The following is a 212528-nucleotide window of genomic DNA, read 5'->3' on the forward strand; positions in this document are numbered from 1 at the left end:
ACGCGGCTACGGCTGATTGCTACGATTGCCTACGGAATGCTAGCTGGTATTGGCATTGCCTGTGTAGTTTTGCGTACATTTTTACTTGATGAAAAGTCTGATTAGTGGATGTTTATAGGAATGTACATATATCTACTGTATGGTGTAAACAATGAAACTGTAGGCTTATTGGGATATTGATGACGCTGAACATTTCAGTGATGAGTTTCTTTTCCGATATTGTATCGTTATTTCATTTAGGAAAGTTCGTTTTTCTTCGAACTTTAGGATCCTTTATCACACGTTTTGTCTTCTAAAGAAAACCAATAACTATGGGTACATACATAATACGATAGACTATATAAATGTTATCTAAGTAAAACAAACGTACACCGGTGTTAAGCAAGGCGTATAAAGTTGTAAGTGGTGGAGGTACGCGCGCTCGACATTTTGGAGGCAGTAAAGCAATAATCCGGTATTGTTCGATCGCTGATAACTGTTATAAGGTGCGTGCTCTATTAAATGCTGAGCTACGTGAAACTATGAGGTACTATACTGGACATGTTTATCGCAATTTTGTTTAAGTATTGATATGTGAGTTAGGAATGGATTTAAGCTAGCATGAAAGACAAATAAAATATATCAATGGCCTTTTAGCAGGATTAAAACTGCATCCGTGTCAGGTTTTTGAAAGACTATCCATTTTAAGGATTCAGTAAGGAGTACCTATATTGATAGAGGTTTCTATAGTTTTTTTAGTCTGTAATCGAAACAGTAATCAGGGAGACAAATCTAGCTATTTCAGCTGGTACGATGCCAAAATTGCTAACAAAGGCAAAAAGACTTATAATTTAACATCTAGCATTACCTCCTACAGTACCACATACATATTAATGTTCTATACCTATGTCGTACGTAAAGCCACAAGCGAGGCGACGCACAGTGGATCCAAATTGAAAAATAGTGGACATAGGCAACAAAGTTCCAATATCCATTCCATATTTTTTTATGTGATTCTTCATGATATTCCAAACAACTTTTACTCTTGTGAAATTTCTTCTAAAGTTGATCGTTTGTCTGAAAAAAAATAAATTAGATTTTTTTGTATGGAGCAAATCACGTTTATTTTTTTTTCTTCAATTGTACGAATATGTTAGGTCTGTGGCGTGAGTATATGATACCTAGGGTCATTCTCTATCCAAGAAAAAATAAATCAGCGGCGGCCATCTGCAGCCGCGCGAGTAATCATTCGGTAAAAAAATAATATTTTCTATGTCATTTTTTGCCTTTTAAGATCAATTCAAAGTATATTTTCTGTCTCACTTGGCTGTTTTCACCTTATTTTTGGTTAAATATATAGTTTTAATGGCACATAGGTACTCACAACTAGTAATTCTAGCAGAGGTTTTGTTATTATTGCATGTTATCGGTGGCACCTGCATTGTGATTGATGACTCATTTGTTTGTGCGCTCGTCTAAGCGCATAACTAATTAGACATCGAAAAATGCTCGTCTCTGATTGGCTGTATTTTTTTTTACTACCTGCTATTCATGTTAATATGTTCACTACTTGAGTAATTAATAGTGGCTATAAATACAAAGACATTTATTATGTCCCTCTAGTTTCGCCCTTGTCGCTTATTTGTGAACACGGTGAAATACTTTTATTTGAATATTTACGTTAGAACTATGGCTGGATTTTGTACCAACCTAGATCTTTTTGTGAAATTAAGAAGTGGTGGTGATCTGAAAAATTATATGTTTCTATATTAAAGTATAATTTCTGTTCTGAATACCACAGTTTCTGAAGAAGACAAAACCTAATCAAGGAGTTTTGTCGGCTTTTTTGTGTAAGTCTAAATAAAAAGTGGATAAAGTCAAGTAGAAGTCAAAAAACTTTTATGAATCGTATAAATAATCGCAATTGGTTGGAAAAAAATATCAACTGGCCTGTTTGTGACAGTGTTGACCTGAAAAGTGAGTTGAGCTTTTCGGACGCAGACTTATCTGAGCCAGTGGATGTGAATTCCCATGTTCCTAACCTTGCGGTATATGTACTACGGAAGCGGGAACATCTACAGAAAAGGAGCACAGAAAACCGTTCGAAGACTTAAGTAATAAGCAAAAAAAAGACGTTCTATTTCCATAGTAGAAGAAAATTCAGAGGAAGAGTTGCAGCACTGGTACTTAACAAAATTGAAAGACAACGGCAAAACTAATCTGGCAAAAGTAGTCGAATACCTTTCCAGTAATCCAGAAACGCTATCCCAAGTACACGACTATTCAAAAAGCAGAGCCTAAGTACCGTCTCTGAAGATAAGTGCTTAGCTCTTTATACCTCACTTGCGCTCTCGAGATCGAAGTACTTACTTAAGACTTCAGAAACGTCAGAGAGAGACAAACTCGGAAAACGGACAGAACAGCAACAAACGAAGACATCCTCCCATGGACTTCTAATAAGCTCTGATCCCCACATATCCTACATAAGGCCTAAAATAACGAAACAGGTTCATGCTGAGTGGTTGCCTGAAGCAATTCAGTTGTTACAGACTACCGAGCCTCCCTGTGATAGCGAGATTATGGAGGAAGAAGAATGCCTCATAGCAGAGTCCGAAAATTTGCCGGACATACTTCTGGAATAAGAAATAAAGTGATCCGGCTGGACTGTTCCCACAAAAGCCCATCAGGGCTGGTATGACTAACAGCCCCTTTCAGAGCTACAATAATTTCACAATGTTCTTTCGATCATACGTACGATAACTTATACTATACTTTACATACGCTTGATTATGTAGATAATGATTATCAACGTCTTGCCCATAAAAATCAAACTATTTCACCTATATTTGACAAATAATATTTATTTAACAGGTAGCAGGTAGTAAAAAAAAAATACAGCCAATCAGAGACGAGCATTTTTCGATGACTAATTATTTATGCGCTTAGACGAGCGCACAAACAAATGAGTCATCAATCACAATGCAGGTGCCACAGATAACGTGCAATAATAACAAAACCTCTGCTAGAATTACTAGTTGTGAGTACCTATGTGCCATTAAAACTATATACTGTTACAGCCTTTTTATCGTCCCACTGCTGGGCACAGGCCTCCTCTCACATGGAGAAGGATTGAGCATTAATCACCACGCTTGCTCAATGCGGGTTGGTGATTTCAGACTTTATAGTCCAGGTTTCCTCAAGATGTTTTCCTTCACCTTTTTATCAGCCATTGGTGTCTAAGTATACTTAGAAAGTACATACAAACTTAGAAAAGTTGCATTGGTACTTGCCTGACCCTGGAATCGAACCCACACCCTCATACTCGAAAGGTTGGTTCTTTACCCACTAGGCCACCACGACTTTTTTAAAACTATATATTTAACCAAAAATAAGGTGAAAACAGCCAAGTGAGACAGAAAATATACTTTGAATTGATCTTAAAAGGCAAAAAATGACATAGAAAATATAATTTTTTTACCGAATGATTACTCGCGCGGCTGCAGATGGCCGCCGCTGATTTATTTTTTCTTGGATAGAGAATGACCCTAGGTATCATATACTCACGCCACAGACCTAACATATTCGTACAATTGAAGAAAAAAAAATAAACGTGATTTGCTCCATACAAAAAAATCTAATTTATTTTTTTTCAGACAAACGATCAACTTTAGAAGAAATTTCACAAGAGTAAAAGTTGTTTGGAATGTCATGAAGAATCACATAAAAAAATATGGAATCGATATTGGAACTTTGTTGCCTATGTCCACTATTTTTCAATTTGGATCCACTGTGCGACGCGAGCGCTCCCGCGGGACGCGCATGTCATGTTACCGGATTATGTAAACCTGCCGCCTGTAACTATGGGAGACTCAACGCCAAGCTTTGATTGAGGAAATATTGTTCCATGGTGGTGTGGATGGAACTCTGTTCTTTTTGGGTTTAAGAAAAACTTGTAGTGCACGTACCAAGTTTTTGAATATTAGAATCTGTTTTCAGCGTTGATTTTTTTCTACAATATCATATCAGACGAAATATTGTTGTTTCAATGGTATATGACTTTGCTGTCATGGATCAAATCGACATTTGATAGGCGTTACAGTGTTGCACCAAGAAGACGAGCGCAAAATGCTGTCTAATTATAGTTCTAGGTAAACATCTTAAAACGATTCTAAATTGTTGACGGTAAAGAGATTAAAATTATAGTCACTCAAAACGTTTGCTTTTAAGGGGAAAATGTACTACGACGTTAACAAGGGTAGTCATCTATATGCTAAATTAATTATTATAGCTATAGCGTTTACTGTAGTCTGAGCATAACTCACAGTGTTGGGGTATAACCCTTTTATTGTTTTATAGGTCTAGGCGAGCGTTTAGCTGTGATTTACAATCACTCCGATTTAGCGCTGGGTGACGTTGCACAAAGGAACCGGGGCTGTAAAACATCAAGCGCTTTTACGCTTACATTACTAATATTAATTGCTTTTGTTCTTAGTGATTATTCATTCTTGGGGTTTTATGTGTGAGGTATCATTGAAATATACTTTTCAACCAATTGTATCGGTCCAGATCAGTTTGTAGGAGGGTGTAGCTACGAACTCCTTTTGTAATTTCTAATAATACTCACATAATTCATATTTCGCGCAATGAAATCATGTTTAACGGGCTATATAAGTGCTTATCCTTAAAACTCGTAAAATTATGACGTCATACTATTGAAATTACAAATAATTTACTCAGAAAATAACCAAAGTAAAAGGTACCTATTTTCACATCCCTATCAAAACCTCCAAATATAAACATATACGTAGCAATATAAAACCTAAAGCAAGTGCATGATACCCACAATGTTGGCGAGGAGGTGCGAACGAGCACAGTCGGACACCTCGCCACCTGTGCAGGGAATCCCGCGGGCATCGATCCGCTCTCCCCTTCTAGTGTTGTCTAGTGCTCCGGGATGCGGGATCCCGGAGGTTTAGTGTTAGACGAATTTTTACGTCAGGTTGTTGTGAAAAATAGTTTTTTCATCCCACCATCTCGGAAAGAGTAGTTTTACCCTTTGATATCTGAGCGCAAAAGCCGTTTTTATCCTCTAGAGCGGCAAAGTGATTTGAATTTAGAACGTCGTGTGCAATACTCCATTTGTGACTAATTGTGACAATCTTGATAAGATTCTTCAAACAAATACATATTAAACAAATAAAATACTGCTTAAAATAATTATTCAATTCATTCAGTAATTTTTATTATTGTTTTTACATAGATTTTTAACCTCGTTTCATTTTTAAACTGAGTTTTCAAATAAATGAACTTTAATAGGTACTTCTTTTTAATTTGATACTCATATGTGCGCGCCATTTTGTTTTTTTCCATTTAGTAATTTCCTCGATGAGGTGGGATGAAAAGTTACGTGTTGCACTCGAGTGCAAAGATTTTTCACCTTGTGCTCTTTTGATTCCCTCGCTATCGCTCAGGATTCTAATTATTGAAACACTCGCTACGCTCGTGTTTCAATTTTAGAATCCTTCGCTTGCTCGGTCATCAAAATTGAGCCCGCGGTTAAAAAGCAACTTTGCACTCTTGTATAACAAATAACTATTATTACAGGTTGGAAGATTTAATGTTAACGAGTTTGGTTTTTTAATGTTATTTCTTTTTTGCATTTTTTTATGCCATATTTATTGTCTAAAACTACTAAAACTAATATAAGTACCCACGACAAAGTCCCGTATCTACCTGTATTCTTAAATCGTCGGTATCGCACACAGTCGCGTCACTTGGCCGGCTGCCAGCTCATTTTCCACTTCAATTTCACATTTTGTCAACACTAGTTACAAAATAAGTTGAATCGCTCTGCCCATTGCGATTGTTCTTTGCGTCTTTTTGTCGCAGTCGCAAGCGTGCGCTCCCCCTTAGTTTCGTTTCGTGGATTTTAGTCTGAGAATGATAAATGAAATTAAAGCCTATTGTTTTATAGTTTCGTCCTTCATTTGATATTGTTTATATAGTTGTTTCAAATGAAAGATATAACTGTAAGACAAATACATACAAAGCCATTAATGTGGTGGCAATAATTTCTCTGTCAAAGTAAGAGAGTGCCGGCTCGATTCCTGGTCCAGGTTTGATTTAATGAGAGCCATTCATTATCATGCTGAATTTAATTTTGCTTTTCTCGTCCTTCTAGTAACATTTAGGTAATGTCCTGTTTTTTGCATCAGCATTTTGTACATCTGAATCCTAAGTTGGAACCTTACATTCTAATCTGTATTTTGTACCCAATTATTTCGGAAGTCATTATGAGTATGAGTAAGGTCAGCAGGGGCAGATAACGATTGTAGTAATTTATTGCAAGCTCACGCGCGCTGCTATCTCGCGCGACACAAATATTACTAATTGCATTTTTGCTGCACATTCGGTACGCTCTACACTGACTGACAAGCGAGTAATACGAGGTATGATATACTTATAATGAAAACCTTTTATTTAGACATAAAACGTGTACCAAGAATTTATGGACTACCACTCCTATTAAGTTACTAAATTACGTTTTTTTACAAGTAAAAAATTATCACCCCTCTTCCAAATAACCCATATTACAGTTTACAATTCCTTCGCCGTAGCAATTAACATAAATTTTAGTTTACTTTATCGCTGTATTATATCTGAGGCATCGCTGTATGTGTGGCGGCAGGGGTGTCACCCCATTCGTTAGGGACCTAAAATCGCGGGGCACGTGCGTAGCGTGCACAACGCTGACGGACACCCCTGTCAGACTCGAGCCACCGAAGGTTGACCTCCCCTGTACGCCAGTTTAATTTGGTTACTATAAGGCGCTTGGTTTTTGTGGATAGTGCGAAAAGATTGTGTACCTTCTTTAACTTAGCTTACTTTATGGGTCTTTTAAAATTAAGTGGTTGTTTTAGTCTTTAATGACGAGGTAAATAATTTTTCGTTTTTGTAACTTATTTATTCACGTCATGTATAAAAGTAACAAAAAAGCTGTATGCTAGTTAATAAAGCTCCCTTTATTGACCTTTTAGACCTCTGAGTCCTATACATTTGAAGATTTATTTCATGCCTTAGTTTTGAGAAACTACCGTACCCTAACTATGTGAGGTATTTGCAAAATCTTTTTTTTACATTACTTCCTAATCCTTTAAAGAAAGCTAAGGATTCAGTAGTGACGCATGTATGTACAAACTACGAGGGGTCTCAGTACCCTGGTCCCTTGTTGACACAAAGTGACGGCGGTGCGTCCGGAAATTATTAAAATTATAACTGACTTGCAATTTTTGAGCCCAGTCAAATGTTTTAACACGTCACGTTTCTTTGCACGCGTGTGTTACAGAGGGCGTGAACTTATTGATGACTTTGAGAAATTGTCGTTTGATTGTAATGGAATTTAGTTCGTAGATTTGTTATTTTAGTAAATTGGTATAAAAAATTGCATATTTCATATTTTTAATGGGTTTCAGTAGCGTTAGTTAAAATTCCCGCGGGGTAGATTCGTGTTTTCATATTGGAAAATAGTTAGTGTGCTGTGACAAATTAGGTTATCTGCAAAAAAATGTATCCGCACAAAATTGGAAAGTTTTGCATGTTTCCAATTTTACAAGGTATTTTTTTTTTCAAACAAATTCAGGCATCAGTTTTGACTAATGAAACTATAATAAAGTTCATCATCACTGCCGTTTAATGATTTGAACTCAAATATTGGTTTCCTCCAATTCATTAGTCACCACTACTTTTTAACCCACCTGTAACATGATTAGTTTTCGACATCAATCCATCTAAACTTTAATTAAGGCCTTCAATTTGTGACCTTATCAGTGATCGCTCATGCGATGTGACAGCCTCGTTGATTTCCACCGAGGATTGGCTCCGGATGCTCACGGCTGCAGCTTCATCCCTCGACAGACGAGGTACATTTAGAAGGGGAACAATATTGCGTGAAACGTGTTCGGAAAATTTTTAGTGCGTTTCGGTCGACTCGACCCACCGTCAGCGGTTGAGGGGTTATTTAATTGAAATGGGTTTCGAAATTTCAAATTGTATTTCTAATGTTTTTAGACAGTCACGAATGAACAGAAATCTGGATTTTATATTTTTTTGATGCAATAAAATGCTGCAGCAGTATAAATATTGCAAGTAAACAGCAGTCGCAGCTTAGAAGGACCCCATTCTTTTATTTAAATGGTAACAAAATTAGAATAATTTTGCAAATGAAGTTTTATTGCGGGTACGTGACGTTTACCCCAAAAGTGCATTATAGAAGCACAGCACAAGTGTCGCTCAAGTAATGACGACAAATTGACGCGTCCGCGTGAAATATCGCCGGTCGCAGGGTCGCCGGGTCGCCGCGACCAGCCTCGGTCGCCGGTAAATTCTCATTCCCCCACTAATATATAAAAATGTTTAGGATTACGTACAATGAAGGATTTGGAGGGATTCTGAAGGTTATTTCAGCGAGCGAAAGCTTTATTGAGTGAATTAATTCAGAATTTTGTGTGATCCTTCATTTTGGGGAATGAAATGTTCCTTTATTCTTTTATTCGTTTCTATTTTTGTATGAACAGTGATCGTTGCTACTTTGTGTTGTAAATATTCTAGAAAATATATATTTTTGTACTCAAACCGCTTGTCAAAAAGTCGATACCGTCATGTCACACGTATGTATTTCCCTGAGTGCTTGCGAACACGTTGTTGACACCAAGGACAATGTCACCGGTCGATTTCTAATATTTTTCTTTAGATAGGAAGCTACATTATCCTGCACCACATAAATAAAACACAGGTGATAGTGTAAGTTAAAATATACATAGAATTCTAAGCTAATAATTCGCTTTTATTGTTTAAGCTACCGTAGCGATTACCAAATCGTGCCATCTCGATCAACGATTACAGGTAGTAACTTTTAATTACTGTTAGCAGTTAGTAAAACTATATTAGCAGTAGTGAAGTGGGATCAAGCGGCGGCGTATTGTTTGGCCATTTGTTTAATGAATTCCGTCGCCATTGTGTCGCTATGAACTTGCGATTAGCTGCGAGTATCTATTTCAGTAAGCGCTTTAGTGCCTCAGATGAGCGGATAGTGTGCAGCCTTATCTGTTGATGTGGTTTGGGCTTCATAGTTTTTACATGCAAATGTGTAGTACTTAGTCTTATATTTCTTGTAATAGGTCTCAAAATATAATGTATAAAAGGGTGTTAGGCATGTTACCTTAAAATCTTTTTAAGATAGAATGAGTACAAAGAGACAAATGACCCACAGCTAGAGACCCTAGTAATACTAACACATACAAAAGAAGCATCATAATCAAGCCTTACTAGAATCACAGATTAATCTATTTATGAACCTCAAGCTGGTCCGTGCAACGTAAACAAACCCCGAGTGACAGCAGCCGTTCCTCCCTCAGTTATGTAATTAGAGTGTCGTTGTTTGAGGAATCTTTTTATTTCGCCTTTGAGCCGTCGATCAGTTTAATTGGTCTTCTAGCCAGTTCAGTTCGGCAAGTAATTAAAAATAAAATTGAGTTCCGCCGACAACGAGGCGCTTTGATGAGTCGGGATAACGTAGCCTTAACTATAGATTTTTTTAATAGGGTTCATTACAATTTATTTTATGAAATTAGTTTGTATCATTTCAACTACCTATTGTTGAAAAAAATAAATGAAGACCTAAAAAATCCTACGCAGATAGACAAACCCCAACAATTTAAGAATCCCTTCAGCAAATAAGATAAAATAACAGCAGACCGCCAACGAACTGAAGAGCTCATTTCTACAGAAAAAGGGACAATAACTCCAAAATGTTGTGTACTCAAGTGGCGAATATATCCAGTTAAAATTACAAAACAAAAAGTGCTCGCAATACGGTGGAGAGCGTCGTGGACGTTCTTATGAATTCTTGTAGATAATACACGCAGGGTCGGATTGGGACCGATAGGGGTGCGAGCGGACCGGGCCCCAGGCTGTTCAGATAGAGATGATTGGGCGAATGTGGGCAAGAATATTAACAATCCCTAAGGTATAGGTCCGTTTCCGAGTGCGTATTGCGAATATTTTGTTGGATGACTTGTAAAATATATATAGCATTTTATGTATGTTATGATGAACTATCATTTAACACGAACAGTTAGTTAAGCTCAGAGAACAGCTGCAGAGTGTTACCCTAAATTAGTAAAAAAAGAATTGCCTAATATTAAATTATGCATTCTGGTTAAGTAAGTTTTTAATCAACATCCATTAATTAAAAAATATTAATTAATCAGCTGCATTTCAAGTAAACTTCCCAAGTACATCCCTGTGTTCACAACTTTCAACAAGCGCGAGCGATTTGCATAATTTGAGCATTTTTATGCTTTATTCCTTGAGGTTTCACTGACGACTTATATTTCTTTGTAACTGAAATGTCTCTGAAGGACGCTGAAAAGACTGCTGGGAGCCAAGTCGAGTGCTGAAAAGCACTTCAAGCACTTTAGCTAAAATTTTCTTGATATTTAAACTTAGATAATATTTCGTTTTTGGTGAAAGAAGCTGCGGTTTGAGGCGAGTGCTTGAGACTGCGATTTGTAAGCAGTTTTGATATAACCGGGCCACTCAATTCAATGGGTTTACGAGGATACAAATTAGCACCTTTAGATTTTTTACGTTTTGTAATATTTTCTTATGTATGCTATGTGCTGTCTATGAACGAACAAACTTAATTTCTGACCCTTTAAACATAAGTGTCATAAAGCATTAAAAACTTTATTTACATTTAATAAATGCATATGATTGTAGCTAATAAAAGTAAATGAATATATTTAAGTACAAAATGATGTGGAAGCTCGTTCTCGCATAAAAATGTTAAATAGCTGTAACCAGTGCCGCGGAAGTGCGATATAATTCTGTTATGATAATGGCGTCGTGTAATGTGAACTATATTTCAGGCTTGAAGGTTGCAGATCGTGGGTTGTTGAACCCTAGCTTGTAATAGCTCGATACATAAATGTGGAATCTTGTAATTAGCAATTAGTACTGCTTACGTATATTATTTAATGGTGTTATTGGTCTGTAAGCTTTCCATAAAATAAATTAATACATATTTCACATAACAATAGTAGATAAGATAATTTTAGCTGAAGAAAGGATTTTTGGGTTTAATGGTATTTTTTTTATTAACTGAAACTGAAAAAGAAAACGAAAGCTTCAAGTTATAGTGACAGATGTATGTTGACATATATTCATGTATTCTCTCAAATGGAATCTGAAAACACGGATAGCATATTATAAGAGTACAAAATAGCTATATAAAATCTTTTTATTATACCCCTTATCCTAAGCAAACAGAAAGTTGTGAATGTAGTTCAGAATATAGTGAGCCCATTACATCATCACGCATTGTTATCACTTACAGCGAGGGAACCCGGGAGATATATGTAGTAGGTCTATTCATAATACACTCTCAGAATTGCCGTGATCTATGTGTATGTTTGTCACGCGTGTTTCTATGTCGTAAGTTGAGCAGACTAGCGACCTTAGAACATCCAAGGTTGTAAAGGTAGGCACAGCTTTTATATTTATCTTTAAAATACCAATAAATATAAAAATATTACATTCAATTCGATTATCGATTCAACAACATTCACACTTTCTTAGAAATAAAGTTTAGCTTTTAAAAAATGTTCACACAAATCTTTATTGTCAGTCTGAAAGGGGTAACATTCTTTGGACATACAGATTACCGTTTCCATACTCCTAAAATAATTCACCAAATCTCGTCATCATAACCCCAAACAAAGTGGTACATTAAACCATTTTATTAGGTGACATTACTTAAAGCCTGGCGGGGTAAGCAGAGCTCCAAGTGATCGCTAAGTGCGAGCACACAATCCATCTGGGAGTAGTCGGGGGCCCGAGTACAGGGAGTACAATGGGCGGCAGCGGGCCCCGCGTGTCATGCGCCCCGACACCTCGACTTAAAGTAAGAGCTCGCCTACATTTTGTACAGGTGACGACGTAAGTGCGCTCTTTTGTGGTAGATTTTTTTTTTAAGAAGAATTTATTTTTTTGTTGGTTAGATTTTAGAAGGATGTGAAGGCTTCATCTCATTGAGTTTTACTCAAAATTGTGTATTTATATTGTTGGTGTTATGAACTAAAAAAATCAACACCAGTGAAAAAATTGTCAGTCGAGATTTTTTTTTTGTGAGAATTATTGACAAAATATACTTATGCTATAAACTACATACCTGTTGTATGTAGTTTATAGCAGCTTAAAAAGGTTTACCTAATCTATGAGAAAATACGTGTATTCTCCTATAACTAGTGAATTTTGGCCAATATTTCCTATTTATCTTTACATAAACAGTTTGTACGCGAGTGTACGCGTAACAAGTATTCCATCAGCGATATTGACGCGTTCCTGCGTCACACCTGCACACAACACATCCAAGACACCTACACTGTTGTTCTCTTGCAAATATGTACGTGTTTCTACAAAAATATACAGTAAGATAGCCGTTAAAACAAAAAAAAAGTAGGTAACAGAAAGGGGTTTGAGAAAAATACTGTGGTTGTAGCATAAGTTCACATTTATCATCATCATCAGCGTTTTTTCTCGTCCCACTGCTGAGAACAGCTGATCTCCTCTCACACAAGGAAGGATTGAGGATTGAGCATTTTGTCAGTCATTAAAATTTACCTAAATCCTTAAGTCAGCACAATTTGCAAGGTTGTAGAATTAAATTATAACTTGATATCGAGCTACTATTGATACACCACCTCTACTACATACATATTATGGCAAGTGCAATACTCGTAGCAATACTACGGCGTAGCGGCTACGGCGCTTTGGGACTACACTGCTCGCTACACACTGAAATTCACCTGCATTTGAAGGTTCAAACTTACAATTTTTGGTTGTAAGAATTTAAAACCCGTCTTGTAATAAGACTAACTTCTGCCTACGGTTTCGTCCACGTCACGGAAGAACTACTTCTAGAATATGAATAAAGCATTACAAGTTAATATCAAGTTTCATTAAATTCGTCCAGAAGAATAGCGTAACAAGACATTCAAATCGCGTTTATAATATTACTTAAGTAGGATATCGAATTTTACAAGCTGTTGTTTTAATTATTGAATAAAAATTCAGTTTTTTGCTTAAAAATACACAAACATCGATATTCAATGTATTCTAAAAGCATCTGTTATTTTCCATAAATATCTTTCGCCAACATTAAAGTACCGCTTAGTATACTTCTGGAATATCCCCGCATCACGCATGCGCAGTCCCACAAGTATGTTAATCACTCTAACTCGGGACGTGATCCAATTAGTACGATATGAATTTTAATGTTGATATACATAAATATGTGTATGAATGTCAGCTTGTATGTCTGTTCGGTAACTACGTTATTGTTTTGTAAGTTTAAGGGAACCCTTAAGGTAGTAATCAGACCGTTTAGTTGATAAAATTGACCAGTATTGTAAATTGCACCAATACTACAATAGCGTTGTATGTACCCAACATACCAGCAACAGACTTACTTTCCTCAATGTCCTGAGATATATTATAGAATTTAGAATTTCACAATGTGAAATTCTAAATTTTTTGTCTGTCTGGCTTTTACGCCAAAAATTCTGAATCGCTTTAAATTAACTTTAGTACAAAGACAGTCTACATATATATGTCGTAGCCATATCGTAGAATTGACCACTTCATGAAAAGTTTAAGCATTTCATGAAATGGTTGCGTTTCATGAAATGTTCATGTTAATTTGACCAGATCGTTAAATCGTCAACATTTCTCGATTTTGTCATCCACGTCTGGCCGTATGGTAAAATAGGGTATCCATAACATATTTAATATAAATCCACAATATTTTGGGTCGACCCATTGGAGATTAATTTCATAAAATCTGGTAGTTGTGAAATTTTTCACAGCTCAAAATTGTCAGGAGGCAAAAAAACTTAGGTTTTTTTCATAACTTTAATTGCAAATATTAAGAGTAAGAACTTGTTCATTGTCTTTTAAGTCCGACATACATAATAATTTAAATAAAATAGGAACTTTAGTAACATTTTAGGAATCTTAAAATAGAACACACGTAATCTAAAATGACTTAACATGTAGGTTCACTGCCTCGTTGGTCTAGCTGTCGCAAGCGCAGCTGTCGCGCACGAGGTCTCGGGTTTGATTCCCGGGTCGAGCCGAAATCGCTTTGTAGGTTTTAGAGACTTTCACGAAGCAGCCCGCAGCCTGGAAGTTGGTATTTGTGCATCGGAGAGCACGTAAATGTCGGTCCTGCGCCTGATCTCTCTCCGGTCGTGTTAGATTGCCGTCCCATCGGGCTATGGAAGTGAAGGAATAGTGATTGCACCTGTGTCTGTATGTCACCTCGCAAATTCTTGTGCACTATAATATGTCCTGCGCAGTTGGCTAATCTCCTTACATGAGAACAGCCGCCGTAGCCGATAATTGGCTAAGAGGACATTATTGTTGCATACTATGTTGCAGACTATAGGGGTAGATGAGTTTCCCCACTTTACCTAGGTCTGCGCTCAGCTGGCTCGTTTGGGATGCGTTTTGAGAGCGGTGGGTTCTTGTATCTGGTGGATATGTTACACTCGCTACTACTCGCAAGAGGTTATAAGGGTTACATCGCTGGTAAATAATTCCATGGGCTTTGGAGTAAGCAAATTAATTAAACAGCAAAGTATGTTCCTGTCATATTATTATTAATAACACAATAATAGTCAATAAATAACTCAATGGGTTTCTTTGGGATATAAACCTATTTTTAATGTATTGAATCATTTTTAGTCGTCAACCTTGTCCATCAGTTTAAGAACTTCCTTTAATATTTCAAAATACTTCTCCATCGGAATTATACGGATAGTAGGATCGTCGACGCATTTTTTCTTAAATATAAGATATACCTCATCTGCAGTTTCCATAACGTCATATTTTGACAGCCAGTAATAGTCCATGGACTTCTTTGGCGTGGTCACCCTACTGTTCTTGATTTGTTTTATAACCTTATAATTAAAAAACGTTGTTATAATTCACCAACGTAGAATTATTTTACATTATTATTATTTTCGTCGTACAGTCTTTTGTGACTTTCTTCCTCAAACGAATTATTCAATTTTTCGCTGAGAGAATTTTCAATGCAGTCAACGGCCGCCATCTTCAAACGTAAATAAAGCGCTAGCAGCGCCCCTAGGGGCAATTTACATAACTATTTTACGATGTGATCAATAAATTTTGATCATTTCATGAAGAAGCCGAGCTTTCAGTTGCACATATCGAGAAACGATTTCTCATCATTGATTTGCCCAAGTCATATCATGATGTGGCCAATAAACAGTGAAACATTTCATGAAACGGGACCATTTCATGAAATGGTCAAGTCATTTCATGAAGTGGTCAAGTCTACGATAAGGCCACCACATATATATTACTAGCCGTTTTCCCGCGGTTTCGCCTACGTCCCGTGGGAGCTACTGCCCGCACCGGGATAAAATATAGCCTATGTTACTCGCAAGTAATATAGCTTTCTAATGGTGAAAGAATATTTAAAATCGGTCCATTAGTTTTCGAGTTTATCCATTAGAACCAAACAAACAAACAAACAAAGTTTTCCTCTTTATAATATTAGTATAGATATGGACTCTTAGAAAACACATGGGCTACTTTTTATCCAAGTGCCGAAAGTAGTATCTTTGGGACGTGAGTAGAAAAGCTTTTGGATAAATAAGCGATATAGAGGTAGTATGTGCAACGGTGTCAGGCACAGGGCGATCGTGACTTATCTAGACATCTAGTCTCCGCGGCGGTCTTTGTGATCCCGCAGAGAGGTATATACTCGTACTTACTTCGTGCAAATCATTCATTGATGTCTTTGTGGAGAAAGCGATTAGCATCTTAGTGAAGAGTGGTGACTTTGAAGTTATGGGTCGTCGATTCGAATCTGATCAAGTGTTGTTGTATTAACTTAAATTAGTTGCATGGGAAAAGGTGGATAAAATATTCAGCAGTGGCATTAGCATTAAATATCTTACGGCCAGTTTCTTCATCAAAAGTTAAAGTTAAAGTAATGTCTAAAGTAAAAGTAACGGTCAAATTCGTTTTTTCAAGGCTAACGTGACAGCAAAATTCATAGAAAAATTTAATTTAACCGTTACTTTTACTTTAGACATTACTTTGACTTTTACTTTGGCTTTAACTTTTGATGAAGAAACTGGCTGTTAGTCTTTAACACTTATCATTTCAGTACTTACCTAATTTCTACGGCCTATTTAACCTCTCAGTAAATCTGGAATCTACGTTACCATTTAAGTAACATTACGCTGAGCTATTTTCAAGAAAACTTGATCGTAATTTCTGCGAAATTATCGAAACTAAGTGCCCAACAAATAATCAAGTTCTCCCATTAATTATATCTACACAAATAATTAACACAATACATCCATTAGCACCAAGACATCGGCCTACGCTCGTAGCGCGTAGCCCGTAGCGCGTAGCCACGGCGTCTACGAGTTTATTCCATTCGCTACGCACTAAGTACTCTTTTGAATAGCTGCTATAATTTATTCGACGTGTTTTGTACGGAAAATGGTCGGCGAAGTTAGGGTCACAATTACAGGCCAACAGATACAAAACGTTGGACATTATTTATACAACTTGGTTATTTATTGGCGAAATTTTTCCCCATTATTGTACTCGACCTTCTGCGTATCTAAGAAATATGACTTATTTTGGTGGATTAGCCAAACATCGTTATTAATAGAGGTTGGCTGCGGCTTATTTTAATGTTGAACTTTATAGGTCATGTGATATAATGGGAACAATGGAAGTTATCTGAGACGGTGTTCACAATTTGTAGATCTTCTCAATAAAGTCACCCTGTGTAGTGCGTGGGTGTTACAAAGGAGCACTCGATCAACTGAATTTACTTTTAAGTTTGCCATTTAAAATAAATATTGCAAAATAAATTGTATTATATGGCCTTTTGTGTGCTTCTACGGAGCTTTGTCAAATAAAAGCGTCAAATAAAATAGCTACTAGAACAATTACCTCTATTTATTTTAAGTATTTTAAAAACACACATTTTAAAGTTAACATAATTTTTGTTAAATAATACTAAACGGTCTCATTATGAAGGAGGTAATCTTCATCAATATTTACGTAACCCTGAGAAGGCGACAAACTTCAGACGGTTCAGTTATCTGCCGTCAGAACGTCAGAACGCTATTAAATCAACAACAAGTACGAATTACTCCCCCCGAGGCACAACTACTGCATATTTTACCGTCCACCAGGCACGTCATGCAGTCGCATTCATATTTAAATCAACGCCATAAAGCTCATTTTAATATAATTTGGGTGTACTGATAAAGTGGCTTGGTAAACTAGTTGCATATTTCAAAATGCGTACCACGTTTCCTTTTCGGTCAAGTGTACCCCTATTGTCATTGATATAAGGTTCATTATGACTTGACAGAGATGCAGGTCGTAGTGGTGTAGAGTATAAAGCGACAGGCTTTGTCCCGCGGTCAGCAATAAGAGGAAACGGCGCCATCTGCCGGCCGCTTTCGTATCCGGACGCCGACTTCCGGTCGGAGTTGGCTGAAATTTTGATCAGGATATAATGCGGCTTATTATGCGGACGAAGGCTTTATTTGCAGAGCTCAGGTGGGAAGGAATTTTAATTCGGCGGTCGGCTTGATTCGTTTTAAATTGTTTAAATGCGCCGTGATTTTATTGTAATGAAGTTAATATTGTTTTAATTGTATCGCACGTACTTGTGGACAATTATTGTGTCATTAAAATACACATTGGAACTCGGTACTGCTTCGTTAACTGAATAAAGAAGTACCAGGGCTGCATAAAATATGACTGGTCGTACGTTACCGTTCTCTCAGCGGACAGTAACAAATTAGCCGAAGCACTTCACTAGCGGCTAATTTAATATCGTGTACATGTATCGGGGCACTTGCTACAAAAACCTCTTCTTTTCACAACAAAGGATAAATAAAATCCCCATTAATAAGGTTCCGTTGAGCGCAAAAAAGCGTAGTGTGAGAGTGAGCGGTGTGAGCGGCGGGAGCGGAGAGAGCGGAGTGAGCGACTAATCGAATCAGTGTACCTGATCGCGCGGTAACGCTATTGCGCGCTCTGAGAGTTTCTTTATAATTACCGCGCTGGACTGCGACACACTTTGTACCGGCTTCTTTGTAGTGAAAACTTGTCAAGTAGTTTTACAGTAGCATGAGTACACTAGCTTTAAAAACTCTTTCATTAAAATAATGTCCTGAATGTTAGTTTGTTTATTTACATAAGCAGAGTATGTAAACAATAACTGTCTAAGAATGCTATAGCGTCGCGTAGGCTTATTGCAAAATATATTTCATTATATATTTAAAATGACCTCAGCATACTTTAAAAAAAATGTGCGACATAAAATTTGGCTCTCACTGAACCTCGACATTTCCTTATTCTCTCGATCTCTTTGATGTTCGTCCTTATCGGCTACACTCGAGAACTAAAGAGGTGGATACACGCGAGTCCATCGCGCCTTATTTACCGAGCAAACGATAGTATGTACTGTTTGTCGATACCGCCTTACAGTCAGCTCTCAGGGAAATCACGTGCTTGTGCTCAAGTAGACATTGTATCCGAGCTGGAGTTACACGAGGATTTTATGTGTATCGTACTCGGGTTCAGGCAATTGCGTGTAAGATAGACTAAGCTGTGGAAGGAAAGGTATTTCCTTGCTAGGTTACTCCTGTGCACTTGTTGTTCACCTACGTACATCTATTGAATATATACGGAATATGCTTACGAATACATTATTTTCTGAAATGTGCTTAATGTATACCTATGCGTACATTGATGTGATGTTTCATGGAGGCTTAAATACTGAAGGCTTCTGAAGGTTTTTTAGATATAGGTATATTTTTTTTAATTTTCTTCCGATTTATTTTCAACATTCCACTACAGTTGAATTCCGCCCAATTCTGACACAAAGCAAACAATAAAATAAACACTGTCGTCCTATCTACAGGTTTCACAATGTAACCGCGTACAATTTTACAATACCATCACAAAATATGCGAATTTCAAAACGTGTCTGTATTTACCGTGGTGTCGGACGGCCATAGGAAATAGCATTCCCGGCTGCACAAGTTTTTCCATACCGATACACTTTGCAGACTTGATTCCTTCGACTTGAGAGTTCGGGCGGGGAGCAGAACTTGTAATGCGCTGTATTGCTCCTCAAATGTTTATTCAGTGATTTTATATTTTGGTCCGTCGAAATATGTCCGCTGGAGAATCGCAGAAAATGTTAATACAATTTTTATTACTAGCGTGTCCTAGAGAAATACAGAATATGTATACACATAATAATAGTCTTTATTACGGGAAATAGAAACCGTAAAACACTATTGTTACAGTTTTAAAATCTTGAAAAATTCTATTTGTGTAACTTTTATGTTATCAAAACTTCAGTATCTGCAACATAAAAAGCTCATGTAACGGAGTCGGACCATAGCGTCTATTCAGAGATGGCGTCAACGCCATGAAACGCGTTTATTTCTTTCAGTCTTCTCATGTACTGTAAGGTTTGTAAAGCGCGGTCATTTGTACTTCCAGTGTACCTGTCCAGGGACAACACTTCTAAAGAAATTATTTCGCTATATTATCACTGACTATACTTTGTTGAATACAGGATTTTGTGCATTTAATGAAACTGCGTTTTTAAAAGGTTCATTTACCAAAATAGATGTCGGCGTGAATGTGATACACTTATAAACGCAAATAATATCTTCGTCACAGAATTCGTCTATAAAAGCAGAGGTTAAATTATTCGCGATCTCGCCAGGTAAACGCTTCTTGTTGTGAAGGTTATCTGATCAAACTATTTCACTTTTTAAATAATTACTTATATAGAAAAGTAAAGGTTTGTACCTATATTTATGAAAATCATTCAATTTTTTACAATGTATCCTAGAATGGTGTCATGTTTTTAAAAGATGAGTAAATCTTAAGCTTGCTGTAAGCATTCAGTAGATTACAGCCAATTTGTAGCAGACTTACCACGACACTTATAACTGCTAACAATAGAACATTCCATAGCACACTGACGCCTTTGAACAAAAGCCGAGCCTTTAAAACGCACATTCCAATCAGCCGACTCACTCCGTCTTATCCTGAAACAAATAAATTAAAAGAAATTTACATAACGACTCTCCCAGACTCCATCTGCGATACCTTTGTCGGAGTGTCCCTCTACACTTTAGAGCAATTTTCAGTCAATAAAACGGTTCAAATTGAATCACTAGTACGTTCCGGGTGCATAAGCGAGTTAGTCTCCCCCCCTCCCCCGTCTTGTACCCCGACACCCCGCTCTCGCCCGGGGGGACATGCACTTAATGCAACGATGTTAATTGTAAGTGAATTCGCAATAACTGACTTTGACAAAAATTGGATAGTTCGGTTGGTTGAGTAGTGTGGTTACACTGTGTGTTTTGGTAATTAGTCAAATTTTTTGCTACGATCTTACTAGTCTGTCTACAATAGTAAAACTAAAAAGCGACGTAAGTATATTCTGTAAGTTCTATAGACTTCATAAAGAAATGTAATACATAAATATGTAGATATCTAGCATTATTGTCCCCTTTCCTTCATACGGTCAAAATAGAAATAAACAACAACATTCGATCTCTTATCCCCCATAAATCAATAGAAAACGTCCAGCCAGCACTTCTGAAAATCTCCTGGCGCTACCTATTAGGTACACCAATATTTCAATTCCCAAAAAAGCTGGGTATTATTCGCCATTTCGTCCCAACTTATGGGAATTTCTATATTTCTCTCGTTGTATAAGAATGGAAGTGACTTAATTATAAACGCGCTGACCCGGGCGCGTAATGTTAAATTAACAAAGTGCTTGAACCCTTTTTGGAACCTTCATATCAGGGTTTAATCCGACTGGTAATTTGTACTTCAAAATTTAAAGCACCCTGATTGTTTCCCGTGCTGATGTATGCGAGAGGATAATTGAAAAAAATAATTTCCTTTAATATTTCAAATTCATATTTTTGCGAATCATTTAGCACCAAATAAGTGCTTCGTTTATAAACAAGCTTTGGAAGTTTTCTTGTAAAGATTAGGTACTTTATCTGAAACACGCGATCCGTCAGTTATCTATCCAAGAAACATAAATAATGTGTTTTTTTTCTTCTTAGATCTTACTTATCCTATTTTTCGTGGACCTGATTCACTATTTTTATACTATGCTCCTCCGTCAAACAATAATTCAATTTTGAGGTGCCTAGAACAGATTCTTACTCACGTACTTTTGCTCAAACTTTCACCCACGAAAATAAGTCACAATATGAATATTTTGATCAAAAACACCCGAAGAAAGGTTGCCACGGGCTAAGACCCGGCTGCACCACATCAAATTCTCTAGAAACGTGTATTAGCAGTGTGCAGCTCAAATATTGACGCGCCACGGACCCTCACTCGCGATATTGCGCCCTCCGCCATTTTATATATTTGATAGTGACTGCCTGCAGTTGTTTGTGTCAAAAGAGGGTACGTGAACAAATAAGTTTCGCACCTATAGCCGTGGAACCCCTCAAGTGGTTTTTAACTGACTTTAAAGAAGGAGGTTCTCAATTTCGCGAAGTTTATATTTTTTGTTGCTCATATTTATCACTAAAGGTCGTTTGCAAAGAGAACGAGAATGATTGTGTTTTTTTCAATTTTATCTTTTTTCTGTAATACATTGTTTAATATTCAATGGCTGTTTGCAACGATCCTCCAACAATCTCAAAAATTACGATGTTAACACATACAGAATTTCATCAGAGCTCTGTTGAACAAGTTCAAAATACATATTTAGGAAGGTATACCTAATCAAAAACTGCTAATGAAGATTCCCCGAAAAAAAAAACCTTTATCGTAATAGCACGATATGATGTGTAGGTACTTACTACTGTAGGTATACAGGTTGGGATCGATATGCGGTTATCTGAGGGTTGACCGTAATTGGAATTTTTAGTTGGGGAGGGACACCTAATCGAAAGGACACCTAGGACACCTAATCGCTTTCCCAACTAACTTCATATCGCTGATGGCTTTTTGAAAATATGCTGCGGTACTAGCGAGCACAAAAGTTTGGTTCTTTGTTCGTGAACATAGATTTAAAGTACAGTTACGGTCAATAGACGAGATTTGCACTGATTTTGTCCATCCTCCGAGCCTTTTCCCAATCATGTTGGGGTCGGCTTCCAGTCTCACCGGTTTTAGCCGAGTACCAGTGCTTTACAAGAAGCGACTGCCTATCTGACCTCCTCAACCCAGTTATCCGGGCAACCCGATACCCCTTGGTTAGACTGGTGTCAGACTTACTGGCTTCTGACTACCCGTAACGACTGCCAAGGATGCTCAATGACAGGCGGGACCTACAGTTTAATGTGCCATCCGAAACACAGTCATTGGTGTCTAAAATAAACGTAGAAAGTACATACAAACTTAGAAAAGTTGCATTGGTACTTGCCTGACCTGGAATCGAACCCGCGCCCTCATACTTGAGAGGTTGGTCCTTTACCCACTAGGCCACCATGACTTTTCACTGATTTTGTATACAATTTATTTGCTCATTCGTATTATCAAGATGAGTTTTATACTGAGTACATGGCATGAAGAAATACATTACTACTACTTAATAAAGATCTGTGTAAAAAAAGATTTTCCATAGGTCACAACACATTTTCTTTTGTGAGGGATATCCTATAAATCACCGAATGTCTACGACATAGCGACAAGGGTACCTCCACATTATCTTGAGGAAGACACAACAGACTAACAGACAAGCGAACGCAAGTTAATGAGTGTCGTGTCGATCGACAGATGGAGCTAATCGCGACCCGCTCTAATGACTGCGACTGGACGATTGTCGCGCCGTGTGGGGCCCCCTTATGTGACGCGTGGCAAGATCACTTGCGAATGCTTGTTTTATTACAATAATTGTATTTTTTGGAAATAGGTTGTAAAGGAAAGTGTGTTTCCAAAAATAAAGGGCAACTGAGTTTTGGTCTCAATATAATTTAAATAAGCTTAGCTTCTACTTGAAACCAACTATGTTAACTAAAATAAAATATCACTTGACACGGTTGAAATGATAACCTACTTTTTAGCTATTCGCATTTACAGTCTCTTACCTGCAGAATGAAGAGCTTGCCTGCTCTTCATTCTGCAGGTAACTTATCCAGCTTTTAATTCCTTTAATATAACTTTAAATTACATTTTAAATAAAACCCCGCAATAAAACTAAGAGAACGAAAAACTTGCGCAAAATTAATTAACAAAATTCTCGGAGCAAATGAAATGTAAAAACTGCAGGTAGCATAGTGGCGCACTGTGGTAGCAAGCGAGCCAACTTGTGTTCATTATCTGTGCCCAGTGGGCCGAAAAGTGTGAATCGTCTGAACGAATAAAACTCCTCATAAAAGCGAATATCGTCGCGAATCGCCGATGGCAGCGATACCCGCGCGTCCGCTCCGATGCGCGCCGATTTGATCCGATAAGGATTTTACACTATTTTGCCACTGAAATACACTCTTTTGCAAAAAAAACGGGCACCTATGCGAAATCTAGGTTTTAAGGACTTCACGTGTATTTCAAAGGGTTTTAATAACTGTAGTATGTTACTAGCATCAAAAGGGTTAGCCAAGCATGCGTGAGGGTGTATTCTAAATTTGAATTTTGTAGATTTGCTAAGAAACTGGTTACACGTTGTTTTGGACTAATTCTTGGTAGAAAGTTCGTGGTCGTTTTGAAAAGTTTTTGACGTGATTTTCAGAAAACTGATAATGCACTTTTTATTAATGATTAATGTACCTTCCTGTTACATCAAAACATTTTTGAAAAACTACGCGTATTTGATAAAATGTTCACCTGCTCTAAACGGTCTATGCTGATGATTGACGGCAAAGTTACGAGTTTCGGTATTTTTGTGTAAAGCGTTCTATTGTTCAGATATTGTACCCACGCGGTTTAAAATATCCCTTTTTCATAATTAAACACTATTTAGAGGAGTATCAGTACTTTGGGCTGCGACAAAGCCAATTTAAAGTTAGCAATGCCGTTAACAACTCGTCTCCTATCAGACTTTGACATCTAAAAAATACCAAATTTTGTTATAAATGTTAAATTAACCATATGAAAAATGACGAAGAGGGTCAAAGCTATCCAAAAAGTTACATTATTGCCGCGTTGAAGCTCTCGATAACTCCATAGGTGTCGGTTTACTAAACGATGATTTAGCTGAAAGGGAGTCATGAATTCCTTATTATTGGCCAAACGTATGTTTCTTAAAAAAACTATCGGTTTGCGAATTATTGTTATGATTTAAGCAGGAAAGTACTGCAGATACCAGAAAACCTCGGAGCAAACATGTTTATTTAATAAAATGTCCCTGGGATGAAAACCCGCTCTTTGAACGCTCAGACTCATAGATCTTCAGAGGTCTACGGGGTTTCCCAAGAGGCAAGGTTATTTAAAAATCAGTGATTACGAGGCCTTAAGACCTCGTGCTCATAGTCTATGCGCTATTTTCTGTATTTTGTAGAATTCCAAGACTTTTAAAAATGTCAAAGTCTGATAGAAGACGAGTTGTGATCGGCACTGCTTACTTTAAATTGGTTTTGTCGCAGCCCAAAGTACTGATGCTCCTCTAAATAATGTTTAATTACGAAAATGCGATATTTTAAAACACGTGGGTACAATATCTAAACAATAGAACGCTTTACACTAAAATACCGAAACTCTTAACATTGTCATCAATCATCAGTATAGCCCATTTAGAGCAGGTGAAATTTTTATCAAATACGCATAGTTTTTCAAAAATGTTTTGATCTAACAAAAAGGTACATTAATCATTAATTAAAACTGCATTATAATTTTTCTGAAAATCACTTCAAAAACTTTTCAAAACACCGACGAACTTTCTGCCAGCAATTAGTCCAAAACTAGGTTTAACCAATTTCTTAGCAATTGTACAAAATTCAAATTTAGAATACACTCTCACGCATGCTTGGCTAACCCTTTTGATGCTAGAAATATACTACAATCATTAAAACCATTTGAAATACACATAAAGTCCTTAAAACTAAGATTTCGCATAGGTGCCCGCTTTTTTTGCAAAAGAGTTTATTTTCGCGACTGTGAGCTTGCCGATATCTCGCTTGGCCGGCACTCGCCACCCTATTTGTGTCGATACACAGATTTTCAGGAGATGAAAGCGCCGTTTGTTCGGCAAACAGTATCCTCATATTGAAATACATCTTAAATATAACTTACTATTCACATACATATGTATGTATGTATGTACGTACAAGTATTGTCAATAAAAATTATAATCTATTTTAAAAATACCTTTTTTGTATTTCAGGTCTGAAAAACGAAAAAACCGCACAAGTATCAAGTTCTTCTACAAGGTAAAGTAACAAATCCTTCACACATCAGTAGACACACTTAGAACTTCCAATACAGTATATCGTATTAATTTTTCCCAAGTGGAAATCACGTCGGTGGAAGCCGGCGGTAATCAAATTTTATCAAGAACTTAGTCGGAGCGTTACGCCGGCGAACTTTCTAGAAATTCCCGATTGTGTTCCAACAACTCTTGGCTATGTTCGCAGATCTCTTTTCAATCCTTATTGGTAGGGCGCCTTCATACTGAGGGTAGGAAGTTTGATAAAATACCTCTTTTGAACGAACCTAAACGGTTAGATTAAGTTAGATTATGCATACCAGTACACTGAGTTACGAATTATATAAACGAACACTTTTGATATTGATTTAATTGATTTAGAAATAAGCTGATTAGGTTAGTAAATATAGTTGGCAGTGGTATTGTAATTCTTTATCAATTATGACTTGCATTTTTTCTCGTACCTGAAACACACATTTAAATAAACTTACTATAGTTTGAATGGTCCCTACATTGGATTTAAAACATAACTTTATCTCATAATTACTAATTTAAAGAAATAATTACCTACTCATTTTAATAACTACATATTTAAAGAAATAACGAATTATAAAAAAAAAAAACTATATTCCTTTATGTACGTGTGACTTCACCCTTGCTAATAGCCACGCTATAGTTCCCCAGTCCGCAAGTCGGCAGCTATACCAGTATTACCAGTAGTTCACAATTCTTAGCTGCAGTCACAAGTAGCGCCCAGGCGGAACGGTATGCACTTTCACCGTATGATTTCAATACTGCTGCTCCACCAAGAAATCCATTTATAACTAAGTTTAAGCGCTGGTGGACTAAGTTTCTGAATGCTTTTGAAGGTTTTAATGTTTGGTGAAATAGGAATTTACTAAGAGTGAAGAATGGGTGGATGTTTGTTAATAATACTCAGAAATTAAACTATTTTTCAAATGTTGCCAATCAGTAAAATATGGCAGATCATTTAGATAGCCTTATGTAACAACTTTATTGTACCCATATTTGCAAAAATAAATGTCTTTGTCTTTGCCAAAAAATCAAAGCTCACATCACCATTTTCTTACATCTATTTAATGTCAGTATCGTTACTAGACTAATGATACCTAATACAAATTTCAAAATAGTACCATCAACGTCTCCCGCCAATCAGCGTCATGTTGTATGCGGTGGCGCATCCATCATCACGATAATTGTCAGGCTGTCAGCTGCTGCTGTGACGTCATCAATAACTGCACCACGCGCTGCTGACAGCCTTCCGATGATTATCCACGAAGTACATGTACAGTGAAATTATGATATAAGTAGTTCACATATAGTACATGTATGTTGTTTAATCTCAAAGAAAATGTATATCAAAGAGATATCAAAAAGTCTTCTGTAAGTAGAAACTGAATTAACCATAACCAGCTTTCATAAAGCCGCTTTAAAAAGCAGGTACTCCAAAAAACCTAGTAAAAAACAGATCTTAATGTTACTTACCACAAATCAACAGCCACAGATCCCCAAAACATACCAAAACCGCTTTAAACCGCACTTCATAACAATCGCACCAGCAAGAAAGGCAAACACACCTCCAATAGCCCGCGTTAAATGCAATCGCCATCGCCGTCCGTTCCAATAGACGCAGACCGAATTACTGGCAGGAGTCGGTCCCGGGGGACGCACGGCGGGATGACGGCAAACACCGGACCCGAGGTGTTGGGGAAATTCATTATGTAACCCCTTGTAGTGTCTGGTAGTATACCTGATGGATATTCTGTGAAGACAATGTTAATGGATTCTTTATTGATGATTTTGCAGTTTTGATGATTTGGAACGAACACTTGCAATGGTTGTGGTATCTACTATCGGATAATAAAACTTTGATGAAACTGAACGCAACAAAACACGTAAAAACAGAAGGATCTATGTTCGACATTACATTTTTCGGCAAACCTTTTTGTCTCCTTTAAGATCTTCTCAATTAATATATTTGTGTATTCTTAAGTCGAGATGTTCTTTGTGCCTATTATAACAAACGTTAGAATCCAATTCCTGTTTCTTCCTCGGATATTTCTCTATAATGTTTGCTTTGGTCGTTATATTTACCATGAGCTGGGAGTTATCAGATAGAAAAGTCCCGCTGCTTTACTTGTCAAGTTATACTCGATATATGTAATGGCGGCGAGCGGAATCTGCCGTCGCGTCCTGGAATTACAGCGGCGGTCGCACGTCGCCCGGCACTAGGGCTGACGCTCCACACTAAACTTCATATTAGAAGTTGGAGGGAGAGATGAGAAGAATTTTGTTGCAATAAAAATATCTTTGTCTATGACGCCTTTAGCAAACCTAAGCAATAATGTTTCTTGGTTGTTATTTCTTAGGATTGATTTGCTCACATCATTTAAGGCCGCTAGAGTGCCCTGGATGAAAGTTTCATGTAACACCATTATATTACCACTTTATTTAATCCGTCATATTGAATAGTATTTAAGTTAAAAACTCCTTTACTCTGAAAAATAGACTTAACCAAGAACATTTTGTGTTTGTACAGCTTGACAACCCTACTGCCGCCGCCGTTCGCTGCGATTGGTTTACTATTTACACAGTACACGGTGTGATTGCAGTTAGAATTGAAGTGTCCGATGTAGAAGTGGTTTTTCAATCGCTATGTACATTTCCTCCCGTGTGTGCCGACGCTGTTGAACCGATACCTATCTCTGGGTAACCGCGACCAGGCAATGTTAACTTCCATTCCATACACAAAGGGAATGCTGATCAAATTGTCAATAATGGAAAATAACTTTTTTCACGGCGTGTTTAGAAAGGCTTTTTTTATTACTTACACCGAATTTAGTATCTGCTTAACAGCCACATGTACGAATAAGTCTTTAAATATTCTGTAGCGTAATAAACCTTAATTTTTTCCATGAAAAACCTACCTTTTGAAATACTACTCGTATTTTGTATACCTAGGCACAGAGAAACAGTAAGAATAATGCCAAACTTTGTGACAAACCAACGCACATAGGTACTTGTAACAAATGAACACACAAACTTGTGCAAGTGTTGGGAACAGACCAGCGGCTGGTGTCGGAGTGCAGGCGACGCCGGCAGGCCAACTTGTTTCACTTTGTTTGCAAGCCTTTGCGATGCCTCCGCTTGTCACTTCACTGCTAAAATTTTCTAGTCGATGTCTTTGTAAAACATAATGTTACTGAAACAAGTTAGTCAAGTTAATTTCAAGACCGTGACATAGTTTTGGAGTTATTGTAAGTAAACATGAGTTAACATTACATAGAACTCGAATACCTACTAATGATTGTTAGACTGCTATTCTAAATACGTTGACGGCTAAGTGTCTGGCAAACCATACCACCTTTTTGACCTTTTTCTATTGTGTCCAGATATATTGTGTCCAGATATATTGGTTCCAGAGCCGATGACAGTTAAATAGTTATTGGTTATCTTGCTGTAGAGATTTATATATCGTCTGTTATACACGCGATCCTTCTTTAAACTGACGCCTAACTTGCGTCTTCCAGTATATCCTTCCTCTGTCTAGCCGCAGAGTCCCAGTAGGCAGGACGTGGCGCGTCCAGACCTCACTAGACAATAGACGCGTCGGTATCTAGCGTGTGGCTAGATATCAGCTCACTATTTGGTGTAGGCTGGTTTCATATTGAGGATAAACAGGTTCTTAAATACGAGTAGGTGTATGTTTAAATTAAGTAATCAAAAAAATTAGGGAAACCTTCGTTCAGCAGTGGACAGCAATTGGCTGATACGATGATGATGATTTCTTCAAAGGTGTGTGCTGGAAGCAAGCAAAAATGGTTATGGAGATCCTTTAAATATATTTTACTGACTGTATATTCGATTCATATAAGAAAGTGATCAATTTTATACCACAAATTTTCACTTAACCTGTGGTATTTTTAGTCGGATTCATTGACTTGCGTTCATATTATTATTTATGTTTATAGTAAACCCATTGAACAGTTCTGATCACTGCAATAACCCGTACAAGTACCGTACAGCAATATCTTCCCCCCAACAATAAGACGTCCACAAAGTGCCCCCCCCCCTGCACCCCGCACCCCTCGCCCCGCACGTCGCGCCGCTCCCCGTGACATATTTTTAATTAAACGCCACTTAGGTCGCGGCGGCAAATCCCGCGCGATCCATTGTAGCTTAGCCGTTATGATAATGTGGCTGCACCTTTATGTGACGTCTGGTTGTACCTTTATGTGATGTGTGGCGCAAGTGTGTTGTGTCCTTTACACAATTTGTGTTGCGATGCCGGAGAGGATTACGTTGCTATTGTTCAAACGTCAGGCGCTCGTTGTTTGTGTTGGCTATTTATTTTAATTAATTCAAAATAGATTAACGGTAATAAAGGCGTGATGTTAATGTTCGTTATACATTAAGGTAAATGAAGGTTGTTTATAAAGTTACTGTGTAAATAAAAAAAAGTTTTTGAATCTGTTGTTTTTTTATAGTTATCGCATATAAATGGCAACATATCGTTAATAAATGGCAACGGGAGCTAAATTAATACGGAAAACAGTCAAAAAGATATTGCATCGACCGGGAATCGAACCCGGGCCGCCCGCGTGGCAGGCGAGCATTCTACCACTGAACCATCGATGCTCATGCCTTCTATTTCAAATTAGAGAATCACATCACATATACCTTTCTACATTTTAATAACAACACCTGATAAGCTTATCTTTAGTTCCTTTTGATAACGTACTTAGTACAAATAGTTACTCTATTACATTCAACTACATATTCTCCTCATATTCCGTGTCTCGCATGACTTGCCGTGTTCCACCGTCTGTGCGGCTCGGATCCGGTGATCCGGCAGATAAGCGGCGCCGGATGCCGGACGGAAACAACAGGCTCGGCGCGTACGCCTGATAACGCTTGCCACAGCTATTTAGATATATAGGTATTTATGTACATAACAGCCACTGTTAGTAAAATGATTGACTTGTTTATCTTCACGCATGAAGAGGCGTGGCTAAGAGAATGTTACTAACTGGAGTCGACGTTGTCATGCTTTCACTTCTGCCAAACACACATGTCTGCGTCCAGTCTGACAAGCTGCGCAACGATGCAATTGAAAATGCATATGTACTTAAACTTATGAACTATTTATTACTATTGGCGCGGTAATAATATGAATTGGTTGCATTGCTTCACCCATAGCGCGTTTCTACTAAACGCACTTTTTGATGAGTTTTGAGAGACGTATTGAGATTTGTACGCATGGCGAGTCCTGTTGGTTAAATGCTCTAAGAGGTAGAATGAGTTGGAGTGGAAGGTTGATACTGGACGTGTGGTCAGTGAATCCATTCGAAGGGGTTGAAGTCCTGTGGAATTCAGTGCTAGACGGTAAGTATTTACATACGTAGTCGAATATTTGTATTCATATACAAGTGCTTTGTTAGGCGTAAATGAATATAGACACATTTAAATGTTACCATAGTCCTGCACATAGATAGCTTTTCACATGTAAATAACGGATTAAACCGACTTTGAAAACTTTTCATTCCAAAATGATCGATACCCTTGAGAGAGTTCACTAAAGCGATACGCGCCGCTCAAATCCCTAGATAACTAAGATATTTAGAAGACATAACTCAATTAGTTTACACAAAAGATAAACAGCGATTCAAGCACTAAAGGGATTATCGTTAACCCTACAATCTTGCATGACCTTTAAAAACCGTCGCGCTGCCACTCAGGACTTAATCACAGTTCGTGCTCCGGCTGCTCGCTCCCACCGCTCCCGGCATCTCGCTCCCAACGCTCAATATGCAGTGTAAACACTCCCGGGATCCCGCGCAGATGCGATCCCGCGGGATTAGCGCCGGGACGCGTGCGCCGTAATCCCGGGCCGGGGGATTAAGGCGATGTGAAATTAATTGCTCATAGAGTTGGGTCATGATTGTGATTAATTTGTAACGGTGGAGGTTTTTGAGGTATTTTTTTGGTTATTTTTCCTGGAAATTGATATGAGGATAATGATTAATTGATGACTGGAGGATAATCTGCTTTTTCAGGGTTGTGTCGTATGTGTATCTGAAAAGTATAGTAGGAATTCTAATACTCATGCTTATCGCGTCCGGCCGACGACCGACAGCTATATGCGTCAATAGCCACAAGATGAAATGGTCATCTTTTTAACTGAAACACTAAACCCAAAACAAGTTATTCGAAGGAACAGACCAACAAAACGTTTTGAACTATCTTCTTCCAATTAATAGTTGACCACAACAATTAAGACAACAAAAACAGCACCCATCTTTGGCAGTCGAGTAAAAACCCAAAAGTCATTAGCACTTTTCATTTTCCATTTCCCATTGGTGCGTTCTGAACAATAACCCCATATCGCCATAACTTCCCGCCAGTGGGACAATGCCATGGTTTATGGGGTGTGTGGCACCATCATAAATTAACACTCGTATTTATTGACCATGTTGTACATGTGTGGGTCGTATTTATTGAGCATGTGTGCGTGAGCTTTATAGCGCCCTAATTGGTGGGTCAGTTCAACTTCTACTAGCCTTTAATAATGTTATTAGTTTGTTATGTTTTTTTCCCTTACTTGTGTGGAACCCTCGTGTTTTGTTCTGTTTATAATTTAATGTTTCTGACACGTTTCAAATCTATTAAAGGTTGGCGAGGTTTTTAATGTTATTTTAGGGTCGAAACAAAATATTTACCTAAAGGTTTTTAATTTTATAATGTAGTATAATAATTAGACAACAAATAATATAGGTATACTTATAGAAAAACTAAAATGAGTTAATACGTTTGTTTGCACCCAGCTTTTGCGGTACCTACTTAATAGTAGATAAGTAGAGTATGTATGTTACTTCACTAAACCTACAAAAAACAATATTTACGCACCATTTCTTCAAATAAATTACCTTCAAGTAGCCAAAGATTCTCAAGAAACTCAATCTGTACACGTAAACACAGCTAAACCTGGCGAGTGCGTATCTCCTATAAGGGTAGGCCTCTCAATCCTGCCAGACGAAGGGATTAGTCACTGGCTAGCCCCCACCCCCACGGGTCAAGTCCCGAATATCCCGCAGACATTTCAAAAAAGATTACCCGTTGCCAACGCCCAAATTATACATTATCTACCGCAGAACGAATGCTTTGGAAATTATTATTTGCTAAAAAGGATTTTTGGATTACGGCAGAATTTAAATTATGTTATATTTTTGTAATGTTAACTCGTTTATTTTAAGGCTTTAATCTGCTACTTGGTATCAAAGATGGTTATGGATTTCGAGAATGTTGGCCATTGAGTCATTGTCCATAACAGTAATTGGCACGATAACTGCTTAATCCACATTACACAATATGTCAGCAGCCTCTCCGTGCCAAGTCCGGACACTTAGTATTCAGTCCAATAACAAACAGCCAGAGATATTATCCAAATATATTTACTTCAGCAGCATAATAAACGCGAGTCTTCTCAAACAATTGACGTCCATTCAATCGCGAATGAAAGAATTTGAATATAAAACACGTTCAAATACAAAACGAGAAATTATTTCTTTATAAAAAGCAGCCGAAACATTTCGCGGCCGCCATAATGCGGGAAAAAATAACGAATCACTCTCCCCCCGCACATACCTTCTGGTAAAGAGAGAAAAACTTTGCAGAATGGAGAGCTCGTATTGTGCGCGCCGTCAACGCCGACTTTTTATTCTAACTCCACTTAAAAATTTAACAGTGTCGTTTGAAAAGGTCGCCGTCAAGTGGCGCAACAGTGGCGACACTGAAAGCCTCCGGACTGTAGTGTAAAGCAAAATAAAAAATTACATATTGAATTCAATTTGTGTTGGCGGGAGAGGCTTCGGTGCAGTCGAGTGCGAACATTCTCTATTATTGTGAAAAGAAAAATATGCGCATGTTTTCACTGCAAATGCTCAATGACAAAAACTTTACTAATTTAATAAAAATGTTATGAAAAGTAGACTAAATGGTATTTTGTTAAAACATGTATTTTAATGGACAGTAGGTATATTCCGTCCATACAATCCATATACAAATTACCATATTATAATAATCTTGGCAAGAAAAAGAATACAACAGCTGTTTCTTTCTGTATGAGAGGTACTTTTTTGAATGGAGACAATTTGCCAACAATTATACGATTTCATTTTTTCAGCGTTAGATAGTCCATTTTCATAAGGAAGGCTACTTTTCGTTACACGGCCCACGGAGAAGTCACTAGCTGAAGAGTATTTGTTTTCATAGTGTAAATGATATGCCATCTGTTCCTTTAGTAATATAACGTGATTATCGATATATGTACTCGGGTGCAAGGGGCACAAAGGACGGTTCACGCGATTGATTGCGTTGTGGGCGATATCGACGGCTAAACGCATATTGACAATATCATAAAAAAAGCTACTAAAGCCCTTGGCTTTATTTTGAGACTTTCAGCTGATTTTAGAAATATAAAAACATTTAAAATACTTTATTGTACGTTTGTCCGCAGCCACTTGGAGTACGCTTCACAAATATGGAACCCAAACTATAGCATATACATTGATAGGATTGAGCGTGTACAGAAACGTTTCCTTCGATTTTTACAATTTAAGACACGTAAATACTCTTCCAATTATATTGTCAGGTGTAAAAGGTTTCATATGTTACCTTTACACGAGCGTAGGCGTATAGCTGATATAACTACTCTCTTTAAAATAGCTAATGGTGAGATGGATTGTCCGGAGCTTCTCAGTAAATTAGGACTGGTAACACACACTGCACTGTTAAGGAACCCCCGCCTCCTTCATGTCCCACGGGTTAATACAACATACAGGCAAAATTCATTTATGTTAAGAGCAAGCAAATCTCTCAATGTAATCTCGCGTGATGTTGTTGACTTAGATTTGTTCAATACCAGTGTTGCTCGTCTTAAGCGTTGTCTAGTTAGTAATTTTTTTATTTAACTTTTTTTTAATCACAGGCAATACGAGTTTTTACTATTTTTCCAGAAACCAATCGAAATTTTCTTTTTTATTAGTATGTAAATCTAATTGTGAAAACTTGTAAATGGCCTTCAAGTGTCATATTATTTCTCTCATATTGTTTCCTCTAGCTGTAAGTTTTCCGAAAATGTTAAAATAAAATAAAATAAAATAAAGAATAAGTATACGGAGTTGCCAACTGTATGCACGGATTTAAGTTTACAGTAAAAATGTTGTGTGTAGGTAAATTCTGGAGATAAGAGACAATTTCCTTTATGGCTTTTTAAAACCTAGCACCTGTTTTACTATTACTGCATAAGAGCAATCAGTCAATGATCCTAGATGGAGGAGGTGTAATCTATTTGGATAAAAATAAATCCTTTAACGAGGGCGATCAAATGTTTACTTTAAAAATCTTAGCCCTTACTTTGAGGAAAAACCAAACCCATGTATATGCAATCCTAGCTTTTCTATGTACACAATCAAATCGTATTTATACGTATGTTATTGATCGTAACCACTGAATGTATGGCACATCCACGGCTCTCGCCACTGGGCACGGAATTCCCGCAGCTATGCGCGGAATGTTACAGGTATGCGCGCTGTAATTTGATTTTGTTTCGCACGGTATTGTTGTGCACGACTGTACCTGAAATTAGTATCACGAAGGTTTCTTGAAAACGGATTTATTATATCGTTTGATTAAGAATAGCGGTGGTAGTTAAATCATATAAAGTTAGTGCTGTATTTTGAAAGGGTTTTAGTTGCTATTATTTATGATATCTGAGTTGTCTTTTCGTTTGGTATAAATAATTCTGCAGAGTGCTGTCAACTGCTCTGTCATGTTCCTAACAAATCCCCATATCCAACAGTTACATATTTATTTGTATATTTTACTCATGCGTAACCTAGGTAAAATTCTTGCCAATTTTGTTGTATCAAACATGACTGACGATATCTTAATTTGGTATGTCAGATGAGACACCTCATAAACTGCATTTTTCAGACAAACGACGTAAAATGTATCTAACAGAAATTGCAAGTATGCCTACGCGATTTAAAATTGCCAAAATCAGTTTTTAACAATAAATGTTATCACTTTTCCGCGGTTATTATCAGCTATTAACAAGTCTTAAATCAATCCCCGTTTAGTTTTATTGCCGACAATCATGTCGACTAACTGTCGCCCCCTGCTTCGCTTAACTTTATGACGAATAAAAATTTTACGAGCTTATTCAATGGATGGCTATTTCTATTAAATACTAGTTGTAAGGGTGGTTTGCAGGGGGAGGATTTCAAGCTTTACTGTAGTTTTATAGAGGTTAATTAGTTGTATGGAGGTCAGGGTTACCGTTTATTGGGTAGTAAAAATAATTGAATGATAGTGGTCAATTAGAACATCAAGTTGTCTGATAATATAAATAACTGTTGATAATGTTTATGTTTGATGTTTCTTAAAGTTTCATGAAGGAAGAACAAATCGTAATAAAAACTTTTCTTTTTGACAACACAAATCTTCATATTTTAATAAATAATACAGTGCTCGATGTTCGTACAACAGTTTTATCGTTGCCAACGATGTGAATAGATTAATTTAGATAAGTAAAAAATTCAAATTAAACCCAAATTAAAAATATAAACTTAACAACCTTCCACAGTATAACATAAAATTGACTATAACAAGTACAAGTACACAAGTTGTGGAGGATTTAAAGCGCGCAACAGAAGCTCGGCGCTCACTCGCCGCCCAGCGACCCCGGCGCCCGCCCGTGCCGCCCGCCCTATAATACCACGGGGAAACACGCGAACATACAATAATATACAATTTAGTGTTTCATTCATTAGTGATATCATAGACTTAGAAGTAGTTTATAGTATTATTTTAACAAACAATGACTCAAAAATAGCACACAATAATAATCATAAAAATAGTATTTTAAAACTAACTGTTGAACGATAAAAATAACTATAAAGTTAAACAATAGTTAGTCGGTAGTTCTTAACTGCTGTGTTTGGACAACACAAATAAACTGTGCGTTGATGGACTTATGGCTAAACACCGTACATCGTAAAACGAACTCTAGCTACGTAGACATAGGGTGTATAATCGTGTGTGTGTATCGCCTAGACAAGGTGTTGGGCAGTCAATGTTTACGAGTGAGTAGTGCTCGGCTGCCGGTATTGGACGTGATCAGGTAAGTTTATTGTTTCGCAATAAACTATATTGTGTTCGCTACCGGACGGGTATGGGCTTATTGCCGTTTTAAGTGTTGGCTAAAGAACATGTGCCCTTTGGGTGTAAGAGCTGGGATTTAATTGTAGTTTTTAAATGTCCAATCTTCTTAACTCTTTGGTATAATCAAATTGTTATAAGATCATTCGGGAAGTGGCTGTGAATCAATGAACTTTGAAGAATGTAGAACATGCGGTATCTTAGAGCGGACTATTTAAGATTTAAAGTAACTAAAAGTTAAATAATCTTATGCTTAAGAAAGCACATAAGTATAATCATTCTCCCATACATTTGTATTAAACACGAGTTGTATGTGTTATCATACTTTAGCAGCATGCAATGAAATGAAATACATGCATACATGCTACATGCGTCAAACCGACTCTAAATACGCGATTTGTCTTTGTTTTGATTACACATTGTTTGAAATAATTGAACACATATTAAAAGAAAAATTAAACATAAAAACTAATCAAAATTAAAGTTTCAGTAAAACGAATAATGAAAGGCTTACAAAAAGGCAACACAGTCGTGCAGGCTGTATGTACAACTCATTAGTGGTAATTGGCTAAGAACAACACAAACGCATCCTCGCTGCATGTGCATTCGCTGCACTTTCAGCTGAACACTGAGATGAGCCGACGAAACGAACGCCCAAATGTTGCCGTCATTGTTGCACTTAATTAATGTTAACGTGCTTTTTTTGCGTTCGTTTGTTTGTTCCATATTTTTTTATGTGTAGTCAAATTGTTGCAAACATGAGATTTGTTGAAAGTCATATTTGTCTGATCTCTTGGTTTCTCATGTTATGACAAATAAAATGATCTATCTATCTATCTTAATCCTAATATTTTAGCTCGACATAAGCTACTTTCTACTGAAAGACTTCTGGAAAAAGCGGAAACTATAAAATAGCACTAACTTCGTGGAAAAATAATTCAACAAAAAGTGCAATTTAAAATACCACATTATTTTTATATTTTTGATACCAACGCAAAGTTGTTATTTATTGGATTACATACTACAGCCTAGCCATTCACCCGATCATTCGAGAGCTAAATTCCAAATTCAACGTTTGGTATCTAGATGATGGGACCCTGGGAGGCGATGTAGAGACCGTATTTCAGGATTTCATTCATTTAAAACATAAATTTCATTCCATTGGGTTAGAACTAAATTGTACAAAATGTGAATTATTTATTACTGACACGACTGACAGACAAATGACAATATCCAAATTTCAATCATTAGCACCACAGATTAAAATTATAGATAAACAGTCTCTCCGCCTCCTTGGGGCTCCCATCCTAGACCAATCTTTTTCTACATTTATTTCGGAAAAAATTGATAATTTCAACGATATTTCGGAACGCCTACAAAAAATTACAATGCATTCGGCCATCACAATTATTCGACACTGCTGTTTTGGTCCTAAATTTACATATTACCTCCGTTCTTCTCATCTCTTTAAACATAGCCACCTTTTAGACCCAATTGATAAAATTATCCGCCATACCCTCAGCTCCATTCTCAATGTGGCCCTGGACGACCGAGCCTGGCAACAAGCCACATTGCCCATCCGGATGGGAGGCCTCGGCGTCCGCAAAATTACCAGTATTAGTTTACCGGCATTCATATCCTCGGTTCACGGCACTGAGAAATTAACCAGGAATATTCTTACTCCAACACTGGCTGATTTCGAGGTGCCGTATTTAGCCGAGGCTATGGATGCATGGAAAATTACTTGCCCGAACGAAAATTTACCCAGCAACCCGTCTTCCCAAAGACAGTGGGATGAGCCGCTCTGCAGAGTAACCCGGAATAGTTTGATAGAAACGGCAATTACTCCTGCTGAGCGAGCGCGCCTACTGGCTGTGGGTAGATGGGAGTCGGGCTTTGGCTTCAGGCACTACCGTCGTCAAATATTGGCACCATGTTTGACGATACAACTTTCCGCCTCGCTACTTGCTTACGTATAGGAGCACCGTGCTGCTCCCTCATCGCTGCCACTGTGGTGAGGCTGTCACCAGCCTCGGACACCACGGCCTGTCGTGCAGCCGCAGTGCGGGCCGTATTGCCCGGCATGCAAACATCAATGACATTATACGTCGAGCTCTTGTTGCCGTCGGGGTACCAGCTGTATTAGAACCAAACGGCTTGGCACGCGACGACGGTAAGAGACCAGACGGCATGTCGTTATTCCCTTGGAAGATGGGTAGGCCTTTAGTATGGGACGCAACCTGTGTCGATACTCTTGCGCCATCACACCTTCCAAGTTCTGCGTGCTGTGCTGCTGCTGCCGCTGCGGCTGCGGAGAACCTCAAGCGGCGGAAATATAGTGGCCTTGTCGGAAACTATATTTTCGAACCGTTTGGGGTTGAAACCCTCGGGTCGTGGGGTCCGAATGCCCACATTCTATTTAAAGATCTCTCAAGGCGGCTGGTTGACGCTTCTCGTGACCAGAAAGCTGGCTATTACCTCGGACAAAGAATCAGCATGGCGATCCAACGAGGTAATGCTGCCAGCCTCTTGGGCACGCTCCCAGTTGACAGCGATGGGGACGAATTTTTTGACGCTTTTTAGTTGTTTGTTTTACTAGGATAGTTTTTGATTTTTATTGTAAATATGTATTGTAAATATCTATGTAAATAAATGCTATTATTTATGGTGTAGTATGTAATCCAATAAATACCACATGTAATTAATTTGTTTTTATTGTTATCTATGAGCCATGTAAAAGGTAATTTAAAAACATTACACTTATGCATAGCTTTTGTCAGTGCTTCCAACAGTTTCGCACATGGCCTTCCTCGATAAATGGGCTATCTATCACTGAAAGGATTGCAATTTCAGAGCTTTTTAGTAGTTCCTTAGATTCGAACAAACTTTCATTAACATTACATAACAAATATAAGTATAGATAATTCAGTCCTGAATATAGTTGATAATAAAATTAATCTCACTAACTACTCTCCTCACGTTGTCAAGGTTGAGTCGTGTCCTCTGCCGGGTCCCGTACACTCCTCGTTGAGATGCGGAGCGCCTCTCGTAACAACGCGTAAACTGCAAGCGATTTTATTGCAATTGTTTTTACTGCTGGTCTCAAGCTGGTCTCTACTTTTATTGGAGATTTGTTGTTATTACTACCAGTTTACGTTATTATCAAATCCATGTCCTCATGAAAAATGTTGGTAGGTACTGAACGAAGTAGGTTGGTAGGTCTTTTGACAACATATATTTCAACACATAGAGTTACAGAGTAACATACGCGTGATTCCTTTGTAAAAGCTAGGTTTTCATACAAGAACTACTCATGTGGTGGAAAATATACTTGCAACCACCAACAAAAAGTTCCCAACCTCTTCACAACACACTAAACCAACACAAAATCCCAATCAAATCAATAACTTGCCAACAAACGGCCACTGATTCAACCTTCATATTAAATCAAAGCTCTAAAGACATTCACAAAACTACTGGTCTACTCAGAGACCGTCAGCATTTAGGATTCCGCAGGCGGCGCCCAATCACGCGCCATTGTGCCCGCGGCCGGCACAATTAAATTACGCGGGTTCCGTACGTACACGGAATGCGTAACGTGATGCATGTGGATGTTCCGATGAATTGTAACTGTAATGTTAGAGGGTTTTGTTGGTGGTTATATTGATCCCTAATTAGGAGCTATCAATTGATATGTGAAAAAGTTAACACGACAAATATGTTCTACTGTGTTTTGTTTTCTATGAAAAACTAATAATGAATGTTTTTCTGATAATTAACTAATATTTCCCCAAGGTTTAGCCTGTTTGCTTATGGTCACACCTAAATAGTATAGAAATGTATTTCTACGTTCGTGAAAATGAAAGAAACTTGCTCTAACATTCACTCATTTATAACATTAACTAAGTACAAATATTATTATGTAAATACTTGAGACTTCCCTGGTCCCCAATCGAGTCCACAAACAAACAACTGCAATAAAGCTAAACTTGAAATACTTATTTCAATTTTTGTTCTAAAAACATTGGCCATTTGCACGTTCTTCTTTAGTGAAAAGGCTTTCAAAATAACACGCTTAGTAAACAGAAATATTTTAACTGTATTTCCATTGCTACGGACCTTTTGAATCCCCAAAGCAAATAGGATTATGTGCATACATACATATTTCACCATCCCGCGCGGTAGGGCTGACCCTGTAGTGTCGAGGGAAACTTAATTTAGTTCAAATCTGTCGATATTAAAGAAAAGAGCAATGGTGCAGCAACACACCATATGCGCTGTACAAACCAATGCTATTGTCCTGCATTTAATATTTACACTAATATAATAACATTTCGCACACAATCGATATCGTCAACACATCTGCGAGTTAATTCTGCAAAAACTTACCTTCGCGAAATGTGATAAGAAATATAGCTCTTATTTTGATTAGTATAAAGTTGTTGTCAACAGCAAACTGACATGTCAATCGAGATATGATGTATTAATAGTACATAACAAGGTAAATCCAGCCTTATTGCTCGCACATAAAATACAAATTGCCATGGCAATAGCGAGAGGTACAATCGAATGCAAAATGATGAATTAGCCGGTAGTGGTCGCAGATGTTCGCGCGCTCGGCGTCGATCGAGCGGTATCGGCAGATGATTGATGATGGCAATGACGGCTCATCGCGACTGTACGCCACGATACACAAAGCCGATACTCTGTGGGAAAGGAAATGAACAGAATCAGCTGCTTATCTTGGGGTGAAAGGGGAACTTGGATTAAGGAAAAGGGGTCAAATAGACGAAGATAGAAAGCTCCGCATAAATCAACTCAAGAGAACACTTACAACAGGAAAAGAGTGCTCTTATCTGCCTTCCAATACATTAACTAGATTGTCGACCTTGCTATCTTCCAACAGCAAAATCACCAAGATTATTCTACTTTAAACATTGATTAGTCAACGTTATGTTCAACATTTTGAACATGAAATAGCTCAACTTCAAAAGAAAACTGTTCACTAAAAATATTGCAATATTTTTGCAACGTTGACGTTTCCACCGCTGTCACTGAACCAAGATTAATTCACCGAAAACCAATTGCATTCCGAAAAATAAGCTCGTGCATTTCCATCGCTCCCTCCTGCAAATATACAGCGGGAGGGGACACCTTTATTAAACCGAATAGACCAAGGAAACCGCTTCAAAACAGATCTCAACTTATTATAATATAAATGGAAAATTCGCCGTGACGTGACTGACAGCCACATTCACGCTGGCAATTAAAAGGGGTGGGCAGGGAACCATCCATCACACTGGATTATCTGACGACACTATTATTATTAGCAGTCGCCGATAACCGGTTTAATCCGCTTTTTGTTCGGCAATTTTCGGCAGACGTCGGGTTTTTGATCGGCATTGGGGGCTGCTTTTGTGGTGTCAATAGCTTTGTCGTATTCTGCAGATTTAATATTAGATACAATACACTGCCAAAATAAGACTCTATTGGGAATATAATTTCGATAACAAGACAGAGAAACACTTACTTACCTTTGTATTAAGAAAAATAATTATTGCCAAAATACAGAGCGTAATTTCGACGAATATAACAAAAGCATCATAAGCACAAGCGTCAAAAGAAACAATTGACTTAATCAACAGTTTGACATTCACAAAAACAAAGGACAAGCGTCCTATATTGGAAAATTTTAAATGAGAATAGAACTGAACAAAGAACTGGCAATAAATATTTATAAGCAGTATGCCCAAAGACAATTATCTTGAAGACTGTACAAAAAGGTGACAGAACGCGATGGTACGTTTTATTTCATTATCTCCCAATTCTCGCTGCGAGAAATTATAATCATTGTTCACGATTGTCGAGTGCTGGAAAAATGTCAAATCAATCTGTGAATTATTTCGAGTATTTTCGTTATTTCTTCTGGGTGGAGTGTTTCAATTTCCGTGTTTATAGCGGCAACTCAATTTATAATTCGGTTGAATGAATCTATTGCAAACATGCTTAATGAAAGTATGTGGCTATATCTAAAGCATTTCGTAAATATGAATTTCGATGATATTTGGGTAATTTACTAAATGAATTCAATACAGATATAGTCGGTAAACATCCGGCCATTTTGCGAGTCATCAATAACTCATGACAGCTGTCAAGTGCATCGTTTACCGAATCAATTAATTGCATATAATGCCAGGTACTCAATTGTTATCATTATAAATGCGTTTACTCGTTTTATTGTTAATTTGCGTAATTATACTCTAGTTAGTTCTTGCTAATTAAAAATTTCAACTCTTGACTTATTGCAGAGTTAGGTTAGGTTAGGTTAGGTTAGTCTCGTATTAAACGTAAAAAAATCATGAGCGTTGCTTATTCTTAGCCATAATCACCGAAAAGTGATGCAGTGTGAGCGTCTTAAGGGCGCTATGGTTTTTATAATCTTTTACTCACTCATTACTTTTGCTCCAGGTGGATGTCCCTGACAGTAAGTCAGTGTTTTACAAGATACTATAACCGATTCTGGACCCGCAGATTAGTGCCTTTCCCACGCATGTCTAGATTTTTATGTATTTGACCACTTTTCTTCATAAAGTTGTTTGCAGTAATTTGTTCCATATTAGGCAGCGTTTACTGCAGTCCCGTTAGGAGTTAACTGTGAGTTATCTCTCTCACAGTTAACTGGTATTCATGGCGGCAACTTCGCCGTGCTGTTGTTGTTATTTATTATGCCTACTTTATCCTTCTGTTGCAGTTTGTTTGTTTTGTAGGCTTTCAATTCTTTTATATTCTTTCACATGGGCAGAAGATGATAACAATGTGATGTAGCGAATGTTAAACTTTTCGCTGAACTCTATTCGATTCAGTTTATTGTTTAGCCAAAAAAACAAAGATAGTCTTCCCGTAACATTTATATATTTTTCTATATATCAGTCTATACTTTGTCATATCAACACAGCGATTACGTCATATAGCAAAGAATCGCCAAAAACCTTTATGTAATATTTCAATATATTTTACCAACCAACCTACATCTAACATCAGCCACGAAAATATGTAAAACACACAAATAAATCGGGTCAATTTATCTCTCGTACCTCAGTAGGTACGTTCACCAGTAGAAGCTAAGCGATATTGATGATCAGCCTGGCTGCTGGCTTATTTACGTCCCAAGATAGCATGCTCTCCATCATGACCCATTGGCGCTCATTTGAATTCGTGTTTTCCTCCCCAAGGCTTATTTATTGACCTGACTCGAGGCTGATTTGCCTCGTAGATTTTTATGATACGGGATGAAATATTACGCAAGTTAGCTAGTTTTATTCGACGTTTCTGACGTAAATATAAGTTCGGCGCTCCTTCGAGATTTACAAGCAAGATATTCAACATAAATTGATAGAAATGGATTGAGGTTTGTGAAGGAATAACTTGCTATGTATTACTACAACTATAATACTGTAACTTTACTTTCATGTTCGAAGTTAACTCAAAACGCTTTTTCTTTATTTTTTCATCAAGTGCTTGCAGCAAGATCCCGTGACTCATATAATTTTAAAGAACTTGTTCTACCAACAATTCAGCGAAAAAGTCGAATGTAGACATCTTCTTATAAAACTTTTGCAGAACACAGCTCTGAATTATCCTTATATCGTAGTATTTTCATTAAACAATTACATGAAGCCTGTGGATTACTCTAATAAGCCGACGTCGATGGAGCGTGGACGCGAGGATTGCATCATTTGTGAACCTTCCTCCCCCTCCGCCCCGCACCTCGAGACATCCAGTAATTTCCGGACTACCCTCTGTTCGGTTATTCCTACTTTTTCCTCCTTCAAATCTGCTCAGAAGGTATTAGGAGATTAGACGGACCGCCAGAGGCTTCGCGAACTCCAAATTATATTGATATTGTATGTGTCTCACGTTTTTTGGGAGGAGAAGCGTATCAGCATATCTTTTGGCCTCGATTGGAGTACTACGTGTATGGAGTTAGCGGGATTATATTTGAATGAGAGAATTTGGTTGTATTTAAAATTGACATTATTAAGCCAGCCATTAGTAGAAGCAGGAGACACAGTTGCTCCTTTTGATCATGCTAACAATGTGAAAGCCACAAAAACTCAATTAATATAGGTAAGTGCGCCATGTTGGTGTGACGTCACAGCTCGTGTCGAACAATTCGGTTTGGTTTGATCGCGTTTTGTTCCTCAGTGTTGCATGTTTTTGTTTGCGTTTTGTTAACATGCTTTGTTTCAACGTTTTTCTATTGTTTGTTCAATTGCTTTTCGGTGGATTGTTGCACTTTTTATTGACGTTGAAAAGGCATCAGTCATGTCAGTGAACGCTCATATTTTGGCTTTACTGTGTGATAAATGATTTTTATTGGATTGAATGTTTGAATAAGAATTGTATTTTATGCAAAGGGGTAGATTGGTTTTTGATTGTTTATTCAGATTTGTATTGCCACTTACAACAACCAATAACATTTAACAGTCACTAAACACAAATCTAAGAAACATTATAAATCTGCGGATATTTTCAAAGGTAGCCTACCTTTTAGCCTTTTGTAGCCTACCTCCGGCACAACATGATTCTAAAATAACTCAAGAAACCCATTCAGCGGCGATAAAGGAAAATAAATATCATTCAGGGCAAAATAGCTGAAGGTAGTGCTTAGGAAAACGCGAGGAAATCCGTGGGAAATCGAGCATTTGTGGTGGAATAGCGAGTCATGATGATAGTGCTGATCAGTCGCCGAGATCCCAGTCATGCAAGGTGGGCTGTGCCGCGTTTGGATGGGCTACATTAAAATAAATTGAAGAAGGCTCACAGGCAGGCTCACGTTCACCTTTTTTACTCCTTTTTGATATTGTTGTTCATGCTTAAATTATTTAGGTATTCTAATTTTACAAGTTAATATAATAATTTATATCATACTTTTTTAACTGTCTTCCCAAAAGGGAAAAGATCTATTCTTGGATGTTTTTATGTTTTTTGATTAGAAAACTTAAGAATGGGAGCCAAATGAAAATCAAATTCTATCTTACATTTTGGCAGCCGCAAAGCAGAGTTGAACTTCTAAAGATTTTTCTGTTGTATCGTTTTTCACTTAGCGTGGCATCATTAATAACGTAACGGTTAAAGCGGTCGGTTTCCACGTTCATCGTGTATTTGGATGATGTGCTTCTAATGGACGCTCAGATGTAAATACAGGTGATTTGGACGTTTAGCTCGGTGGGAGGCTTTGCAATGAAGAGGGATGATGAACTGGAGGATGAGGGAGGGATGAGGAAACAGTTTTCGTTGATAAGTATTTATATTTTTCAGAACGTATCGTATGCTGTAAAGCTTCTACAACTGCTAATCATTAACTAATAGAATCTGAGTTAAAATTGAGCATGCTTTGGAACCAGGAAGAATCCCAAATGACCCATTTCAAAACTTTAGCCTTGGGCATTTAGCTTAAGAAACAAAGACACGAGTGGAAATAAACCAGCAACAATTGGCAATATACGAAGACCTTGAGCTTTAAAAGGCTGGAGGAACATTAGGCTGAAGAAAATATGTATTGTATAAACAATAATGATTACAGGCTTTGCAGTAAATCCTATCTCGGAGCTACGGTTTACGAGCTTCAGACTAAATGAGCAGCTATAAACTAAACGTGCAGCGAATACTGCTAGAAACTTAGCAACCTAACCTAGTTAGCTACTGAGAAAGATCTGAGAAGAAATGAGAAGTTTTAAATAGTTTCCTAAAAACCTTTTAGAGAAAAAAATATGTAAAAACCACAATAGAAAACAAACTGCAGATCAATTTTGCAAAATCAAAGAAATGTCCCTAGTTCTCCATTCTTTTGCAAAAGACAAATATTTCATACAAATATTTCATTCCCAAGCAAACCTCACCGGCTCAGACAGTACTTAAATCACCCGCGACGAGCCAACTTAATATCAGTGTACATTATAATAACAAAAAGGGCTACTTAAGGAAACCCCAAAAAAATTTCAACTGCAATAACGTTCCCACAAAAATTATGAAAACCTTCCTTATAATCCTTACTAAAAAATAATCCTGGTAGCGTGTCGGGTTAGGTCAAGTCGTTTGTCATCCGGCCGGCCGCAAGGGGGGGGGATCAGGGGGGGTTGAAATATGCCACGTTTTCACTTTTTTTTATCCACTTCCCCGTTGAGTAAGGCGTGTGAATAATTTAAGTAGGCTTTTGGCTGCGGTGCGTTTAAAAAATGAACCCGCGTCACTTTCTGTTTCAGTGGTCGCGATAAAAGGGTGCAGGCGAGTCGGCTGGGTGTTTAGTGATAAGTGAGGATGTCCATCTTCTTGTATAGTTCATGTGGAACTCGATAACAAGTTGGGAGCTATGAGCTTGCTACAAACTTCAGTGGGTTATAGTTTTGTAAAAAAAAAGTTTCAGTTCGAATTCAGGAAAAACTTATGGCTTAAGAAAGCAAGTTGAGGATATAGTCTAGGTATCATGGAAATTTATTCCAATACGTAAATTTGAACTTGAGGTTTTACGTATCAAGTAGTGTGGGGAATATCAAACAAGACAAAATAAACGATTTGATTTGAAAATAATCTACGAATACAAAAACTGTCAACAAGCAATTTTGATTGGTATACCTACTTTAGAATTTTCGTAGGATGTTGATTTTGTTACGTGATTGTAAGGAATGCAAATTAATGAGACAAACATAGAAGTTTCTTCTACAATCTGAGAAACAGAAGGCCCACAATATTTCTAACACAACATATTGCTCGGAATAAAGAAGCCGTGTATAAGTGAAACAATGCATTAATTACAACCGGTACACTGCCCCCCGCGCCCCGCACCTCCGCGCGGCCCCGCGGAGGGTGTCTCCTTGATTTACGGCGCTCCTTCCCTGGAAAATTATTCTCCATTCGTGATTTACTAGCAACGCGTTTTTACCTGCATTATTTAACGATACAACATATGTTACACTCTATATCGTACGCAGTAAAGTTGGTTTTGCAGTGGAGGTGTGAATGCGAGGTTTAGTATATTCAGTAATTGCATAGGTATCGTTAATTGTTGTGATTGCGGTGGAGCCGTTTGAGACACGCGCAACCCACACATAGACAGGCGCCCTCACGCACACAGACGCGGTGAAGACGTGACGACTTGAGGAAATAGTGTCGGATGTATTTGGGCGCAGTTTTGTGTGATTTTTATGACATTGATCGTGATCGTGATGTGAAATCTCCTGTTTATAGTCTGTCACGAGATAGCTTGACCTTCTAAAACTTTACGACCATCCTTCAGGCTCATTTTTGCTTCAAATCCTTTGGAATACCTAGCTACATAATTCATTCGTCAACTACTGATCATTTACATATGTATGTGCATCATAAAATATGTAAATATTGTTGCTTCATTATTACACTCTCGACTTCTGAGACCAGACATACCTAAACCTATCTCGTTAGACGTATTAGCAAGATGTCGTACTGAGTATTGTTCTCAACGCTCTTTAAATACATGTTTCTCTCAGTAATTTTCTAAACACATCTTTAATCTAAATATACACCCACCAATGCCTTCATATCAATGATCTTCACCTACTACATCTAAACAAGTCAGCTAGTATCGTCCGCCGTCTATCCCCGTCAGCTCAGTGAGTGCGCGCCTCCGGGTCGTACGATCGATTCCCGCGCGGTGCACCTCTTTGTGCCGACGCGACAGGTGGAAGAATCGTCTTTACCTTTTATAAGGGACGGAGTTTTCATTCTTTTTCTAAAGGTAAATGGAATTGCTTTTTTGGGTGTGAAAGTGAATGTGATTTGTGGGAAACTTGAAGTGCTTTTTTGGTAATGAATTGGTTATCCATTTGGTTTATTAAATTGTGTGTTATGTAAATTAATGAAAGCTTCAAAGCTCGCATCTGAAAATAATTGGAGTGGAGGTGCTTAACCACACTTGATACAAATAATCGTTTGACTTGTAGTTTATCACCGCATCGAGAAGAGCAATAAATAAATAAATAAACCACGTCTATTCCACCACGAGTGAAAAAGTACAAAACTGAAATTCTAAAATCCAAGTCCGCACCGCAACTGGACAATACGCGCAAACAGAAATATTTTCGACCGATTTACCGCCGTAGCAATATATCGTAGCGCTCTACGCCGTAGCACAATGGACTCGTAGCGTGCCGTAGTGCGGCGTAGCCACGGCACGTCAAACCTAGGGTAACATATGTTTAGAACGTCCTGGGACACTTTCAATTTATGTATCGCATTTACTGGGTTTTGTATGGAATTATAGTTACAAGTTTTATATCGCTGCGCGCAATAAAATGGAATTGGATTGTATGTTTTAAAAATATAAAATTTTCATTAGATTTTAGAAAAAACAACAATTATGCATATGCTGTTGTGTGTGTGTAAACACAGAATACATTTGCTACAACATTAGGAGTGTAGGAACACACCGCATTACAAGCTACTGTTAATTTACGTGTCGTCACAGGTGGTTCTACCGATGTTCATAACTCGCAACATTCATTAGAAGCCTCCGCGTATTTACGATGTTCCCTCCACATATTTAAGCCTGTTCATTAAGTATTGACTTATTTCACACAATTTATCACGGAGCTACATTTTGTATTTTATTGTTCGCTTACAATAGGTTTAAAGGTCCGAATTAAGTCTAGAAATAACAGTACAGTTTATTCTAAGTCGTGAATCATGGTTGCCCTAAGTGAAAGCCTGGTGCAACCTGACGGAGGCTCCATTGGACCGTCGCCAGTGAAACTCGAGCATGACCGCTCTTGCAGATCGATGGACAAAACAAAAAAATTAGAACACTCATTGAAATGAGGCAAACACAAGAACAATTCTATTTTTTCAAGTATTTTTTTCTCTCGGCGCCTTTTTGTAAAGAGTCGTCCAATTTTCTGTAATTGCTACATTAACATTTTTGTTAGGTAAATAGAATAAGGTTTGTATATCTTTCGATCGTCATTTTAATAGACATGTAGACAGATTTGAGCAGACTGATTACGTAAAAAATAAATTTAAGTGTTCAGATTCCCAGCGCGTTTATTTCGGATTTAAATTACTATAAAATGTAAGCTTACATCTTTCGTGTTTGAGTGCTTACATAAAAGTAAATGAAAATCTTTACAAAATGAAAGAAAATGTCGTGTTCATTTTAATAATACTTATTTACGCCCATTATGTTATTTCATTATATCATTTCAGGCTTTTACAAAATGAACAAAATGCTCCCAGACGCTTAATTAAAAGCAATATCAATAACTGTCTCCGTGCTGTATCCACAAAATTAAGCTCCATCAATACAATGTGAACATAATTGTTCAGAACAATTTAATTCCATAACAAATAACAGGGATAGCTTCCCATGATTACAGAGTATCAAAGCTATGGCCCGTACGTAGGCGTTCGACAAGGTCCATCACAATCTAAAATGTATCTTATTACTTTAGACATAGAGTAGGTATTAATATATTGGAGGAAGTTATATGGCGCGTCTTTCGCTCCTTGGGGAAAGCGTCAAAGCCTTCATTAGACAAGTGTACAGCGATATGAACGCGCACAGAAGCAGGCGTGCCGCAGGGCGCGCGCCTCGGCACTACTATATGTATCGATACGGCGAGAGTATCCGCACTTTCATAAAGTAACACGTAATGCAATTAACGAACTTTTATCGTTTGTTTCTTATTTATATTGAGAATAAACATTTCGTGGAATCCTGCTAGAAAAATAATTGAAAATATAATAAATTAAAACTAAAGAATATTTTACTGATTATTAGATTAAGGTGAACTATGTCACGTCCAGAAAATGTTAAAAGGAAGATTCTTAATTAAGTTACAATAGCGAAATCGAGTTTGATCAAGTGCCGGCGTAGTTCAAGTGGCGCTAGTGTAGACTTGGTCGTTTTTCCGTCTGGCCGGGTATTAACTCATTGTGCATTGTTATTGGAAATTGTAAATTCGCGTTGCACCTCAATATTTCAATGCTTAAGTAGTTCGTTTGCTTTGTTTGGCACAAACGAAGGCAGTCGTGAGACTTGCTCTCGATTGCTCTGCTCCGAGCATTTGCTGCTCTCCTTCGCTTTTTGTACTGTTTGTTTTTACTTGGAGTAATAAGTTGCTAGGAGTTCTGTATAAATTAATGTTATAAGTATCTGACTGTGGCCAACTATTTCGAAGTTTTCAAAAATAAACAGAGTTCCCAACAGTTCTTTGTTTTGATATAAAAGCGTTCGTTGATAAGATTTCTTCACGAAACTTTTTAGTGTTCATTTTGTTTGCCGCTTTCTATTGAGACTGCAATCCAATTTAAGAAGAAGTATTATTTTTTAATATAAAATATTGTTCGTTCGCGCTGCAGCATTTGTAAGAGTTGCGGAGCGAAACTAATATCCTCCTTATCCGAGAGTTTCCTTTGTCTTTTACACTGGAGAGATACTACGGATTCAACTATTTATTGAATATCTTTTCATAATAAAATCAATGATATTTGTTTAACAACAGAAAGACAATCTCATTGCTACAAATACAGACACAGTTGCGAGTTTTTCCAAAAGTTCAATGAACTATATCAACTGAAATCCTTATTCATGGGACTCATACCCACGTAAACTATATGAAAAATATACGTATATATGCTAACCAAAGCAATCAATCAGGGTGCACTCGCACCGCTTTGCGGGGACACCGCACGAATATCTAATTTTGTTTGTTACCCCGCTACCCTCGGGCACGGCCGTCCCCCCCGCGCCCCGTGGGTAGCGCGCAGGCGTCGAACACCCCAAATCCTGGCGGACGTTGATGGATCACCCTTAATGACAAGCACCGAAGGGGCGATAGGGTTGTGCCTCTTATCGATACTTGTTATCGATAAAGTCGCTTGTGGAAATTGGTTGGATAAGATCTAAATTGTTTGTCAGGGTGGTATCGTGGTGAAAGTGATTGCTGTTATTAGAAACATAAGTTCACGATAGTGTCTCAGCGATTTTCTTTATTTTTGTGCATAACTACTGACCCAAATAGCTTTTTGTGTTTTAATTATTATTTTTTTTATGTAAAAAATTCATTCAAGTGGAATTAAATAGTACAGTACATATAAGTGAAGTTAAAAAGAAACTGATAAGTTGATATCTTACTGGCAAATTGACATCCAATTCAAAATCAATTAGCATTTTGCATCCTCGCAAATACCTCGGACTTTTCCACATGTAATAGTGCAGTACATAAGATACTAACAACCATCCTCTATCGTACAACTCATTCCACTAACTTATCGATATCGATGTCACCCGCTGGTGCTGCCATCACTAGAACATATGCGCCCTTCGTGTGCTCTCGACACAATCGCATTAGAAATTAGCGATTCATGCTTTTATTTAACTGTACTTCTTGTTGCTTCTGTTAACTTTGTACATATTCGCGCTTACCACGTGATCGACATATTGAGTGGTTGGAAACTGGTTGGCAATGATAACAGTGATGGTTTTATTTGAAAGCGATCGAATATCGAGTCTGATTCATGTTTCTAGATAAAGTTGGGTATATTTGTTTGATTTTGTAGAAAAGGTAAAAATAGGAAAAGTTATTTACTGAGAAATAATCACAACCCAAATATATAGTTTCTAATCCTGATACCCAAAGGGTAAACTAAAACCTTACTATTTTTAAGCATTCGTCTGTGGAATCGATTCCTGTCTCGGCTTGCTCAGTAACGCTTCACACTAATACTCCAACCATGTTACATATGGAGTTCAAAAATATATTCGAAGAAAATAAAGCTGCATGTATTTTTGACACTTCTAAAACCAGTAAAGTAGTAAACTTCCGATAAATAATAAAACATTCAAAGGTATTTTTTGCTCAATCACGAAGGGAGTAGCACGCTGCGTCCCCCAAACTCCCTAAGTACAGTGATAATGGAAAAAATGCCCCCGTAATGGGGAACCTGTGTCCAACAATACAACTTTCAGCTCCATTTCAAATAATAAATGATTTCACGTAAATAAATAATTATGAAATACGAACAATATCGTAACATTAGGGTGGCCATCTTTATTAATAAATAATAGACTTGTATGAACACGGATGGACTAATATCAGTCCATTGCTCGTCGGGTTCCGTACAGTTAATGATTTCAGTCACGGAATGCCGATGGAAGCAATTTTACATGATTCCCCATCGATTGAAGGGGACATTTTGGGGCTCGAGCAAATTGTTTTACAGTTTTATTGTGGTTTTATTTGGTTGTTTTCTTTTACTAACAATTTGAGTACAGAATATAACAGCTTGTGGAGTATGAGATCTCTGTTAAATATTAGAGTTATGTTAACATTTTTATCTCTTATTTATTCAACGTCTCCAAACTACAGTAGCTATAAAAAGTATATACCTACAGTAATGGAAACCACCTTCAGAATACTATCTAAGTTGAAAGCTCAGAAGCATGCTAAGTGACGCGATATAAACAAGGAAATGTGACGTTGATACACAAGGAACAGTCGCGTACAAATCCATTTGTATTTGTTGTCCAACAAACAGATTTCCACGCGTACTTCAATAGCTCTTGTAAAACATTATTCGCTCTCGACGCCGAGATTTTCGTGTATTTGTTCGTGAATTCTGCTCAGCTAGAGTAAACGGACTTCAAAGGGCACGTTTTGTTTTCGCTACATTTGAATATTAGCCTGTTTCCCTTTATTTTTGCGTTTGGGAAACTGCTTTACATCTTTATGTGAGAACAATAGATGCCGCGAGAGGAAAAAGGAAAAACATAAAGGAGTGTCGACCTTACAAACGTTAGCAAAGTAATTGTCGTCCAATGTTACAAACTTGCAAATCTCTAAAAGGGTTAGCTGTCGCAACGTTTATTTTTAAGCTATTTTTTATGTCAAAGCTATGAAAAGAAATCCAGTGGAAAGCCAGTTTTGATAACTGGATTTTCGACCGGTGTCTATTTGGGAATTATTTATCAATTTCCAAACTGCCACTGGCGTATAGAGGTTACCAGAAAAAGTGCCATCAGCACTAAATAAAAATGGCGCACACAAAATAGTAGCGGCACTTCGCACCACCCTGTATAACGAGCGTTTTATTGAAGCGAAACCTACCCGCTCTCAACTAACTATTTTCCGTTTAACTTTTTATTTGAAACACTCGGACATCGACAAAAAGGTTTTAAAAGTAAAAACTTTTTGGGTATATTTGGTCATAGAGGATATATTTACGCAGAAAATTATGCGTTGGTTGGTTTATGTGAGCATTCATCTTATCACCGGCGTCCAGTCGAGCGTTTGACCCTGTGACCCTGGGGCTTGACCTCTACTTGGACGCCATAAAGCCGAATGGGGTCCATTTTCTATGCGCGTATTCTGCTTTCATATGTATTTTGGGGGAAAAGGTTAAATGCTGATGCTGACAGAATATTTACCCATAAATCAAAAATGAGCGACATTTACCTACGTATTTTTGCAAAATCACAAGGAAATGTCTGACATATAAGAACGTAGGTAGGTATACATACAGTGAAAATGGTAAAATCGACAATGTAACCCTACACTCATCGGCGAAGCTCCAACAAACAAGATCACACAACTTATTACCGTCAAAAGGAGAATATTCCTCGTAACTTATTTAGAGGGAAGACACTCGGTATCTTCAGTTCGTAACATTAGCATAATCGACTTAACCCTTCCGTGCAGAGGTCGCGGGAGGGGGGGAGCTAGGGTCGAGGGGTGGGGGGGTAATTACGTGAACAGTTAGACGATAGTGGACGGTAGTGAGCTGCTTGTAATTACAACTGCGCTAATTATTGGCTTTAGACATCATGTGAGGTAAAGGTACTTTTAAATGGTACAAAATGGTTGTGTGATCGCGTTGCATAGTTAATTCCATGAATACTACATATAGTCGAATCATGCTACTCAAAAACTTATTGGACTTTTGTAAAGATCACTCACAGATTTAGAAATACGCCACCTATTTTGATCACCCTCAACATTAACATACTAAAGTCCAGAAACGACCAGAACCAGCCCCACATGCAAATACACCATAATATCACAAAGTGACGCAAAATCTATACCAACTACATCTACATAGTAATATTCCCATATATACTCGTGTATATTTACATATGCATATGAGCTGTGACCCAGTGCGGAGTTCCGTCAGCAGACGTATTTACCCCGACTTTGCCCGAAGTTAGTTTGACAGGCAAACTTACGCCTCACTTATGTGGATAAAGACCTGCTGCGGGTGAAGGGTTCATATATTATACGAAAACTTTTGCTAGGTATACGTGACACGTTATTAATATCTTAAGTTGTTATAACTTGTTTAGAAGACTATAATTATCTGTTTTAACTTGAAGAGGTGCCTAGGGGTTTTTAGCTATCCGTGTGATGCACAAAATTTATAATTCCACTGTCAGCATTGTTAGAATCGATTTTCAGGTACTGAAATGTGATTTTTAAATACAAAATAACTCAAGAGCAAAGTCCTTAAAACCACTCAAACGAACTCCTCGCAAATGCATCAATAACTCAAACGAAAAAATACGCAGGAAAATCCAAGACATTACTGAACCAAACATAAACCATATATAGCAACAACAACTTGCTAGTCCAAATTACCAGGCCAATTAAGCAGAAGTTTCCCAACTGATGGTAATCTTACAGTTACATGTAAGCTGTGTTTGACCTCACGATACTTGTTCCTATAGTAGTGTATGTAGGAACGATAGTACCACGTGAAGTGTTATCGATAAGGCTCGTAATGGAGGTGGTTCGTCGGAGTTTTCATGAATTCATGAAGGCACAACAAAATTTTAATGTAAAATATAGTCCAGTAATAGTATAGTAGCAGTTTAAATACTTTAAAAGGATCCTTTTCTCGTCTTACACACAATCTTTCTTTTAAGAAATTTGGGAGATCATGAACGCCTAAATTAGGTCTCTTGGCCAAGCGAGTCCGACAGTCTCGCCAGTCAGATACAAATATATTTAGCTCATTTAGAGGGAATACTAGTACCCTATGTGCAACAAATACTGTTAGTAAGCTTTTCAAAACACTGGCAAAGGGTTTTCCCTGTCTAACCATTTGAAGCACACATGCGTGATGTTATATTACACCAATAACAAAAGAATCTCCTTTATTTATAACTCTCCGTATTGTTCTATGATTCGCTACATTATATCCTTTTGTTCGCAGATATATTCGCGGCGTTCCCGGAATTACCCGTGAGTAACCTTCTAGCAAGTAATGTTTTATAAGCACAATTTATTTATTTAATGTACATATGTATGGTCGACGTCATTTTACGTGTCCTACATTAAATGATGCGGTACTTACATTAATATTAATTGTTTGTTTACCTGACCTTACAAAGGTGCATATATGGACATTATTCATCATAGGAATTAATTGAGGAGCACAAAAACAGAGCTCTTCTCATAAATCGGCTTTCTAAAGTCAGCTCTAGCAAGAGGACATTATAAAATCACTATTATATTTTAATTTCACCTATAAGTAGTTTAAAAAAAACACATATTATCTTTTTTATAACTCCACTACGAATAATATCACAAGCCAAAACAACTTCCAATACACTAACTACCACAGTATATGTACTGTCTATGGTATGCCACAGACAAGCAAACGCGACGGAAACGGAAGCTGCGCGCGCGCTTCTCGCTGTAAATCGCTCGGCGCGCGCATTTCGCTGTCATCGCGCCTACATGCGTGTAGGATGCGCGTGATTCATTCGTAAGGGGGAATGTAGACTCGGACACGGGGTTTTTTTGTGTTAATTTGTCTTGTTTAAGGAAGATATTATGAGTTGTTGGGATTGATCGAAGTAGGAATAGGTTTTGAACTTTGATTAATCAAAAGTTAGAGACATAAATAGGTATTTTTAGTTACGAAATCGCATGCTCTTATTTATTTATTCGTCAAGATGAAGACCTACATACATACATATGTACTATGCTTCACTCTACTGCACATACCCAATCGCGTCGCACTTCAACTTGCGCGTGCGCACTTAACAAACTCACTGAACGCCATATTGTATCTTATATGCACTTACTAAGACCATGTTACAACATCGCGTAGAAGGTTTGTTACCAGCATAAATAAAATAAACTGTAATCTACTTACCTTGAAACTTAATCCAAAAATAATTAAATAACATTTAGGTTTGAAACATTAAAAACAAAATATATGTCTGTAGGTAACCTGTTCTGTTAGCATAGCATTATAACCTGATATTCAAAGACAAACAAAATAAAATCCACATTCCACAAGTTCATCAAAATATATAAAGCCCTTTCTAAATTCCCTGTTATTATCCAAATAAATGGTAATAACTAGAGTTAAGGTTTTACGATATCTTTCATGCATCGTAGTTTCAGCCGGAAGACGTCCACTGTTGGACAAAGGCTGAAGGTTCGCGACTTTACTTAATCTTCAGCAACCATGCCTGCATTAGATAAAGTGAAACTTCTGTGTAAATGTTTAGATGTGCGCGTCTGTTCGCTCTGGGTGGCCACTTTGCACTCCTCGTCGATAATTTTTGCAACATTGTCTTGACACCCTCTAACACCACCTCCAAAACTGAAATTGAACCTTGCACTAAAGGTTTAAAGGTGCTTTTTACAGTGGAGAGGTTGCAAATTTTAATTGCAGTACTTTATAAACAAATATTGAATGTTTCAATTTATATCCTCATATAATATGGATAATTTTAACCAATTTTCCACCTTATGACGAAGACTTTAAGGTGTATTGTACAATGTTTATGTTGAAAGTTCTTAATTGTAATACTTTGTAGAGAAATATTGGAATTTAACTTTGTTAATTAAGCGCTTAAATATTTAACTTAAAACTGATTTGTGTTACTGTTCCGAGTAAAACTATTCGTGGAACTGTTTTCACTTTCATTTTGCGTTTGAAGCTTTGGAGTCGAGTTTTTAAATTAGCCAAATATTTACTCGCAATAAAACTAATATTTTGTTTGCTAATTGAAAAGTGCTAAAGTACTTTCATCATTATAGCAAAAAGAGATATGTTTTTTAGATATTCTATTGTAGATGGAAAATATTTTTTTAAAATTTTTAAACATTATTTGGCCCCGTATTATGTAGGTACTTGTGAGCTCAAATATGGCTTCTACACGCTTGGATATAATCAGCAGTGCATTGACTAGTGTAACAGAGTTAAATCATCGTAATACCTCCATCCTTGCGCCCGCGCCGAGCGGTGAGCGAAACCACGTGTAAGAGCCGTATTCATAGTCTAGAACACTAATTTATTGAAAGCTTTTTTTTTAATTAATTACGTTTTTGCTGTAATCAAGACATTTGATACGTAGATCCATTTGATTCCAATTCAATACTGTTATTCTGAGTGAAATATTAATTTTAATACGAATCGTACAAGTTTTGCTTGTCATATTAAGCTTCAATGCAAATCCGCAAAGCTACTTGTTACGTCCGGAGGCACAAACAGTAACATAGCAAATTGATAGCAGTAGACAGTCGTAACCACTACATGTCAGGGAAGGTTTTCGAAAAAAAGCCTGACGGTAAGGCTTGCTACTTACGACTATTTGTATGTTGCTCTGCACAATGCTCTACTTTTCTGCACCACGACCTTTTCTTCCTCACAAAAGTAATTTTCATTTATTTTATTCGCACAGTTCATTCATAAAACTGATCATCATCATCATCAGCCTATCGCAGTCCACTGCTGGACATAGGCCTCTCCAAGTGCACGCCACTGAGATCTATTTTCGGCTTCTCGCATCCAGCTCCTGCCAGCCGTCTTGCGCAAGTCATCACTCCACCGTGCCTGAGGACGTCCTACACTACGTTTGCCGAGGCGTGGTCTCCACTCTAGAACTCGTTTACCCCAACGGTTATCGGTTCTTCGGCTAATATGGCCAGCCCACTGCCACTTCAGCTTGCTGATTCGGTAGGCTATGTCGATGACCTTGGTTCTCTGACGGATTACCTCATTTCTGATGCGATCCCTCAGAGAAACGCCGAGCATAGCTCTTTCCATAGCCCGCTGAGCGACTTTAAACTTGTGGACCAGCCGTACCGTCAGTGTCCACGTTTCGGCTCCGTAGGTCATGACAGGTAGGACGCACTGATTGAAGACTTTTGTCTTTAGGCACTGTGGGATCGACGATGTTAGGACTCGACGTAGCTTCCCAAATGCAGCCCAACCCAACTGAATTCTCCTATTCACCTCGTCCTCAAAGTTGTTTCTACCTAACTGCAATGTCTGCCCGAGGTATACATATTTCCGAACAACTTCGAGAACGGCGCCGTGTATCGCAATCGGTTCCGGTAGAACATGTTCATTGAACATGACCTTGGTTTTGTCCAAGTTCATCCGTAGGCCGATGCGTAGAGAAGATTCAGCCAAGTCGTTCAGCATCTGTTGTAGGTCCTGCAGCGTTTCCGCCATGATGACGATATCGTCAGCAAATCTCAAGTGAGAGATGTGTTCGCCATTGATGTTGATGCCGCGTCCTTTCCAGTTCAGCGTCTTGAACATATCCTCCATTGCATTAGTGAACAGTTTCGGGAAATAACATCCCCTTGTCTCACTCCTCGATGCAACGGTATGGGCCTTGTTTGCTGATTCTGTACTTGGACGGACATTGTAGCGGCTTCGTAGAGACATCTCATCACTTGGATGTATCGCCAATCTACTTGACAACGCTGCACGGACTCCAGAACAGACCAGATTTCAACCGAGTCAAAGGCCTTCTCATAGTCCACAAATGCTAGACACAGGGGCTGATTATACTCTTCGGTCTTCTGTATAATCTGCCGCACTGTGTGGATGTGGTCTATGGTGCCGTATCCGCTCGAAACCCAGCCTGCTCCGGTGGTTGGAATTCGTCGAGTCTTCGCGCAAGTCGGTTCGTGATCACTCTTGAGAACAGCTTATATACGTGGCTTAGGAGGAAATGGGTCGATAGTTCTTCAACTGGGTTTTGTCTCCCTTTTGAAGAACAGGACGACAACACTCCTACTCCACGCCTCTGGAGTTCTCCTTCAAAGAGGACGGCATTAAAAGCTTCTGGAGCTCCCCAGTACGGGCTTGCCTCCTGCTTTTAAAAGCTCTGTTGTAATGCCATCCTCGCCAGGGGCTTTTCCATTTTTGAGCTGTCTCAGAGCGATCTCGATTTCGCCACTGCTGACTTCTGCCAGGTCTTCGGTGAAATGGCGTGTTAATGTGGCTCTAGAATCCTCATTTCCGGGATCAGGTCGAGATGCATGCGATGCGTATAACCGGCCATAGAAATTTTCCACTTCCGAAAGGACTGCCGGCACCGAAGAAACGACTTCTCCACTTGTTGTGGTCAGCTTCGTCAAGTGGCTTCTTCCAAGAGATTGTACGAACACCTTTGACCCCGATTCAGCTCAATTGCTCTTTCAATGTCCAGAGTATTGGAGCACCGGAGGTCGCGTCGTACGTGCTTGTTGATCTCTTGGTTTAGAGCCCGCTGAGCTGACGAAGTGACAGGCGGGTTTTCACGTCGTTTCTTCATAAGCCCTAATGTCTCTTCCGAAAGCTTTGATTTCTTGCCCTTACGCTGCATGTTACAGAATCTCGAACCTTCCTCCCTGAGGATCCGAACCACATATTCGTGGTTCTGGTTAACGTCTGTTGTGGTTTCCACGGCGGCAAATCGGTTCTCCAAATTTGACTGGAACGTTTCAGATCCTGTCATGGTTTGGAGCAGTGTTGGTCGGAGCCTGGCCTTCATCAGACAGAAACGTTCAGCCTTGAAGTTGATATTCAGAGAGCCTCGGACAAGTCGGTGATCACTCCCGGTATTAAACCTATTGATCACGGAGACGTCTCTGAATATGTGCTTCTTGTTCGTCATGATGAAGTCAATCTCATTTTTAGTCATAGTATCGGGGCTTTGCCACGTCCACTTCCTTTGGGGCTGCTTTTTGAAAAAGGAGTTCATCAAAAAGAGCCCCTCGCGTTCTAGGAAGTTGACGAGCATTTGCCCCCTATGATTCCTGCTTCCAAATCCATGGGATCCTACTGCCGATTCGCCGCAAATCTGTACTCCCACTTTAGCGTTAAAGTCCCCCATGACAACGGTGTAATGGGTCTTTGTAGTGAAGTGGAGGGCCCTTGATATATCATCAAACATATCCTCCACTTCATCGTCTGAATGTGTCGAGGTCGGTGCGTACACTTGCACTACCTTGAGGCTATAGCTGTCGGTGAGCTTTATGATAAGGTACGCTACCCTGTTCGACACACTAGACACCTCCACCACGTTATCAGCTAGGGACTTATTAACCAGAAACCCAACGCCACCTTGGGATTGTTGGTCTCCCTCTCGGAAGTACATTAGGTGACCTGATTCGAGGGTTATGGTGTCCTCCCCCTCTCTTCGAACTTCACATAACCCTAATATGTGCCACCTAATCTTCCCAAGTTCCACCTCGAGTTGCGCCAGATGCGAGTCAAGCCGTAGCGTGCGGCCGTTGTACGTCGCCAGAGTCAGTTTAGTTTGGTGGCCTCCCGTAACCCGGAGATTCTTCGCACCCCCTGTCCCGCCGTAACCACGGTCGCCACCGTGACCGGGAATAACGGGACTGCCGGGAACTAGGGGCCGTGGCTTTATGGTTTTGCACATAGAGGAATTTAGCCTACTGCTATCACGCTGGCCAGACGGGTTGATAGAGGGTTTTTTTTTCGAGTTTTCCTTCTCTCGCACGGTGTTCGGTGCATTTTTTACTCCATTAGTCGACTTCTACGACACCCACTGGAAGAAGGGGTAGCGACATGTGTATTCTTAAGCCGTCGCTACACGGCTATAAAACTGCTTTTGTATGAAAAACTGCTTTTGTATGAAAACAAACGGCCGCCATTTTTATTTTATTAGTTACAGAGTACAATATACGGAGGAATTTAATTGGCAGAGAGTTTTTATTACTTGCTGGGCTATTTTATGTCGTAGCGTAATAAAGAGAGCTCCGTCATAATGGCTATCCTGTCTTTTATTCGCTTGTAATGACATTCTTAAAGGTACATCACGTTTTGTGAGTTTGAATCATTTTTATAGGCCCGCGGTATTACAATTCATTTTTCTCTTCCCTCTTTTATGAAGTTCTGGTTAACGTCTACTTTTCTTTCTCAAAGAATTGGCTACGTCTACTGATACTACTATTTTGTTTCTGTATTTCTTATACATGAATAGTAATTCGATATTTAAAAAAAAACTGAATTTAACTTAAAAAAAATCCAACAGATTCAAGTAACAAAGTTAAAAAAATACTTGAACAAAAAAAAATACTCGCCTTATAATAGTATAACCACACTATGAATACGGGCCCAGCATCGCACGCGCATGTAACCCGATCAGCGCACACTGCGCTCTTTGAAACTATAACCCGCAGTAGCAGGACCGATACACTAACAACACATTGTGTGATAATACCGGATTACTACTCAGAAACAGACCTAGCACTGTAAGGGAGATCTACTTACCTATCTCATGTTTAGATCCGAAGGCATTTCCGTTTAGCGACGGCTTTAAGAGTAGTAATTAATCATGTAGGATGAGAAACGTAATTACTTAATAACCCTTGATACGAGGGTCAAACTGAAAGTTCTTAGAAAATCAGAAACTGATTACATTAGCTAGTTGTTAGTTTTATTATATGTTTTATTGTAGTGTTAGTACGTCGAACACAGCATTTGAGTCACCTCCGTTAAATCTTTCAATTATTTTACGGCACCAATCCACACTATGGAGTTATTGAGCCTCAGTCAAATTATGAGGTATCCACCAGGCGCAAAGCTTCCTGACCGCTTAATGTTCGTGGAGGATTTTGTGCACTTGACTCATAACGATGCCTAAGCTTGTCCGAATCTGCTGATAGGTCACTCTTTTGTCAGTCTCTATCATACGCCGCACAACACAGATGTTATCTTCAGTCGTCGCCGTAGAAGGCCGTCCCTCACGTAAATCATCAGTGAGATTAGTGCGACCACGTTTAAACTCATTAAACTAGTTGTAAACAGTCGCACGAGATGGGGCTTCATCGTGAAAGGCCAATCGTAGTCTATCAAAACTTTCTTGTTGACTTAAATGACATCGAAAGTCATAAAAAATCATTGCACGAAAATTTTCTCGTGTTAAATTCATGTTGACGTGACACAGACAATTTTCAATTTGCCGCCAAATCGTAAAACAAATGACAAATGAATTAAATATATACTCAGTAATAATGGAAAAGAGTTCTATTTTCAAATTTTAGAATTATTTTTTTATTATATTGTTTATAAGTGGCCAGTTCTAAGAACTTTCGGTTTGACCCTCGTATGACAGTAAAAAAATATCCTCAGGAATTATCATGACTTTCTCATTGATATAAGAGATGTAGGTACTCCATGACTGAATTGACGAACTTCTCAACAGTTGCGTACTAATGAAGTATCAAATTCTAGAATCGGTTTCCAGTCAAATATACTTTACTCCTCTACTCAATTCTTCGGAAACAACTCGACCATAGAAATCTTTCTTTTAATATCCAAGGACTCGAAACTCAATTTTTTTCTTATACAAAAACCTCGACATCTTGATAACCTCCGAGCGAAAGTTCCAAAAGTCTCAACAAAGTGAATATCGCTAAAACGTTAGCTCAATCAGTGTTATCGTGTACAGTTTTTGTGGTCTCAGTCTGCGCCTGAGTGGCCGAGTAATGCTTCAAGCAGATAAACATCTCAAGTGTTTGATATATGAGGCGTAAAACTGTCGCCCTAGTGATGGGTAGACAAGATGTCGATAGAATGGTTCCAATTGAAAAGGAGCCTTTGGTTTCAAAGATGTAGTTTAAAAAAAATGTTTTTTGGTAAGGCACCCAAGTCAAGTGTAGTAATGTATTCTTCTGAACAAAGGATTGATATAACAGATGTCTTCATTTTGCATCTAACCAAAAGCAGTAAAATCGACAAAATGATTACATATCACTGTAACGAAGACATCCATAGAAGATATAGACGTCTTTATGAATGTTATGTTTTACTTACTATATCCAAATATCAGACTCACATACCTTTTTTGTATTAATTACAAAATTAAATCCAAACTCATCGATAATTACTTCCCAATCAAATATCGCAACACTAGTGTCTCCACTAAGAGTGTCTGCTACCTGCGCACACGCACTTGACGTCGCCAACATGGCGCGCAAATGTCGCCAACCAACCTTTTTTGTTTTAACCTTTTTTTACAGAATTTGTACCAATTGATTCGTGAGCCGTTGACTGATAAACAAGTTAATTTCGTACTTGTTTGCATTTACAGTGTCACATAAGTTTTGTTCACACGAAATAAAAGATTTTAATGCCACACAATCTTGTTCTTTAGATGTAAAGATTAAAGTTATTGGTCATAAATAAGTAGCCTTTATTTTATGGACCAATAAATTAAAGCAAAATTACTTAAAAAGATCATGATACTCGTAGAATAAATATTTGTTTGTGTGAAACCAGATTTGTTTCATGTATTACTAAAAAGTCGCACGGCTAATATGTACTTACCTCTACGTAATTGAAATGTAGACTACTATTTCGCTCGGTTTCACCTGCGTTCCGGACCAATTTGTTCGGTAGACAGATAAAATATAGCCCGTGTTACCCGGGGATAGTTTAGCTTTCCAAGAGTGAAGTCATTTTGTTCATATAGGTCTAGTAGCTTCGGAGTTTTATGTGCACAACAAAAAATATGATTCCAATTAATGCTTAACATTAGTTCAGATGAAACATCAAACTAAACAACAACTCCTTTCAAAGAACAGATATCAATAAAACATCTTATAACCCATAATGCTCACGTTACTTCCTCGCAATACTCCTCAGATTCCGTGCATCATGCAGCAAGCATGCAGACTACCTGATACATCCGCACTTCTTAGAAGCAGTTATCTCAGGAGAGTTTAAGAGCTTGTGCGAAATGTAACCCAGGCGTGGGGTGACAGGATGCAGCTACTATTGATGCGTCTGTTTTTGTAAAAGATAAGAGAAATGGCCAAGACAGACCTGAAATAAAAGATTGTACTTATAACTGAAAGAAGGACGAATGTTAGGACCGGGTTCTTTAATTAAGTAACGCATAAAATGCTCATATGAAACGAGCAATAAGTCTCGGATGTTACTACTCGTGTTAGGTATGCAGTGGAACTCGCCATGACATCTATTCTTCCAAGAAACTCTTATCTGAAAGGAACTAGCGAAAGGTATCCCAGCCGATATTGTATGATACATAGGAAGTCTATTATTGAGATATTGGAGATATTGTTATTCTTTCTAGAACTACGTGTGGTACTGATGATATTCAGACTGTTAAATGTCCTGTTGTTGTCACCACTATCTATGTCAATGCATGAATGACATTTTGAGCTCATGTGTTCATATTATAAACGCTTATTGCAGTTCAGTAGCTACAAAGATAGCTTTACTCTTCTTTTGCTGATTGAAATAAACCAGATTCCTTTAACCATACGAAAAAATATCCCATATCCTCGCCAAATATGCAACTACCTGCGACATCCGTTATTCAAAGAAGTTGTTATCGACGTGAATATATCCAGACGCGACACTTGTCTTATCGGCCGCTGTCGAATATTTGTCACGTCGCGTGGGGTACGGCCGTATGGGCGCCAAGCTTGCAAATTGTGACGGCAGATAACTCGCCATGTCCTAATGCGTTTTGGACATTTATTTGTTCGTGTGAACTTTTTTTGAAGTAATTTTGAGGCTGAGAAATGCGAGTTTTATTTCTTGTTGCGTTTTTGTGTTCATTCACTAATTTTGTTAAAAATTTTCATGTTTTCTTTGTGCTTCGGTTTTGCCAAATGCCATGTCAAGTCCCGTACTCTTTAACAAATTGAATTCTTGGGCAGTTAAAAACTTTCCGAATGATCCCGCAGCACCTAGATACTTTTATAGAAATAACAACTTTAAAACTTGGTTTAGGAACCTACTTATTTCAAAGTCCACGTTTGTTGCACATTTAAGAATTTCTAAGCGAATGTGAGAGCTTTTGTCTTGGCGTCCCCGGTCTCCCATTCGGAAAATAAGACGACAATAAAACAACAGAAATATGTTCAAAGTTTAGCGATAAAAAGCGATACAACTTCACAGAACCTTTTATTGCTGTTACAGTTTTTTTTGTGAATTTATGAGTGCATGTTTATTTATAGTACATTTTTATTTATAAATAGAACAGTGGGAAGCCCTTTGATGCTCCAGAATGTTAGAAAATCACAGAATGTCGCTAATTTACTGACGGTTAAAATGATTTATAAAACCTTTTTGATTTTCAATACCTTATCTATATTTGCTGCTATTCTATGGAACCGAATTTCACCTAACCACAAAAACACATGCAATCAGGAAAACAGCGTTTTCTCTTTCAAAAAATCTTATTTACTATTGTCACAGCAATTTTAATTTTGCCGTATTTCGTTCAGGATAAATGAAACAATCAGTCAAACGCCTTGAGTGGGGCCGTGATTTGGGTGCGCGTCCATTGTACCGCGGCTCGCTATTGTACACGCTGATTTGTCATGTGCCATTGTTGTGTACCGCAAATGGAATAAACGGAAATCTCAAAAGACGCCCTAAATTTTGCTCCACACAATTTCCCCTTAATGTTATGTATTTGGCTTGGAAATGTATTTCGATAAGTCAAATTAAGGTGTGCCATTAAATAAATGAAGTTGTAATAACTTGTGATATTTTATGTACTTAGGTGCATTTGTGCAATTATATTATATTCACTCACACGTCGGTACATTTATGAAGTACTAGCAATTGTGAATTACTTTATTAATCACCCTGTCTATTGTGAAATACAATCCCACAAGTTAACGAGCAGTCAACACACATAACACGCAATAAATAAACATCTCAAATTATAATACAAAATTATCCGCCTAAAGTAATTAATTGAAACACCACACTAACTCCTGCTAAAGATATCCAATCAGCTTCACACCGATATATCCGAAAACACTTCCTTTCCCACTCAAATTACTCTCAGCATTAATTAAGTCATCCGTCATCCGACATCCGTCAATGTAGTTTGTCGTATCGTGTGTCAGTGGAGGCGCGCCGGCACTTAGGCGTCAAGTTGCATCGCCTGCCCCATCCAATCCGCCGAAACGTCAGATACTCCACATTTATTTAATTTGTACTCCATTGCGCGGCGACAAGTACCTCCATATATTTTAATTGGAATAAAACGAAGCTTGGATGACGACATTTTTGGGGGAAATATTGCCAGTGCCACTGCGAATTTGAGTAAAAGCTTTAAGTAAAATAAGAGGAGATTTTTAGTGGTGAAATTATAATGGACTTCCTCAATGTTCTTGTGAAAGGCACTCAACAAAAGACCATGATTTTTAAGAGCTCCCCCAAAAGTTATAATATAACATATCCCTATGTACCTACAGCATTTTTATTCCATTAAAATATTAGGTATATTTCAACCGGTTAGCTTTAGTACAAAGGAACTTTCCTTGTCATATCTGAGGGCACGGCAGTGCCCCAGCCAAGACTCGAGCAAAGCGGGCACGGCCGTACCATCTTTTCTCGAAGCGTTTCGCGGCTATTTCAGCCCCCTGTATCTTCCATGTGAACAAAGCTAGGAGTTTAGGTTTTCGAAGACCAAGAGTAGGTATTAGAACAAGCTCAGTCCCAAAATTACAAGAAATTTGAATAAATAGTTTACGAGTTATGAGCGATCAAAGTTACACCATTTTGTCACTGACTCACTCACTGACCGATCATCAAAAGTCTAAGGTACTTCTAGCAAACTTAGAACCTTCAAATTTGGCACCAAGATAGGTTATTGGCTACATATAAAGGGAAAATTATAAAAACCTTAAAACTTAATAAAAAAATAGGAAACAAATTTATATTTGCGGTTTTTCAAGAACATTGTGTATGAATTTTGACTGCATTGATAACTTTGTTATTTATTTATGTACAAAATGTTACTATTTGTTTTATTGTTACGTAGTGTGGTATATTGTTATTATGTATTAAATATACATACATATGAATAAAAAAGCTAGGTTAAAATAAAATGAATAATGATAAAATCTTTCATATTAATGCAGTGCGATAAATACTGCATGCTCGCTCGATAGATGGATTTGTCCTGGTCTAAATCGCGCTACGGTTTTTAGTTAAAAAAAAAACAAATAATTTCATGTGATAGCGCCATCTACCTCTGTTTAATTTATTTAAAAAAAATGTTGTTTACGTGCTAGTTTAGGTCTACATATTTAGTTTGTTATATATTTAGTTAGTTGCATGTAAGTTAATTTAATTTGTTATATACTTAGAGAAGGAGGAGACCTACAAAAAATAAATTAGATCCCACCAAAAACATTAAATGTAAAAAAAGCCAATCCTCTACGCAATTCCTCCACCGTAAAAAGTTTTGAGATCGCATAGAAGCCAAGTCCTGTTCAACTTTATTTGTAATAATAAATCAATATTTTGTGACTATATCAATAGTTTTGTTCACATTACAATTATATTGTCTTGGCCATGAGCACAAGTTAATAGTCGCTCCCTGAAATAATGTGTAAATACCATTGAATTGATACATTCTATATGGACATGATTTTACGATTGGACTGATTGGAGTTTGAGATCACCATGGACCAAACATGCGCCATAGTAAATGTGCAGTTCATGATTTTGGATGATACTGACTGTCGGTCATTTAGTAACAATTGAAAAAACTAAAAGTATTTAATTCTGTGATATTAAACTTCATGATTGACTTTCACCTCTCCAAGATAATGCTGTATTACATTTGTAGTTTATTGTGCTCATGGCCAAGTCAATATTATTGTATAGTGAACGAAACTATTGATATGGTCACAAAATATTGATTTATTATTACAAATAAAGTTGAACAGGACTTGGCTTCTATGCGATCTCAAAACTTTTTACGGTGGAGGAATTGCGTAGAGGATTGGCTTTTTTTACATTTAATGTTTTTGGTGGGATTAGAACCTTTTCTGGAAACTGCTACTCAACAGTCAACTAATTTCAGTAACAATTTAACATAATACAAGTCTCGATTTTGACCTGGAATGTTTCCCAGGGTTGGCTCAAGTACTTTCAGTGTAGCTTCCGTAAAGTGATATCCATAGTACATACATATAGTGTTGTACATAATGTTGCGTTGTACGGTATCCTACCGCCGAGATCGTTTCCACACGCGTGCTTCTAGTTACAGCCCTATAAAATGGAGCACGACGCGAGGAGGATGGTACAATCTTGTTTTAAGTCTTGCAAGTTATATGGGATTAAACAGAGGTCTGTATAAGTTCAGAAAATAATATGGGTTAAACTTTCATTGTAATTGAGTTTTCATAATAACGCTCATTTTATGTAGGTATTGCGAAAGACTTTTCGTTTACTTTTATTGAATTGCCAACTAGGTTCCGAAATATTCTAAGCAGATGCTTATTCCCAGGAGATGCTCTCTCTTTTATGTAGGTTATGACAAAGATTTTGATCATCATTGATCTTCTTGTTAGGTGTCACCACATTTTCATCTACATTGTCCGTCTATAAATCTGTTCTATTCTAAAAATCACTCAAAACGGCTAGGTATCTAATACATAATGTAACATTTATCCTATGTCTTGCGGCTTATTAGAGCTCAATTGGTCGGAATGGCGCGCTACCGAGATATAACGCTACCTTTATTCGCTGCAGACTTGTCAACCAGTTACATTGTGTGCTGGTCTGTTTCCATGGGAATCTGTGTTTTAAAGAGTATGGTTTGAGGTATCATGAATGATTGGCAAATATTTGTGTCATTAAAGAGTGTCTCCACAGTGAATATGCTGATTATGTAGGTATTTTATTTACCTCTATATACGTCAACTAAAACTTTCAATAGACGAATTTATTGCGCAGCCAACATACGTATATCATCAACGCCTGTTTTACTGTATACTCCACAACTAGAACATGAACTAAAACGTGAAAAACCCCACGAATTAAAATAAAAAATAAAAGCCAACCTGTAAGAAATAGCTAACAACTTCTCGAAGGCGTCGGACAATGTTTTCCCATCCTTTACTTGCATATAAATAAGGCGGGATTATTTTGTTCAGCCCTTGCAACTCGTGGCGCGTTGTATAGCAAATAAACCTTCAAGTGTACAGTGCGCAGTACACATAGGCAATAACACGCCTGATAAAGTTCTCTAATATCGAGCCGATGTCGCGCCGATTATTTTTATTAATTTTGTGACCGAGGCTCGCGATTTGCAACAACAATCGTGGGGATAAGTTATAAGAGAAGAGCGATAATCTGTAGGCTTAGACATTGAAAAGTTTTACTTACATAGTTTACAGCAGACTTAGTGATCGCCAGTAGATATCCTTGCCATCAGTATTCAAGTTTTTGAAACTTCTGAAGCGATATTTTAAATCCACAGAGGTTTTGTTTTAGTATACCAGTGATCAATATCAGTGATATCAAAGTGGTCTAGTCATCAAGTGTCTAACATGTTAAATGATCTTCGTATTACTTATAGGAGAATCTACTGTTCGGAATTTTCTATTGACAACACCATAATGTGAGTGAACTTTTTCCCAATAAATTACTGTACGAGTTACTTATTCACTTATGTTAATATTGCCTGTACTTTGCACCACACACAAAACAGCCTTATTCCTTCTTTTTGTGTAACACTATATCCCATCGTAAACTTCAAGATAAAATACTGCGCGATACGCAAACACCACGATACTTTTGCATCTCATCAACCCTTATCTCAAGGACTTAAGGTTTATTATCAGTTGTTTCAGGTTGTGCTAAAGTTGGTATTACCCAGTGTGAAATTGACTGCAGGCTATTGAATTTTAGTGTTTATTCGGCTTTGCATATAGTAATTTGTTATTGGTAACGTAATATTTAGCTGGTTGGAACCGAGCAGTATGTATGGGTATGCCACTTTATGACAATGTTACCGTGGGTGTGGGGATGCCAGATATAGAGATAGCGAGACTTTTATTTATTTATTAACTCGTTGCGGTTTTAAAATAGAACTGTTGAAGATACTATGTTCATTGACGTGGGATGAATTAATTACATAGCGTCTGGGTTTATTTTCAGAAAGATGTGCGGTTGTTTATTTACATATTTAATTCATAAATACGAGTTTAAAATATCTTATAAAACTTTTCTCGAAAAAAACATAATTGAAAATCTAAAAGGCGAAATTCACCAAAAACACAATTCTCTTAAACAGAAAAGCTTTGTCTAAGAAAAAGCTTGCATCTCCATCATTTGCGCTCACCGAGCTGTTACAGCAACAGGAAATGAGGTGTACTTCCGGCCGACCACTTCCGGCACACTAGCGCCGCCCAGCGAAACTAATGCCTTATTTGTACAACCTCCATGCAAAGTAAAGCGCGTTCAAGTGCTATTGTTGTAAATGAAAAAAGAAAAAAATGTGTGTATTTTTGAAGCAGGTACGTTTTTATAACAAATTCCACAATTTGGAGGAACAAACTATGATAAATTAATATATTTTTCTCAGGCTTTATTGAATTTTTAAGCAGCTTTACCACAATGCAGTGACCCTTCCATTAAGTAATACCATCACCAACGTACATTATTTGTCCATAACCTGGTTGAACAACCACTTCTAATCATAATTCACAAAGTAGGAATTCAAAAATAGAATCACCCGCTCAAACGTCAAAAACACTTCCAAATTCAAACACGCAAGACATGAGATCGTCCGTCAAGCGAGTGACCGTTATTTTTCACGCGAACTTATGTGCCTACCCCCCAACGACCGATGTGTTATATAGCACCGATTGCTTACAAATTGCGAAGTGATTCGGGGCCGGATTGGTAATTTTTTTAGAGGGTTGAATGGGTTCATTGTACTTTTGCTGCTATTTTTGTTTTCTTAAGTTCTAATTCTTTAGAGTTAGAATATAATTTCAAATGTAGATTTCTTTGGCCATTAATTTTAAGTTTTAAACTGTTTTGTCAGAATTTATTTTTAAGGTTCAGAATAGTCACAAATCTGTCATCTTATTTACCTCGAGAGATACATGTAAGATCATCCTTTTAGAATACGAATACCGTCTAAACTGAAGTTTTGGATATGTGCAAAGTTTTCGTAATAAACTTGTAGAGAAGTCGATAAGTTAGGAGTTTGCAAGTCATGTATTATTGAAGGTCTGACTCTGTACTGGTCCTACGAGACTTTTTAGACCAAACTTTCCGGCTAGAAAACTACCAAACTACCATTTCAGCCAGTACTAACAGAAATCCCTAGAGTGACTAAAAAGTTTGTCTAAACAAACAATTTTCTTGTCATGTAAAGTAAAAGTTGTCAACTGCTCTATATGATGTTTTGAAAATAGAAACAAGTACATTATTATTTCCACTGCCAAAGAACCAAAGAAATACCACAATCAAGATACAAGGATGCCAAAAATAAAGAGTTTCTCTCTCTTCTTAAGGAAAACAAAAGAAATGTCAGAGAAATATGAAAGTATGCCTATGTAGTGCTGGACACGTTATATCTACATTTAAGTACTACAAATACTTACACATATCAAGTACAAATACTTACCAAAAAAAATACGTGTGGCACTCGGGGACTGCCGCGGTAAAGCTATTGCATAGGATTCTGTATCAACTTATGCAATTATAATTATTAATTATGAATCATAATATCATTGATCAAATTCAAAATAAAAAATACTTATACACCTATATACTTTCTCACAAACAGCTGATTATGTGTTCGTGCAGCTTCGTGGTGCTTTATTACCACACTCTAATACTGTACTCAGTTCACTTGCTACTTCTAGTACTTGTAATAAATACACATGTTTACCTTATAAACAAGTGTTACATCTAACGCTTACTTACTCTGCAACAGTCTCGTATAAATCAAGATCGGCGGGTCACGTCCGAGGTCGGCTGCAGCTTAGCTCGTATTCAGCATGCAGCTCCGTGGTGCTTTACTACCACACTCTAATCCTGTACTCAGTTCAGGAGTTGAACTATTTCTAGTGCTGGAAGTATTTGGTTTAGATTTAGGACTATAGTTATGCAAAAGTAACTTGAGTACTAGAAATGGCTCTTAGAAACTCTTTTTTTATTATGCATCATGATGTGCACTGAATAAATTAAGAGCACCGTACCTGTCTATGTGATATTTAGTAACATCTAGAACGTTCCAGATTATAACTACAAATTCGAATATGTCTTTGTATATAACTGAATAAAATTTCTTCATACCTATTAAACAATCGTAAACTCCTGCCCATCCTAGCTAGGAAGCACGGCGAGCATATTCGACAGTTTTATGATAACTGCACGGAGCTAAGTGCGGCTGTATACTCGCGACATAACAATATCCGCCGGGTTCGCTTCCGACCGCGCGCGGTTTCACGGTGAAGTTCTACACTTATACCAGTAGCACACTATAACATGAGAGTACACTTAGATTTGGTAAGGTGAAGACGTTTTGTGGCGATCTTCCAAATTGACTTGGGCATGAAAAAGTTCATAGACGGTTAAGAACAAGAAAGAGCCTTTAGGAATATCTGGAAGACATCTTTTAGACTGCAAAGCCTACCAATGACAAATACCAAGGAATTTTATACAAGTTATTAATTAACCCTGCCTTGATTTACTACCTTAAGGACATGTACTAAAGATGACCATTTCCAATCTTGGTATCAAGCTCAAGACTTCCTACTAAGCATAACATCTTATTTTCCCAAATCTTTTTAAAACCGTACTATCATTGTATGCACTTGGATGGTGTTTGCTCCAATCTTTTCCCATACCTTAAAATCACTTGGCACATTTCTTGGCAGAGTCTGGCACATTTACTGGCAGTCTGGCACAATAGATGGCAGGCTGGCACAATGGATGGCAACCTCTGGCACGTTATCAGGTCGGGTTAACGGTGCACCCTCCGTGGTTCTTTGGTCACGCAAAACCATCGCGTGTTTGTGCTCGTATTACTACCTATGTTTGTTGTAATTTTCCTGATGTTTTTCCACTATTTTCCGAGGGTTGTATGAGTTTTATATGAAAATGAATTTGTAGTTTTATAAATCTACAAAAATATCAAGAACTATATAAGCAGTAACATCCAGACAAAGTACCTTTTGCTCTTCAGACTAACGTTTTCTAATTAATTTTAAATTGGAGATTTAACATAGCTACTCCATTTTTTTCATAAGTAATGTAAATAACTGAAACTTATAATGTCTTTCAAACATTTCTTCTAAATATATTACCGCAGTTATCCCATTGCCACACCTTGTCCTCAGCCCCCATGCTCCATGGTATCTCATGGCGTCTGCATGACACGGGTCGTCGTGATCAGAGCAGACACGCTACAGCCGGACACAGAACCGGGCTCAACGCGATTACTTGCCGCGCTGTCACGCTATTGATCCATGGGGGATTGAGTTAGAACACTTTGGGATACGTAGTGTGGTGGTGAAGTGCATAAGTTGGCTATTTGAAGATTCTTGAAGATTGAAGGATTACGAAATATTGTACTTACAACCGACGTTTTAGCTGAATATAAGGAATTAAAACCTCTTTGGCGCTTAGGAGACTGCGGGTAGCAGAAAAGATTTTGTTTAGAATCAAGGTATGAAAATTATAAAGATCAATTTGGTGGTTTCTTTCAAATAAACAGTCCTGTATAAATAACGACGTGAAGCCTTTGTTCAAATGCCACTTTATACATCCCGTAGCAATGGCTATCTTAAGATCTCTATAGCTATAAAACATTTCTATATATGCTCACCATATCCTTAAAGGACATCCTCATAACACTCTTGAGTGTAGCTATATTGACAGTCCTCTCGGTGGGACGTGGACTGCACCGGTAAGCAGCAGTAAGTAGGGTCTGACAGGGGTCGCGTGACGAGCCCCGGAGGCGTCCGGTGACAACCAGCCTCCGAGGATTACACGCTAATGCCGATTACCTTGGAATATCGCACAGATACACTCAACTACCGCTACGTAAGCTACGTTATATCCTTGTTCTGAAAACAAGATTAGGACATATACCTTCATGGTTATTACATTTATGCAAAATAAAGTAAGCCGTATAACAAACATAGCCCTAATAGAAAGTAATGGAATCATCATAATGTAACGCAAACATTATGTTAGCAGACATAATACCGCTATCAGTCAGGTAATATTTCATCGCGGGAAAATCTTTTATTTTCCGTACACGGCGCCGTAACGCCACAGCGCTGTGCTTGATAATACAACAACATAAAACGCCCCAAGACTGTTCCAACAAAATAAAATTTCATCTACAGTCGAACACAAAAGTGTAACAAATATAAAAGTATATTAAAATATCTTTTGCGAGCGTTCGTCCCGGGCATGGTAATGCGGTATTATCCGGTTGGCGCCGGAATTTACCGGCCACCTGTAACCGGCCTCTCGGTCGCCGGTGAAATTTTCATAGCCCTCGAGGCAGCGAGGACTTGCGTCGAGGGTTTGTGCATTTTTAGTGGTTTGCAACGTACTTCCAACGTTTTTGTTTTTGTTCAAATTGTTAGTACTTTTTTTAACGGAGCAAAACTTTTGTTGGTTATCAAGATTTCTGATATTTCCTCCGGGAATGTAAATGATCTGGTTCCATTTACATATTTCCATTTGCAATTTTCTTTCGGGACGTCAAATATTAAGTGTTCTCAAAGAAATGCTGAAAGTTTTAAAAGTTTTTTGCTTGGGGAATCTCGGTGCGAGATAAATGGCTGGCTGACAACTCCATGCGACTGGTTCGTCTTTGACAGTTAAGTTGACGCAACTATTTTGCAAACTTCTCCACTTTCTGAGGGTGTACACGTTCTATTCCATAACTTCAGGCGAAGCTTCTGCGAGCAAAAGTTCTCTTGCCAGCTGCATTCGCACTGCCATTACTCTAAAGATTTTTAGTTCCAAAGTTTTAAGTTATAATCGTTTAACTTTAGAGAACCTTCAAACTAGTCTTTATTTACATATCTATCTACATCTTTCACCACCGTCATCTGAACAAATCATCATCCCTATGCCCCCAAAAATGACTACAAAAAATCCAATGAACAGTACATTAGGGCCCACAGGTGGCCCCTAAACATACGTCCGGGTAATACGAGTCGTTCCGGATAATAAAACCATTCGCACGCGCCCAACCGCCTTGATCCGGATCTCAGGTGAAATGGCCGCGTTATGCACGCCTGATGGACCCGGGTGGGGTAACGAAGCGCTTATAAATTGGACTTAGAAGTAATAATAATTACTGGAATTAAGGAAATACAAGGAACCGGACTTTGTAGAAAATCTTGGAAATCGTGGATAAAATCCTACGTCTAAATTATGCTTACTATGTACTTCTAATGTAACAGACTCCTACCGTCTTATCTCTAGAATTGGGTGTTTCTCATACTGAATTGATCCACGCAAATGCTTGACAGATATAATTACCTTCACATTTCTATCATTCCCTCTTCAAACCCCTGCTATTTCGCATTCTAAACTCCCGGTAAAACTTAACAAGCTTACATCAGACAAACACAAGGCCATCGGATTTCCATCCAATAAATTGATAACCACAGCCAATCGTCTCATATATCAGTCACCACAAACACTAGACGAGTACAAATGAGGCGTATAAGGAACATTATAAATTCGCGCGGTATCCAACATGGCGCCAACACTTCCATTCATTAATTCTATATGTTCCTTATTGAATAATGCGTTATTTGTTGTAAGTACTAGATGCGGCTACAGTGGTCTCGTTGATGTTTAATCTGAGCTGGATGAGCTACGCGATCTGCGACACGTATGCACCTTCTGGCTAGACGGATGATCTGCGTTCAATTAATTATACGTACCTAGAGGTACACGTGTTTCGTTATTGTTTTGTTTGTTTCCAGAAAATATGTCGGAAAATAATTATAGGTACTATAACATATATTGACGGAAGTTTTTTGATACATCCTGCTTTAAGAACAATATTTTTTTTCTCATGCGTTAAATATGTAGTTTTCCTAATTGCATGCATAATATAACATAAATCACTCTCACTATTATTGTACAGTGTACAATAATAGTGAGAGTGATTTATTGTACAGTGTACAATAATAGTGAGATTGTACACACATGTAGTGTGAATGTGTGTACATTGTACACACATTTTAATATACTTAATGTGAATTGCTAATTACCCATTGTTTTGGTATCTTTTAAGACACTGTTGCCTCCCACTACTTGCACCCTGTTGCACTTTTGTCTACAACTGTACGGTGCCGTGTCATCAGACAGGTACAGTCGCGGCTGATGTTTTATTGAATGCTACCGCTACCGGTGTGCAAGATAACTTATTTATTTTCCAAATATTGTACGTGAATACATGTTCATGAATTTGTCTGTATTTTTAATATCCTACCTACAATATAAGACCTATTTTAATTCTGCATCGATTTATTGTTGACTCACTTAGGTTTATAAGCTTGTAATAATGCATGTTCCGATCATCCGGTCACGATAAAACTGCAGTAATTATGCGCAAGCGCTAATTACTTTGTTAAGACTACGTGACTCAACACTGGGTAATGTGTTTTACTGTTAACAAACTTGGAAAAAAGTTGGCAAAAAGTAATTTCTTTCACAATCTATTTTCTACTTACATATAAAAAAATCATTCTCACAAAACATTCGTCTAATACAAATTGACATACTATATCTTCGTGTATCCAGTAAGTAACTGACTCACTCACACTTACCGTCTCTAGAAGCTCATCTTCTTCCTATAAACCTATCCTGTTTCCATCGAACACCAAAAACGGCGTCATTACCTCCCTCCCAAGCCTCCCTGCCGCACGTGGGCCCAATGGCCTTTATGACTTTATCATGAGCCGGGATATTGAGCCGACCTGCCGGGATTTACCCCGGGACTCCGGTAATCTGCCCAGAATTATTATAAGGAATATCACGTTTTTTATTAATTTTCTGCTTAAAAGTTTTTACTTTGGACTTGTATTGGCGGTTTGCGGCGATTTATGGTAGTATAAAGTTGGGAAATATTACCAAGTAAAACTCTTAACGGAGGGTCAAGGTAATGATGAAAAATTTGCTGTTAACAAAAAGTAAAAAGTTGAACAAATTAATTAATAAACATACCAAATAAATAACGAGAAAAAGCATCCGATCTGATCACTAATTAGTCCACAGAATTTATATCCCAAAACTTTATCAAAGCGCTACCGTATTCCTTATAAATGGAGTGTCCAATCTGTGGACACGAAAAGAAAACAAAAAAATCTCTTGTCTCCTTAAAAGTGATTAGATGTTAATGAAACGTGGACAAATGAATGTTTATGTTGCAATGGTATCTGTGTTATCTGTCGGCTGTTAATTACTGAGCAATGGTGAACACTGCTCGGGTTACTCGCAGGGTGACACTAATGGCGGTGACATGGGGATTTATTTTGTGGCTATATTTTGTAAATGTCAAGTCTGTGTGTAGTTCACGAAAATTGTGAGGCAAATATTATGTTTAGTTGGTAGTTTTAACTGCAAAAATTATAATTTCATCGAGTTGCATCCAATTGATTTTATGAAAACATTTATTATTTATTGTGATAAAGTCTAGCTGGTATCTATACCTGACTATTTCATCTGATATGGAATTCAAAACAAAGGAGACTAAGTTCTTTTGACTAAGATCTTAATTCAAAAATATGGCCCAATAAAAAAAAAACATAAACCACAGAGTTGAGTAAAGGTCCACAGAGTGAAGGACATAATGTATGTGCTCAATCATACAAGACATGTAGCCCGTCGAGCGACGCCGAGGGACACTCTTATGTCGTTATCTCGTCCAGACTTATTAATTAATGCGATACTAACTAATATCTGCCTGTTAATGTGGATTCATTATTTATTTTGGTACACTAACATGACATAACATAAGTTGTATTAAGTGTATAAAATGGTCTGCTTGCATATTTCATTTAGTGTTGATCTTTAATGTTTTAGAGAAAGAATCTCAACAATATCGTAACATTTTTGCTGTACTTTTGAGGTGTATCTTTGAGTATTTTAGTATGGAGAAGGCATTCAAAAATTCAAAAACTTCTTTTTCTCTGGTCGGTGCAGCTCTTGCCATTTCTGCCAATTCTTGAACCTTCACCATGTTATTGATTTTAGAAAACTTGTTAGAAAACTTTAAACTGTAGTTAAATGAAAAGCCTTATTAACATAACTTATACATCTTAAAATAACTAATCCCGTTACAAATTATTCTGTGGTGTAAGGTTACGGCTATGTATTTTCTGAAAGTAAATGTGTGGCATCAGTAACGTGAAGGCGTAAATGACGGTATCCAGTTACAGCAAGTTGGGGTCCCACTCACGGAGATATTCAATACGCATAGTTAGTTAAGAATATTGTTATAGCGGTAATGTAAACTTATTACCGGCCTGTAATTTACGTTATTGGAATAAATTGTAATAATTTAATACGTATTGGTTCCCATACGAATTCCGAAACTCTGTGCCTACGAATTAAAAAAAAACTCAGGCAGTAATAAATGATTCAAAGTGCCTTTGCAGAATATTCTAATTTTTCCTTACCATATAAGTGCAAGTAATATCTACTATTTAATTAATAACAATTTCATCTCAACATACTTACATTTCACCAAATAAATCAAAACTCGTCTTCAACAAAATTTGTTAATTAATTAGGCGAAGATTAAAAACGAAACAACAATAAAAGGCATCGTGTCGGATATCAGGAACTCTCCACTAATTACACATCTGTCTGTCTGTCCGTCCGTCCGTCCGTCTGTCCTCCACTTTATTATTAGCTAGCGTTTGTTTTAGCTAAACATATTGGACAGATTTAGGAGCCGTCGCGTCGCGTCTTCTATTAGTATAATTGATTAGAAAGGTGTCTTGTAGATTCTTCATTAATTTTCAACTGTTTGAATAGGTCTTTTTAAAATTAAGGCGTGTTAATATCGTTTAAGCTTGAGATCTTTTAAATAAAGCACGAAGAAAAATTGAAAACACAAGTTTCCCAGTGAAGAATGCCAAATGCCGATAATATTAAGAACAGTATTACACAACTCTGAAATCCTATTTATAATAATGAAGACGGTATATTATTGTTTAGATGACGATTGCTGTAAAGTCAGCCATGCATTCAGCTTTAAAATCCATAACATCTATTGAAAATAGCCCCTTAAATCATTCAAAGAACATTGTAAGTAATTCCCGTGTACGATGGTCTACACATTGTCTATTGCGCCACTCCTGCGCAGACACTAACGCCATTTAGATCATTGTTTATGTGATCAACACTTGACCCCACATTATACCATGATTTTGCTTGTTATACCTCCCCATCCTTATGTCAATGGCATAGAGTTCAGTTTGGCATGGCATTAGATGGAATATTCAGGTCAGATGTGAAGGCCACTTGTACAAATGGAACAAGACTTTAATTTTCAATTATCGTGACATGATTCTTTTATTTAAATGGCGCTGCTTTAGATTTTTTATTAGATGTGGTATTTGAAATACAAATAGGTTTAGTTCTATTGTTTTACTGGTTTACTTTTGTGGACTTTACTGAAATCATGAAAGAGTTGCATGTTTGCATATATGCACCACTGAAATTACTTAAGGGCTTCTAGCCTTTAGGGAGTGTTCAAACTGCAAATATCAAGTGGATCAAAATGACGTCACTTTGTCATCATTTTGGAAATAGATCTGGTGATATTAGGGACAGCCGGTGTTGCCGACAACGACAACCCTCCAATATTGGGAAAATTTCATATTTACTCGAGTTTTTTGACTTGCATTCTAGCGTGTATTGACCTCTCTGCATTTTTTAGAACATGCTCGTTTTACTACAGTATGTACTTCCTATCTTTTCATGCCATTCTCCGTCTTAAAAATGAAAAGGTACTCTACAAAAGTCAAGATATTCAAACATTTAAGTTAATTTCAAAGTTTAACAATTTAAATCAATCACAACCACATGAGCCTGAGACATCACAAATCAACAAACTCATCCTCTTTTCCCGAAACCCAAAACCTAGAACATCCTAATCAGATCTTGACCGTCGCTATTAAATTAGCAATCAATTAGGCATGTGCAATCAGGCGCGGCTAATTATCGGCACGACATGTGCGGCGCGGCATCAGCGCGGCATCGGCGCGGCACTAACGAGGCAAGCCGCCAAAGCAATCAGCAATCAACGCGAACTTGCAGGGTTGTACCATGTAGCTGGGGCACGATTTATTTGGGAACACTTCACGGCTAATTGTGAGACTGTTTTCTTGGTGCAGTGTATTTTGTAGGATTGAGGTGGTTTACATTTCCTGTGCTGCAATGTAATGAGTCTTTTAAAGATTATGGAATATCAAAGGCAGCTTAAAAGACAGCCTAAGCCCTGAGGTATAAGATAATTTGAATAAATAAGCATACCTGCAGATTGTACGACTTAGAAAAATATAGTTTCAGGACCTTTAAAATGTTGTCAAAGCACATTGATGATTATTTACCTTTCAACAAAATGTAAAGTTGGAACATATTTTGATGTTATAGATTCTATCTATAACATCAAAATTCCCCTATATCCCCTATCGGACCGCGAATAATTCCCAAAGGTCCAATATTCCCGTGCCACGGTCCGTGTGAGCCCTACCATCTCAGTACATGTTGTCTCGGCACTCGTATGCAAATGTTTGCTCCAGGCTCTGACCCTCCTTTACTTTGCCTCACTGATTGCTTCGTATATTGGCGCCTACTGGACACTACATTAATTGCCTAGAAGCGTATGTACTCCACTTTTGATTGGTAGTTTGTTTTTGATGTTCTGAAAATCCAATTTTAAATTGTTGTAATTCTTTTCGATGCAATATTCAGTTAATAGGAGAATCGAAAGTCATTTTTGTGTTCTCTTTCTTGACGTACCTATTAAAATTTTTGAATTTCTACTTTGATACTAGACGAAATTTGCTTTTCTTTGGTATCCCATCCTCATTTAACTGTATCTTGACTTTGTTTAGCAGTTTATTAGTAGAAGACATTCGCATTTCTACTACTCCTATACATTTTTGTCCTAGTATTTTTACAAAACACAAGCTTATTCATTAAACCTTTACTCCACCAATCAACATCAACCTTAAAACAATTTACTTCTAACCAAACATTACGCCAACTTTACACAAATCTACCCACATTGTCGTGGGAGGCTCCCAATCACCCCCGCAATGACTAGCAACACTAACGCTACGAATCCATAATATTTGACTTCATCTTGAAACAGTCGCCTCGACACCAGTTTCCGTCCTCAAGTGGTCACTGGAGTACCAAGATCTGCTTACGTCATCACTGGTCGTGTAATAAGTACCAAGATGTGCTTACGTCACTGTTGTAGCCTTAGCTGTGGAATCAATGTAAAGAAATAGTTTCTTCATGAAACAAAAAAGGTGCCTTTCTCATTTATATTATTAAGGCTTCAAGATATCGTTCTACAGTAGGATACAACGGTTTTTTTAGACATTCATGATATCCAAGACAAGTGTTATCACATCTAGTCGAGGTGTGCAAGATCTACATGCGCTAGCTGGTCCCCATGCTATGTATATTTACGTCACGCATGGAGTGCTGGCTACTCAGGTGGACAAATAACGTTGTGTGCGTTGTGCACCTAACAGTGTCAGGATGCTAGGCACACAGGGGGTTGCTTGTTTACCGAGATGTGGATTTTGAAAAATAAGTTATTGAGCACTTCTAATTTATTATCAAAGAGAATGACACGTGCTTAAAGTTAGGTGGATAGAAATTATCTACAAAAGATTTTGGAGTCCTATTGCCTTTTGACATAGCGATCATTTGCCATCAAGAATCCCCGACTGTTATTGAGAAACTTCCAAATCAACCGCAGATGAGTAGGTTACAGGATTCTGATCAGACTGTTTCAAATTCTCCAGTAAGTCAATCCCTAAACACATATTTGCCGTCACCGTGATCAATTAGTCCTACCGGTCACCAACTTCCTCGTGTATCGTCATTGGTCACACAAATGACAAAGCTGTACGCCGTAGTTCTCGTCAATAATTGTGGTCAAATGTTTGTGCCGCGCTCGTCACTTGTTTGTGGTGCTCTGCTACTGTTTGTCTTTGTTTTTATAACGCTGTCGAGGAATTAGGGGCTATGCTTATTTGTATAGTGTGGTTGTATGCTTTTGGGTGGCCTGGTGACTTGTCATGTGTTTCTTTTAAAAAGAGTTTATTGTGGATATGTGGAAAATCTTTGTAGATTGTTACAAAGTTTTCAATCCAAGCTCATCATCATCGTCTTCCTGCCTATTTCCTACTGTTTATTTGAGACGGTACTTGACTCTTCCACACTTCTCTATCGAGCATCATTTAACAAGTATCTAACATTATTTCCAAGCAGTCTCCATATCTCATTAGAGCTACTAACACCATAAACTTCTTCAAAGCAATCCTTAGAGGTATAACTATCAACTTAATCCCATACGTACCTAGCTAGTTAATTAGTTGATGAGGTTCGTGGTGAACATCCGCGGCGCGTGAGTCGATCGCTGCTCATCCATCACTGGCGGCGGTGACAGCCACTATTGGGTAATTGTGGGAGACGCCCGCGCCGGTGCAAAGTACACTCATTGTTTGTTCAGTGGAGAGTACTGTGTCATTGTCTAGTTACGGCGACGTGGTTTATTTAGCAGACCCTTTGAGATGGTTCTGATTAAATTGAAAAGAGATCCTAGTTCTCCTGTACTTCGTTACTTTGTTAGTACTTATAACTACTTATTAGGTACTTGTTTGACTTATAACTACAAATAGGTATTAATATGGCATGTGATCTATTTTTGGAGCAATCAACATGCTAACTTAAAAGCACCATGTTAAACTATCAGTTTAAATCCAATACGCTATACTACACGCCGATAGTTCAGATAGTTTACCAAACATAGATGTCACTAAACAGATTTCCCTTCCTTTTGAATTCCTGTCCCGAACTCTCCACAACATCTACAACAATCCCGTAATACCACAGAAGTCATCTAATGTAGTAACAATGCAGTAAAATAGTTTACGAGCACAGAGCACACATCACTCACGTATTAGAATCACAACATACCATTGCGTTGCAGTTCATTTTCCTACAAGTTCAGGAGTCGATAAACCTGTCAAATATAACTGGCCAGTTGCTTGATTAAACAACGGAAACCCACACGAGGGAAATACAACCATACCACTTACACTATACGGTTGTATATTGCTTGGACTCTGTGTGGTGCATATGTCGTTGTGACCACGGTATGTGGGAGTCGAAGGTGTGGAAATAACAAGCGAGCCAATGTTGTATATAAACTGTGGACTCAATCAAAACGTTGGCTTCTGGATCGGGGTGGTGGCCACAGACTTATGTGATATATACAGAGGACACATCATTTTTAACATAATCTTTAATGGATAGATTTTCTAACTTTGTGAGTTATAGTACTATAAGATAATCCATTGAACTAACTACAAGCTGTTGATAACAAGTGGTTTACACTTCTATATAATTTCGAGGCTCATTTCAATCCTCTGACTAGCTCCTTGCTAAAAATTACAGCTCAGTCAAATCAATTAGTTCCTATTTCATTCCATTATTTATGCAACAGTAACATAATATTACCTACTTATTACCTACATACCAGTTCTATACGTTCTTAGGTCTTCAGTAAAATAGATGTCCGATATAGGAGCGATCTATTTGTGGCGAGCGGACGCGAACGCGCGCCATACATATGTTTACACGTGGCTTCGATCGCAGCATGCCCGTTATAGCAGTGTATAGCGAGTAGCTCCTGGAATCTCACTAATGGCATTTGTCGTGATGTCCTGTCTATACCGTAGGATGCCATAGATAATCCAGTCTAGACTGCGGTCTGATATATTGACTATTATTTTCCCCCAAAATGTCTGGAAACCTTGGACTAAAGTATGACAATGACAGGAAGGGAGCATAAAGGTGTAAGGTCTTTTTAAAATTCTTTGTATATCATTATTATGTACCAAAATATTGGGCAAAAAGTATTTCTAAGTATCCACGTTACAGTGCCTATCATAAACATGCAGTACAGACCGTCCGCCATGATAATAAACTAATTCGTCTATAATCGTAAAACTATCATCCAATTTAATAAAAATGCAAAGCATTGATTTCCTTTTACTGAACACAGAGATAGTAATCATGATCTGCCTGAGATAACATCTAGTCTGACTTGGCGTCTGTTCGTGTGTATCCGTCATGTAGGAGTTAGTATCAACTGATGTTCTACAAGTCAACATATTTACTGCAAACTGAGCTAAGCATCTGATCTCCACAGATACAGAGTAAGTCGTTAAACGAGCCTAACTACAAAATGTAAATACAATTTGATATTTTCGCAAGAATTTACGCGCAATAACATACAAACATAAACATATTTAGCAATAACATTAAACGCGAATACTTGCGATACACGCACACATCCGTTGGACGCCACTAGTCTAAATATATTCCTACCCTCGCCGCGGCTTCCGTTCCTCAACAACAACAAACAAACATGCTAAATAAAACTCTATCACCTTCTACATTGGGCACAAAGTTAATTGCTGGTACTGCCTAAATTGATTCCAGAGTCAGAACATTAAGATTAAGAAAAGAATACAGGAATATTTTAATATCATTTAGAAAATAGTGTTACTGTTACCTCTTGACAGCGACAATTGATTTTCAATCTTATCTACGCATCTTACAGTTGAGATTTGAATGAGAAGTTGTTCTGTTGTTTGTTTTGAACCGAGGTAACGGGTGTCGATGAATTCCTGTGTTTGTATGCAAAGCCATGCGCGGGCGCATCGCGCTGTCAGACTGATGGCTAACGTAAATATGATGAATAGGAACTTTGGGAATAATGTGTGTTTTCACTTTATGTTTGACTTCATAAAATTATGATGAATTGTACTCTCCTTGTGTGTTAGGCACGGTAGCACGGTAGTTATCTCTGAAACGAACCCAAAAGGATTACAATTCTGGATAACTGTCTATTTTGATGAAATTTATTAACTCTAAAAGCATTGTTAAATATATCCTGCTCCTGCTATTCCACATGAATAGCCCTATCTAATGGTGGACCCAGTTCTAAAACCCTGCAGCAGCTTTTAATATACTTAATTGCGAAAAGAGAGCGAATTTTTCTAATTGGATGGTATACATAAAATTTTGACAGAGGAAATGTAATGAAGTGGCTGTTTCCTCTAGCCGATGCATACCGACCGATCACATCAACTCATCTTCCAGCATAATAAGGACACGGCTGGTCGTCGGTGTCACAATTACGACAATACCAGTGACAGTAAGCAAGAGTTAAATGATGGATCGTGCGCCGACGCCGTAATCACTGCCCTAACCAGACGTGATGGATGGCAATTGAAATAACCTACAGACAAGGGTTTCTGATTGTTTTTAATATTGTTCTTTTGTGGGAAGTTATTTTCAACAAGTAGTGTAATCGGTGAACTTATTCGGGAATCCTTATGATTATTGTAAAGAATCCCAAAAACTGTGACACCTACATCATGGAAAACAGAATGGTACATTCTTTATAAGAAACACTAAGAATTGTGAAAAGAATGGCTGAAAATGGCGCCCATTGACCTAGAAATAACAAGCATTGTTGTACTGGAGCTGAAGTCGTATAAACGCGACGAAGCTTTCAATTATATTACGTGCCTTTCTTATTTACAAACATTTTCCATATTTTTTATCCTGTTTGAGATGGGGATAGCTCCTACAACTTACCAAAAGTACTTCATTAGTGTGATGGAAATTAAACCCTCGAACATAACAAATTCCAAACAAAAGACTATCGGGTTAATTATGACGACATATGAAAGTTAGGTTCATTAAACTCTTAATTTTAAAAAAATCACTAAGCTTCTATTCGAGCGTAGCTATACAGCTTCTTATCGACGATATGAATACCTATAGGTAACAAAGTACATTATGATCTCCCCACGGTGGTTAATAACCTGCCGCATTAGGTATCTAAAGCCTATGTATATCACAAATTATTTAAACAAAGAATGTTCCATCAACGGAAACGTTACTCGTTGATCACAGAATAATTATGATGTTTATCCTCTACAGCAGCGTTTCCCATTTGGTGGGTCGCGACCCGGTACCGGGTCGCGAAAAATAAATACCGGGTCGCAGCATTGCCTCCATATTTTAATAGTATCTAGCATCACACCCACTCTTAATAACGACAACAATTAAGTATAAAAAGTACCTTTTAAGTTGCCGAAATTAGTAAAATCTGCGCAGCTGTGTACGTTTTTTATTGCATTATTGTCCTAGCTAGCCCGTAATAAACTCGACCGTTGGCATCAAACATACGAACTTTCTAAGGAATTCGTTCTTTTGTTTACAAATTGGGATTACTTGCACGTGTAGACTTATTGACCATGACTGAAATTTCTTTTTATTGTAAAAAATATCCATTAACAAAATGCACGGTCCCTTCAGTGTACGTTGTAGCTAGCGTTTGTTTCATTCGCATTCTAGAGCTAGTCACAGTCACTCCGCTTAATGAACTAGTAATTGGTGTGTGATTTAAATTACTTATTAAAAAACGACTATTGTAAACAATAACAATGGACAAGTGGTTAATAAAACAAACTACCAGTTCCGAGAGCAGCTCAGATCAACAGTTGAGTGATGTACAGCCAAGTACAAGTTCTAATAGTGAATCCAAAAAACGGTCGCACCATGCACATATAAGCGTTGCAAAAAAGAAGAAGGAGTCTTGGAACCGACAATATCTTGAAGATTATATTCAATTCGGCTTTATAGAAGGCAGAGATAATAAACCACTGTGTGTAATTTGTAATACAGAACTTGCAAACGAATCTATGAAACCTTCAAAGTTGATGCGGCATTTGGAAATGAAACATCCTGAGTACAAAGAAAAGCCAAAAGAGTTCTTTGTGAATAAGAAAATATTGTTAAATTCTAGCAAGAAAAATATGGAAACAATTTTTTCACAAGGTACTCAAACTCCTAATCTTGTGCTGGCCTCTTATGAAATTTCACAATTAATAGCCCAGTCTGGCTATCCACACGTAATTGGTGAGAAGATAATACTTCCGTCAATAAAAATTGTAGCATCTCGATTATTTGAAAAAAAACAGGTAAACCTAGTAAATCAGTTAGCTTTATCAAATAACACGGTGAAGCGTAGAATCGTGGATATAGCAGATGATATTGAAAAAACGGTGGTAAGTCATCTTAAATCATGTCATTATTTTTCCTTGCAAGTCGATGAAAGTACAGACATATCAGATAATGCCAATCTGATATGTTTCGTAAGATATGATGTTGAAAATATTATTCACGAAGAGTTTTTGTTTTGTAAACCTTTGCCAACAAGAACGACAGCAGAAGAAATATTTAACTTGATTAATGATTATATGAACAAAAATAACATTAAATGGAATAAGTGTGTAGGATTAAGTAGCGATGGAGCACGCGCAATGTCAGGCATTCGTACTGGGCTTTATCCAAGGGTAAAAGTCGTAGCACCAGAATGTGTATGGACGCACTGTAGCATTCACAGAGAGGCATTGGCAGTCAAAAAAATGCCTTTGCCTCTAACCACAACGATGCAAGAGTGTGTCAAGTTCATAAACTATATAAAATCTCGTCCACTGAACTCAAGAATATTCTCTGCTCTGTGCCAAGAAATGGGAAGTGATCACGAACATCTTCTTTTACACTGTGAGGTGCGATGGCTATCAAGAGGGAATGTTTTAAAAAGGCTTATTGAATTGAAAACGGAAGTTACAGTGTTCTTGGAAGAAAATCCCCCAACAGCCAGAGACGTAGTATTCGAATTGAAGGACAGATTTCGCGATGTTAATTGGTTGATAAAGGTTGCCTACATTTGTGATATTTTTGATTTTTTAAATAATCTACACATGACATTACAAGGTAACAATATAACTGTTTTTAAAGTACAAGACAAGGTTGAAGCTGCAAGAAAAAAACTTAATCTGTGGTCACATCGTGCCGAAACAGGGAACTACATAGCGTTTACTCAGTTAACTGAATTACAAAAAGAGTATAACATGAGTTCCTTGCCACGTGATACTTCAGCTACAATCAAAGAACATTTATTAGGGCTGGAGACTAATCTTAAAGAATATTTTCCTCCAATCGACAGCAACAAAGCATGGATAAGAAACCCATTCACATTCGACTCGACTCTCGACTCCGAAACTAATTTGACAGATTCAAATGTCGAATCGTTAATTGAACTATCATGTGACACAGCACTCAAGGACATATTCGAGCGAAAACCATTGCTAGATTTTTGGTTATCTTGTCGTCAGGAATACCCAATTGTAGCTAATCAAGCAATACAATTTTTAATGCCTTTTGTCACAACCTATAAATGTGAAGCAGGGTTTTCAATACTAGTATACCTAAAAAATAAATATAGAAACCGACTTGAAGTCGAATCAGACCTCAGGATAAAACTATCATCGTATCCGGCGAACTTGGATGCCTTGGTCAAAAATAAACAGCTTCATACTTCTCACTAATGATTGTAATACATACATAAGTACTTCATATATGTGTTTTATTTTGCCTAATACCTATTTCAGTGGGTCCAAAATCTTAAGTGGGTCATGAAGGAGGAGTATGAAATTTACCGGGTCACAGTAGAATAAAGTTTGGGAAACGCTGCTCTACAGTGTCTGTGGTCAAATTATTCATGTGCACGACTGTGTGCGCAAGGTTTAGGCGGCCGTGCCGAGACGCTGTCGCAAGTTTGCTTGTTACAACTATCTGTGGCTGGCGGGAACGGATAACGCTGGTAAAGATATTAGAGTAAAGTTTAAGTTGGTAAATGAATACTCTTAATATGCCTAGGTATAATTTTTCATCGATTGCGATCAGCCCAAACGAAAGCTTAGTGTTTAATGTACCTAGTTCTTATCATTTAAAGTAACTCCGGGGAACTTTTCCGCAAATCTGAATAAAAAAATAGCCTATCCGATAAATAGAGCTACCAATTTAAATGTATTATCTAACACACAAATAATTTTTCGAATAGGACTGCTACCAAAGAAACAAACTCTTCAGCTGTATAAAGTTACGGGAGAAATAGGGCAGATCATAATATTACTGAACATTGACACAGTGACACTATATTACTAAATAGCTAACTATACAAGGCCAGTCTATATCGCAGGTCAGTCGACACGCGTTTACCCGCGACATCGCGCGACATATTCCGCCGCGATATCTGCGTGTAAATATATCGCGCGGATTAAGTTATTAAGCTGTCTTGACGCGCCGCTGTTTACTGCATGCTCAGTGTCAGCGCCGGAGTTACATGGTACGCTTATTCTGACTAATTCCACTGAATAAACATTTTTTACTGTTCATTATTATGGACATATGGATATCTAAATTATGCAGTATTTTTTAATCTAAAAATCTTAATGAAAAGTCCGAGAATACTATGGGCGATGATAATCGGTACCCAACTAAATAATAATCGATAAAGCAACGTCTTACGTATGTAAACATGAGCCTATGTACCTTCATATCGTTTACCGCGGTATCAATAAAATGCACGTTGTTAACAAGATTATCTCCACGGCTTGAAGTCTACGTCGTCTTGCAAATACGTATTCTTGTGATTCCTAAAAGGAGCAATTTAAAAACGAAACTCCAGAATAAGTCTTCATAACATGAATCACACATACCAACAAAACGATTAGGTGTTAATTCGGAGCTGCACCCTGCCTACCCGCCCAGCGGCCGGCGTGAATATACCGGCTTATATTAATCACGGTTATTTCAGGCAACCCGCGCCAATTACTAATGTGCTGATGATCTCGGAATGAGGACGCCGCATATCCACAATTATTCAGTGTTACACACATCTGGAAGATATTAAGATGCCAAAAGATGCTGATATTAACTTATGGGATGTTAATATTGGAATGTATTAATGTCGATAGAAAATAAAGTAAATGAAGTATCGTCATCTTTTTAATTAAAATCTGTTGTTCAATTACAATTACAATATATGTAGAGGTACAACAAACAGTTGATAGGAATTCATTTCGATCCGGTGACGAAACGTTTATTCTGACCACCACAATGATTCAATGTGTCGTGAAATCATTACCACAAACAAACTGAAAACCTATTACCAAATCTGGTCATTAATTAAACCTGACACATTTAGGTATGTTAAGTAAAAAAAGGTAGGCGTGTAAACGAATTCAAGATATAGATAAAGGGTCTACACTTTCTATCAAGTTACTAACCAACTTCTTCCACGCCCCTCATTTAACCTTAAAAAACTTTGTGTAACCCACATCTGCTGTATCAAAAATACTTACATACATGTAAAATCCAAGTGTCATTTTACGTACAATTTGACGGAACATCTGTCCTCCAATCCGATCTCCCATCGCTTACAGAATAAAGCTCGCCACTCCCGGCACTTCATCCATTGTGTCGCCTGCGCAGATTACACGTAACGTCTCAGATCCTTAGCGGATTTGTTCGGACGGAATGACAAGTCATAAGAGCTTTATTGTGGTGTGAATGCGACTTAATGCCACGCAAAAAATGTCGTTTGGCTGTGCGTTTCCATTGTTAAGTTATTGTTACGGAGTGTACGAAGGTCTTTGGGTTTAAGCGCTGATTTTATCGGTATTTTCTCAGCCGTCATTTCGATATATGCTTAGTAAAGTATCTTGCAATAACTGCTGCCATATCACTGATAAATAAGTGATAAATAAGTTTACAAGTCCTACAAATATGCAAAAGTCTGGTCAGCAAATCCTTCTTTTTGATATTAAAATTAAAGAGGTAAATGCCTACATATTTTTATCCTTACTAAATCCTCGTTATTTAAATCGTATCGTCGTCAACAATGGTGACGGAAGGAAACGAACAAAGGCTCGCGACACAGTAGCGTAAGACGCACGTGTATGGCGCGCCCTAATGCGCCAATTGTTTGCCGATACACCGTCATAATGTTGTGACGGCCCGTGATCCGCACTATTGTAACCTTAAACTAGGGCTGCCACTTAAAAATAAAATATCATAAGAAAATTACGATCTGCTTAGCCCAAAAACAATGTGAGAACTGCAATTTTTTTCTGCAATTGACAATATGAACTGGACCTCAAGAGAAATCTAGACTTTTAACATAACAAAGTAAACTAAAGCGCGACATCGAACTCCAGCCCTTATTCTGAGTCAAAATTAAAATAGTCAGTATGTTTATTTTAAACTGTTTCATGAAAGGTTACTGGGTCAACTTGTTTATGAAATAAATTACTTATTCGGAAAACTTCAAATAAATGCAAATTAAATTACTTACTAATAGGATAGGACCGTAATCATCAGCTAATGAATATTTGAATGCTTAATTGTAACTAGCTGATAAAGCGACCCTTTTGGGTCACACCAAAAACCCATGCAAATCATGTGGGTATGGGAAAGTTAGGAAATCAAACGACATATATACTTTTCATGAGATATATATTTTCCAACTTCGAAAAATATACTAACTAGTTCTCGCAATAAAGGTGCTAAATTGCCTAACGAAAATAAATGATACGACTTAACTTTGAGCCATCTAATTTAGTGTCTGACCTATTTGTCCTTTACAAAAAGTCTAACGAATTCAAGTCAGACAAACAGACCAGTGATCGATACAAGGAGAGCCGGGAGATAAGTTGAGAGCAATCATTTCGTCTGAAAACTGTTTGTCCATTTAATAGAATCGTTTGAAAGTTTTTATCGCTCAATGAGATTATCGCTGCTTATAAAGTACTGGGATAATGAAGGAAAAATAACGGTTTTACGTTGTAGAATTGAGTATTTTGCTATATCATCTTATAACTTAACGTATGTTTAAAATGATAGCACTTTGACAGATAACTAAATAGTTACTGCACTAGTTATCATTCAATATACTTAAAAATATGTGATGCGGATGCTTCAAGTTTAAATAAGCCACATTTACATCAAAATTTAAAACAAGCACACGATTTACAACATGACAAAAAACTTTATTCTAAAAGCTTCTAATATGCTTACAGTGAGTGACAACCCTGCGTGCAGAACAGTGAACATAATAGAATCGGCGTACATTATAGAATTTGTGCATTTAATTGAGTGTGAACGAATGAATGGGACAATTTGAGTTGAATGACGCCCTTCCGCGTCAAATGACGGCCTAAAAGCTTAGCACTCGGCATTGTGAACAAATTCACTAAATTCATGATCCCACGTATTGGGACAAGGCAGTTTATTTTCCCTCGTGTATGAATAATAATTATTATGAAACGAATTATAATTCGTTTCAAATGAAAAAAATACTTCTTTTATTGTCATCCAAAATATTGTATTTAATTCTTTAAACAGCTATCACTATTAACAATTTATATCTCTAATATATCTAATCTAGCTCTAATCAAGCCTTAAAAAAACCAGTTGTTTTTATTCGTAATAGGTCCACAATAACATTTAAATAGAAAATTCCAATTTGAAGCAAGCAATAACAGTTATACAAATGTTGGCAATAAAATAAAAACAAATGCAGTTCAGTCGTTATTCTCAAATTAAAAAAAGTTAATTTTCACCCTTTCACTTTCGTAGCGTTCGCAAAAACGAGTTCCATTTCATTTCAGTAGGTTCAATTATTTTCTGATATTAAAGATTAACTTTTGACCCGTTCGTTATGAACACAGTTATTAAGTTAAAATTTACTTGCCTGGAGGAGGACCATGATTTTTCACAATTTTTCAGGCACATTTTATCTCAATCAAATTTTTATATCATCAGTAAGACAGTAAGACTTGTGACAATATACCAATTGAACAACAATACTCATTTTCTGTTTGCTGTACAAAATATTGAAATCAATATTTTCTCTATAAAGTCAACTGCAGAACGTTGGCCTCAGTTTTCTGAGAAATAGGCTTTCGCCCTAGTTTCTTACGACTCTCGCGAAGCCAATTGCTTTTAACAGCCCCTTATTATTTTACTGCAAATATAGGTCAAGTAACAAATGGTGTCAAAGTTCATTTAAAAAATCTATTGCAATGGTTAGCAGAGCATTATGGTCTTTGCGATAATTAATTGGATAACTCATACGAAATAGCTACTTTACTATTTATTTGTGCAATATAATCAAACGTTACTTAATTTTCTACATAGGAATTCACGTCAATATAACAAAGAATTAATTTTATTTAGTTGCTTTTGAGTAATTGGCCTTTAGTTTCATCGGTCATTGACACCTACTTTTCCTAGATTTAACAGCCTCAATTTAAACCAGAACTTTTCTATCAACCTGCCATCCTACCTAACCATAGTTACGTTTAACGACTAGCCATAGCTTGTAGAACACGCAGTTAAATTTAATGGCTCGATTACTGAAGCTGTACGGCCGGGGTTACACGGGTTACCGAGGGCTTCGGGGTTACCGGGGTTACTGGGTATTTAACTTGCATTAGCGAACGCCAACTACTTATGCTAATGGCAGTTATATGAGAATATCATTGTGGGATATGCGCTTAGTTTCGTCTATAAGACAGATTTAGTCGTGAAACTTTAAATGTAGCGAAATAGCTGTTAACAAGTAAGTTCTGTAACTAAGTTAACACCTTCAGTTCTTAGAAATCTTTGAGGTCAAACATGCTGGAACGATACTCTGCTACCTTGCTTAAAAGATTAGGTTCTTCAAGATAACATACACGGAAGAAAACACCATACTACAAGAGTTTAAAGCAAAGACCCTTAACAGTAGTCAACCATTACCTTAAAACTACACCTAAGCAGCATACTGGGACCTCTATTAGTAGAACCACTATTTTAAACAAAGAACACTACACACTGCCAATGAGTTTGGCGCGTAACTGCGGCTCGTAAATCTACGGAATAATGGCGTCTACACCCGGAACACGCATGTTAAGTGCGCGGCGCGGGCGCATGACAACGCAGGATGCGGTTACCGACAGTAACTAGCTGGGACATACGACCCTTGTGGTTTGACAAGAATGTTGCTTGTTTGGTTAATAGTAATTTACGGGTAAACATTGTGGTTAAAAAATGTAAATCTGAAGAAACGGTTTTCTCAATTAACCTCTGATCTACTCACCTTCGCTTTATTTCACTGAATGTGTAATTCATAACTTAAATACAAGAACATTTTGTTCCCTCTTAATTAACGGTATTCTATGCAAAGCCTTAAGCAAAATCTGATTACATGAGCTGGTAATTTCTCTATTTAAAATGATGTCTGCTTGTTCATCCATTGCCTCTCACGGAGTCAGTAAATTCGGATCGGATCCCATACAAGTTACTCGCGCTTGCTCGCTTATCTCTCGATCCGTGAGTCCCCACAATATCTTGGTGTACGGGTGTAGTACAGCACTAATGCGTCTAATTATTGTGTTTAGTGAGCTCGTATAAACACGGAGTTACACCACGAGGCAGGACGTCGTAATACTGCAGTTATACTGCTGTGGTGGACCACCGTGCTGTGTGCTGCTAATTAACTCATCATTCACTGATGGATGCGAGAGGTCTTTATAAGCTTGTTACAAAATAAAAATAGCATAACTTCAATGAATGTTCTTCATGTTTTGCTAATAAAAACATAGTTTCTAGGCTTTCTAGGCTAGGACCTCCTAGTGATTTCACAAGGTGTATGAGTATACCAAAATTATATCAATTGCCTGGATGTTAAAATATATGTACTTGAGAAATACATCAACTTTGGATTTCAATAACCTATCTATCTATATGTTAATTTGCTTACTAGAGATATGATTCTAAAAGTTGTGGTGGCTACTTAGTAAGCAAATCCACACATAAATTATTAAAAATGACAAATGACCAATAAAATACTTTTAAGCAGGCACATTTTGGTATCGGAAATCATTGCGAACTTTGAATTCCGTACCGATGTCCTGGGAACATCGGTGGGTGGTCTGATTGTGACGCAGGCAGAGTATCTGCGTGCAAAAACCTGATTCCATTAAAGTTTCACGGTGGCCACAAAGTTGTTCCGCTTTGGGACAAAAACTTGTCACTTGTACTGATAATGAAGCCACTACCTTCATTTGGGATAAAATACAAATGGTTTTGTGTAAGATCTTCCTCGTTGAGGCTTTTAGACCTAACTTTATTTCTGTACCTATTGAATTTGTTTGAGGAGCGAGACTAAAGGAAGTATTCCAATAACCAAAACGATACCATTATGTTCTAAGTTAAAGAGGAAATTAATTAACGATTAATATACTAAATTGAGGAAGCAAAAACAAGTCTTTTATCTTCAAAAAGAGCAATAAATACATTGAGTATTGATAAAAGCTCAGCATCGTTTCATTGATTCAAAGCAGCGCATTTTATCATTCATTCATAAAGATAAATCGTTCACCTTCAATCTCTTCACTCTTATCTGTACTAATAAAAGATTATCTATCGTTCCAGATACTGTGACGTCATCGCGATCGCTCCAACTGGGTGAGTTTTATACACACATCAATATTCATTGATAATAATGTTATCTATGTTGTAATTAATGAGCCAAGCAATAATGGTCTTTATTCTAAAGAAGATAGAGATGTAATTGATAAAACAAAAGCTAGGGAATGCAGGCCACACGCAAAGTTCGCGTGGATAGTAGAGGTGACATGCGGTGGGCGTATTACATATTGGGCACATAGATTATGCATTTACCCAGATTCGAATATGTGATGTAGAACCTTTTCTTACTCTTTACATACCCTTAACTATTATGTGCCGCTATAGTTACTTCTTCTTATAAGAAGTCAACGGCTTCTATTGCAACCAATTCAGCATTCGTTTGAAACCCACCTACCTAGTTAATACTGATACTAAGTCTTGCTCATCATCAGCCTAGCCCTTTTCTGAATATGTTTGTGTCGGTTTCCAGTCTATCCATATGACTTGTAGTTTCTAATTCTATCTTCATATTATCCTAAAATACTTATGTCGTATCTACAATAAGACTAATCTACAGGCAGATGTGACAATAGCAAAGTTGGCAAATGCGCGGGCGCCGCCGTGGGAGGCGCTTGCATGTAACTAACGAACGACTGATTTAACTGCGTGTACCAGATAAATGAGCATTACTTTATATTCTACTGAATAATGTTACTTAAGCACATGAAAACATCTGTTGTAGATCAAGGATAGCGGCAGTGTTTGATCATATACTTATTGTATTGTCTAGTCATATATGTAATTGTTGTGATGACATATAAAACGTTCATAATTATATCACTAATGAGTTTCACGTTCCGCATTCTTGCCTTGAAGCTTTATAGAGGTCTCATTTTGAATTTTGTTAAAAATATTAATCATTTCACTACACAAGTACTATAAATATTCGTACAGATCAACTTTTTCCCAAATATGTTGGGGTCGGCTTCCAGTCTTACCCGATGCAGCTAAATACCAGTGTTTTACAAGAAGCGACTGCCTATCTGACCTCCTCAACCCAGTTGCCCGGGCAACCCAATACCCCTTGGAGTCAGACTTACTGGCTATTATAAATATTCCTACAGATAACCACTGATTTTAGTCTTTCTTATTTATAACACAATAGTGTAAGTTAACGAGCTGGCCGTAGGTTGGCGACAATAGCCGAGTTAGCGAAGTACCGTCCGTCGCTTGCGCAGCGCGGGCGCCGGGCGTGGGACGCGCAATGTAAGCTCTCTTGTCGCAGATAAATATCAAATCATGTGTGCATTATTAAAGGTCAGGGTGGTACTTAACGCAGAGTTATTCAAGTGAGATTAACATGAAATGAGAAAGATTATTACGTAGGCACAGATTTCAATTTTTGAAAATGTTGAACAAGTTACCTGTCTATTTCAGAAAGAACATTATCATCTTTCACTCTTTCTGACATCAACTTTATAGTTTTCAGTTTTTTTTAAACGGTTTTATTTAGCTTACCCTGTTTGTTTTATTATTTATTCTTGGGTCAAAGGACAATGGGCACAAATATATGGGACCTGGTATACCCCACCAATAGGAATGTCATATATACCATTGGATAGGTCTTTTTATGTAGAACAATATTTACTATGACAGCTTTGCTGAAATGTTTGTCCGTTCTGAGATATAGATCAAAAACTGTGCTAAAGTTAGAACAAAGTAATCTATTCATAACTCAAGTTTTTAAAAGAAAATCTAAGTACTACCAAGTGTAAGTCTTGTAAGAACTACCTGCTGTGCCCGTTAGGGTCCATAATTGTTACGCCAACATAGATGGGAAAAAGCTCGGGAATTGGATCATCTAAGTATACAAATCATTTATTGTATTATTTTAATGTACATCCGAAATAACGTCATTTAGAAATGTTAATATTATTTTCATATTTATATCCTCTATTTCAATTATAAAGTGGAACTGCTAAATATAATAACAAATGTAGACTGGCGGGCACAGCAAGTAGGTACTTATTACTTCGAAGACGATACACGTGGTGGCACTTAGATTTTTCTTTAAACACTTTATCTGTATTCGTTTTAAGATTGTTTTTGATCTATATCTCAGAACGGACAAACAATAGAACAAAGCTGTCATAGTAAATATTGTTCCAATTAAAAAGACCTATCCAACGATAATATGACTTTGCTATTGGTGCGGTTTCTCATTACGCCCAAAATCCAGTTGATACAATAAAAGGTTGAAATACTACATAATAGTAACAATTATGGACCCTAACGGGCACAGCAGGTAGCACTTGCAAGACTTACAATTGGTAGTACTTACATTTTCCTTTAAAAACTTGAGTTATCAATAGATTACTTAGTTCTAACTTTTGCACAGTTTTTGATCTATATCTCAGAACGGACAAACATTTCAGCAAAGCTGTCATAGTAAATATTGTTCTACATAAAAAGACCTATTCAATGATATATGTATATGACATTGCTATTGGTGGGGTATACCAATCTGCCCATTGTCCTTTAGTAATTCAAATTTAAGTACCTTGCTGTTGTCAGATTGATCTGAAATTTGGTACACACCTTTAATTCCGATGACAATACAATATACTAATATCAATAACATTATAAATCCAAGATGGCCGCCGGTACAAAATGGCGGATTACATATTTTTCAACCCCCTCAATATGGGTATCAAATGAAAGGGCTACTCAAGTAGAATACTGTCAGCAACCCCAGCGGGGCCCAACAGGGCCAAGGCCTGCCTGGGCTGCGGGATTGTCCTAGTACATAAAAGGCCTACGACGAAACACAACGGTTTTTAGTCAGTAAGAGTCTGGCACTCCCTCACTGCTGCTGACCCATATATAGAATGAGGAATATTCGGTAGGCATTTTCATTAAATACTAAAAACTAGAAAATAAAAAATCGGTAAAAAAACTTTTAAGTTAAACGGTTTTATCTTACGTGCACTGAAAACTAGAAAATAAAAAAAAACTGTTACTTACCTATAAACCTACATAGGTGGTCCCGGTCATATTAGACTAAAATAAAAACGTGGGGGCCCTCTGAAATCCTACCTATGGCAAAGCATATCTTTATACTTTGGTAGATCGTGAGCTCGGCGTTCGCTGGTGAAGCCGCTACGGCTGATAATTGATTGTCAAAATCTCCAGTTACGATTATAGTAAGTAGAAACCACCCAAAACAAAAATGTGAAAGACTGCCAAGTTCGATAATATGGAAATGCTTCGCCTATAAAAGAAGTGAGATCTGAATAAGTACCAAGTTCCATACACATACCTCAGTTAAAAATAGTTACTTTTTAATGATGTTACTTGGCAAGTTTTCATACACCTTGTTATAAACCTACTAAACGCAATGAATCAAGTATTTAATTTTCTATTAAAACTTGCCAAGTAGTCATCATTAAAAAGTAACTATTTTTAACTGAGGTATGTGTATGGAACTTGGTACTTATTCAGATCTCACTTCTTTTATAGGCGAAGCATTTCCATATTATCGAACTTGGCAGTCTTTCACATTTTTGTTTTGGGTGGGATTTCATTTATTTTTGTAAGGTTGTTTATTTTATTTTTTCTTATGATGAAGTTAGTTAAAGAAATGTCTCATTTATACTATCTTTTAGATTTTTAATATGCACTATGTTTCTTAAAAGAAATGAACTAGATTAACTATGACTAGATTTACCAACTGACTGACATGACATGTTATCATATATTATGTTCGTGGATCAAAGTTACACATTCGTTATTTTCGAAAGTGATTCACACTTGGCCGTTTTCAGATTCTTACTTTACTTTGACTAAATACAAACCTTTGTACCATTCGAAGATATATTATATAAATATAGATAAATTTAGTTCGTTTTAGTTCCTTAGGGGCATAAATTTACACCGGGTATAAAACACCTTCATTATTTTGAAACCGACTCACACTTGGCCATTTTCAGATTTTTCCCTTTACCTTGACATAAAGACCTACCTCCATGCCAAATTTCAAGTCAATACGACCATTGGAAGTGGTCTAGGTTTTTGATGAGTGAGTCAGTGAATCAGTGAATCAGTGAATAAGTGAATAAGTGAATCAGTGTATAGTAAAAATAGCGATTTTCTGACGTCAATATCTCAAGACCTACAATAGGTATATTAATGAAATTTTGTATTTTAGATAAGTGAGGGGGTCTCAACAGATACTAGAAATTTGATATGCGTAAATAAAATAGATTTTGAGTTACAGGGGGGTCGAATTTGGCCCGAAATGGTTCGTGTAATATAACCCACGGCCGGTGTGTCGCCTTTTTTGCTCGAACTTGGCGGACACACTGCCGTGTGTCTAGATATAGTAAGTAGAACCTCTAGAAGAAAGTATTACAGCAATAGTTAGGTAATGGGCCCCACGTTTTTATTTTAGTCTAATATGACCGGGACCACCTATGTAGGTTTATAGGTAAGTAACAGTTTTTATTAACACTATATCGATAAGAAGACTATATCATTTCATTTATTTCTCTCATAACTTCTTAGTTGCTTAGGTAACAACCTACCACCTGAGTGGGTAGTTTCTAAATGACAAACATGAAAGCCTAGCCCAAATACCATTAATTATTCCTTACTACATGCGCTCATTCAATTACAACAGCATTGACTAATTGTAGTACTAAATAGCTAAAACAATTGCCGTGCAGTTGTCAATGTGACAATAACTATTACTGAGAGCGGCGCGGGCGCACACGTGGGCGGTATTCAATACTGCATGAGGTTTTGTCATACATATGACTTGTAGGCGAAGAGACAATAGTTCATGTACTTACCAACGTGCTTATGTCAATAGTAAGGTAATTAAAAGCTTCCTACTTGAATGAACAAACTAACAAACGATTAATACCTATATCGAAAAACAATAAGGTTTAGTTATCTGCCGATCAGATGACTAATACTATTAGTAGTAACTTAGGAAAAGCTTCTAACTTCACTTTCAACAATATCACGCAAAATGCTAGAAAGATGATGACACAAAATTCCAAAGAATTTAATCGCATCAAAATCAATCAATTCTAACGAGAATCAATTCAAGGAATTTATAGTTTTTTTTATTAGGTTAATAAATATATCCATCATAGTCAACACATAGAATGTAACTTACCTTAACTTCGTGAGACTTGTCTGATTGCAAATGAAGTGTCTGCTTCGTCGTGTCAAGTGTATATGAGTTCTGTCACTCATTCTGAGATGTACAAGAAAAACGTGCTATATGTGAATACATCAGACAGTTCTCAGAATTTATACATCGGAACTGTTGCCATAAACCTGTGATGTTTTCCTTATAAACAGAGAGCAAAAACTGTATACATGACTTACCTATCTACAGCAATATTAGCAAGCTGAAGAGTTTGCTTGTTTGTTTGCTCGAACCCGGCAATGTCAGAGACTACTGGACTTGAAATATTCTTTGAGTGTTAGATAGCCCATTTATGGAGATATGCCATAAGGCGATTAGACTTCCCGCGGGATCCGAGTGAAACCGCGTGTAGGAACTAGTGTATATTATGCATAGACAATCTGTCTGATTATACCAATCATGACATGGACTTAAAGATTTATCAAGTGTCTTTAAATGTCAAGTTGTTATATTGTTTTAGTTCCGAGAAATAATCGTGCCTTAAATATACTACTTAATAATGACCGTTTGACTTTTCGTGCTAATAACACAAGGATTTCGATGATGTGATTCACAAGAACCTACTTTACATCGTGATAAAGTCAGGACGTGCCTTAAATTCTATTTGATTCTTTTACTACTTTTGGACAAATCTTAGTAACCAAACAAAAATAAAATATCGATGTGTGGAATAGTTTTAGTTTCTCAATGTATCGTAGTTTTTTAATGCTACCTTAAGAAACGTGAATTTGATTCAGTGGTCAATGGTTTAAGATGTGAGAATTACTAAGGTTGTGTGTATGTACCTAAAGATTTTTTGGAAAAGGATTTTTCAATTGTTTATATCGTGTATCTTGCCATCTGAACAAAATTTTTTTAGGATATCCAGATATCAATCAACATCATTCGACACACCACGTTCAACGCACTTGGCGCCTTCACTGGCACACATACATTTTATTTGTCGATTCAGCAGCCGTGCAGTCATAAACATACATTTTTATCAGGCAGTGTATCGAACACTTAGTTTATCAGTGTGCTCGTCGCTCAGAATGAAATTGATGGTCGTATCGGATGGCACGCCACTCGCATCACCGATCAGAAATATGCGAACGATTAGCATGCGAACAGTGATGCATTCCTGGAGATGGTTTTAGCCATATTTGTGCTTTAATCCTTGGAATTCTTGGGGCTGGGAAAACTTCCTGCCTTCAAAGTAAATTGATTAAGATTAACTCTCTGTGAAAACGTTTCATAGCGACACCAGTTTGTCATGGAAAAACTATCCCATGCCATCATTACCTAGCTAATATTAATCATGGTTTGAAAGACAAATTTTGGTCTGTTACCCTTTTTCCCCAATTACTAACTTAGATTAGATTTGGTACAATGGAGAAGGGCATCGAATACCTCAGTAATACATCGAAAGTTTTTCCCTAAATGTGTGAACTAACCTCCATATGGACGCAGGTGGAACAGAAAACATATAGTAAACACAAAAACATATGTCAATTTATATCCTTACCTAATACTTGTTGACCTTGAAAATAATTAAAACATGAAGATAAATCGATTGTTAAAACAATGAGCGTGTACAGACAGATCGATTGGCTGTCAGTTCGCGAGATTTGTACAACATGCGAATACTGATCTTGGGCAAAAAACTGAAGGTGACCTTTACGACAATACTGTCTAGCATATTACATCACAAAGTGCTTATAGGTATTCTGTGATATACAATATTCATTCATTGAGATTTGACGAGCTTTAGAAATCTTTTTTAATCCTTGAAGAGATTATTTTCCACCTCATTTAAGCTTATAACGCGCACGGTGTGTTAAATTGTGCATGCATAGTTAAACTTTATATCTAGAAGAATCATGATCAATATTGATAATTCTATTTCTAATATTCACTATTAGCAATTTTATTTCATACTAAGAAACGGTATTTAATTTGTCGCACACATATAAGAATAAATACTTACAGTTGGTATTGTCATCTCCGTACGTTACAGTATTACATCTGAGCGTAAACCCCACTTCAAAGCACCTTTCAAGGAGCTTAAATAAATGATACTTGACAACTATTTCCAACCGTATATTGCCAAGAGCGAACACATTATATGGCTCTATTTTTATATTAGTTTATTTTGTTTGTGTTATCTTGGAAAGTGCTGTTTTATATCCAGAAATACTTTAGCTAATAGACAGCTTCAAACCTAAGTGGAGGTGGCTATAAATTGTATTAAACAATTAGACAAAATTTTCCTATTTTGGGGCATGCTTGGGAAGAAAATATATGACACAACATTATCTATTAATGATTTTACTACTTAACTCCTTCATCTCGCTACAAGCCCGTGTTGGTTTCAGTCTATAATCAAACAATCTACATTATCTTCATGTCACTATTACCCAGCTATTGCACCCTACCAGCTAGAAGGAAGCCATATTCTCATTTTTTTTATTTTTTTGTAGTTGTTGTTCCTTCATGGCAATGTCCCCTCTCCCCCGCAGTCGGTAGCATGACACGGACTTTACCATGGTGAGCATGAGCGTGGTGTCGACAAGTGCAGCTGAGCAAGCCTCCAGCAGCATTAGCCGTGTTTGCGACCTGCGGGGAGCTCCGGTTACAAGTAGGGCTGCCAATGCTCTGCGAGATACGTTAGTTCACAACATCAACTACTTTAGCTTTGCTGGATTTTCTCTGTATTAGAGACATAAATAAGGCAATAATTTTAAAATCTATAAAAGCAGAAAATATTACTATTTAGCAAAAAGCATTCTCTTGAGGACCCAATATACTAACAACATAAACTTCAGTTTTCTGAAAACAACTGTTTACTAAGAATTTTCACATTCAAACTTCAAAATAAGTAAACAGTTTTTAAAGAAAATTTGACAATTATTGCCAGTGAAAATACGCGTCAATCTTTAAGCCCACTGATTTCATATCCTCTCAATAGAAACCCCTAATTTCCCAAAACACCTTAGAGCACAACCCTAGTATTGGCACCGGTAACACGATAACTGACAATTGGCAGCACTTACCGACGCTAGCGCCGACAATATTTACTTCAGCTAGTTCATCACAGCACAGTGCGGGGATTTACCATACGATGTGTTTGTACGAGGAGTAGATCATTAAGTTGCATTAGTAGGGGTAGATAGTTAATTTGAAGATGACATACTGAAAGAGACGGCCAAAACGATAAACTGAGATTTTGATAGACAAGAAACCACGTGCCTATGATCTCAACAACTGGTGAAAAAAATCTAGGTTGTAGCTGCATTGATCTAACTACAAAAAACCGGTCCATTAATTATCAGGGGTATTTGTATAAATCCCGTTCATTGATCAGGGTAGGTACTGGCTTATTTTATATTTTTTAAGTTCCGTTAAAAAAGTAAGTGTCTGTTTTTCTATTCATGATTGAAGAGAAACTTGCGTTCAATGTATCGTACTATGTAATCGCACAATAAAACACGGTATTAAAGCCACTGCAACCAAATGAACTTACCGTTTCGAAGTGAAAAACTTTACACCTCAACAGTCAGCTATACCGTTTCCACAACATGGTTGCAACTGTATACGACTCACACGCATGTTTGCCTTCTCTGTTTACCCGCCATATTGTACGCAGAAACAGACAGCACGGCGGTAATTATAATACTTAGTTGTATCTGTTTTGTGTGAAGTATACAGTATCTAGTATTGTGGAAAGCTCTTGTTTGTGCTTAGAAAGCTGTAGTAAGTTAACGCTTATCGTGACAGACATAGCTTTCAATAAAGCTTTACGTGATAAAGATAAGAGAAAATAGTGTCTAGAAATTCAAGGTTCAATACAATGCTCCGTTGAAAGTAGTTAGGTTTAGTAAATTAATGGCAAATTGCAAGATTGATTGATAAACACGAAAAAGGATAAAGAAAATAATAGTCATCATTAACTTGAAATGAAAACAGATTAGTTAAAATTTCTAGAAACTTACGAAAAATTGTGTCTCATTTAACATTTTCTCGATTTGAAGATAAGGTACGAGGTAAAAATTTAAACTAAGAAAACTTTTCAAAAATAAAATGGCAGACAATTTATTCGTTTCACGAACAAAAGAGGTCGCAGTTTAAAAATATCAGCTTTATGACGCAATAAAATTGACAAAACAAGTGAATTGGTGTCGTTGTCAAGTGAACAGACAAATGTTCATTGCTGGTAATATGTAAGTGTCATGGCGGCAAATGAGAGCATTATTCGCAGTGGATACGCTGCGAGGGCAAAGTTCCGAGTTCCTGGCTGCAGTGACTAATGTGGACAAATTGTTAGTGGAGCTTCATATTGTGTTGATGCTGGTGCCAGGAGATTCTAAGAGTTAGGAGTCGTTAGGGAGCTGAAATTCCACCACCAAATAATAGCCGCCGTTGCTTACGTCATTAAGTACACTAGATGTCCATTATTTTGATTAGAATGTTTATCAGCCTGTGTTCTAATTTTAATACTTTTGTTTGTCAAAAGTATAATAGTCACCGCTATAATAACTAGACGAATTCTGATTCTGTAACGAAATAACAATATATTTTTACACCAAACAAGAAATATCCAGTCCTATTGTCATAGGCCACAGCTGCAAAACAAGCTCTAACCAGCCTAACCCAGATTGTACCTACATAAAATTCTAGCCATGCCTACAGTTACACAAGTGTCAAGTAAATACGATATCTCGGCGACAACCCTGACAAATGACAATCGGCCGTGTTAACATCTGTGCCTAGTTCCATTTGACAGTAGAAAATAATAGTAAGTTCTATTGCTAAGTTTATCTCGCCCCCAGCAAAGCAATCGAGACTAACCCAGTTAGATAATCTGCCAGTCGTGAGTGTCCCGGGATTGTTGCTCGCCAGTGTAAACGGGGACAGCCCTAACTAATCTTATGACAATAGGGACATTGAATGCGATTAATAATAGAAAATAACTTTGTTGTATCTCAAATAACCACTGACTTTCTAGACCTCTTTTGTACCATGTGGAGTTAAGCAGGGTCCAAGCGGGTACATTAAACTGAAACCTTGGTAAATAAAATTCTTAATTTTAATTTACACTGCCGCAGTATTTAAAGGTCCTAAGATAAGATCAATAAGACATTAATAAAACCACAATCATTATCATAATACACAAATGCATTCTTACATAAACTTAAAGAATAAATTAAATACAAACACAGCAATAAAACTTTCAAATATTTAGAGTATTTTATTAATATTTATTGGCTACAAATCTGAGAATATGCAAAGTTCCGACCAATAGCAACCAGAGCTCATGAATATTTAATATAATGGCATTTAAGCCTGAACAGGACAAATAAATACTTACTAATGGCTCTATCAGCACAACGCATTTCCTACCATGTTATTATCGCCATAAATTGTAATGTAGACGGAGAATTAAGTATTTTTCTAAGTTACCATTTAATTACCTATTATGGAGATATGAATGTGGAATCTAAGATATAAATAGTTTAAATTTCACAAGACATACCTAAATAGTTTTCTCATCTCTTCTTCTGAAAACAACTTTCAACGTTAGATAGTATATTCATACTTATTTTCGACTAGCTTTCCGCCCGCGGCTTCGCCCGCGTGGAATTCGGTTATATTGCCCACAGCCGAATGAATGAAATGAGTCGAAAAGTGCACCGAATAAGTGTATGAGAACTATTATATAATCTGTGGTATGAGTGATAGACACTGATTCCAGAGCGAGTACAAAAAAAAATATTTATTTCAAAACACCTTTTTTTTTAGCGATGTAAAATCATCAAATGACCCCTCCCGCTGTGGGTTAGCAGCGGTGAGGGAGTGTCAGGCGTTGTCCTAATTGGCAGCGATCGCGCGATGGCGATCGCGCGATGGCGTTTTTCATCTCACTTGCGAGGTTCCGAGGTTCAAATAGGACACTCTGATGAAATCTGTATGTTTGAACTCATCGCATGACGAGAACGCATCGTGTTGAAGTGCATGAAAAACGCCTCGCAAGTGAGATGAAAAACGCCATCGCGCGATCGCCATCGCGCGATCGCTGCCAATTAGGACAACGCCTCAGACTCTTACTGACTAAAATCGTCGTGTTCCGTCCTAGGCTTTTTATATACCAGGGCCGCGGTATCTCTTTCGAACAACCCGCAGCCCCGGCTGGCCCTGGCCCTACTGGGCCCCACTGATTTCAAAACACCTTAAGACTAATTCGCGGCGAACCTTAACACTGCGATACAGAAAAGCACAACGCCATCTATCGAGCTATCGGGAAGCTCGCGATTGAACAATGAGCTACAGGTTAAAGCGCGAGATATCATTGCACTTCTTACGTATGTATCTTAAAAAAAACAACGTCACCACGTTTTAAAAAGCTATCATTCCACTTCATACGTATTTTAAAAAATTCGTTGAATTATAGTTATTTCAGGATAAGTAGATAAGTAGATGTAAAAAAAACAGTTAAGACGATAAAACAAATTGTACGTCATCCCTCGGGAATTCCTCATTTTCGGGGATTCATTATCGTACCATTTAGCTTCTAAATTTACATGTTTATATTCGTTTGCAATATATTACCTTGTTTTAAACGACACACAGCGCCATCTACAATCCATCCATCAAGCAAACAATATTTTTGTTTTCCCTCGGGAATATCTATTTTTTTTTCGGGATAAAAAGTACCTTATTATTTAATCCGGACTTCTAACTTTACGTCTGCAAAATTTCAAAGCAATCGGTTCAGTAGTTACGGCGTGAAAGCGGAACAAACAAACAAACAAACAAACTCACTTTCCGATTTATAATATTAGTAAGGATTACGTTTAATAGTTCGCAGAATACGGAAATTAGTAAACTATAAAGTTGATAAATGATGAGAAATTTGACAACCCTGGTCAATGGCCCATGGTTTCAACTTCTACTATGACGTAAGCTATTTATAATTCCTAAATACATAATTCGTAACACAAAAATAACAAGCTTTAAAATATGTGTGCCATTATCGTCCGCGTTTAATTAACTGTAGCGTAATTTGCATGTGTTAATTAACTGTGGAATAATTATTTACAAATTGTGCCTAATAATGACTGTCGCACATGCTGACTGTATTCCCAGTGTGCGCTCTGCCTAACACGTGATCCGTAGGGCTGCCACCTGATTTACGAGCTCACGGACAAACATATTATCACAGCCTTATATCTACACTAAAATACCCCTCTGCCAAGCAAGTGTGAACTTTAACCCATAGCGATAAAGTTAGTTTTGATTTTTATAAAGGTTTGTATGAAGATCATGAATCAGCTTCGCCATATTGAATTTTAACAGCAATTGCGAATAAAACCGTCAGCCTGTCAAAATATTTAAAGTTATTTGCGTATGCTAGTGTTAGGAAACGGGTAGAGGCGGCTACAGAAACAACAATAAAAAAATCAAAAAAACAATTTTAGTTAAGAAAATATCTACAACATTTAGATAATACAATTATTGTGAGTAGTAAACCTAATTACAAAGACATGACAAATGATAACACTAAATATAAATAATAGATTGTTTACAACTAGCACTGAATAACAAATTAACACGAGTATAGTTTCATGAGTCATGAACTCACGAGTGAATATTTGTTTATTTAAGGATGTATGTTGCTATTTACACACGATATTATAGATAGACAATACTACGTACCTAGTAGTAGTACGAGATGGGACAAAAGAAGTCATCGTCTACATCTGTCTATTCAACAAATGTCAAAACAGATTTGACATTGGCGGCCATTTGCAAAATGAGAGCATCTTCCAATAGGGTGCTTTCCTTTGGCCCACCTTACAGAAGAATTGACATATTGGATAGCACCCTACATATCTATACTTACTTCTCTTGCAACATAGGGTAAAAAGCACTAAAATTATAGATACGACAATTATCTATAGAATATTCTCGTTTCTCCATTCGACCCATATTTCGTCACACAACTGGTTTGAATAATTCAGCTCCAGCCACAAATAACGGCTAATTAGATATTATTTATCGTCTATAAATTATACATCGATGCTAAGATATATAATTTACGACGTGGCTTAGATCATAACTCTGTACTTAATGATTTAGACAAGCTCGTTTGTACTGAGAATGGCAGGTTGTGCTTAATTAATGATGCTTTTATTAATTTCTACAGTTTCTACTAGAATATCGACTGTTTGGGTAAATGTTGCAATTGTGTGTGCACTAGTATTTAATTGGTTCTTACATTGTAATATGTTAATAAGTTGTGACATTTCCAATGCGTTGGTGTGTAAAGGTGTGCAAGCTTATTGGTCGTAAAATAAATAGTAGCTTATAGGTGCAAAACAAAATTAACACTACCTATTTTACCTGATAATTAATACTCTTTAACATCAAAAATAAAGCAAACAACTTAAAAGAAACTATAAAAATGAATATGTCAGTTCTATAAATTCTCAGTCTACAATATTTAAAAGGTATAAAAGGCAACAATTCTAAGAAGTACAATCAAGTCGTACATATGTAAGTGAGCTGCGCCCGCGCTCACATCTCGTTAAGTATGACGCCATAAGGGTCACAGCACACGAGATACTTTTTGCAGCTCGATGCTTTGCAAAACCTATTAGATTAACGAAGATACTCACTGATACTGTGATTAAAGTTTATGACCACAGTCTTAATTTCGAAGAAAACATGTTTAAGTTGTTATTTTTTAAGTAGATTTCTTTCAAAATCATGGAAAACTGTTAGAAGAAAAGTGTCAACATATACAGTAACATAAAATTTCCATCTTAACGGTTATGTTGATACCACAATTTATTAAATCAACACACGTATAACTAAACATGTTCTGGTACATCCACAAAAAACTATTATTTACATTTATTAAAAATCGCAGTCGCACAATCGCAATTTATAAAATAAAGTATTCCGTGTGCTTCGTACCTTAACCCCGAGATATCAATAAAATTAATGTGCCAACATCACACATGATATCGTAATGATTTATTTGTTATTTTTTCTGTTTTTAGCATTGAGGTCTCAGCAGAGGTCACCATAATTAGAAATAAATTAAAATGTTTGTGTTTCGAGTCATATTGTGACTATGAAGGTCACAGTTCAGATGATTAGAGCTAGAAAAACGTTTCTAAAGTAAGTTGCCGACTAAAAACTATCTTGGGTAAGATATAACCCAAAACAAAAATGTGAAAGACTGCCAAGTTCGATAATATGGGAATGCTTCGCCTATAAAAGAAGTGAGATCTGAATAAGTACCAAGTTCCATACACATACCTCAGTTAAAAATAGTTACTTTTTAATGATGTTACTTGGCAAGTTTTCATACACCTTGTTATAAACCTACTAAACGCAATGAATCAAGTATTTAATTTTCTATTAAAACTTGCCAAGTAATCATCATTAAAAAGTAACTATTTTTAACTGAGGTATGTGTATGGAACTTGGTACTTATTCAGATCTCACTTCTTTTATAGGCGAAGCATTCCCATATTATCGAACTTGGCAGTCTTTCACATTTTTGTTTTGGGTGGGATTTCATTTATTTTTGTAAGGTTGTTTATTTTATTTTTTTCTTATGATGAAGTTAGTTTAAGAAATGTCTCATTTATACTATCTTTTAGATTTTTTAATATGCACTATGTTTCTTACAAAGAAATGAACTAGATTAACTATGACTAGATTTACCAACTGACTGACATGACATGTTATCATATATTATGTTCGTGGATCAAAGTTACACATTCGTTATTTTCGAAAGTGATTCACACTTGGCCGTTTTCAGATTTTTACTTTACTTTGACTAAATACAAATCTTTGTACCATTCGAAGATATATTATATAAATATAGATAAATTTAGTTCGTTTTAGTTCCTTAGGGGCATAAATTTACACCGGGTATAAAACACCTTCATTATTTTGAAACCGACTCACACTTGGCCATTTTCAGATTTTTCCCTTTACCTTGACATAAAGACCTACCTCCATGCCAAATTTCAAGTCAATACGACCATTGGAAGTGGTCTAGGTTTTTGATGAGTGAGCCAGTGAATCAGTGAATCAGTGAATCAGTGAATAAGTGAATAAGTGAATAAGTGTATAGTAAAAATAGCGATTTTCTGACGTCAATATCTCAAGACCTACAATAGGTATATTAATGAAATTTTGTATTTTAGATAAGTGAGGGGGTCTCAACAGATACTAGAAATTTGATATGCGTAAATAAAATAGATTTTGAGTTACAGGGGGGTCGAATTTGGCCCGAAATGGTTCGTGTAATATAACCCACGGCCGGTGTGTCGCCTTTTTTGCTCGAACTTGGCGGACACACTGCCGTGTGTCTAGACCTACTAATAATCACTGTTCAAAAAAGTAGTCACTTTTTCAATCAGCTTCAATTTTTTGTCTTGAAAAAACCTTGTGGGAACACCTAACCCTATAAACCTAAAACAGTAAATCTGAAAATCACTCCCAAGCGTTATCAATAGCCAGCGACACCCGCGTCGATTCCACCCTGACAATTTATACCCTTCTACTTGTCTTCACAAACACACATCATTGAAACCCTTTACAAAAACCTTCAACTGACAGAAATATTACGCAAAAAACAAATCAGGTTCAACTCTAGTCATATCTTCAGACGTGTTCGAAGAAAATAATCCACATGTGAGCACCATACGTGGAAACAATGTCCCACGATAAATCCGTCGTCGCGGTACGCAATAACGCATGCGCTACAAATTGTAATGCGCGCGCGCAGCTAAACGTGTCAGCGCTGCGCCTGCGACGGCTCCCAGTAATGTAGTCTCGACAGCATGATGACTACTGCGGATATGGGCCTGATTTTAATACAGTGTATTAGTTTTAAATGGAATTTCAGTTGAAATGGTTGGCCAATGAGCTGTGAACTACACATTCCTGTAAGCATATTTCTGTAACTTATTATCTGTTTGGATCCTGTTTCTTACAAAACATTGATTGATTGCCAAGCAAGCCATTGATTCTCAACATAAAACCACCCAGTTTTAATATCAAATGAAAATCAATAACTCCGAAAAATTATGCATAAAAGAGAAACGCTGCCTCTATTCTCCCGCTATGCATTTTTCTTCAAACACACAGCTATCATCTAGATTCAAAATTTTAGAGTAAGATCTATCCTAAAAAGATATTTGAATACAGATCACGTACAAATAAAAGACACTAATTTATTAGTTTAATCCATGACCGCAATACTCGCATGAGTGATCAGAAAAAGAAGGTTGGAACGCAACAAGCCACGCAGAGATGCGCGCGCGACGCTAAACATGTCAGCACCGCGCCTGCGCCTGTCGCCTAATGTATCCACGACAACCGATGACTACCACCGATACTTGGGTGAAATAAACAAACATATCAACTAAAAGGAAATAATAGCAAAAAAATGGGCGGATACTATAATTCTAACTTCTTCACGCAAAAGATCTGCTGTATTCTTCCAATATATCAAACTATTGTTTACAGTACAGTAACTATTTAACAGTCTATCTATTACCCAGATTTCTTGTAAAACAGTTCAGTTGTGTTACTTTAAAAGCACAGCAAATAGTGATTTTTTATATACTTTTATTTACAACAAAAAAGTATACAATACTTATCCAAAACAATAAGTAAATACAAAAAATAATTCAGCATTATCTCTAGGTCTACGAGAAGCAATGGGCGATAAAAGGTACTTAGTTAACAACTTATTAAGTCGCCAGTCTAAGAATAAATTACTAAGGTCCACAACTTTAAGACAATGTTATTAAAATGTTAAATCTTAAAGAAACTTCTAATGAATTCAGCCCACTTAAAATTCTATGAAATCCTTTAGATTATCAAAGATGTTTCTGATGAAAATTTTAACTATTATTAGAGTCTTTTCGACCAATTTAAGGATTACAGCTTCCTCCGAAAATTTATATTTTTAGAACAGAATGCAAATAATGCTTATAAAGTATTTGCTGGTGTTCTCGTTAATAGCTTAACGCGAAATCAAGTTTTTTTCTTAATTAAAATTTTACAGTCAAAAGTCTTAACCGATTAGTATGAATGAAAGATATGAATGTTGTCGACAGCCGGATCTATTTATCTGTATATTTGAATCAACAACAAAATTGCAAAGTTCAGTTATTATTTCTGATACTAATTTCACAATAATCACCTTCACATCATTCAAGGTTATCTCCACATTAAGTAGATACTCTCATTGAATCTTATAGTTCTCCATACAAGCACACACTTGTTCGGTACAGTTACTGAGTTGCTATAATGGTCGGCGGGTTATCGCGAGTCACCCCTGCGCCCGCGCACCCACTGATTTCTGCGAACTCTTATCACTGCTTCATAGTAAATACTTTAAGACGGATATATCGGGACTTTACTTCTGAGTATGTGGGTTTTTGTAGGTTAATTTCTAAGGATGTAAATATAGAAATGATTTGTCCTTATAAGTATAAAATCCTGCATTAATTGGACAACTCAGATAGATGATTTACCGTTCAAGAAATAAATTCAATAAGCGAAGTTGTTCCTATCCATATATACTTCGTATTATATTCCATGCCTGTCTGAAATAATCAGAATTCTTTTACAGAAGAAAATGACAAGAGATCCGCCATTTTTGCGATATAAATAAAATATCAGCTGTCCTTATAACAGTGGTGAGGAGTACACATTTACATAAGTTTCTACACAAACATCACCACCTACTGTATAAGGTTACAGTCAGCAAAAACACTACTATTATGATAATGAAATATACCTATATTGCGATCGTACGGACAGGCACTAAAATTGAATAAAACAAGTCAAAACTTTTTAAAGAAGCTACTTACAATTTCAAATTAATACTTGTACATCTTTTTACAATAATTATTATTTAACAAAACAAGTGTCCATTAATAAAACATGCGTTAACTGCAATAAATCATCACTTACTTTCGATGCGGACTGTACATTGTTATTTTTTACGCCCTCATCATTACACACTCGCTAAATAATTCATTTGAATTAAAAATAAACTGGATGTATTGAATTAATGGAGATATTTTAGCTATGTGATCTGTACTGACTTGGCTCGAAGAGTTGAACTATTAAGTTGAGAAAAAACTGATATCAAGAGCTAGTTCCACTTTTATGGGGTTCATCATTATAAAGAGCTCAGACTCTTATAAATTAAATTCGGTATAATGGCCTTTTTTTTCATGCCTGATTTTACCTTAGTCCATACATGCTAGGCCACTGTAAAGCCAACTAACCAATGAAATCCTAATCGAGATAGAGATAGAAAATAGTTGTTGTGAACGTGTATTCGGGTAAAGAGAAGAATGGGAGAAGTCAAAAGCTTATCGATAAAATAAAAGCTTTCACCAACATGATCGATAAATTATTCATTCGGCACACATCACTATGTACTCACGATTACTTCTATTCAGAAACGAGGATGCTACTCGTGCATAAACTATCATTGCTAATCAATTCCAATTAGCCTATAATAAACTGGCTGACTAATGTTCGTTAATTAACTTTCCTTGCCAGCGCTGTAATGTTGACGCCTGCGCAGGATCTGCGTACCGGGCGAGGCGACACCACGCATGCGCCTTAGAATCTTAATTACCGACCTGGGAATTACAACAACTAGAAGGTGCACACAAGACTGTTTGTGCGTGCACTACCACATGCGCAAGCTTAACATCACCGAAGATGTGGAAACTGCCGTATAAAGTAGGTACTGCTTAAGTACGCCTATGTCCCTTCTAGTTATCATTAAGTCTTCGTTCCCGCATATCGTTCGCGCCATCTCGCTAACAGGTATATCGCAATTACATACTTCATCGCGACACCTGTATATTAGCCAACAGTATTGGTAATGGGAAAAACTACTTAATTAAATCTAAGCTAAGAGGCTGGCTTTCCTTCTTTAGGTTTGCTAGCATTTCCGATTAAAAGTTTAGATAAGGGAGTTGTGTAATATGTGTAGTGGTATGTTTATAACTCACACATTTATCCTTACTTAAAATCCTTGGTAAAATTTCAGTGACACAATTCTTAGTTATTTAATTAAGCTCTTTACTTCATATGAAAATTCTATTTCTGCTCTTATTCCTGAAGTACAGACGTAAAACTTCTGACATCCGTATATGAACAATAAACCATCCACAATTTCCTTGTGAAACACCTCGTCAAGAGTTTCACGAGCGCCATCTTAAATCCTCAATCGTCGCCGTATTTCTTAAATTGTGACGTCACACCTCACGAAACTTACATCTACCAGAAAAGATAATATAGAAGTCCCACTTGGAACAAGAATTAGCAACCTTTGTTAAAATGAGTTTCTCAGCTTGTAAGGAATTAATTGCTTTATGTTATTTTCCCACTGCTGTACGCATGAGCCTTCATATTATGGTATGAGCATTGATTACTCGGCTTGCTAAAAAGCGTAAGCAATTTGAAATGTTCAAATTACCTTTCAATGCTATTCAGTCTATACGTATGACTTTCCAAATTTCACATCGGTCCTCACACATGATATATTGAGTTGGGACGTAAATGCCTCAACCGTTTTATTATATACCTTCTCATTTATTTGTTGAGTGGAAACCACAGGTCCATAGAGTAAAGTGGAACAATGGTCGTGATATATATCCTCATTGTGCGGGACTGGGTTTCTATGAAGCCTGTTATGGCACATTTACATAGGAATCACTGCGACATACATACTTACGCGCCGGGATTCGCTCGTGTTCGGCGATGGCGGGTTGCCTTTCCCCTTTGCTTGGTTATTTATTGTTCATGTATTTTCCTTGTAGATGATGACAATATTTCTTTGTAATATGCTGTTATTATTTTGAAAGACAACGTGGGATTTAGTATAAAAAATCTTCAGACTTCGATACAATATAGAATTAACAGCACACAGAGTACTGTATGTACATCTTTTATTAGCGCAATATTCAGTATGTTTGCATTACTTGGTGGATCCTTTTACACCCCTCAAGCTTTTTTTTCTCTAATTTTATGGCAAAGTAGTTAATTATTTTGCCGGTCGTGCACTAAACACAGACAATAAATCAATTTAGTAGTGACCAATCACAGTTGTCGATATGCAGCGGCGCGGGCGCAGCGTCCCGTGCGATTTACAGCCGTCACGCTGCCTCGCTCAGCCACCTTGTCAAAATGTTATTTATATCAATTGCTTGTTAGTTTGCATGTCTGTCATAAGCGATCGCGACATAAGCAAGCAAAATAATACATTAAACCACACATTTCACGCAATTTTGAAGATTCATGCAAACGGATAGAGCTATCCTATATGATTCCCGGGTTTAATTATCATCATCATCATATCAACCAATTGACATGCACTGCTAAACTTGGGAGACGCCTAGGTTCAATTATCATAATCAATTTTATAATTGATCATTATTGATTCTGCAATTTTACCTTGAACGCTTTTCATGTTGCATCTATAGTGTCCTTCCACGACGAGGCGGCTGAAAGTTTGCTGAAGATACAATACCATCTCTATCTCCAGCTTGAAACATAGATTTTTTTTAGCTGAAAGGTAGAAGTTTCTTTCAAAAATCACCTGTAACTAAATATAAGCTAGTCATATGCATATTACAAACTAGTCGCTGCAGCTCGTAACTTGGTCCTGACCAATATGTCGTTCAATAAATAAGTAATTAATAACAATAAGACTAGACAGGCGTTACTCAATCACTGCGGGTCACCTCGCGTTAACTCAATATACATTAACTCTATATTAAGAAATCAAGCCGAATTAGGATTTATGGATGTTTGCAAAATTTAATTTTACAGAATAAACACATCACTCATTGATTGCAGAACAGTAATTATTGTAAATGCCAAAGTAACTGTATGCCTGTTAGTCCCAGGTTTTATGCCAAATTTCGATAGCACAGGGCTTTATTTTATCCAGGTAGGGGGAGAAGTCCGCACAGGGCTCGGGTGAAAGCGCTGACGATAGCTAGTAGCTCTATAATGAGTAAAATAATAATTGTTTCAAAGTAACAAAGCGTAATTCCTAAAAAACGTCTATTTGAAGGAGCAAATCAGTATTTCCTTTCATCCTACAAGAACAGTGCTCTGTCATGTGACACCGCCATTTCTCAAACTCGTACATGATCTGTGAAATGTTCAGGTTAAGTAAAACTGAGCCGATTTACGTAAACGACACGCGGTTGTACGAGCGTTCCGTTTTACGCTGTAATTACTGAACATTCTCATTGTTAGGGGGATACAACACGTTTTTCAGCTTAATTTGACGCGGTTTATCTTCCTTTCAGCTGAAATTCGAGATCAACATACAATAGGAATACTTAATATGGTTTGTAGAAATAGTCCTGGGTATTAAAATTTTAGTAACGGCCAGTTTCTTCATCAAAAGTTAAAGTTAAAGTAATGTCTAAAGTAAAAGTAACGGTCAAATACGTTTTTTCAAGGCTAAAGTAATAGCAAAACTAATAGAAAAATTGATTTTGACCTTTTACTTTAAACATTACTTTGACTTTTACTCTGGCTTTAACTTTTGATGAAGAAACTGGCTGTGAGAGAGGCTTAATAAATATAAAACATGATTGCAAAATTGACAGTACTCATGAAGATTTTTACTAATCCCTCCAGTAACTTCTGAGATAAGCGCGTTCCAACAAACATACTCTTTGTAATATCAATACAGATTTAAAACCTAGATATCAAATTACCTTCCAACAACGTTGATGACAAAAAATGACGTGGCCTAACCTCTTTTAGCGAGAGTCTACTCATCCGAATGAATACCATGACTAATACATAGTTGTAGTAACCCAAATATATTTCGAAACATCTACTTACGTAGCACAAAGAAAATTGCGGAACATTAATAAAACCCTTTTACGTACAAGTGTTGACTTTATGGCCTAAAAACTTTCTCAACTATCGATTTATTTCGGCAATGTTTGATATTTCCTCTATACAACACAAATATAAAGTTGATTGTTTCTTTTGTGAAAGCTTATTGTCTTTTCTCAGAATTTGCCACTCAATTTATCGAGATAGGATATCTTTTAGAATAATTTGATCGAATTTTCTGCTCTTAGGTATCCGATATTGTTATTTGAAGCAATAATATTTTATAGGCTGAAATGGCAGTCAGGTATAGGCAATTCAAAGTTACTTGTTATTATTTGATTCAAGGAAAAACAATTTTGTGATAATAAATATTTATTGTAATGAATAATAACTTAGCTCATATCAGAATCACAAACTACGACAATAAGATATCGAAACGCCATCCATAACTTTACTTCTGTTGTACCTAGCTGGATAAAAAGTCGTGGTGGCCTAGTGGGTAAAGGACCAACCTCTCAAGTATGAGGGCGCGGGTTCGATCCCAGGTCAGGCAAGTACCAATGCAACTTTTCTAAGTTTGTATGTACTTTCTAAGTATATCTTAGACACCATTGATTATGTTTCGGATGGCACGTTAAACTGTAGGTCCCGGCTGTCATTGAACATCCTTGGCAGTCGTTACGGGTATTCAGAAGCCAGTAAGTCTGACACCAGTCTAACCAAGGGGTATCGGGTTGCCCGGGTAACTGGATTGAGGAGGTCAGATAGGCAGTCGCTTCTTGTAAAGCACTGGTACTCAGCTGAATCCGGTTAGACTGGAAGCCGACCCCAAAATGATTGGGAAAAGGCTCGGAGGATGTACCTAGCTGGATAAAAAATACCTCTTTCAACTTATGCCATACTTCGCATTGTTAAACTATAGATATCAAACTAATACTCATGATGTAATTTATCCTCCCAATGGTACAAAAATATATCTGTAGACTCGTAACAGCATCCAAACTCGCATGTAACAAATGCTCGAGAAAGTTAGTGAAGCTAGCGATCCAATAACATGGTGATAAGTGGAGCTATTCGAGTGCACTCCGGCAGTTTATCTGCAGTCCAAAACTTGCAGTAAGTGATGCAACTCGTTACGAGTTCACTAAGGGCCATATTGAATTTAATGCTATCGAAACATATTTATGTATGTAGCATAAGATTTGGTATAGATTCCGAGCTATTTTAAAAATTCAGTATTACATGGCCAGTTGGACCGAAAAACCCAATGACTGTAAATCAAAATTGATAAATTCCACCAAACTTAACGTTGCAAATACCTACCTCAAGAGATCTCCCAATTTCATCTGCGTCTTTGTCTGCAGAAGTCATTTTGTGCAGTGGAAAGATCTATTGTGAGCGTTAAAAAGTTCATCCAGTGTATTTTCTATAAATAAGTAAAGTTACCACATGTACTGACAACTGAAGTTCTGGTAATGCGTAGTAACTTGATACTCGCCCACGTGTACCGCGGGAATGCTGTCCTAAATATACTGGGCGCACTGTATGCTGGTGTAATGCGCTTAGATTTATTTTCAGTTGTGATTTAAGCCAGCTATTTGCAGTAAAAACTATAAATATTCGAGGTATTCAAAACGATTTTAAATGTTCAACTAACGGTTCCCATTTTATAAATCGTAAATTAAAACATAATCTCCAAAATGGCCGCTGACATATTTTTGAGCGCGAAATACGAGAAAATGGCGTCGCATTGTCGGCTAAAATGCTCCCTGGCTGCTTTCCAACAGGACTTGAATGCTGGTCAGAAATAAGGCCAGCCCTGCCTCCTCCGAAACAGCCTGGATTTGCTTTATTGCTCCGCTTTATAAGGAAGAAAATATCCCCTATGATTCATCAAGACGCGAGAGCTTTAAGTTTGAAATCGCAAAGATTTTTACTGTGAAAAGTCTTCATTGTTCTCCAGAATTCTTTTTAAAGCCAACTGAGTCTTGAAATAATACTTTTCTTAATTCAATGTCTAAATGCTCGGAGGACGAAAAGCAATGAAAATTGTTTAAGCGCTAAAAAACTGTCGTCGTAGGTACTTAATGAGATTCTCAATTCTCAATTCTTAATTCTTTATTGCATACCATAATGTATTACAGGTTGTTGGTAGGTTATAGATATTAGTCACAATTATGGACCCTGTCGGGCACAAGCAATCAATAGTAGGAGAGAGGAGGAAGAGCACTGTGTGTTTAAATTCTAGTATTTAAGTATGTAGTTAGTAGTTTGAAGTTTTTTTTTTTTTTTTTAATATATATATATAATTATTAGGTTTTCTAATGGGACGGTTTACATTTTTTTTTATTTTTATTTGTTTATATAAGTATGTATGTAGATGTGTAATAGTGTATAGTTTTTATTTCTCATTTAGATATTCGTTTATACTATAGTAGCATTTGCGTATAAGGAAATCTTTTAGTTTATTGGTAAAAATGGTATTTTTATTTAAATTTCTTATTTTTTCCGGTAGTTTATTATATATTTTAATGGACATGACAAAAGTACTATCAGAGTGCATTTTTAGACGCGACGTTGGTAAATTTAGCCTATTTTTATGCCTTAAAGAAATTTTTGTTTGTATGTCCTCTCTTTTTGTGAAGAATTCCGGGTACATACGCACGAACTTACAAATTTCAAATATATAGAGGCAGGGTAGGGATAAGATTTTGAGTTCCTGAAAGTAAGGTTTGCAACTGTCGGTGTCTTCAATATTTACTAATATTCTAATTAGTTTTTTTTGTAGGGTGAATAGCGTGGGCGCGTCTGTACTGTTTCCCCATAGGATAACACCATATTTGAGCCAAGCGTAAGCATATGCGTAATATGTTGTTAGTGCGGTTTTGAGGTCTGTGGTTTTTTTGATTTCGCGGAGGGCGTAAGAAAATTTGGATAATTTTGCTCTTATTTTCTGGACGTGTGACTTCCAATTTATGTGTGTGTCAATGTTTAGGCCTAGTAGAGTGAATGTATCGACTATTTCTAATTTATTACTTCTAAATGTAAAATTAATATTTATGGGAAGTTTTTGCCGAGGGTAGAATGGAATTATTTTGGTTTTGCTGAAGTTAATTTCTAAGTTATGATCTGTCATCCAATTTATTGTTGTATCTAATATAGAATTTAATTTGTCATTTATGTTTGCGTTATTTTCGCACGACGTAAGTATAGATATGTCGTCTGCGAACAGAACACATGGCTCGTTTATGTTATTAGGAAGGTCATTTATATAAACTAAAAATAATTAGATTAAGCTGGGAACCTTGGGCACGACACTCAAGATGAAGATAATTGCTTTTTATTGAATAGAACATTTACTTTCAGCTGAGAACTTAGCAACTGTTATTTTGATAGAATTGAATTATCCAGAAATAATCTTTTGATCTTCATTTCAATTCTGGGATGAACTATCTTTCTATTTATGTGGACGTCGAAGCAACACGCCTTGTTAGACTAAAATCTTGCGTAGATTTCTATAATTTGTCTTTCCGAGTTTTTTCAAAAATAACTAACACAAAGTACTTAATTTATATTTTCTTGAGTAACAAACTTGCAAGTATAAAATTTCCACAACTTAGTTATTTATTCATGTTAAGAATAATTCTACAAACAACGATTGATGTTAACATCGCGTGTGTAACATGTCGGTAAAGTTTCGTCAACTTAACAATCAATACACTCATTGATTGTTACTTAAAGCTCAAGTCACGACAATAGCGAATACCAAATCACATCTCGCTGACAATATCCACAAATCCGATTACGAATCGAGATTAGAATCGAGTCACTCGTATCGTTATTAAATCGATAACGAGGTGAATACATGTGGCAGCCGGGCTATTCTTTAGACTGGCTTGTAGGGTTGCTGCAATCTTCATTTAATAAATAAAGATTAGTATTTGAAAAAAGTATTTTATGTATTGACATCAATAGCCATAGCAAGGGAATGTGTCAGATAAACACGCTAACAAGGATGGTAAGGAGAAGGGAATGGCTCCATAGGTTCCTGGGCCCAGGTGTTAACTGAATCAAAGTAGCCTTATTTGTAAGAGGATATAATAACAAGGCTTCACTAAAAATTTGGTGAATTTTGGCTACCCAGAAACCAAGTTATCTGAATTATAGTAAAAGTTAGGTTATATTATAACATTGTATTTTTTATGTAATTTGCGAAATACTTCTGAATCACTTCGGTTGTGTAATGGTTTTATGCATGAAGCATGTGAAAGCCTAACCTGTTAGATCTTCGAGACATCACCCTACGCAGCGGCAACCGGCGCGTGCCCTGGACTTTGGCCGCGTTTCCACTGACGCGGAGCTGGGCGGAGAGGAGCGGAGAAGAGCGGTGAAAAGTGGTCAGTGTTTCCACTGAAGCGGAGCTGGGCGGAGAGGAGCGCAGCTGAGCGGAGAGGAGCGATGAAGAGCGGTGAGTGGTCAGTGAGCGGAGCAGAGCGGAGTGGAGCATGCTTTTGGAATCGCGCATTTTTACAGACACACTGCACGCGAGTCACGCACCGCCCCGCTCCGCACCGCTCCGTACCGCCCCGCTGTCCTCCGCTCTGCACCCCAATGCTCGCTGTCCTCCGCTCTGCACCGCCTCGATGTATGAATATTCGCTCAGCTCTGCTCCACCCCGCTCGTACTGTTTCCATTGAAGCGGAGCGGAGATTTCAAGCATAATCATTGGTCAATTTGTGCACCGCTAAGCTCCTCTCCGCCCAGCTCCGCGTCAGTGGAAACGCGGCCTTTCGCTATAGTCGAAGACAAGTTTCTACTTGCAATTTCCTGTAACCTATAAGCAGCAGGAACCAACCTTTTAAAAACTAAAAAAGGGAGAAGGAAGTAAAATAAAACACCAATATACTTAATAATTAAACATGTATTATCATTCATCTTCAATTATTATTAGAATGTCATCTAAAAATTGTGCAGGGGGTACGATATTTTCTTGGAATCTTGCCCAACTGAGATACCATATAATGCACATTACATGGGCACAGCAGCCTACAGTTCTTCTACCTACAATACAATTACAATAATATGATAATATTGAATCTCGTCCTCTTCGACAGCTATCAACTAAAATATAAACAAAATATGTTTTGCGACTTATATGGCGGGATTGTATTCGGCCTCGCAATAACCAAGAAGTATTTGAAGCTGACAGCTGTCGAAGAAGGCTGCTGCTTACCTCCCTGCACACTTCTATTATAAACCCATCATTTCCCCGCAAATGTTCACCAAAATAGGACCGTGCCTGCTTTAATTGATATGTACCTAAGCATACAAGAATTAATTCATCATATGACAACTGGGAAAATCATTTAAATTATCATTATGAATAGTTATTGTTTCAAAATCAGCCCTACGTCTATTATATTGGTTGTTAACAATAAAATCACCTAATATGTTATGTCTATTCATATTTAAATTAATCTGATTAATGATAGCCCCACAGTCTATTCTATCGGTTATGGGAGGGTGAAACCTATTTATGAGAGCAGCAGCCACCTTAAAATCTCTTATTAAACTTCTTGAGGCTGTATTAAAATAACATTGCCTGAATAATTTGAAATCTCTTTTAAACCTACCGTTCACAATCTCAACGACCCAACGGCAAATGGTGACTGCCCTCGATTTGTTTGCGTCAAGTGTTGACAGCTGTGTTTCACCCTGCGCCAAAGTAGCAGGCACGTATGTCCTATATCCACATTGGTTTAACAAAGGTAATGAATCTCGGAAACCCTATCCAGTATAAATACATCACCATTTTGGAAAAATCCTGGAGTGGGTTTCCACTTAAAATTCATGTCTCATTATATCTGAGTCTGACGTGGTAGCTGGATAGGGGCCCAAAACATCAATGATGTAACCATCTGTGCACACCATTAAAAAGGTTTGGTTAAGTTCCTATATTTATGCAAACTGTATGTTTTTTGATATAAATAATTAGAGCTTTTTCAATATAACAGTAAGTTCCATCAAATATAGCGATGGGCCTAGAATCTCCTTCAAATAAAGCACTAGGAATGGCTAAGTTCCTTTCTTTTATTTGTTCTCTAGTGATGTGTTCTAAACCTAAGTGCCGAGGCACAAAATGTTCAGTTAATATGTCACGGGCTTGACACAGCCACTTGGCTAAAGTTTTCTTAGATGTTTTAAATAATGTTGCTAATCTTTCATTTGAGTCCCCACTTCTTAATTTGATAAGATAGGCTGCTAAAACTGAAGAACTATTACGAATTTCTATCAATTGTGGAACCTCATCAAATAATTGACGGAACTGAACTTTAGTAAACCCGATCCAGGTATGCACAACATGGTCGTCCATATTATCAATATTTTCAAAATTCAAAACCTTTCTTTTGGGGTTTCTTTTAGTGTAAACATATCTTGGATATGTCTTGCAGTAAATGTTTGTAAATAATTACTCCTTAAACTATCAAGGAAGTCCCATGCCTCAATTACTAAATGTATATCACAAAGTCGATTATTTTGTGGTACATAATATTTATGCTCATTAAGCAACATTTTTCTCGTTGCTAGAGGAACTCTATATCGTTCAGTTCTCTGGCAACCTTCTATGAAGCACCGTCGCTCTGTTTCAACTGCCCGCATATAATCTGGCAATACAATTGTTGGTTCAGGGTGCTGTTGTACTGGTTCCACAATTGGGGCACTTGGTGAATGTAGTTCCACTGAGGGTTCATGCACATCATCATTACCTTGGTTTTGTTCTGGTTGAATGGAAACATTCTCAGGTTCGTGTAGAATGTTGTCATGATTTTCATCCAATTGTCCAACAGAAACACCAACTGATGATTGGGCTGGCGGTGGGTTACTTTGTGAGGAAGTCGAAGGACCTGTACTCATATGAACAGCAGCTCTGTCTGCTAATATCCAACAGGAATGGCATATACGACTTGCCTCGTCCACCTTCAAAAAAATAAAAATTCACTATTATACTATAATACAGTAGTCCAGATAGTAATAAAAAATAACCCTAACCTAACCTGTGTCGGGTGCCCTTGTCTTTCAGTTAAGTGTTTTATTTTTATGATTTAGTGCTAGTTTTAAATCATGTTAGCTTTACAAATAAATGTTTTATTATTTTAACTAGCTGAACCTCACGGTTTCACTAGCATCTTTGTTTACTGCTCCGCTGCTATTGGATGTAGCGTAATGTTATGTAACCATTCTCAATAAATAGGCTATCTAACAGACAAGATTTTTAAAGTCGGACTAGTAGATTCTGAGATTAGTGCGTTGAACGCACCAAACAAACTCTTTCACTTTATAATATTAGTATAGATATAGTTTAAATAATTTAAAATATAATACTAAACTATCTTACCGTTTGTGGTAGAATCCACTCTCTAATCACATTATATATCGCAGATTCACGAGCAGAATCATTACGAAGAAGGTGGTTGAACCGCCGGGCTAAGAGTGAACGACCACAGCGGAGACATACGCTTGAATGGCCAACTTGGGTTGGTGCATCAATCGCACGTCTTCCAAGAACCACATCTTGGGCCAAGTCCCAACATGCTTGGCATACAACGTTCTCACTGGTTACCTGAAATAACATAACCATTTAAATCTTGTTCAACCCCTAGTGCATGTTCAATAATGTCGATGTCACAACCGAGACCGAAATTGATTTATCGGGACTCGAGGGTGACCTTCACTTTTTTTATAAGAGAAATGATCAAACTCCACATTCCACAGATTAAAATATATGTCTATTTAAAGGCACACAGCGGGCGCGGCGCGGCGGGACGGACGACGCGACGCTGAGCAGTTGTAATGTACTAGATACTATGGACGACTTCACACAGAGCGATAGTTACCGTCGCGACGAGCGGGACGGCTCTGTGTGAAGTCGTAGTCATCTAGATACTATGGACGACTTCACACAGAGCCGCCCGCTCGACGCGACGGTAACTGTCGCTCTAGTACATTACAACTGCTCAGCGTCGCGTCGCCGTCCCGCCACGCCCGCTGTGTGAATAGACCATTACAACTGCTCAGCGTCGCGTCGCCGTCCCGTCCCGCCGCGCCGCGCCCGCTGTGTGCAGAGACCTTAAGCTAACTAATTGACTATTGATCTAATATAATACTGTCCAATAAACCGATAGATATGAAGTTAAAATGGCTTGCTAAAAGCACGATTTGAATATGTAAAAAATGGGTAAAAACTTACAGGCTGAGATGCACGCCACTGACGAATAACTGTTAAAATCGCCTCATCCTCCAAGACTTTTCTTCCAATAGAATTACTGCGACCAAGCGCAATCGTACAATTCATACAGCGATCCATGTCGTCGATATCCAATCGATAGGCGTAACAGTTGTCCAAAATCGAGAGCCAGGTAATTCAGAGTAGCAAGATCCGTCGAAAAGCCAAGGTCGTGGGTTTAAATAGTAAAACCAGGAAAATATGTGCGCACTCAGAATGAAAGAAAACAAACGAGTGCATCTGTCAGTCAGTGACAGACGCATGCCACCAACAAGTGTTGCCGGAATAAAAATACAGTAGATTACTAGTAATTCAGGCATTTCAGGCATTATTTAATCGATTATTTAGTCTTATTATCTTAATTTAAGTTTTCTCTCTTCCTGGGTAGAATCCTGGTACCATATTTTGTGATTTTATTTAAAAAAATGTAACGGTTTTTTTAATACATATTTCAGGTAGTTAACTGCTGGGCCCAGAAGTCCCCTTCTCCTTTGATGATATCTTTTTATTTTGCAGTGTTTATACATAATATATGACAAAAAATAAATGATAACCTTTCAAGTTGTAACAAAACGTAATGCGAAGGTTTTATTCATAATACGATTCGATATTCTTTTGAGTATCAAGTTACGACATTGCCATTCACAATTCTGTGACGTTTTTGTAAAAACAGACATCGGTATCAATAAGTGACAGTCAAAAGGTTCGAAGAAAAGCTCTCATGTAAAAATATTCGAGCGACGGTGACAAGTCAAAGCGACAATTATGTGGAAATTTCAAAGAAATGTAATCGGATTATATTGAGATCGACAGCGACACATGCTGACTTGATGTTTTAAGAGTGATATGAGGACCACCGATATAAGCTGCGTGTAGTATATTTAGTAGCAGAATTTGTGTTTACAACTTTTCCATGTTCCTATTGAAATACACCAAATTATAATACATCGTATTACACATCTTTTGGCATTATATCTTTCAGAGCAAGTTGCACCCATAAATATTTTTGTAAAACTTAAATACCTTAACTACAAACTTTCATCATCACTAGGATTGCTTACCTATTCACTGAAATCTAAAGATATGTTGTGATAAATACAACGTTCATTGTTTTATTTTATTTCTGAGTATTTATGTTTCTCTCTGGAAATTACCGTACACTACGAGTTATCTGTTTCTGTATCCATAGGTACGTGCAGAGGATTTATAAATATTATTTTCTTTTAAAGCGACTTTAAAGTTGTTATTCCCAGTACTTTATTCCTTAATAGCGGCTTCACACGTTATTACTTGAGTCTCGGATATTCCAGTAGCGTTGTAGTTAAGTATCTCTTGACAAACAGATTAAGACAAACATTACTGACTTAGAATTCATCCCTTGTCAAATCATTATTCAACGTAAAAAAGGTGCAAAACTATATCCCAATCGCACACATATTGTCTATCTTAATGTATATCTAAACACCCTCTTTACATCAGTACATTACTTTTTCTAACGTTCCTCTACACGCTGGTACATCGAGCGTCCACTCGCCGATAAGATCGGTTTGAAGACGTAAATAGCAGTGATCAGGAACGTTACATTGTGGCAATAAGAGTTTTCTTTCAAGTGCTGTGACTAAGTTATTGTCGAGTTAAGTTACTTGATGTTATCTTACTTTGTTCAGTATAATGTCTGTAGTTCAGATGTGATGTATTTTGAGATTTTTATCTGACTTGTTTGGTTTCGATTACGTTGATTACGAGATGCTGATTATATATTTTTCTTATTATTAAAATAAGAAAAAATAATGTTAAGTCACATTTATTTTTAGCCAGTACTCTACTCATAATTACGAATGAAAGATAGACGAATTAGAAAACTATTGAAATAAAGACTTGTTCTAGAACATTTAACTTTTAGAAAACTTTTTTAGAAAAACTGATACTGTTGACCTACTTCAATATAGACTTCTAGATATATTCTTATTTGAAATTATCTGATTGTTCTAATAAGAGATCAGGAAGATCTAACCAAGTAAACTGCAAAAAGTGAATTCCTTTTCACCAATGCCAGCAAAACAAAACAGTAGCGTGCCCCAAAGGCAGCCATTACTCCAACCTCGTCGCATTCCCGCCAACACGCCAGTAATCCTTGCTGAACTGAGCACTGTCGTTCAGTCGGTCAGGCTGCTATCGCCATCTTAATGCCGCCAGGACTGTGACCTGATGCTCGAACTCTGATAACTGGGGACAAAGATTATGCAGAAGTCATAGATAGCTTAGGTCAGTTTACTATGATATGTATGATATTAGTGATAAAACGTAAAACTGTTTACTGAGTTATCTTCCTGATACGAACATATTGTAATTAATGTCTGTGACGTTTCCAAGGTAAAAATGCTGTACCAATTGCAACAAACATAAGGAATTAGCTAGAACTTGAGAGAAGTACAAGCTACTTGTATAAGGTGTGTGCAGAAGTTCACGAGTGAAATACAGAAAAATATTACTGCCCCCAAATTGAATGTATAAAGCTGTTGTCTGAAATATCATAAAAAACAATGTATATTTTTTAATGGCTGAAAAATCGACAGTTACAGTGCATTGCCACTTAAAATTAATATTAAAATATTCAACATACATTTACGTAGAGTGGCGCATCTACATTACTCTGTGACCAGTGGCTGAACGCGGCGGTCGTTTGGGCTATCTGCTGAAAGTATCTACCAGTCTGGGTTACAACACTTTTATTTAAATATATTTAAATAAATGTATTCAGTGTTGATGATTTGCCCAACACTCTTACGTAAATTCACAGAATAAATGTTTTATTCATTTATGCTACTCACTCGTTTTTTATTTCTTTAAAAATAAATAAGCTGAAAATAATTCATCATTATTTTACTAATAAAATATAAAACCAAATGGTCGAATACGCAGGCAAACAAATTGCTTAAATTATCCCACCTCAAAATAAACTAAAATTATTCAACCAATAAATGCGATTAATCAAAGCTTTTATAAACAAAATGTATTTACGTGTTAATGTTTTATCTAAATAAACTTGTTTTACAAATTATTTACAGAGCGCGTGCCTGACACAATTGTATTAATTAACTATGCAAATGTGTTCATTGAAATATAAGATACAGTCAATGTATTTAATGGAATGTCTAATGATTGACGCACAAAGAAACGGAAATACAGACATGCATTAAAAGTTTTAAGACAAGATAATATTGGTTAACCTATTTCGCCAGTTGTGTTTAAATTCATAACGATTTACACTTAGAATCTCAGTAATTACTAATTAATTAAACCTGATCAAAGTAAAAATTACTGCAATTTATGTTAGTAACATTTTAAGATAAAAATTGCCACCTAAAAAATTTATACAAACCAGAAGAGACACAATGGCATTATATATGTACTTGGGTCCAATTAAACACAATCTGATTGACATTTTCATCATTTTGACGAAACAAAAAAATCTTGTCCTCTTCCACAACTTAAGTATTTAAAATTCCCTTCTCAACAATTCCCTGATCAATAAACCTATAATGGTCGATTTAAGTTTAATTGCGTGTGGGACTACTGGCGTTGCGTGACCGGTCGCCGATTAATGCCGGTAGATAGCGCGAGTGTCGCCGTGATATACTGGCCTAGTCTGATCACTTCGGCAGTACAGCCTTCACATACTTGGGTTTGTGTTGGATTAATTAAGTTGCTGCACTTTTTCTTACGTGGACTTTTAAAGTCAGACTGTTAATTGGATAGAACAAAAGTTGATATATTTCTGAAATAAAATTAATTTAATTACATATTATGTTACCTTTACGTCAGGTCAATCAGACAAAGATCAAAGTCAAAAACATTAAAAAAATTAAGACGATCATAACTTTAATATTAAAAGGGTAGTATTTAAACGCAAATCAAAAAATATCCTTTTTCTATGCAATAAGATTCCGAATTCCCATCAAAATTACTGATTGCACAGCAAAATATTCAACTCAAAATATCACTAAACACACTACAATTTATTTTCGCAGCGTACAGCGATTTTTCCTAAAGCAAAAGCTTTTTCATCAATGCACAGCTAGCAATCTTAATGCACATTATACATGTTAACTCTTTTTTCTTCTATTTTTATATTATTTACAGCAGTTTTTTTTCTGAATAAAACAGCATTTTATTAGTCACAGTCATCTTATTATTTATTAATACCACATAATGAGAAAAAAATATAAAATTAAATACAAAATTGTAATATATTGAATTATTAATAAGCGTCCACGCTTCCTTGTTTGCCCAATAGGCACTTTTTAGTCATTGTCAGTACTTCCTTTTGGCATACACTTCATATAAGTACTCATTAAAAGGCAGAACTATCATATTTCAGAATGTTTATAGTCAAAATCATCTTTTGGCATAGTTTTGGAATTTTCATTTTCCTGTAAGAAGCATGCTAACAAGCCTGAAGCATGCAAGCAGGAATGCAGCATGTAAGCAGGCATGCAACATGGAAGTAAGCATGCAACATGCAGCAATGCATGGCAGCATGGCTTCTGTCACGGCTCCGGCGCTGCGGGGGGCTCCGGCGGTCCCTTACGAGCTTATCGTCGCAGATGGTTTTCACGCTCTACCTGCGCCTCAGCTCGCAGGCCGCCTCGCCCCTCCGCGCCTACGCGGTTTTGAATTGCACTCTAGGGGTGTAGGGCAAACAAGACTACGTGGAGTCGGTTTTGCAGCGATTCGTTTTCGTTACTAGCTTCAATTTTTCAGTTAATTTGTTCTGTTTTTAGAAATAATGCAATGTGACAGGATTTTTTTGTTATAATAATCATAAAATTTGCCGAGCATGGCTTCTTGAAAATTAAGACAAATATGATGAACAGGTTTTGTTGTACTTACTGGTTAATATGCGACTGGGATAGTTATTTTGCTATGAAATATGGAAAATTTGCTGTGCAGTCAGTATTTAATGCTTGCATCTAGTATTTTTGTACAAGAATAAATTTAACTGTATTGCATTATAAGAAAAAAGTTATGTCATATTGATGTATAATTTCGAATTATCTGCAGTTTGAGTTTTGTTAGACATTTAGTTTATTTGTAGTGAAGTAAGTTATTTGATGTAAAAAAGAATATAAATGATGAGTATTTATTGATAGGCAATTATTTATTTGATATGCAATTTATAATATCCCATATTAAAATCCAAAAATTAAATTGTATTGTTTACTTATTCTGACGCTTGATCACTTCCAAGTTCCAATGAGGACAGTGAAAAGGTGAAACTAACTTAATCAAGTGTGGAAAAATATCCCCAAACTGCGAGTTTTCACAGTAACGTGTTCTTTATTCTGTATCACGATGTAGTTGTCGTTAATTAGCATTACACTGACAGTTTCTTATTGAAATTGTATAGCTGATTATCTTGTGTTTTTTAAATATTAACGCTTCGATATCATATCCGCTTGTTAAGGTCTCACAGTCCACTTTCTTAAGAGTTTTCCTTAATCTACTAACAAGTAAACGATAAACTAAAAATCGAAGAACTGTTATAATTTTCATCAGCTAGCTTATGCTCACAAACAATTAATAGGCACAGATAATGTGACAAAAAAAACTATTTAAATACACACCATTTCACAACTTTCCATTACCATAGATAAACGCATACAAATTAATTCATACGATCACAATCATACTAATAAGATAACAATCAATGCATTCCCTATTTAATTGGTTCCATTCTTCTCCAAAATCCATTCTAATGTTGTTCACAATACGCGTCACTTATAAAGCTGGGTGCACACTGTCCTATCTATATCTGTGTTCAACAAAGGAATGTCAAAACTATTCGTTTGACAATACAAATGTCAGCGATTGTCAGGGGACAGACGCACAAACGGCTGGTAATGTCAAAATATTTGACACATGCGCCTTTACCTGAGATAAAGCGATTCCGGATAAATGTTGAATGGCTTTGCTATTTAGTGTTTCATGCGTTTTGAAATGGCAGTTGAATTGTGGGTGAACATGGACTATTAAGCTGTGCATCGAAATCGACTATTAAACTTTGAAATGTGTGGCATTAATTGTCGTTTGAGCTTGCTACTATAGTATTAATTAATAGAACGTACCTTTCGCGTTAATATTTTCGGAGCATAGGTCAAGTTAAATTTAAATCTTGCCAATTATTTTGTTATATTATTTTGTTTAATTATAAACTGCTGTAAAACAACTAATTTGTAGATGTAATTTACTAAGCTATTTCTTAATCCTTCCACTCGTGGTATTGCGTAAAATTCTCTTTAAAACATTGCTTAATCCTGACTATTCTTTGAAAATCTTTGGGCTCAACTATTTATATTTACATTTAAAAAATACTCGGTATGATCCTGTCAGGGACGGATCGTGGAGCTGCTTATCGCCCGTCACAGTTTACGTCCATTTTTTGTGACCAAAAGATTATCAGCTCATGTTTGACTTGTGACCAGATCTTTGCCCTTTTTGTCACATCCGGATTATAGTTTTTGCGATTACATTCGTGACAGATAAGCATTTTAAATGTATTTGTTCTGTTCGAAGGTTGGAGAAATAAGAAAAGGTGCTGTGCACACTGCAATAAAATTGAATAAATACAATTTGTGCGTGCTAAAAGCTGTGTGAAACAACGCACGCAAAACGGGTTTCTATTTCTTTATTTTTCTCATACAATCCTCGGCAACACTTGGAGTTAAATTGGATAGGTTGTTAAATTGAATTTTATTTATTATACAGCTTTCGCAATTAACAATTATAGATTCCTTCATGAATAGAGTTCTAAGAAAAACAGTCGTGCCAGCGACCTAGTTCCGTGTTTTCTTAATGAGCCTGATTTTTCCGATACTGAAATGAAGCTTTCTGAAAAGCTTCGAATACCTACTGAATGAAAAAGGAGACGAGTGAGTTTTACTTTTAATACTTTTGCATACCATCATAAAAAATACTATATTTATTGAGAACGCAACAAAAAGATGCAGCATAAATTCACAGATTCACCTGAAATAACCTTCCTTCAGTCAATATCTGAGAAACACCGACATAAATCAACTATACACACAACCAAATAAACACCTTAGTAACTAAAACTCAATTGAACATACAGCCATGTATTCCTATTCTTTTCTCCCGTTTCCCCCGACACGGGAGGGAACCTCAGGATGTATGGAGCAATACATTGGTCTAGACTGCTGCGCTAATATACGGACTCATACGTAACCGACACGCCCACGGGAAGTATTTGCCTGCTGAGGAGGAAACTGGATATATTTTCTACTAAAAATGTAGCTTAGAGTAATGTAGGTAGTAGAATTTCTTTATTACTAAAGTTACCAGTAGGTCTGGTAGAAGAAAGTAATTATAGAAAATACCACATATGCAACCCCAAAAAAACATATCATCTTCGTTGCAAATGCCATTTCAATCGGTTTATATAGATAGAGCAACCAGACAAATGAACACTGCAGTTAATTACATTTACATACATACTTATTAAGATGAGCATTTCTAATAGCAATGGTCTACGAAACTAAAACTAAGATAAACGTCAACTAAGCTTTGCAATTTACCAAAAAAAACTAATATAAAAAGCAGATTACAATCTTTCAGTCGTCCTCACTTACCTTGGAAACGTTTTCGTAAAAAAGAGCGACATTTTTTCGCAATCCTAACCTACATAACACAGATTCTTGTTCTCATGAGGAAAATTGCGAAAATTCCCACGAATTTGGAAAAGCCAGGGTTACTCCAGTGGAGAATTTAACACAAGTATATGTAGTAAGTGTGTAAATACAGTTTATCTTGTTGGAGCTATCACCAAATCTTGAAGGAGCCACGTAGACGAACTTGCAAAGGTTGCTCAATGTCCTACACACGACCCTCGCGGTAGAGTATCAATGTCTTGTAGAGCGCTCGCCTAAGCCGTTGCTGTATATTGTTTTCTGAAGAATCCAGTGGTTAACCAAAAGCTGTTTAACTTGCGCTCACGGAAGACCTCTCACAATATCAAACTTCTGTCGCAGAATCTAAACCACTGCTGTAAATATAAGTTGCACGGTATTGATACCAAGGTGATATTTATTATTAGTTAGCAAACATGCTAACCTAGATAGATAGATAAAATTCGTAGCAAGTGGTACAATCTGACAATATAGCTTGTAGTGTCTTACGCTTGAGAATAAATACTCACCAATTAAGGCGTTACATTACCACATTCATACTCAGCAACCCAGTCGTAAGCTCAGAACCAACTTGCTAAACAAAAAACGAATTGTACGGAACTTGTATACTCAGTGAATATAAATCAGGCGGAGCCGCGGGCAATGCTTGTCGAAGTCTAGATGAGTCCGCGCTACTTTTCAGAAGGCACGCCGTATATTAGCTGCTGACAGGCTCGTTAATGTTGTTGATATTAAACTTTGGTATTCGCAGGTAGTAGGAATGAAGATTTAATTGATTCTAGATTTATTTTTAGCGATAAAATAGTGTCATTCTTTTGTTTGGTTTTCTAACCAGTTTTTTTTTTTGGTTTTTGGGTTTCGATTGTTTTTATAAAGTAGATTAACGTAGCCTGCCCGAGATGCTAAGGAATATATTCTTATTATAAATCATCAAGAAACCTAACATTATAGACAAATCATTTCGCTGACTCAAAAACGGTTTGCTTGATTCCGGTTAGGGTATCCCCAGCTGTAAATCTAGCTAACCGATGATGTTAAATTGGCACCTATAAACTAAAACAACCGAATTACATTATTATTAGCAATTAACCAATCTAGAACATCAAGCACTTAGGAATCTCCTGCCCTCTTTCCAGCATGAATCATGGTAGGAAGCACTTTCTTCACTCACTACAAAAATAGCTGCATACAATGCAAACTAGTTATATGCATGCATGCTTGTGGAGCAATAATCGCGCAACTGTCGTGCCACTGAATGCTAAGTTAAACGGATATCTATTTAAGTTCGTTTGTTATTGAATGGTTTCTAGTAACTTGTATAATAAATAGGTTAGTCATGGATTCGACGAAAATCTATTACTGGGCAGAGACTCAGGTTTTGATAGAGATGTATAAATTTTAGATAGATTATATTATGTAAATATATTTCTGATTATTCACAGAAGCAATATACTACACAAAAGATCTCTCTTTAGACTCTCATTTCCAAAATTCTCAGTTTTCATTTATAGCCCGTTAAAAATAAAGTTTTTCCATTTACACTGAAATACCTCTACAGTTGGTGTACAATATAATATATTGTTATTTTTATTTATATTATTTATATATTTGAATTTACATATTATGTAAAGTAATCCCGACAGTCCTGACTCCTGTCTCTACGATCACAAAATAGATAAAATGGATAGATAGATATCTCAAGCCTAGAAAACAATAACTTAGCACACTAGCTACTACTTTACAACCCGGTAGCTATTCCCCAGCGGCGCGGGCGCATGATTCACGCATGTAACCAGGAGTTGTTCAACAGTATATATCTAACAACACAAGAACAGTGTTGTACGGCGATCTGTTATCAGACGCGATGATATCTCACTTGTTTGTGGAACGTGCGATGCAAGAGAAATGCGCGCGCGCACCTGGCCCGGGAATATTCACTGCCAGCGATTGCTACTGATAGTGTGGAAATTGGGATATTGAATGATGATTTATACGAAGATAATTTTTAAGAAAACTATTAGACTTGGAAGATTATTAAAAAGACACTTTCTTTTTTAAAAAGATCAACACAAAATACCCGCTTCTTCATTTGAAGTAATTTATTTATTTCCATAAATTAGGTAAGAGGTAATCCTATAAAAAACACGCAGGACACAAGTTTCCTTGCAAACACCAGACATTCAGGTTTAATGAACTTTGATCTGATCATGACTTTTAACCTAATCATAATCAGATATATAAATAGATACAGCATTTTCCTCAAACAACTTGTTACGTGGAACCCAATAGACTGATAAGATCCGCTGAAAGCCCTGAAAGGACGCATTAATTTAATAAGCCTTTTAACTTTTAATCTAATTCCGTGCGAGGCGATGTAATCCCTCTTTTTAAAATGATTAATTAAGGATTAAGAAATGTATTTCTGCACAGCTTCGTCGGCTCGCGAGTAAAAATAATTTCACCACCTCTTGGGATCTAAGCATGGTGTAGGGTTGGCGAATACCTACTTCATCTCGATGTATTTTTGTCTGCTTTTTTACTTAAAATTATGTATGTATGTGATACATACATCTGTTATTGTTTAATGTATTGAGTTATTTACAAGTTTTTTTATAAAAAATAACACAATAAAAGAGGTACATTGAAATATTGAATTGAATGAATAGGATTTACATTGAAATTAAAAAGCATCAAAAAGCTCAACATTGCTGCCGACCGGGAGTGTGCCCCAAAAGACTGGCAGCATTGCCACGCTAGATGGCAATGCTGGAGAGATCAAAAGGGATTTTAATTTTAGGGATAATTTTTAAGTGCTAACTTTTTGCTGTAACTACACTTACCTATGTCATGAGCCCAATGACGACATCCTCAAACATAATTTCACTTTGAAAAAATTAACTAACGTATCCACTAGAGCGCGAGTGCGTGGCAGCCCTGCCGCGGGTCCTTCATAAAAGCTCGTATGAAAGGACCAGTTTAATAACTAGAAGCTCATTAGTTAGAGAGCCTTTAATGATAAACGGCCGAATGTTACGCCTAATTACAGCCATTCATATGTGCCGGAGATAGGATGTCATAACCCGTCTAGACTTAGGTTTTAGGAAATCCACTTCGGCCTAGTTTTTTTATGACGAATTAAAATTTTGAATTCTCATTTTTACTAGTGCGACTACTAAATATTAGGACTTGGGATTCATATGCGGGTCTTTTGTAGACGTATATGTGTGTAGCCATACTTAGAATTTATTACACAGGCAAAATGAATGTGTAATAAAACCGTTAGGTAAGTAACCTTTTGGCCTGGTGTTACGTTTAATCGTTTTAGAAGGGTTAATAGGCAAAGACTTAATATATTCTGTACATAACATAATTTATGGTGTCTACCTAAGGTGTCCCTTTTTGATGATCTGAACGTAAGAGATAATCGCCAGTAAAATGTAGGTTATATTAGGTATATTAAATTTACTCAATATTGAATAAAAGTGAAATCTTAAAACTTTTGCAGTATTCCTTCAAGTCCAAAAAAAATAATATGTAACACTTTTGAGAGTACATAAGGGTGTATATAGGGTAAGTACATTAGGGTGTTTAAAGGGTAAGTACATAAGGGAGTACATGGGGTAAATACTTAAGTGAGTATATGGGGTAAGTACATAAGGGAGTATATGGGGAGAGTACATAAGGGAGTACGTGGGGAGAGTACGTAAGGGAGTATATGAGGACAGTACATAAGGGAGTATATGGGGAGAGTACATAGAGGAGTATAATAAATGGAGTTAGCTTCAATGTGTTCCAAGGTCGTTCAACTCCAGACTTATAAATCTCAATGATAAGACTGATTAATACAACACACGACCAGTTACTTTACCAGTTTTATTCAAACATCTTGTTAACAAAATTAATAGAGACAACGTGGACAGAAAAAACATGAACAATGCATCAACCCACATAGGAAAACGTCACTTAACAATATAAAAATATTAATAAAAAATACACGGACAAACGGACTGATGGTATCGCGTGATATATAGCGACAACCCGCTGACTAATGTCTGCTCTACACACTACAAAAACATTACAGGCTCACCACGAAACTAACGGCATTATCGCTTAAAAGCTTATTTCGATAACCATCGCTGGTTTTAAACGAACACTTTTTATAAAGCCTGTACAAACGCAGCAATGTACTAGTGATTTATGAATAGTGCGTCCATAGTTGTTGAGCGTAGTGTCGTAATGTGACACCCAGTGATGTCCAGTAGTATGAGCATCGATCTCACGATAATATCGACATATGATCGCCTGCGCCGGAGTTTTTATTGCTCATCATTTTGTTTTAAACCGTACCGTTGTTTTGACAGGGTCGTTAAATGTTCATACGTTTTATTGCACGTGTATGTATCGAAGTGAAGTATCAATATCAATAGCTATTCGATTTTAAAATATTCGATTTCGAAAACTCGGTAGCAAGAAATTTAAGATGCTATAAAAGAGACATTTAGATTTCCATATAGACAGTACCATAAATAATAAAATTGAGTATTATTAGATATAGCTCATAGGTACTTTGGTTTGAGGAGACTTCAAACAAATCTTACTAAAACGGGTTTAGCTGCAAAACAATGGCTCACAATACCAACCAGACCGAACAGAATGCTCCAGAAGTTTATGAGTACTTCTGTCTTTCATCTTTTTATAGCTTCTTGAAGGAGCAGTACCTGATGCGGAAAACTTAAAGTTCTTCAGCAATAATCCAGACGTTTCTTTCGTCTGTCATTATAAATCCCAGGTTTTACCAAACGTATTTAATGAAGCATACATCTTCGTCCAACCCGACTTTTAAAACAATTAAATCGCCTCGATTTTTCCTCAAGATATATCTTAATTAAGCTTCGAATACATAATTAAACGACATCGGTGAGCTTGAGACATTAATTAGAAATAGTAGGAAAGCTCAATTACTGGGTTATTAATGAGCAATGAGCCCCTAGAGGTTCACCTCTAATTATGCGGAACCCGCGCCCGAATTACTTCAGCTAACTTACGAATACCACCGGCTTTACGCGCGGAATTTTATTTATAAACCTCAACTATTTCCTTCTTAAGTACGCGCTATTTTTCCTGTAAATAATTTAGTTAAAAAACTGTAGGTAAATCTTTAAAATAGCTCTGTCTTTCTAGCTTTAATGCCATAACTACTGAGCAGATTTAAATGGGTACTTAATACACAAATCGTCTGAAGTCTGAGAAAGGACCTATGCTACTCTTTATCCGAGTGCGGTAAGAAGTTCCTTAGGAGCTATTTGTTTGTCAATGACTTGACGCTCCAAGAATGCGTTGCTCATAATGGATTCGTATTTAGTAGGTGTTTAACTACCAGTGTTACACGGCCGGGCGACTGTCAACGATCCGTTTAACCTTGATTCATAAACGAGGCAATTATTTCATTTAACATAATCCTTCGCGCCTCGATCTAACTCTATTATACTAACATGAATCACATTAACGGCCTATTCAACTCTTGTGTCATACATATCCTAGGTTTCAACACTTTAGTTTTCTACATTATCTTTCAGTTCAAATTCAACTTTATTGTCTCGACTTAGCATTCAATATCGCTAGACATTATTCAGGATTTGAAATCTAGGCATTGCAGCTCCAATCCAAATCATGCTTTAGGCTAAAACAAATAAAGTTTACTTTCAATTGGTGCTTGTCCTTGTTAATATTAAGTATAAGACAATGCTAGTAATCCAGAGGTCGGTGACAGAATTAGTTCGTAATCAGTTGATTTAATCTGAGTGGTGCGACTCGTTAGTGAGTCGGTTATGTAACCCGACTGCGACTAATTGCATAGCAGTCGCATCACTGTCACTGCGACAATTTGGACTGTCTAAATGTTTGTAAACATCAACTAGTTAGTTTGTGTAAAGATTTTAATCTCTTGTTAAGATTTGTATTTATTATATCACGGTGATCTTTTCTAAATCTAATACGTTTTTAAGTAACGGTTTTATCCTTCTTCATTTATAGAATCATTAAATTCTGTCATTGTTCCTTCCTATACTATGCATTCTGTACTTATTAAAGTCTCAAGTACGTACCCGTCATGTCAAATACTATCCTGTCTCCCATTCTTTTCAACCCCTGTTAACATTCCACGAGCCTGCTACTCCAGTTGACAAATTCCTTGTCAATCACTTCGGCCCTTTTCTCCCGGCCGTCGTCTGAATGTTAAACAGCGAATACTCACGTTTTCAGCTCTAAATCAAGCCAGAAATGCTTTCAGGCCAGTAATAAATCTTGGTACATTTCCTGTTGCTAAAAGCGAGGTATTTGAATACGTTATCGGCGCAGGCGCCGCTTGACCTCAGATATGGAGAGTACGTCATCTCTCGTATGTAGGATACCTAGCGCTGAGACCTATTTGCGATACTACAAGTGTATCAGCAGGTCACAGTTTATGATAAGCGGGATATTTAGACGTTGCGAAAAAGAGAACTGGGAGTAAATTGAAAAATAATTGTACAGTTCGATTTAGACGACATAATTCAGGGCAGCAAAATTATATAAGCACAAAATATAATTAAAAGGTAGGACCCTTAAACAATACTTCTATAGGTACATAGGTAGTGATTATTTAGGTGTTTCACAGTGACTGCAACTGGGGAAATAATAACAAGAAGCAGACACAGGATAAAAATAAACATGCATGCGAAGAAGACAAGGACATTTTCTTGTCTTAAAATAACAAAAAACAATAAAGATAAAATAACGAGTTAATGTTTGAAAACATTAAAGCAATTACAAAAACATTTACTCTAATTAGACTATCGATAGTCATAACTGATCTTATTACAAGGAATACTTGAAGAATACGTGTTCTCATAATACGCTATTTATGTTATCAAATATTCATCTTATTATAATATCGCCGTTCTAAGAGCTAAATTCCTGGCGGTATTCTCAGAAGATATTGATACTATGAAATTAAAATATTCTACAATAAAAGACTTGTTGGAGCTACCTATAAATATGACATTATAGTCTTTATGAAACTCGTTAGACTATAATGATTGTCATATTTAACTATACTTTTTGCTACTTAAATGATTCCGAAAGTACCAGAGCACTTAACCCAGCTGAGTACTTAAGCAAACAGAATAACGAACATCAATATAACTTAAGTCATTGGAATTAAGTTTATAAAGTTAAAATCACTAAAGACCATTGGGAGGCCATCCAATAGATTTAAACGTAATTGTGTTGGCACAGCTAAGTGTTCGGAATCGCTCCGATAGCCGCCTTACTCGACCAATTACTTACCACTCCGGCCGTTCAAACTTGTCTGGCCGACACTTAAACTTTAACTATTAAGTCATTAATATTATGTACTTCCGAACGACCGCACTTCCAAGTCCCCAGTTATTACGTTCAAACAATAAAATCCTATTTTAAACCTTGCTTAAATTGCTCGGTTCATTGCCAACTATTTTATTTTTAGCATTCACAACTTGCTTAGTTTCTTTATTTTATATAAGTCGTGTGTACTAAACCTCACAGTAAACACTGAATAAATGATCGCCCACTTTACGAGCGTATTCTTTTTCTTCATTTACATATACGCGTGCACTTCAGTTGGCAACACTAAAATTATTTGACTTTCCAACCCAAACAATAAATAAAGTAACATTACGAGTTAAATACAATATAAATCACACCTTTACGACTCATTCACCAGCATAATAGATTATTTGCAAAAGGAAAAGGAAGTGGTCCCAAATGCGTGCCCTGCGAGACACCGCGACTTGTGACGCCTAAATAAATACGAATGCGTTTTGTTGGATTGTGAGAATTGATATTTATGGTCGAAAAAATGGCGTCCCGCGGCGGGACAGCTGCTCGGCCCAGGGGGATAATGGAGGGCCTTTAAAAATTATGTTTTCCAAGTCCAACGACGCACTCGGAATCAAAACGATAAAGTATACGTTTAGGAATTTATACAGTAACGATTATTTCGTATTTTACGATAATTTAATCGCTCGAGGATAATGTTTCAATGTTTGAGATTGGAGTTACAAGAATGAGCTCGTTGTTTTCGCAATTCGCTGGAATTACGATAAACATAGATCTTGTTTTGAAACGCTACCATAGCAGATAAATCAGAGTGTTTGTATTACAATCAATACATGCTCGTAAGTCTGACTGTTTTACTGCCACGCCATTAACATGTCAGATCACTGAAAAATATAAAATTGGCTGTTTGCATTTACAGTTTCAAACAGTTTCAAAACAACTTTATACTTCGAACATTTCAATAATGTTATTCAGATGTCTAACGTCGATACGTCATGCCCGCTTTACAGAGTAAATAATAAAATTGAAATTTCGGTGTTACTCTCAACATAAACAACACCAACATTTATGACGTATCATGGTTTCCCAATAAGTATTTAATGAATTATAAACACAGGATAAATCTGAAACAAACTGCACCGCATTCTGTCATTGTATATACCGCCGGCTCCCGCCGAGACCTGCATAATTTGAAAGCGCCAAATATTTAATAAAATAACATCACAGTGTATCATTTGCATACTGTATGTATTAACAACACCTTTATTTTTTGTCCACAGATCAAAAGCTGCTTATATTTCCCGCTGTTGAAGAGTAATGTAAGTAAAACTTAGTTTATGTAAACCTTGGAATTCTCTTATAGTTACCGTTGCAACATGCATTAAACATTAACCTTCATTCATTAATATTGACATAGTTACATTACAATTAATAACAACATAATAGAAACCGCATATTTCTATGAAATAATGAATTTCTATGAATATAATATTGAGAGCAACTAGGTCCACACTATGCAACAATGCATCACGATCTAGCCACAACATTCTAGCGGTTAAAACATTATGTAAACTCTATGCCTAATCTTTAATTAAAGCTAGTGTTTAATAAACATGCTATAAATTATAAAACTAATTAATGTTATCATTCACACTTCTAGCAATAACATTGAAAGCAATTATCGCAAAAGCTGGAATCTCGTTAGTGACAACGCGACCTGTGATTCGGACTCGCAGAAAATTAATAAAATCACCTCGTTGCTGCCTATACCTGTGTGGAATACTTTAATCTGCATGCAAATTAATGCCGGCAATACTAATAGACCCCATACCATAGAGGCTGGGTTTCGTTCAATTTTATACCGACGCCGGCATAGGTTCCAATATTACCATCAATTTATTCTGGAGTTTTTGCACGTGTTACACATTCTGCATCTGCTGTAATATCGACGATTTTATAGAACAAGTGTAGGATAATTTATGACACTATAAAACTATTTTACTGTTCTTTCTGTCGTGCTATTTAATTCGCTTAACTCATGGCAACAATTGCATTTGCATACGGAGTAGGTTACCAACTATTATAGTAAATCCGTTTGATTGGCTCAGCTTAACTGTACCAAGGATAGTGCAGTGCATAGACTTGCATGTATAATCGATAGCTCGCGACCTTCCTCCAAGGTCGTACAGGATAACAAGCCTCGCATGACTCAGTGGTAGCTTCGCCCTCCAGTATATTAATGATTCTATTAAACTGAGCTTCAGAGCCTCCAGCCGAAATTTATAACGTCCCGTACGTTTTACTAATAACTCGTCTACCTGATCGTAAACCTGCGGTTTGATTTAGTGCTTCGTTTGTTTTAAGCCGTGGTTTTTAATAAAACTCTTTTTAGTTATTTTTTGTGAGGAAATTCTAAAGATGTGACTGTTGCCTCGTTATGCAGTTGTTCATTCAAGCTGTTTTGTCACGTCATCTCTTGTGTTTGGGACTTGTGACAAGGGTCGTCAATTAATACAAAATGGGAACTTTATACAATGGGAACTTGTCCTAAAATAAGTGTTTAGGAAACCTGAGAATGTAAATGATATCACAAATTCTTTATTGATTTACAAACTTGCCATCATTTATATAAAACTTGTTGGGACGGTTTCTAAAACAAATCGTCCGTTATAAAATACTGTAGACGGACATGACAATCTTCTTATTCACGAAATTCCAACTAATCGTGATATAGACAGAACACACTAACAGTCAGCCTTCCCACATGCAGGCATCGAGTATATCCGATTTCGATCGATTATCTAAATCTCGAGTTGGAGCGAGTTAACGTTCGTCCGACAATGAGTAAACACGTTAGGAAAGGGGTGTCACTCGTCCCCGTGACGAATGCCTTTTCGAACAACAAAAACAAACAAACGAACGACGACATTTTGTTTTCTAACTACGACAAGGATGCGGGCGACGGACATTAAATTTTAAAACGCTTAAATGTTACAAATGTGTGTGGGATACGACTTGGCGTTATCTCATAATCTTTTCATTTCTCATAATCGAATGAAGGTTTTGTCATAGCGTGGTGTCGTGCTGTGGTCATTAATTAACTTAATGTATTAACATGTTTGTTTTATTTAGTAGGTATTCACTTTAAAATTCAATTCAATTTTTAAAGAAAACGTTGTATGTTCTTCAAATGACAGTGACCATAATGAAGTCATAGTTTGTCTGTACAATACGTCAAGTGGAGAAGTTAAGAAAGTAATTTCTAAGTAAACTGACGAGACAATAGTAGCCCATAGAGCAGTGACAATGACAATCGATATAAGGGGGCCGTTGTTTAACTTATAGAAATAGTCAGGATTGCGCCACCCAGCGCCTGCCAGCCAGATGTACACATTATACTTTATTATGGTAAAACGTTTCTACCAATGACTTGCCACAAGACGAGTGACAGCCAAAGGAAGTTGTTTTTTTAACGCATGACATAATACGTTAGGATGGGAAAAATATGAGAATGGGAATACAATGGCGTCAGACACAAATGATGATTTGAAATAATGAAGATCTTGAAACTGATTTTAAATGAAGTGGTTAATTTGTGACAATAGTTACGTGTTTAGGGAAAATTTCTGTTGATCAAGATTTTACTGTTATATCAAAAAAATCTCACAATACTGACACCTTGGTCCTGGGTTCAATAGTGAAATAATATATTTATAGCACCATCTACAAGATGATCCCAGTAAAGACCTCTGACTTTTTATTTCAAACAAAAGAAATCTGATTTTAGCACCCAGATTTTATAGCTGGCAGGGTGTCACCAGTGTAACCCGTAACAAGGCGGTGTTCTGTAAGAGATGGTCTGGAGCTCCGGGTTCAAATGTCGCAATAACCTCCACTATAGCAACGCCTACCTCTGGATAAACAATTTCCTTGGTTGGCACTTATTTCACTTTACTATCCAACCTCTGTGTTTCTCGGACGGGCTGTTAAAGAAAGTAATTCACCGAGTGATTTCCTTATTCCAGATAAAATTTGTCGTTTTCTCAGCTATTCGAATCAATTTCCCTTCAACGTCTATTTTTATAAAATAAAAGCCTGTTTCCAATCGATTTAATTGACGGCTTGGCCACTAAATATTTATGACACTCGTTATTGATAAAATATCACATTTCATGTCGAGCGTTTAATTTAAAAAACATACATCGTTCATCAGCTGGCGGTGATCACCGCCGAGGCGTTGTTACGATCGTTTCGACTATTTATAATTTTTAATCTATAATGAAATCTGCATGCATAATGTACGTCATAAAAACAGTGAGGTGAGACTCGAGGCTGCGAGCGCACCCGCGTGCCCACGCGCACCTATTGTAACCACCCACACCACGTCCAAACACACAAACTTTACATTTACCGTCACGGTACACCTTCTCCCTTATGCACTGTTATTTTACAAACGTGGAACAACCGCAAACTTAACTTTGTTAACTTCGGAGCAACAAATTTAAATGCACTGAGAATTTGACAAGTTTGAACTCTACTGCGTGGTGTTAAGGATCCTGTAGACGACGTAAGTGCAGTGCACAAGTAATGTAAACTAAAAGGAACAGACACCATTCACGTCCTGTCGCGGCTATACATAAATATCGCGTTAAATAAATCATCGGCGACATGTTTTGTGACGTTTGTATTTTTAGCTTTCGATTGTAAATTGTCAGTGCTGTGTTTATTTTATGGGAGGTAAAAAATGATAGATTCTTCAGATGAGATGCTTTGTCATGTGGCCACAGACAGAACACGTAGTTATCGATGAGGCTGGTTGTTCCAACTAATTGGGTTCGGACTATTTTATGTAAATACAGCAAGACACGATAATCGTGTACAAATAACCAAACGATAAAGAATGTGGGCGCGAGCGTTTTTATTACAACTTGTAACAAAATTAGGTGTATCTGAAAACAGCCGAAACAAACAACCGTTAACACCACTTAAACAGCTATTAATATCGGCTAATTGCTCAATAAACTTCTACTAATTAGCCAATTTTACGGCCACAATCAACTCCCGACATGCTACTAAGCTAAATTTACCAAGCACGTACATAAACCGTCTGCCTACGACCAATCGTAAAACAGATTTAAACAAACGGACCACAGTGACCGTTCACCATACGCCACCATTTTTTGCCCAGACAACCCTCGTCTTGTATTTTTTTCTTATGGCAACACTGTCTTTTTCTCTCGTGTATTTATTGTTTCTTTTGTCTTATTTCTATGTGAGTGGCTGCAGAGAATATACACTCAGCGGCACGGAATCTGGCCCAAGCACATTTGAGCCTTATAACCATTATTTAAATGAAAAATCTAAATTTTTATTTTAAAATTATTTAATACACTAATTTTCCAAAAGAAAATGACTAACGAACAACAGATACGTGAGGATTTTCATTAAGTTTCATTGAGTTAGAAAACAGAGTCCTGTACCGCAATAATCACCATAAACTTTTTAAATTCAACATTTTTAACAAAACAGAAAGTTATCGAATTTTAATAATGGGTGTTTCTTCTTCTTGATCAGATGACTGCCTGCGTACAATCTGGCATGCTCTGGATAATGTTTTTTATCTCCACCTGAGAGATCTCCTCTCAGGCAGCTACCAGCGCGGTTTTCAGTTCACTAAGAGTCCATGGTGGGTTACGACTTGCTTGGACCTGTCTTTTAAGCATGTTCCAGACATGTTCTATAGGATTCATGGCTGGGTTTCTTGCAGGCAAGTCCAATTTTTGAATACCAATCTCGAACAAGTAATCGGTTACGCAAAGAGCTGCGTGAGGTCGAGCATTGTCCTTCATTATACGAAATTCTTCACTTCCTATGAATCCCTGACAGGGTAAAACATGATTTTGAAAGATCTCTTCAATATACTGCACTGTTGTCAGACGACTTTCGACAACCAATAATTCAGTACGGGCTTCTGAGTTTATGCCTCGCCAAACCAAGATAGACCCACCATGAAAACCGACTGTTTGCTTGGTAGTGGTGGGAAGAAACCATTCTCCGCGCTTTCTCCATTCACATTCACGGCCGTCTGGAGCTCTTAAGATGACTCTGCATTCATCGGTCCATAAAATTTTACTCCATTGGTCATACTTCTAATTTACATGTTCTCTTGCAAACCTAAGTCTGGCTATGTGATAGTGCGGGAGAAGTTCCGGGCCTCGAGTTGGTCTTCGAGCACGCAGATCCCGTTCCTCCATCCTTCTTCTTATTGTGCGCTTACGGACGTTGACTTCTCTTGCTGTTTGCAAGGCTGGCGTATCTCTAACGCAGTGAAAAACCGATTTTTCATTATTGCACGTACGATAAATCGGTCGTCGTGCGCCGACGAACACCTTACACCCCCACTTTCTGGTCTTCTTGTGTAAAGGCCAGTCTGGTCATACATTTTCTATGCATATCTTTAACTTGTACGCGGTGCACTTAAAGTTTCAACCATCTTCCGCTGCTTCCGCCCTTGACGTCTTAGCAACACTACTTGAGCAACTTGAGCTGCAGCAAGGGTAATTTTCAGATCAAATTGTGAAAAAAAGAGAAACAAAAAACGATCATAATCATAATTTTTTTTTGTAACGTGCTTAGTACTTCGGTAATTTCTATCTGAATTTAAACTTAACTTTCTGCTTTGTGTTCCAACAACGGAATCTGTTTCTAGTGTTACAAAAGTTAAACAGACACTCATTTTTCTGTATTTTAATTAACAATTACGAAAGGACTGACAATATGTCATATGAAATTAGAATTTACAACAGCTATCTGGGCTGATATCTACTTGTATTTGTTTGGGCCAAATTCCGTGCCGCTGAGTGTATTTTAAAGCGGATTATCCGCCTGTATCAGTCAAAATATTGAAAGTCGTGCGTACAGAGGATTACTTGACGTTCTTTGAGAGAACGTTTTATTATTTTCTCTATTGACAGGTTTAAAGGTTCTTTAAATAAGAAATATCCTGCAAGATGCGATATTTTGAGCTCCAAGCCATAAATCAATTCCATATGATTAAATGATCTGAAATTATCAGTTAATTTAAGCGAAAGAGCGACCTTGACATTCTTTGGAGTTTTTGCTTCGACCTCAAACTTTACTAAAAGGCTAGAAAAAGAAAGCTCCAAGAAACCCATTGTTTTGACTTCGAAGTTTGCCTACGCATGTGAAACCTCCGCGACATGAGACAAAGATCCCGTCGTTTTGGCGCGCGAGCCACAAAATGGCGACGAGATGGAGACGAGAGATAGTGGATGCAAAACCGGATTGATAGTGCTAGGTAGTGCCTCCCGTGACGTTTATTGCCATCCGGGGGCAAGAGTTATAGCCTGCCCGAACCCGCAGAAACTTGCCCTCCAAACTATTTATTGGCAACACTCCAGAGGCGACGACTGCCCTCCGATATTAATTCATTCGTTGCTCAGCTAAAAAACATCATATTTTTCCGATAATGGCATATGCTGGTGGCAGCCGTGACGGTCCTATGCTAAGCAGATGACATCACTATTTATTGAAGCTTCGTCTTTTGCACATAAATAACCAATATTTTACTACTGATGCTTTTATGCATATTTATCTGACCTCTATTGCCAATAAGCTGATTAACTGGATTAAAAAATATCAATAGTAAACTATGTTTAGGATCGATAGGTACCTACGAGATTAACTGTAGACCAAATTCTAAATTGCTTCAGAAATAAAAGCCACAACAAAGTTATTAGGTACTGGAAACATTTCATGAAAAAACTGAAAAGTTTTGACAACTCGACCACACAATGTAATTATAAACAAAAGAATTCGTAAAACGCGCGAATCCCTCAGACCATAATAAAGAATTTCTAAAGAGATTCGCAAAAAACGTGTATTATTGTGCGCGTAGCTTGTTGTGTAAACATCCGCTGGATGAATCCTGACGCATTCGCTGGATGCCATCTTTTTTTCCCGTTTGGCGGGAAGATTTATGGGCAGTGACAAAGTCAATTTCATGGCACGACGCGGCGGCGATACGGCACGCCTGGGATGCCTTTATGATGGAATTTGGCATGGGCTTTTAACTGTAATTGTCCTTAAGTAAACATTTTACCTGGCAATTTGATGAATCGCCTCTGTCATTGTGAGGAGGCGCTTTGTGCGTTACAATTCAATTTCTAGAGGCTTTCGAGGAAGCACGTTTAAATGGACGATATTGTCACATTGCTCGGTAGGTGTCTAAGTAAGTAAATGGAGCGCAAGTGTAATGACGCAGAAATATTTTGGTTTGTATTGTTGGAATTTTGAATTGGTACCAATTTAAAATAGGTACCAAGTTAAAATTGTAATTTTTGTTAAATTTTAACTTAATACGTAACGCTGTTAGAAAAATACACAAATAACAATGAAAAGCTTTATTCTTACATAATCGAACTAAATATATTTCTCATTAATTAAGGCTAATTAGTCTGACATAAGGTTAATTAGCCCGATGTCTCAGTGTGGCCTTTTCTGTCATCTGATATGTAACAAATGCTCATGATAAAATGAATTAAGTAATGTAAATAATTCATCAAGCCCTTTATCTGATCACTTTCACAACACATGGAACATACCAGCAGTTCAGTGATTTCTGATGCCCAGGTGTTGGTTAAAGTCCTTTAAAACTTTTTGAGCTTTTCATCAGGCAATTGATAACTCAAGTAGCCCATTCTATTTTAAAAGAAGTTATATTTTAAGTAAATAAATTAATACTTAATTACTGAAAGGAAATATATAGGTATATTTCAATTTCCTCACCGTGTCTCAAGTAGGATAGAGGGACTATCCTCTAAGTAGATCTCAAATGTCATCAATAATAACTTGTTATTGTCAATGTTTTAAAACTTTTCCCTCGTTGGTGTTTTGTAAATTAATTCATTAATAGCCTTAGAGTTATTAACACAGACAGAATTTTAGAGAAACTCTACCGAAATTAATAGAATTTTACTGACAGATAAATTAATAGTTTAATCAACTCGTTTCTGTAAAAAATTGCTTTGCATTTCATATTTTCCACTATTCCCAAATCTTCGTCGATTTATGTATATTCGGCCCCAAAACATACAAATATAAATTTATGTCACGTATAGCATAATACCGGTTTTAACACTCCGATGATGTCTACAATAAATATCCAACGTGTTTTGATAATAAAATGCGACTAAACGGATTCTCAACTGCCGCCATATTGATTGCTTCGACAATTTTATCGTTTGTTACGCAAACCTGTCAAATGGAATGAATTCGAATTCCGAACACGCGATCGTCGCTTCGTATTTTTTTCGAATGAAGAACTCACTTTACGTCGTGCGTGGAAAAGTGAAATGTAAAATGGTAAAAATTAATACCATAAAGCGTTGGAATAGGAATGGGGAATAAAAAGCTATGAAATGATCAAAGTCAGATAAAATTCTTTTACTCCGATATCGTTATTATATTTAACGATAAAAAGGTATCGGAAATTGAATAAGTTGATATGTATTACTTATACAGATATTCTTCATTTTCTTTCAAGTATATGACAACTAAAAGCTCATTTATTACGAGTATGGTCGTCCAACGTGGTATGATTTGCGTCGCGAAAGCCAACCGCCACAATCCGCTTATTGCGAACATGACTATGAAAATTGTTCCTCACATAAGCCGCATCGATATCGATGGAAAACCTTAAATTAGCTAATGGAATACAATCTCCTTATGTTACTGAATCAGAAGAAATATCATTTAGCATTACACATTCAACAAATACGTGATACGTTCATATGTGTTGGTAGCTTAACTCAGCACAGAAATCTCGCTCTATTAGTAATTAATATGTCACCAACGACCCCTCCCAGAAACGCGACGGTTCATGGAAGAGCACCGCAGAACTAATATTATCACTACAAATATCTCACGTCTCCGCTACCGATTCTACGAAAAATACAGTTTTTTTTCGTCACCAGCTATCCTGTCAGTTTTATCCGGCGAAGCATTTTTCACTCGTCCCTGCTTATAGCGTCCCCAAATATCAGGTTACACGCCACACCTGTTGGTGACGAGCTGCGTTTTATGCCGATAACAGCTCTTATGATATAATATTATTTTAGTCGCGAAGAAGCGCTGAGCGTGTTGGCGCTCGCGGTGTTCCCCATCCATTTGATCGGTAATGAGGAGATGCGAGGATGTGACAGGCTGGCCGCGGCGCCTGACGGCAGGCGTGGCGGCCTAACGAGCCATGTCCCTCGCCTAAAAAAATAACACCGTCTTATTCAAGATATTTGTCGAAGCTCGCAGTGTTTTCGTTCCAATTAATGTATCGAGAGCGCACGAACCGAGCGTAATCGATTTTGAATCTGTCACGAACTGCGCTACACGTTCGCTACGACAACAAATCGATTATAGATTAACTGAATCGACTTGTTTTTGGAGCTCAATTATTTACATTTAGTCGCATTTCTTTTTATCTTTTGTTTTATTCGTTGATCACAGTCAGACGATCGGAGAAACGTGTTCATTTGTCCCTTGTGCCACATTTAATTCGGACGTGACATAAAATCTCTGTCGGATTAATCAACGCTTGATTTATGGCCAGTAAACTGTATAAGTGTGAGAAACCTACGCTCGCCAGTAGGTGGTCACGCTCGGGTGTAGAGATATGCGCAGGCTCTCCACATTAATAAAGTCCGCTACTTTTCCTAATGTCTGCTTAACATGACGGGTATTAATTTCGAATGATTTGTGTCCACTATAAAAGCAACGTTAGACGCCATTAAATATGTTGTAGCGTGTCGTATAGAATAACACGTCGCTCGATCATAAACGTGCTAGATGTGCCGAGCGGTCCACTCGATCTCGTGGATGCGATCGCGCTCGTTACCGCGGAAGATACGGCAAACGCCATTATTTCGTTCGCTGTGACAGCGAGGCACTTTATACAAGTCGCCAAGCGTAGGTGGTCCCTATCTCGGACGCTCCCTCACTCGACTTCCTAAGTCAACATTTCTCGCTGTGCTTTTGTTGTCATACACTATTGTCCTTAGAGAACAGACTCGGCAGCAGACCTCCAGCGCTCGCCACCGCCGACGTTCCAATAAAATGTCTATGGCTCCTTTAAAATTAAAAGGCGTCGTAAAACGTTTCAATAAAGATCTGTTTCGCAAACATTAGTAAAACATATTTCGTTTGAAGCTTTTACGACTCCATTATCATATGGATGCGCGTGTGGGGGTGTTATTAAAAAAATATTGGTGTGTGGCGGCCGGCTACTCGCTACAGCCGCCATTTGCACAATCTTCGGGTTAAAAGTAATATTGTTTGCATTATGAAAGCTTTTTCGCGCCATATTTGAATTTATATTGTGCGTTTGGTGTCTGCATTGGAAATGTGCTGCCTACGCATTGTTTCCGTGTAGTGTTTATATCTCACAGATTTATGGTGCAATAAACTTGCATACTTATTACTGACGTAGCGCTTTAGGATAGCTTTGAATCTCACTACTTTGTCTCGGACTTAAATGGAGCCGAGACTTTCTGAACTGAGTCACCTCGACCAAGTGTGTGCCAACACAAAACAGTTTAATTGAACAATTAACAAGATGAAGAAAGATTACTGCTATTACAAAGGGTTTTGAATACAACAATAATTTAAACACACACTGCATGAATTTGTAATGAAATGACAGTGTATTCGTTCGCAGAAAAAATATATACAATATCCCTTTTCATTCGAAAGCCCGTACAGACGATATCAATATCCTGCTGTATTAAGTGCCAATACCCTCTTAATAGTCCTCACGGAGTTCGCATAAACCCACGCAACAGTTTACAATGATTTAACATAAAAAACGCATTATTTAGCGTGCGGTACGCTATACGTTGTCGCGAACATTACGCTTGCACACCGCGCCGCGCGCTGCACCACCAATCGAATACTAATTACCATTACAAAAGTGAATAATTCATTTGTCGTGTGCATAATCACTCACCAATCTCCACTGAGCTTTGTGGCACAGCTTTTTCAAAAAAGGGGTGTCTCAAATTATCCTGGTCGGTTAGATTGGAAGCTAAGATCGTACGCATCTGTATTTTACTACGAAACTCGTTATAAACGCGAAAGTGAATGAAGTATTCGTATCGAATGCTGAATAATGATTGGCGATAATGTATCCCGTTTCAGCGATGTGGGTGTTTGCTTCCAAGTATGGGGAGATGGAAAGGGGAGCTTTCCTGCCTACTAAGTATCTGTCAGATCATTTTGATTGCTTTGGTTTTAACTCTAGTCTTTAAGCACATTGATTACAATACCAGTTCTCTTTGTAGTCTGTCAGGCTTCACTTGTTTCCGTATTTCATTTGTCGGTTGTTCTATAGAATAGTTGAAGCAGCTTGTATGCCAACTGATGCAACTTCACAACTACTAAGTCTGTACTCCAAGTTTTGAAACATCGACGTTGAAAGTAAAGTTTTGTAATAAACGGGAGCTTTTAACATAAACCTATAACCGATCGGTTGCGCCTTTCGCGAAATATTTTTGCAATAAAAATAAATATAATATGGCCGCCATTTTATTGTTGAACAATCGTTTCAGTGTATTTATAATGTAAATAAAAGCAGGACACAGGTTTTCCCACATACTTATCATTTTATTTATTCGCGGTGGCGTCGTTGTTCGTTCAATTTCGTTAATTGAGGCAGCAACAACACCAGTGTTGTTGATCTTTCATAAAAATATGAAACGTCCACTCCTGCCTGCTGTATTTATTTACTAAAGCTGCTGATGGAAGTGATTTTATTGCTACATGTGATGGTTTTAATTGAAAAGCCTGGGTCTCAGATACTGTTCAAAAAATTCAAATTAGCAATTTTAAATGTTTCGTATTTGGAAAATCAAACCCAGAGGAATATTTTTGAATAAAAGGAGAAATGAGTTAGACCGTCTCATAAAATATCAAAATAATAAATCCCTGAGAATGAAAAGTGGCGTTGAAAAGACAGATTTATGGCACTTCTAGTTATATAAACGGTTGCCAATCCACGGACGTTGTCTATAACATAATAAATAATGCATAAGCCAATTTATATTTATGTCTTATTAATATATAGTTTATTGACCCAATGAAAATCGCTTAGAAACGCTTCATAGTTTTATTGTGTTTAACTAAAACCGTTGCGAAGATGCGATGTTCAAAAAACCATATAATATCAGATCAATATAATTTTATAGCCGAGTCGTATAAATATCGCAGTTATGAAATGTAAACGATAGGAAAATAACAAGAAGCGTAGGATGAATGTTGTGAAACTTATATCAGTTCAATAGAAGACGTTAATAATATTATGTCCTTGTTAAACTACTTATGACTTCAGCGATTCAATATTGAAAAAAACATTTTTTTTGAGTTTTGATGAAGCCGGAAGATATTAACTGGAACTTCATGATTTTGGTTTTGAACTTTTAACGGACAAGAAAGAAAAATAGAAATCTTCTTAAATCTTCCCTTTGTCATCATCATCCCAGCCTTTACGTGTCCCCTGCTGAACATATAGCTTCCTCATTGATCTTCAAAAGGATAGGTACGAACCCGCCTGAGTCCAGGCGTCCTTTCCACACCATTTCAACCTGCCGAAATCTTTTATTATCTGACGGACAAAATCCGACTTATGATGATAGGTTTACCTAATCGTATAATGCCACTTTTAAAACTAAAACTTACATGAACCTCTCAAACTGTTTCTAGTATTGTTTGAAGCAAGTTACCATCCACAGTAAGGGATCACAAGTATGCGTTGTACAAACGTTTGTCTGTTTGTCTGTGTGCGCAGGCGGTCACTATCAACTGATTAAACAAACATGTTCGAAACTACACTTGATACATTGCAGCGTTTTGGAGAATTTGGGGAAGTGGAAATTAAATGAAAGTTTTTAAAAGCTCGTTTAATGTTAACTGTTCCTAAATTACAGTCTTTACGATATGACTAATATCCAGGGGTAGCAGTCATAATTAAGGCAAGGTACGATAAGTGACTAGTCTAAAGATACTTTATTATAAAAAGTAAAGATTAACTTCTATGTATGATAACGTATTTTTTATAGCTTTTTACTCAAAAGCTCTTCATTTTTACTACAAATTATAAAAAGCAGTTTCCATAAAAAGAAAATTAAACGTTGAAAATACATGGTGTGACTATCAATAAATATGTTAAATGAGTATAAACAGCAGCGAGTATGGCTGCTCAGTTAACTAGCCTGATGAATTTCAGCGCTGATTTCAATTCACTCGGAATCTGCCCGCGGTCGCCTGACAATCAGGCAGGAACTTCTGTTGCGTAAATCTGAAAATTAAGTGTCGCTGTTCATTATTTAATTTGTAAAACGGAGGTGTTTAAATTATGCATCTGTTTAAGCGATGATTATTTGTCCGGGACTATGTTTAATTCTGACTACATTGCCACAGCAAACTTTGCAACCAAACCTTACAGTTGATGAAGATTGGTTACAATTCTCACACCCAGATTGAATTCCATAAAAGTAAAAATCAAACGTTCTACTATCCTCGTGTGACATAGGCTATATTTTATCCGGGCACGGGAAAAGGTTCCCCCGAGACGCCGGTGCAAATGTGAGAAAAAGGCTGTAAAGAATATACTCAGTATATTCAATATTTAACACTATACACCAGTCGCAATATTAATAACATAACCTAAGATAACTGCACAAGCGCCCTGCATACCAGTTAACTTAAAAACTTTCAGCAACCGCACTCCAAACGTGAATATATCGGCATTATTTTCCGTACGGCACCGTGCTTGCGGCGCCGCTCCCGCTCCGTACGGCAATAACCGGTTTAATTGCGGCATAAATTATCGCCGGACGCCGGCACCGGCTACCGGGTGTGTGTACTTTGTTATACAATAAGCTTCCACTTAATGTGCTCAGATTTAGTCTTGTTATGGACTGCAGTGATGGCTTCGTTAAGTTTCGCGAGTTCCTGTGTTAGAATTAGTTGTCTTTAGTGAGGCTGTAGACTCCACTTCCTTAGCATCTTCAACCTAAACGTATGTTGTGTCCACTAAACGGAGTGTTTAGAATTCGACGAAAGTTTTTGGTAGCAAAAATAATATTCAAAATATTAAACAAAAAACATCGCCATAGGAATCAATATGACAAAAAAAAATACGAGAGCAAAATATTCCTATCAAACATTCAATAGAATCACTAATCCAGTCCAGTGATACCGTGATAGGCACTAGAAACAAACGAACGTTTTGCCCCAAAAAACATTTGGCAATTTTGAAACTAATCTGCGCACAAAGGTCGTTTGCAAGCGATCACGCGGAAATTAAGCGGTCGGTATGCGCCGCGACTAACGACGCGACCGACGCGGCACAAATCGCGCGACTAAAATGACGCACGCGCGACTGATCGCGTTAACACCCATTGCACAATGCCGTGGTGGTTTTGTACAGATGTTTTTACCTCGTTCTTCTGATTTACTTTTTGTGAAGAATGAGTGAAGAAAAACTGGTGTTTGCTATGTGTAAAGCCCAAGGAAAAACTACATGACGATTTTCTTTAAAATGTAGTAACAGAGCAAGCAATTACAGACTGTACCGAATGAATCAGACTTAAATGACAAAGGCCTGAAAATTCTAAGCGTCTTAGCAACACATTCCTTAACCTATTGATGAAGGAATTCAGAAAATGTACAGCTATTAATTCACCACAAATTCCACTCCCACCCGAACATGTCTAAACGTAATTTATTGAAATTTCAAAATAACAAGACGAAAAACTTTACCTAACCAACTCGCAACTAGCGCTATAAATCAACATGACACATGTCAATTTCCTGTTCCCATGTCGGCGCGGATAATCGGCGAAAATATCGAATATCTATTCGGAATACGTATCGATACATCGACAAATAAATACGAGTAGTGGTACAAACGTCCAGTGTGCACGCGGCCTACATAATTCATGAAGTGGTCAGCTGTGACTGCGGGACAAGCCGATATTGCAAGAGTTTTGGGTCCCGCCGAATTAAAAATGTACTACTTTGGTACTTTTGAATTGGAAGGTCCCACATTAAAATAGGGATTGAGAAGTTGTTCTGTACCGTTTGTTTGTTTGTCTATGTTAATGATTGGTAGCCGCTGCCCACGCTATGACTAAACGATACTAAACTAAGCTTTGTAATTTATTTATTCAGATAAGGGTGGAAAGGGACTGATTGTTCAAGTAGTTTTGTTGAAAGGTTCACTTTATTCATGCGGCTACTAGAAACTCGAGTTTCATCATAATGATCGATCACGATACCCTGGTAGACTTTTATTGGGACCCCATTACATATGGAATGAGCAGAGGAATGTATATTACATGAACTGAAGTAACCACAATATGCAATATTTTTACGAGCTCACGTATACATCTCTCCCCAATAAAATCCATCCCCTATAAAAGTCCAACGCAATAATCTACATATTCGTCGGCAGGTCGTCGAAACGGCACACATCAGCATATAACCGCTCTATTAGAATTCCAACTAATTGCTAGTTTGCAGTAAAACGGCTCATTACAATTCTGCCGACGCGAAGCTCCGCAGACGTGTCAATTCCACTAATTTGCAAATATATTATCGACAGCGGATGCTTTAGAGGACATTCAGCTATCATAAAGTAGTAACGTGGTTAGTTATATTTTATTCACTGAATAATGCATTAGTTTCGGATTAGGAGTTCAAGGCACTAATGAATAAGTTTTTCTAGGCGACCGTGCAATATTGGAGACACATCATCATTTACAAGTTCAGATCAGATAGATCGCGCATCTATTAAACTTAAAAACGTTATTTAATTATGCAATAAATCTTGACTTAATAAATAGAAGATGGCCACGATAACAAAATATACATAACGATATGTAGATTCGATCTCTATAGAAGTTTGCCGCCGAAATCTGACACTATTTATACAAAGTTAAGGCAGACGGTTTTATAGCCCAGGTGAGCTGGCTGATTAAAATATTTAAAGGTGCGTCTTCCAAAACAAGCGCGTGAAACTTACGAAAAACTAGGCACATTACTTATGGACTAGTTCAAATATCTGAGTCACTTTATGAAAGGTTATGCTCCATTAAACCATTCATCATCATATGCTGGAATACAAGGTCCCGAAAAATCTTTTGAATCATTAAAGGTCTTTGCATAAAATTTTCAGCCAGTAGGTATAATATTTATAAGAACTCGATTAATTGACTCCTTGCAGGTATGAGAGCCCATTGTAAGAAAAGCTACCATTAAGATCGTCTTAAGCTTAACGCAAACTCTGAACATTATACTGGCGGGTGCTTGTGACACCGGAGCGAAGCAACCTTATAACTTAAGCATTATTATGTCATTATTAAATGTTAAATACACGTACACAGTCAGCTACATAAACTTTTTGATTCCTGAAATAGGATTCAAATCAGAACAGGCATGATAAGCTTGTTCTTTCTAGAATGTATTGATGACTCATTCTCGGTACTATCTGCATATGATAGATTTGTTTCTGCGTTTGAAGTTTGCTTCTAAATCTGTGTTTGAACTTACATTAAGATGTTTTCAATTGAGATGCAAAATACACAAGAGAAAAACCTTTTCTAATTCATGCATCATTCAATTCATTTTTTTTTTTTATTGATTTTGAATTTTTGATATACATATAAGATGTTTGTAGTGTATATTGTCGTAAACGCCGAGGTGTTAATGTTTGCCCCTATTTGCATATTAATATGAAGCATCTCGTTCGTTGGTCCGTTCACCCCGATCAACTATTACTTTATTGGTTGTTTGTATATTTTAGCATATTATTAGTAAAAGGCAGTAGTATAACCTATTGAGGTGAGTTATTGAGAATGGATGTTGTTATTGAGGTGGATTGCTTTATTGAAATGTTACTTATTGAATGGGATACCAATATAATAGCCCTGTTAACAATTTTATATGCTTCTCATTGCTAAGCCACAACAATATGCGAATGTTATCAAAATTCCTTCTAGCTACTGCTTACAAGAAAGTAATAGCCTTTTGCACGGAATTTTGAAATATAGCCGCCCAGTTTTTCTTATTAAAAGCTTCAATCGATATTTATAAAAGTTGAAACCAATTCCCTGCAAAGATAGGCACGTATTTTCAATCGTTTTTACATATTCGGTGTATAAATCTCTCGATCATACAGAGCGTATCGTGCGTAGGAGCGCAAATAAAACACGATCGCGTCGTGTGCCGTAAATAATGTGAGGTTTCGATTACTATCCGCCGGTACAACGCCTCGCGCAGGCTCCTGCTGTGTGCTGCTAGCCTGGTACCAGGGACGTTTAGATATCACGATACGACCACCAATTTTTGAGCTTTTGGTAGTTTATGAAAACAGGGATATTTGTAGGAAATACTAAGGATATTAAAATATCTCTGCAAGATTTTTTTAACCGACTTCGAAAAAGTAGATTTCAATTCGTCGAAATCTTTTTTTACACTACATCTATCTCAATAGATTAAGTTGACATAATATACGCGTTTGAAGCAAATGTTTGTGGTTATGAAACTATGTAAAAGCTTTTCATTAAAAAAAAAATTATCAGTCGTCCACAGTCGTACAGTATAAACCCCACTCATAACTTATGACAAAATTATTAAAGTATAAATAAATTAAATTATCTCCGTCCAACGCCCGACCCGGCCGTACGATCGTTAAATAATTCAATTGAACATCATTTCTACATGATATTGCCGTATTGGTTTGTATAAAAATGTTAAAATCCTCACTTGTGCGTGTGAAAGATTGCGCAGGAAGATAGGTAGGTGAGGTACGGCCACACAGGCGCGGGCGCAGGTATCTTGAATGGCGAGCGGATGACATTACATTCATTATTTGGGATCTTAATTAAAATGCTTTGGGTAGTGTGAAACGTTTCGTGTGCCTGTCGCCAAGGTAATCTGATACTACTTGAGTTTTATGTCGTGTTTTCAATGAGCTGCTTAAATGAAATTGCTTTCATAATGTTCTTTTGTTTATTAATATTAATATGGCTTGCAAAATACCAAGGTAAACCTTAAAAAAAAATTACAACCAGTCAATATAACTCGCTACTAAATAAAGATTTCGAAAAGCATTCACTGTATGGCCCGAGCAAAGGAAACATTACTTCTAATAGCTGTTAAAGCTACCGGTTGTCTGTACAAATATAAACGCAACTTAACAGCCCGAACACGCAACACTATAATTTATAACCGTCATAAAACATGATATATTTTTTAGTGCAGTTAAACTTGCAAATCGCATTCATAGACGTGGAAGATTTATCTAACATATCAAGTAATAATTTACATGTAAATACGCGGGGGTTCGGCTTGCGCCCGCGCACTGAATCAACCGCCCACCTCGAGCACATTATTGTTTATAATTGTCTAGACACGCGACTCGCGATGTAGGCGCATTCCCAATTATAATAACTAGATAGGATTTCTTGAGTAATTGTTTAATTAGCAAATAAATATATGCTTCGCAAAATCAAGTTGACGAGTTTAACGAGGTTTTTATGTAGCTGTTGTGTGAAGTGTCAGTTGCTTTTAAATTAAGAACCACTCCTGCGCATGTTTCTTGGAATATGTCTGCAATCGTGATCAGAAAAACTTACAACTTTTGCAGATATATGTTTTGATCAGATCATCTTTTGTTTCAGCTTAACTAATGTAAAGACCAGATCAACTGGTTTTTAGATTTCAGAATTTTATTACATTGATGATACAAGATCTCAGAATTTGAAGTTGTCTCTTTTAACGAGCTGACTCACACGGCAAGTGCTGGAAAATACGACCCACCAAAAACATTAAATGTAAAAAAATGCCAAGTCTCTCGATGCAGTCTTTCCATCGTAAAAAGTTTTGAGATCTCATAGAAGCCAAGTCCTATTCAAAATATTTTGTAGTTATAAATCAACATTTAGTAATTGTATCAATAGTTTTCTTTTTATTATAATTATAGTGACTTGGCAATGAGCACAAATTAAAAGCTGCTTGCTGCCTGGAATTATGTGCAAATGTTACTGACGAGACCAGTGATCAGATTATTTGTTATGTGTGAATCATGATGGTCACTACCTAGATCTAGACCTAGATAGGTCATCTTGGTGCAAAATTTGAAGTTTCTAAGTCTGCTAGAAGTACCTTAGATTTTTGATGATCTGTCAGTGAATCAGTGAGTCAGTGAGTGACAAAATGGTGTAACTTTGATCGACCGTAACTCCTAAACTATTAATTCAATTGGCATGTAATTTCGAACTTAAGCTTGTTCTTATGCCTACTATTATTCACCGAAAACCTAAACTCCTAGCTTTATCCACGTCGAAGATATAGGGGGGGCGAAACAGCCGCGAATCGCTTCGAGAAAAGATGGTACGGCCGTGCCCGTTTTGCTCGAGACTTGGCTGGGGCACTGCCGTGCCCCCAGATCATTTTTTTTAAAGAGTTTGACACAACTTTTCCTGTGTCTAAAATACATAATTTAAGTCATAAAACCCCGATCTTGCAACACTTACTCGCAATATCAAAGGTGCACTAGTCCCCTATTCACGTGTCCATATAATAAGCATTGTTTAACATTGATGCTAATGTTACACAACAATCTAAAAAAGGCGATCTTGTCAAAACAAACTCGATATTAATAACATACTTACAAGTCGTAAATAGAGAACCACCCACACTAGAAGTTCCATAATTAATGTAAGAGAGTCCTTATATTATTCAATATAGCACTCGTTAACCTTATAGAATTAGAATAATAGCTATTTAAAACTTTTTGGGAAATTATATGATCAATATTTCGTGTTTTATGGATTAATTTTATAATTTGATCTGATTTTAAATGACTATCAGATCTTAGTCATTTGGAAATGGTTAAAGATTAAGATAAAGATCGAAAATATATACGATATAAATATTAATAAATGTAAGATGTTTTCATCATAACGACCAGAATGAAAAGATTTGACATAATATCCTACTTAGCCTCATTTGGAACTACCGCTACCGTGACGTCTTAGTTTTTTGGAGATTGCTAAAGATTAAAGATTTCAAAGATAACAAGAATATCGCATTAAACCAACGTTTATAATCAACCCGCGTTATTCAGAAAGACTGAAAAGTTTTTCTAGTTTTATACTATGTAAGTACATATGTTAACAAGGGACGTGACTACTAATCAATGGCGAACACCATAGGAATGCTAAATAATACAATCAGTGCCTCTTAAAGTCATGTCTAATGTAAAATAGAATGTTGATATTATAATTGGTTGATCTGGCGCGAGTGTCGGGTCAGAGGGGCGGACTTGCGAAATGCTCCAGTACACTCTTGCGCATGTCTAATGTTGTTAGTGCCCGTATTCTTTGATTTAGGGTAACCACCATCAAAGAAAAATATTATTAAACTATTACTTTTCAGTTTATATGTACTTTCCAAGTATATCTTAGACACCAATGACTGTGTTTCGGATAGCACTTTAAACTTGGCAGTCGTTACGGGTAGTCAGAAGCCAGTAAGTCTGACGCCAGTCTAACCAAGGGGTATCGGGTTGCCCGGGTAACTGGGTTGAGGAGGTCAGATAGGCTGTCGCTCCTTGTAAAGCACTGGTACTCAGCTGAATCCGGTTAGACTGGAAGCCGACCCCAACATAGTTTGGAAAAGGTTCGGGAGATGATGACAATATTACTCATATCGGTTTACATATCCAATAATTCAGCAAACAAATTCAATAACAACTGTGTGAAATGACCACGTTATTCACTGTTTGACAGTTGAAATCAACTGTGAAACAAAATACAGTGTGCAATTAATTATCGCAGCCATTAAAGGGTTCAACAAAACTAATAAATGGGCTCTCTCGTTCGTGACAAATGCTCAGTGTTGCCATAACAATAATGTGGTGAGCTACATGCCGATACAATAACGATTGATTACCTTTGCCACGGTTTATATTGATTTATTTCTCGATTGTGCTAATGTTTATTACTATACTGACTGAAAACACTGTACCGTTTGTATTTCTGAACAGAAATAGATTCTGGAAGGATATTTTTAGCTTTCTGAACTTGGCATCTTTTTGAGAATTTATGAAACCATTTTACCACGGCGAATATGAGCAAAAACATGGTTTTATCAGGTATTTTTTTATCAAACTTTCAATAAGGTATACGAGGAAGTATTTTCTAATCTTCCTTACATATCCAGTAGGCAGCCCTATAACGTGCGCACGCGCAACTAGTTCAAGGTTGGCACAAGAATGCGGCCCGTATGCCGCGCTCGCTAATTTGGTCAGACTATTGCCTTACATGGCGATCGCGATTGTTCGGGGAGAGATTAGAGCGAGGTGATTTATTAAATACTAGCTTTCCGCCCGCGGCTTCGCCCGCGTGGAATTCGGTTATATTGCGGTATAAATCACAACTATAAGAAAACTTCTCATTCCCACGGAAAAATCTAAGAAGCGCGATGTAACGCTGGATACGATTAGTTGTTAAACCAAAACTGAATGGTACACTATATTATACGTTTTCCCTTGTGGAGCAAAAACATGCAGATTTTGGGCACTGAAAACCCGGGAACACGCTACATAGAGCTGACCATGCGAAAAACAATGTTTTTCTAAGTGTACTCCAGCAACCCTTAGAATTTGGCCTTGTGCTTTATTAATGGTCATTGCAAATGAAACCCTTATAGGAAATTGTAGTCTTTTAAATTGAAATGGGAGGTCGGTTGGAATAATCGGAATCCGAGGAATGAGTACACTTTTATCCTTTGCTGCGCCAGTTAAAATAGTGGCTGTAATAATGTTCCGCCCAAGCTGAGTGACACGCAGCCTGGTACCATTACACAGTCTAGGGGCATCGAGATTACGCATGAGCTTTAGCTTCTAAATTTATATGTTCATATTCGTTTGCAATATATAAGTAGATGTAAAAAAAAACAGTTTAGACGATTAAACAAATTGTACATCATCCCTCGGGAATTCCTCATTTTCGGGGATTCATTATCGTATCATTTAGCTTCTTTTACATGTTTATATTCGTTTGCAATATATTACCTTGTTTTAAACGACACACAGCGCCATCTACAATCCATCCATCAAGCAAACAATATTTTTGTTTTCCCTCGGGAATATCTATTTCTTTCGGGATAAAAAGTACCCTATTATTTAATCCGGACTTCTAACTTTACGTCTGCAAAATTTCAAAGCAATCGGTTCAGTAGTTACGGCGTGAAAGCGGAACAAACAAACAAACTCACTTTCCGATTTATAATATTAGTAAGGATGCAAGTTTCCTTGTAGTGTACTTGTTAATTGTCTGTATTGTGCAGGAGAAGTTATGCTGTTTCTAGATCATTCTTCGTTCATATATTAAGTTTTTAAGGGACCCATACTCGGACTCATTAGAGATGAGACATTACGTACGACATTATGTACTAGCACAGTCATGTTTTAGTATTCCATTTCCATATAAAAGAATAGAAATGAGTTTTGCTCTGAAGCCGAACTCAATTCATCTTAATTGCGTTGGCTCAGAATGCGATAAACGACATAAAACTCATTAAGTATTCCCCAAAATTGGCCAGCCTAAAAACTAGGATATTGCGGTCCACTGTTTGCTGAACGGAGGTCAAACGGCACCATATGAGCTCCTACATACTAAATTGCATCCTGTATTAACTGGCACCAAACCCACTATGTCGAAACTCGCTGCAGGGCACACGAAATACTTATACCTATGATTTACAAATACGAACTCGTTAGTTGGACAATACATAACGTTCAATTAAATTGTTATGTAAATACAGTTGGTAATAGTTGAGCAACATTACGACGTATACAAATGTCGCCATTCTCTGCGCGCGCGCAAAAACTGATCCAATTCCGTATATGGACTTCCTAATGTATTTCTATGTACTCATATAGCTAAAGAGTATATGTTTGTTTGTACACGCCAATCTACTTCCAATCGAGTAATATTATTTTTGCAGGCCCTTTTACATCATGTTATGATCGTCAAAAGTCGACTTCTCATGAAATAAGTTTCCCTCTCTGAAGTCTACTATTTATACCTACGTTCTTCGAAAATTTTGACTGCTTTGGATTCCCTATTAGGCACATTCAGAACAACAATGTTACAACAATGTTGTTGAAGTATGAAGGCTTGACGAATTAATGCATTGCAACAAGAGCCTTTAGCAGGTGAAACCGCGGATCATCGCCAGTGTAAACTACATAGCTACACTGTGGTTCTTGTTAGCCAGCTGTGTAGACTGAAACAGAATTAGGGAAATGCATGATTACCGTGTTAAGACAGGTTTCCTGTTGCCACTTGCCACAATTGTAGTCTTTATGATGGATGACGAAAATACTGGCATAAACGGTACGATGACTAGGATCGCTAAATTGTAATAAGGCAGGTCTAAAACTAGATTCATCTAGTCTAGTTAGTAAGCCTGAGTTTGTAAACTATGCAGCAAATATTTACTCAAATTATAAAGCTTGTTCGTTTGCTTGACCGTGCTAATCATAGGTCCCATTTCATTTGAAGTCTTTAAGCGCTAGACACCTTTTTATCTTGATTTATAGGCTACTTCATTTCTCCAAGTGCGTGAAGTTGTTCCCACAAAACGCGATTGAAACAAAGCTAGTATGTTTTAACAATTTTTGTGTGTACATTCAATCTGGAATTAGTCATCTATCATGAGTCAAATAATAATTAGCGTATGAACTACAATAGAGATCATATTTCATTTGTCATCGCATGCCTACACTCGCTGAACAAAAACTATCAAATCAACTGTCATTTTGACACCTATGATATGAAATCAAGCATAACTAGAAACAGTTGGACGTAAAGTATCAATATTGTAGCTGCGGTCTATAACGGGTTGGAGTCCCGGTCGCTCACGGGTATAACTTACGGTAACGTGATATGTATAGTTTTTGTTAAGTAAGAAACTATGAGCATTCATGTGACGGGGTGGTCTTCTATTCTCATAATAAAGTTTTAAAGATAGTGTGTCCGATCTTCTTCTGTTTTGTGAAGCTAATGTCATATTTCCTAAAAAATATAACTGCTGTGTCAGATTTCTTGAGCGTAAACTGAGCCTATGAAAGCATAAATAAAGAATGTTTAGCAGGGATATCAGTATCTTTTAGTGTTTATTAGTCAATAGCTTATCCTGTTCCGAGGGAACTCTTTCCCGCTCCCAGATAGACTAGCAGACACAGATGTCAGGCAGAAGTCACTTTCACATTTATAATAACAGTATAGATTTACTTCTAAGTACTGATAAAATACCTAGAACTTTAGTGTGAACTGGTAGAGGGCTTGTAGACATTATTCCTTCACACAGAGTCTTGTTTGTCGTCTAGACACGTAGTGTAACCGATATCTCTGGAACACTCATAGTTTCGAGAAATGCGATGAGAAATGTTCTATTTTATGACGTAATGCATGATACGTACCTACCGCACTTCGTTCTTGTAGGATTCAAATTAATAACATCTGTATGTAACACTAGCTGTTTCCTGTAGTTTCACGCGCGTCTCGTGGAAGGTACTTCCCGTACCCAGATACCAGATATAATAAATAACCTAGGCATTTTACTATGGGATAACGTATCTTTCCAACAGTGAAAGAACTTTTTAAATGAGCTTAATAGTTTCGTAGCCTCTAGGCTACAATAAACAAACAAAAATGTTATATTAATTCCTTAATTTGGTATCATACGACCAGCAAAACCAAAAAAAGCCAATTGAACACAAAATTATTAACAACGAAATATATTTTACACCAGGCTTCTGAAATAAGAACAAAATACATACAACCTCCCCGAATGGACGCAAGTTAGGCCCTCTCAAAAGCTTTTAAACAAATAGAAGTCAAACTGTCATCCGAAATACCTGAAACTGCCGGACCCTAAGGGTGGCGGATTAAATCCTACGTCACGCGGTAACTCCGACAGCAAAGTAAAAACGAATAGACAAAAGGTTGACTACGGAACGAAAATGAAGCTCTCGGAACAAACTGTTATTCGAATGATCGCTTCATATCAACTTGGACATAACTAAATACATAACTAGTAAATTTCAGCGATCCTGATCCAAAAGCAAATATTTGTGATCGATCCACCTGTTTACAAAATTATTACAATAATTTTAAATATCCACTATGTTTAAGTACCTAATTAAGTCGTTAGTAGTCTAGTTATCCAGTAAATATGACTAATTATTAAAAAAAGAACTTGGGCCTTCTGTGTAATCCCTGTTTACGTAGATATCGTTATCGCAAGCCTATCTGTCGCTAGGCGGATTACGCAGGTACGCTTAAAATCAACGGATATTAAAATATGTTAAACACATTTTCATAGAATTTGATAGTTTGAACATTTGAGATCGGTTTTAGATAAGACAAGAACATATGTATCTGATTACGTTTAAAGCTGTTAAGATTTTATCGGAAATGTCAATTTTAAATATGTATGTACAGTAGAATTCATATATAACGACTTCGCTTATAACAACTAATCGGTTTTAGCGACGATAATCTTTACTCAAGTTAGGTTTCGTATATAGGTACTAAGACAATATAACCGTTTAGTGCGACTCCGGTTTAAGCGACCAACTGCTTATAGCGACCAATATTTATTATAATACGTCCGGTTAAAACGACCTCTACAAACATTCTAAAACCAAAATAAGCCAAATCGGTCCAGCCATTCCGGAGTTTTAGTCAGACTAACGAACAGCAATTCATTTTTATATATAAGACTAGCTGACCCAACAAACTTCGTATCGTTTAAACCTTCCCTGGACCTCTACGAACATTTTAAAACCAAAATAAGCCAAATCGGTCCAGCCATTCTCGAGTTTTAGTGAGACTAACGAACATCAATTCATTTTTATATATAAGAAGATAATAATATGTATTCATAAATTAATAAGTTATGTATGTATGTACAAGTTAAGTTATGTACTTAAGAAATAATCCATCCGTTTTGTGCGTCGTCCGGTTAGTACGACATAGTATCGTCGGTCCCTTGAAGGTCGTTATATCCGGATTCTACTGTATTTCCAAAAATATTGATAGAAGGACTCGGAATAATTCATTGGTCAGTATTTTTTAACATATCTACATATTTAATAAATTATCCTAAGAACTTTAAAATATTCAAATATACCATAGAGTTATAAGCATAACATTTACAAGGTATTGATTGGCTATTAAGCACATTTCGCCGTGGATTTAATGCACCGTGGTTTATATGTGAGCATTCAATTAAAAATAGAAAGCTTCTTCCATTTATAACTAATCTGCTGTGAAAGGTTGACTGCAAATGAAAAACGAGATCAAAATAAATGGATTTTCCATTACTAATTCATAGTTTTTTTTTTATTTATAAATTTATATTCCCGTAAATTGAGAATATAAAATCTAGGCACTAATAAACCATGCAGGTTAAAGCTGTGTAGGGCGAACTAACGCAAAGCTTACAGATTAAACGCTCAACACACTTACATGCGGGTACTTTCTAAACCGAAATACTAAAACAATGGAATACCAGCTAAAACTACAGTCGAATAAATAATCCTATCCACAATAGCAACAATAGGTATAATATAAGCAATAGGACGTATTTGAATAACGGTGCAAAGATTAACTCCTGTCGGCTCGCGGCTGTCCCGCCTAATTTATAGTCTGTGGTCCCGTATGCTGCTGTCTCTTTTTATGTCGTATTGTTTTAGGCGGAATGATCAATGCCTTTATTGCTTTGTGGATTAAAAAGTAAAGGTGACGCGCTGAAATTTGTTTTAGACTGCGATTAATTTGTAATTTAACTATAGATTTCTTCATAAAAGCAGACAAAATGTTCTCTCATTTCTCAGTTCTACAATGAACTGAATATAGAATTGATACACTTTCGAAATTGCGAAGTCTATTACTGTCCGTCATCGGGGATTTAATCCAATCATTGGCAATGAGCACGTAGGCGTAGCAATTAATTCAACAATTGCAAATGCTATCACCATTTTCCGCTGTAGCCTTTTATTAAAAGCATTATTCAAAGAGCTTTTAGAGGAATCAAACCTATTTTGTAACTTGTGAGCACAATTTTTTTTAGTTCGAAATTCGAATGGAGTCTTTCCACACCATAGACTAAACTTAGAACTTCTAAAACAAAGGTTACAATAAAAATAGAAGTACCAAAACAATTACTCGCTATTAAAATAGCAACAAATCATATTTAACTAGCTCAGGCCGCGGCGTCGGCTGCCATAACTCTCGTTAGGAACACGGAGCTAATGGCTTATTGAAACCATATTGTTCGTGAATAACGAGCTGGCTCAGGGCGGCGATTTACTAGGATTTAACATCTGTTCTCCTAATCCCTCGGCTTCCGATAAATATCGAACTGAGCACGGATTGTGACTTTCACGATACTCATTATGAAAATATTATCGTACATAAATATCATTTAAACTTTAGTTGGAGCTCCAAAATGTTTTTAGTATGATATTTTTTTTTTAAGCTTATTTTATCATATCACCCAATTGCCGTCCACTGCAGAACGTAGGCCTCCCCCAACGAATCTATGGTTTGTGGTCCTCAAAATATCACAATGCCCAACAACGCCACTTCCTATAAAAATAATATTTTATCGAGAATCCAGAAGTGAACTGTCCCGCAACATGCGTGTCTGTTGAGATAAAAAGAATTATCTATTCAGCTTCCTTATTTTATAATTGGACCAAAGCTCTAATCTGCATTAGTTATCAATGCGAAACGGATACCATATATCGCGGAAGCGTAGCAAAAACTGTTTTGAAACTAATTTCATTTGTCTTCAATTTACTGACTTATGAAACGAATTGTGTTCACGCAAAGATAACGCAGTCATTAACCTAATATTGCGAAGTTGGATTAACCATTTCAGGAAAAGTGCATTTTTTATTTTAAACTCAGAATTAAAATCGACTCGAACACTAGCTAATAACCTATACTTAGGTATTTCTTAGAAAATAAACCGTATGCTGTAGGCTATTATTTTTCACACGCTTCACAAAAGTACTGGCTTCGAAGCTTAACTTATTTCCACGGAACCATTAAGGCGATTACAAAAATTCACTTCTTATAAGCACTTTAATCAAATAGCGTGTATCGTATTTCGCCGTCCAGTGTAGTGCACGGCCCACCTTCCCATTGTGTCCCAGCATGCCACATGCACGCTGTGTACATAATGGCCGTTTGTTTGCCATCGAGTGCACGCCGTATTCCTCGGTAAGCAAGCGACCTACTACTACCTATCATGTCCTGGTACTCGTGGCAACTTTTTGTTTTTGTTCCGCTTGCTTTTTGGATATTTTTCTTTTGTAAACAGAAAGGTTTTTGACAGCTTCATATTTCTGTCCATGTTTGTGTCCTAGGGCCGTTATTAAGTAGACAACGTTTACTGCGGTAAGTTATACCTTAGTCTTATGACACTTCACCTCCAAGTAACCTGAGTAGGACTTGTTACAAATACACAATTTATGTTCTCTGATAAGGTGCAGCAACAGAATGGCTGTTATATTAATTTAATAACAAAACAATTTCCAAAGTCGATACCTCGAACACGGGGCCAAGCTCACTAAATATCTAGAACAGTCAGTAAAATTATGTATGAACCATTTAGCGGTTGCGCCACGAGCCGCGATCGAATCTTATTAGAATCACAACACAATCTATCGTTCACTATAATGGCCGATGTAATTTGTAACAATAAATATTGCTACCATAAATAAACGTGGCGATTTATTATAAAAATAACACAGATAACGTAGGTATAATGAGTTCGTTGGTGCACATTACTGCAGGACGATATTACGCGATAACCGAGCAAATCGTTTGATTTAATTGACGTCCATAATGTTTTTATTGAACTTTTTATTAGTTTGTTGTTTCATATCTGACACATTCATTAATGTTGTTGCTATCGTTCGACCACCTGTGATGAGATAACAGAGGAAAAGCAAAAACCACTGCAGAAACCTAAATAACCCATTGAGTTATAAAATATAATATTACCTAGATGCGGTGACTCCTAAAATGCCAGTACTTTAATTAAACTTTGTAGATCGTAACACAGAAAATCAACTCACTTATATGCAAGTTCTCAAAACTACACCCAAGTGAGTTTAGTAAAACCAGTATTTGTTTTTATGATCTAGAATTCCGTTCGTTATTAACATAAAACCTCATAAAAGTTTTTATTGTTTTTTATTGTAATACGTTCTCAGATTTAGTCTAGACTCAGAACGGGCTTAGCATTGTAATGAAAGCGACGGAGGTCATATTCATTTATTATCGTTACTGTCGAATGTGGTTAAACTTTTTCTCAGTTATTCTAACCTTTTTCGAGCAGTTTTTTCACCCCTTTAAGCGATGTACGGAACTTTTCAGTTGAACCATATGTATACCTACGGATTATGATAAGCGGAGTAAAGATATAAATAGCTTTTATCTATTAACAACATATGTGAGTGATAAAAAAGGACTGAAATGCATTGGGACATTGACATTGTCAGTCTATGCAGTAGCCCTATTTGTAAACGTCTGGTGTCGAGGAATTGATTTCCAGTTTTCTTTGAATGTTTTGTAGAGCGATTTCATCTAGTATTTTTATTCTCAATAGAATCGCCATCAAAAGCTTACGGTTCGTTATTGTTCTTATTAAAATACAATAAGTACTGAAAATTACAATAATACAATAAGTACTGTAAACTGAAGGAGAGCACCTACATATTTACCACAGATTATATAATAAATAGATAAGTGATGCTTCTCTTTAGTCATTGATGTTAAAAAAGTAACAAACACGATGCATTTTTTATAGGCTGCGTTCTATCACCCAATATTTTTCTATCGGCCGTCACTATAATTGATTTAAGGCGCTCACCACACTATAAATCAGCTTTTATCTGCCCTTATCGCGCCCACTCCATTGTTTATGGTCGCGACTATCATCTATCATATACCATAGACTAAGCTTGTTTATGCTAGCGCCATCACCATTTATTAATTAATTATTAAGATGCAGTCGGTGATAACGTTGCTCGTTGAAATTGGCTTCTGTGTTGATTTTGTGAAAGCAATTAACACAGTTTTGTTTTAAATAAGCTTAGTAGGCGAACCCGAGGCAAATGACACACTATATTCTGCGTTAGAGCCTAACTAAAGGAACCAGAATAATGTTTTCAACATTTATTAAAGGTATAAGTAGATTAATCCGCTTAATCCAGCATAAGCTACTTAATCCTTGCTAGTATAATAAATGCGAAAATGTCTGATAAACTTAAAATAACTAAATAAATGGTTATTTCTGGACACACAAGAAATATGATTCACATATTTTCAAAGAATGCTTAACTAAATATTCAAATAAAGTAACGAGAAGTTTGCAAGTATAAACTTGGTTATTTAGGCCACACGTCGACTCTTTGTTTTATTCCTACAAGGAGATTTGGCACCCAGCCGGATTACAATGACGAATTGTTGGCCCTCTTTCACAGATTCCAGTTTAGTGTGCGTGGTTCCTAATACGGTCAACACAACGCGAAAAATGGCGACTTTATCCCAAGATAATCTATTCGAATGTTAACTTTTCCCACTAAAGTAAATGGACAGATACAATCTCGTCCTATAATTCCCGTTTTAAACGCGTTTACGTCTACCGGCGCCCGAACATTTTCCTTTATTCTCGTCCAAAGGCATGAGGAATCGAGAATGAGTTCATCTACTTACTGATCGACCCTCTGATAGAATCTATCCGAGTGCCTCCGCAAACTTTAATCGATTTTCATTCGTGATTACAAGCCCAATTCGTGATTTAATAGAATTTTTACATTTACACAGCTCTGCGTTTCGTTTCAGAAAACGAGCATTTTTCCGCGACGTTAAGGAACGCGATGCACAGGCACACATTAATTTCCGTCACGTTGGAAACGGCAAACAGGAGGTGGGAAAATTTAAAATGCCTAAAGTGGATTCGCGTAAATTGATTCCGGACATCGAAGGAATACGACGAGTAGGAGAGTAAATGTTTGACGGGAAATAATTTGAAAACGTTTTCCTAATTTATAAGGAGGCGGGCGGACGTTTACCGTAGCCCGCCCCGTGCTCACCCACGTAATTATTTTTGTAAAAAAAAAACTCCTCAGAGAAAACCTACTAGCGCCATCTAGCGACAAAATTCGATGTTTAGCGTCCTCGGTCCTTGCCCCGCGCGCGTACCCCTCGCGCTCCCTCTTCGAAGAGAAGCGAACTCCGTTCATTCACTCATCCATCAGTCCCGCTCCGCGCGCCGCGGCGTTCATACGTGTTTAGTCCGCGTTTGATTTACGTAAACCCGATATTGTTTCAAACATACGCTCAGCTGATCTGTGACAATAAGTTCGTATACCGACTACAACAGCAAAACGGACAAGCAACATAGTGAACTCGTGTGTGTTAACTAAAAACCGGACTGTTATCGAAAATATCTCGACGTTGAATGTAAAAATATACGGCGTCGCCTGAGACCCTTCGCACCGCGTGTGACTGATCGATATTTTAAATGATAACATGGATTCAATTAGGTGTTGTTTAAGAAGACGGTGAAGTAAACAGTGCAGTGAGAGTGTAGTGACGACGCCGCCTGGCGCCCCGGCTTGCTCGGCGGTAGGTAACCTATCTGCTATTGATTCAATGTCGATGTATTTACGTATGCAGGTATTTCAGATAACGCGTTTGGGATTTGTTTTGAGGCGATAAGTGTCCGTTTACGAGATATCACCGGTGTTCAGTACAGGCACGGCCGGCTGCAGTTCCGATGCATGATTTATCTAAGTATAGACTAGACGGCGACCGTTATGTACCTACCAAACACGACTTAGGCTTGTTATAATCTGGTCTAGATAACCTACATTACCTGTGTGGACTACATCTCGCTAACATTCATGTTCTATAAATCAATCTCGTGTGCAGGGTAATAAACACATTAAAGTTACGATATAAATAATCATTGTAATATCACCCTAACTAATTGTACATTATGCGATCAAATTTATGACCGAGGCCCGACCACAAAATACATAGGTACAGAAGTCAATCTACATACAAAGCGCGTTCGAGTCACGCAGACACAGGTGTCTATGTGTGCGTGTTCACAGACGCGCTGTCTCAAAACAACTCAAAACAGTGCGAGCGCGGCTGCCGTTTTCTTGAGATACGCGCGGCACACACAAGGTAGATAAATGTGCACGCGTTGTGATATCTTACTGTAATTTGATTTTTAATTTTAATAACAAAAGAAAAAGTAATAACAAAAATGTCGTATTGTAACTGTTCAGTGGTCGGTTGTTTTAATACAATAATAAACAGTGAACTGTCGTTTTTTAGCCTGCCGGTTGATTCGGAGGGGTAAGTACCTATAGTATGTAATGTACCTACTTATTTTCTTATATTTCGATGGTTCGTTTAATAAACGCAGTAGGTACAATTAGGTGGGCAGGTAAGCCCCGGCGGTCTCTGGCCCAATGCCGTAATAAGTTTTGCTAGTGTCGACCCAGGCGAACCTGCCAACCTACTCTCAAAGATTATTACTAGGTAGTAGGAGTTAATAATTTTTGTGATCATGGCGAGAGTATGTTGTAAGGTAGACGAAATAAAACCGGTCAAGTGCGAGTCGGACTCGCATTCAAGGTTTCTGTAGGGAGAAGCAAGCTTAGATTAGGGACTGTACCAACCAATTACCTACATACAAAAAAAAATTGTTCGCAAGTAAAGAGGTACTTTGTTTTACATAGTGTTTTATGGTATATACGTCTGAATAACAAAATTATAAATTTGTTTCTGAAAAAGATCGGTATCTCGTTCAAACTAATTTCCGTTGAAAGTGTTTATTAACCTCTTGTACCTATGCCACATCAAATATTTTATTATTATTGGTTTATATTTCATTTTTCCTGTTTTATTTTCAACAATAAATAAATAATTAGATACGAGTACCACTACCACGTTAGTTTTATGCGCATAAAAAAGTTGACAACCCTAGCGCGACCGCCGAGTTTAGGCATGAAAAGTGAAGTACATACATGAGATTGACTTCTGTACCTATGTATTTTGTGGCCCGACCCTTTCAAACTGCAGTTATTTATTCTAATAAAAATAATTTTATTACACAACATTCCCTAAGAGGAAATAAAGTATCCGTTTAAGTGTGAAGTTTAATACAGCAATGGTTGTCTCAACGCATTTTAACACGTATAATTAATAATTCATGTACAAATATAATTTTATTTACATGAAGAAACGGAGATAAAGTTTAGTGCGGCGGTGCATCGGCCCACCACCTGCAGCGCGTACACGCTACACAGCACCGCACGCCTACTTATTTATGCAGAAGTAAATAAGTAGCCGTCTATGCATCTATATCGGAACACTAAACCAACCTATAGGGTTCCACTGTCGATGCACTTTCTCATTTGCAAGTCGAAAATAGCTCGAAGCAACGCCACCGGCCGACTGAGTCACGCCTTTATTTACGAGCACCTACCTACCACTTTCCTCGGCCATCTTCCTGCCGAAGGGAGTATAACTGGTCGCTAAGTGTCCGCGAATCTATTCCCCGGCACCTACACGCGTCGGCACCTAGTAGGTGCACAACACGTGTCCACGCTTTATATTTATCGTTATTGCCGGTACATTGACGAAAGTGTTTTACGGCCTGTTAAAATGTTTACACTAGATCAACTTTATTGTGCTCCATTTTTAAATCTTCCGCGCTTGTTTATATTCCAAAATAACATTTTACTTTTCCTAGTGGGTAAGTTAAGTCGTGGTGGCCTAGTGGGTAAAGGACCAACCTCAAGTATGAGGGCGCGGGGTCGATCCCAGGTCAGGCAAGTACCAATGCAACTTTTCTAAGTTTGTATGTACTTTCTAAGTATATCTTAGACACCATTGACTGTGTTTCGGATGGCACGTTAAACTGTAGGTCCCGGCTGTCAGTGAACATCCTTGGCAGTCGTTACGGGTAGTCAGAAGCCAGAAAGTCTGACACCAGTCTAACCAAGGGGTATCGGGTTGCCCGGGTTACTGGGTTGAGGAGGTCAGATAGGCAGTCGCTTCTTGTAAAGCACTGGTACTCAGCTGAATCCGGTTAGACTGGAAGCCGACCCCAACGTGATTGGGAAAAGGCTCGGAGGATGATGATGAACATTTTACTTTTCCTACTAAAATAATAATGGTGATTAATTTACCAAGTCCAGTGCTAATGTGTAGGAAACACTGCGCCTCACGCAACTGGATAAAATAGTGCGTAATATTTACAATTATCATTAGATAGTGCGTCGTTGTTTGTATTCGCGAGGCGTGGGCGCGATGGTAAAAGCACCTCATAAAGCAGTCTAATCGTATACGTAAGCGTGTAAACAATCCCCAAGAACTGTTTCGAAACCGTTAAACACTGTTTCACATTCTCTAACACCTCCTAATTACAGGTAAAGCGCATTAAATATAATTAGTGCTTATTTGAATGGATATAAAGGCAGTGGTGCGGGTTCGATGGCCGGCCGGCAAACAGCGCGGGATCACACGCACGATTCACGCGTCCGACAATGCCGTGTTTGTTTCCCGGCTGTAGCTACACAAATTTGAGCTCGCATTAATTACCCAAGGATTACACGGCGGCATATTTCATCAGCTCGTTTTGTTAATCCTCTAGTAAACTTCACGTTTTAATTACGTGCTACAATATTTCTTAAGATAAACGACATTTAATAGGTACATTTTGTCCGGCAATCGATTTAGACAACGTTTGAATCCGGTGTCATTGCTGTAGATAAAACTGGATCTACTTCTACTCTTATCTTATCAGTTAATTAAGTCTGAATCTGAGATATGCAAGGTCGATGAAATAATATCTCATAATAGGTCTATCTGAGTAGGAAGAGAGGCTACCTGTCTTGTTAAATTAATAAAAATATGCACAAATAACGCTATCAAAGAGGAAGGGTAACGAAGGAAAGTAAAATCCTACCTATTAAAACACTACCTAGCTTTTTAGGATAGAGGGAGGCTTCCCTCTGAAGGCGCAGGCTATGCGCCTTTCTTGAAATTGGTTAAACTACTGGTATGAGCAAGGCCGCCGGTCTTGGGTCTAGTCTAGACTATAATACGTATATGCATACCATCCCTTCTCATCAGCAGCGCTTCAAAGAAAACGGCTACCTACCTACTATTGCGTTAATGTCATTTGTAGACGCGTCTAGGGCACCACGTATCAGAGCATACGTCTAGCCGAAGTCAGGGGCCGAGCTACTATTAACTACATTAACGAGCGATGCACGCCCGCTGGGCTACCGTCCTGGCCGCCATTTATCAAATTATTTATACTTATACCTCCCCACGTATGCAGGCCACCCATTTACAAGGTCCACCAAAAAACGGACGCTTTCGACTTTTTTTACCGTTCAGAGTGTTTCGCTGATAACGCCTGGGCAGGTTTTTGCTTTTGCTCCTTTTCTGTGGACGGATATTCGCTAGGGGACGGACAAGAGCGTTTGGGTTTAATTGTGGAAGGGCAGAGGCAATAATTCTCATATTCTCAAGCAGATTTTGGCTCTGACCAATAAGCTAGCATAGGTAACCGAAAAACTATGAATTATCTATTACACACGTAATGCAGAGTAATAAATAAGTTCCGACAGACGCGACCGGGTCGTATTTCATAGAATATCGTGATAATGTTCGTAGACGGCGACGCGACGCTCCAGCAAACACACTTGAAAGCCAACACTTGGTGCTGTGAAGTTCCGATACGAGCCGTCTCAGCGTATGTTCACACCACTTGGAATTCTGCCCACACCGCCTCCAAGACGCAGAGACAACCGTATTTACATTAAAGTCTAGACGCAAACCAAATAGACCGTAAACGAACAAACTTCTGCATATAAAAAACAAAAACACCTTTATAAAAAGTTGTCTAATCTGTGGCTCGTTTAAAAATAGAATTGGAACACGGTTTGGGTTTCAATCCGTTAGGATCGGAACGTGGTTGTGGCCAGTATCAGGAATACGGTAGCGCGGAGTATGAACAGGCCATTCATAGCGATAACACTGGCTGTTGAAGACAAGTGCCCGTTAAACATCACAACACGTGGTGTACAATGAGTGTTTAGAAAATATTTGATCTGTTCGTTTGTTATTCACTTGCGGACGTTACACGAATCACTCAACTTCTACTTATGTAAAGGGTTTTGATGAACTTGTTTAGAATTTCTAAACAAGCTGTCATCGCGTGATTTGCTGGGGAAAAAGAAATTCACTTCATATAAAGAAACATGAATGTAAACGATCATGATCTTACTAACGAAATTGTTGAAACATGGAATAATAATTTCTGAAACGAAAAGCTTGAGCACCGTCGGAATACAGCATGCACACGAATCAATTTTACAAAACTCAGTACCTATTGTGTGTAGAAACTATTTAATAAAAACCACTATGAAATACTTAATGTGCAAAAGCGTTATTATATGAAATGACTTGCTTTTGACTCAGATTTAGGCGTCGCCGATTCTCGAATCAAATTCATATCAAAAGGTTTACAGATAAAGTGTACATAATGAACAAAAAATGTATTATCTAGACAAATAATGATGCATGTTTGTGCCAAGCTAAGTGGATTATTAGCAATTAATCTCCGACTGGGACGACTTACTCAAGGCTATCTTGATAAAGATATTAAATTGTAACTACACTTTGTTTGTCTTTGTAACCAACCCGTTATTTGCTTTCTTACCACCTAAACTAATATTTTAGTAGTTTTCCGCTATTTCGTAATTAATTATGTTCACTAATTATGTTATCTCCACAATTTGTTTAGCGTTTATCAGTAGAAGATAAATCTTATTTGAGCAATTTTATTTTTCAAACGACCCAATCGTTTATTCAAGTTTCTTCTACCAATAACGATTACTTATTATCGAAAGTTAAACAAGTTTTTCTGAATAGAATTAATGATTCGTAATAAAAATAAGCTGCAGTTTTTATTGGCTCTGCTTAGCATGGGAGGTTCTCATTTTTTATAGAACACTTTTAACAGAAGACTAATATATAATTTTAGTAATCATTGTTTGTATAAGTAACGAACGATCAAATGATAAATCAATAATGTTATGACAGAAAAAACACGCAGGAAAAAACAACATTCATTTAAAATATGCAGCCGCCATCAAACGCTTTGAAACGGCCAGTCAATCATTAGTTAGTGAGCACAATAACATTAAAGGTATCTGGTTTACAACAGCGGGCTCGTAAAACAATCCATAACAAGGAGCCAAACTTACAATCAAACCTCTTTCTGTGTCACAGTATCGCGATACGGAGCCAATATCAATAAATCATGCGCGCCGATAACTCGCCGTAATTAAACAGCCAGTGATCGATCATAGATAGCGAGGTGTCCACCACTATCGCCGGCCAGCTACATGTGTTTCCACCTATGATAAACTACCAGGCATCACTGGCCCGTTCTTGTGCATCAGAAATTGTGGAATACGATCTCCTTGCCTTGCTTTCTAAGCAGAACTCTTTTCTAAGCAGAACTCTTTTCGAATTATTTAAGCTACAGATTGCTAAATGATAAGATTTCATTTTCGAAATCAATGTGTATTACATAACAAGCCATGTTTAACAGACTGGCCACAAGCAGACGTTTCCCACTCCACGCTTACGCTACGTACGTACCTATGTACCGATAAAGAAACTTATTTTTTCATACGATTTGATATTGTACGTTATCAGCGCGTTATCTTGCAATCTGGGTACACACTATACCTTGTAACGATGCTCTATTACAACCGAACTACATGTTTTTGACAAAATATCAATAACCCGGGCCAGCGCCATTATCGCGTACCTGGATATCTTTTGATAATTCCATAATCTTGAGCGCCTGAATTTCTAGGAATTTTTGGATTAAGAAAACGTAAACCGTTTTCATTCAAAAAGCCATGAACAGTTATTACGTAGACAGGGCAAGGAGTAATATCTGATTAAAGTGAACACTAGAAAGTGGTAAGTACGGGATAGTAAAAACTCAATAAGAATGTAGAAATCGATACCGCCGGCGCCGTCGTTACTATCTAGTATGTAGGCAAAGGCGTCTCGCTGACAGCCTGCGAGGCTGGTAATAAGCTCCATCGATGAAACTTTTATCGGATGTCAAGCGAGATGTACGATCGTAATGTACGGCTGTTTACGTTAGCGCACCAAATTATATTTATGTTTTATTATAAACAATATCGCTGACGGCGCGATGACTCCCCGATTTAGTGCTGCAATAAATTCGCATGGAAATTTAGCAAGCCCACTCGGTATTGTCCAAATATTACGGCGAACCAACACTGCACGCAGGGTATTTTCGTTTAGAGCCATTAAATCGAGATGCGTTCCATCCAGCCCGTTCAAAAACTACACGTGGGGGAGTTGTTTTATGGCCGCATTTCGTGTGACGCACGGAATTTCGCCAGGGCATCGATTATTTGAACAAACAAGCCGGGTAATAAATCATCCGCTCCCGGTTACCTGCAAGGGATCGATACGTAAAAAGCCCCTTTTTGAAACAAAAGGGAGTGACATTTCTAACGATGCTCTACTACCGTGCTCGGGTTACACTTGAATTGATCAAAGATCACTAGGAATAGAGTCGTGCCTCGCTTCGGGCGATGATGATTCTACCAGAATACAGTAATTGAAATCTTGAAACATGTACCTACAATGTTAACAAAGCGTTCAAATACAACTGAAGAGGAGTGTGCTAAACTACCGTTAAAGTTCTTACAATAGTCTAATCACCGTCGCTACGGTTACATTTTACCAGAAACATGAACATAAATAATGTACGCGAGAAGAATTGTCTCCGAGCTCGTGAAATTCGCGAACATCAAATTCATTTGGTGACGCCGATGTCCATTGTTCCCGCCGCTTCAAGCACCGTTACACCGCCATTGTTAGGATACGTCCTTGCTTTCTTAAAACAAAATATTATAAAAATTATATTGCAGAAATATTTGCAAGCATCTCGTTCAGGTACACAGTCATTGTCTTTTGTCCATTAAGATTTTATTGACCCAAATTACTTGGGGACTATTCTACAAGTCTGGAATGAAGAAATGAAAGCTTATAGTTCCTGAATGCTGCAGCTTATTGTTCGCTACTTTTATGGTCCTCCTTTGACTGATGTCAGCATTAGTTAGCACAGAGTCGTAATTACTTTGTTTTAAAGTCATTTTACTCTCGCTTTCAACGAACTCTACAAACAAATGGCCAATTTGGGCGTTAAGAGAACTTTTACGATTCGGTCCGCGTTTGCGAAATTGTTGTAACAAAACATTCAAAGACCTAAATTCCTGAGGGACCGAATACTTGCGTGGAGTGTATCCTCTATATCAGATTGAAGTGTGAACGCCGAGACCTAAAATTGTAACCTTTTGAAGGGGTGCGAGTGAGATACGGGCATTCCGGTCACAGGCGCGTGAATAGCAGTTGTATCCACACGGTCGCGCTTGTATCTTGCGCCGGATATCCGTAAATCTTACCGGCCATTCTCGGGAATATCGGACGCAAACGACAAACATCTGCTGACTGACCAGATGAGATCTACCTGCCAACGTACACGATTCGCTTGCCAAGTTTTTTTTTCTGTAAATAAGAAATCGGCTCATCGGATTGCCTGCCAAGAGATTATAAAATAGGTGATGAATATCATGATTTCAACAAATATTAGCTTCTTTTTCCTGATTTATTGTGTCATAAATTCAAATGTTCAACTTTAAAGTTATAATTGAATATTAAAAATCGTATTCATGACACAGACTAGCTGGTACACTCGACACAAAAAGTTTGTCGTTCATTTCACAATAAAAGTTGTAATGGAACTAGTCGCGTTTGATACGATCGCATCGCAAAAATGTGGAGTCGCCACAACGGCCCAACATTTACATTAAAATGTCATAAAGCCGGTTGTGGAACACATTTTTTCAATATAAAACATGGCTGCCATCTGTTGGCGGAATTTGGTGGTTTGACAAATATTGTAAGCGGATTTTAACACCTAGTGTCAAGTGAAATCAATTACGGCAAATGTAACGCGTGTTTACCCTGGAATTGCGGTTACGCGACCGAATAGCACACAACATATTCAGCGCGGCCAGCATTAAACACAGAACTGAATACAGAAATTGGTTTGAACATAACTATTAATTTAGGCAACAAATTCGAAGGGTATTTGCTCTGTTATTACACAAAATTAACTTCGAGCAGAATATTCACAACCAACTTTCTCTGTGTAAACCTTACAATGAGGAAAGTATGCACAATTTCAATTTTGTTCGCTTTAAAATCACGCAAATAGTTTTCCCAAACAGGCTCGTGAATTTTGGGTAATAAGTCATTTAAAAAGTTTAAATTGGCAATATCAAGTGTCTGGCGGTGCAGGTTGGAGGCGGTGGGCAGGTTTAACCCTGTTAACTATGACCGGCCAAATTGTCCTCCTTGCTCGGGGTGACTCCGGGGGCCTAAACTAAGCGGGAAAGCGGCAGACGACAGATTTGCGAAACTTCCACGACAGCTCCAGGAATGTAATGAACTAGATATTATTACAATTAGAGGAAATGTACTCAATTGAAAATGTAATGTAACTGACATGAAATAAAATTTTTAATTGACTTGTGTGTGATTTTGGACACCGCGATAGGTAAATGACAAATTATAATTTTAAGTTATCTTAAAGCTCAGGTTTTGATGAATCAGAGTAACATGGGTCTTGACAGACAATTTTTAGGCAGAAAGTACTTAAAAATTACCGAATCAGTTGTTTCAATCAATTTTTCTAAGCCTAAAATAAAATTCGGACGACCCTTTTCATGTCTACGTGACTATTGATTCTAAGATAATTTGACCTTTCCGCCGTCGCTTGTCAATCAATCCCCAGCTTTAGCATAAGTTTGATTTGTCAAGCGGAAAATTGCGAGGAACGAGGAAACGTTGACCCCCGCTGATTGCGTTACATCACCAGCCCACGGTAATACATACGAATATATCATTACCTTGCAATATATATAGGACTCCTTATTCAAACCTTTTTTAATACTTCTGTATAATAAAGCTTCAGAAACTCACTCATACGGAAGAAATGGGTTGGACCATTTGTACGTATTATTTTTAATCAAGGAAGGTCCTATGCTCAGGTCCTTTTAAATATCCCAAGTAAATATGATCAATTTCTTTTCATCATAGAAAACCAATTTCAGTCTAGTTCTTCTGAAAACTGTAGTACAAGCTTAATGTATTTTAACTAGAAAATGTATTCTAGTTTGCTTTTCTTGTAACACAAATTCAACAAAGTTCACTTCTTTTTATAAGCCTTAACGGTCAATCAAGATGACCTGAAAACATTTGACCGATTCTAAACAGATTCGTGCTCGGCTGGGTCACTTTTAATCCATTAAAGTATTGCGTCTAACAGTACCCAATATTATTATGCTGGCTGTTTCTAACTGGACAGCTAAATATTCGAAAATTAGCCATTTGTTTCGTTATGTTTGTTTTGTCACCAGTGTACGTTAACAGGGAGAGCGGAAATTGCGATTATTAGAGATACGCATTATCCTCATTAATTCGGCATTAGCTTTTGTACGCGACTGTACTGCCGGGTAACTAAAACTTTTATGTCATATTATCTGGATCATGGATTAGGTATTTGATTAGAGCCAATTTGTGTAAGCTTTGTTTACACATGCACGCTATAATATAATAAACAATATCAAATTATTGCTGACGTGATTCCTGCTATTAAAGTAATAAAAAAAATACTTTAAAATTTATGAAAAATTGCACACATTGTTCCTAATTTTCCTTTCAATCGCTATCGGGAACTCCTTCAAAAACAAATGGCGATCACAAAAGTTTTGCTAAAACCTTCGCCGTCGCCTAAACATCAGCGCAGACACAAAACAGACGGAACCACAACAATGGGCTTCCTTGGAACGCACGGGACCCTGAAAACAGTGTAAATAGTAAATACAGACTGAACATCAAACACGAGGCACTATTGTTACTGAAGACATGAAGAAGCCTGTTTACTAAATAACACTCGAATGGCAATACGTTGATGTTAGCTATTTACACTGAAAGAAACACCTTACTGAAATCGTCTATGAAAATACTAAACATCCGTACAGTCGTTTGTAAGGTTCATATCATTACAAGCCGAATGTTTACGATATTCTTTGTAGCACTCGTATTGTTGAAATCTTTATTGATCTTGATAGAATACAAGGATCAACCGTAAAACATTGTTGTCAACACGTAAACAAGGAACGTGTTTTTCTTTCCTGTAAAACATGTGAAGGTGACAGATTAGCCATACAGGCAGACTCCATCTATTGATAGCCGTCAAGTTTTCTCCGCTAAGAAAACACCATAAAGATAAGGCGGTCCATTTCGCATATGTACAAGTTTTCGCTGATACCTACCCCACAGGTCATTGCCCCCGGCAGCCATTTTACTTGCTTCCTTTACGGGGTGGGCAGACCTCCTAGCTATTGGCGCACGGCCCATTAATCACGTAGCTCTGTACGCATTTAGCATGCAAGAACCCAGGGTGACTCATTACTGATAATGTTACAATGGGTCTTTCTTGCGTCTGCGCAGGCGACCGACGCCTTGTCACACCATATACTTGCTCTAATGATAAAATATTTTTAATCATTATTAATGACAATGGGGTATTGATCGGTATCTATCCTCGATGTGTACTGAAACTATAACTATCTACCTTCTTATATGAGTGGGAAACTGCACAATAAGCCCTTCATTGTGCGATCACCATATTTTTCATAATACCTTTACAATGCACTCATTCTTTATATTCGCTATGGAGTAAGATAAGTGTATCTTAACCATACATATCAGTAGCACAACAGTTTACTGTTCATCCTATAGATACTCTTCAAGAAATTTAAACTCCAGTCTCTTAACAAACAAAATTGATGGTGTCTCTCATTTTCCTACACATTTGGGTTGTGAAACGAACTTCCCAGTACAACAATACAATGTACTCTCACTTGTTGACACCGCAGTCCAATTTAAAGAACTTTCCTCATTTATCTTCCACAATCAACGTTATAACCGTTCTGAATGAGCCTCGTTAAACGCTACAATACTCACGATTTGACCCACAATGCAAATAAACCAAATGACTGACTACTTTTTACTTTCAAACTTTGACAGTTATTAAAGCGGTACACGGTGACACTTCGAAACAAACCACAGTTTTTCCGACAATTTATTTGAGGGAGTCAAATGTGAATCGTTTATGATTTATCTTTCCGGGAAAGGTAGTGAATAATTCCAGAATAAGCACATGCCAGATAAACATGTAAACAAGAAACCATTCCAACTTTTTTGACAAAATATTTTCGGGTTACCTGTCTGGATTTTGTCTGTACCTATTTCATTAAATACATTTTAAGTGAGTAGTTCGTTAGTAGCCGCGTGCCATGTTGAGTTTGAGTTCACTATCGCTAACTTATCGTCCACAGCTACTTGTTTCTTTCCCATGGTTATTCGACCTGCTTTTAAATGGTAAGAAATTGCTAAATCACTTAGTTAATGTTCACTTAAGTGGATTCACGCCACTTTGACAGCCTTCTTACTTGCATTGCAATTTTAGCGTTTAAACTGTTAATAGACTAACAAAAACTTGTAATATTATTCCAAAGATCCGTAACTACAAGTCCATTAGATCTAAGATTCAAATATGATAATAGGCAGGCTGCTCAAAACCCAAGTTTAACAATATCCCTCCTTCAATAAACTGAAGCTTCACTTACACTTCAGTCAAATCAAAACTTATCCTATTAAACTTGTTAATTAATTCTAAAACTATTTTCCCGTTGTACAGTTGTTTATGTTATACCGATACGTCAATCAAAGTCTATCTATTTATCACATATCAAATATATTCGCGGCGGCATCGGTACATCACACACAATAAGCGCAAAACATTTCTGACTCGCGTCTGTTAATCTTCTAACCTCACAACGTGTCCATCAAACAATATTCTCGTGAGGACATAAAAAACTGCTTAAACATTGCCGAAAAATAACTTCGAATATCTTAGCATGTAACATGAACATCAATCATGCAAATAAGTTAAAATAAGGCTTCGTAAAAAAACGAAAACGACTAGTAACATTAACGAGGCGTATCTTGTTTAATACGCGAGTTAAGCTTGTTGTTTTTGTTCAGTTTCATGTAATAATTAACTGTTATGTTCCCATGGTTGAGCGTCGGAGATAACAATGTATGTGTTACCGTAGATTGCTCATTGATCTCGAAGGGAACTATCTTACTATGTAGATGTAATAGGTACAATCAACATTGTACTTGAATAGCGGATGACGTCATCTGCATAAATCTCAGTTGTTACCGCTACGCTGCACCATGATTGTGATTATAAACTAGATAAACTCTGAATTTAATCCAGCAAATAATTTTCTATTGAAATAGTTGAAGGATGGTGAAAGCAGATTCAAAGGAAAATATGTCGTAAGACCAACTAGATACACAGACACATTGCTTATCGCGACAACATGGACCCATAATTCACAATATTATCCGAAGCATGAACACCGCCCTGCATGATACAGCGCACATATGTAAGTCAAAATTCCGATGTTCTGCAGAAGTGTCGCGCATACCATGCGGAGCCAGGTTTATAGGTGGTAAACACGGAACTGACTCCTGCGGCCTCCCCGATCCCGGCTTTACGGCCTCGCTCGTAAATTATTTTGATGTCACTCTGCATATTATTGCGCATTCCGTGGGTTGCTGGTAACACTTGCCTCTTTAAGGTAGGGCTGTGAGAGAAAGCTAAGACTAAACTACTAAGTACATAATAAAAAAAAGTGCAGTGAAGAACTTTTGTATTACCATTTCTCTACAAGCTTTTTTAAGTTTAGAACGAAATTAGTGCGACCTTTCGTTAGTGTGCGGGGTAGTGTCACCATTAGGGTAAAAGCACAAAAGCGTCAATGCTCCCTAAGTTCAGGCCATAACTCGCCCCCAGGTGGGCCCGGACGCCCGTTTCTCATAGCTAAGCGCAAAATGACCGAAGTTTTAAACTTGAGCTACTTTAGAGTAGCATTTAGCTGGTACGTACTAACGTAAATCGTGTACATACAAGGAATATTCCCCAGTGGTCACAGGAAGCGATCGCTCGTAAAATAGCATTCGACGACGACGCAGCGGCGACGAGCAAGTCGCAGCGTTTTTACGACGCGACCGCGGCGACCACGGGCTGCGTGGTCGCGAGATGTGGGCTCGGTCCATTGTGCAGGCTCGTAAATAAAAACAACTATAAAATTAAAGCAATAATAGTTTTATTGTAGGGACGGAGGCTGTTATGGTAACGCGTTGGGTGGAACGGAAATATTGAGACACCATTTGTTTATGCACTAAAACTTAAATAATTAGGTTATGAATATCTTAGTAAAATTATCTAAGACATCATAAATGTACAATTGATGTGAATACCGCGCTGTAACGTCGGAATGTAATGGGATAAACGCCGTCATACTCGTAATTACGCCGCGATGCTAACTGCCAATCCGGGTGTTTAAAAACTAGCAATTTATTGGCGTAACGTGCTACAAAATATCTGAGATATGTTAATTGGACGCATAGACACCTCGCTGTAATTGAATCGATAGGCTTGAGCTCCATATTGTTCAATTTTTATCTGGCTGTCAAAATTGGCGATCTGATATTATAATTTTATATCTCATAACTTTCTAAGCTCGGCTTACTATGTGTCATATAACTGCTGTGACTGTGACCTACCTGACGAAATTTCTGTAATCGACTTTACAAAGGATTAACGTGTTGATACAGTTACTACATGCGGCAGTCTCCAGATAAACCGCAGTGAGTCTAACCGATATACTGAGAATATTAGAGGCGTTCAATCGAAATGTCTTTAGAATTTTATTCACCAATAAATACATTGGCAACACATTCAAAATTAGCTTTGCAACATATCCCACACATGTCTGAAAATACCCTCACAAAACTTGGTGTAAAATTAAATCTCATGAGATTGCATGGACCATGTCGTTAAAAAAAGCTAGCTGAGAAACTTTTGCCGACAAAAATCAAATCTAGCATATGATAATTTTATTCATTGTGTTGGTACATATATTATGTTGATGTGATGAGTCGCGCAGTGTGTTGGCCCGGGGCTGCGCGCGCGCTCGTAAACTGCGCGTATTGATTGCGAACATTTGACCACGTGCACACGTCGTTTGTACGCATTTTCATTAGCAACAAACGTAGAAATGTGTGGTCCCAGTTGTGGGAGATAGCGGGGATAAAACATCATCTTAAGTATACAATTCTTGCATTCGGAACTCCACTAACTTAACGACTTTAACTTAACTGTGATTAGTTAATTGAAGGCACCCATAAAAGGAGTTTCGGAATTAATAAATGCTTTGGCCAATAATGGCAAATATTATACCTACTTCTCATCAATTAAATTAGCAATGCTTAGAGAAGAACATTTTTATCTTCTCGAGCGCTCGGCATTGACGCTGCAAGATCATAAATAGCACCAGCGCAGGACCCGCCCACGTCAGTAACTTGTCCCAAAACATAAGTCTATAAGCTTTTAAACAGTTTGGCAGCGGGCCAGGCGATCGGGCATCAACCTCGGAACACCACGAATATATGCCAATTTCGAACCTAATCGCCAGCCAGATGACAAACACTAAGTAAAATGACACCTAAGAAGTGTTTCTTTTATGACAACTTTTTGTAATTTTTTGTGGCACGCTGCCAGTCCCGACCAGGATGCAGCTCATTTATTTCAACTCAAAGACTTTTCTAATGCCAAAATAATCTATGAAAGCTGTCAAATATTTATGATAAATGTAACTTTCTATGTGAGATTTACTATTAGCGATATAATGACTTGGGAAACGGCTCAATTCGTGTTCTGCGTGTACTTGTTAGACGGTCCCGCGAATATGTTCGGAGTCGATTCCGATCATTCGTCGAGTTAACGCAAAGCCAGGACGCGGAACTAATACAAATAGCCCAGTTCTGGATAAGTCAATAAAATTAGGTTTAACGCAAACACGGCAGGAGCCGGCGGCGGCGTGCTGCACTGCGCGCCGGGAACACGTTCGGGCTATAAGGTGTCGGTGCTGGTCGCGATGCCAACTATTACTATTTCCAGTGAAGCGGAATAACCGTGCGACTCTAATAAAGGGTAGGGCACGCTCGCATCGACAGCGGGTATTGTAAGCAAAAACTACGCACTAATTCCCTGAATGCAATTTTCATTCGCTTAGCTAGTCATAGCCAATTCATTGTTGGAATTATTTTTTTTATAGGTCACAATGCAATGCAGTTGTGTAGCGTCAAATTGGCTTACAGTCAATAACCATACATAGCTGAAGGTGTATCAATCAACACTGACTCATGTTAAAAACCCTTGTTGTCACATGCATACGAGTAGCTAATCAATATTTAGTCGACATAGATAAGACAAGACCATTGCAATTCAAATGAGGAAGTCGGTTCCGTTCCTTAGGCTAGACACCCGTCGAGTTTGGTGGTCTCCTTCTCTAAACCTGGAGCTAATGAACTTTGACTCATTAGAAGGTTCGTCCCCGCTGGCGGTGCGACCAGACCCTATGTCTGCATACGCGTATCGTACCGGGAACAGCTCGGTTTTACGACGGCGTTTGTTTATACAACTGCGATACGATTCGATTCCATTCAATTCAAATCGCTGCCTTATTAAACGCATAATGCGCGTTTTTACGCTTCATTAGCGCGCCGACCGTTATGCGCTGCGAACGTCTACATGGCGGAGCTATTACAAAAAATGTTGGCTTATCTTTCCTAGGTCTAGACTTTTATGGCTACTGAGAATGTTGGACGGAGCCAATGCTCCTGACTGCGCGCATAAATTAGTTTATTCTCGCAGTTTTGTCTTCAACAGACTAATCTGAGCAGCATTCATGAATACCGAGCCTTACAGTAGCTGGGATCTGTTGTAAGGAGAACATTACCTTAGAACTCACTTATAAGAGTTAGCACCACACAAATTGCAGGTCATGGGAATTGCCCACCATGCACAGCTATATTAGCTATGCATATTACTTATACATCGATGAAACATCCTTGTGTGTGGGTACATCGCACGCTCTATCAATGATCAAACAGCTCGTACATCCGCGCCTGCACATTACTATTACAACTTTATGAGGTTTCATTACACGCGGATTAAAATAGAACCAATACCAGTTATAATAACAAATAAACCGTTAGACATTAACCATTCATTGCGCAGTTTACATTGTTGTTAATCGTGTTGAATTATTGCGTGGTGCAGATAACTGACATTACAAAGGGTCTTTAGCAACAAGCAGATAGGAGTAAGCCATTATATTATCAGTGGGTAATCGTCTCCTGGTAAACGGTGAGCGACCCAGCCCATCCTATAATAATCACTTAGGAGTCGGGGCCGAGCGAGGCACGAGATAAAAACGCCTCACCCAGCCTAATCGGTACACAAACAGATCTCTATAACATTTTATTAGTCTAAAAACCCCCGTATGACACGGTACACGGTGCAGGCAACAATTAAGTGAGTGTAACCACAGAATTTTAAATAGCTCACGGCTAATTTAATTTAACGGTGGAATCAGTGTTGTCTGTTGTAGCCATGTGTCGATATAACGTGTCGTTAAAAGCGCATTAACCGACAGTTCGGACGACAAGCGCGACGAGAAAAACACAGATTAAAACTGCTGCTTGTAGATCGGATAGGGAGGTGAATTTATACCAAATTTTTATTATTAGTCGATTGTTTTGTAGCTTTGTCATATTAAACACTGCTATGTTACTTAACAACTCACAATTTAATTAGCATCCCACAAGTGGAAATAAAATTAAAAATAATTAAGACTGTAGCAAACACAGGTGCCAAATCAATCGGTATTTGTCATCATAACTGTTAGCATCAGTGCGGGTCACGGTACTAGGCAGAGTACGTCCGTCTGCAGCATCCTTTCTGCACGAGAGTGAGCAGCGCTTCACCGTCGCACATGTTGCTCCAGAAATAAATAAAACTATTTAACTCCACTGATACGCTGCCGAACTGCGCCGGCATTTCAACCCAAAGCTTCAGGCGATTTTTACATTCTTTTTGTTCTTTATTACAGTTAAATCTATTTTTATTACGTACCATTAAGAAGCTTAGTAATGTTTAATGACAGGTTTATAAGTATTTTCAACTATTTGTAGATACAACACAGAAAATTAACGATAGCAAAAAATGTATATTTTCTTCTCATTTTCTATTATTTTCTTCATTGTGACGCAATTGTGTTTTTCTGTCATTAATAAGTTGTAAGCGGCAGCGTTTGATGTAGCTAATGTTTGTATTGACCTAATTAACAAAAATATTGACCGCGGATACGATAATTGCTTATAAATTAGAAGAATTATTATCAGCTCGTGGAAGCTATTGCCAGATATATAAGAAGTTGCCGCCACACAGTATCAACACTTACGCGATATGCGTGCTCCGTAACACCGTGAAATCATTCGGAACTAGTCGACTGTACTGTACGAAACATTGTAGTGTAAGTGTCGTTGCAATCGTAACAGAAATGTTCACATCATAAATTTTGAGCACTAATTCGCCACATAAAGGGTTTCCCAAACAATCCCGCACAATAATCGGCAAGTTATCGACATCGTATGACAATAAACGAACGGTAGTCGGCGCACAATGCGACGCCAGATATTGTGTAATCTGCGTGTTCCGATAGCCGGCGATAAGCTGCGATATCGGCCAGATTGCCGATACAACTATCTGCCATATAACTACCTGGAGACTGACGCTCGCATCAACAATAACAATCATGTTTTACTCATCATTCTCAGTGAATCCCGATCATTCTGTACACGATACCAAGATGGATCACTTTATTGAGATACAGATAGCATTTTATAGATTTGTTGTTTTGTATATGTGTTTTAATTCGTATTTGTTTTGTTTCCAGATGCGGGTGTGATAGCAGCATGACGATGTGGTTGTGGTGGGTGGTGAGTGCGGTGCTGGCGGCGAGCGGGGCCGCGCTGCAGCCGCGCTGCCAGGAGATCACCATCCCCATGTGCCGCGGCATCGGGTACAACCTCACCTCCTTCCCCAACGCGCTCGACCATGACACGCAGGAGGAGGCCGGCCTTGAGGTACTTATTAGCAGCTCCTTCTTTTTTCTTTTTAAACAGGCCATTCATGACCCAAGTAGTTTTTGGAGTATTCACGACGTGGAGTACTAATTATAAAATTTTGCGTTCCAGGTCCACCAATACTGGCCGTTAGTCGAGATCAAATGTTCTGCAGATCTAAAATTCTTCCTGTGCTCGGTGTACACGCCCATCTGCATCGAGGACTACGCCAAACCGCTGCCGGCGTGCCGCAGCGTGTGCGAGCGCGCGCGGGACGGCTGCGCGCCGCTCATGCAGAAGTACGGCTTCCAGTGGCCCGAGCGCATGGCCTGCGAGCGTCTGCCCCGCGCCGGCGACCCCGACCAGCTGTGCATGGAGGAGACCGAGCGGGCCCGCGAGCCGCCGCCGCCGCCCGCGCGCCGCCCGCCGCGCCCCGCCTGCTCCGACCCCAACGCAAAAAACTGCCAGGCCGGCGCCGCGCCTGCGGGCGAGGCGGGCGCGGCGGCCTGCGCGTGCACGTGCCGGGCGCCGCTGGTGGCGCTGCGCGCGCTGCACAACGCCAGCGCGGCCGCCGGCGTGGCCGCGTGCGCGCTGCCCTGCGCCGGCGCGTTCTTCACGCGCGAGGAGAAGGAGTTCGCGGCCGTGTGGGTCGCCATGTGGGGCGGCCTCTGCGCCGCCAGCACGCTCATGACGCTCACCACCTTCCTCATCGACTCGCAGCGCTTTAAGTACCCCGAGCGGCCCATCGTGTACCTGTCGGCGTGCTACTTCATGGTGTCGCTGGGCTACCTGGCGCGGCTGGCGCTGGGACACGACGAGGTGGTGTGCGAGGGCGCCCTGTTGCGTACCTCGGCCAACGGTCCCGGCGCCTGCACGCTCGTCTTCGTGCTGGTTTACTTTTTCGGCATGGCGTCATCGATCTGGTGGGTGGTGCTATCTTTTGCGTGGTTCTTGGCCGCGGGACTCAAATGGGGCAACGAAGCCATCGCTGGACACGCACAATATTACCACCTGGCCGCGTGGCTCATTCCTGCCGCGAAGACCGTGGCCGTGCTGCTGGCCGGTGCCGTGGACGGAGACCCGGTGGCCGGCATCTGCTACGTAGGTAACTCGTCACCGGAGAACTTGAAGCGTTACGTACTCGCGCCGCTGATCGTGTACTTCGCCCTGGGAGCGACGTTCCTGCTCGCCGGGTTCGTGTCACTGTTCCGCATCCGCTCGGTGATCAAGCGGCAGGGCGGCGTGGGCGCCGGCTCCAAGGCCGACAAGCTGGAGAAGCTGATGATCCGCATCGGCGTGTTCAGCGTGCTGTACGCGGTGCCAGCCGGCGTGGTCATCGGCTGCCTGGCGTACGAGGCGGGCGGCCACGAGCAGTGGGTGCGGCGCGTGGCCTGCGGGCCCACGTGCGGCGGCCGGCCGCTCTACTCCGCGCTCATGCTCAAGTACTTCATGGCGCTGGCGGTGGGCATCACGTCGGGCGTGTGGATCTGGTCGGGCAAGACGCTGGAGTCGTGGCGGCGCGTGTGGCGCGGCGGGCGCGAGCCGGCGCCGGCGCAGCGGGCCCTGGTCAAGGGCGTGTGACGCGCGCCCGCGGGCCCCGCCCCCGCCGCCGGGCCCCCGGGCCCCGCCCGCCTGCCGCCCTCCCTGCCGCCCTCGCTGCCGCCGCCGGCCACTGCCGCGCCCTCCGCCCGCTCGGGGCAGCCGCTGTCGGACTACGGGCCCGTCTAGTCGCCCACGTGTTCCTGCTAGCTGTTAGACTGGGACAGTAACCCCCCGACAGGGCAGTGCGAAGGCTCGTGTCCATGACAGTGCTTGAAGCGGCTCGTGAAGTGACGCCACTGACTTTAGTGCTGATACTGTGAGAGTGAAACGTCGCGCGTGTCTAGTCTTAGTGTTTCCGCGACGCACAACATATACGTAACTAGTGTTAAGGACCGCGGCCGTGGCGTCCGATCCACGCTGAGATGCCGTGGACTGACTGACACTTTTGTTGAAACTATTTCACGGCGCCACTGTGACATCGACAAATATTTTCAAAAAACGTCGCAAGACTCTTTCAACTAGAAGTGTCCCAAACTATACCCAATTGCAGTCACAATGACTGGACTTTCAACGTAAGAGTCAGTAAAATACTCCACCGTTTAGTTCCATTACCTCATGAACACTGCCAATTTCGTACGTTTTTACAAATTAACAGTGAAGTAGTTTACTGCTCTGTGCTGTAACTGTTGTAATATAAAGATACCTAAACCGACCGCCACGACGAGCGACAGAAGCTCATCGCCATGCAACTGATTGTAATAATAAACTCATGTATCTCTTTGTAAACACGTTGATGCTGATGAGTTGCTGTCGTTCGTGCTGATATTGTTCTGTGACTTTAGACCCGTAGTGTGTACCGAACGCATTTTGAGCATTTTGTATATCTATTGTAATGATCTCTGATGTCATGTTGTAAATAGTGATCCTAAATCATTTCATCCCTATAGTAAGTAGTAAGATGCTATTATCTACTTATGTATGTGTTTAACTTCGGTTATGTTATTAAAACTTGTAGAAAAGACAATCCTAGTGAAAATACCAACCTAATATTGTATTTTTCTTTATTAGTTTCGTACAACTCGATACTAGGTGGCGTTATAAGGCTACCCTGAAAATGACACTACTTCAAGCAATCTGGTTCTTGCTCTATGATGTCTTACAACGCCATCTATTGCCGAGTAGTTAACACTTTGTAAATATAATTTGACAAGTATGCCGAAATAAACTGGAACTGATAAACTGTGTGTGACGAATGATAAAATTGTATTTTGTGCAATGGTATAGTATATTCTTACTTAATTGTAAAGTGAATAAGATGTATGAAAAATTGTATATTGTAGCTACGGACGCCGCAGTCGAAGCCATGAAAATCATTATGTAATTTATTTTATATCTAACTGTAGATAACAAATAAAGCGACTTTTTTATGTACACACGATTTGTTTTTTTTTTTAACATCAGATACATAAAATAGGTATTATAATAGTAATAAGGACCTACCCTCAGCAAATCCTTGGCCTAATAGTTTAAGGTAAAGAAGCCATGGTCCGAACGCGCAAAGCGTCTTCCATGCCAGGCCATCCCGCATTACAGCGGTAACTTGGTACTTGTCAACCGTAAAAAACAAGTTTAATAGCACAAAAATATAATTATGACAAGAAATCTATCACAAAGAATGCAGTAATATTTTGCGAGCGTTGGGGAGTGCCTTCACTGGTGTCGTGGTGGCCTAGTGGGCAAAGAACCAACCTCTCGAGCATGAGGGCGCGGGTTCGATTCCAGGTCAGGCAAGCACCAATGCAACTTTTCTAAGTTTGTATGTACTTTCTACGTATATCTTAGACACCAATGACTGTGAAATGAAATGAAATGAAATTGTTTATTTTGCAAGTTGGACATTACATCACTTTTACACGTCATTTTAAGAACGCTGAGGCCGGCATTTCCTAACTGACTGATCCCTGAGAAGAAACGCCGAAACAAACTCAAGGGTCATAGTCTCTTTTAAAGTCCAAACATGTTATAAATGAAATAATTATGTGTGAGTGTCACCATGTACGCGGTCTGGAATGGCCTTTTGAGGAAAGAGCCACATCAGGCTGGAGCTGACCAGTCCCAACAGACGGCACGCATGCATCAGTCGTCGTGTAGCTCAACCATATCTTAGGGAGCTCAACGACCTGTCACACGACGATACCAGATCTGCAGAACATTTGCGTAGGCCATTTAAAAATACTCAAACCCGCCAGACAGACAGATATTTATGTTATAAGAATATATAATGTTGCTCGCATACACGATACTCACATTCACAATAATAATAATAAATTTAAAAAAAAAAAAATACAATTATAACATATAAATGTCAATAAAAAGAATGTCATTAATAAAAGTTATCTGATGATAATAATATTTAAATGTCAAAAGTAACAATACACAGGCATTTAAAAAGATATCACTCACTAAGCGAGCAGCTCATTCCCAAGCTTCTTTATCATTTAAATAATCAGATATTTTGTAATATCCTTTTTTCAAGAGTTTGGATTTTATATGATTTTTAAACTTCCTGATAGGTAAGTCACGAACCGCTTTGGGAAGTTTATTGTAAAAGCGTATACATTGACCCATGAACGAGTTGCTTACTCTGTGGAGGCGAGTAGCATGTACAGCGAGATTATGTTTATTCCTAGTATTTATGCTATGAACATCAGACATTTGAACAAAGTTAGAAATGTTTTTACGAACGTACATTAAATTTTCAAAAATATATTGAGAGGCAACAGTCAGAATGTTTATTTCTTTGAATTTCTCTCTGAGAGAAACTTTTGGGCCCAGATTATAAATGGCTCGAACAGCTCTTTTCTGTAGAATAAATATAGTTTCAACATCCGCACAGTTTCCCCAAAGGAGAATCCCATACGTCATTGAACTATGAAAGTAACTAAAATAAACTATTCTGGCTGTGTCCACATCGGTGATAAGTCGGATCTTTTTAATAGCATAGGCGGCTGAACTAAGCTTTCCTGACAATTTAACTATATGTGGGCCCCATTGGAGTTTGGAATCAACGGTCAAACCAAGAAATACCGTTGACTCAACAGGCTTCAACTCTACTCCATTTAGTTGTACATTGGTGTGTAACTGCCTTACGTTAGGCGTTGAGAATTTAATTAACTTCGTTTTAGATTCATTTAAAAGAAGATTATTGACATTAAACCAATGAACAACCTTTGAGAGTGCATTGTTAACTTCGTCAAAATTGTCGAGTTGGCGCTTGATTTTAAAAACGAGTGAAGTATCATCGGCAAACAACACAATCTTGTGATTATCCCTTACGTGATAAGGGAGGTCATTAATATAAATAAGAAACAAAAGGGCCTAGAATTGAACCCTGTGGAACCCCATGGTGACCGTAGATCCAGAAGACCTCTTACCATTGACATCCACCCTCTGAATTCTATTATGCAAATAAGAAGTCAGAAGGTCAAAGCCTTGTTTTGATACCATAGTGGTGAAGTTTCCTGATGAGTATATCATGGTGCACGCAATCAAAAGCCTTGGACAAGTCGCAGAAAATACCTAGCGCATCCTGCGAATCCTCCCAGGCCTCGAATATATTTTTAAGCAATTCCACGCCCGCATCCGTAGTAGAACGACCCTTGGTAAATCCGAATTGTTTAGTGTGCAACAAGTTGTTTCTATTAAAATGGCTCAACAATTGACGTAATATTAACTTCTCAAAAATTTTACTCAAAGTGGGTAAAATTGAAATTGGCCGAAAATTTGATGGATCGGTTGTACTACCAGATTTAAACAATGGAATTACTTTACTAAGTTTCATCAAGTCAGGAAAAACACCTGATGCAACACAAGAGTTGAACACAGTTGCTAAATAAGGGGAAATTATTTCAATTATCGATGAGATTATCTGAACTGACAATCCCCAAAGGTCAGCAGTCTTTTTTACATCGAGATCTTTATACGCTTGAATAATATCCTTAGAGCTGACAACCGTGAATTCAAAACCTTTGTCACATTCCGCAACACAATTTTTGATGTGTTTCGGATGGCACGTTAAACTGTAGATCCCGGCTATCATTGAACATCCTTGGCAGTCGTTATGGGTAGTCAGAAGCCCTAACCAAGGGGTATGGGGTTGCCCGGGTAACTGGGTTGAGGAGGTCAGATAGGCAGTCGCTTCTTGTAAAGCACTGATACTCAGCTGAATCCGGTTAGACTGGAAGCCCAACATAGTTGGGAAAAGGCTCGGGAGATGATGATGATGATGTTAGGGAGTACCTTCACTGCAAAATAATGACGTCAATAAAACATGAATTCAGTCTATCGAGTTTATTATGTTCTAAGTTTTTACTATACGGTGGGAATAATTGCACATTGTATAACTATGAATAATACAGATTGGAATAATAATTTTGTTCAAATTGCAAAACGTCAAAAAATAGTAAACTTTAAACAACGCCATCTATTGACGGATACAAAAGCAGAGTTACGCCATCTAGCGGCGAATGGACAAACCAGTAAACCATGTTTGAAAAAAAAGAGCAAACGTTCTAAACAACGAAGTATTCAAAAATACTAACGAATGTAGTTATACATCTAAATCTATCACATTAAAATTACGTATTTACGTGTGGACAGAATGTTCCAATCTTATCATAATAATTCTTTCGTATATTTCCTTGAATCACAAGAAATGGCCACTATAACACTAGGTACTTACTACTCAACTAAATCGTAGTAATTTACTACAAATCTTAGCAAGACTTCGTCACCATGGCTTATACATTATATCCATACATACACTTAAATTATCTAACATTTCCTAATATTGCTGAAATTCATCACATAACGTGAACCAGAGTATCGTACACAACTCAAAGACACAACTTTGTAAAAAATGGCGCCACGTTAAATAAGTTGTCTGTTAATTAAGGAAAAACAAGAAAAACACACCCAGCTGTTACCTATTTCTTACAGACAACAAAATAAATATTTTCAAATAGTTTTTGTAGGTTTCTAACCAGAATAATCAATTTTATAAGGGTATTATAGCAAGAAATTTTGTATAATTGTATATTTAAATATTAAAACTTATTCGCTAATTACGTATTTACTTTTAATGGCAGTTTTCTATAATGTATGCTAGCAGTTTCCTACCTTATCCTAATAGATGTCGCTACTCGTATTCAAATGAAGTTATTACGTTTTATAAAAAGTAAAACTAGTAAAAATAGATGGTCAATTTTGCCAAAATGGCTCTTCAGTAAATGCTATTATAAAGAAATAGTTACACTTACTGAAGACAAGAAAGCGACACCTTAGATTCTAGACACGGTTACATTTTTGTTGAAACGCTCGCTCTTTGTAGGCGGAATGGTTAAAAGCACTAACCACGCACTTAAAACATTTGAAAATCAAAAACATAGTCATGAATGACAATCGACGCCACTATTTTTTTAGCAACCAGTACCTATTTGGGTGTGGCGTCGAGTTTAATTGTAAAAAGTTTGAATATCAAAGCCCCTCATTATTTGAGGTGGGGCCGTACCCTCAGCTGGTGGCGATACTGTTGAAGCCCTGGTAGTACTGCCCGTACTGTTCGTGAGTGTGGGTGTAGTCGTGCATGTGTGTGTACGTGTGTGGGTCTGGTTCCTGGTGTGGTGGTAGCTGGTGGTAGTATTGTGGCACCTCGTGAGGTTGTTCCGCTTCCAGGTTTTGAAGGTCTTGTTGTGGTTGCTGGGTTTGAGGGATACCCTGTAAAATAAGATTAAGTTATAAATCTAGTGCATTGGCTGTTTATATTATTGACCTACAGTGTAGATATTGGATTTAGGATGACAGAGTAAAATTGATGTTTTGTCCTCACTCCTATTTTGTTGCAGTAAGCAAAACTTTTAAATAACGAGGGTAATGTGTAATTAACTTCTCCAGTAGCATGCGGGTGAACGTCAGGGGTCCTAAACTAACACTTAGGATGCAATAAAAGTCTTAATATGCGGGTAACAATCTCAACTAATGTACCCCTCTTAAGTATATTTTGTCATAAATAATGAGCGTGTGACGTACCTGCATCTGATACTTGCAGCGCTTGAATCTGCCGTAGAGTGATGAGTAAGGCAGGTTGTAGTGAATAGCCGCTTGGTTGATAGACATCTGGCCCACACTGTCAAGATATACAAATGCTTAGTTTCAAAGAACAAGTGGTCTAGTTGGTAATCCGATGATCCGGAGGTTTCTCCGGATTTGTCTTAAGTATGTTCAGCCACGGCTAATATCGACTAATTAAAAGATAGGATTGATAAGAAATGATCAATGTTACTACACGGATGCTAAAAAAATCACAAATGTTCAAAGGAGAGATGCGAGATGAAGAAAAGAGTATGCTAACCGAAATATACACCGAAATATATTTGTAACTTGTCGGTTGTGGGTAAAAGTTACCTGAACCTAGCATAGTGTACCTAACAATGAGGGAAGATTTCTATTATCTTAGTTGAATGTAGCCTTACCGTACTGCCTCGAGTGCTTCTCCCATGGCATCTTCAGACCATGGCGTGGGGTTGGAGCGGGACAGCTCGATGCCTTCCCTCTTACACCGCCCATACAGGGTTCCTGAAAAGTTTGAAAGTTCCAAATGTGACTAAATTGACGTAAAAGTGTGCACGGCAAATTATTTGGTGTAGGTAGATAAATGGGTGTCCGGATGATGGTTTGAAAATATGAGTTTATGAAGTCACTTTAGTTTATAATTTGGCAGAGCGGATCCTTTAATGCACAGTATAATGTACTATTAGTTACCACGAAAGCTTGGTGAGCGTGACAGACGGTAGCTAGGAGATTTTTATAGCTTGCCGAGTATTTTCTAAAACTGTAGATCTATAGCGGCTGTTGGAGGCTGGTTGTGCCTTAGTAAAAGCTCATGGCTCGCTGCACGGAGCTGCTGCCGGCGCGTGAAGTGTGTCCACAGCTATGACGCAGGCAGGTGACTGACCAGTGGGTATGCCGTATGTGGTGGCGGCTCGCTGCACGGAGCTGCTGCCGGCGCGTGAAGTGTGTCCACAGCTATGACGCAGGCAGGTGACTGACCAGTGGGTATGCCGTATGTGGTGGCGGCTCGCTGCACGGAGCTGCTGCCGGCGCGGATGGCGGCGAGCGCGAGCTGCAGGTCGGCGCGGCGCCAGGCGGTGGGCGCTGCGTTGAAGGGCGCTGACAGTCGGATACCCTCGCGACGCGCTATCTTGTACAGTGTGCTGCTGGGAATACCTATAATGCACAAAGAAACCATCAAAAAAGATTTTCAAAAAGAACATATTTCCTATTCCTGTCCAATACAAAAGCAAGACTCCTTACCATACGCCTTACTGGCTTTATTAGCGGAGATGGCGCCGGCCCTCAGCGCATGCAGGGCTCCGCGCAGGTCCGCCTCGCTCCAGGACTTGGCGGCGCCTTCCTTCTTCGGCGTGTCGATGCCGAGCCGGTGCGCGCGCTGCCACAGCGTCGTCGACGGAATGCCGTACGTGGATGATGCCTTGAGAAGTTAGAAATGGATGATAAAATACTGGTGAAACTTATCTCCAGAAGAGTAATACTGGTGATGCTAATGTGTAATTTTATACCATGTATTTATATTTAGGCTGGAAGTAAAATTCAGAAGTCTTAGAACCATGATTAAAAGGGATTTCAAAAAATGTTGATCGTTTAACACCAAATCAAAAAAGAAGAAGGCGTAAATTAGCAAAATGTGAACTCAAAACGAGTTGTACAAGTTGTAACAGTTTTTTAGATTGTTACAGTACCCTTCAACGTTAATTACCTTACTTCAGTAAAGCACATGTCTCATAGAAACAGAGCCATCATCAAATAAACAACTACATTAGTACTCCGCTGAAGGTTACACACACGTCACGCGTACTGTATGAGCTATCTCAACCGTGACGGTTGCTGGTCAGCTATACGTATTAAAATTAGGCTTATGTTTAACTGATCACCAGAAATAGTAACAAATAGCAGACAAAAATAGTAAATGATCACCAAAATGAAACTCGCATTTTAATGTAAAACGATAACCAAAGTTTTAACACTTTGCTATCCTATTTAAGTGAAATTACTCCAAAATAAATCATGCGCAAGCCAAAAATAGTAAATGATCACCAAAATGAAACTCGCATTTTAATGTAAAATGATAACCAAAGTTTTAACACTTTGCCATCCTATTTAAGTGAAATTACTCCAAAATAAATCATGCGCAAGCCAAAAATAGTAAATGATCACCAAAATTAAACCACCATTTTAAAGTAAAATGATAACCAAAGTTTTTACATTCTGCTATCCTATTTAAGCAAAATGAGTTCAAATAAATCATTGTTATCCCAAAAGTAGTAAATGATCACCAAAAGTAGTGAATGATCATCAAAATTATACCAGCGTTTTAATATAAAATGATAATCAAAGTTTTTACATCTTGCTATCCTGTTTAAGTAAACTGACTCCAAAAAAATAAGTTCGGCCTGATACAATAAATGTAATAACATTATGGGGACCCTTTTCCTGCACTAGGGTAGAAAATTGTCTATTGCATGCCTCTAAACAGTGCGATAAGAGTGTGTTTTCGAGGGAGTGTATTGAGAAACACATTCTTCTTCTTCTTTCTCCTGCCCTGTTCCCAATTTTACTTGGGGTCGGCGCAATAAGTCATTTTCTTCCATTTTCCCCTGTCACTCGTCATACTGACACTCACGCATGCATTGCAAGCCGGACACATAACTTAATATGGCATCATAATACTTTATTTGATAATAAGCCTACATTTTATGGCAATCACAGTGACTTATTTAGGCAAAAATAATACATTAATTTGGTCGTCAAGAGTTGGTGATCATTTACTAAATTTGGTGGTCGAATACAATTTAAAGTGAAGTCGTGACTAAAATAGCTGGTACTATTACATTTTTAGACTTTATTTTTCTGGTGTTCAGTAGATTTTTCTGGTTGCAAAACTAAGGGTATCAAAGCATTTTATGGTGGTCATTATATTTGTTCCCTTAAAATTAATTGTATAATAACCATCAGTTATCTGATTATAAGCGAAGTATGCCTAAAATGATGTTAAATATTATTCATTAGCATCAACCTTTGCGGTTCATAAAGACTCAAAGGTCTGTTTCTTATTTCTAGAGATTAGATTGTCGTAGAATTTGAACTTTAAACTGAACAATTCATCAAACATTCTGAAGCTTGAAGATTAGGTCTTAATATCAGATTAAGTTGCTTATGAAATAAACTCGATTTGGGATCACAGAAACAGCTAGAAGTACAACCAAGTGGTATACCTTGGTGAGGCTCATCTGGTGTGTTCTGAGGGCTTCGAGTGCTCGTTCCATGTCATGCTGCGTCCAACTCTTCGGGCTGTGTCGGGGCGCGGGCGAGGCTTGTCTACCGCATGAGTCGCTCGTGTCTTCGCCACTGAGGTGCGGTTGTTCTGGACAGTTTGAAAAGGGAATTCGTAACAGGAAATTGATGGCGGATCGAGTTCAAACCATATGTATAGTTATTTGTTATACAAGAGTGCAAAGTTGCTTTTTAACCGCGAGCTCAATTTTGATGACCGAGGAAGCGAAGGATTCTAAAATTGAAACACGAGCGTAGCGAGTGTTTCAATAATTAGAATCCTGAGCGATAGCGAGGGAATCAAAACAGCACAAGGTGAAAAATCTTTGCACTCATGTGCAACACGTAACTTTTCATCCCACCTCATCGAGGAAATACAAAAAACAAAATGGCGCGCACTTATGAGTATCAAATTAAATAGAAGTACGTATTAAAGTTCATTTATTTGAAAATGCAGTTTAAAAATGAAACGAGGTTAAAAATCAATGTAAAAACAATAAACAAAATTACTTAATTAATTGAATAATTATTTTAAGCAGTATTTTATTTGTTTAATATGTATTTGTTTGAAAAGTCTTATCAAGATTGTCACAAATGGAGTATTGCATATGATGTTCTAAATTCAAATCACTTTGCCGCTCTAGAGGATAAAAACGACTTTTGCGCTCAGATATCAAAGGGTAAAAGTACTCTTTCCGAGATGGTGGGATGAAAAGGGAATTTGTACTAATAAGAACAGGAAATGAATGGCGCATCGAGTTCGAACCACATGTAAAAAGGCCTAAATACATCGAAATTATTTTTTGATCAAATGTAAAAAAAAAATACTTCTGAGCTGCAATCATTGTTTAATCTCAGCAAAAAAGGCCTCGAATAAATTCCTCCTGCAAGAAAAGAGCACGAGTAGGATCGGTTGGAACTTACCAACCTACGATGACGACAATAACAGGTTTCGAGTAGGATCATCAATCTTTTTTATACAAATAAAAATATAAATATTTTTCCACGAATGGGAGCAGGAAACAGGTTTCATCCGTTCTAAAATAGCGTGCGTAAATATGTAGTTATCCCGTGTTGATTCCAAATGTCGGATAAATTCACCATGACAATCTTACTTTCTATATATTTTTCTCTTTTTCCTAGAATTGGTTAACGTTCACTTTGCCTTTCATTCGTCAAAAGCCGCGGTGGATGACATCGGTGCTTCTTTAGACAGGCAAGAACTAGGTTCGCGATGCTTGATTTTACTGAACAGTGAACAAATACGTCACTTACGGAACGGATATAAATCAATCAAGTTATTTCTCGGTACTGAGCGACAACCACAAAACCGCAAAGTATTGGAAGAAGTATGTTCTAAAAACCACGTTAACAACTTTACAGCTTGTTACATAGTTTGGTGTTGGAAAAAGTAAGTACAGCAGCTACAATTTCCCTTTCAAACGTCGTCCCACAGCATCCAATTCATAACTTCGTAAATGCCTTTTGCAATCGGTCAGATAAAAAAAATATTTGGCATAGGTTTTTACTGAATAAGATCTGGTTATCATAGTGTTTTGGTGGCTCATCACTTGTTCCATCATATTTTTCGTAAGCCTATACTTTAGAATTTAGTGTTATAAGGTCTAATGGTACTTACCACCTTCAGAAGACGGTTCATCCTTGACAGCCAGTAGCGGCATGAAGTCAGTAGAGTCGGCAACTTCGCTGACGTTCATGAATTCCATGTGACGATCCAGCAGTGATGTGCTCTAAATCAGAATAAGCTGTTCATATATCTAGTAGGAGAATAATACTTCTAATGATGAAGGTTGGGAAAGTTCAAACTACACAACTTTCGTGGTTTGACTTGGTGAATGAATTATTTCTTGTTGCACATTCACTTTTTAAGTAGGTACCTATATAAACTTCGCAGCGGGTTGTTCGAAAGAGATACCGCGGCCCTGGTACATAAAAGCCCTAAAGGGAACACGACGGTTTTTAGTCAGTAAGAGTCTGACACTCCCTCACCGCTGCTAACCCACAGCGTGAGGGGTCATTTGATGATTTTTGACGCCGCCGCGCCGTTAAAAAAAAAAAAAGTATATAAACTTTGTCGATTGTGAAAAATTAGGCACCTACACATTTTAGTTAGGTACATACCTATATATGTATATTTAATTAAAATACAACAAAAGTAAGTTATAATAAAGTCAGTTTTGTTACTTTAGTTAAAAGTATAAGACACAATCCATTACGACTAGTTAGCATGTCATCTACATAAATTGAGGCACACATTAGGCCTAACAAATGAGCGGTAAGATAAAAGGCGAATTTTATTACCGTATGTAAAAAATATACGTAATGTATTCAATGAGTACTAGTTCTAAATACCGTTGTGGATTAATTAAGTCAAGTAGGTATTAACTCTAATACCAGCATCGGAATTGTTTTTGTTGAAGGTCCTTTCGTAGATCTATGTTTAAAAATTAGGATTTCTATTATTCTGTAGTACATATTTATGTGGATAAAGCGACTACAGAAATCCATGAATGAGATAATGTTGCTCCGAGTCCCACTTACATTCCTGCCAGATTTCATCTCCATCAGTTCATTCGTTTTAACGCTAAAGCGTAACAAGTGAACTTACACACATTCGCATTTGAACGGAGATTCTTTCCACATACAACTGTATTAACATGCACCCATAGGTTTAAACGTTTCATTCCGTTTCATAAACATCGGTAATGGAAATCCCCTTGTCATTTACTAGCTAATAGGAGAATGTGGAGGTGCGACATAGGTTTAAGAATGTACAAGAATTGGCACATGATGAGGCAAAACGCAAGAACCTGAGAGTAATGCCCATTTTCACCAACAATCTCTTAATCTAAGTGCCACTTATAGTCTGATTTTTAATTCGAGTCAGTAAAATGACATTTCCAGTGTTGCACAGTTTTAAAAAATAGGGTCCCAAATAAATAGTCATGTGGAAAATCGAGATTTTTAAATCGAGAATTAAAAGTTAGTCTAGATTACATTCATTTATTTATTTGTACATACATTAAATTTTTTTATTAATATCAAATTGGCTATAAATTAACATAAATATGTAATTTACGGAAATTAAACTGAAAACATGTAATTAAATATTACATAAAATACTGTTGTTATATTTTTTTTTGTTATTGGCAGGACTAAAATCATGACTAAACTTCTAAGTCGATCGATTGTGGAACATCACTATTGTAGTGGGTCACCCTTTTTTGTGAAAGTGACAATTGTCCCTGTCATTTTACTGACTCGAATTAAAAATCAGACTATAGAATAAGGGCTCTCCCAATTTTGACATAAATAACTATGGATAAGGGATACCTAAACTTTGGTGAAAACGAAATTCTTATTAAGTGTTCCGTAAATGCTCTTAGGGGATCCCTTAATTTAGGTATTTGTTGGTGAAAATGGGCATAAGGCTCTTAAATGAAAGATACATAAGGATGACGTTACCTGTGCATTATGAGGAGCAGACTCAAGAGTCTCCAGCGTGGCAGCAGGCGGAGATTCTGCGCGCTCCTGCTTCACGCAGACCGGCGTGGCGGCGGGCGCGGCCGGCGCCAGTGGGGCCAGCTCCTCCAAGCCGCTGCCCTGCTCAACCGGGAGGTGTAGGTGTTCCTATCATGAGTATTGTGACATGGGGAACTTACTAAGTTCAAATATTATTGTAGGTTTACATGATTTTCTTATATTCAATCTAATAACTACGTAGCGATTTTATTAAAAAAAACGCTATTCTTGTCATTCCTCACTAATTCAATAATTATATGTTTAGATCTTGTAAACTACGTAATTGATTTCAATGCAGTCTTTAGGAATAGGTAGATATTCAAGGGGAAGGTTCTACTATTTAAGCGTGAGTACCTAAGTACCCACCTACAGGTATGAAAAGCTGGGACAGATAAATTAATTCAAACAACTACGGACTTGCAAAGCGCTCGAAACCTCAGAACAGCAAAATATTAAGCGCATTGGTTGGTTTGCTTCACCTAAACTAAATCATTAACCTATAAAGATATTCAAATTAATTGAGCTTGTTATTTTCTTCTAATTAATTCATTATCTATACTTGTAAGTTACTTCTGATACTGTGTTACATAGGCCTACACGAATATATGTTCGCATAAGTAAGCAATTAGAGAATGAATTATTAGGCCGATGAACTCCACAGTAATAAAGACTAGAAAAAACTTCTACATTTTATATCTTGCTAAGCCGTAGTCTAAATTGGCTTGTACGAGCTTTATGTTGCGAAACTACATTAGAAAATCGTGAGATTCAGTGACTTAAAATATACTAGCACAATCCCCAAAAATAACGGTCACTTTTTTAAAAAATTGTAAAATATAAAAAGCTTCTTAGGAACATTTCTTTGCAAAAAATAAATGACAACAAAGTATGTATGGAATGAAATAAAGATGTCGTGGTCATACCTTACTTTTAGAAGGTTTATGTCGGATATCATCATCGGGAAAGTTGGCCTGCAAATGATTACTTATTCGCAGTTCTTTGGTCAAATTGATAACATCATTTATCCACGCACTCCCTAGCACAAAACAGCGATATTGTCACGCGTATAATATCGAATTCTTACAATCAATAAACAAATGCTTAACGTAGGTAGATTAACAGTACATGTACATATTTGCTACAAAGTGGGTATACGAAACAAGTTTTTATAATTTGATTGCCGCTTGAAAAAACTATTTTACGAGTTGCGGTTACGCTTCTGGGTTTCAGCTATGAATAATCTCATCTCCGTGCTAACACACTGGGGAATTAATATAAATGATGATAACTACACAAAATAATACTTGGTGTACATTCGTCATTTTCATAATAAATCAGATAATAATGTATCAGACGATTGACTTATCCGTTATGAGGTTCACAAGAAATATTGTCTTATTAAATTAGAAAAAAAATAATACAAAAAGCTTCAAAAGTTCAAATGTGAAGTTTGTATGTTCAACGAGCCCAGGCGTAGTTTGTAACGGTAACAAAAAAATATAACGTTCTACATAAATATTCAAAGTTCTAAAAACTTTGATATTGGTGCCACTGCAAACAAATTAATCGCCTATGATACATACGATAAAATCATGTACCTGGCCGCGAAAATCGTGCAACTAAATAATAAAAAATGCTAATTAAAGTTGTTACCTGACTGGATAGATAACTGTGCGCGAATTGTGAGTCGCTGTCTTCTTCGTCCGAGAGCGGTTCGCATTTCACTTGAGACAGTCCGTAGCCGGGCATTTCCTAGCGAACCAAATAAAAACGAACTAATAATATCTACTCCACTATAATTATTTTTTCATATAAATCTTTCACGGTAATAAACTCGAAGCATTAAGAGTAACAATATAAATGAGTTAAGATCAAAAGTTTACATTGACGATATTGTTGTATTCATGAGGTCAACAAAAGCGCGCTAACTGTGTTCTATGAGTACAAGTGTAAACAACATCGTGGCACCCCATGCTCTCCCCGGAATGTCGCAGAAATCGAACAATCGCCATGTTATAAGTAGGTTTACATAGGCAATTAGACAAAAGGAAGCGAGCTTTATTGAATTTTTTCTCGATTGGTGCACAAATGAAGAGTGCAAAGTTTGATTCTCTCTCTCTCTATCGCTCGCGAGCCAGACCGTCTCACGAGCTTTTTTAATTTTGTTGTTTTAAAGCCCTTGTGCATGTCGCTAACGTATGTGTAAGTTCGAATATCCAGTAGAAGCTTCCAACTGAAACCAAAATGCGTTACTGATTCAAAACTTTATAGACAAAACTTGTAAGATTTTAGGATAAGCGACTTTAAGAAATTGTTGTTAGCGTGTATAATCGTGCGCTACCTGTCAGAGGTGGAGGAAAGTAGTGAATGTAAAGTTGCGCGGTTAACCCTCTCTCGTCGCGTCACATCGTTCCATTCGGAGGAGCCGGCGGCCGTCGTGCACGTCTGCGCGACCCCGACACACCGCGAGATACGAAAACACATTCACTTTCACGTCTTCCCGGCACACGGCGAAGGACGGTGCGAAACGGGTGCCGATAAACGCGAGGGAAACGGAATTGCCGAAGACGAGGGCGCGAAATTCACTCACTCACCTAGTCGGTCAGCGGTGGCCGCCGCAAGCACTCGCCCGCGCCACACATGCACCGCGACTTGTCCCGACACCCGCGACTGCACGGTGACCTTCGGGAAACGATGAGATGTCGCAAATGAAAGTGAATTCGGCACACACCCGGCCGACTCTGCGTCGCTGCGTGGCGCATGTTTAGGAGGTGCAGGGCGGGCGCGTGCTGATTTTTTTCCGCGCCAAAGAAATAAAAACAAACGCCTTTTTGCCGGGAACCGGCCGCGCACCGCGCTGTAGCGGGGTCCCTCTCGCGCCCGCCGCTCCAACGTGCTGCATGCCAGGCTCGGTTAGGATTCCTTACTCCACTCTCTGACGATATGAGACTTCTTTGGAATTTCAAAAACATTATCATTCATATTTCCAATTGAGGAAGTATCTATTGTATAACCTGTACGAATGGGGAATAGAAAAAGTCGGAAGGGAGGGTAGGTGCATTATAGCACGTGTAGGTATGCAGGGAGGAGGCAGGGGGTGGTCCGGGCGCCCGACCAGTCGGCGCCCCGCGCGGCGCCTTCTCTCTCCGCTCCGATTGATTTTTATTACAAGAATTTCGCTCGTGGTTTTTTTTTGTTTCCCGCACACCGAAAGCCTGGCGACGCACACAAAGAGATTCGTATAATTCGTTTGTACGAACTTACTAATGCTATTGATTTTTATAACGAAGCGACAAAGCTTACGAGGGAACGAGCGCAGGCTGTAGGTATCTTTAAGTCACGAGGAAAACTTTCAGTTATATGTACTTATTCAGTTCCTTGTTCGAAACATTTTACAAAACAATGCGAATATCCGTAAAAAACATCAAAACAATCTATTTTAAAATAATTGTGCAAAAATAAAATTATTTGGCCTCTATTTTCGACATAGGTAAAAAATGAGGGTAGCAAGCAAAACATGAATGTTCTCGACAATAGAAGGTGCGAGTCGCACCATTACCTACAATAAGACAATTTAATATTTTACACCTATCCTTTTCTCTTATACGGGTTTAACGTTATCAAAACACCAACACATGAGTTTACCTACCTGTTTATCTACCTAGTTTACTACCTAGGTACATATATAGTAAAGATTAAGGCATTTTCTTTATTTTCCGCGTGTTCTGAACATCAACACGCGTTTATCACAAAAAAGGTAGCAGTTTAAGGCAAGGAGCAGGCAGGTGTAGTTGCAGTTAGTTTATTTAACACGGACACAATATCAAGTGCATACACTTTGCCGTCAATTGGTAGATTACTGACGACTTTGATGGTCCTATTGTGAGCGAATAAAGGTCATTGCAGTTTATTAAACATCGGTTATTTTTTGCCCGGATTTCTTCCTTCTTTTTTTCATTATAAGGTCGAGAATTACACTCAATGCGAAATCGTGATTTCATAATGTTTCCTCCCGTTTTACTTGCGTTCCGTAGGATCTACTTACTTCCCGGACCGGGATAAAATATAAATGGCCTATTATCACCGGGGGATAGTGTTGGAGATAACTTTTTAAATCGGTTCGTTATATATTTTGTGCTCCAATCACACTACATCAATCAACGCCATTTTTAGAAACGAAAAGGCATTCAAAAATAACCCTATTTAGGCATACCTACGTTTATTCTAGTTTCTCTAATATAGTTTTTTCTAATATCTATCTGCTACTGCCACGGAGCAAAGCCTACTGTAGACTAAAGTTCGTATATTTTTAAGTAAATCTAATTAACTAAATCATCATCATCATCATCATCATCAGCCTATCGCAGTCCACTGCTGGACATAGGCCTCTCCAAGTGCACGCCACTGAGATCTATTTTCGGCTTCTCGCATCCAGCTCCTGCCAGCCGTCTTGCGCAAGTCATCACTCCACCATATTAACTAAATACCCAGACGTAAATAACTGAACCACCCTCTATTAAACTTGGTCACAATCATAATACCTACCCACATTGGAAGGAAACAGCACTAAATGATGAAGGTACTTGTTAATTCTAAGAACATACTTTATTTGGTTCAATTAGGAAAAAAGCCTTACATTACTGCATTACCTGTCTTGACAACAAAATAAACCTCAGTCATTTTATAAAGAACGCATATTTTTTAA

The 212528-nt window shown here is 37.7% G+C and overlaps 3 protein-coding genes and 1 non-coding gene across 11 annotated transcripts; 1 reads left to right on the forward strand and 3 right to left on the reverse strand.

Moving 5' to 3' along the window:
* Positions 1-30059: 30059 nt before the first annotated feature.
* On the reverse strand, positions 30060-30130 carry Trnag-gcc (transfer RNA glycine (anticodon GCC)). Its single transcript has one exon. It is a non-coding gene; the product is annotated as a tRNA-Gly (tRNA).
* Positions 30131-36350: 6220 nt separating this feature from the next.
* LOC110375969 (frizzled-2) lies at positions 36351-196305 on the forward strand. 3 transcript variants are annotated; one of them, XM_049850604.2, is made up of 6 exons: positions 36351-36674; positions 55952-55980; positions 96452-96484; positions 143177-143215; positions 193162-193351; positions 193463-196305. In XM_049850604.2, exons 5-6 carry the CDS (start codon positions 193181-193183, stop codon positions 194909-194911), a joined length of 1620 nt encoding a protein of 539 aa, XP_049706561.2. In that variant the 5' UTR covers positions 36351-36674; positions 55952-55980; positions 96452-96484; positions 143177-143215; positions 193162-193180; the 3' UTR covers positions 194912-196305. The 3 variants fall into 3 exon arrangements, with proteins under 3 accessions (XP_049706561.2, XP_063892864.1, XP_063892863.1); XM_064036794.1 differs by lacking the exons at positions 36351-36674; positions 55952-55980; positions 96452-96484; positions 143177-143215 and adding an exon at positions 174290-174695; XM_064036793.1 differs by lacking the exons at positions 36351-36674; positions 55952-55980; positions 96452-96484; positions 143177-143215 and adding an exon at positions 174291-174691.
* LOC126054147 (uncharacterized) lies at positions 124553-127321 on the reverse strand. The gene is made up of 3 exons (XM_049838450.2): positions 126796-127321; positions 125944-126168; positions 124553-125525 (listed from the first exon to the last, which is right to left on the reverse strand). The coding sequence occupies exons 1-3, from the start codon at positions 126910-126912 to the stop codon at positions 124941-124943; spliced, it is 927 nt and encodes a 308-aa protein (XP_049694407.2). The 5' UTR covers positions 126913-127321; the 3' UTR covers positions 124553-124940.
* A 3559-nt stretch (positions 196306-199864) lies between the features above and the next one.
* Positions 199865-211140, reverse strand: LOC110375986 (uncharacterized). 6 transcript variants are annotated; one of them, XM_064037047.1, is made up of 11 exons: positions 210165-210397; positions 209707-210056; positions 209477-209575; positions 207767-207931; positions 205920-206031; positions 204223-204371; positions 202244-202421; positions 201980-202156; positions 201403-201505; positions 200960-201056; positions 199865-200647 (listed from the first exon to the last, which is right to left on the reverse strand). In XM_064037047.1, the coding sequence occupies exons 3-11, from the start codon at positions 209570-209572 to the stop codon at positions 200444-200446; spliced, it is 1281 nt and encodes a 426-aa protein (XP_063893117.1). In that variant the 5' UTR covers positions 209573-209575; positions 209707-210056; positions 210165-210397; the 3' UTR covers positions 199865-200443. The 6 variants fall into 6 exon arrangements, with proteins under 6 accessions (XP_063893117.1, XP_063893120.1, XP_063893116.1 ...); XM_064037050.1 differs by having other exon boundaries at positions 207767-207904; positions 210165-210395; XM_064037046.1 differs by lacking the exons at positions 209707-210056; positions 210165-210397 and adding an exon at positions 210418-211140.
* Between the last annotated feature and the right edge of the window lie 1388 nt (positions 211141-212528).

The sequence above is a fragment of the Helicoverpa armigera genome, chromosome 11 (assembly GCF_030705265.1).
Source record: "Helicoverpa armigera isolate CAAS_96S chromosome 11, ASM3070526v1, whole genome shotgun sequence".
Classification (NCBI taxonomy): Eukaryota; Metazoa; Arthropoda; class Insecta; order Lepidoptera; family Noctuidae; genus Helicoverpa; species Helicoverpa armigera.

Bases quoted from the DNA above. Each gene is read 5' to 3' on its own strand.
- LOC126054147 (XM_049838450.2), bottom strand. From the start codon at position 126,912: ATGGATCGCTGTATGAATTGTACGATTGCGCTTGGTCGCAGTAATTCT. The intron at 126,169-126,795 runs GTAAGTTTTTAC...ATGTTATTTCAG, and splicing joins AGTGGCGTGCATCTCAGCCT to GTAACCAGTGAGAACGTTGT. The intron at 125,526-125,943 runs GTAAGATAGTTT...ATTTTTTTGAAG, and splicing joins AGTGGATTCTACCACAAACG to GTGGACGAGGCAAGTCGTAT.
- LOC110375969 (XM_049850604.2), top strand. From the start codon at position 193,181: ATGACGATGTGGTTGTGGTGGGTGGTGAGTGCGGTGCTGGCGGCGAGC. The intron at 193,352-193,462 runs GTACTTATTAGC...TTTGCGTTCCAG, and splicing joins AGGAGGAGGCCGGCCTTGAG to GTCCACCAATACTGGCCGTT.
- LOC110375986 (XM_064037046.1), bottom strand. From the start codon at position 209,572: ATGCCCGGCTACGGACTGTCTCAAGTGAAATGCGAACCGCTCTCGGAC. The intron at 206,032-207,766 runs GTAACGTCATCC...ATTCTGATTTAG, and splicing joins CTGCTCCTCATAATGCACAG to AGCACATCACTGCTGGATCG. The intron at 201,057-201,402 runs GTAAGGCTACAT...ATATCTTGACAG, and splicing joins GAAGCACTCGAGGCAGTACG to TGTGGGCCAGATGTCTATCA.